Genomic DNA, 288,358 nt, shown 5'->3' on the forward strand with positions numbered 1-288,358 from the left:
AGGTCTTTTCTAGTACATTCCATTCTATGTCTTTAAGGTCTTGGCTACTGAGATTGAAAATTCTTACTGTATTGTTTTGTAGTGTATCCTTTTCCTGTGTTCCCAAATTCTCATTTGGGATATTATTTTTCCTTTTATGTTTGTGATGTCTTTTTCTTTTCTTCTTACCCCTATGGTTCATGTTCATCCGCTCCTGCCCCAGAATTTTTAGATGATTTCTTGTTGTTTAGCTCCTTCTTGAACACTGTCCTTATGTTTATTTGCTCACACCCAGGCAGCATTTGCCACAGAGTAGAATGATAGACTGACCATAACCAGCTCCTCCAGTATTACAGCCCTCTGTTGCCTATAAAAATCTCTAGATTTTGTATTCCAGAGGCAATCTTGAGACCTCTAGGCCTCAATGAACTCCTTAGTAAATGTCACATTCTGACATTTTTTTAAAAAACCTTTGGAAAAAAATATTGTTTAAAAGTAAGCAAATTTAATGTCATAGGTTACCTAACTGCACAACTAAAGTTCTGTAGTCATTAACATTCATTCATTGGGTGCTAATAAATGTGGACTGGAACTGTGGACTACATATACCTATCGCCAAGTTTAGGAGAGTAATAAAAACTGCAGCCTATATCTATTGTCATATATGTATTCAATACTTGCTAGCTTGTGTAATAACTAGCATTATTGTACTGGAGCAACATAGAAAAAATGGAATGTGACGGCAGAAAAGAATCACTTGGCCCATCTAGTCTGCCCCTTTTTTACTATATTTTTACCTCAAAGCTTATTTGATCCTTATTTCTTTGTAAGGATATGCTTAAGTCTATCCCATGCATGCTTAAATTGCTCTACTGTCTCAGCCTCTACTACCTCTGATGGGAGGCTATTCCACTTGTCCACTAATCTTTATGTGAAGTAATTTTTCCTCAAATTTCCTCCCCCCAGTTTCAGTGCATGTCCTCGTGTTCTAATACATCTCTTCATTTGAAGAATGTTTCCCTACTACACTTTGATAAAACCCTTGATATATTTGAAAGTTTCTATCATGTTCCCCCTTACCGTTCTCTGCTCCAAACTATACATATTGAGATTTTTTAGTCTTTCTGGGTATGTTTTGTGATGTAGGCAATGCATCATTTTAGTTGCCCTTCTTTGTACAGTCTCTGGTGTATTAATATTCTTCTGAAGATATGGCCTCCAGAATTGAACACAGTATGCTAGATGAGGCCGTACCAATGACCTATACAGTGGCATTATTACTTTCTGCTGCTGATTCCTCTCCCTATGCAACCAAGTATCTGACTAGCCTTCCTCATTGCTTTGTTACATTGCTTACCTGCCTTTAAGTCCCCTGAAATAGTGACTCCTAGATCCCTTTCCTCCTCAGTAGTTTCCAGTATAGTGCCATTAATACTATATTTAGCTTCTGGATTTTTGAGACCCAAGTGCCTGATTTTGTATTTTTTTGGCATTAAACTGTAGTTGCCACGCTCTTGACCATTCCTTTAGTCTACCTAGATCTTCAATCATTTGTTTTACCCCTCTTGGTGTGTCTACCCTATTGCATACCATTGTGTCATCTGCAAAAAGGCATACTTTCCCTTTAATACCATTTGCAATGTCACCTATAAAGATATTAAAATGAACAGGTCCAAGTACAGATCCCTGGGGTACTCCACTGGTAACATTTCTCTCTTTCAAATGCACTCCATTTAATACAACTCTCGGTTTTCTATCCTGCAACCAAGATCTTATCCATTCAACCATCTTAGTATCCAATCCCAAGCTTTCGAGTTTATTTAGCAGTCTGCAATGTGGGACAGTGTCAAAAGCCTTATTAAAGTCTAGAGTAGCTATATCTATGGCACCACCTTTATCTGTTACTTTAGTCACACGGTCAAAAAAGTCAATAAGGTTTGTTTGACATGATTCCCCCTTCCCCCCCCCCCACCCCCAATGAATTCATGCTGTTTGGGGTACTGTAAATTGCTGGATTTGAGATAATCTACAGCTCTTTCTTTTAAAGAGTGTTTCCATCAATTTCCCTACTACTCACTGGTCGGTAGTTGCTTGCCTCTTCCTTGCTTCCACTTTTGTGCAGTGGGACTAAGTTCACTCTTTTCCAGTCCTCTGGAATTACTCCTGTAGCTAGTGACTGGTTAATTCTGGTAATTCTGTTAATGGTGTTACCAGAACCCCTTTAAGATCTTTTTTAAAATCTCCGGATGTATCCCATCTGGCCTTACTGAGTTATCCATTTTCAGCTTTGACAGTTCTGTTAGGACCTTCTTCTCTGTAAATGTAATTGTTTATTATTTTTTTTAATATCCCTGTAACTTAGCTGTGGCCCCTTCCCGTCTCTTACAGTAGTGAATACTGAACTAAAAATAATTATTAAGATGATTCACTATTACATTGTCTCTCTCAACAAGACTCTCAGTCTCTCTCTTTAGTCTTATTATTCCGTCTTTTGTTTTTCTCCTTTTGCTTATATACCTATAAAAAAGTTTTGCCTTCTTTACCCACTGACTGAGCCATTTTCTCCTCAGCTTGTGCCTTTGCAACTGATTACCTTCTTAGTCTCCTTCTGTCCAACAAGATATAGCTGTTTGTCTTCATTATTTTGTGTCTGCTTATATTTCCTAAAAGCCATCTTATTTGCTTTCACAATACTTGCTATTTCTCTCGTAAACCAAACTAGCTTCCTTTTCCTTGTGTTTTTCTTCTTGCCAGATGGTGTACTATGGCCTATAAATCCAATCTCTCCTCATTGCAGCATGTCCTTAGCCAAACAATGAAGATTCTGATGCGATAAGTTATGTCATCCCCTCTGTGCACTGGCAATACTTCTGAAAAAGTTACAGTGGTTGCCACCTGCTTCAGAGCAGTCCCTAACTTCCTAAATTCATCTTTTATGGCCATGAGTTCAGCATTAGCCAGGTCCTTTGTCTCTAGGTGGACAATGACATCCGCTTCCCCATCTTTTCTTGCTGCATTCACAATTCTTAGCATGCGCTCTTTGTCCACTGGAGCTGTGGCTCCAGGTAAGCACCTTACTTGTTTCTCTACTTCATTTGCATTTCCCAGATGTATTTCTCTAATAATGGAATCTCCCAAGAGAAGTGCAGTCCTTTTTGGAGATGTAATTTTCCTGTCCTTTTCCTGTTCCTATAGTTAGTAGAAGTACCCATATCCTATTGCTCTGTAGTGCCTCTGTTAGTTGTATTTTCCTGCCCTGCAATAGCAGCATATGAGTTTTGCAGTGTCACAGCTTGTGGGAGGTATCTGTGTCCCTCTTGAAATCTCTGTCTTTGAAAGCACACAGTAGTCCAGACAGAATGTCTTCTGGTGGCTCTCTGAGGTAGTGATGGCCTCAAGGACACAGACATCCTACATATCTCAGCATGCAGTTCATTTAAATTCAAACTGCTATTTATTATAGCACATACAGAAGTAGCCACGCTCTCAGAATCCTCAACTTTACTGTATATACACCACTATGCTATACCGAGCTCACTTAATTTGAAAATTAGCCTCCTGTGAGGTACTGTGTCGAAAGCTTTTGCAAAATCCAGATAAACCACATCTATTGCGTTACCCTGGTCGAGATTGTTGCTTCCTATCTCATAGAAGCTAATCAAATTAGTTTGGCATGACCTTTTTCTCACAAACCTTGCTGGTTCTTATTAATAGCATGGGAGTTCTCCAAGTAGTCCTGTATGCTGTCCCTTAATATACTTTCCAATAGTTTCCCCACTATTGATGTCAGGCTTCAGGATGAAGTTTAATACCTGTTTAAATATTGGGACTACATCCGCTATACGCCAGTCCTTTGGTACCATGCCTGATCTAAGTGACTCAGTGAAAATCAGATACAGTGGCCTTGCTATTTCAGCATTTAGCTCCATCAGAACCCTAGGATGTAGGCCATCTGGACCAGGAGATTTATTAGTCTTAATTTTTTTTAATCGTTCACGGACTACTTCCTCAGACAGATAAGTATTAAGCAATGGGCCTTTATCAATACTATTGTTATTGTTACTGACAAATCCCACAATCTGGTAACCTCTAGTAAACACTGATGAGAAAAATGTGTTCAATATTTCAGCTTTATCATTGTCATCATTTATCAGGAATCCCACCCAGTTCACTTTTTAATGGTCCTATATTCTCTTTTTTTTAGCCTCTTACCATTTATGAACTTAAAGTATTTTTTAGGGTTTTACTCTCCTCAGCGATTTGCTTTTCATTTTCTATTTTAGCAGCTCTGATTTCCTTTTCGCATTTTTTGTTACATTCCTTGTAGTACTGGAATAACTTCTCCTTTCCGTCTGATTTGAAAGCTTTGATTGCTTGCCTGTTTTTATCCATTTCTTCCTTAATTTTTTTGTTTAACCACATTGGTTTGAATCTAATACTCTTATTTTTTTTTTTTGTGTAATAATTTTTATTAATGCATCACTTCATAATACAATAACAACAGTATCAGCAATGAAGAGGCACAAGTACATGCAATCAATATAGCCATTGAGCAGAAAAATCAGCGGTGCCAAATAAAGAGAGGTCCACGAGTTATACCAAAATTTGGTAATGAGCAATGTCAGTTACATTCAGTAGTTCCGCTGACACCATATTACTGTAAGTAAACCAAAAATAATAGTACAAAGAAAGAAAGAAAGAAAAAAACCTGCTATCTGTTATGCTACGGGGTTATGAGGAGGTCGGGACCACACGACACCACCAACACTCAATTTGCCAACACTATGGGAGGGTCACCAATTGCCATTCTAGTCTCATACCACTCAGTTCCTTTCAGTGAGTTCTTGATTCTGATTTGAAAGTCAATGGGGAAGGTAGCTATATAACTTTCCAAGGACTCGAAAAACTGCCCCACCAATTTGTCTTTCTGTATCGTAGTTTCTATCCAATGCATTTGAAATAGGTGATGTAATTTTCCTTTGAATAGGAGTATGGTGGGGGGATCCTTAAGGATCCAGGATTGCAGAATCGCCTTTCGTGCAGCCGCACTTATTGCCAAAAGCAACCTTTTGCATCCCTTTGTAACTCTCTGCCCCGCCGGGAGTATCCCAAAAACTGCCCACTCTGCTGTAAAAGGAATGAAATTAATCAAGTGTTCCATGGCATAACTCAGCACTTGGAGCCAAAAATGTCGGATCAACGGGCAAAGCCAAAAACAATGTATGAGATCGGACCTGGCTGTATGGCATTTGAGGCATCTATCCGAGTCCGTCGTGCCTGCCACGCATTGTTTATACGGGGAAAAGTAGGCTCTATGGACTATATTATAGAATATTTCCTGGTATTGTGCCGAAGGCAGTAATTTACAAGAGTGAAGTAAACTGGTTAAGAGTACTTCACATGTAAGCCCAGGAAAATCTGATGTCCACTTGAGCATCCCAGAATTTGAGTGGGAATGATCCAGCAGAGTGGTAAGTCTTCTATAATGTACAGACAGAGCCCGTTTCGTGGCAGGCGGGGTCATTAGGATAGCATCTAGATCGTTAGTGAAGTCAGCCCCTGACAAAGCTTTAAGCACCGAGCTGGTATAGTGCTGCATCTGAAAAAACGCTAGCGGGAAACCCTGAACAAACGGGTAAATCTCTCGTGCCTGTGCAAATGTCATTGGCCTCCCTCCAGCCCCATCAATCATATGTCTAATGTTTTTCAGGCCCTCTTTACTGAACAACGTAAAAGGAAAGACCGCCTCCCCATGTTGGAACTCGGGATTGCCCAGAAATGTCAGAAACAGGGATTTATGTCCTCCTAAATTCCTAGTTCGCCTGAGAACATGCCATAGACGATAGACCGTCCACAGGAGAGGATTGTCTTTTAATTCCTGATCGAATTCCGTCTCTACACCATGAAGGAAAGAGATCAGATTTCTGGACCCCATAAATTGCGCCTCCAGTCGTGTATTAGCATAAATGTCACTATTATTTAACCAGTCTCTTAGAAACCTCAACAAAGAAGCATGGTTATAAAGCTGGACGTTCGGAAAATTAATTCCCCCATTAGCTTTAGGTTGTTGTAATTTATGCATAGCAATACGTGGCCTTTTGCCCTTCCATATAAATTGTCTGAACAATTTGGTAATGTGTGATAAATCAGATCTACTGAGCAATATAGGGAGGGACTGCAAGATATACAGCAGTTTTGGGAACGTACACATTTTAATCAAATTAGCCCGTCCTAGGTGTCACAACTGAGGGCCTGAGCTGACGGAAGGCAGCCTCAGTTGTAGGGGCTGAGATGTACCGGAACCTGGGAGGTTGTATCAGACCCCTGGACATGTAAGTAACATGAAGAGAAACCGCCCGAAGGCGTGACCACGACAACTTGAGTAAAAGTCAATGATATTTATTTATGACAAACTCCATGCATCACAGTAGCAGTAAAAAGTAACATAAAAATCAGCAGAGAAATAATAATACAGTTCCTGGGTACTACAGGGTGGCAGGGGCCACAGAGCTCTGGTGGTATGAGACAGTTCTTATTATCTGCAAGTTGGAAAGTCCTTACCAGGCTCAACTGTAGCAATGAGGAAAGCCCAGGGTCGTACCAGCTGGTGTTCCAGGGAAAGCTGGACTGCTGTAGATAAAATGCAGCTGTGGGTACTGGTTAGAACCAGACAGGTGTTGGCACGGAGTGGATACTGGCTGGAACCAGTTAAATAATAAATAAAGCTTGAGAGCGATGCAATGTAGATGAAATGTAGAATTTGAGAGCGGAGAAATAATAATACCGGTGGAGAGTGGTAAACTGCAGAAAGGACACCGGCCCTTTAAGAGAAGCTGTACACTGCTGGAAGCTGAGCTGGAAGCAGGTGATGTTGTAGCTGGAAACAGGTGAGTCCAGTATGGATCGGAGAGTCAGGCTACACCGCAGATGGAATGCTGGTGCGGGTCTCTATAGCAGAAGTCTGGAGACAGGAGCTGGAACCTGGAAGACATTCACAGAAGAGAGACAAACTGGAACTAGGTTTGACAACCAAAGCACTGACGCCTTCCTTGCTCAGGCACAACCTATTTATACCTGCAGCAAGGAAGGCATTGGCTAGGCAATTATGCAAATTAATAATACAGACAGCAGATTGGTGAATATGATCAGATGACAGAATCCAAGATGGCTGCGCCCATGCAGACACTTGGAGGGAAGTTTGGTTTGTAATCCATGTGGTCTGGAAAACAGTAATGGCGGCGCCGGCCACCGGAGACAGGAGACGTCAGGCTGACAGGTGCACATCCAACCACGCGGACACAGCGGAGGCCGCGGCTGACGTAATCGCCACTCTGAATGCAGAAGCTCAGGAACGGCGGCGGAGGCCGCGGGAGACGCCATGCCAGATGTATAAGGCGTTACTGTGACAGCGTCCAGAGAGACAGGAGAGGATGCGGGAATATGCACATCAGGATAACAGATGGGATCCGGTCCTGGAGCGCTGAGCCAGCCTTAGGAGGCATCTGATGGGTAAGAAATGGCGTCCAGATACCCGGATCGTGACACTAGGTACGAAAGCATCAAGCCCTTCCAGGCCTCCAGTTCCTTCTCTATGGAGTCAATCGCCACCTTAACATTCAGTTTATATAGGTCCGAGGGATATTTGGGTAGTCTGATGCCCAAGTATGTAATGTACGTGTTAGCCCATTTAATGGGTAACTGACCACTCCATCTCGGACTTCTTTTCCCAGCCTTTAGATATAAACCTACAGATTTGGCCAGGTTAACCTGAAAACCCGACATTTTTCCGAAATCATCTAACAATCCCAAAATATCCCGCAGTGACTCCCTAGGATTCCCTATATATAATAGTACATCATCAGCGAATGCTGATAATTTAATCTCCGTGTCACCAATGGGAATGCCCTGATAAGTAGTCGAGTCTTGGAGTATGCGGAAAAGGGGGTCTATGGACAAGTTAAAGAGAAGGGGTGACAAGGGGCAGCCTTGCCTCGTGCCCCTCTGCATAGTTATCTGGGAGCCTCGTTTACCATTAACCAGTAAGGAGGTTGTCGGGGCAGTGTATAGATATTTAATGAGGCTCACAAACCTGTTGTTGAAGCCTCTATATTCCAGCACTTTAAATAAATGGTGCCACGCGACAGTGTCAAAGGCCTTATGCGTGTCAAGGCTTAAGAGCATATGTTCCGAAGGAGGTGAGTTTCTAGACGCAACTGTGGCCGCTATGGCCGTTCGAATGGCCCTGACCGATTGACGATCCCGAACAAAACCATACTGATGATCCGTGAGTAAGTCAGGGAGAATCAGCTGCAGCCTATTAGCCATTATTTTCGTAAAAATCCTAAAATCAGAATTTAAGAGGGTAATGGGTCTATATGAGTCGGCTGACAATAAATCTCTATCCGGTTTGGGGATTAGGGTCATGAATGCTTGAGAGAATGAAGAATAAGAAGGGTGTTCCCTGTAAATTTTATTAAAAAGTTCTAACAGTGTCGGTATCAGCTCTCGCTGTAGCAGTTTGTAATAGGTCCCTGTGAACCCATCGGGTCCTGGCGATTTGTGGGGTTGTAAAGTCGCTATAACCGCCTTTATTTCGTCTTCCCTAACGTCCCCATCAAGCATCTCTTGCTGGTCAGTATTTAGTTTAGGCAAATTTGCCATATTCAAGAATTCCCTCTGCAGCTCCTCAGTTGGGGGTATAGGGCTATAGAGTGCAGTTAATATCTACTCAAATGCGACAATATGTCATCTGTTGCAGTATGGATTTGCTCTGGGAGTCGTCTCTTAAAGCCGCTATAAAGGAGCGTTGTCTCCTCGGTTTGGACATCGTGACCAAGAGTCTACCAGTTTTGTTACCCCATTTATAGTAATGGAATTTAGTGTAATCTAAGCGCTGTTGAGCTTGAGCCGTTAAAAATGCATCAAGTAACTTCTTGTCCCTGACATATACCGCTAAGTGTTCTTCAGAGGGATTGGTTTTATAAATCGTGAAGCTCCGGGACATTGCATTGTGTAAAACATGGTATTGTCTCGAACTCTCCTTCCTCAATTTAGCTACATAGCCAATTATATGACCCCGTAACACCGCCTTTGGCGTCTCCAAGAACAGCACCGGATCATCCCAATGCCTGATATTATCATCTACAAAGTTATGCCAAGACTGCAGTAGAAATTTCTTAAAGTCCTCCGAGTTAGAGAGGTGATCTGGGAAACGCCAAAGACGATCCACAGCCACTTGGGAATCAACATAGATTTCCAACCATATTGTAGCATGGTCCGAGATGACAATATCATCTAATGCAACACTTTTCGTCTGATCCAAGAGATGATTAGCCAACAGTAGATAATCTATCCGTGACATAGAACCATGTACTCTGGATAGGTGACTATAAGACCTGTCAGTTAGATGTAATAAACGCCACGGGTCGCTCAATTGTAAGAGTTCCTTCATTTCCTGTATATATTGCCAACATGGGGAGGTCGCTCTAGCAATAGGGGATGACTTATCCAATGTGGGGTCGTCAACCGTGTTGAAATCCCCACCTACTATTAAAGAGTAATTGGTTCTACTAGCCAAAATCTGTGTAAGGTGGCGTAAAAATTCCCCAGTTGCCACGTTGGGAGCGTATAAATTCACTAAGGTACATTTTTTACCCTCAATTAGTACATCAAGAATTAAATATCGGCCTTCAGGGTCCATTATTGAATGGAGGATCTCGTATCTCAAGTGTTTGTGAAATAAGATTGCCACCCCTCTGGACTTGGAGGAGTAAGATGCCTGAACGCAGTCTGCTATCCAGGAGGCACGCAAAGTAGACTCATCACAAAGTCTCCAATGAGTTTCCTGGAGGAAAATAATAGATGGTTGTTTCCTGCGGAGGTGAGTGAGAATTTTTTCCCTCTTGATCGGGGTGTTTAAGCCACCAACGTTCCAAGATAATATGGAGCAGTGGGAGGTATCCCTGATCGTATGAGCATTGTCAATGTTATCCGCCATCAGCACGGATAAAGGGGCAAAAGAAAAACCACCGCGTTACCCAAACACCCCTGGTGAGAAGAAGCTGTCTCCTCTCCAGGAGAATACATATGGGGGCTCTAAAGTCTAAGGGTCCCGAGTCCCGGCCTCCTCCCCCCGCCACACAACCCCAATAGATCGTAGCAGAAGCAAAGCAGGTTATTGCATAAAATAGGTCTAGATGAAGCAATACATTTACATTTTTTGAATATATGAATAAGCATGGGTCGTCCAACTTACCCATGTTAACTAACTGAGGATCCCCAACTATGAGGAAGGGGGCGCTCCGTCCATTTAACAACAAACATACAAGCAACAAGCATTGTATCAGTGTTATATAAAACCAACAAAACATCATTAGCGAAAAACAAAGAAAATTCAATCAATCAGGGTCTAGAAACAAGACGTAGGGTAAGACCCAAGGGAGGGGGCATGGCCTCATGGTGAAGCAACCCCCCTACCTGGCATCGTATACAGTATTCCCAGAAGTTATCCACACTTGCTGCTATCAATCTCTAGAGCTAGCGTTGGAGCGGGCTGGTGAAGTTGGGTTACTCCTAAGGAAGTGTGACTTAGCTTATTGAGGGTCAGTAAATAAATTGAGTGCGGCCATTTTCGATTACTCTCAACTTGGCCGGGTAAAGTAAAGCAAATGTAATTTTTTTGTCCACTAGGAACCTGCATACCTCCGAGAACGCTTTGCGTTTTTGTGAGACCATGGCCGAAAAATCTTGGAACACCAAGATCTTCTGACCGTCAACTCTAAGTTCTGGAGCCGCACGGTATGCCTGCAGCAACCTCTCCTTATCTCGAAAGTCCAGGAACTTCGCAATAGTAGGCCTGGGTTGGTTGCCACGTTCCCTACGTGGTGCGCCTAATCTGTGAGCTCTCTCCACTGGCAAGGGAGTGTCAGTATCTGGGAGCCCTAACGCTGTGGGGATAAGAACGCTAATGTAGTTTTGCAATTGTGTGTCTGGAATTACCTCTGGAATGCCTATAAAACGCAAATTACATCTTCTATTGCGATTTTCTAAGTCATCAAGTTTTTCAATCATGGTGTGTATAGTGCGAGTTTTAGCTGCAAGTTCCTGTTGTAGGGCTTGTACAGAGTCCTCGTTGTCACTGGTCCTCTGTTCTAAAGTGTCTAGCCTAGCCGTGTTCGCTTCAATTTTGGCTAAGGAGGCATCCAACCTAGCATGTAAGTCCTCAAATTTTTTGTCAATGAGAGGCATCAACATGTTAATGACCTCTTTGGCATTTTCTGCAGGTGTTGGGATCACCCCCTCTCTAGAGAGGGAGTGAGAGGCAGATTCCTCCCCTCCTGAGTTAGGAGATGGGGGATGTGACACATTAGCCTTTTGATTTTTTTGGCGATTATAGCCAGTTTTAGCGTTAGAGGAAGGCATGTTTGCAGATGAACTCTGACTTTTCTCCAAATATTTGTCCATACCACGATGGACCAGTACAAAGAGAACTCTGAGCTCAGTGAAAAATTTGCTAGTAATAAAATGACCCACTGAAAGGCTGAAGAGTCTTACCGATTTGGTTACATTAGACCCTGAAATAAATCATAGACCTACATTACTAATGTATTCCCTGTCACCACTATGGTAAGTCGCTGCAGCGTAGGGATTCAAACTGAAGGAGAGCGGGTCTGCAAGCGATAACTGCTAGTAGAAGTGTTGAATCCTGTAAACTATCACTGAGTAAAAATTGCTGCAATACAGGATTCCATGAAGATATCAATAGCAATTGTTATACACTAACTACAGGCGGGTAATGGGAGAGAGGAAGAAGAAAAGAGAAAAACAAAAAAAAACAAAAAAAAACCATACACAACAAAACCCGGAGTGATGTGAGAAAATTGATTGAGTAGAAACCAACCACTCACCCCCAGAGTGTAATGAGAGAAGTAGGCTGTTTGTACTTTGTCACTCTCGCCCGAGCCTATACAAATTTCTTGTTCAATGATAAATGGAAAACAGATTACCAGAGCAGCCACTAGGTGGCAATAGAAACACAATTAAGTAATTCCCTGCCGTCTAATGCAGGGCATAGGTATAAGGTAAAGTGGAAGCTGCAATGATCATGTGCCACCCATTACCTCATTGCCAAACAATATGAGCAGTGTCCAATGTTAGCTGGCAATGATCAGATCCGTCCAGTACAAAGGAAAGTTTATCAAGAGTAGGAGACACAGTAGAACAAGCAGCTTATGGTGACATAAACCAATCCAGGGACAGTTCACATGCCGCTGCTGCTCTGTCCTCTTGTCAGTTTCAGACAGACACTAATGTATCGGGCAGCGTTTCTCCGTCCACAGCAGAGTCACACTTGGCCAGGTGTGTAGAGGGGGAGCAGTGGAAACGGGACAGGGAGGAGGGAAATTGAGAGGGTCAGGATAAGATGCAGCGGAGGGAGAGGAAGACACACTAGGGGGAAACGAACCAAAGTGTAGGGGTAATGCGGAGAATGAAGATTATAGTATTAATGGAAGTAGGAGGGTAAACAGACAGGGTTAGTACCTTGGGGAAGGGGTGCACACTGTCATTGAGCACCACATAAAAGTCTTGACAGCGTGTTGTATGCAGGCCTCCTGTAGAGCGTCTTGGTCTCCCTGCAGTCACTAATCCCCGAGCAGTCCTCCTCTTGGCAGGCAGAGAACTATGAAGTCAGGAGTCCGCCACCCTCCGTCACCGTGACCCCGAGGCCGCTGAGAGATCCCCCCAGGTCGGAACGGCTTCCTCCAGTCGCCGATCAGGTTCGTCCAGGGTCTGATGAGGCAACTGTCTCACCTCGACAGCCTGCGCCCCAGGGTGCGAACTCCAACGCTGCTAGTCCCCGCCGCTTCTGCAGCCAGGCAGGCTTGGCCCCAGGCGCCGGCAACCACGCTCTGTACAGGCGCCGGTCCCAGCCGCCCAGCGTCTTCCGACTCGATACAGCCGCTGCGAAGCACCCGCGACCCCACAGAGGTTGGTGAGAAGACGGGATCTCAGGCTCTCAGCTTTCCGGCGAGCAGTGGAGGTTTAGGGTGCTGCCCTAAGATGTAATAGGCAGTACGGGTTTCGCGCCAACGCCATGCTGGCGGTCATGCTGGCCGTCTTCTCCGATGGCCGAATTCCGAGGCAATCAGTGGCTCTCCTCCATAAAACAGGGATCTTTGTTGTCTCCTCACTCTGTGCTGCAAGGGATCACTCTTCTATGCAATAGAAGGACGTCTAAGAGGCAGGATTGCAGTAGATTCCCATCACAGTCTGGAGGAGCTATATTAAAAAGCGGCCATACTAGCTGGCCCGCCCCCGGAAGTCCTAATACTCTTATTTTTACTGCCCAAGGGGTGTCACGCTCGGCATGAGTTGAGGATCTGGTGACTGACAATTGACTGAGGGAGCAGCTTTCGGCAAAGGAAGCGTACCTTTACATTCCGATCTGGCCTGCCTCATCAGGCTTATCTACGGTTTGCACTGCAGGACTGTCACTACCAGTTCCAGGCCCTGCCATTTGGCCTCTCCACGGCACCGAGGGTGTTCACCAAGGTGATGGCAGAGATTATGTTTCTTCTCCGCAATCAGGGAGTAAACATAATTCCGTACCTGGACGATCTCCTGATAAAAGCACCGTCCAGGGAAAGGTTGCTGGACAGCATTGCTCTCTCAACCAAACTTCTCCAGGATCACGGGTGGATTCTGGACCTTCCGAAATCTCACCTAGAGCCAACACGGAGGCTCCCATTCCTGGGAATGATACTGGATATGGAGTCGCAGAAGGTGTTCCTTCCATTGGAAAAGGAAATAATAATCCAGTCGATGGTTCAGGATGTCCTGAAGCCAACTTGGATATCAGTGCATCTCTGCAGTTGCCTTCTGGGAAAAATGGTGGCCTCTTATGAGGCTCTTCAATATGGAAGGTTTCACGCAAGACCCTTCCAGCTCGATCTGTTGGACAAATGGTCCGGATCGCATCTTCACATGCACCAGAGTATCCGTCTGTCCCCAAAAGCCGGGATCTCCCTTCTGTGGTGGCTACAGACCTCTCACCTCATCGAGGGTCGGAGGTTCGGAATTCAGAACTGGATTCTGCTAACCACAGATGCAAGCCTCTGAGGTTGGGGAGCAGTCACATAGGGGGTGCAGTTTCAGGGAAGATGGTCAAGTCAGGAAGTCGTCCTTCCAATCAACATTCTGGAACTCAGGGCCATATACAACACACTTCTGCAGACCTTACATCTTCTTCAATATCGGGCCATTCAGGTCCAGTTGGACAATGTGACAGCAGTGACATACATAAACCGACAGGGCGGAATGAAAAGCAGAGCGCAGCAATGTCAGAGGTGTCAAGAATTCCCCTCTGGGCAGAGAGAAACGCTGTGGCATTGTCAGCAGTCTTCATTCCGGGAGTAGACAACTGGGAAGCAGACTTCCTCAGCAGACACGACCTGCACCGGGGGAGTGGGGTCTTTGCCCGGAAGTGTTCAGGTGCTTGACAAGTCAATGGGGATATCCACAGATCGACATGATGGCTTCTTGTCTCAACAAGAAGCTCAAGCGGTATTGTTCCAGGCCGAAAGACCCACAGGCAGTGGTGGTAGATGCCCTGATGACTCCATGGGTCTATCAGATGGTGTACGTGTTTCCTCCACTTCCCCTGATCCCAATAATTCGAAAGAGAATAAAAAGGGAAAAGGTTCAAGCAATTCTAATTGCTCTGAACTGGCCAAAAAGGGCCTGGTATGCGGACCTTCTGGAGATGCTCCTCGAAGATCCGTGGCCTTTAGCGCTTCGCAAGGATCTTCTGCAACAGGGCCCATTTGTCTATCAGGGCTTACCGCGGCTATGTTTGACGGCATGGAAGTTGAACGGCTGATTCTAGCCAGGAGAGGGATCCCTACAAGGTTATCCCGACTATGATCGAAGCCAGGAAGGGGGTAACATCTAAACATTACCATCGTATTTGGAAGAAATACGTCAATTGGTGTGAGAGCAGAAAATTTTCTGCAGAGGAATTCCATCTAGGAAGTTTCCTTCTTTTTCTACAAGCATTCCTCCAATCGGACTGGTTTGAGCCATTGCAGGAGGTGGACGTAAAATTTCTTACGTGGAAGACTGTCACACTGTTGGCCTTGGCTTCAGCAAGACGTGTCGGAGCTGGGGGCTTTGTATCACAAAAGTCCCTATTTAATTTTCCATGAGGACAGAGCTGAACTCAGAACTCGTCAGCAATTTCTTCCTAAGGTGGTGTCTGCGTTTCACATCAACCAACCTATTGTGGTCCAGGTTTTCACAGACACCTCAGCTATTTCAAAGTCTTTGGATGTTGTGAGGGCTTTGAAGGTACGTAGAAAAGAACAGCTCATCACAGAAAGACGGACTCACTGTTTGTTCTTTATGATCCCAATAAGATTGGGTGTCCTGCTTCAAAGCAGACTATTGCACGCTGGATTAGACTTAATATCCAGCATGCTTATTCCACGGCATGTTTGCCATGTCCAAAATCTGTACAGGCCCACTCTATTAGGTCGGTGGGTTCTTCCTGGGTTGCTGCCCGGGGTGTCTCAGCTTTACAGCTCTGCCGAGCAGCTACTTAGTCAGGTTTGCACACGTTTGCAAAGTTCTACAAGTTCGATACTTTGGCCTCTGAGAACCTTCAGTTTGGTCAATCAGTTCTGCAGGAACCTCAGCACTCTCCCACCCGGTTTGGGAGCTTTGGTACATCCCCATGGTACTAAATGGACCCCAGTATCCTCTAGGACGTAAGAGAAAATAGGATTTTAATTACCTTCCGGTAAATCCTTTTCTCGTAGTCTGTAGAGGATACTGGGCGCTCGCCTAGTGCTTCGTTCTTCCTGCACTGTTCCTTGGTTGGTTCAGCTATTGCTGTTCCTGTTCCAAGTTTGGTTAGCTTGGCTTTCCTCTTGTGTGTGCTGGTTCGGAATCTCACCACTATCCTTATCTATCCTTCTCTCAAAGTATGTCCGTCTCCACGGGCACAGTTTCCTAGACTGAGTCTGGTAGGAGGGGCATAGAGGGAGGAGCCAGCCGACACTATCAAATTCTTAAAGAGCTCATGGCTCCTAGTGGACCCGTCTATACCTCCATGGTACTAAATTGACCCCAGTATCCTCTACGGACTACGAGAAAAGGATTTACCGGTAGGAAATTAAAATCCTATTTTTACACTAAACCTAATTTCATGAGTTGACACTCTGACTTTTGATATTCTTTGAGCGGGATTCAAATCTTCCGTCACCTCCTCCCGCCCCAATCACGCCCGCCAGCAGTATTCAAATGTTGCTGCCGATGGGTGAGATATCAGTATTTCAGCTCACCACCCCCAGTGACCCGTTTGGACGCCCAAATGGGACTTTTCATGATCACGCCCATGTCTTTAGTCAGGTTTAGCTGCTTTAAGCGGCTAAACCCGTCTCTTATGAGCGCGATAACGGGGGTCATTAGAATATCGCCCCGCGATCTGCCGTCACTTTAGATGGGAGATCGGGACCAATAAAACATCTGAATCCCGCCCTTTATGTCAACGTGCTGAATGTCCTTCTACAATATGCCAAATCACCTGCCAATTTTGTTTTGTTTATTCATTAAATGCGAGGATGGATGGATAGATGATCGATAGATAGATAGATAGATAGATAGATAGATAGATAGATAGATAGATAGATAGATAGGAGCCTGACTTTAACTCAGCAGCTGAAATAGCATGTTACATAAGGACTTTCATCTACCGTTGGTACATGACAGACAATGCATGGGAACTAGTAGAATACCTACAGACATTTTCCAGTGAGGTGTAAGAGATCCCCGGAGAAAGCTTACTACTGTATAACTCTGAGAATGAAACTAGACAAGAAACAACCTTTCTGTTAATACTTAGAACATTAAATGCCAAAATGGAAACCTCCTTTGTATGTGTTGCCAAGCTATACTTCCATAATAAAATGTGATCATTACTCACCCAATGAAAAGAACTGAAATAACCCTCAGGGCCAGCATTTCCAGAAATGTAACAATAATTGGGCTATTTATTTCTTGAAATGCCTTTCTGGAAGTAGATATACAGGCCAGCAAAGTTGACATAGACAACAACTTTCCACACAGACACTAAAAAATTTCCAGTGGATATATATATTATTTTTTACTGTAACAGACACCATATAGTGACTCAGAAAACTTAAAAAATGACACACTAAATGAAGATACATTTGAAAGCTTTTGTAAGGATAAATAAATACATATGGGATAGATCTATGGTTAATATACACCTATCATACATAACATTAAAACCACCTGGCTAATATTGTGTAGGTTCCCCTTGTGCCATCAAAACAGCTTGACCTGTTGAAGCATGGACTCCATAAGAACTCTGAAGGTGTCCTTTGGTATTTGGCACCAAGACGTTAGCAGAAGATCCTTTAAGTCCTGTTAGTTGTGAGGTGGGGCCTCCATGGCTCGGACTTGTTTTTCCAGCACATCCTACATATGCTCGATCGGATTGAGATCTGGGGAATTTGGAGGCCAAGTCATCATCTTGAACTCTTTGTCATGTTCTTCAAACCACACACCCGGCCGTCCACATAATGTAAAAAACAAAAAACAAAAACATGATTCATCAGACCAGGACAAATTCTTTCATTGTTCCATGGTTAAGTTCTGACCCTTACGTGCCCATTGCAGGCACTTTTGGTGGTGGGCAGGGGTCAACTTTGGTACTCTAACCGGTTTGCGGCAATGCAGCCTCGTAAGTAGCAGGCTGCGATATACTGTGTGTTCTGACACCTTTTTATCATAGCCAGGACTAACTTTTTCAGTAATTTGTGCTACAGTAGCTCTTCTGTGTGATGGGACCAGATGGGATAGCCCTCATTCCCCATGCACATCAATGAGCCTTGGGCCCCCATGACCCTATCGACGGCTCACCTGTTGTCCTTCCTTGGACCACTTTTGATAGGAAATAACCACTGCCTACCAGGAACAGTCCCCTGACCCAGTGCTCTAATGCTCTGACCCAGTCATCTACCTATCACAATTTGGCCCTTGTCAAAGTCGCTCAGATCCTTATGGTGCCCACACACGGTGCGATTATCGCATGTGATTTGATCTTTTTAGTTAAAATCCCATCACGTCTAATTCACATCGCACCGTGTTTGTTTTCCCTAGCGATGAGATGCGCGGACCTGCGTAGTCAATATCGCAAGGCAAAATAGTATGTGTATTCAGGTATTTTTGTACTACATCACAAACAACTTACTTTTTTAATTTATATTGTAGTGTAGTCAAAATCAGGTGTAGTTCAAATCGCACCATGTATACAGTCCAAATCGCATACCACTTAGTCCAAATCGCATAGCACACATTGTATAGCAGGGGTGGGGAACCTCAGGCCCGCGGGCCGTATAAGGCCCGCAAAGCCACTTGATCCGGCCCAGCCAGGCTTACATAACTGAGGGAGATGCCGGGCGCCTGCTGAGATTTTGTTACCAGGCTCCCGGCTCCTTCCCCTCAGCAGCAGCCGGAGGCAGGAGCTCACTCCTGAGCTCAGGCTTCCAACTCAGGCAGTGTTGTACGTGTGCGGCTGTGCAGTGCTATGGGAGAGACGTCATGACTGCTCTCCCATAGTTCCGAGGAGCGGGCGGAGGGCAGCGGTCCGGAAGGAGCGGGGCTGGTATTTGTTTTTCTTTTAATGTGTGTATGTAAGCGCCGCTACTAGGGTGCATATCTAATGGGGCATAACAACTGACTGGGGGCATATCTAATGGGACGTAACTGACTGGGGGCATATGTACTAGGGGCATATCTACTGGGGCATAACAACTGACTGGGGGTATATCTACTGGGGGCATAACTACTGACTTGGGGCATAACTACTGGGGTCAGGCTAATTTTTACGTTGATAATTTTTGTATGGCCCCCGATGGAGTTTATAAATATCCAATTGGCCCTTGTTAGAAAAAAGGTTCCCCACCCCTGTTGTATAGGCTCAAATCGTACCTAGCACAAATCTCACCATGTGTGGGCACCATTAGGCTTGCCCATTTTAGCCGTTTCCAACACACAAAACTTCAAAAACTGAGTGTTGAAGCAGCAGTAGAATATAGAGAGAAGAAAAGGTCTCAATTTGTCACTCACTTGGTAAAATTGTAACAATTTATTAAACAATGGTGCTGGTGAACATCACATTACAAACATACCTTATATTATACCATAACATAATGTACAGACAAAATTAAAAAGGAATTGTCAGGCAGATTGATGGACATAAATAATAAAGTCCTCTCCCCCAGGAGAAAGTAGTATGGGCTGCAGCTGATTGCATGCAAATCAGTATATTTATACACAATAGAATATTAAAACATACTTGGTGTATCAGCAGGAGACCCAGATTTTGGGCCAGATTTACTAAGCCTTGAAGAGTGATAAATTTCACAGTGATAAAGTACCAACCAACCAGCTCCTGTCATTTTTCAAACCCAGCCTTTGACATGGCAGTTAGGAGCTGATTGGCTGGCACTATTGTCACTGTGAAATTTAGCACTTTTCAAGGCTTAGTACATCTGTCCCTTTACCTTATAAACAGAAAGGTCTATTCCTGAATAGATGGAAAGTCCACATGCTCCACTGTGCCTCCTGATGGTGTTTAGACACAGGAGCCTATACTCAGCAATACGGAGTGAAAGGCAGTCACACACTATGATGTCCTCCCTGTGGGTGGTGGGCTTCTCTATTCACAAGAGGAAGATGGACAATGTTGTTACGCTGTGGCTGTTTGAAAACATGCAAATGCTGCAGTCAATGGGATTTGGATTGGGAAGCCCACTGGCTGCATCTCTTAACCACAACTTGCGTACAAAGACACAATCATCGGACGCTCATCAGACAAACATCGACCTTCTGAGTAAGCTTATGATCACGTAGCATGGCTGCTAGAATTAAGATGCTGGAGACATTGTAGTCGCACACTGGGTCGCAGGCACAAGCTATGACATGCCCCAGAAATTGTTGTGACACGCTCACAGGTGGAAGAGCTGGGCGCTGCATCATTTCATCCCTTCCATCCATTCAAAGGAAAGCCTAGAAGTCGGAAAAAAGGAACTACTTTGGCATTTGGACACTTGCAAATAGACCTGTGCTTTCAATGGAACTAGTTGGAATCCATAAACAAGCCGTGAAAAGGTCTGCATTCAAAATCAAGTTGGTAATTACTTCCATCTCGCACAATTTTTTGTTCCTGGACTGTGCTATTCTAAATAGATGAACTTGAAGCAATATTCCCAGTTTATATGCAATCAATCTACAACTGTATCTCTTGCATGACATAGTTTAATTCAAATGCAGTGCTGTGCCGAGCCGTTTTCATTCAATATTTGAGATATGTTTTTATAATGTTGCAACATTGGAATTTCCTTGTTTAATGTGTGAATAAATTTGTATTTAAACTTTTTATATATATATTCAGCTCTGTAGCGCTAATTTTATTTTCACCATATTATATAAACTCATTATATGCGAAGATAGATATTTCAAGCCTTTATTTGTTATAATTTTGATGATTGTGGCTTACAGCTTAAGAAAAGCCCAAATCCAAAATCTCAGAAAATTGGAATATTGCATAAAATCAATAAAATAAGTATTTTAAATACAGAAATGTTGGCCCTCTGAAAAGTATAATCATGCATATGAACTCAGTACTTGGTTTGGGCCCCTTTTGCATGAATTACTGCCTCAATGCGGCGTGGCATGGATTCTATCAGCCTGTGGCACTGCTGAGGTGTTATGGAAGACCAGGATGCTTCAATAGCGGCCTTCAGTTCTTCTGTATTGTTCAGTCTCACGTCTCTCATCTTTTTCTTGGCAATGCCCCATAGATTCTCTATGGGGTTCAGGTCAGGCAAGTTTGCTGACCAATCCAGCACAGTAATCCTACTGTCATTGAACCAGGTTTTGGTAATTTTGGCAGTGTGGGCAGGTGCCAAGTCCTGCTGGAAAATGAAGTCAGCATCTTGTCTGCTGAAGGAAGCAAGAAGTGCTCTAAAATGTCCTGGTAGATGGCTGCATTGACTCTGGACTTAATAAAGTACAGTTGACCAACACCAGCAGATGACATGGCTCCCCAGATCAACACAGACTGTGGAAACTTCACACTGGACTTCAAGCATCTTGGATTGTGTGCCTCTCCATTCTTCCTCCATACTCTGGGACCTTGAATTCCAAATGAGATGCAAAATCTGCTCTCATCAGAAAAGAGGACTTTGGACCACTGAGCAACAGACCAGTTATTTTTTTCTTTAGACCAGGTAAGACGCTTCTGATGTTGTTTGTAGTTCAGGAGCAGCTTGACCAGAGGAATACGACATTTGAAGCCCATGTCCAGGATCCGTCTGTGTGTGGTGGCTCTTGATGCACTAACTCCAGCCTCAGTCCACTCCTTGTGAAGCTCCCCCACACTTTTGAATGGCCTTTTCCTGACAATCCTCTCCAGACTGCGGTCATCCCTGCTGCTTGTGCACCTTTTTCTTCCACACTTTTCCCTTCCACATAACTTTCTATTAATGTACTTTGATGCAGCACTTTGAGGACATCCAACTTCTTTGGCAATTTCCTTTTGAGGCTTTCCCTCCTTGTGGAGGTTGTAAATTATGGTTTTCTGCACAACTGTCAGGTCAGCAGTCTTCCCCATGATTGTGAATTGTACTGAACCAGACTGAGAGATAATTTAAAGGCTCAGACCCTTTGTAGGTGGTTTGGATTAATTAGCTGATTATGGTGTGAAACTTTGATCCTACAATATTGAACCTTTTCACAATATTCTAATTTTCCGAGATTTTGGATTTGGGGTTTTCTTAAGCTGTAAACCACAATCTCTGCACTTGCTATATACTTTAAAATGTTGACCACATTTATGTAGACATACACAGCGCTATTATGAATATAGCATATAAAACAATAAAAAAAGTGACAAGAAAAAGTAAAAAAACGGCTTAGCTTTTTATCCCGATGCCAAAGGGATGATGATAAAATTGGCAAGTGATCCTGATTAGGTCCACAACAGATGCCCAAGTCAGGAGGAGATGTATTGGAAAGCCCTCTACGCATTTCGCCCCTCTAAGGCTTCATCAGAAATCCTTATGTTGTTTTATATGCTATATTCATAATAGCGCTGTGTATGTCTAAATAAACGTGGTCAACATTTTAAAGTACATAGCAAGCAGTGGAGTTTTTTCACTTTTTTACCCAGATGAAATATCCCATTCACATTTGATTTTGGACAGATGTACATGAGAGGACAGGGTCCATAATTGTGATATGCTTGAATAATTTGTTTATCTGGTACGCAGAAAATCTATATAAGTGTTGTCTGTGTGTCTGAATTATTGGGAAATTACTGCACCATGAGGTGCCTGTTCTATTTCTATTGATTATAGACCTCCTGGAGAATACCAAGGCAGCGAATTGTGATATGCCCAATTAACTCTATTATTTGGTACACAGAATACCTACACGAGTGTTGTTCATGTTTCCAAAATGAGAAATTATTACACTATGAGGTGCTTGTTTTATCTCTATTGATTTCATATATACATATATATACTTAGAGAATAGTCCGGCACTCCTGTCTGCACAGAGATTTTACTTGCTCCGGCGCCTTCCTTATACCCGCCAGGATAGCCAATAAATCAATATAACAGGTGACACTCTACAGGCCTTAAAATAAATTAAATGTTCTTTGTTCGTGGGCCTATTGGGAGGAGGTGGTAAAGACAAACACAGGGTGGTTTCTGTTTGTCCAGAAGCCCCCCCCCCCCCCCCCGTCCCTCTTGGCAAGTGGTTTAAATTATGACAACAATAGCAATGGTATATAGGGGGTAATTCTGAGTTGATCGCAGCAGCAAGTTTGTTAGCAATTGGGCAAAACCATGTGCACTGCAGGGGAGGCAGATATAACATATGCAGAGAGAGTTAGATTTGGGTGGGGTGTGTTCAATCTGCAATCTAAATTGCAGTGTAAAAATAAAGCAGCCAGTATTTACCCTGCACAGAAACAATATAACCCACCCAAATCTAACTCTCTCTGCAGATGTTATATCTGCCCCCCCTGCAGTGCGCATGGTTTTGCCCAACTGCTAACAAAGTTCCTGCTGCGATCAACTCAGAATTACCCCCATAATACAATTACTAGAGGTTCCGCAACAACATGCATCTTAAGGGACAGAGCAGAGCTGCTGCACATGCGCAGTGGTAGCAGCTTCCTCTACCAAGTTTGCTGTGTGTGTGGTTCTCAGTCCTCAATCAGTGCACTGGACCAGAGAGTAGCTGCCAGGAAGAAGAGAAGATGAGGTGGGAGAATGTGTGCTTAGAAAGTGCAGTACTGGTTCTGTTATGTTTGTGCATTTATTTATTATAGGTCTAATCTTTTTCTGGCAACTTATTTACATTATTTAAATGTTTGATTCAGCTTATACTATAGACCATCTATAGTGTTACATATTAATACTAGTGATGTGCACAGGACATTTTTCGGGTTTTGTGTTTTGGTTTTAGATTCGGTTCCGCGGCCGTATTTTGGATTCGGACGCGTTTTGGCAAAACCTAACCGAAAAAAAATTGTCGGATTCGGGTGTGTTTTGGTTTCGGTGTTTTTTTCAAAAAACCCTAAAAAACAGCTTAAATCATAGAATTTGGGGGTCATTTTGATCCCATAGTATTATTAACCTCAATAACCATAATTTCCACTCATTTCCAGTCTATTCTGAACACCTCACACCTCACAATATTATTTTTAGTCCTAAAATTTGCACCGAGGTCGCTGGATGGCTAAGCTAAGCGACACAAGTGGCCGACACAAACACCTGGCCCATCTAGGAGTGGCACTGCAGTGTCAGGCAGGATGGCACTTCAAAAAAATTGTCCCCAAACAGTACATGATGCAAAGAAAAAAAGAGGCGCACCAAGGTCGCTGTCTGACTAAGCTAAGCGACACAAGTGGCCGACACAAACACCTGGCCCATCTAGGAGTGGCACTGCAGTGTCAGGCAGGATGGCACTTCAAAAAAATTGTCCCCAAACAGCACATGATGCAAATAAAAAAAGAGGCGCACCAAAGTCGCTGTGTGACTAAGCTAAGCGACACAAGTGGCCGACACAAACACCTGGCCCATCTAGGAGTGGCACTGCAGTGTCAGACAGGATGGCACTTCAAAAAAATTGTCCCCAAACAGCACATGATGCAAACAAAAATGAAAGAAAAAAGAGGTGCAAGATGGAATTGTCCTTGGGCCCTCCCACCCACCCTTATGTTGTATAAACAGGACATGCACACTTTAACGAACCCATCATTTCAGTGACAGGGTCTGCCACACGACTGTGACTGAAATGACTGGTTGGTTTGGGCCCCCACCAAAAAAGAAGCAATCAATCTCTCCTTGCACAAACTGGCTCTACAGAGGCAAGATGTCCTCCTCCTCATCATCCTCCGATTCCTCACCCCTTTCACTGTGTACATCCCCCTCCTCACAGATTATTAATTCGTCCTCACTGGAATCCACCATCTCAGATCCCTGTGTACTTTCTGGAGGCAATTGCTGGTGAATGTCTCCACGGAGGAATTGAATATAATTCATTTTGATGAACATCATCTTCTCCACATTTTCTGGAAGTAACCTCGTACGCCGATTGCTGACAAGGTGAGCGGCTGCACTAAACACTCTTTCGGAGTACACACTGGAGGGAGGGCAACTTAGGTAGAATAAAGCCAGTTTGTGCAAGGGCCTCCAAATCGCCTCTCTTTCCTGCCAGTATACGTACGGACTGTCTGACGTGCCTACTTGGATGCGGTCACTCGTATAATCCTCCACCATTCTTTCAATGGTGAGAGAATCATATGCAGTGACAGTAGACGACATGTCAGTAATCGCTGGCAGGTCCTTCAGTCCGGACCAGATGTCAGCACTCGCTCCAGACTGCCCTGCATCACCGCCAGCGGGTGGGCTCGGAATTCTTAGCCTTTTCCTCGCACCCCCAGTTGCGGGAGAATGTGAAGGAGGAGATGTTGACGGGTCACGTTCCGCTTGACTTGACAATTTTCTCACCAGCAGGTCTTTGAACCTCTGCAGACTTGTGTCTGCCGGAAAGAGAGATACAACGTAGGTTTTAAATCTAGGATCGAGCACGGTGGCCAAAATGTAGTGCTCTGATTTCAACAGATTGACCACCCGTGAATCCTGGTTAAGCGAATTAAGGGCTCCATCTACAAGTCCCACATGCCTAGCGGAATCGCTCTGTTTTAGCTCCTCCTTCAATGTCTCCAGCTTCTTCTGCAAAAGCCTGATGAGGGGAATGACCTGACTCAGGCTGGCAGTGTCTGAACTGACTTCACGTGTGGCAAGTTCAAAGGGTTGCAGAACCTTGCACAACGTTGAAATCATTCTCCACTGCGCTTGAGTCAGGTGCATTCCCCCTCCTTTGCCTATATCGTGGGCAGATGTGTAGGCTTGAATGGCCTTTTGCTGCTCCTCCATCCTCTGAAGCATATAGAGGGTTGACTTCCACCTCGTTACCACCTCTTGCTTCAGATGATGGCAGGGCAGGTTCAGGAATGTTTGGTGGTGCTCCAGTCTTCTGTACGCGGTGCCTGAATGCCGAAAGTGGCCCGCAATTCTTCGGGCCACCGACAGCATCTCTTGCACGCCCCTGTCGTTTTTTAAATAATTCTGCACCATCAAATTCAATGTATGTGCAAAACATGGGACGTGCTGGAAATTGCCCAGATGTAATGCACGCACAATATTGCTGGCGTTGTCCGATGTCACAAATCCCCAGGAGAGTCCAATTGGGCTTAGCCATTCTGCGATGATCTTCCTCAGTTTCCGTAAGAGGTTGTCAGCTGTGTGCCTCTTCTGGAAAGCGGTGATACAAAGCGTAGCCTGCCTAGGAACGAGTTGGCGTTTGCGAGATGCTGCTACTGGTGCCGCCGCTGCTGTTCTTGCTGCGGGAGGCAATACATCTACCCAGTGGGCTGTCGCAGTCATATAGTCCTGAGTCTGCCCTGCTCCACTTGTCCACATGTCCGTGGTTAAGTGGACATTGGGTACAACTGCATTTTTTAGGACACTGGTGACTCTTTTTCTGAGGTCTGTGTACATTTTCGGTATCGCCTGCCTAGAGAAATGGAACCTAGATGGTATTTGGTACCGGGGACACAGTACCTCAATCAAGTCTCTAGTTGCCTCTGAATTAACGGTGGATACCGGAACCACGTTTCTCACCGCCCAGGCTGCCAAGGCCTGAGTTATCTGCTTTGCAGCAGGATGACTGCTGTGATATTTCATCTTCCTCGCAAAGGACTGTTGGACAGTCAATTGCTTACTGGAAGTAGTACAAGTGGTCTTCCGACTTCCCCTCTGGGATGACGATCGACTCCCAGCAGCTACAACAGCAGCGCCAGCAGCAGTAGGCGTTACACTCAAGGATGCATCGGAGGAATCCCAGGCAGGAGAGGACTCGTCAGACTTGCCAGTGACATGGCCTGCAGGACTATTGGCTTTCCCGGGGAAGGAGGAAATTGACACAGAGGGAATTGGTGGTGTGGTTTGCAGGAGCTTGGTTACAAGAGGAAGGGATTTAGTGGTCAGTGGACTGCTTCCGCTGTCACCCAAAGTTTTTGAACTTGTCACTGCAGGTGACGTATAAGGGAGGATGTTCCGAGGTGGTTAACGTCCTTACCCCTACTTATTACAGCTTGACAAAGGCAACACACGGTTTGACACCTGTTGTCCGCATTTGTGTTGAAATAATTCCACACCGAAGAGCTGATTTTTTTTGTATTTTCACCAGGCATGTCAATGGCCATATTCGTCCCATGGACAACAGGTGTCTCCCCGGGTGCCTGACTTAAACAAACCACCTCACCATCAGAATCCTCCTTGTCAATTTCCTCCCCAGCGCCAGCAACACCCATATCCTCATCCTGGTGTACTTCAACAGTGACATCTTCAATTTGACTATCAGGAACTGGACTGCGGGTGCTCCTTCCAGCACTTGCAGGGGGCGTGCAAATGGTGGAAGGCGCAAGCTCTTCCCGTCCAGTGTTGGGAAGGTCAGGCATCGCAACCGACACAATTGGACTCTCCTTGGGGATTTGTGATTTAGAAGAACGCACAGTTCTTTGCTGTGCTTTTGCCAGTTTAAGTCTTTTCATTTTTCTAGCGAGAGGATGAGTGCTTCCATCCTCATGTGAATCTGAACCACTAGCCATGAACATAGGCCAGGGCCTCAGCCGTTCCTTGCCACTCCGTGTCGTAAATGGCATATTGGTAAGTTTACGCTTCTCATCAGATGCTTTCAATTTTGATTTTTGGGTCATTTTACTGAACTTTTGTTTTTTGGATTTTACATGCTCTCTACTATGACATTGGGCATTGGCCTTGGTAGACGACGTTGATGGCATTTCATCATCTCGGCCATGACTAGTGGCAGCAGCTTCAGCACGAGGTGGAAGTGGATCTTGATCTTTCCCTATTTTAACCTCCACATTTTTGTTCTCCATTTTTTAATGTGTGGAATTATATGCCAGTATCAATAGCAATGGCCTACTACTATATATACTGCGCACAACTGAAAAGCACCACAGGTATGGATGGATAGTATACTTGACGACACAGAGGTAGGTAGAGCAGTGGCCTTCCGTACCGTACTGCTATATATACTGGTGGTCCCTGTCAGCAAACTGCAAAACTAAAATGCACCACAGGTATAGAATCTAGATGGATAGTATACTTGATGACACAGAGGTAGGTAGAGCAGTGGCCTTCCGTACCGTACTGCTATATATACTGGTGGTCACTGTCAGCAAACTGCAAAACTAAAATGCACCACAGGTATAGAATCTAGATGGATAGTATACTTGACGACACAGAGGTAGGTAGAGCAGTGGCCTTCTGTACTGTACTGCTATATATACTGGTGGTCACTGTCAGCAAACTGCAAAACTAAAATGCACCACAGGTATAGAATCTAGATGGATAGTATACTTGACGACACAGAGGTAGGTAGAGCAGTGGCCTTCCGTACCGTACTGCTATATATACTGGTGGTCACTGTCAGCAAACTGCAAAACTAAAATGCACCACAGGTATAGAATGCAGATGGATAGTATACTTAATGACGACACAGAGGTAGGTACAGCAGTGGCCTTCCATACCGTACTGCAATAAATAGTATACTGGTGGTCCCTGTGTCAGCAAACTGCAAAACTAAAATGCACCACAGGTATAGAATGTAGATGGATAGTATACTTAATGACGACACAGAGGTAGGTACAGCAGTGGCCTTCCGTACCGTACTGCTATATATAGTATACTGGTGGTCACTGTGTCAGCAAACTGCAAAACTAAAATGCACCACAGGTATAGAATCTAGATGGATAGTATACTTAATGACGACACAGAGGTAGGTACAGCAGTGGCCTTCCGTACCGTACTGCTATATATAGTATACTGGTGGTCACTGTGTCAGCAAACTGCAAAACTAAAATGCACCACAGGTATAGAATGTAGATGGATAGTATACTTAATGACGACACAGAGGTAGGTACAGCAGTGGCCTTCCGTACCGTACTGCTATATATAGTATACTGGTGGCCACTGTGTCAGCAAACTGCAAAACTAAAATGCACCACAGGTATAGAATCTAGATGGATAGTATACTTTTTTTTTTTTAAATGTGTTTATTAAGTTTTTCACAAAGTTTTTCATATAACAAAGTTTCGCAGTGTTGTACATGATAGACTTATAAAAGTGTTAGGGTCTCCTGCCCTGTGCTGCCACGTCGTCATGGCAACCGGGAGACAAGTGCTAGTGGAGTAACCTGAGCGCAGCTGATACTCCGGTTCGGGTCTTTTGCTGTGCAGTGGTTATAGGCTCGGTGCACGGCAGGGGATCCGGTGCTGGTTTTTGTGCTCACAGTCTGTGAGGTCTGAGTGGGGCGTGGACAGCACCTGCTTTATAAGGCCTCTTTTCAGGGTAAGCAGATGCTGCTGAATCTTTGTTGGTTAGTCAGTTCATGAAAGTTAGCCAGTACTGTGTAGCTTTGTATTTGTTTGTTGCTTACTGCAAATAGGCCTGGGGATTTGGTATTACACTCTGCCAATCCAGACCTAGCAGTAAGACTGGAGTCAGTCGTTTAGCTTGCTGGGGTTCTGTTACTACTCTGTGAACTTAGCAAGTTTGCGGCTGTATTCTAAGACTTGCCTGTCTAATCCTGTCTCACTGTGCTAGGTGTCAGGGGTCAGTTTAGTGGCAGTAAGCTAAAACCTGTGCACTGCAAGTGAGAATTAGGATTGTGGAGATTCTCCTTGTGTCTATCATTCCATCTCTGACCAAGGAGTTTACTGCCACACCCGTTGGTAACCCTTTAGGGTTTTGCGGTTGCCCTTAGCAACAGCATTTCGGGTTCTCTACGTATTAAAACACAACATCTTGCTTTTCCATCTGAGCAGTTCTAATGCAAGGGAGATACCCAGTTCCTTGGCCTCTGGGCTTCTCTGTTCACTTTGTGTGTATTTTGTTGCCCTATCACCTTCTGTGTACATTGTGTCATGTCCCCCAGTTTGTCTGTGAGTCCATCTGTTTTGCATAACAGTTCAAACACCAGTACATTCCTGCAGACACTGGAGTGCATAACAGTTCTGACACCAGTACTTTCCTGCAGGCACTGGTGTGCATAACATATTCAGCAGCCTAATACTCCTGTTGAAATTTTGTGGGAATATGGAGCATACCCCTCAAAATACGTTGCAACAGGTGGTCGATCAGGTGCAGGTCCTGACTCGACAATTTAATGATTTGTCCATTAAAATGCACACCTCCCAGGCTGCTGGCGGAGCTCCCGCAGCAGCAGCACCTGCAGGGGTTAAGGAGCCGAAAGTAAATCTCCCGGATCGTTTTTCTGGAGATCGCTCGCAGTTCTTTTGTTTCAAGGAGAGCTGCAAGCTATACTTCCGGCTTAGGCCTCAGTCTTCTGGGTCGGAGATTCAGCGGGTGGGCATAGTGATTTCCTTGCTACAAGGAGACCCACAGGTCTGGGCATATGGGTTGCAGCCTGACTGTCCGTCGCTTAAAAGTGTTGATGCTTTTTTTATGGCACTGGGCATGTTGTATGATGACCCTGACAAGACGGCCTCAGCCGAGGCTCAGATTTCGATCCTTAAGCAAGGGCGAAGGCCAGTTGAGGTTTACTGTACGGAGTTTCGGAGGTTGGCCCATGATACCCAGTGGAATGACCCAGCCCTGAGACACCAGTACCGAAGAGGTCTTTCTAACCAGATAAAGGACCAACTGGTACAATATCCCTTGCCTGATAGCTTGGATCAGCTCATGCAGTTATCCATCCGGGTGGATAGACGGCTGAGAGAGCGTAGGCTTGAAAGGGAGACTGAGATTTCCTTCCTTCCCAAGGGAACCTCAGACTCTGAGGAATTTTCTGAGGAGCCTATGCAGATTGGGGCTACCCGCCTCTCCTCGCGTGAGAAGACGCGGAGGAGACAGCAGGGGTTGTGTTTGTACTGTGGGAATAAAGGTCATGTGGTAGTATCATGCCCAGAAAAGCCGGAAAACTTCAGGGCCTGAGGGTGATGGGAAATATCCTGTCAGGCCAGAAGTCAGAATTTCCCAAGAAGACTTTTATCATTCCGGTGACCTTGAAGATCCTCGGTCAAACTGTCAAGACTGAGGCCTTTGTGGACAGTGGGGCCGACGGGGTTTTTATGGACCGCCAATTCACCCTGAAACACTCTGTTCCCTTAGTACCCTTGGCATCGGAAATTGAGATTTGTGGGTTAAACGGGGAACCATTATCCCAAGGTAAAATTACCTCTTGCACTAGCCAGATTTCTTTGTTTATTGGAGCCACACACTCTGAAAAATTGTCCTTTTATGTGACTGTCTGTACTTTTGCCCCATTGGTGTTGGGGTTACCCTGGTTAAGGGCCCACAATCCTCAATTTGACTGGGTCTCTGGGGAGATTCTTAGTTGGGGTACTGATTGTTTCAGGAGTTGCTTGAGCCTTCCAGTCAGGCTCTCGCAGCTAAGTTTGCCAGGATTGCCAGGGTGTTATGCAGATTTTGCGGACGTGTTCTCCAAAAAAGTTGCAGAGGTACTACCTCCCCATCGCCCCTATGACTGTGCCATTGATTTGTTGCCAAATGCTAAGCTTCCCAAGAGCAGGTTGTACTCCCTGTCACGTCCTGAGACTCAGGCTATGGCAGAGTACATTCAGGAGAACTTGGCTAAGGGATTTATCAGACCTTCACAGTCTCCAGTTGGGTCGGGGTTCTTCTTCGTGGGTAAAAAGGACGGTTCGTTGCGACCCTGCATCGACTTCAGGGAATTGAACCGTATCACGATTAAAAACTCATACCCACTGCCTCTCATTTCGGTCTTGTTTGACCAGCTTCGTACTGCCACCATTTTTTCTAAGATTGACCTACGCGGTGCGTACAATCTAATCCGAATAAGAGAGGGGGATGAATGGAAGACTGCCTTTAATACCCACTCAGGGCATTATGAATATTTGGATAGATTCTTAGTTGTATACTTAGATGACATCCTAATCTTCTCCCATTCCCTTGAGGAACATCGGAAGCATGTACGCTTAGTCCTCCAGAAACTCAGAGACCACCGGCTTGGGGCGAAGCTGGAGAAGTGCGAATTTGAAGTTCAGCAAATCGCATTTCTAGGATATATTATCTCCCCAGAAGGTTTCCAAATGGAGGGTTCCAAGGTACAGGCAGTCCTGGATTGGGTGCAGCCCACTAGTTTGAAGGCGCTTCAGCGTTTCCTGGGCTTTGCGAATTTTTATAGACGATTTATCGCTGGATTTTCGTCTATAGTGGCGCCCTTGGTGGCCCTCACTAAGAAAGGGGCGGATGTTGCTCACTGGTCTTTTGAGGCTAAAGCGGCTTTTGCCCGTCTCAAAAGGGCATTTGTTTCGGCCAAGGTGCTGCGACACCCAGATCCAGAGCGTCCTTTTGTGGTGGAGGTGGATGCCTCTGAGATGGGTATTGGGGCAGTGCTTTCTCAGATGGGAGTGTCTGATAATCGCCTTCATCCCTGTGCTTACTTTTCCCGTAAATTTTCGCCTGCCGAGATGAATTATGACGTGGGTAACCGGGAATTGTTGGCTATTAAGGATGCACTCGAGGAGTGGAGACACTGGCTTGAGGGGGCTAAGTTTGTGGTCTCAATTCTCACTGACCATAAGAATCTGGCATATTTAGAGTCAGAGAAGCGTCTCAATGCCAGGCAGGCACGATGGGCTTTGTTTTTTGCTCGCTTTAATTTTTTGATAACATATCGCCCTGGGTCAAAAAACATCAAGGCTGATGCGCTCTCGCGGAGTTTTGCTCCAATCCAGGAGACCACCGAGGAGCCGTTGCCCATTGTTTCCCCATCATGTATTAAAGTGGGCATTACCCAGGACCTCTTATCATTAGTCCTTAGAGCACAGGAGCAGGCTCCTCCAGACCTTCCGGTAGGTCTTTTGTTTGTGCCTCCTAGGTTAAGACAGCGAGTGTTCCTGGAATTCCATGCCAAGAAGTCGGCAGGTCACCCGGGTATTGCCAGAACTCGGGAGTTGCTATCTAGGGCGGTGTGGTGGCCCTCGGTGGCTAAGGATGTGGATCAGTGGGTTCGGGCATGTGACATCTGTGCCCGAAATAAGACTCCTAGAGGGGTTCCTGTTGGCCCATTACATCCACTCTCTATCCCATCTAAGCCATGGACCCACATTTCAATGGATTTTGTGGTGGACTTGCCCAAATCCTCGGGGATGACAGCCATCTGGGTTGTCGTTGACAGGTTTTCGAAGATGGCGCACTTCGTTCCACTGGTTGGGCTGCCATCAGCCAGACGCCTGTCTGAATTATTTATGCTGCATGTTGTGCGTCTCCACGGGTTGCCACTTGATGTGGTCTCTGACCGCGGATCCCAGTTTGTGGCCAAATTCTGGAGGGCATTTTGTTCCGATCTCCAGATTTCTGTCAGCTTGTCGTCAGGCTACCATCCGCAGTCTAATGGGCAGACTGAAAGGGTGAACCAGTCCTTGGAGCAGTTCCTCAGGTGTTATGTCTCCAAGTGTCAGACTGACTGGGTTGCTCATCTGTCCATGGCGGAGTTTGCCTATAACAACGCGGCTCACTCTGCTACAGGGATCTCTCCCTTCCTTTGTGTGTATGGGCATCATCCTAAGGCCAATTCTTTTGACCCCCTGGACTCCACGCCTGGTGGTTCCTCTGTGGTTTCGGTCCTTAGAGGTATTTGGCGGAAAGTGAAGAAAGCCCTTGTGTCTGTGTCATTAGTGACCAAAAGGGTTTTTGATAAGCGGAAAAGACCCTGCAGCTTCAAATTAGGAGACTTCGTCTGGTTGTCTACCAAGAATTTGAAGTTGAGACAGCCATCTCATAAGTTAGGGCCCCGGTTCATCGGCCCTTATAAGATCACCAGGGTTATCAATCCGGTGGCATTTCAGTTAGATCTGCCCCGTTCTTTGGGTATCAATAAAACATTTCATTGTTCCCTTTTAAAACGGGCGATTAGTAATCCTTCTTCCAGTGGAAGACCTTCCCCTCTTCTGATACGTGGCCAGAGGGAGTTTGTTGTTGAAAGGATTCTTGACTCCAAGGTGGTTCGGGGTCGGCTGTCATTTTTGGTGCACTGGAAGGGGTATGGCCCGGAGGAGCGGTCGTGGGTGCGCAGTTGTGATCTTCATGCCCCCAGACTGATACGCTCTTTCTTCTCGCAGTTCCCCGATAAACCCGGTGGTAGGGGTTCTTTGACCCCTCGTCAGAGGGGGGGTACTGTTAGGGTCTCCTGCCCTGTGCTGCCACGTCGTCATGGCAACCGGGAGACAAGTGTTAGTGGAGTAACCTGAGCGCAGCTGATACTCCGGTTCGGGTCTTTTGCTGTGCAGTGGTTATAGGCTCGGTGCACGGCAGGGGATCCGGTGCTGGTTTTTGTGCTCACAGTCTGTGAGGTCTGAGTGGGGCGTGGACAGCACCTGCTTTATAAGGCCTCTTTTCAGGGTAAGCAGATGCTGCTGAATCTTTGTTGGTTAGTCAGTTCATGAAAGTTAGCCAGTACTGTGTAGCTTTGTATTTGTTTGTTGCTTACTGCAAATAGGCCTGGGGATTTGGTATTACACTCTGCCAATCCAGACCTAGCAGTAAGACTGGAGTCAGTCGTTTAGCTTGCTGGGGTTCTGTTACTACTCTGTGAACTTAGCAAGTTTGCGGCTGTATTCTAAGACTTGCCTGTCTAATCCTGTCTCACTGTGCTAGGTGTCAGGGGTCAGTTTAGTGGCAGTAAGCTAAAACCTGTGCACTGCAAGTGAGAATTAGGATTGTGGAGATTCTCCTTGTGTCTATCATTCCATCTCTGACCAAGGAGTTTACTGCCACACCCGTTGGTAACCCTTTAGGGTTTTGCGGTTGCCCTTAGCAACAGCATTCCGGGTTCTCTACGTATTAAAACACAACATCTTGCTTTTCCATCTGAGCAGTTCTAATGCAAGGGAGATACCCAGTTCCTTGGCCTCTGGGCTTCTCTGTTCACTTTGTGTGTATTTTGTTGCCCTATCACCTTCTGTGTACATTGTGTCATGTCCCCCAGTTTGTCTGTGAGTCCATCTGTTTTGCATAACAGTTCAAACACCAGTACATTCCTGCAGACACTGGAGTGCATAACAGTTCTGACACCAGTACTTTCCTGCAGGCACTGGTGTGCATAACAAAAAGATAGAGTCATGGACATAAATTCGTCATCTCTTAAAAGCAAAACACAGTCAAACCGGATAATATTTAGTCAGGGATCTGATGGAGGAATCATCTAGAGGTAGATTTAGTCCCTTAAGAAATAAGACATTTTAGATGAATCGCTATAATTGGTGAGTTTGAAGCTTGACATCTAAGCCTGGGTGATGTTCTACAACACAGTTAGGTAGTCTCATAATATATTCATAAACCTCAGAAACATACAGAGTGTAAATATAAACAATTTTAACAAAGGGGGTGTAAGGGGGAAGGGGAGAGAGAAAAAAGGGGGGGGGATGGGATTAACTAGGGGTGCTGCCTATATTCCTGAAAAGTATAGCGTATAAGAACCATTCCTATAGGTGATTATAGCCTATCCCATAAGAGTCAGCATACCTCTCTTCTTGGTTGATTATTAAACTGAGCATGGCTAGGGGTGTCAGTAAATCCCAGCTCACCATGGAGAAAAGCGGAAAACAGTAACTGGATTGAGGTGTTTCCCTATCATTACCTCACCATATCTTGGGGTTTTCCCTTTGGGTAGATTCTATATATAAGCCCCATTTCTTGTGAAATCCTACTGACCCATTACAATAATCAGACAGTACGTCATACCTGTCGAATGCCATATATTTCTCAAGTAAGTTAATCACTTCCCTCAATGAAGGAGACCTATGTTTAATCCAAGAGTTTAGGATGATTTTTTTAGCTACAGTGACTATCATAGTCAAAATAGGAATAAGTTGTCGTCTCCGAGTACCGAGATCCCAAACGTCAAAGTTGGCAAATAAAAGTGGGAGGGGATGTAATGTCAATTGCATGGTGAAAATGGCATTGAGATGGTATAGTACCTTATACCAGAATTTCTTCACATGACCACATGTCCAGAAGTTGTGTATGAACGTCGCTGATGAAATCCTGCACTTTGGGCAGCTACCACTTTCTTCCGGCACATAATGGCTGCTTTGCCCCTGAGAAATGTATGCCCTGTGTGTGGTTTTCACATGAACCTCCTGGAGCACCGAGGATCGTACTGTCTTTAGCACTGAGTGATAATGTTTAAGTATAGTGTCATCTTGTATGTCTGTGAGAAAATCTGTTGTCCAGGGCCTCTCAATTTGTTTCCATGTGGGATCCTTATTAAGTTTTAATAAAGTGATCCTTGGTTTATATTTATTTAACGTACATTTAAGGAAAATGTGCTCCAATGGGTCTAAAGGTGGATGTTGTTTAGGTAGGGTAGGGAGGGTGAGAGCATAGTGTGTTAGTTGGGCATAAGCATAGTAATCCGCAGATGTGATACCGTAAGTAGCCTGTAGTCGCACGAATGGGATAATGTGACCCCCTGGGTCGAACACCTGGGATATAGCTTTCAGGCCTTTTTGTCGAAAACGCTGAAAGGCAGCGTTTTTGATGCCCGGGCTAAATATAGGGTTGCCCCCCATTGGTAGCCACTGGGAATAACTGGGGTCCCTACCAAGCGAGGTGTGTATAGTATGCCAGGCTGAGTGAGTATCTCTGAGAAAAACATGGTTGTAAACCCGTTTGTCTATGGCCGATTTGGGAACATGTAATAAGGCCCCTGGGGATAATGGAGTGAACAAGGCGCATTCCACTTCATAATTTGTGTATTGACTGCGTTCTAGTAGCCAATCCATGGCATATCGGAAGTGTATGGCTTGAGTGTACAATGATAGGTCAGGGAAACCCAACCCGCCATCCTTTTTGGAGAGACACATTTTTTTGAGAGCTATCTTCGGTTTTTTAGATTGCCAGATAAACTTCGTACAGGCACTATTGAGGGACTTAATGTCTGCCTTAGTTATTTTGATAGGTAGAAGCTGCATAATATAGGTTAGTTTTGGGAGAAGGATGGATTTTATAACTTCCACTCTACCTAATAGGGATAGGGGTAAATCATGCCACTGTTTAAGATACTTTTCTAGTGACGACAGGATCGGGTGGAAATTCAGCTTGTAAAGGTTCGCAAGGGTATGTGGGATCTGGATGCCTAAATATTTAATATGGGAGACGGCTAGTTTGATCGATGATATATCGTCCGTTTGAGGTAAACTAGGTGGCGGGCCCCTTAGAACTAATAATTCAGATTTGTTAATATTTATTTTGTAACCCGAAAAGGAGCTAAATTTGGATATGATCGAGATGGCTGTAGGGATTGAATGCTCTGGGTGTGATAGAAAGAGCAGCATATCGTCCGCAAAAAGCGATAGTCTAAGATCAGCCGAGCCTATCGATATGCCTTGGTAGAGGGGGGATTGTCTCAGGGCGACTGCTAGGGGTTCTAATGCAATCGCAAATAGTAAGGGGGATAGGGGACATCCCTGTCTAGTGCCCCTCAAAATGGGGAAAGGGCCGGATAGAGTGCCATTACATAGTATGTTTAATGCTGAGTCTGTATATAAGGTTTGGAGGAAGTGTGTAAATTGTATTGGGAAGCCAAATTTGGAGAGGGAACGGAATAGGTGATCCCAGTGTACCATGTCAAAAGCTTTCTCTGCATCAAGAGACAGTATTGCCCTCCCTGAGTTTGACATGGCACCCTGGGAATCACTCACCGCAGCCAAAACCTTCCTGATATTGGTAACTGGATTCCTACCTTGGATAAAGCCCGTCTGGTCGGTGTGTATTAGGGTCGGTAAAAGGGGTTTCAATCTATCTGCTAAGATCTTGGTCATGATTTTATAATCTAAATTGAGGAGTGAGATAGGACGGTAGGAACCTGGATCGGAGAGGTCCCTTCCTGGTTTCGGCAGTAGTCTTAAGAGTGCTCTGTTAAAATAGATGGGAAGTGCGTTAGTGAAGAGAATTGTGTTATAAACTTTAGTCAAAATTGGTACAATGTGATCTGCCAGTAATTTGTAGTAATCCGCCGTGAGGCCATCTGGGCCTGGCGCTTTTCCCTTTTTAAGGTGTGCTATACCGTCCCTTACTTCTTGCTGTGATATCTCAGAAATCAGGGTTAGGCTTTTATCTGTAGTTAACTGTGGCAGTGCTAGGTTTTCCCAAAACTCAGTTTCCTGGACTATGTCAGAGTACGGGGCCGAGTATAGTTTTTGATAATAGTCAAGTAATACTTGCGCTATCTGTGCATTATCCGTGGTAAGCCCACCATTAGTTGTTTTTAGCGGATGGATTATGGAGGGGGGGCGGGTACCTTGGAGCATGTTTGATAGGAGCTTGCCCGACTTATTTCCAAATTTGTGGAATTTAGCATCTCTGGAAAAGGAGTAAGACATCTCCATCTTAATGAATACCTGTTCATGAATTAATTTGGCCTTTTGATAAGCGGATCTATTTTGTGGGGTGGGTTTGGCTGCAAATGAGAGGAACGTCCTAGAGACCAGATCGTGTGCTTCTAAATATTGTTTAGTTAGTTGCTTTTTAATTGTAGAAGAGTGTGAGATAATCTCACCCCTTATAGTAGCTTTGGAAGCCTGCCAGAAGATGATGGGGTGTGTTTGTTTAGTGTCTGCGTTATGTGTGTCATAAGTAGCCCATGCATCTAGAACCGCCTGCTTCAGCTTGGAGGAGGTTGCCAATGTGGATGGGCATCTCCAGTTAATATAGCTGCCCTTATCCCGTGAGAGTTGGATTTGAATCCAGATCAATGCGTGATCTGATAAATGTATTGGCTCCATATCAGCTATGAGCGTGGTTGATAAGAGTTTGGTGGAAACCAATATATAGTCAATACGTGACATTGTATGCTTGGCAGCAGATAGGCATGTAAAATTTCTGTCCGTGGGGTGTAATATACGCCACAGATCTAGTAGTAGCAGTTGTCGTGCTAATTCTGGGACCCCCAGAGTGGGCAGTTTTCTTCTGCCAGTGCGCGGTTGTTGTCTATCTAGGTGTATGTTTGAGATCAGGTTAAAGTCACCTCCTAGCAAAACAAACATATGTAGACGTGGAGTAAGGATGGTTATGATGTGTTCGAAAAACTTTCTTTCATAAATATTAGGAGCGTATACATTCATGCAATAAAATAGCTGATGTTCAATCTTTAAAGTGCAAGAGACATATCTGCCAAGTGGGTCCGAAATTACATCAGACACCTCCACAGGAAAGTGTCGTCTCGCCAGTATAGCCACCCCTCTTGCTTTGGAATTATAGGAGGCCGAGGCGAGCACCACCCATCCTAGCATATTTAGTTTCAGGGTTTCAGGTGGGGTAAGGTGGGTTTCCTGTACATATACTAGGTCAAAGCGTAATTTACGGAGATAGATTAAAATGCGCTTCCGTTTTTGGGGCGAGTTTATGCCACCTACATTCCAGCAGCCTAGTTTAAGTGTCTGTGTCATCTAGAAAAAGGAGTGACGTGACATAACCCCACAGGCAGTATTCTAAGGACATTTTCAGGCAGCGTAAGAGGTGTGGGAGGGGGAGGTGGTGGGGGGGGGGGGGCTAACTAGGGACAAAAAAACCAACTAACAAACCTACATATAAGCATTCCTAATGAGGAATTCTCCTCAACAAACTGTTAGAAGATAAGATCCGTGCTCCTATACCGGAAGCACTATATCATGTGCACTCCTAGGCCGGGGCGCCTCACGTGAACATCATGTGGAGCCTGCCAGCCTAATGCACTGGGCTCCTAATTAGAGCCTTAGGTCATAAAGGGGGGGTGGTGGGGTAGGGGGGGGGGGATAAGCGAAGTGCACATCTGGCAATATAACTTAGCACGATAAGCATTAGTAATTGCACAGTAAGCATTAATAATTGCACAGATAACATAAATCTAATGGTAGATCAGTGATCTGCGGAAAGAAGACAACTCATAATCATACATTTCATTCACATTCAGACATGTGTGATCTTGAGCGAGCATTCTCAGTATATTCCTGGAGATAAGCCTTTGCGTCAGCTGGGCTTAGGAAGTCCAAGAAGGATGACCCATCATAGATACGCAGGCGTGCCGGGTAAAGAAGTGCAAATTTACATCCGTCTTGCACTAGTTGCGAGCAGATAGGAGCGAAATCCTTTCTCGCCTTGGATAACTCCGCAGAGTAGTCCTGGAAAATTAGAATCTTGTTTCCATTCCATGTCAGATCTCTGCATCTGCGTGATGCTGTCCAGAGCAATTCTTTGTGTAGATAATTAAGGCTTTTAAAAATAACAGCGCGTGGACGCGCTCCCTCTTGTTGGCGCTGCGGCCCCAGTCTGTGTGCTCTTTCTATTATTAAATCCTGGCATCTGTCAGCTACTTTGACCAAGGATGGCAAGGTGATTCGGATAAAATCAAAGAGCGCTTGACCTTTGACCTCCTCAGGTAGACCTACAATTCTTAGATTTTGCCTGCGTGAACGATTCTCCAAATCCTGTACCTTATTGTGCAGCTGATGTATTTCATTTGCCTGTGCAGAGACTCGTTGTTTTAAAGAGCTGACGTCTGCAAAATTCTCCCCCAATCTATGTTCGGTATCTAGAACTCTCTGTGAGAGTGATGCCAGTTGCTGATTAATTTGAGCAGTCTGTGCTTTCAGAAGGGGATCAATAGCCAGTCTAACTGCCTGCACCATTTCCCCATAAGTAACAGGACGGTCCATATGTGGGATCACCCTGTCTGTTGTATCTGATAATGTAGGGGAGCGGGGGGGAGACTCACCCTCTGAGAAGTGCTGTGCTTCGATCCCGGGAGAGCGGACACGCTGCGGCAGGATGGCAGGAGAGGAGCACGCTGTGACTGTGCTGGCGTCCGGCGCCATCTTGGAATCCGCCCGGCGCTTCTCCTTGTCCTTAGCTCCGCGGTTCTTGGAGGACGGCATGGGGTTAGATACTTGTCCATGTACCGGACTCTTCCCCTGATAATCGGTGGTGGCTGGCAGTGTTATGGAGGCGGCTAGCGCCGTGAAATCGGTAGTGAGGGGGCCCGGACAGCGGAGCTGAAGTGATCAGCAGCCGTTCATGCCGCTGCCGGAACCGGAAGTCTGGATAGTATACTTAATGACGACACAGAGGTAGGTACAGCAGTGGCCTTCCGTACCGTACTGCTATATATAGTATACTGGTGGTCACTGTGTCAGCAAACTGCAAAACTAAAATGCACCACAGGTATAGAATGTAGATGGATAGTTTACTTAATGACGACACAGAGGTAGGTACAGCAGTGGCCTTCCGTACCGTCAGGGCCGGTGCTAGGTTTCTAGACACCCTAGGCAAAGCTACAAAATACCGCCCCTGCTCCCCCCAAAAATACCCCCCCCTCTCCTCCGCCCAGTCAGTCACATACATGATTGACTACTTCAAATATTATTATATTAATTTTTAGATTTATGAACATAAAAATAGAATAACACTATAATATGTATTACAATGCAGGACCACCATGTACTGTAATGCTAAGAGCATTTTAGTAACCACCAGACAACACAAAGAGCATATAAATTAATGCCAGACAACAAGGAGTCAATTTAAGTGAACACGAGACATTACGGAGAACATTCCTTTGACCACCATAAAACACTGACTGCCTTTTAGTGGCTGCCCCACAATACTAAGAGCATTTTTGTGACCACTGCACAATAAGGAGATCATTTTTGGGACCACCAAGCAATATGAAGAGAATTTTAGTGACCATCAGATAATAAGAATCAGAATCAGCTTTATTGGCCATGTGTACTCACGTACACTAGGAATTCTTTGTGGTACAATGCATCGCCAAGCAGCTACATAGCATAAGAAGGGGGAAAAACATAGCATACATTACAAACATTACACGTATGAGTTCATACTGCACATTGCAACTGTATGATAGACTCGACATATTAGACATATTATACATGTAAGACTAAAAACAAAGGCTGCTTGGCTGAGTAGCACCGAGTAAGACCATTACTGTGACAGCCATACAATATTAACAGCATTTAAGTGTCTGTACCACAATACTAAGAGCATTATTTTTACAGCCAGACAATACGGAGAGCATTTTTATGACCGCCAGACAGTACGGAGAGCATTTTCATGACCGCCAGACAGTACGGAGAGCATTTTCATGACCGCCAGACAGTGCGGAGAGCATTTTCATGACCGCCAGACAGTGTGGAGAGCATTTTTATGACCGCCAGACAGTGCGGAGAGCATTTTTATGACCGCCAGACAGTACAGAGAGCACTTTTATGACCGCCAGACAGTACAGAGAGCATTTTTATAACCGCCACAGTACGGAGAGCATTTTTATAACTGCCAGACAGTACGGAGAGCATGTTTATGACCGCCAGACAGTACGGAGAGCAATTTTGTGATCATTGAAAATCTTACCTCATCATTAAATAACCTTCCTAAAAATTCATTAACTGCTTCAGCAACAACCTCATTCACCATAATTAGCCAATAATAATCATTAACTCCCTCATACCCACCATACCCCTACATTATTAATTACATTTATTTTCCATAATGCTCAATCTGCTCTATGTAATCTAAAGTACCAATTCCTAACCTTAATAAAAATATTAAGCCAACCATACAGCATTAACCCATTACACTATAATAAAACCCACATAGCTTACCCCTTATACTTATTAATAGCCACACCATCTCCCCCCTGCGTCTCTCTACCACATCATCTTCCCACTGCGTCTCTTACCCACACCATCTCTCCCCTGTGTCTCTCTACCACACCATCTCCCCACTGCGTCTCTCTACCACACCATCTCTCCCCTGCATCTCTCTACCACATCATCTCACCCCTGTGTCTCTCTACCACATCATCTCTCCCCTGCGTCTCTCTACCACATCATCTCTCCCCTGCATCTCTCTACCACACCATCTCCCCACTGCATCTCTCTACCACATCATCTCCCCACTGCGTCTCTCTAATACACCATCTCTCCCCTGCATCTCTCTACCACATCATCTCTCCCCTGTGTCTCTTTACCACATCATCTCTCCCCTGTGTCTCTCTACCACACCATCTCCCCACTGCGTCTCTCTACCACACTATCTCCCCACTACGTCTCTGTACCACACTATCTCTCCTCTGCGTCTCTCTACCACACCATCTCCCCACTGCGTCTCTCTACCACACTATCTCTCCTCTGCGTCTCAGCCACACCATTCCCCCTGCATCTCTAAGCCACACCATCCCCCCCACATCTCTAAGCCACCATCATCTCCCCCTACATTTCTCAGTCACACCATCATCTCCCCCCTGCATCCTCAGCTGCACCCCCTCCCCCCTGCATCTCTCTGCCTGCCGCAACTTGTGTCTCTCAGTATGTATGCATGCATGTAAGCCAAGAGACACAGTAACATAGTTCCCAAACAGAACATACATAGAACACACCAGCTGCACACATAGAACATGCATGTAACCAAGAGGAAACAGTTACATGGGTCCCCATAGACTATACATAGCATATACCCACTGCACACTGTGAAAATACATGTGCTACATTAAACCCATACCCATACAGAACATGTGTTACATTGTACATGGAATATACGTGCATTGCTAAGCAAATAAAATATGTATGGAAGCTGCACATCCGGGGCTCACATGGCAAGCTTTGCCAGGATCTAAGGTCACCATGGCAACCAAACAGCTCCCCAGTCCGCCGCTGAGCCGCTTACCATCAGATGGCCCGCAGTGTGTACAGCAGGGGAGTCTCTGCTGAGCTCTCCCGCGCCGCGTCCCAGACATCACGTGGACCGGGGGTAGCAGAGTACAGGCGGCACTGGCACTGCAGGCGGGTACACTGCGTGGAGCGCATAGCAGGAGTCCTGGATCCTCTTGCGCAGGGACAGGAAGCGTGACTGCACGGCGTCAGCGTCACGCTCCCAGCCGCCCTGCCTGACTACTAGTAACGCCGCCGAGCACTGTGGAATTAGCTCGGCGGTGCAGTTACGTTTGTAATCGGGGTGGGGGGAGGAGGAGGAGAGGGAGGGAGAGGAGGAGAGGGGAGAGCCGAGGGGAGAGAGCGGGTAACATCATGACGCGGGGAGGAGCGAGTGATATGCTGGAGCTCAATCACGGAGCGGAGTGCGGGGCTGGTATAGCTTTGCCGCGTGCTGTTGCGGAGGAGAGGGGGCGGCAGTATTGCAGAGACAGAGGCAGGATGATAATAAAAGCATTCTCTCTCATTCACTGTGCAGTGCCGCCCTCCAGTGGTCGCCGCCCATAGGCAGCTGCCTAAAGCTGCCTAGTGGTGGCGCCGGCCCTGCGTACCGTACTGCTATATATAGTATACTGGTGGTCACTGTGTCAGCAAACTGCAAAACTAATATGTACCACAGGTATAGAATGTAGATGGATAGTATACTTAATGACGACACAGAGGTAGGTACAGCAGTGGCCTACTGTACCGTAATGCTATATATTATATACTGGTGGTCACTGGTCAGCAAAACTCTGCACTGTACTCCTCCTATATAATATTATACTGGTGGTCCCCAGTCCCCACAACAAAGCAGCACACTGAGCACAGATATGGAGTGTTTTTCAGGCAGACAACGTATACTGGTGGTCACTGTCAGCAAAACTCTGCACTGTACTCCTGCTATATAATACAGCTGCTCCCCAGTCCCCACAATTAAGCAGTGTGAGCACAGATATATGCAGCACACAGCACAGATATGGAGCGTTTTTTTCAGGCAGAGAACGGATAACTGGTGGTCACTGATCAGCAAAACTCTGCACTGTACTCCTCCTATATTATACAGCTGCTCCCCAGCCCTCCCCACAATTAAGCAATAATGCACAATCAAGTTCAACAATAACGGAGAGGACGCCAGCCACGTCCTCTCCCTAACATTTCCAATGCACGAGTGAAAATGGCGGCGATGCGCGGCTGCTTATATAGAATCCGAATCTCGCGAGAATCCGACAGCGGGATGATGACATTCGGGCGCGCTCGGGTTAACCGAGCCATACGGGAGAATCCGAGTATGGCTCGGACCCGTGTAAAAAGGGTGAAGTTCGGGGGGGTTCGGTTTCAGAGAAACCGAACCCGCTCATCACTAATTAATACTGTATTCCCTACAGTATCCAGTGTATAAAAAGACCAATGTTTACATACTAGGTTCTTCTACCACTATCTCAGACTCCTGCGCTTGCTGCAATATTCTGCAGAGTGGGAAATTGTGAACTGCATTTGGAAACCCCCTTCTAGAAATCCTGTGTTTGCCACTGGGCGGGGACCAAATTTTGTGATTCTGATAGAATCACATCATATTAGCCTTGCCCCCTCCTCATTGACCCACAAATCGCAGGGCATAGCAGGCCATGGGCTACGGCCTTAGTGAAAAAATAAGAAATTACTCACCGGTAATTCTATTTCTCGTAGTCCGTAGTGGATGCTGGGTACTCCGTAAGGACCATGGGGAATAGACGGGCTCCGCAGGAGACTGGGCACTCTTTAAAGAAAGATTAGGTACTACATCTGGTGTGCACTGGCTCCTCCCTCTATGCCCCTCCTCCAGACCTCAGTTAGAGAAACTGCCCGGAAGAGCTGACATTACTAGGAAAGGATTTGGAATCCAGGGTAAGACTCATACCAGCCACACCAATCACACCGTACAACTTGTGATAAGTATACCCAGTTAACAGTATGAACAATAGCTGAGCCTCATTTAACAGATGGCTCAGAACAATAACCCTATAGTTAAGCAATAACTATATACAAGTATTGCAGAAGTCCGCACTTGGGACGGGCGCCCAGCATCCACTACGGACTACGAGAAATAGAATTACCGGTGAGTAAATTCTTATTTTCTCTGACGTCCTAGTGGATGCTGGGTACTCCGTAAGGACCATGGAGATTATACCAAAGCTCCCAAACGGGCGGGAGAGTGCGGATGACTTTGCCACACCGAATGAGCAAACTCAAGGTCCTCCTCAGCCAGGGTATCAAACTTGTAGAATTTTGCAAACGTGTTTGACCCCGACCAGGTAGCAGCTCGGCAAAGTTGTAAAGCCGAGACCCCTCGGGCAGCCGCCCAAGAAGAGCCCCCTTCCTCGTGGAATGGGCTTTTACTGATTTAGGATGCGGCAGTCCAGCCGCAGAATGTGCAAGTTGAATCGTGCTACAGATCCAGCGAGCAATAGTCTGCTTAGAAGCAGGAGCACCCAGCTTGTTGGGTGCATGCAGGATAAACAGCGAGTCAGTATTTCTGACTCTAGCCGTCCTGGAAACATAGATTCTCAGGGCCCCGACTACGTCCAGCAACTTGGAATCCTCCAAGTCCCGAGTAGCCGCAGGCACCACAATAGGTTGGTTCAAATGAAACGCTGACACCACCTTAGGGAGAAATTGGGGACAAATCCTCAATTCTGCCCTATCCATATGGAAGATCAGATAAGGGCTTTTACATGACAAAGCCGCCAATTCTGACACACGCCTAGCCGAAGCCAAGGCCAAAAACATGACCACTTTCCACGTGAGATACTTCAACTCCACGGTCTGAAGTGGCTCAAACAATGTGATTTTAGGAAATCCAACACTACGTTGAGATCCCAAGGTGCCACTGGAGGCACAAAAGGGGGCTTAATATACAGCACTCCCTTAACAACGTCTGAACTTCAGGCAGCGTCTTTCCTAGCCTTTAACAGCGTAGGAATCACTTCATCTGGAACGCCCTTTTCCGTTAGGATCCGGCGTTCAACCGCCAAGCCTTCAAACGCAGCCGCGGTAAGTCTTGGAACAGACAGGGCCCCTGCAGTAACAGGTCCTGTATGAGAGACAGAGGCCATGGGTCCTCCGAGATCATTTCTTGCAGTTCTGGGTACCAAGTTCTTCTTGGTTAATCCGGAACTACGTGTATAGTTCTTACTCCTCTTTACTTACTATCCTCAGTACCTTGGGTATGAGAGGAAGAGGAGGGAACACATAAACCGACTGGTACACCCACGGTGTCACTAGTGCGTCCACAGCTATCGTCTGAGGGTCTCTTGACCTGGCGCAATACTTTTTTAGCTTTTTGTTGAGGCGGGACGCCATCATGTCCACCTGTGGCCGTTCCCAACGGTTCACAATCTGCGTGAAGACTTCTGGATGAAGTCCCCACTCTCCCGGGTGGAGGTCGTGCCTGCTGAGGAAGTCTGCTTCCTAGTTTTCCACACCCGGAATGAACACTGCTGACAGTGTTAGCACGTGATACTACGCCCATCGGAGAATCCTTGTGGCTACTGCCAACGCCATCCTGCTTCTTGTGCCGCCTTGTCGGTTTACATGGGCGACAGCCGTGATGTTGTCTGACTGAATCAGCACCGGCTGGTTTTGAAGCAGGGGTTCTGCTTGACTTAGGGCATTGTAAATGGCCCTTAGGTCCAGAATACTTATGTGTAGGGAAGTCTCCTGACTCGACCATTGTCCTTGGAAGTTTCTTCCCTGAGTGACTGCTCCCCAACCTCGGAGGCTTGCATCCGTGGTCACCAGGACCCAGTCCTGAATGCCGAATCTGCGGCCCTCGAGAAGATGAGCATTCTGCAGCCACCACAGCAGAGACACCCTGGCCCTCGGGGACAGGGTGATCAGCCGATGCATCTGAAGATGCGATCCTCACTTGTCTAACAGGTCCCACTGAAAGTTCCTTGCATGGAACCTGCCGAATGGAATTGCTTCGTAAGAAGCTACCATCTTTTCCAGGACTCGCGTACAATGATGCACCGACACCTGTTTTGGTTTCAGGAGGTCTCTGACCAGAGATGACAACTCCTTGGCCTTCTCCTTCGGGAGAAACACCTTCTTCTGTTCTGTGTCCAGAAACATGCCCAATATCAGCAGACGCGTTGTAGGAACCCGCTGCGACTTTGGGATATTCAGAATCCAGCCGTGCTGTTGTAGCACTTCCTGAGATAGTGCTACTCCGATCAACGGCTGCTCCTTGGACCTCGTCTTTATAAGGAGATCGTCCAAGTAAGTGCCATGGACAGACCAAACGGCAACGTCTGGAATTGGTAATGGCAGTTCTGTACCACAACCTTGAGGTACTCCTGGTGAGGTGGGTAAATGGGGACATGTAGGTAAGCCTCCATGATGTCCAGTGACACCATAATATCCCCCTCTTCCAGGCTTGCAATAACCGCCCTGAGCGATTCTATTTTGAACTTGAACTTCCTTATATAAGTGTTCAAGGATTTCAAATTTAGAATGGGTCTCACCGAACCGTCTGGTTTCGGTATCACAAACATTGTGGAATAGTAACCTCGTCCCTGTTGAAGGAGAGGAACTTTGATTATCACCTGCTGGAGGTACAGCTTGTGAATTGCCGCCAGTACTACCTCCTTTCCTTGGGAGTAGCAGGCAAGGCTGATTTGAGGTAACGGCGAGGGGGAGACGTCTCGAACTCCAGCTTGTATCCCTGAGATACCTGTAGAGCCCAGAGATCCACCTGTGAGCGAACCCACTGGTCGCTGAAGTTCCGGAGACGGGCCCCCACCGCACCTGGCTCCACCTGTGGAGCCCCAGCGTCATGCGGTGGACTTAGTGGAAGCAGGGGAGGATATTTGTACCTGGGAACTGGCTGTCTGGTGCAGCTTTTTCCCTCTACCCCTGCCTCTGGGCAGAAAGGACGCGCCTCTGACCCGCTTGCCTTTCTGAGGCCAAAAGGACTGTACTTGATAATACGGTGCTTTCTTAGGCTGTTAGGGGACCTGAGGTAAAAAAGTCGACTTCCCAGCTGTTGCTGTGGACACGAGGTCCGAGAGACCGTCCCCAAACAATTCCTCACCCTTATAAGGCAAAACTTCCATGTGCCTTTTAGAATCAGCATCACCTGTCCACTGCCGAGTCCATAATACTCTCCTGGCAGAAATGGACATTGCATTAATTCTAGATGCCAGCCGGCAAATGTCCCTCTGTGCATCTCTCATATATAAGACTGTGGGGTATATTTACTAAGATTCGTAATTTCCGAAAATAGGTCAAAGTTCAATCACGAATGACATCGACAGTGTAAAACTGCAACTTTTTGAATTGATTACGATGGATTTACTAAGCTGTCGTATTCGTATTTTTCTTTGCTTCCGATGTCGATGTCATTCGTTTTTTTTTACCTATTTTTACGGCAGTGATTAGCAAAACACTGCCGTTTTTTTTACAATCAATCTCGGCCGGATCTGTGTGATCCGTGCTGGGGTTCTTATTTTTTTTTTTTTTAATTAAACAATGTAAAATCCCAAAAAAAAATGCGTGGGGTCCCCCCTCCTAAGCATAACCAGCCTCGGGCTCTTTGAGCCGATCCTGGTTGCAGAAATATGGGGAAAAAATTGACAGGGGTTCCCCCATATTTAAGCAACCAGCATCGGGCTCTGCGCCTGGTCCTGGTTCCAAAAATACGGGGGACAAAGAGAGTAGGGGTCCCCCGTATTTTTAAAACCAGCACCGGGCTCCACTAGCTGGACAGATAATGCCACAGCCGGGGGTCACTTTTATACAGCGCCCTGCGGCCGTGGCATCAAAAATCCAACTAGTCACCCCTGGCCGGGGTACCCTGGGGGAGTGGGGACCCCTTCAATCAAGGGGTCCCCCCCCCCCAGCCACCCAAGGGCCAGGGGTGAAGCCCGAGGCTGTCCCCCCCATCCAATGGGCTGCGGATGGGGAGGCTGATAGCCATTTGTGATAATGAAAAGATATTGTTTTTAGTAGCAGTACTACAAGTCCCAGCAAGCCTCCCCCGCATGCTGGTACTTGGAGAACCACAAGTACCAGCATGCGGCGGAAAAACGGGCCCGCTGGTACCTGTAGTACTACCACTAAAAAAATACCCAAAAAAACACAAGACACACACACCGTGAAAGTATAATTTTATTACATACATACACACATACATACATACTTACCTTATGTTCTCACGCAGGTCGGTCCTCTTCTCCAGTAGAATCCAAGGGCTACCTGTTGAAGAAATTCTACTCACCAGATCCATGGGTCCAGGCTCCTCGGCAAATCCAGGGTTAATCCACGTACTTGAATAAATAAAAAAAAACGGTGTCCCGACCACGAACTGAAAGGGGACCCATGTTTGCACATGGGTCACCTTCCCACGAATGCCAGAAACCCACTTTGACTTCTGTCTAAGTGGGTTTCTTCAGCCAATCAGGGAGTGCCACGTTGTAGCACTCTCCTGATCAGCTGTGTGCTGCTGTCCTCACTGACAGGCAGCACGCGGCAGTGTTACAATGTAGCGCCTATGCGCTACATTGTAACCAATGATGGGAACTTTCTGCCCTGCGGTTGACCTAAAGTGACGTCACCGCTGAGCAGAAAGTTCCCAGCATTGGTTACAATGGAGCGCATAGGCGCTACATTGTAACACTGCCGTGTGCCGCCTGTCAGTGAGGACAGCAGCACACAGCTGATCAGGAGAGTGCTACAACGTGGCACTCCCTGATTGGCTGAAGAAACCCACTTAGACAGAAGTCAAAGTGGGTTTCTGGCATTCGTGGGAAGGTGACCCATGTGCAAACATGGGTCCCCTTTCAGTTCGTGGTCGGGACACCGTTTTTTTTTTTTTATTCAAGTACGTGGATTAACCCTGGATTTGCCGAGGAGCCTGGACCCATGGATCTGGTGAGTAGAATTTCTTCAACAGGTAGCCCTTGGATTCTACTGGAGAAGAGGACCGACCTGCGTGAGAACATAAGGTAAGTATGTATGTATGTATGTGTGTATGTATGTAATAAAATTATACTTTCACGGTGTGTGTGTCTTGTGTTTTTTTGGGTATTTTTTTAGTGGTAGTACTACAGGTACCAGCGGGCCCGTTTTTCCGCCGCATGCTGGTACTTGTGGTTCTCCAAGTACCAGCATGCGGGGGAGGCTTGCTGGGACTTGTAGTACTGCTACTAAAAACAATGGCCCTCATTCCGAGTTGTTCGCTCGGTATTTTTCATCGCATCGCAGTGAAAATCCGCTTAGTACGCATGCGCAATGTTCGCACTGCGACTGCGCCAAGTAACTTTACTATGAAGAAAGTAATTTTACTCACGGCTTTTTCTTCGCTCCGGCGATCGTAATGTGATTGACAGGAAATGGGTGTTACTGGGCGGAAACACGGCGTTTCAGGGGCGTGTGGCTGAAAACGCTACCGTTTCCGGAAAAAACGCAGGAGTGGCCGGGGAAACGGTGGGAGTGCCTGGGCGAACGCTGGGTGTGTTTGTGACGTCAACCAGGAACGACAAGCACTGAAATGATCGCACAGGCAGAGTAAGTCTGAAGCTACTCTGAAACTGCTAAGTAGTTAGTAATCGCAATATTGCGAATACATCGGTCGCAATTTTAAGAAGCTAAGATTCACTCCCAGTAGGCGGCGGCTTAGCGTGTGTAACTCTGCTAAATTCGCCTTGCGACCGATCAACTCGGAATGAGGGCCAATATCTTTTATTTTACAACAAAGGCTATCAGCCCTCCCATCCGCAGCCCATTGGATGGGGGGGGACAGCCTCGGGCTTCACCCCTGGCCCTTGGGTGGCTGGGGGGGGGGACCCCTTGATTGAAGGGGTTCCCACTCCCCCAGGGTACCCCGGCCAGGGGTGACTAGTTGGATTTTTGATGCCACGGCCGCAGGGCGCTGTATAAAAGTGACCCCCGGCTGTGGCATTATCTGTCCAGCTAGTGGAGCCCGGTGCTGGTTTTAAAAATACGGGGGACCCCTACTCTTTTTGTCCCCCGTATTTTTGGGACCAGGACCAGGCGCAGAGCCTGATGCTGGTTGCTTAAATATGGGGGAACCCCTGTCATTTTTTCCCCCATATTTCTGCAACCAGGATCGGCTCAAAGAGCCCGAGGCTGGTTATGCTTAGGAGGGGGGACCCCACGCAATTTTTTTGGCAAAAATAAGCACTTTCCCACCCCTTCCCACTGATATACATGCACGGATCTCATGGATCCCTGCATGCATCTCAAATCACGGAAAAAAAAAGCAGGTCTGTTTTTTTTTAGGACTTTTTTACGAGTTGTAATTTTTCACGGCAGTGTTTTGTGTTTTTTTGCTTTGCACTTCTTAGTAAATGACCGAGATTCATATCTAAACAGGCGTAATTTGACCGATGGTGTATTCATTCGTAATTTTTTACCTGAACTAGCAAAAAATTACGAATGCCCTCATCACTGCCGTGATTAGTGTTTAGTAAATGACCGAGATTAACCGAGATGACACTTTGAAGAAAAAACGGCATCTCGGTCAAAATCGGGAGCTTAGTAAATATACCCCTATGTCTTTAATATGCTCTATAGTTAGCAAAATAGTATCTCTGTCAAGGGAATCAATGTTATCTGACAGGGAATCAGACCATGCTGCTGCAGCACTACACATCCATGCTGAAGCAATAGCAGGTCTCAGTATAGTACCTGAGTGTGTATACACAGACTTCAGGATAGCCTCCTGCTTTCTATCTGCAGGCTCCTTTAAGGCGGCTGTATCCTGAGACGGCAGTGCCACCTTTTTTGATAAGCGTGTGAGCGCCTTGTCCACCCTAGGGGATGTCTCCCAGCGTAACCTATCCGTTGGCGGGATAGGGTACGCCATTAGTAACCGCTTAGAAATCACTAGTTTCTTATCTGGGCAACACCACGCTTCTTCACACAATTAATTTAACTCATCAGATGGGGGAAAAGTGACTGGCTGCTTTTTCTCCCCAAACATAATACCCTTTTTTGTGGTAACCGGGTTAATATCAGAAATGTGCAACACATTTTTCATTGCCGTAATCATACATCGGATGGCCCTTGTGGATTGTACATTTGTCTCATCCTCGTCGACACTGGAGTCAGACTCCGTGTCGACATCTGTGTCTGCCATCTGAGGTAGCGGGCGTTTTTGAGCCCCTGATGGCCTCTGAGATGCCTGGGCAGGCACGGGCTGAGATGCCGGCTGTCCCAAAGCTGCGTCATCGAACCTTTTATGCAAGGAGTTGACACTGTTGGTTAATACCTTCCACATATCCATCCACTCAGGTGTCGGCCCCGCAGGGGGCGACATCACACTTATCGGCACCTGCTCCGCCTCCACGTAAGCGTCCTCATCAAACATGTCGACACAGCCGTACCGACACACCGCACACACACACAGGAAATGCTCTGACTGAGGACAGAACCCCACAAAGTCCTTTGGGGAGACAGAGAGAGAGTATGCCAGCACACACCAGAGTGCTATATCACAGAGGGATATACACTATACACAAAGTGAATTTTCCCCCTATAGCTGCTTATATCACAATTTGCGCCTAAATTTATGTGCCCCCCCTCTCTTTTTTACCCTTTCTGTAGTGTATACTGCAGGGGAGAGCCTGGGGAACGTCCTTCCAGCGGAGCTGTGAAGAGAAAATGGCGCTGGCTGTGCTGAGGAAGATAGCCCCGCCCCTTCAGCGGCGGGCTTCTCCTGCTTTTTATAATGTTAATGGCGGGGGGTTTTGCACATATACAGTGTTATACACTGTATATGTGCTTTTTGTGCCAAAAGGTATACAAATTGCAGCCCAGGGCGCCCCCCCCCCCCCAGCGCCCTGCACCCACCAGTGACCGGAGCGTGTGGTGTGCTGTGGGAGCAATGGCGCACAGCTGCAGTGCTGTGCGCTACCTTATTGAAGACCGGAGTCTTCAGCCGCCGATTTTCTCCCGGAATCTTCCGTCTTCTGGCTCTGCAAGGGAGACGGCGGCGCGGCTCCGGGAACGGACGATCGAGGTCGGGCCCTGTGTTCGATCCCTCTGGAGCTAAGGGTGTCCAGTAGCCTTAGAAGCACAAGCTAGCTGCAAGCAGGTAGGTTTGCTTCTCTCCCCTAAGTCTCTCGTAGCAGTGAGTCTGTTGCCAGCAGATCTCACTGAAAATAAAAAACCTAACAAATACTTTCTTTATAGTGAACTCAGGAGAGCCCACTAAGTGCATCCAGCTCAGGCCGGGCACAGATTCTAACTGAGGTCTGGAGGAGGGGCATAGAGGGAGGAGCCAGTGCACACCAGATGTAGTACCTAATCTTTCTTTAAAGAGTGCCCAGTCTCCTGCGGAGCCCGTCTATTCCCCATGGTCCTTACGGAGTACCCAGCATCCACTAGGACGTCAGAGAAAAAGAATTGTCATGGAGGGTTTCATGGTACTAAGAAGTCATGTGCGCCCCTCATGCTCACCACTGGTGTTGGCAGGCCCGGCGACAGGGGGAGACAAAGGGAAGACTTGTAACGGGCCCTGTGATTCCCTGGAATAACTGGATGCAGGCGGCTGAGGTGTGGCCCGGTTGGCCCGGGGTGGGGGTGGTGGGTGGTGGCTTGTGCTGGTTCTCGCCCACAGTGCCTATGTGCTGCATATGTGCCATGGGCCGAGTACACTAGACACACCCCTAGTAACGGCCCTGGCTGAAAGACGCAGCGGAATGGGGAGGCCAAGAGACACAGGGGAATGAAGAGGGCTGAGAAACACAGGATGAAACTGAAAGACAAGGGGAATGGGAAGAATGGTGCTGGAGAGCCACAGGTGAAGATTAGGCTGAAGCAATACAGGTGAGGAGTGAAGATGGAAAGACGGTGAGGCTAGAGAGAGTCGGGGGATGACCCAATTGCCGACCAAACTGTACCTACCTTGGTGGGATAGGGAGCCCCAAAAATATGAGTGTACCGAGCCCCAAGATTTCTGTTGTCAGCTCTGGGTGTTGGTAGGGCAGGTGCTGCTAGGGTTAGGGTATTGGTAGGGGGTAGGAGTGTATCTCTGTGTGCAGCAAGGTTTGGGGTGTTGGAAGGGGGTTAACTGTATCTCATACTTGCCTACCCTCCCGGAATGGCCGGGAGGCTCCCGAAAATCGTGTGACCCTCCCGGCCCCCCGGAAAGGTGGGCAAGCCTCCCGCTTCCCCCTCGGCCGCCCGCAGCAGAGAACAAGTGGGCGGCCCGAGGGGGTCCGATGACGCGATTCGCGCTGAATCGCGTCATCGTAGCTCCGCCCCCCGCTATGCAGCGGCTCGTTTCTCGGCACAGCACAGCGGGGGGCGGAGTCACGATGACGCGACCCTGATGTTACGCCCCCGGACCGCCCATCCTGCTGCCGGCCACGCCCCCGGACCAACTATCCTGTGCCGGCCACGCCCCCCTTACACCTACAACGCTGCCTCCTCCCGGAGGAGGAGGCAGCAAAGTAGGTAACTATGCTGTATCTCTATGTGCAGATGAGGCTGAGCTGATGGCTAGGAGTGTAGGAGTGCATTTGCGTTTGCTGTAGAGGTGTTGGTTGGGAGTGGTGGTTTTAAGTGTGTCTGTTTGTGCAGCTGAACATATGGTGTTGATACAAAAGGTAGTGTGTCTCTGGATATTTTTGGCACCACCTTGTTGTGCAATGTAAAGGAAGAATTCAATAGGGTACAAGGTTTAGTGAGGTAAAAAAAAAACTTGCAGACCTCATGCCCAATTTTGGATTACTGTATGTATGTATGTATGTATGTATGTATGTATGTATGTATGTATGTGTGCTCCCGATACCTGTGGCATCCAATTAAAAAAGAAAATGGTTGCAGGGTTTTCATTTCTGAAAATCCTTTGGTGCAAGTATCCAAAATGATACTTACCGTTCTGGTGGTCTCTCCTCCATCTTTACACTGGAGAGGAGGCTGCTGGGATGCTATGGGGCTGCTGGGAGATGTAGTTCTTCCAGCTGCTGCCTCCGGGGTCACACACACATAGAGAGGTCACACACACACCGGGGGTCTCGTAGACACAAACACACACTCACATAGTCACTGCTGCTGCAGGAATCCAGATCCTGACGCTGAAAGAGAAGGCACTGCTTCAGTAGGTGAGTAATTACTGACTAATTAAGCTAATTCTAAACTTCCAATTACCTAATTAGTCCCTGGCATGGGGGGTGAGGGGTAGAGATGAGCGGGTTCGGTTCCTCGGAATCCGAACCCGGCCGAACTTCATGTTTTTTTACACGGGTCCGAGCGACTCGGATCTTCCCGCCTTGCTCGGTTAACCCGAGCGCGCCCGAACGTCATCATCACGCTGTCGGATTCTCGCGAGGCTCGGATTCTATCGCGAGACTCGGATTCTATATAAGGAGCCGCGCGTCGCCGCCATTTTTCACACGTGCATTGAGATTCATAGGGAGAGGACGTGTCTGGCGTCCTCTCCGTTTATAGAGATTCGAGAAGAGAGTGAGACAGAGAGAGACACAGTAGTAATTTGGGGAGCATTAGGAGGAGTACTACTACTACTACTAGTACTTGCTGAAGTGATAGAGAGAGATAGTGTGACTGTATTATCTGACTTGTGGGGGAGACACTGACAGTGGGGAGCAGTTAGAGTCTGAGAGCAGGACTCAGGACTCAGGAGTACATATAACGTACAGTGCACACTTTTGCTGCCAGAGTGCCAGCCACACTGCCATTGTTTGTGACCACACTGACCACCAGTATAATATATATTGTGATTGTCTGCTTAGGACTCAGGAGTACTACTTGCAAGTTGCTGATAGTGTGACCAGTGACCTGACCACCAGTTTAATAAATCACCACCAGTTTATGAGTTTAATATATATATATATATATATATATATATATAATTGTATATAATATATATATATAATATTGTATACCACCTAGCACCTACCCGTGTTTTTTTTTTTTTCTTTCTTCTTTATACATACTACTATAGTAGCTTACTGTAGCAGTCTGCGGTGCTGCTGAGCTGACAGTGTCCAGCAGGTCCGTCATCAGTCATTACATAATAAATATATAATATATACCTGTCCGGCTGCAGTACTAGTGATATTATATATACATATATATTGATTTCATCTCATTATCATCCAGTCTATATTAGCAGCAGACACAGTACGTTAGTCCACGGCTGTAGCTACCTCTGTGTCGGCACTCGGCAGTCCATCCATAATTGTATACCACCTACCCGTGGTTGTTGTTTTTTTCTTTCTTCTTTATACATACTACTATAGTAGCTTACTGTAGCAGTCTGCGGTGCTGCTGAGCTGACAGTGTCCAGCAGGTCCGTCATCAGTCATTACATAATAAATATATAATATATACCTGTCCGGCTGCAGTACTAGTGATATTATATATACATATATATTGATTTCATCTCATTATCATCCAGTCTATATTAGCAGCAGACACAGTACGTTAGTCCACGGCTGTAGCTACCTCTGTGTCGGCACTCGGCAGTCCATCCATAATTGTATACCACCTACCCGTGGTTGTTGTTTTTTTCTTTCTTCTTTATACATACTACTATAGTAGCTTACTGTAGCAGTCTGCGGTGCTGCTGAGCTGACAGTGTCCAGCAGGTCCATCATCAGTCATTACATAATAAATATATAATATATACCTGTCCGGCTGCAGTACTAGTGATATTATATATACATATATATTGATTTCATCTCATTATCATCCAGTCTATATTATCAGCAGACACAGTACGTTAGTCCACGGCTGTAGCTACCTCTGTGTCGGCACTCGGCAGTCCATCCATAATTGTATACCACCTACCCGTGGTTGTTGTTTTTTTCTTTCTTCTTTATACATACTACTATAGTAGCTTACTGTAGCAGTCTGCGGTGCTGCTGAGCTGACAGTGTCCAGCAGGTCCGTCATCAGTAATTACATAATAAATATATAATATATACCTGTCCGGCTGCAGTACTAGTGATATTATATATACATATATATTGATTTCATCTCATTATCATCCAGTCTATATTAGCAGCAGACACAGTACGTTAGTCCACGGCTGTAGCTACCTCTGTGTCGGCACTCGGCAGTCCATCCATAATTGTATACCACCTACCCGTGGTTGTTGTTTTTTTCTTTCTTCTTTATACATACTACTATAGTAGCTTACTGTAGCAGTCTGCGGTGCTGCTGAGCTGACAGTGTCCAGCAGGTCCGTCATCAGTCATTACATAATAAATATATAATATATACCTGTCCGGCTGCAGTACTAGTGATATTATATATACATATATATTGATTTCATCTCATTATCATCCAGTCTATATTAGCAGCAGACACAGTACGTTAGTCCACGGCTGTAGCTACCTCTGTGTCGGCACTCGGCAGTCCATCCATAATTGTATACCACCTACCCGTGGTTGTTGTTTTTTTCTTTCTTCTTTATACATACTACTATAGTAGCTTACTGTAGCAGTCTGCGGTGCTGCTGAGCTGACAGTGTCCAGCAGGTCCGTCATCAGTAATTACATAATAAATATATAATATATACCTGTCCGGCTGCAGTACTAGTGATATTATATATACATATATATTGATTTCATCTCATTATCATCCAGTCTATATTAGCAGCAGACACAGTACGTTAGTCCACGGCTGTAGCTACCTCTGTGTCGGCACTCGGCAGTCCATCCATAATTGTATACCACCTACCCGTGGTTGTTGTTTTTTTCTTTCTTCTTTATACATACTACTATAGTAGCTTACTGTAGCAGTCTGCGGTGCTGCTGAGCTGACAGTGTCCAGCAGGTCCGTCATCAGTCATTACATAATAAATATATAATATATACCTGTCCGGCTGCAGTACTAGTGATATTATATATACATATATATTGATTTCATCTCATTATCATCCAGTCTATATTAGCAGCAGACACAGTACGGTAGTCCACGGCTGTAGCTACCTCTGTGTCGGCACTCGGCAGTCCATCCATAAGTATACTAGTATCCATCCATCTCCATTGTTTACCTGAGGTGCCTTTTAGTTGTCCCTATTAAAATATGGAGAACAAAAATGTTGAGGTTCCAAAATTAGGGAAAGATCAAGATCCACTTCCACCTCGTGCTGAAGCTGCTGCCACTAGTCATGGCCGAGACGATGAAATGCCAGCAACGTCGTCTGCCAAGGCCGATGCCCAATGTCATAGTACAGAGCATGTAAAATCCAAAACACCAAATATCAGTAAAAAAAGGACTCCAAAACCTAAAATAAAATTGTCGGAGGAGAAGCGTAAACTTGCCAATATGCCATTTACTACACGGAGTGGCAAGGAACGGCTGAGGCCCTGGCCTATGTTCATGGCTAGTGGTTCAGCTTCACATGAGGATGGAAGCACTCAGCCTCTCGCTAGAAAAATGAAAAGACTCAAGCTGGCAAAAGCACCGCAAAGAACTGTGCGTTCTTCGAAATCCCAAATCCACAAGGAGAGTCCAATTGTGTCGGTTGCGATGCCTGACCTTCCCAACACTGGACGTGAAGAGCATGCGCCTTCCACCATTTGCACGCCCCCTGCAAGTGCTGGAAGGAGCACCCGCAGTCCAGTTCCTGATAGTCAGATTGAAGATGTCAGTGTTGAAGTACACCAGGATGAGGAGGATATGGGTGTTGCTGGCGCTGGGGAGGAAATTGACCAGGAGGATTCTGATGGTGAGGTGGTTTGTTTAAGTCAGGCACCCGGGGAGACACCTGTTGTCCGTGGGAGGAATATGGCCATTGACATGCCTGGTGAAAATACCAAAAAAATCAGCTCTTCGGTGTGGAAGTATTTCAACAGAAATGCGGACAACAGGTGTCAAGCCGTGTGTTGCCTTTGTCAAGCTGTAATAAGTAGGGGTAAGGACGTTAACCACCTCGGAACATCCTCCCTTATACGTCACCTGCAGCGCATTCATAATAAGTCAGTGACAAGTTCAAAAACTTTGGGTGACAGCGGAAGCAGTCCACTGACCAGTAAATCCCTTCCTCTTGTAACCAAGCTCACGCAAACCACCCCACCAACTCCCTCAGTGTCAATTTCCTCCTTACCCAGGAATGCCAATAGTCCTGCAGGCCATGTCACTGGCAATTCTGACGAGTCCTCTCCTGCCTGGGATTCCTCCGATGCATCCTTGAGTGTAATGCCTACTGCTGCTGGCGCTGCTGTTGTTGCTGCTGGGAAGACCACTTGTACTACTTCCAGTAAGCAATTGACTGTCCAACAGTCCTTTGCGAGGAAGATGAAATATCACAGCAGTCATCCTGCTGTAAAGCGGATAACTGAGGCCTTGACAACTATGTTGGTGTTAGACGTGCGTCCGGTATCCGCCGTTAGTTCACAGGGAACTAGACAATTTATTGAGGCAGTGTGCCCCCGTTACCAAATACCATCTAGGTTCCACTTCTCTAGGCAGGCGATACCGAGAATGTACACGGACGTCAGAAAAAGACTCACCAGTGTCCTAAAAAAATGCAGTTGTACCCAATGTCCACTTAACCACGGACATGTGGACAAGTGGAGCAGGGCAGGGTCAGGACTATATGACTGTGACAGCCCACTGGGTAGATGTATGGACTCCCGCCGCAAGAACAGCAGCGGCGGCACCAGTAGCAGCATCTCGCAAACGCCAACTCTTTCCTAGGCAGGCTACGCTTTGTATCACCGCTTTCCAGAATACGCACACAGCTGAAAACCTCTTACGGCAACTGAGGAAGATCATCGCGGAATGGCTTACCCCAATTGGACTCTCCTGTGGATTTGTGGCATCGGACAACGCCAGCAATATTGTGTGTGCATTAAATATGGGCAAATTCCAGCACGTCCCATGTTTTGCACATACCTTGAATTTGGTGGTGCAGAATTTTTTAAAAAACGACAGGGGTGTGCAAGAGATGCTGTCGGTGGCCAGAAGAATTGCCGGACACTTTCGGCGTACAGGCACCACGTACAGAAGACTGGAGCACCACCAAAAACAACTGAACCTGCCCTGCCATCATCTGAAGCAAGAAGTGGTAACGAGGTGGAATTCAACCCTCTATATGCTTCAGAGGTTGGAGGAGCAGCAAAAGGCCATTCAAGCCTATACAATTCAGCACGATATAGGAGGTGGAATGCACCTGTCTCAAGCGCAGTGGAGAATGATTTCAACGTTGTGCAAGGTTCTGATGCCCTTTGAACTTGCCACACGTGAAGTCAGTTCAGACACTGCCAGCCTGAGTCAGGTCATTCCCCTCATCAGGCTTTTGCAGAAGAAGCTGGAGACATTGAAGGAGGAGCTAACACAGAGCGATTCCGCTAGGCATGTGGGACTTGTGGATGGAGCCCTTAATTCGCTTAACAAGGATTCACGGGTGGTCAATCTGTTGAAATCAGAGCACTACATTTTGGCCACCATGCTCGATTCTAGATTTAAAGCCTACCTTGGATCTCTCTTTCCGGCAGACACAAGTCTGCTGGGGTTCAAAGACCTGCTGGTGAGAAAATTGTCAAGTCAAGCGGAACGCGACCTGTCAACATCTCCTCCTTCACATTCTCCCGCAACTGGGGGTGCGAGGAAAAGGCTCAGAATTCCGAGCCCACCCGCTGGCGGTGATGCAGGGCAGTCTGGAGTGACTGCTGATGCTGACATCTGGTCCGGACTGAAGGACCTGACAACGATTACGGACATGTCGTCTACTGTCACTGCATATGATTCTCTCACCATTGAAAGAATGGTGGAGGATTATATGAGTGACCGCATCCAAGTAGGCACGTCACACAGTCCGTACTTATACTGGCAGGAAAAAGAGGCAATTTGGAGGCCCTTACACAAACTGGCTTTATTCTACCTAAGTTGCCCTCCCACAAGTGTGTACTCCGAAAGAGTGTTTAGTGCCGCCGCTCACCTTGTCAGCAATCGGCGTACGAGGTTACATCCAGAAAATGTGGAGAAGATGATGTTCATTAAAATGAATTATAATCAATTCCTCCGTGGAGACATTGACCAGCAGCAATTGCCTCCACAAAGTACACAGGGAGCTGAGATGGTGGATTCCAGTGGGGACGAATTGATAATCTGTGAGGAGGGGGATGTACACGGTGATATATCGGAGGATGATGATGAGGTGGACATCTTGCCTCTGTAGAGCCAGTTTGTGCAAGGAGAGATTAATTGCTTCTTTTTAGGTGGGGGTCCAAACCAACCCGTCATTTCAGTCACAGTCGTGTGGCAGACCCTGTCACTGAAATGATGGGTTGGTTAAAGTGTGCATGTCCTGTTTATACAACATAAGGGTGGGTGGGAGGGCCCAAGGACAATTCCATCTTGCACCTCTTTTTTCTTTCATTTTTATTTGCGTCATGTGCTGTTTGGGGAGTGTTTTTTGGAAGGGCCATCCTGCGTGACACTGCAGTGCCACTCCTAGATGGGCCCGGTGTTTGTGTCGGCCACTAGGGTCGCTAAGCTTAGTCACACAGCTACCTCATTGCGCCTCTTTTTTTCTTTGCGTCATGTGCTGTTTGGGGAGGGTTTTTTGGAAGGGACATCCTGCGTGACACTGCAGTGCCACTCCTAGATGGGCCCGGTGTTTGTGTCGGCCACTAGGGTCGCTTATCTTACTCACACAGCTACCTCATTGCGCCTCTTTTTTTCTTTGCGTCATGTGCTGTTTGGGGAGGGTTTTTTGGAAGGGACATCCTGCGTGACACTGCAGTGCCACTCCTAGATGGGCCCGGTGTTTGTGTCGGCCACTAGGGTCGCTTATCTTACTCACACAGCTACCTCATTGCGCCTCTTTTTTTCTTTGCGTCATGTGCTGTTTGGGGAGGGTTTTTTGGAAGGGACATCCTGCGTGACACTGCAGTGCCACTCCTAGATGGGCCAGGTGTTTGTGTCGGCCACTAGGGTCGCTTAGCTTACTCACACAGCTACCTCATTGCGCCTCTTTTTTTCTTCTTTGCGTCATGTGCTGTTTGGGGAGTGTTTTTTGGAAGGGCCATCCTGCGTGACACTGCAGTGCCACTCCTAGATGGGCCCGGTGTTTGTGTCGGCCACTAGGGTCGCTAAGCTTAGTCACACAGCTACCTCATTGCGCCTCTTTTTTTCTTTGCGTCATGTGCTGTTTGGGGAGGGTTTTTTGGAAGGGACATCCTGCGTGACACTGCAGTGCCACTCCTAGATGGGCCCGGTGTTTGTGTCGGCCACTAGGGTCGCTTAGCTTACTCACACAGCTACCTCATTGCGCCTCTTTTTTTCTTTGCGTCATGTGCTGTTTGGGGAGGGTTTTTTGGAAGGGACATCCTGCGTGACACTGCAGTGCCACTCCTAGATGGGCCAGGTGTTTGTGTCGGCCACTAGGGTCGCTTATCTTACTCACACAGCTACCTCATTGCGCCTCTTTTTTTCTTTGCGTCATGTGCTGTTTGGGGAGGGTTTTTTGGAAGGGACATCCTGCGTGAGACACTGCAGTGCCACTCCTAGATGGGCCCGGTGTTTGTGTCGGCCACTAGGGTCGCTTATCTTACTCACACAGCTACCTCATTGCGCCTCTTTTTTTCTTTGCGTCATGTGCTGTTTGGGGAGGGTTTTTTGGAAGGGACATCCTGCGTGACACTGCAGTGCCACTCCTAGATGGGCCAGGTGTTTGTGTCGGCCACTAGGGTCGCTTAGCTTACTCACACAGCTACCTCATTGCGCCTCTTTTTTTCTTCTTTGCGTCATGTGCTGTTTGGGGAGTGTTTTTTGGAAGGGACATCCTGCGTGACACTGCAGTGCCACTCCTAGATGGGCCAGATGTTTGTGTCGGCCACTAGGGTCGCTTAGCTTACTCACACAGCTACCTCATTGCGCCTCTTTTTTTCTTCTTTGCGTCATGTGCTGTTTGGGGAGGGTTTTTTGGAAGGGACATCCTGCGTGACACTGCAGTGCCACTCCTAGATGGGCCAGGTGATTGTGTCGGCCACTAGGGTCGCTTAGCTTAGTCATCCAGCGACCTCGGTGCAAATTTTAGGACTAAAAATAATATTGTGAGGTGTGAGGTATTCAGAATAGACTGAAAATGAGTGGAAATTATGGTTTTTGAGGTTAATAATACTTTGGGATCAAAATGACCCCCAAATTCTATGATTTAAGCTGTTTTTTAGTGTTTTTTGAAAAAAACACCCGAATCCAAAACACACCCGAATCCGACAAAAAAAATTCGGTGAGGTTTTGCCAAAACGCGGTCGAACCCAAAACACGGCCGCGGAACCGAACCCAAAACCAAAACACAAAACCCGAAAAATTTCAAGTGCACATCTCTAGTGAGGGGTTGGCTGCCACTAGGGTGTCAGAGCAAGTCCCAGTGATTTTTCCTAAAAATACAGATTTTACGAAAAATCAGTCTTGCTCTGGAGGTGCGAATAAAAGATGTGGTGATTTCTATAGAAATTACAGAATCTCATTTTCAGTCCTCTAATTGAATAGCAGCAATAGGTTTTTTAAATATCCCACTATCAATTGAATCACCCCTAAAGTTTATAAGGTGCAGCTACCTGTGATTTAAGTGTGGTTTGTTTTACCTGTGTTTGCACAGCATGGCTACTCTGGACCAGCATGCATCATTATTATATGCCTTTGAAACATGGTGTAAGAAGCGGGATGACACTCCCTGACACTCTATAAATGCTGCCGCATCATCCTGCATTGCAGAAGCAAACCCTTCGAATCAACCAGCTTCTACATGATTCTAGCCATGTACTCTTTGGTTCCCAACTTCGGTCCTCAAGTACCCACAACAGTTCATGTTTTCAGTAACCTTCATCAAGACATAAATAACTGATAATAAATAAAAAAGACATACAAAGATAGAAATTGTAGGTTTTACGGGCCATTTCAGCAGAAAATCTGAAGCAATAAAGAGAAAACACGAACATGAGTATAAGTTTGGGCGCAGTGTGCCTGAGAGGCCACCCTGGAAAAACCTACATATTTCCGCAAATTATCCACAACCTTTGTAATTTTCATTAAAAAAATGAGCAACATAAACAATTAATAGATGAATATAAAAGGAAAAACGAACCTTCAAAAGTTGGAGGGGTTTGGGCGCAGCATACCTCCCAACTTTGTGAAGTGTCAAGGAGGAACACCTTGCGTGGTGCAGAAAAGGGGGCGTGGTCCACTGAAAAGGGGGCATGGCCTCGCATGGATGATGCAATCACGGGCCACGCCTCCAATTTTCGTCACAGTGGGGGCATGGCCAGCGCAGAGCGGGAGCTGCTGACCATGCCCCCCAGTCCCTTTGCCTCACTGGAATAGAGACGCTGTGCACATGCGCACAGCATCTATTCACCTCTGCTCTGAACTGAGCAGAGCAGCGAGTGCTAGGGAGCCTCCCAACTGTCCCCACCCACCACGGGACACTGTGGCCCACGGGAGGGACAGCGGGACAGACCCAAAAAAAGTGACTAACCTGCGAAAATCAGGACAGTTGTGAGGTATGGCGCAGTGTGCCTGAGATACCAGAAGGGTCACTACTGCACTCCACGCAGGTGGCGGGAAAACTGACTAGGGGGGTTTCGAACAGCACTTAGCGATAGGAAGGTACTAGGAGGGACAGGCCCCTGCGCCCCCTTGGGGCGGAGAAGGGAGCGAGAACATTTTTGCGGAGAAGAGAGCGAGAACATCTTTGCGGCGCCAGTTAGGCCAGCTGTGCCTGAGGGTTAATGAAAAGGTAAGCTATTGCATTCTGCCTGCAGATTTTCCTAGTTTAGAACGACCCCATAATAGCATTATTATCTATTAGAATTTACTTCTATAGCAGGGCTGGCCAAACCGGTCCTCAAGATCTACCAACAGTTCATGTTTTCCAGGCCTCCTGGAGATCTGTAGAATTGTCAGTTAGGAATGAATGCAGCACATCTTAATTAGTAATGACTACACCTGTGCACCAGCTAGGTGGTCTGGAAAATGTGAACCGTTGGTAGATCTCGAGGACCGGTTTGGCCAGCCCTGTTCTATAGCATTAGATGAATTATTTAAAATATCATCTAAGCCACTGCACAAAATGCCTACATGATTATATTCAAATGAGTAGGAACTGTAATCAAAAAGTAAGAGCGTAAACTGAAACTGAAATATTTAAAAATCACATTTACATACAATGACAGAGGAGAAACATTTTTACTAAATTCAACCTGTGCACAGGTTCTCATATTCCACAGGTTCTCAAACTCGGTCCTCAGGACCCCACACAGTGCATGTTTTGCAGGTCTCCTCACAGAATCACACGTGAAATAATAAGAATTTACTTACCGATAATTCTATTTCTCATAGTCCGTAGTGGATGCTGGGGACTTCGTCAGGACCATGGGGAATAGCGGCTCCGCAGGAGACAGGGCACAAAAAGTAAGCTTTTAGGATCACATGGTGTGTACTGGCTCCTCCCCCTATGACCCTCCTCCAAGCCTCAGTTAGGTACTGTGCCCGGACGAGCGTACACAATAAGGAAGGATCTTGAATCCCGGGTAAGACTCATACCAGCCACACCAATCACACCGTACAACTTGTGATTTGAACCCAGTTAACAGTATGATAACAACGAAGGAGCCTCTGAAAAGATGGCTCACAACAATAATAACCCGATTTTTGTAACAATAACTATGTACAAGTATTGCAGACAATCCGCACTTGGGATGGGCGCCCAGCATCCACTACGGACTATGAGAAATAGAATTATCGGTAAGTAAATTCTTATTTTCTCTAACGTCCTAGTGGATGCTGGGGACTCCGTCAGGACCATGGGGATTATACCAAAGCTCCCAAACGGGCGGGAGAGTGCGGATGACTCTGCAGCACCGAATGAGAGAACTCCAGGTCCTCCTTAGCCAGAGTATCAAATTTGTAAAATTTTACAAACGTGTTCTCCCCTGACCACGTAGCTGCTCGGCAAAGTTGTAATGCCGAGACCCCTCGGGCAGCCGCCCAAGATGAGCCCACCTTCCTTGTGGAGTGGGCATTTACAGATTTAGGCTGTGGCAGGCCTGCCACAGAATGTGCAAGTTGGATTGTGCTACAGATCCAACGAGCAATCGTCTGCTTAGACGCAGGAGCACCCATCTTGTTGGGTGCATACAGGATAAACAGCGAGTCAGATTTTCTGACTCCAGCCGTCCTTGAAATATATATTTTCAATGCTCTGACAACGTCCAGCAACTTGGAGTCCTCCAAGTCGCTAGTAGCCGCAGGCACCACAATAGGCTGGTTCAAGTGAAAAGCCGAAACCACCTTAGGCAGAAACTGAGGACGCGTCCGCAGTTCTGCCCTGTCCGAATGGAAAATCAGATATGGGCTTTTGTACGATAAAGCCGCCAACTCTGATACTCTCCTGGCTGAAGCCAGGGCCAGTAGCATGGTTACTTTCCATGTAAGATACTTCAAATCTACCGATTTGAGCGGCTCAAACCAATGGGATTTGAGAAAATCCAAAACTACGTTGAGATCCCACGGTGCCACTGGAGGCACAATCGGGGGCTGTATTTGTAGTACACCTTTGACAAAGGTTTGTACTTCAGGCACTGAAGCCAATTCTTTCTGGAAGAAAATCGATAAGGCCGAAATTTGAACCTTAATAGACCCCAATTTGAGGCCCATAGACAATCCTGCCTGCAGGAAATGTAGGAATCGACCCAATTGAAATTCCTCCGTTGGGGCCTTCTTGGCCTCACACCACGCAACATATTTTCTCCAAATGCGGTGATAATGTTGTGCGGTCACTTCCTTCCTGGCTTTAATCAAGGTAGGAATAACTTCCTCTGGAATGCCCTTTTCTTTTAGAATCCGGCGTTCAACCGCCATGCCGTCAAACGCAGTCGCGGTAAGTCTTGGAACATACAAGGTCCCTGCTGAAGCAGATCCCTTCTTAACGGTAGAGGCCACGGCTCTTCCGTGAGCATCTCTTGAAGTTCCGGGTACCAAGTCCTTCTCGGCCAATCCGGAGCCACGAGTATTGTTCTTACTCCCCGTAGCCGTATAATTCTCAGTACCTTTGGTATGAGAGGCAGAGGAGGAAACACATACACGGACTGGTACACCCACGGTGTTACCAGAGCGTCCACAGCTATTGCCTGAGGGTCTCTTGACCTGGCGCAATATCTGTCCAGTTTCTTGTTAAGGCGGGACGCCATCATGTCCACCTTTGGTTTTTCCCAACGGTTCACAATCATGTGGAAGACTTCTGGATGAAGTCCCCACTCTCCCGGGTGGAGGTCGTGTCTGCTGAGGAAGTCTGCTTCCCAGTTGTCCACTCCCGGAATGAACACTGCTGACAGTGCTATGACATGATTTTCCGCCCAGCGAAGAATCCTTGCAGCTTCTGTCATTGCTCTTCTGCTTCTCGTGCCGCCCTGTCTGTTTACGTGGGCGACTGCCGTGATGTTGTCCGACTGGATCAACACCGGCTGACCCTGAAGCAGCGGTTTTGCCAGGCTTAGAGCATTGTAAATCGCTCTTAGCTCCAGTATATTTATGTGAAGAGACGTCTCCAGGTTTGACCACACGCCCTGGAAGTTTCTTCCCTGTGTGACTGCTCCCCAGCCTCGTAGGCTGGCATCCGTAGTCACCAGGACCCAGTCCTGTATGCCGAATCTGCGGCCCTCTAACAGATGGGCACTCTGCAACCACCACAGAAGAGACACCCTTGTTCTTGGTGACAGTGTTATCCGCTGATGCATGTGCAGATGCGATCCGGACCATTTGTCCAGCAGATCCCACTGAAATATTTGTGCGTGGAATCTGCCGAATGGAATTGCTTCGTAAGAAGCCACCATCTTTCCCAGGACTCTTGTGCATTGATGTACTGACACATTTCCTGGTTTTAGGAGGTTCCTGACAAGTTCGGATAACTCCCTTGCTTTCTCCTCCGGGAGAAACACCTTTTTCTGAACAGTGTCCAGAATCATTCCCAGGAACAGCAGACGTGTCGTCGGGGTCAATTGAGATTTTGGAAGATTCAGAATCCACCCGTGTTGTTGAAGCACTACTTGGGTTAGTGCTACTCCGACTTCCAGCTGTTCTCTGGACCTTGCCCTTATCAGGAGATCGTCCAAGTAAGGGATAATTAATGCGCCTTTTCTTCATAGAAGAACCATCATTTCGGCCATTACCTTGGTAAAGACCCGAGGTGCCGTGGACAAACCAAACGGCAGCGTTTGAAACTGATAATGACAGTTTTGTATCACGAACCTGAGATACCCTTGGTGTGAAGGGTAAATTGGGACATGCAGATAAGCATCTTTTATGTCCAGGGACACCATGAAGTCCCCTTCTTCCAGATTCGCTATCACTGCTCTGAGTGACTCCATCTTGAACTTGAATTTCTGTATGTACAGGTTCAAGGATTTCAGATTTAGAATAGGTCTTACCGAACCGTCCGGCTTCGGTACCACAAATAGTGTGGAATAATACCCCTTTCCCTGTTGTAGGAGGGGTACCTTGACTATCACCTGCTGAGAATACAGCTTGTGAATGGCTTCCAATACCGTCGCCCTTTCTGAGGGAGACGTTGGTAAAGCAGACTTTAGGAACCGGCGAGGGGGAGACTTTTCGAATTCCAACTTGTAACCCTGAGATACTACCTGCAGGATCCAAGGGTCCACCTGTGAGCGCGCCCACTGTGTGCTGAAAATCTTTAGTCGACCCCCCACCGCCCCTGAGTCCGCTTGCACAGCCCCAGCGTCATGCTGAGGGCTTTGTAGAAGCCGGGGAGGGCTTCTGTTCGTGGGAAGTAGTTGCTTGCTGCACCCTCTTACCCCTTCCTTTGCCTCTGGGCAAATATGACTGTCCTTTTGCCCGCTTGTTCTTATAGGAACGAAAGGACTGCGGCTGAAAAGACGGTGTCTTTTTCTGTTGGGAGGTGACCTGAGGTAAAAAAGTGGATTTTCCGGCTGTTGCCGTGGCCACCAGATCCGATAGACCGACCCCAAATAATTCCTCTCCTTTATACGGCAATACTTCCATATGCCGTTTGGAATCCGCATCACCTGACCACTGTCGCGTCCATAAACTTCTTCTGGCAGATATGGACATCGCACTTACTCTCGATGCCAGAGTGCAAATATCCCTCTGAGCATCTCGCATATAAAGAAAAGCATCCTTTAATTGCTCTATAGTCAATAAAATACTGTCCCTATCCAGGGTATCAATATTTTCAGTCAGGGAATCCGACCACACCACCCCAGCACTGCACATCCAGGCTGAGGCTATTGCTGGTCGCAGTATAACACCAGTATGTGTGTATATACTCTTCAGGGTAGTTTCCAGCCTCCTATCAGCTGGATCCTTGAGGGCGGCCGTATCAGGAGACGGTAACGCCACTTGTTTTGATAAGCGTGTGAGCGCCTTATCCACCCTAGGGGGTGTTTCCCAGCGCGCCCTAACCTCTGGTGGGAAAGGGTATAATGCCAATAACTTCTTTGAAATTAGCAGTTTTCTATCGGGGTTAACCCACGCTTCATCACACACGTCATTCAATTCCTTTGATTCTGGAAAAGCTACAGGTAGTTTTTTCACACCCCACATAATACCCCCCTTTGAGGTACCTGCAGTATCAGAGATATGCAAAGCCTCCTTCATTGCCGTGATCATATAACGTGTGGCCCTATTGGAAAATACGTTTCTTTCTTCACCGTCGACACTAGATTCATCTGTGTCGGTACCTGTGTCGACTGACTGAGGTAAGGGACGTTTTACAGCCCCTGACGGTGCCTGAGACGCCTGGACAGGTACTAACTGGTTTTCCGGCCGTCTCATGTCGTCAACTGACTTTTGCAGCGTGCTAACATTATCACGTAATTCCATAATTAAAGCCATCCATTCCGGTGTCGACTCCCTAGGGGGTGACATCACCATTACCGGCAATTGCTCCGCCTCCACACCAACATCGTCCTCATACATGTCGACACACACGTACCGACACACAGCAGACACACAGGGAATGCTCTTATCGAAGACAGGACCCCACTAGCCCTTTGGGGAGACAGAGGGAGAGTTTGCCAGCACACACCAAAGCGCTATAAAAATGTATATAAACAACCCTAAAAGGTGTTGTTTCTGTTATATGCGCTTAATATATAAAAATATCGCCAAAATATGCCCCCCTTCTCTGTTTTACCCTGTTTCTGTAGTGCAGTGCAGGGGAGAGTCCTGGGAGCCTTCCTCACAGCGGAGCTGAGCAGGAAAATGGCGCTGTGTGCTGAGGAGAATAGGCCCCGCCCCCTAAAACGGCGGGCTCTTCTCCCGGAGTTTGCGATATATGGCAGGGGTTAAATACATCCATATAGCCTCAAGGGCTATATGTGATGTATTTTAGCCATAGAAAAAGGTATTATACATTGCTGCCGAGGGCGCCCCCCCCAGCGCCCTGCACCCTCAGTGACCGCTGGTGTGAAGTGTGCCGACAACAATGGCGCACAGCTGCAGTGCTGTGCGCTACCTTATGAAGACTGAAAGTCTTCTGCCGCCTGTTTCCGGACCTCTGGACCTCTTCAACTTCGGCATCTGCAAGGGGGGTCGGCGGCACGGCTCCGGGACCGGACTCCATGGCTGGGCCTGTGTTCGATCCCTCTGGAGCTAATGGTGTCCAGTAGCCTAAGAAGCAAATCCATCCTGCACGCAGGTGAGTTCACTTCTCTCCCCTAAGTCCCTCGTAGCAGTGAGCCTGTTGCCAGCAGGACTCACTGAAAATAAGAAACCTAAAAAACTTTTTCTAAGCAGCTCTTTATGAGAGCCACCTAGATTGCACCCTGCTCGGACGGGCACAAAAACCTAACTGAGGCTTGGAGGAGGGTCATAGGGGGAGGAGCCAGTACACACCATGTGATCCTAAAAGCTTACTTTTTGTGCCCTGTCTCCTGCGGAGCCGCTATTCCCCATGGTCCTGACGGAGTCCCCAGCATCCACTAGGACGATAGAGAAAATTAGCTCCACCTGTGGACCTTTTAAAATGTGTCAGTGAGTAATTAATACACATGTGCACTTGCAGGGCTACCTGCAAAACATGCACTGTGTGGGGTCCTGAGGACTGAGTTTGAGAACCACTGTCATATTCGATCCTCAGGAGACCACACAGTTCATGTTTTCCAGGTCACCTGTGGACTATTAAAATGTGACAGTTGGTGATACACAGTATAGCTGCCAGGTGACCTGGAAAACGTGAAATGTTTGGAATCCTGAGGCCCAAGTTTAAGAACCACTAAAACTAACATATTGCCGAGCAACGGATAGCGAATAATTTTGACTTCTTTTTCTTTCCGTACAACATTTCTTGCCGTTTCTATGCGACGTCACGTTGCTGGGCAGAGTGACGCGCATATCTTACACCCTAGCAATATAAATTCAACCAAACATGTACATTATCTCACGCCCAGAAGGGCGGGCTTTCTAAATAAGTCGCATACTGATTGGATTACTTGTTTAATCGTTATGAAGTAGTGGGATATCATTGGTTGGTGTCCGGGATCGGTTGAGCCGCATTAGGTATTACTAGTGGCAGGAGGCGGTGCTGTAGTCGCTTCCATAAATCCTCTTATCCTGACCCTATGTCTACATGAGAGGGGATAACGGCCTCCAAACGGGAATTGTTGCATCAAAAAGAATTTCCACGGTCTGTGTGAAGCCGCCCTAGCAGTTACCACAGACTTGACAGTCTCAGTGTCCTCTCTCTCCAGGAAGACGCTGGATGCTCAGGCGAAACTTTGATACACAGGACAGGACCCAGCCAAGCAAAGCATCTCTGGCCGGCATCACTCTGAGCTGTAACTGGCCCAGAAAGGTACCCTGCATACTGTATCAGCTCTCTGAGCTGTGACTATCCCTGACAGGTGCCTGAGCTGTAGCTTCCCCAGAGATGTGCCCTAGCCATCACCTGCCTGAGTACTAACTGCCCCTGAGATGTGCCCTACCTATATCACTTGAAAGAACTGTAACTACCCCTGAGGGGTGCCCTATCTGTCAGCTGTCTGCGCTGTGAGTGGTACCTTACCTATGTCTCAGAGCTGGGACTACCCAGTCCATCTAAATGAGCAGCACTTGTGTATATGCGCTGTCTGCACTCTACACCTGTCAGATCTGTCAGGCCATTGACCATTTTGCCCTGGATTCTGTAAGTCACGGCCTATCTTAGCTGGAGCACTCAATAAGCCGCTTGATTGACGTGATACCTACAAAATCTACCTCCACAGTGCTGACAGCTGTCCATTATTACCTGTATACTACATTAGGACTGACCCTACTACATTGTACAAACTATAAAACAAATTCTTCAGCTATATTAACTATAAACTGACTATTCTGCATCTGTATCACACTACTTTTATGATCTGGAAGTAAGAAGCTGAACAGGATCTTTCCACTGTATAGAAAGAAGGTCTCGTCAAAACCATCGATTCATAAATTAATCTTCTGAGCTGCAGTCAATTCATTTGATACGAAATACAAACAAGGGAACCCTTCACCATGTCTAATGAGCGAGCGAAGAAAATCATGGAGGGATTCAAACTGTATCCAAAATTCCGTATTTTGGTAACAAATGTAGAATGACTGTGTATAAGGTAGGGTGGTTAGAAAATAACTATTAAGAAATTCTAGTGAGATATCGGACAAATGCATTGATCCAAAGCTGAGTCTTTAGTCTTTCGTTCATGAAAGCTAATGACATCCCTGTTAAAGTAATAATTTTCCATAACATGTTATGATAAAAAATATTGTATATATACATAAGTGTACACACCTGATTTACATAGGACCTTCAGTAAACTTTTTACAATTACGTTGTGGAATCTTTCCATAAAGTGTCAAACTTTATGGAAAGTTCCATAAAGTGTAAAAATTTCTCTGACGTCCTAGTGGATGCTGGGAACTCCGTAAGGACCATGGGGAATAGCGGGCTCCGAAGGAGGCTGGGCACTCTAGAAAGATCTTAGACTACCTGGTGTGCACTGGCTCCTCCCACTAAGACCCTCCTCCAAGCCTCAGTTAGATTTCGTGCCCGGCCGAGGTTGGATGCACACTAGGGGCTCTCCTGAGCTCTTAGAAAGTTATAGTCTTAGAATTTGTTATTTTCAGTGAGACCTGCTGGCAACAGGCTCACTGCAGCGAGGGACTAAGGGGAGAAGAAGCGAACTCGCCTGCTTGCAGCCGGATTGGGCTTCTTAGGCTACTGGACACCATTAGCTCCAGAGGGATCGACCGCAGGCCCAGCCTTGATGTTCGGTCCCGGAGCCGCGCCGCCGTCCCCCTTACAGAGCCAGAAGCAAGAAGATGGTCCGGAAAATCGGCGGCATGAAGACATCCTGTCTTCACCAAGGTAGCGCACAGCACTGCAGCTGTGCGCCATTGCTCCTCATACACACTTCACACTCCGGTCACTGAGGGTGCAGGGCGCTGGGGGGGGGGCGCCCTGAGGCAGCAATAAAAACACCTTGGCTGGCTAAAATACCTCAATATATAGCCCCTGGGGCTATATATGAGGTAAATACCCCTGCCAGAATCCCATAAAAAGCGGGAGAATACGCAGCGAAAAAGGGGCGGAGCCTATCTCCTCAGCACACTGGCGCCATTTTTCCCTCACAGCTCGGCTGGAAGGAAGCTCCCTGGCTCTTCCCTGCAATTCTACAGTACAGTAAGAGGGAAAAGAGAGGGGGGGCATTAAAATTGGCACTGTATACAGTATATTATATTGAAAAGCAGCTATTAGGGACATAACTCAGTTAATCCCTGTGTATATATATAGCGCTCTGGTGTGTGCTGGCATACTCTTACTCTGTCCCCCCAAAGGGCTTTTGTGGGTCCTGTCCTCTGTTGGAGCATTCCCTGTGTGTGTGGAGTGTGTCGGTACGGCTGTGTCGACATGTTTGAGGAGGATAATGATGTGGAGGGGGAGCAGATGCCTTTAGCAGGGATGTCACCCCCTGGGGGTCAGACACCTGAGTGGATGGTATTATGGCAGGAAATGAGTGCACGTATAGACTCCTTACATAAAAAATTTGACGACATGCCGACTGTGGGACAGCCGAGTCTTCAGCTCGTGCCTGTCCAGGTGTTTCAAAAGTCATCAGGGGCTCTGAAACGCCCGCTATCTCAGGTGGCACAAGTAGATGTCGACACGGATACTGACACCAGTGTCGACGACGATGAGTCAAATTTAATGCCCGTTAAGGCCATTCACTGCATGATTGAGGCAATGAAAGAGGTGTTAAATATTTCTGATTTACATCCAGGTACCACAAAAAAGGGTATTATGTTTGGGGAGAAAAAACTACCTGTAGTTTTTCCCCCGTCAGATGAATTAAATGAAGTGTGTGAAGAAGCGTGGGCTTCCCCTGATAAGAAATTGGTAATTCCTAAGAAGCTACTAATGGCGTTCCCTTTCCCGCCAGAGGATAGGTTACGTTGGGAAACACCCCCGAAGGTGGATAAAGCGCTCACACGTTTGTCTAAAAAGGTGGCACTACCGTCCCAGGATACGGCCGCCCTTAAGGAACCTGTTGATAGAAAGCAAGAGGCGATCCTGAAGTCTGTATATACACACTCAGGCATTATACTCAGACCAGCTATTGCGTCAGCATGGATGTGCAGTGCTGCCGCTGCGTGGTCAGATAAACTGTCAGAAGATATTGACACGTTAGACAGAGACACGATCCTGCTAACAATTGACCATATCAAAGACTCAGTCTTATACATGAGAGATGCACAGAGGGAAATCTGCCGGCTGGCATCTAAAGTAAGTGCATTATCCATCTCTGCTAGGAGATGCTTATGGACTCGCCAGTGGACTGGAGATGCAGATTCCAAAAGGCACATGGAAGTTTTGCCTTATAAGGGGGAGGAATTATTTGGGGATGGTCTCTCCGACCTAGTTTCCACAGCAACGTCTGGGAAGTCAGCATTTTTACCCCATGTCCCCTCACAGCCTAAGAAGGCGCCATTTTATCAGGTTCAGTCCTTTCGGTCCCAGAAAAACAAGCGGGGAAAAGGAGGGTCTTTTCTGTCAAGAGGCAGAGGCAGGGGAAAAAGGCTGCAGCAAACAGCAGGTTCCCAGGAACAAAAGTCCTCCCCCGCTTCCTCTTCCAAGTCCGCCGCATGACGGTGGGGCTTCACAGGCAGGGGGCCCGCCTCAGGAATTTCAGCGATCAGTGGGCTCGCTCACAGGTGGATCCCTGGATCCTTCAAATAGTATCTCAGGGATACAGGCTGGAATTCGAGGCGACTCCACCCCGCCGTTTCCTAAAATCCGCCTTGCCGATTGCTCCCTCAGACAGGGAGGCGGTGCTAGCAGCGATTCACAAGCTGTATTCCCAGCAGGTGATAATCAAGGTACCCCTACTTCAACAAGGCCGGGGTTACTATTCCACACTATTTGTGGTGTCGAAACCGGACGGCTCGTTGAGACCCATTTTAAATTTGAAATCCTTGAACACATACATAAAAAAATTCAAGTTCAAGATGGAATCGCTCAGCCTGGACGAGGGGGATTACATGGTATCCCTGGACATCAAGGATGCTTACCTGCATGTCCCCATTTACAATTCTCACCAGGAGTACCTCAGATTTGTGGTACAGGATTGCCATTACCAATTCCAGACGCTGCCGTTTGGACTCTCCACGGCACCGAGGGTATTTACCAAGGTTATGGCGGAAATGATGATACTCCTTCGATAAAAGGGAGTTTTAATTATCCCATACTTGGACGATCTCCTAATAAAGGCACGATCCAAGGAACAGTTGTTAGTGGGTGTAGCACTATCTCAGGAAGTGCTGAGCCAGCACGGTTGGATTCTGAATATCCCAAAGTCACAGCTGGTCCCCACGACACGTCTAATGTTCCTGGGAATGATTCTGGACACGGCCCAGAAAAAAGTGTTTCTCCCGGAGGAGAAAGCCAGGGAGTTGTCTTCTCTAGTCAGAGACCTCCTAAAACCAAAACAGGTATCGGTGCATCACTGCACGCGAGTCCTGGGAAAGATGGTAGCTTCTTACGAAGCAATTCCATTCGGCAGGTTCCATGCCAGAATTTTTCAGTGGGACCTGTTGGACAAGTGGTCCGGATCGCATCTTCAGATGCATCGTTTAATAACCCTGTCTCCACGAACCAGGGTGTCTCTTCTGTGGTGGCTGCACAGTGCTCATCTTCTGGAGGGCCGCAGATTCGGCATACAGGACTGGGTCCTGGTGACCACGGATGCCAGCCTACGAGGCTGGGGGGCAGTCACAAAGGGAAGAAATTTCCAAGGACTATGGTCAAGTCAGGAGACTGCCCTTCACATAAATATTCTGGAACTAAGGGCCATTTACAATGCCCTAAGTCAAGCAAAATCCCAGCTCCTACACCAGCCGGTGCTGATCCAGTCAGACAACATCACGGCAGTCGCCCATGTGAATCGACAGGGCGGCACAAGAAGCAGGACGGCGATGGCAGAAGCCACAAAAATTCTCCGATGGGCGGAGAATCATGTACTAGCACTGTCAGCAGTGTTCATCCCGGGAGTGGACAACTGGGAAGCAGACTTTCTCAGCAGGCACGACCTCCACCCGGGAGAGTGGGGACTTCATCCAGAAGTCTTCCAAATGATTGTAAATCAATGGGGTCGTCCACAGGTGGACATGATGGCGTCCCGCCTAAACAAAAAACTAGAGAAGTATTGCGCCAGGTCAAGAGACCCTCAGGCGATAGCTGTGGACGCTCTAGTGACACCGTGGGTGTACCGGTCAGTTTATGTGTTCCTTCCTCTACCTCTCATACCAAAGGTATTGAGAAAAATAAGAAAGCGAGGAGTAAACACAATTCTCGTGGTTCCGGATTGGCCGAGAAGAGCGTGGTACCCGGAACTTCAAGAGATGATCTCAGAGGACCCGTGGTCTCTGCCGCTCAGACAGGACCTGCTGCAGCAGGGCCCCTGTCTGTTCCAAGACTTACCGCGGCTGCGTTTGACGGCATGGCGGTTGAACGCCGGATCCTGAAGGAAAAAGGCATTCCGGAGGAAGTCATTCCTACGCTTATTAAAGCCAGGAAAGAGGTCACAGCAACTCATTATCACCGCATATGGCGGAGGTATGTTGCATGGTGTGAGGTCGAAAAGGCCCCAACGGAGGAATTTCAACTAGGTCGATTTCTGCATTTCCTGCAAGCAGGAGTGTATATGGGCCTAAAACTGGGCTCCATTAAGGTACAGATCTCGGCTCTGTCAATTTTCTTTCAAAAAGAACTAGCTTCAGTACCTGAAGTTCAGACATTTGTGAAAGGAGTGCTGCATATTCAGCCCCCATTTGGGATCTCAACGTGATGTTGAGTTTCTTAAAATCACATTGGTTTGAGCCACTAAAAACCGTGGATCTGAAATATCTCACGTGGAAAGTGGTCATGTTATTGGCCTTGGCTTCAGCCAGGCGAGTGTCAGAGTTGGCGGCTTTATCATGTAAAAGCCCTTATCTGATTTTCCATATGGATAGGGCAGAATTGAGGACTCGTCCCCAGTTTCTCCCTAAGGTGGTGTCAGCGTTTCACCTGAACCAGCCTATTGTGGTGCCTGCGGCTACTAAGGATTTGGAGGACTCCAAGTTGCTAGACGTTGTCAGGGCCCTGAAAATATGTTTCCAGGACGGCTGGAGTCAGAAAATCTGACTCGCTGTTTATCCTGTATGCACCCAACAAGCTGGGTGCTCCTGCTTCTAAGCAGACTATTGCTCGTTGGATTTGTGGTACAATTCAGCTTGCACATACTGTGGCAGGCCTGCCACAGCCAAAATCTGTCAATGCCCATTCCACAAGGAAGGTGGGCTCATCTTGGGCGGCTGCCCGAGGGGTCTCGGCTTTACAACTTTGCCGAGCTGCTACTTGGTCAGGGGCAAACACGTTTGCAAAATTCTATAAATTTGATACCCTGGCTGAGGAGGACCTGGAGTTCTCTCATTCGGTGCTGCAGAGTCATCCGCACTCTCCCGCCCGTTTGGGAGCTTTGGTATAATCCCCATGGTCCTTACGGAGTTCCCAGCATCCACTAGGACGTCAGAGAAAATAAGAATTTACTCACCGGTAATTCTATTTCTCGTAGTCCGTAGTGGATGCTGGGCGCCCATCCCAAGTGCGGTTTATCTGCAATACTTGTACATAGTTATTGTTAACTAAATCGGGTTATTGTTGAGCCATCTGTTGAGAGGCTCTATTGTTTCATACTGTTAACTGTGTTTCACATCACGAGTTGTACGGTGTGATTGGTGTGGCTGGTATGAGTCTTACCCGGGATTCAAAATCCTTCCTTATTGTGTACGCTCGTCCGGGCACAGTACCTAACTGAGGCTTGGAGGAGGGTCATAGTGGGAGGAGCCAGTGCACACCAGGTAGTCTAAGATCTTTCTAGAGTGCCCAGCCTCCTTCGGAGCCCGCTATTCCCCATGGTCCTTACGGAGTTCCCAGCATCCACTACGGACTACGAGAAATAGAATTACCGGTGAGTAAATTCTTATTTTTTTCATTGTTTTGGTGAAATTTTGGGAACAATTCACCAATGAAAGGTAATTTCATTTGCTTAGGGCAGGTCTGGCCAAACTGTGGCTCTCTGGCTGTTGTGAAACTACAAGTCCCAGCATGCTTTACCAGCTGATCAATTGGAGGGCTTACAGTCATTAGGTCGACCTCTATTGGTCGTCATGGTCACTAGGTTGACTTGGTCACTAGGTCGACATGGAAAAAGGTCTTTGTGAGTTTTTCACTTTTTTTTTTTTTTTTCTTTTTTTGAACTTTTTTCATACTTTACGATCCACGTGGACTACGATTGGGAATAGTAACCTGTGCCGGGCGCAGCGGTAGCGGAGTGAGGCACCTTGGCCGAAGCATGGCAAGCCGTACGAGGGGACACAGTGCACTAATTGGGGTTCCCCGTCAATTTTACGAAGAAAACACCAAAAAAAGTAAAAAACGAATGTCGACCTTTTTCCATGTCGACCTAATGCATGTTGACTAATAGTGGTCGACATAAGTCTTGTCAACCTAATGAACCATACCAGGTTGGAGGGTATGCTGGGACTTGTAGTTTTACAACAGCTGAAGAGGCACAGGTTGGCCAGGCCTAACTTAGGGAATAATGGATGGCTGATGGTTCTTGCCAAACACCCAAATGGAGAGGATTCGCCAATGTGATTTTACCGAAGATACTAGGCCACATGGTGCGGCCATTGCCCCTCCAGCTAGGTACACACTATTTTTTTATTTTTGTTGCAAGCCCGCGTTTTGTAGAACGGTCACCATTGCCGCCCCCCATACGGTGCAGCGTGTCAATCATGCTGCTAACGGGGACTATGAGCGATCATGCAGGACTCTTTCTGCACATGCTTAGGATGGTCTTGCTTATGCGCAGACCTACAAATATCGGCGATGTACGTAAACCATTGGGATTATATACATCTCTGAATCGTGCCCTTAATTCTGTGTTTTTCATAGATTTAGGGTGTTGTTTATATATGCATGTTTCAAGGGGTGGTATTCACTATGCCGACTGACGGGATCCCGGCGCACAGTATACCGGCGCCGGGATCCCGACAGCCGGCATACCGACACTTATTCTCCCTCGTGGGGGTCCACGACCCCCCTGGAGGGAGAATAAAATAGTGTGGTGCGCGTAGCGAGCCCGCAAGGGGCTCATTTGCGCTCGCCACACTGTCGGTAAGCCGGCGGTCGGCCTCCCGGCGCCGGTATGCTGGTCGCCGGGAGCCCGACCGCCGGCAGATCGTAGTGAACCCGTTTCAAGAGGATGTTTTTAGCAAGAAGTTAGAATATGTGCAAATAGTTGCTACACTTAAGGTACATACACACTAGGTGATAAAAGTAAACGACGTTCAGTTTACCCTTTTTGAGCGTCATCATTTGCTATATAGTGTGTATGCTGCCGCTGCCGAGTGATGCGCGGCCCCGCGGGTTGTTAACGACCCTCGCTGTTGGCCGTGCATGCAGCTCAATTTGGATATAAAAGTGCAGGAACACGATACAATAGTGGGCCTACAATATACGATATACCTACTCTTCTTTCAGATTTCCTTCTTTGTGAGTGTATGACCTGATTCTAATTTGGAAGTAAAAAAAGCCAAGAAAAAAAAAAAAAAAGCAAGTAACTGCACTGGCCAAACCCATGTTGCACTTTGGGGCAGATGTTACGTGTAAAAGATTCAGATTTGGGGAGGTGTCCAAACCAGTGTCGGCTCCAGCGCCGAATAACTTGTGCGGGGGGAGGTGTGAGGGGGTACGTTAAGCACATACAAACATACATGTGTAGATGTATGTAACATGTATGCTGGTCTGTGTCTGGATCGGCAGCGCGGCTGTATACAGCAGCCGCCGTGCAGAACCCAGGACTTGGCATTAGGATTAGCTCTTCGAAGTCCATCCCCAGACACTCATTGGCTAGTTTCACAGGAGTCTGGGGGTGTGCTTAGGAGAGGGAATCCTAATGTTGAGTCCTGGGTTCTGCACTGCGGCTCTGGTATTCAGCATGCTGCTGATCCGGACACACACCAGCACATATTTCTCTGACGTCCTAGTGGATGCTGGGAACTCCGTAAGGACCATGGGTAATAGACGGGCTCCGCAGGAGACTGGGCACTCTAAAAGAAAGATTAGGTACTATCTGGTGTGCACTGGCTCCTCCCTCTATGCCCCTCCTCCAGACCTCAGTTAGAATCTGTGCCCGGCCAAAGCTGGGTTCTCCTAGTGGGCTCTCCTGAGCTTGCTAGAAAGAAAGTATTTGTTAGGTTTTTTATTTTCAGTGAGATCTGCTGGCAACAGACTCACTGCTACGAGGGACTGAGGGGAGAGAAGCAAACCTACCTGCGTGCAGCTAGCTTGTGCTTCTTAGGCTACTGGACACCATTAGCTCCAGAGGGTTCGAACACAGGGCCTGACCTCGATCGTCCGTTCCCGGAGCCGCGCCGCCGTCCCCCTTGCAGAGCCAGAAGACAGAAGAGAAGGAGATGAAATCGGCGGCAGAAGACTCCGGTCTTCATTAAGGTAGCGCACAGCACTGCAGCTGTGCGCCATTGCTCCCACTGCACACCACACACTCCGGTCACTGTAGGGTGCAGGGCGCTGGGGGGGGGGCGCCCTGGGCAGCAATAAAATACCTTTTGGCATAAAAATACACATAATACAGTCTGTGACTGTATATGTGTAAAACCCCCGCCATTTTTCAGTCAGAATCTGCAGGGAGAAGCCCGCCGCTGAGGGGGCAGGGCCTTCTTCCTCAGCACACCAGCGCCATTTTTCCTTCACAGTTCCGCTGGAAGCAGCTCCCCAGGCTCTCCCCTGCAGTATTCCTGATACAAGAAGGGTAAAAAAGAGAGGGGGGGCACATAAATTTAGGCGCAAATAATATATATTAAGCAGCTATTGGGAAAAATCACTCAGTATAGAGAAAATCGCTGTGTTATATAGATCTGTGGTGTGTGCTGACATACTCTCTCTCTGTTTCCCCAAAGGACTTTGTGGGGTCCTGTCCTCAGTCAGAGCATTCCCTGTGTGTGTGCGGTGTGTCGGTACGGCTGTGTCGACATGTTTGATGAGGACGGTTACGTGGAGGCGGAGCAAGGGCAGATAAGTGTGGTGTCGCCCCCGACGGTGCCGACACCGGATTGGATGGATATGTGGAAGGTCTTAACAGACAGTGTCAACTCCTTACATAAAAGGTTCGATGACGCAGCAGCCTTGGGACAGCCGGGATCTCAGCCCGCGCCTGCCCAGACGTCTCAGAGGCCATCAGGGGCTCATAAACGCCCGCTAGCTCAGATGGTAGACACAGATGTCGACACGGAGTCTGACTCCAGTGTAGATGAGGATGAGACAAATGCACAGTCTACAAAAGCCATCCGATGCATGATTACTGCAATGAAAAATGTATTGCACATTTCTCTGACGTCCTAGTGGATGCTGGGGACTCCGTCAGGACCATGGGGATTAGCGGCTCCGCAGGAGACATGGCACAAAAATAAAGCTTTAGGATCAGGTGGTGTGCACTGGCTCCTCCCCCTATGACCCTCCTCCAAGCCTCAGTTAGGTTTTTGTGCCCGTCCGAGCAGGGTGCAATCTAGGTGGCTCTCCTAAAGAGCTGCTTAGAAAAAGTTTTTAGGTTTTTTATTTTACAGTGAGTCCTGCTGGCAACAGGCTCACTGCAACGAGGGACTTAGGGGAGAAGAAGTGAACTCACCTGCGTGCAGGATGGATTGGCTTCTTAGGCTACTGGACACCATTAGCTCCAGAGGGATCGAACACAGGCCCAGCCATGGAGTCCGGTCCCGGAGCCGCGCCGCCGACCCCCTTGCAGATGCCGAAAAGTGAAGAGGTCCAGAAACCGGCGGCAGAAGACTTTTCAGTCTTCATGAGGTAGCGCACAGCACTGCAGCTGTGCGCCATTGTTGTCACACACTTCACACCAGCGGTCACTGAGGGTGCAGGGCGCTGTGGGGGGCGCCCTGGGCAGCAATGAAATAACTATACTGGCTAAAAGATACATCACATATAGCCCCTTGGGCTATATGGATGTATTTAACCCCTGCCAGGTCTCAGAAAAACGGGAGAAGAAGCCCGCCGAAAAGGGGGCGGGGCCTATTCTCCTCAGCACACAGCGCCATTTTCCCTCACAGAAATGCTGGTGGGAAGGCTCCCAGGCTCTCCCCTGCACTGCACTACAGAAACAGGGTTAAAACAGAGAGGGGGGGCACTTATTTGGCGATATGATTATATATATTAAGATGCTATAAGGGAAAAACACTTATATAAAGGTTGTCCCTGTATAATTATAGCGTTTTGGTGTGTGCTGGCAAACTCTCCCTCTGTCTCTCCAAAGGGCTAGTGGGGTCCTGTCCTCTATCAGAGCATTCCCTGGGTGTGTGCTGTGTGTCGGTACGTGTGTGTCGACATGTATGAGGACGATGTTGGTGAGAGGCGGAGCAATTGCCTGTAATGGTGATGTCACTCTCTAGGGAGTCGACACCGGAATGGATGGCTTATTTAAGGAATTACGTGATAATGTCAACACGCTGCAAGGTCGGTTGACGACATGAGACGGCCGGCAAACCAATTAGTACCTGTCCAGGCGTCTCAAACACCGTCAGGGGCGTTAAAACGTCTTTTTACCTCAGTCGGTCGACACAGACACAGACACGGACACTGACTCCAGTGTCGACGGTGAAGAAACAAACGTATTTTTCTTTTAGGGCCACACGTTACTTGTTAAGGGCAAAGAAGGAGGTGTTACATATTTCTGATACTACAAGTACCACAAAAAAGGGTATTTTGTGGAGTGTGAAAAAACTACCTGTAGTTTTTCCTGAATCAGATAAATTAAATGAAGTGTGTGATGATGCGTGGGTTTCCCCCGATAGAAAATTATTGGCGGTATACCCTTTCCCGCCAGAAGTTAGGGCGCGTTGGAAAACACCCCTTAGGGTGGATAAGGCGCTCACACGCTTATCAAAACAAGTGGCGGTACCGTCTCCAGATAGGGCCGCCCTCAAGGAGCCAGCTGATAGGAGGCTGGAAAATATCCTAAAAAGTATATACACACATACTGGTGTTATACTGCGACCAGCGATCGCCTCAGCCTGGATGTGCAGCGCTGGGGTGGCTTGGTCGGATTCCCTGACTGAAAATATTGATACCCTTGACAGGGACAGTATTTTATTGACTATAGAGCATTTAAAGGATGCATTTCTATATATGCGAGATGCACAGAGGGATATTTGCACTCTGGCATCAAGAGTAAGTGCGATGTCCATATCTGCAAGAAGTTGTTTATGGACACGACAGTGGTCAGGTGATGCAGATTCCAAACGGCACATGGAAGTATTGCCGTATAAAGGAGAAAAAGACAACGTCTTTTCAGCCTCAGTCCTTTCGTCCCCATAAGGGCAAGCGGTCAAAAGGCCAGTCATATCTGCCATGGGATAGAGGAAAGGGAAGAAGACTGCAGCAGGCAGCCCATTCCCAGGAACAGAAGCCCTCCACCGCTTCTGCCAAGTCCTCAGCATGACGCTGGGGCCGTACAAGCGGACTCAGGTGCGGTGGGGGGTCGTCTCAAGATTTTCAGCACGCAGTGGGCTCACTCGCAAGTGGACCCCTGGATCCTACAAGTAGTATCCCAGGGGTACAGATTGGAAGTTCGAGACGTCTCCCCCTCGCAGGTTCCTGAAGTCTGCTTTACCAACGTCTCCCTCCGACAGGGAGGCAGTAGTGGAAACAATTCACAAGCTGTATTCCCAGCAGGTGATAATAAAAGTACTCCTCCTACAACAAGGAAAGGGGTATTATTCCACACTATATTGTGGTACTGAAGCCAGACGGCTCGGTGAGACCTATTCTAAATCTGAAATATTTGAACACTTACATAAAAAGGTTCAAATCAAGATGGAGTCACTCAGAGCAGTGATAGCGAACCAGGAAAATGGGGACTATATGGTGTCCCGGGACAGATGCTTACCTCCATGTCCCAATTTGCCCTTCTCACCAAGGATACCTCAGGTTCGTGGTACAGAACTGTCACTATCAGTTTCAGACGATGCCGGTTGGATTGTCCACGGCACCCCGGGTCCTTACCAAGGTAATGGCCGAAATGATGATTCTTCTTCAAAGAAAATGGACGATCTCCTGATAAGGGCAAGGTCCAGAGAACAGTTGGAGGTCGGAGTAGCACTATCTCAAGTAGTTCTACGACAGCACGGGTGGATTCTAAATATTCCAAAACCGCAGCTGTTTCCGACGACACGTCTGCTGTTCCTAGGGATGATTCTGGACACAGTCCAGAAAAAGGTGTTTCTCCCGGAGAAGAAAGCCAGGGAGTTATCCGAGCTAGTCAGGAACCTCCTAAAACCAGGAAAAGTGTCAGTGCATCATTGCACAAGGGTCCTGGGAAAAATGGTGGCTTCTTACGAAGCGATTCCATTCGGCAGATTTCACGCAAGAACTTTTCAGTGGGATCTGCTGGACAAATGGTCCGGATCGCATCTGCAGATGCATCAGCGGATAACCTTATCGCCACGGACAAGGGTGTCTCTTCTGTGGTGGTTGCAGAGTGCTCATCTGTTAGAGGGCCGCAGATTCGGCATACAGGACTGGGTCCTGGTGACCACGGATGCCAGTCTGAGAGGCTGGGGAGCGGTCACACAGGGAAGAAACTTCCAGGGAGTATGGTCAAGCCTGGAGATGTCTCTTCACATAAATATACTGGAGCTAAGAGCGATTTACAATGCTCTAAGCCTGGCAAAACCCCTGCTTCAGGGTCAGCCGGTGTTGATCCAGTCGGACAACATCACGGCAGTCGCCCACGTAAACAGACTGGGCGGCACAAGAAGCAGGAGAGCAATGGCAGAAGCTGCAAGGATTCTTCGCTGGGCGGAAGATCATGTGATAGCACTGTCAGCAGTGTTCATTCCGGGAGTGGACAACTGGGAAGCAGACTTCCTCAGCAGACACGATCTACACCCGGGAGAGTGGGGACTTCATCCAGAAGTCTTCCACATGATTGTGTACCGTTGGGAAAAACCAAAGGTGGATATGATGGCGTCTCGCCTCAACAAAAACTGGACAGGTATTGCGCCAGGTCAAGAGTCCCTCAGGCAATAGCTGTGGACGCTCTGGTAACACCGTGGGTGTTCCAGTCAGTGTATGTGTTTCCTCCTCTGCCTCTCATACCAAAAGTACTGAGAATTATACGGCAAAGGGGAGTAAGAACGATACTCGTGGCTCCGGATTGGCCAAGAAGAACTTGGTACCCGGAACTTCAGGAGATGCTCACGGAAGATCCGTGGCCTCTACCTCTAAGACGGGACCTGCTTCAGCAGGGACCGTGTCTGTTCCAAGACTTACCGCGGCTGCGTTTGACGGCATGGCGGTTGAACGCCGAATTCTAAGGGAAAAAGGCATTCCGGAAGAGGTCATTCCTACACTGGTCAAAGCCAGGAAGGAGGTGACTGCACAACATTATCACCGCATTTGGAGAAAATATGTTGCGTGGTGTGAGGCCAGGAAGGCCCCCACGGAGGAATTTCAATTGGGTCGATTCCTACATTTCCTGCAAACAGGATTGTCTATGGGCCTCAAATTGGGGTCCATTAAGGTTCAAATTTCGGCCCTGTCGATTTTCTTCCAGAAAGAATTGGCTTCAGTTCCTGAAGTCCAGACTTTTGTAAAAGGAGTACTACATATACTGCCCCCGGTTGTGCCCCCAGTGGCTCCGTGGGACCTTAATGTAGTTTTGGATTTTCTCAAATCCCATTGGTTTGAGCCACTCAAATCGGTGGATTTGAAATATCTTACATGGAAAGTAACCATGCTACTGGCCCTGGCTTCAGCCAGGAGAGTGTCAGAATTGGCGGCTTTATCGTATAAAAGCCCATATCTGATTTTCCATTCGGACAGGGCAGAACTGCGGACGCATCCTCAGTTTCTGCCTAAGGTGGTTTCAGCGTTTCACCTGAACCAGCCTATTGTGGTGCCTGCGGCTACTAGCGATTTGGAGGATTCCAAGTTGCTGGACGTTGTCAGGGCATTGAAAATATATATTTCAAGGACGGCTGGAGTCAGAAAATCTGACTCGCTGTTTATACTGTATGCACCCAACAAGCTGGGTGCTCCTGCTTCTAAGCAGACGATTGCTCGTTGGATTTGTAGCACAATTCAACTTGCACATTCTGTGGCAGGCCTGCCACAGCCTAAATCTGTCAAGGCCCATTCCACAAGGAAGGTGGGCTCATCCTGGGCGGCTGCCCGAGGGGTCTCGGCATTACAACTCTGCCGAGCAGCTACGTGGTCGGGGGAGAACACGTTTGTAAAATTCTACAAATTTGATACCCTGGCTAAAGAGGACCTGGAGTTCTCTCATTCGGTGCTGCAGAGTCATCCGCACTCTCCCGCCCGTTTGGGAGCTTTGGTATAATCCCCATGGTCCTTACGGAGTCCCCAGCATCCACTAGGACGTCAGAGAAAATAAGATTTTACTTACCGATAAATCTATTTCTCGTAGTCCGTAATGGATGCTGGGCGCCCATCCCAAGTGCGGATTGTCTGCAATACTTGTACATAGTTATTGTTACAAAAAAATCGGGTTGTTATTGTTGTGAGCCGTCTGTTCAGAGGCTCCTACGTTTGTCATACTGTTAACTGGGTTCAGATCACAAGTTGTACGGTGTGATTGGTGTGGCTGGTATGAGTCTTACCCGGGATTCAAAATCCTTCCTTATTGTGTACGCTCGTCCGGGCACAGTATCCTAACTGAGGCTTGGAGGAGGGTCATAGGGGGAGGAGCCAGTGCACACCACCTGATCCTAAAGCTGTATTTTTGTGCCCTGTCTCCTGCGGAGCCGCTAATCCCCATGGTCCTGACGGAGTCCCCAGCATCCACTACAGACTACGAGAAATAGATTTATCGGTAAGTAAAATCTTATTTTCTCTGACGTCCTAGTGGATGCTGGGAACTCCGTAAGGACCATGGGGAATAGCGGCTCCGCAGGAGACTGGGCACATAAGTAAAGCTTTAGGACTACCTGGTGTGCACTGGCTCCTCCCCCTATGACCCTCCTCCAAGCCTCAGTTAGATTTTTGTGCCCGGCCGAGAAGGGTGCATTCTAGGAGGCTCTCCTGAGTTTCTTAGTAAAAGTTTAGTTTTAGGTTTTTTATTTTCAGTGAGACCTGCTGGCAACAGGCTCACTGCATCGAGGGACTAAGGAGAGAAGAAGCGAACCTGCCTGCTTGCAGCCAGCTTGGGCTTCTTGGCTACTGGACACCATTAGCTCCAGAGGGACCGAACACAGGCCCAGCCTCGGAGTCCGGTCCCAGAGCCGCGCCGCCGGCCCCCTTACAGAGCCAGAAGCAAGAAGAGGTCCGGAAAATCGGCGGCAGAAGACATCAGTCTTCACCAAGGTAGCGCACAGCACTGCAGCTGTGCGCCATTGCTCCTCAGGCACACTTCACACTCCGGTCACTGAGGGTGCAGGGCGCTGGGGGGGGGCGCCCTGAGCAGCAATAGAAACACCTTGGCTGGCGAAAATACATCACCTATAACCCCCAGGGCTATATGGATGTATTTTAACCCCTACCAGAATACAGCAAAAAGCGGGAGAAAAGTCCGCCGAGAAGGGGGCGGAGCCTATCTCCTCAGCACACGGGCGCCATTTTCCCTCACAGCTTCGCTGGAAGGACGTCTCCCTGACTCTCCCCTGCAGTCCTGCACTACAGAAAAGGGTAAAACAAGAGAGGGGGGCACTAATTAGGCGCAGTATAAATAAAACAGCAGCTATAAGGGGAAAAACACTTCTATAAGGTTATCCCTGTGTGTGCTGGCATACTCTCCCTCTGTCTCCCCAAAGGGCTAGTGGGGTCCTGTCCTCTATCAGAGCATTCCCTGTGTGTGTGCTGTGTGTCGGTACGATTGTGTCGACATGTATGAGGAGGAAAATGGTGTGGAGGCGGAGCAATTGCCTGTAATGGAGATGTCACCCCCTAGGGAGTCGACACCTGAGTGGCTGAGCTTATGGAAGGAATTACGTGACAGTGTCAGCTCTTTACAAAAGACGGTTGATGACATGAGACAGCCGGCTACTCAGCTCGTGCCTGTCTAGGCGTCTCAAAAGCCATCAGGGGCTCTAAAGCGCCCGTTACCTCAGATGGCAGATACAGACGCCGACACGGATACTGACTCCAGTGTCGACGATGAAGAGACGAATGTGACTTCCAGTAGGGCCACACGTTACATGATTGATGCTATGAAAAATGTTTTACATATTTCTGATAATACAAGTACCACTAAAAAGGGTATTATGTTTGGTGAGAAAAAACTGCATGTAGTTTTTCCTGCATCTGAGGAATTAAATGAAGTGTGTGATGAAGCGTGGGTTTCCCCCGATAAAAAACTGATAATTCCTAAAAGGTTATTAGCATCATACCCCTTCCCGCCAGAGGATAGGGCACGTTGGGAAACACCCCCTAAGGTGGATAAAGCGCTCACACGTTTGTCAAAACTGGTGGCACTACCGTCTCCCGATAGGGCCGCCCTTAAGGAACCTGCTGACAGAAAGCAGGAGAATATCCTAAAATGTATATACACTCACACGGGTGTTATACTGCGACCAGCAATCGCCTCAGCCTGGATGTGCAGTGCTGGGGTGGCTTGGTCGGATTCCCTGACTGACAATATTGATACCCTAGATAGGGACAGTATATTACTGACTATAGAGCATTTGAAAGATGCATTTCTATATATGCGTGATGCACAGAGGGATATTTGCCGACTGGCATCAAGAGTAAGTGCGCTGTCCATTTCTGCCAGAAGAGGGTTATGGACGAGGCAGTGGTCAGGTGATGCTGATTCCAAAAGGCATATGGAAGTATTGCCTTACAAAGGGGAGGCGTTATTTGGGGTAGGTCTATCAGACCTGGTGGCCACGGCAACTGCTGGGAAATCCACATTTTTACCCCAGGTAGCCTCTCAACATAAGAAGACGCCGTATTATCAGGCGCAGTCCTTTCGGCCCCATAAGGGCAAGCGGGCAAAAGGCTCCTCATTTCTGCCCCGTGGCAGAGGGAGAGGAAAAAGGCTGCAGCAAACAGCCAGTTCCCAGGAACAGAAGCCCTCTCCCGTTTTCTGCCAAGTCCTCAGCATGACGCTGGGGCTTTACAAGCGGACTCAGGCACTCCCCTAAAGTCTGCTTTACCGACGTCTCCCTCCGACAGGGAGGCGGTATTGGAAGCCATTCACAAGCTGTATTCCCAGCAGGTGATAATCAAGGTACCCCTCCTGCAACAGGGACAGGGGTATTATTCCACGCTGTTTGTGGTACCGAAGCCGGACGGCTCGGTGAGACCTATTTTAAATCTGAAATCCTTGAACACTTACATACACAGGTTCAAATTCAAGATGGAGTCACTCAGAGCGGTGATTGCGAACTTGGAAGAAGGGGATTATATGGTGTCTTTTGACATGAAGGAGGCTTACCTCCATGTCCCAATTTACCCTTCTCACCAAGGATACCTCAGGTTTGTGGTACAGAACTGTCACTATCAGTTTCAGACGCTGCCGTTTGGTTTGTCCACGGCACCCCGGGTCTTTACCAAGGTAATGGCTGAAATGATGATACTCCTTCGAAGGAAGGGAGTTTTAGTTATCCCGTACTTGGACGATCTCCTGATAAGGGCAAGATCCAGGGAACAATTGGTAGTCGGGGTAGCACTATCTCAAGTAGTGTTGCGGCAGCACGGTTGGATTCTCAATATTCCAAAATCGCAGCTGATCCCGACGACACGTCTTCTATTCCTAGGGATGATCCTGGACACAGTCCAGAAAAAGGTGTTTCTCCCGGAGGAGAAAGCCAGGGAGTTATCCGAACTAGTCAGAAACCTCCTAAAACCAGGCCAAGTGTCAGTGCATCAATGCACAAGGGTCCTGGGAAAAATGGTGGCTTCCTACGAAGCAATCCCTTTTGGCAGATTCCACGCAAGAACTTTTCAGTGGGACCTGCTGGACAAATGGTCCGGATCGCATCTTCAGATGCATCAGCGGATAACCCTGTCACCAAAGACAAGGGTGTTTCTCCTGTGGTGGTTGCAGAGTGCTCATCTTCTAGAGGGCCGCAGATTCGGCATTCAGGACTGGGTCCTGGTGACCACGGATGCCAGCCTGCGAGGCTGGGGAGCAGTCACACAGGGAAGAAATTTCCAGAGCTTGTGGTCAAGCCTGGAGACATCACTTCACATAAATATCCTGGAGCTGAGGGCCATTTACAATGCCCTAAGCCAAGCAAGACCTCTGCTTCAAGGTCAGCCGGTGCTGATCCAGTCGGACAACATCACGGCAGTCGCCCACGTGAACAGACAGGGCGGCACAAGAAGCAGGAGGGCAATGGCAGAAGCTGCAAGGATTCTTCGCTGGGCGGAAAATCATGTGATAGCACTGTCAGCAGTGTTCATTCCGGGAGTGGACAACTGGGAAGCAGACTTCCTCAGCAGGCAAGACCTCCACCTGGGAGAGTGGGGACTTCACCCAGAAGTCTTCCACAAGATTGTAAACCGTTGGAAAAAACCAAAGGTGGACATGATGGCGTCCCGCCTCAACAAAAAATTGGACAGGTATTGCGCCAGGTCAAGGGACCCTCAGGCAATAGCTGTGGACGCTCTGGTAACACCATGGGTGTACCAGTCAGTGTATGTGTTTCCCTCCTCTGCCTCTCATACCCAAGGTACTGAGAATTATAAGACGGAGAGGAGTAAGAACTATACTCGTGGCTCCGGATTGGCCAAGAAGGACTTGGTACCCGGAACTTCAAGAGATGCTCACAGAGGACCCGTGGCCTCTACCTCTAAGAAGGGACCTGCTCCAGCAAGGACCCTGTCTGTTCCAAGACTTACCGCGGCTGCGTTTGACGGCATGGTGGTTGAACGCCGGATCCTGAAGGAAAAAGGCATTCCGGAAGAAGTCATTCCTACCCTGATCAAAGCCAGGAAGGATGTGACCGCAAAGCATTATCACCGCATTTGGCGGAAATATGTTGCGTGGTGCGAGGCCAGGAAGGCCCCAACGGAGGTGTCACGATCCGGGTATCTGGACGCCATTTCTTACCCATCAGATGCCTCCTAAGGCTGGCTCAGCGCTCCAGGACCGGATCCCATCTGTTATCCTGATGTGTACATTCCTGTATCCTCTCCTGTCACTCTGGGACGCTGTCACAGTAAACGCCACATTACACCTGGCATGGCGTCTCCCGCGGCCTCCGCCGCCGTTCCTGAACTTCTGCATGCAGAGTGTCTGAGTGGCGATTACGTCAGCCGCGGCCTCCGCTGTGTCCGCGTGGTTGGATGTGCATCTGTCAGCCTGGCGCCTCCTGTCTCCGGTGGCCGGCGCCGCCATTACTGTTTTCATTACCACATGGATTACAAACCAAACTTCCCTCCAAGTGTCTGCATGGGCGCAGCCATCTTGGATTCTGTCAGCTGATCATTTCCACCAATCTGTTCTCAGTATTGATAATCTGCATAATTGCCTAGCCAATCCCTTCCTTGCTGCGGGTATAAATACACTGTGCCTGAGCAAGGAAGGCGTCAGTGCTTTGGTTGTCAAACCTAGTTCCTGTTTGTCTCTCTCCTGTGATTGTCTTCCAGGTTCCAGCTCCTGTCTCAAGACTTCCACCATAGAGACCCGCACCAGCATTCCACCTGCGGTGTAGCCTGACTCTCCAATCCATTGTGGATTCATCTGTTTCCAGCTACAACATTACCTGCTTCCAGCTCAGCTTCCAGCAGAGTACAGCTTCCCTTAAAGGGCCGGTGTCCTTTCTACACTTTACCACTCTCCACCGGTATTATTATTTCTCCGCTCTCAAGTTCTACATTTCAGTTCATATTTCATCGCTCCCAAGTTCATTTATTATTTAACTGGTTCCAGCCAGTATCCACTCCGTGCTAACAACAGTCTGGTTCCAGCCAGTATCCACAGCAGCTGTTTTATCTTCAGCAACCCAGCTTTTCCTGGAACACCAGCTGGCACAATCCTGGGTTATCTCCATTGCTACAGTCAGGCCTGGTAAGGACTTTCCATCTAGAAGATCATAAGAACTATCTCACACTACCAGTGCCCTGTGGCTCCTGCCATCCTGTAGTACCCAGGAACTGTATTTATTCTTTGCTGACTTTTACGTTTTCTTTTACTGCTGCTGTGTTGCGGAGTTGTCATAATAAACATCATTGACTTTTATCTAAGTTGTCGTGGTCACGCCTTCGGGCAGTTATTATTCATGTTACTTACATGTCCAGGGGTCTGATACAACCTCCCAGGTTCCGGTACATCTCAGCCCCTACAACTGAGGCTGCCTCCCGTCAGCTCAGGCCCTCAGTTGTGACAGTAAGCACTGACCTAATGAATCCAGCCGGAGACCAGGATCAAGCGGCCTGGCCGATGCAAGAACTGGCAGCTCGACTAGAACATCAGGAAGCTGCACAGGGCCACATCATCCGCTGTCTCCAGGATCTCTCTACTCGGCTGGATGGGATTCAGACAACTCTCCGTGGATCAGGCGCGTCTGGTGCGTCAACCACAGTGACTCCAGCTATAACCCCACCCACCTTACCCATTTCTGCTCCACGTCTTCATCTTCCAACGCCAGCAAAATTTGACGGATCTCCAAGATTCTGCAGGGGATTTCTCAACCAGTGTGAGATTCAGTTTGAGCTACAACCTGGCAATTTTCCCAGTGACCGTACAAAAATTGCCTACATTATTTCTCTTCTCAGTGGCTCAGCCCTTGATTGGGCATCACCGTTATGGGAGAGGTCCGACACCCTGCTATCTTCCTACACTGCCTTCGTGTCAACATTCAGGCGCATCTTCGACGAGCCAGGCCGGGTAACCTCAGCTTCATCCGAGATTCTCCGTTTACGCCAGGGGTCACGTACTGTAGGACAATATCTGATACAGTTCCAGATCCTGGCATCCGAACTGGCATGGAACGACGAGGCCCTGTATGCTGCATTCTGGCATGGCTTATCTGAGCGTATTAAAGAGGAGTTAGCTACCAGAGACTTACCTTCTAAGTTAGATGAGCTAATCTCACTCTGCACGAAAGTTGATTTACGTTTCAGAGAGAGAGCAACTGAGCGTGGAAGATCATCTGCTCCAAAATCTTCTGCTCCTCCTCCTCGTCAACTGTCACCATCTAAAGATGAGCCCATGCAACTTGGCCGTTCCCGTTTAACTCCTGCTGAGCGCCGAAGACGTCTCTCCGAGTTTCTCTGTCTCTATTGTGCAGCTCCGTCTCACACCATTAATGCCTGTCCCAAACGTCCGGGAAACTCCAAATCCTAGCTCGCCAAGGAGAGGGCCGGCTAGGAGTAATGATCTCCTCTCCATCTCCTCAAGATTGTAATCTCCCAGTCTCGCTTCAAGTTGCTCAACGTTATCGGAACGTCATTGCCCTCCTTGATTCCGGAGCAGCTGGGAACTTTATTACCGAAGCCTATGTTAAACGGTGGTCCCTACCCACCGAGAGACTTCCTTCGTCCATTTCTTTAACTGCCGTGGATGGCAGCAAAATTTTTGATGCAGTTATTTCTTTAAGGACTCTACCAGTTCGTCTGAGAGTGGGAGTTCTTCATTCCGAACTTATTTCTTTTTTAGTGATTCCAAGAGCCACACATCCTGTGGTCCTGGGCCTTCCATGGCTCCGTCTTCACAATCCTACAATTGATTGGACGACTACGCAAATCCTGGCATGGGGTTCCTCCTGTGCTGAGACATGTTTGTTTAAAGTATTGCCTGTCTGTTCTTCCTCCCCCAGGTCGTCTGATGTTCCACCTCCTCCATATCAAGATTTCACGGATGTGTTCAGTAAAGCTTCTGCTGATATCCTTCCTCCTCATAGAGAATGGGACTGTCCGATTGATCTCGTTCCAGGGAAGGTTCCACCTCGAGGCCGAACTTATCCGTTGTCTCTGCCTGAGACGCATTCTATGGAGGAATATATTAAAGAGAACCTAGCAAAGGGGTTCATTCGACCTTCTTCTTCTCCAGCCGGCGCAGGCTTCTTTTTTGTAAAAAAGAAAGATGGTGGTCTGCGGCCGTGCATCGACTACAGAGGTTTGAACGACATTACCATCAAGAACCGTTATCCTTTACCCCTGATTACTGAGCTCTTTGACAGAGTTAGCGGAGCTACCATCTTTACAAAGCTGGACTTGCGAGGTGCATACAATCTCATCCGGATCCGTGAGGGTGACGAGTGGAAGACCGCCTTTAACACCCGTGACGGACATTATGAGTACCTCGTCATGCCCTTCGGATTGAGCAATGCTCCAGCTGTCTTCCAGCATTTTGTCAATGAGATCTTCAGAGACATTCTATACCGTCATGTCGTGGTCTATCTAGACGATATCCTCATTTTTGCCAACGATTTAGAGGAACATCGTTTTTGGGTTAAAGAGGTTCTGTCCCGTCTCCGTGTCAATCATCTCTATTGCAAATTAGAAAAATGCGTCTTTGAAGTCAAGTCCATTCCGTTTCTAGGGTACATTGTGTCCGGTTCCGGACTAGAGATGGATCCTGAGAAACTACAAGCAATCCAAAATTGTCCGGTACCCTTAACCCTCAAAGGGGTCCAGAGGTTCTTAGGGTTCGCCAACTATTACCGAAAGTTTATACGAGACTTTTCCACCATTGTGGCGCCTATTACTGCTTTCACTAAGAAGGGTGCTAACCCGTCCAAGTGGTCTGAAGAAGCCATGCAAGCATTTCATCTTTTAAAACAAAGGTTCATCTCTGCGCCTGTTCTGAAACAGCCTGACATCGACTCTCCTTTCATCTTAGAGGTGGATGCCTCCTCCGTTGGAGTAGGAGCGGTGTTATCTCAGAGGGCTAAAGATGGCCATTTACACCCTTGCAGTTTCTTCTCCCGGAAGTTCTCCCCAGCTGAGCGCAACTATGCCATTGGCGACCAGGAGTTGCTAGCCATCAAGCTCGCTCTAGAAGAGTGGAGGTATCTGTTGGAGGGAGCTTCTCATTCAATCACCATACTTACAGACCACAAGAACCTTTTATACCTGAAGGGCGCACAATGTCTCAACCCTCGTCAGGCCAGATGGGCACTTTTCTTTTCCAGGTTCGACTTTAAACTCCAGTTCTGTCCGGGCTCTCAGAATCGTAAGGCCGATGCCCTTTCCCGCTCATGGGAGCAAGAAAATGAGTCAGAGTCTTCAGACAAGCATCCTATTATAAATCCGTTGGCATTCTCCACGGTAGGGATGGACTCTACGCCCCCATCAGGGAAAAGTTTTGTGAAGCCGATGCTAAGGAAGAAGCTCATGCATTGGGCCCATGCTTCCCGTTTTGCCGGACATACAGGTATCCAAAAAACCCTGGAGTTTATCTCTAGGTCCTATTGGTGGCCAACTCTGAAAAAGGACGTCTTGGAGTTTATTGCATCTTGCCCAAAGTGTGCCCAACATAAAGTATCCCGCCAGTCGCCTGCGGGGCAACTGGTTCCACTATCCATTCCCCGTCGACCATGGACCCACTTGTCGATGGATTTCATTACAGACTTACCCATGTGCAACAAGTTCAATACCATCTGGGTGGTAGTTGACCGGTTCACCAAGATGGCACACTTCATTCCTCTCACCGGTCTTCCGTCAGCTTCCAAGTTGGCTCAAGTATTCATACAAGAGATCTTCCGACTCCACGGTCTTCCTGAAGAAATTATCTCAGATCGAGGAGTTCAATTCACAGCCAAATTCTGGCGAAGTTTATGTCAAGTCCTCCAAGTCAAGCTAAAGTTTTCCACGGCTTACCATCCTCAGACCAATGGTCAAACCGAGAGGGTGAATCAGGACTTGGAGGCCTTCCTCCGCATCTATGTGTCCTCCTCTCAAGATGACTGGGTTCAATTACTTCCCTGGGCCGAGTTCTGTCATAACAACCAGTATCATTCTTCATCTGCTTCAACACCATTCTTCACTAACTTTGGATTCCACCCTAAAGTCCCTGAGTTCCAACCGCTTCCAGCAACTTCTGTTCCCGCAGTGGATATCACCTTGCATCAGTTTGCCAATATCTGGAAGAGCGTACGATCAGCTCTGCTCAAGGCATCGTTCAGGTACAAGAAGTTTGCGGATAAGAAGCGTCGAGCAGTTCCTGCTCTCAAGGTGGGTGATCGGGTATGGTTATCCACGAAGAATTTGAGGTTAAGAGTTCCCAGTATGAAGTTTGCACCTCGCTATATCGGTCCTTTCAAGATTGAACAAGTCATCAATCCTGTTGCTTACAGACTCCAGTTGCCTCCCTTCTTAAAAATACCCAGGACATTCCATGTTTCCCTGTTGAAACCGCTGATCTTGAATCGGTTTCATTCCTCACTTCCTCCAACTCCGAAAGTCCAAACTCAACGAGGCGTTGAGTATGAAGTGGCCAAGATCCTGGACTCACGTCACCGTTACGGTCAACTACAATATCTTATTGACTGGAAGGGTTATGGTCCTGAGGAACGTTCATGGACCAATGCTTCTGATGTCCATGCTCCTGCCTTGGTCCGGAGATTCCAATCCAAGTTTCCTCAAAAGCCAAAGAAGTGTCCTGGGGCCACTCCTAAAGGGGGGGGGTGCTGTCACGATCCGGGTATCTGGACGCCATTTCTTACCCATCAGATGCCTCCTAAGGCTGGCTCAGCGCTCCAGGACCGGATCCCATCTGTTATCCTGATGTGTACATTCCTGTATCCTCTCCTGTCACTCTGGGACGCTGTCACAGTAAACGCCACATTACACCTGGCATGGCGTCTCCCGCGGCCTCCGCCGCCGTTCCTGAACTTCTGCATGCAGAGTGTCTGAGTGGCGATTACGTCAGCCGCGGCCTCCGCTGTGTCCGCGTGGTTGGATGTGCATCTGTCAGCCTGGCGCCTCCTGTCTCCGGTGGCCGGCGCCGCCATTACTGTTTTCATTACCACATGGATTACAAACCAAACTTCCCTCCAAGTGTCTGCATGGGCGCAGCCATCTTGGATTCTGTCAGCTGATCATTTCCACCAATCTGTTCTCAGTATTGATAATCTGCATAATTGCCTAGCCAATCCCTTCCTTGCTGCGGGTATAAATACACTGTGCCTGAGCAAGGAAGGCGTCAGTGCTTTGGTTGTCAAACCTAGTTCCTGTTTGTCTCTCTCCTGTGATTGTATTCCAGGTTCCAGCTCCTGTCTCAAGACTTCCACCATAGAGACCCGCACCAGCATTCCACCTGCGGTGTAGCCTGACTCTCCAATCCATTGTGGATTCATCTGTTTCCAGCTACAACATTACCTGCTTCCAGCTCAGCTTCCAGCAGAGTACAGCTTCCCTTAAAGGGCCGGTGTCCTTTCTACACTTTACCACTCTCCACCGGTATTATTATTTCTCCGCTCTCAAGTTCTACATTTCAGTTCATATTTCATCGCTCCCAAGTTCATTTATTATTTAACTGGTTCCAGCCAGTATCCACTCCGTGCTAACAACAGTCTGGTTCCAGCCAGTATCCACAGCAGCTGTTTTATCTTCAGCAACCCAGCTTTTCCTGGAACACCAGCTGGCACAATCCTGGGTTATCTCCATTGCTACAGTCAGGCCTGGTAAGGACTTTCCATCTAGAAGATCATAAGAACTATCTCACACTACCAGTGCCCTGTGGCTCCTGCCATTCTGTAGTACCCAGGAACTGTATTTATTCTTTGCTGACTTTTACGTTTTCTTTTACTGCTGCTGTGTTGCGGAGTTGTCATAATAAACATCATTGACTTTTATCTAAGTTGTCGTGGTCACGCCTTCGGGCAGTTATTATTCATGTTACTTACATGTCCAGGGGTCTGATACAACCTCCCAGGTTCCGGTACATCTCAGCCCCTACAACTGAGGCTGCCTCCCGTCAGCTCAGGCCCTCAGTTGTGACAGGAGGAATTTCAACTGGGTCGATTCCTGCATTTCCTGCAAACGAGTGTCTATGGGCCTAAACTTAGGATCCATTAAGGTTCAGATTTCGGCCCTGTCGATTTTCTTCCAGAAAGAACTGGCTTCAGTTCCTGAAGTTCAGACGTTTGTCAAGGGGGTGCTGCATATACAGCCTCCTTTTGTGCCTCCAGTGGCACCTTGGGATCTCAATGTAGTTTTGGGGTTCCTAAAATCACATTGGTTTGAACCGCTTAAATCTGTGGATTTGAAATATCTCACATGGAAAGTGGTCATGCTGTTGGCCCTGGCTTCGGCCAGGCGCGTGTCAGAATTGGCGGCTTTATCTTATAAAAGCCCTTACCTGATTTTTCATACGGACAGGGCAGAATTGAGGACTCGTCCACAATTTCTCCCTAAGGTGGTTTCAGCGTTTCACCTGAACCAGCCTATTGTGATGCCTGCGGCTACTAGGGACTTGGAGGACTCCAAGTTGCTGGACGTTGTCAGGGCCCTGAAAATATATGTTTCCAGGACGGCTGGAGTCAGAAAATCTGACTCCCTGTTTATCCTGTATGCACCCAACAAGCTGGGTGCTACTGCTTCTAAGCAGACTATTGCTCGTGGGATTTGTAGTACAATTCAGCTTGCACATTCTGTGGCAGGCCTGCCACAGCCAAAATCTGTAAAAGCCCATTCCACAAGGAAGGTGGGCTCATCTTGGGCGGCTGCCCGAGGGGTCTCAGCTTTACAACTTTGCCGAGCAGCTACTTGGTCAGGGGCAAATACGTTTGCTAAATTCTACAAATTTGATACCCTGGCTGAGGAGGACCTGGAGTTCTCTCATTCGGTGCTGCAGAGTCATCCGCACTCTCCCGCCCGTTTGGGAGCTTTGGTATAATCCCCATGGTCCTTACGGAGTTCCCAGCATCCACTAGGACGTCAGAGAAAATAAGAATTTACTTACCGATAATTCTATTTCTCGTAGTCCGTAGTGGATGCTGGGCGCCCGTCCCAAGTGCGGACTCTCTGCAATACATGTATATAGTTATTGCTTAACTAAAGGGTTATTGTTATGAGCCATCTGTTACTGAGGCTCAGTTGTTGTTCATACTGTTAACTGGGTATGGTTATCACGAGTTATACGGTGTGATTGGTGTGGCTGGTATGAGTCTTACCATGGATTCCAAATCCTTTCCTTGTTGTGTCAGCTCTTCCGGGCACAGTTTCCTTAACTGAGGTCTGGAGGAGGGGCATAGAGGGAGGAGCCAGTGCACACCAGATAGTACCTAATCTTTCTTTTAGAGTGCCCAGTCTCCTGCGGAGCCAGTCTATTTCCCATGGTCCTTACGGAGTTCCCAGCATCCACTACGGACTACGAGAAATAGAATTTCCGGTGAGTAAATTCTTATAAACATACATCTGTAGATGTATGTAATAATATGTGCTTAGTACATATATAATAACGGAGAGCTAAAGTAGAGGAACTTCTCTTCCATGTTAATAACTAAATACATTTCTCTTACGTCCTAGGGGATGCTGGGGACTCCGTAAGGACCATGGGGGATAGACGGGCTCCGCAGGAGACATGGGCACTTTAAGAAAGACTTTAGGTATGGGTGTGCACTGGCTCCTCCCTCTATGCCCCTGCTCCAGACCTCAGTTTACTACTGTGCCCAGAGGAGACTGGGTGCATTACAGGGAGCTCTCCTGAGTTTCCTGAAAGAAAGTATTTTGTTAGGTTTTTTATTTTCAGGGAGCCTGCTGGCAGCAGACTCCCTGCATCGTGGGACTGAGGAGAGAGAAGCAGACCTACTTCTGTGAGTTTCAAGGCTCTGCTTCTTAGGCTACTGGACACCATTAGCTCCAGTGGTTAGCGGCTCCGCAGGAGACTGGACACAACTATACTATAACTATAAAGAAAGCTTTTAGACTACTGGTGTGCACTGGCTCCTCCCACTAAGACCCTCCTCCAGACTTCAGTTAGATTCTTGTGCCCGGCTGAGCTGGATGCACACTAGGGGCTCTCCTGAGCACCTAGAAAAAAAGTATATTTAGGTTTTTTATTTTACAGTGAGATCTGCTGGCAACAGACTCACTGCAGCGAGGGACTAAGGGGAGAAGAAGCGAACCTACCTAACAGGTGGTAGTTTGGGCTTCTTAGGCTACTGGACACCATTAGCTCCAGAGGGATCGACCGCAGGACCCGACCTTGGTGTTCGTTCCCGGAGCCGCGCCGCCGCCCCCCTTACAGAGCCAGAAGCAACGAAGAGGTCCGGCAAATCGGCGGCAGAAGACTTCGGTCTTCACCAAGGTAGCGCACAGCACTGCAGCTGTGCGCCATTGCTCCTCATGTACACCTCACACTCCGGTCACTGATGGGTGCAGGGCGCTGGGGGGGGGGTGCGCCCTGAGGGCAATATATGACACCTTGGCTGGCAAATATACATCATATATAGTCCTAGAGGCTATATAGATGTAAAATTACCCCTGCCAGTATTCCAGAAAAAGCGGGAGAAAGTCCGCCGAAAAGGGGGCAGGGCTTCTCCCTCAGCACACTGGCGCCATTTTTCCCTCACAGTTCCGCTGGAAGGAAGCTCCCTGGCTCTCCCCTGCAGTCTGAACGCTACAGAAGGGTAAAAAAGAGAGGGGGCACTAAATTTAGGCGCAGTATAGATAATATATATATAAGATATATATAAAAAAGCAGCTATAAGGGAAAACACTCATTGATAGTGGGATCCCAGTGTTATATAGCGCTCTGGTGTGTGCTGGCATACTCTCTCTGTCTCCCCAAAGGGCTTTGTGGGGTCCTGTCCTCTGTCAGAGCATTCCCTGTGTGTTTGCGGTGTGTCGGTACGGCTGTGTCGACATGTTTGATGAGGAGGCTTATGTGGAGGCGGAGCAGATGCCTGTAAATGTGATGTCACCCCCTGCGGGGTCGACACCTGAGTGGATGGTGCTGTGGAAGGAATTACGTGATAGTGTCGACTCCTTACAATCACGGCGGTCGCCCATGTAAATCGACAGGGCGGCACGAGAAGCAGGACGGCGATGGCAGAAGCCACAAGGATTCTCCGATGGGCGGAAAATCACGTTTTAGCACTGTCAGCAGTGTTCATTCCGGGAGTGGACAACTGGGAAGCAGACTTCCTCAGCAGGCACGACCTCCACTCGGGAGAGTGGGGACTTCATCCAGAAGTCTTTCAAATGATTGTAAACCGGTGGGAAAAGCCACAGGTGGACATGATGGCGTCCCGCCTCAACAAAAAGCTAGAAAAATATTGCGCGAGGGGCGTGGTCTGGGTGCTGGAGGAGACAGACGTGCCTGGTGTGAGCTCCTGGAAACCATAGCCCAAATTCCTTTTTTCTACTGCTCTCTGCTCCTCCCAGGCCACCCTATTCTCACTGCTGCCCTCCTTGCACCCCCGGCTGGGACCCCTGAAGTGCCGCGGAGTCGGGGAGCAGTTTTAACTGCTCCCGCGGATTGCGGCCTACGGGACTGAGAGAAGCCGGGACCTCGAGTTGGGCCTCGGGCCGGAAGTGGCTCCGAGACCCGCTACACGGGCCGCGGACGTCGCCTGGAGCTCCGTACTTCCCGCGGACGCTGACCGCCGGCCGCGACTAGCGGTTCCTCCCTGTCCCCGGCCCCAACAGATGAATATTCACCCGGCGGAGACTCAGCAACCCGGCGAGCGAAACGGCGCGAGAAGACGCCCGGCGGCCATATTGGAAGCCTCACAAGGTACTGTGCTCTCACTGCTGCCAGGCCGCTGAACGGAGCTTCGGTACCTGGTCTGAAACGCTGAGGTGCCTAAGTGTAAGGGGGGGAAGGGGGACCCATGAGGCTGGGCCAGACAGGCCTTGGTGCACCATATAAGTAACCATAGTGCTCCCTTCACCCATCCATCAATCAATCCATCCATCCATCCATCCATCCATCCACCCATCCATCCAGCCATCCATATACCAAATTAGACATCTACGGTGGCTGATACCTTGCTTGGTGGCCTGGGGGCACGCAGATTCACCCCCTTCGGGCCATATCAGATATATTACCACTGCAAGTGGACGAATGGGGCCCTAACCTCATACATGTCTGCCTGATGCCACCCTAAAGACCACGTGGGGGCTTATGCACGGCGACGACCCTCATGCTTCACAGTGCCGAGGATATATGAAAAGGTAATCCTACACCGCTTTATTTAAAGACCGATCTCATGGTGAGAGGGATAAAGAATAAGAAAAAGGCCAAGACCAAGCCGGACGCGACTCCACTCCCTGTGAACCGGCGCTCATCAGACTTACGTCAATTCCTAACTTCCCCAACCTCATCCCCCGCTGCTTCTTCTACTGTCCCGACCTCCCCGAGTTTACACGATCCGGTGGACGGCATAGCCTCTCCTGAGACTCTGGTGCCCCCACAGGCCCTCTCTCTGTCTGCGGAGATAAGCGACATATTGTCTCATGTACGGACACTTCCTACGAAACAAGATTTCTCCGCCTTGGAGTCTCGCCTACTTTCCACCATTACTCAGGAAGTGACAGCGCTCCGACAAGACATGTCTCAAATCGCGACACGAGTAGATGTCCTGGAACGCCATGAATCGTCAGCAGTGGACTCTCTGATCAAATTTCGGGAAGTGCTATTTCACCAACGGGATGATATCTCCTTCCTGAAATCACGCATTGAGGACATGGATAATCGCGGCAGGTGAAATAATATAGAGTCAGGGGCCTGCCTGAGAGCGTCCAGCAAACAGACCTGGTAGACGCCTTATCTAAGATATTTGGGGAACTTACTGACCTGGATCCGAACAAGGACATTATATTCGATAGAGCTCACAGAGCCCTCCGTCCTCGAGGCTTGCCCTCCGATAGACCACGGGACGTGATTTGTAGGCTCCACTATTACGCCCAAAAAGAGGAAATAATGAGGTCGGCCCGCCAACTGGACAGCATTAACTTTCAAGGCGACAAGATTCAGATATTTCCTGACCTTGCCTGGTCGACCTTACAACAACGCCGCGCCTTGAAACCTCTTACAGAGTCTCAGGAAACTCGAGCTGAAATACAGATGGGGCTTTCCATTCTCCCTCCAGGTCTCTCATGGCGGCAAAATTGCGAGTCTCTCTCGACTGTCGGACTTACAGGCTTTCTTCACGATCCTGGGAATCCCTCCGGTTCCGGTTCCAGACTGGGACGCCTTTCACCACCTTCCGGACTTGCCTGTTGTACTCCCTCCAGATGATGCGTGGCAGCAAGTTCGTTCCCCGCGGATGCGGGGATCCACTCCTGGCCCACGTCCTTCGAAGCCTCCTTGAATGAGAAGCCTCGTCCCGAGTGGATGTAAATTTGCCTGCTGTATATGTTATACATTGAGTCTTTCTCTTTCTTAATAGTGCAATGTGTTGCTCACGAATGAGATTGTGGTTTTTTTTTTGTTCCTGTTTATGTAGATGGATAATAGTGTACAGATGCTATAGTCTCCTGAAACCCGGTTTGATAATTTGAGGATTATCTGTACACTCTTATACCAATATATATACTTATATATTTGTATGCTCTATTTTTCATGTTTCGTATGTGCTTAATACACACCTCGGTAATACCGTATATTTAACTAGTTTCTATTTTGGGAGTGGTCGCTGTCCTGAGCCCCCCCAAGACCCCACTATGCTGCATCCCCTGTTTCTTTGGATCGGGAGTCGGCAGGATTCCGCTCCTGTCCGTTTTGCAGCAGTTTTTGTAGTAACACCACTTCTGTTTAATGTCAAAGTACTTTTTGGCGGGGATTCCCACGCCGCAGCTTTTTCTTTCTATTTCCTTGCTTTTCCTTTTTTCCTATCTCCCCCCCCCCCCCCTCCTGTTATTCTTCCCTCACCTTTCCCAGGGTCTGCCGAAGAGAAGACTAATGTGAAGCGATTAGATCCGACTGATAATGGGGGTGAGTGATTTACACGTAACTACCCTTAACGTCAAAGGGCTGAATGTCCCTGAAAAAAGGTCTAAACTTCTTAAATGGCTTAGAGATGAGAAAATAGACGTTGCTTTTATTCAGGAAACACACTTCAAGATAGGACACGTGCCGTCTCTAAAATGTCACTATTACCCGCATGTTTTCCTGTCCAATAATTCGGCTGGTAAGACACTAGGCGTAGCCATATTACTTGCCCGCCACCTGCCTGTCCTCAATGTTGCCTCCCACAGAATAGCTGAAGGTAGGGGGTTGCTGGTGAAATGCGACATATATGGCCAACGTTTCTCTTTTTTGAATATATATGCCCCTAACGCTAAACAACCTTCCTTTATATCCTCAGTCCTAGAAGACGCGGAACCTCTTTTAGAAGGGGTGGTAGTGATGGGAGGTGACCTAAATTGGACCCTGGATCCTCGCCAGGACAATTCTAAAAAGATTTCCTGCAAGCCAGAGAGGGAGCATAGGGGAATGAGACGTGCTCTGCTCGACCACCAGCTGATCGACACATGGAGATTGACACACCCCACTGATACAGATTACACATATTTTTCACACCCGCACCAGACATATTCCAGGATTGATTATTTATTTTTGAGTCACCGACACTTACACCTTCTGTCTGATGCCTCTATAGGACAGATTGTATGGTCCGATCATGCCCCAGTCAACCTCACCATACGCTTACCCCCCAACGCACATCGCCAATGGTCCTGGCGTTTTAACGACACTTTCCTGCAAGATGCAGACTGTAAGTCCCGAATTGGCAACGCTTTGGACTCTTACATTTGTACCAACGATTTAGATGACATTTCCAAAGTCTCAGTATGGGAAGCTCATAAATGTGTCATCAGGGGGGTTTGTGTTCAAATAGGATCCTTCCGCAAAAAGCAGAGAGAGAAACTCCGAGAGGATTTACTGTCTAAGATACAATCTCTCGAGCTTCTTCATAAAAAATCCCAAACCCCACAACACTACGCCGATCTCGAAACTGCCAGGGCGGCTCTGAATAAGTTACTCTCCGATAGGGTCAAGTTTTCTTATCGGAAGTGCCGTAGCAGATACTATCAATGGGGCAATAAGCCTGGAAAATTACTGGCCAAAGCACTTAGAGAACAACGTGCTCTTACTTTTATTCATACAATTAAAAACAATCATGGCCAACCCCAACACCAGACACCCCACATAGCCAGGGCCTTCAGGACATATTACTCCACTCTGTATAACCTCTCCGGCCCAACCGGTAGAATTGACAGGTCGTCCCATCAAAAAGCCATAGCTGACTACTTACGGACCTTACATTTCCCCACACTAACCGCAACGGAAGTAGAAGATCTAGATGCCCCGTTTTCTACTGAGGAGGTTCAGAGAGTTATTGAATCCTCTCCTAATGGCAAGAGTCCCGGCCCCGATGGATATACTATTGCCTATTACAAAGCTTTTAAGGAGAAATTAATCCCTATACTCACAAGAGCCTTTAACACCATATCAGATCAATCGCCCTTCTCCCCACAATCTCTCGAAGCCCATATTGCAGTTCTACCCAAAGAGGGTAAAGACCCCAGTCTTTGCTCCAGCTACCGCCCAATCTCACTTTCTCTATCGTCCTAGTGGATGCTGGGGTTCCTGAAAGGACCATGGGGAATAGCGGCTCCGCAGGAGACAGGGCACAAAAGTAAAGCTTTCCGATCAGGTGGTGTGCACTGGCTCCTCCCCCTATGACCCTCCTCCAAGCCAGTTAGATTTTTGTGCCCGGCCGAGAAGGGTGCAATCTAGGTGGCTCTCCTAAAGAGCTGCTTAGAAAAGTTTAGCTTAGGTTTTTTATTTTACAGTGAGTCCTGCTGGCAACAGGATCACTGCAACGAGGGACTTAGGGGAGAAGAAGTGAACTCACCTGCGTGCAGGATGGATTGGCTTCTTGGCTACTGGACATCAGCTCCAGAGGGACGATCACAGGTACAGCCTGGATGGTCACCGGAGCCTTGCCGCCGGCCCCCTTGCAGATGCTGAAGTAAGAAGAGGTCCAGAATCGGCGGCAGAAGACTCCTCAGTCTTCTAAAGGTAGCGCACAGCACTGCAGCTGTGCGCCATTTTCCTCTCAGCACACTTCACACGGCAGTCACTGAGGGTGCAGGGCGCTGGGAGGGGGGCGCCCTGGGAGGCAAATTAATACCTATTTTGGCTAAAAATACCTCACATATAGCCTCCGGAGGCTATATGGAGATATTTAACCCCTGCCAGAATCCGTTAAGAGCGGGAGACGAGGCCGCCGAAAAAGGGGCGGGGCCTATCTCCTCAGCACACAGCGCCATTTTCCCTCACAGAAAGGCTGGAGGGAAGGCTCCCAGGCTCTCCCCTGCACTGCACTACAGAAACAGGGTTAAAACAGAGAGGGGGGGCACTAATTTGGCGTTAGAAATATATAAAAAAGATGCTATAAGGGAAAACACTTATATAAGGTTGTCCCTATATAATTATAGCGTTTTTGGTGTGTGCTGGTAAACTCTCCCTCTGTCTCTCCAAAGGGCTAGTGGGTCCTGTCCTCTATCAGAGCATTCCCTGTGTGTGTGCTGTGTGTCGGTACGTGTGTGTCGACATGTATGAGGACGATGTTGGTGAGGAGGCGGAGCAATTGCCTGTAATGGTGATGTCACTCTCTAGGGAGTCGACACCGGAATGGATGGCTTATTTAGGGAATTACGTGATAATGTCAACACGCTGCAAGGTCGGTTGACGACATGAGACGGCCGACAAACAATTAGTACCGGTCCAGACGTCTCAAAAACACCGTCAGGGGTTTTAAAACGCCCGTTTACTTTAGTCGGTCGACACAGACAGGGACACTGAATCCAGTGTCGACGGTGAATAAACAAACGTATTCCTTATTAGGGCCACACGTTAAAGGCAATGAAGGAGGTGTTACATATTTCTGATACTACAAGTACCACAAAAGAGGGTATTATGTGGGATGTGAAAAAACTACCGTAGTTTTTCCTGAATCAGATAAATTAAATAAAGTGTGTGATGATGCGTGGGTTCCCCCCGATAGAAAATTATGGGCGGTATACCCTTTCCCGCCAGAAGTTAGGGCGCGTTGGGAAACACCCCTTAGGGTGGATAAGGCGCTCACACGCTTATCAAAACAAGTGGCGGTACCGTCTATAGATAGGGCCGTCCTGAAGGACCAGCTGACAGGAGGCTGGAAAATATCATAAAAAGTATATACACACATACTGGTGTTATACTGCGACCAGCGATCGCCTCAGCCTGGATGTGCAGAGCTGGGGTGGCTTGGTCGGATTCCCTGACTAAAAATATTGATACCCTTGACAGGGACAGTATTTTATTGACTATAGAGCATTTAAAGGATGCATTTCTATATATGCGAGATGCACAGAGGGATATTTGCACTCTGGCATCAAGAGTAAATGCGATGTCCATATCTGCCAGAAGATGTTATGGACACGACAGTGGTCAGGTGATGCAGATTCCAAACGGCACAAAGGTGTATTGCCGTATAAAGGAAGAGGAGTTATTTGGGGTCGGTCCATCGGACCTGGTGGCCACGGCAACTGCTGGAAAATCCGCCGTTTTTACCCTAAGTCACATCTCTGCAGAAAAAGACACCGTCTTTTCAGCCTCAGTCCTTTCGTCCCTATAAGATCATATCTGCCCAGGGATAGAGGAAAGGGAAGAAGACTGCAGCAGGCAGCCCATTCCCAGGAACAGAAGCGTTCCACCGCTTCTGACAAGTTCTCAGCATGGCGCTGAGACCGTACAGGACCCCTGGATCCTACAAGTAGTATCCCAGGGGTACAGATTGGAATGTCGAGACGTTTCCCCTTCGCAGGCTCCTGAAGTCTGTTTTACCAAGGTCTCCCTCCGACAAGGAGGCAGTATGGGAAAAAATTCACAAGCTGTATTCCCAGCAGGTGATAATTAAATTACCCCTCCTACTACAAGAAAAGGGGTATTATTCCACACTATATTGTGGTACTGAAGCCAGAAGGCTAGGTGAGACTTATTCTAAAAAAAAAAAAAAAAAATTTTTGAACACTTACAAAGGTTCAAATCAAGATGGAGTCACTCAGAGCAGTGATAACGAACCAGGAAGAAGGGGACTATATAGTGTCCCGGGACATCAGGGATGCTTACCTCTATGTCCCAAATTTGCCCTTCTCACTAAGGGTACCTCAGGTTCGTGGTGCAGAACTGTCACTATCAGTTTCAGACGCTGCCGTTTGGATTGTCCACGGCACCCCGGGTCTTTACCAAGGTAATGGCCGAAATGATGATTCTTCTTCGAAGAAAAGGCGTCTTAATTATCCCTTACTTGGACGATCTCCTGATAAGGGCATAGTCCAGGGAACAGTTGGAGGTCGGAGTAGCACTATCTCGGATACTGCTACAACAGCACGGGTGGATTCTAAATATTCCAAAATCGCAGCTGATCCCGACGACACGTCTGCTGTGCCTAGGGATGATTCTGGACACAGTCCAGAAAAAGGTGTTTCTCCCGGAAGAGAAAGCCAGGGAGTTATCCGAGCTAGTCAGGAACCTCCTAAAAACAGTGCATCATTGCACAAGGGTCCTGGTAAAAATGGTGGCTTCCTACGAAGCAATTCCATTCGGCAGATTTCACGCAAGAACTTTTCAGTGGGATCTGCTGGACAAATGGTCCGGATCGCATCTTCAGATGCATCAGCGGATAACCCTATATCCAAGGACAAGGGTGTCTCTCCTGTGGTGGTTATAGAGTGCTCATCTTCTAGAGGGCCGCAGATTCGGCATTCAGGATTGGATGCTGGTGACCACGGAGCCCAGCCCGAGAGGCTGGGGAGCAGTCACACAAGGAAAATATTTCCAGGGAGTGTGATCAAGTCTGGAGACTTTTCTCCACATAAATATACTGGAGCTAAGGGTAAATTTATAATGCTCTAAGCTTAGCAAGACCTCTGCTTCAAGGTCAGCCGGTATTGATCCAGTGGGAAAAACATCACGGCAGTCGCCCACGTAAACAGACAGGGCGACACAAGAAGCAGGAGGGCAATGGCAAAAACTGCAAGGACTTTTCGCTGGGCGGAAAATCATGTGATAGCACTGTCAGCAGTGTTTCATCCCGGGAATGGAAACTGGGAAGCAGACTTCCTCAGCAGGCACGACCTCCACCCGGGAGAGTGGAAACTTCATCGGGAAGTTTTTTCCACATGATTGTAAACCGTTGGGAAATACCAAAGGTGGACATGATGGCGTCCCGTCTGAACAAAAAACGGGACAGGTATTGCGCCAGGTCAAGAGACCCTCAGGCAATAGCTGTGGACGTTCTGGTAACACCGTGGGTGTACCAGTCGGTGTATGTGTTCCCTCCTCTGCTTCTCATACCTAAGGTGCTGAGAATTATAAGACGTAGAGGAGTAAGAACTATACTCATGGCTCCGGATTGGCCAAGAAGGACTTGGTACCCGGAACTTCAAGAGATGCTTACAGAGGTCTTATGGCCTCTGCCGCTAAGAAGGGACTTGCTTCAGCAAGTACCATGTCTGTTCCAAGACTTACCGCAGCTGCGTTTGTCGGCATGGCGGTGGAAAGCCGGATCCTAAGGGAAAAAGGCATTCCGGAAGAGGTCATTCCTACCCTGGTCAAAGCCAGAAAGGAGGTGACCGCACAACATTATCACCACATGTGGCGAAAATATGTTGCGTGGTGTGAGGCCAGGAAGGCCCCACAAAGAAATTTCAACTCGGTCGTTTCCTGCATTTCCTGCAAACAGGAGTGTCTATGGGCCTCAAATTGGGGTCCATTAAGGTTCAAATTTCGGCCCTGTCGATTTTCTTCCAGAAAGAATTGGCTTCAGTTCCTGAAGTCCAGAAGTTTGTCAAGGGAGTATTGCATATACAACCCCCTTTTGTGCCTCCAGTGGCACTGTGGGATCTCAACGTAGTTCTGGGATTCCTCAAATCACATTGGTTTAAAACCAGTCAAATCTGTGGATTTGAAGCATCTCACATGAAAAGTGACCATGCTCTTGGCCCTGGCCTGGACCAGGCGAGTGTCAAATTGGTGGTTTTTTCTCAAAAAAGCCCATATCTGTTTGTCCATTCGGACAGGGCAGAGCTGCGGACTCGTCCCCAGTTCTCTCCCTAAGGTGGTGTCAGTGTTTCACCTGAACCAGCTTATTGTGGTGCCTTGCACCTACTAGGGACTTGGAGGACTCCAAGTTGCTAGATGTTGTCAGGGCCCTGAAAATATGTTCCAGGACGGCTGGAGTCAGGAAAACTGACTTGCTGTTATCCTGTATGCACCCAACAAACTGGGTGCTCTTGCTTCTAAGCAGACTATTGCTAGTTGGATGTGTAATACAATTCAGCTTGCACATTCTGTGGCAGGCCTGCCACAGCCAAAATATGTAAATGCCCATTCCACAAGGAAGGTGGGCTCATCTTGGGCGGCTGCCCGAGGGGTCTCGGCTTTACAACCTTGCCGAGCAGCTACTTGGTCAGGGGCAAACACGTTTGCTAAATTCTACAAATTTGATACCCTGGCTAAGGAGGACCTGGAGTTCTCTCATTCGGTGCTGCAGAGTCATCCGCACTCTCCCGCCCGTTTGGGAGCTTTGGTATAATCCCCATGGTCCTTTCAGGAACCCCAGCATCCACTAGGACGATAGAGAAAATAAGAATTTACTTACCGATAATTCTATTTCTCGGAGTCCGTAGTGGATGCTGGGCGCCCATCCCAAGTGCGGATTATCTGCAATACTTGTACATAGTTACAAAAATCGGGTTATTATTGTTGTGAGCCATCTTTTCAGAAGCTCCGCTGTTATCATACTGTTAACTGGGTTTAGATCACAAGTTGTACGGTGTGATTGGTGTGGCTGGTATGAGTCTTACCCGGGATTCAAAATTCCTCCCTTATTGTGTACGCTCGTCCGGGCACAGTACCTAACTGGCTTGGAGGAGGGTCATAGGGGGAGGAGCCAGTGCACACCACCTGATCGGAAAGCTTTACTTTTGTGCCCTGTCTCCTGCGGAGCCGCTATTCCCCATGGTCCTTTCAGGAACCCCAGCATCCACTACGGACTCCGAGAAATAGAATTATCGGTAAGTAAATTCTTATTATTAAATATAGATATAAAGCTTTTCTCTAAATTGATTGCAAACCGCCTTAAACTATTGTTGCCTGGCTTGATACATGGAGATCAAGCTGGATTTGTTTTAGGCCGAGAAGCTAGGGACAATACCTCTAAAGTGCTCAGTATGATTCACTATGCCGGCCAGCTCTCATCCCCATCTATCCTACTGTCGACTGATGCAGAAAAAGCTTTTGACAGAGTGGACTGGGATTTTTTGACCGGAATATTGAGGCATCTGGGACTCGGTAGCGTCTGTCTTCACAGAATCCTATCCCTCTATACCTCCCCGTCCGCCAAAATTAGGATTAATGGCTCCCTTTCTGACTCCTATCCAATTTTCAACGGTACGCGACAGGGATGCCCACTATCCCCATTGCTCTTTGTCCTTTGCATGGAAACACTAGCCAGAAGTATTAGGGCTAACCCAAATATTTCGGGCCTGTTGGTAAGGGGGACCGAATACAAACTGGCATTATATGCCGATGATCTACTCGCAATAATCACGAACCCGGTCACCTCTTTGCCAAACTTAATGGCAGAGTTTGAGAAGTTTGGAGTCCTCTCTAACTTCAAAATAAATTATTCCAAATCTATTGCCATGAATTTAACTACACCTCCTGCTATAGTAGAAAGCTTGAAACAAGCCTTCCCCTTCATCTGGCATGATCATAAATTAAAATATTTGGGGGTGTTACTGACCAACGATTTATCCAAAGTGTTCTCCCTAAATTTTAAACCCTTATTGACTAGGCTTCGCTTAGACTTCCTGAAATGGAAGAAACTAAGACTGTCCTGGTTCGGAAGGATCAACGTAGTTAAAATGAATGCCCTCCCTAGGATTTTATTCTTTCTCCAGACCCTTCCGATACACATCCCCCTGCTCTGGCTTCGGGATGTCCAGAGGCTTATCCGTACATTTGTATGGGGTAGTAATACACCTAGGTTTAAACACGACATTTTGTTCAGGAGAAAACATCAAGGGGGGCAACAACTCCCACATATCCCTAACTATTACCACGCGGTACACCTGAATAGGATTCTGGAATGGACGCGTGCCAAAGACCGTAAACAATGGGTCCTCCTAGAGGAGGGCTGTCTCCCACATTATATTGAAATTGCACCTTGGCTTCCTACCCTCCCGAAGGTATCACACCCCACGGTCTCTCCCACGCTCAAATTATGGGCCACGCTGAGATCCCAGAGTCATATATCCTCCAAATGGTCCCCCTTAACCTCCTTTCTCTATAACTCCGAATTTGCCCCTGGCTTTCAAGGGACTGCTTTCGCCCCATGGGCAGAAGCCGGGATCTTTAGAGTTGGTCAGCTGGTGAGCTCGGGTAGGGTGCGCTCCTTTTCAGATGTTCAATCCTCTTGGAACCTACACAGTGCCGAGTTTTGGAGGTTCCTGCAGGTCCACCATTTCATATCATCTTCTAAGAACTTCTCTGATATAACTAGGGACCTCACCGGGTTTGAAAAACTATGCACCTCCCCCAGTACACCTACGCATACTATTTCACAAATCTATACGTTGATTATGGAAAACTTTTTCCCACAACCTTCTACCTTCCTGGCTTCCTGGGAGAGGGAATTGTCGGGGCTACCTACTCAGATTAACTGGGAATCCGTGTTTAAGAACGCTCAGGCGAGTTCTTTATGCATCTCGACATTAGAGACCCTTTATAAACTTATATATAGGTGGTATAGGACCCCTCGTGTTCTCAATAAAATGTTCCCCTCTCTTTCGAATCTGTGTTGGAGATGCAAAAACGCCCCAGGGAGTTTTATACATATTTGGTGGGATTGCCCTCTTATAACTCCATTCTGGGCAGAGGTATTTAAATGCACCGAACAGATAGTGGGAGATGAGATCCCGAAAGACCCAGGTTTCTGGCTCCTTAATCACCCCCCCGCAGGGTCACACTCCTACAAACATTCCCTGTTAAGACACTTTTGCAACGCAGCTAAAGCGGTGGTTCCAATTCTTTGGAGATCCACCTCTCCACCCTCGATTAAAATGTGGTTCACAAAGATTGATCACTTTTTGGACATGGAAGACCTGGTCTCCTTCTCATCTGGGAAAACAGTTGACTTCATAGTTATTTGGTTTCCCTGGTACGACTTTAAGGACACATCGCTGTATCTGTCCTATATTGCGACATAACCCCCCTCATGTTTGTAAACAGGCCCATATTCATACCTGTATCATTATTCATACCCATACTCATATTCCGACAATGATGTCTCTGTAATGTGGCCCAGACTCAGGATTGATGGGGGACGCCCCTCCGCTCCCCAAATGGTCTGCCCTTACTGCGCAGACTCTCACACCTGACTCTGCCCACCCTAACTTTCCCTTACTTATCCGCCTCTTCCTCTTCTCTTCTCTCTCTTTTTTCTCTTTCCCATTCATCCATGCTGTTTTGTTAATATGTTCTTCTTTTATAAGCTTTAATGTTGTCAGAAATGCAGACAGATATTTTTCTACTAAGGGCGCTTTATGTGTAGTGTACTGATGAATATATGCTACGCGATATTTTTGTATGCCCTCCTTTTGTTTTTGAAAATGTTTCTGTAATGTTTTTGATTGCTGCTTTAACTAATAAAAACAGTTTACACAAAAAAAAAAAAAAAAAGAAAGAAAAATATTGCGCCAGGTCGAGAGACCCGCAGGCGATAGCTGTGGACACTCTGGTAACACCGTGGGTGTACCGATCGGTTTATGTGTTCCCTCCTCTTCCTCTCATACCAAAGGTACTGAGGATAATAAGGAGAAGAGGAGTAAGAACTATACTCATTGTTCCGGATTGGCCAAGAAGTGCGTGGTACCCGGAACTTCAAGAAATGATGTCAGAGGACCCATGGCCTCTACCGCTCAGACAAGACCTGCTGCAGCAGGGGCCCTGTCTGTTCCAAGACTTACCGCGGCTGTGTTTGACGGCATGGCGGTTGAACACCGGATCCTGAAGGAAAAGGGCATTCTGGAGGAAGTCATTCCTACGCTGATTAAAGCTAGGAAAGAAGTAACCGCAAACCAGTATCACCGCATATGGCGAAAATATGTTGCGTGGTGTGAGGCCAGGAAGGCCCCAACGGAAGAATTTCAGCTGGGCCGTTTCCTGCACTTCCTACAGTCAGGGGTGACTATGGGCCTTAAATTGGGTTCCATTAAGGTCCAGATTTCGGCTCTATCGATTTTCTTCCAGAGAGAACTGGCTTCGCTACCTGAAGTTCAGACTTTTGTTAAGGGAGTGCTGCATATTCAGCCCCCTTTTGTGCCTCCAGTGGCACCTTGGGATCTCAACGTGGTGTTGGATTTCCTAAAGTCACATTGGTTTGAGCCACTGAAAACCGTGGATTTGAAATATCCCACGTGGAAAGTGGTCCTGTTGTTGGCCGTGGCTTCGGCCACGCGTGTATCAGAATTGGCAGCTTTGTCGTGTAAAAGCCCTTATCTGATTTTCCATATGGATAGGGCAGAATTGAGGACTCGTCCCCAATTTCTCCCTAAAGTGGTATCGGCGTTTCATCTGAACCAACCTATTGTGGTGCCTGCGGCTACAAAAGACTTGGAGGCTTCCAAGTTGTTGGACGTAGTCAGGGCCCTGAAAATATATGTTTCCAGGACGGCTGGAGTCAGGAAAACTGACTCGCTATTTATCCTGTATGCGCCCAACAAGTTGGGCGCACCTGCTTCAAAGCAGACTATTGCTCGCTGGATCTGTAGTACGATTCAGCTTGCACATTCTGCGGCTGGACTGCCGCATCCAAAATCAGTGAAAGCCCATTCCACGAGGAAGGTGGGCTCTTCTTGGGCGGCTGCCCGAGGGGTCTCGGCTCTACAACTTTGCCGAGCAGCTACTTGGTCGGGGTCAAACACATTTGCAAAATTCTACAAGTTTGACACCCTGGCTGAGGAGGACCTAGAGTTTTCCCATTCGGTGCTGCTGAGTCATCCGCACTCTCCCGCCCGTTTGGGAGCTTTGGTATAATCCCCATGGTCCTTACGGAGTCCCAGCATCCACTTAGGACGTCAGAGAAAATAAGAATTTACTCACCGGTAATTCTATTTCTTGTAGTCCGTAGTGGATGCTGGGCGCCCATCCCAAGTGCGGATTGTCTGCAATACTTGTATATAGTTGTTGCTTAACTACAGGGTTATTGTTGAGCCATCTGTTGAGAGGCTCAGTTGTTATCATACTATTAACTGGGTATTGTATCACGAGTTATACGGTGTGATTGGTGTGGCTGGTATGAGTCTTACCCGGGATTCAAAATCCTTCCTTCTTGTGTCAGCTCTTCCGGGCACAGTATCCTAACTGAAGTCTGGAGGAGGGTCATAGTGGGAGGAGCCAGTGCACACCAGTTAGACCTAAAGCTTTCTTTATAGTTGTGCCCAGTCTCCTGCGGAGCCGCTATTCCCCATGGTCCTTACGGAGTCCCAGCATCCACTACGGACTACGAGAAATAGAATTACCGGTGAGTAAATTCTTATTATTATAGGCTCCATAGTACCCGGTGGTGAAGTCCAGCAGAGGGGATAAGGCGCTGACCTGTAGCCCCTCCCCCAGCTCCAGGTGCCATCATGGCAGGTGTTCCCACCCTGGAGCTGCATCTCTCTCTCTCTCCCTTACTCCCTGTCAGCGTTTGGGCGCCATTTCACAGAGCTGCGCTGATCCTGGGACTGCTGGGCACTGTCTCCTCTGTAAAGCCGCCTGTCTCCTCAGCGCTGTGCATTTACAGGACACTTAAGTATTCTACATGTCGTTTAGACAGCGTTGGTTAAGAACAAGTGCACTTCTATATGAATATTTACTACAAGTATTCTGTGATATACATTCAGTGGTTACTGTGCTTTGTTATATCTGTATACATACATATCTTTAAGTAGTATTTCTAGTCCAGTGCAGTTTTTTTTTTATATGTAATAATTTCTGCATTGTACCTGTGACTGTGTGTGCCTATAGCTGCTGTGTGGATTCTATTCTGTGTATCACACACATTGCTATCACTATATTCTGTGCCCTGGGTGTCTAAGTGCGTCAGGGTCTCATATACCATATAGTGTTCCATGGGATATACTGTTTTGTATTTTTCACTGTGTGTTTCAGTCACCTCATAACACTTATATCCTCTGTTTGTGCTCTGCAATTTGCGGTCACCTATCTTAGGCTTTTCTTTGTCAGGTATTGTGTTTGTATGGCTATATTGTACTGATACGCCCTAAGGCTACATTCCCAATAATGTCTGCTACACAGGGCAGGAAATCCACAGACGCTCCTGCATCATGCAGTGCTGGCGCCACGGATTTACCTGAGGAAAAGATTTATGCTGAGGGTTCAGGTACTGGGTGTTCTGCACCCCCTAGTCAGCCTGCAGCACCTGTGGCAAATCAGGATCCCCCTTGGGCTGCATTTTCAAATATGCTGACTATGCTTGTAACACGACTTATGGCCGCTGTGGGACTTCCTGTGCCCTTTCAGCCACATATTGTCCCTGTAGTTAATCCACCATGGGTGGTTACTCTGTCAGCCCAGTTACAGCAATTAAATCAGTCCTCGGTTAAACAAAAACCTAACCCTCGCCCTACTGGGACCAAAGGGTCATCTAAGCAGGCCATTTCTTCCTCACAATCCACTAATATTTCGGATGATTCTTCCGATTCGGATGGCGAATATGCTGATCCATCAGATGCTAATACTGCTGCTTCTGATGAAGATTCTACAACACAGGTTGATGTTCCTGACCTAGTGGAGGCTATCAAGCTGATTCTTCAGAATGATGATGAGATTGACCCTCCTGATACGTCTAAGAAACCTGATAAGTTCAAACATCAGAAGGTTACTAAATTAGTCTTACCACACTGACCATTTAATTGACATACATCAGTAATCCTGGTCTTCTCCAGGAAATAAATTTTCCTTGTTTAAAAAGATGCTAGCTCGTTATCCTATCTCTGCGGAGTTGAGTAACAAGTGGGAAACCCCGCCACCAGTGGACTCGCATGTAGCCCGTCTTTTGGTGTCATCTACTCTGCCTGTCACCACCGTCACCTCTTTGAAGGAACTGACAGATAAGTGTGTGGAGGGTTGCTTGAAGTCTATTTATACTCTTACAGGTGCTGTATATAGACCCACTATGGCGGCCTCTTGGGCTGCAAAAGGCATTGAATCATGGGTTCAAGCAATTGAGGAAGAGCAACCTCTGAATTTTTCTGACACTGCCAGACAATATCTGTCATATATTACCATAGCCTCCCACTATATTGAGGAGGCGGCCTCTGATGCAGGCGTTATGGCGGCCAAGGCATCTACTACATATATCCTGGCTTGACGGATTCTGTGGTTACGTTCCTGGTAGGTGGACCTGGACTCTAAGAAGGCCTTGGAGGTGCTCCCTTTTAAGGGAGATACACTGTTTGGAGATGATCTGAAGAAGATTGTGACCGACTTGGCGTCTGCGTTTCTCCCAAGTACTAATCCTTTGGTTCCGAAGGCTAAGAGTACTACTTTTCTTCCTTTCGACCTCCAGGTAAAGCAAAGGTTCAGTCGTACCCGAGACAGGCTTGTTCTTCCAAATCCTCTAAGCCCAAACCTAAACGTTCTTGGTCTGCCAGTCAGCCTGCTTCCAAACCGAACTTGCCTGCTGCATGATGAGGCGGTCCTCCCCCTGGGGGACCCCAGGGTGGGAGGCCGACTTCTGCAGTTCGCCCAGGTATGGTTAAAGACCACTTTGGACGCCTGGGTGCAGGAAGTGGTCTCTCACGCGTACTCAATCTTTTTCAAGAGACGTCCCCCTCACCAGTTTTGATCAACGGTTATCCCTCCAGATCCGTTAAAAGCACAAATTCTACCTTTGGTTGTCCAATCCGTCCTGAATACAGGAGTGATAGTGCCTCTGTCTCAGAGAGGCAGGGGATACTATTGGACGCTGGTTCTAGTTCCGGAGCCGAATGAATCCTCCCGGCCTATACTCAACCTCAAATCTTTGAACAAATTTGTGAGGGTGTCCAAATTCCTTAGAGAAACTCTACTCTCTATTGTACTGGCTTCGGAACCCGAGGACTATATGGTATCCCTGGACATACAGGATGCTTACCTACACATCCCTATTGCCATGTTGCATCAGCAATATCTTCGGTTTTCTATTGCCAATCTTCATGATCCGTTCCAAGCCTTGACTTTCGTACTGACCATGGCTCCTCGGATCTTTACCAAGGTCATGACGGCCCTTCTCTGCCGTCAGGTTATCAGGATCCTGCCGTATCTGGACGACTTGTTGATCCTGGCGAACTCCCCAGATGTTCTCCTCCGTCATCTGGAACCGACGGTACAGTTCCTACAAGCCCACGGGTGGCTCATCAACTGCAAGAGATCCTCACTGGTCCCTGCTCAGAGCATAGTGCACCTGGGGGCATTACCGGACATACACAACCAATGTTTATTCTTGTCTCCAGAGAAAGTCCTGAAACTTCAGGACAGAATTAGATGCTTCCTCTCTTTCCAAAAAGTGTCAATACACTCGGCGATGCAAGTACTAGGCCTCATGGTGTCGGCTTTCGACATGGTAGAGTACGCTCAATTTCATTCCCGCCCTCTGCAGAGGTTAATCCTTTCAGAGTTGGATGGCCTGCCTCACCGTCAGTACAATCAGACAACGCCACCACGGTGGCGTACATAAATCATCAAGGCGGCACTCGAAGCCGCATGGCAATGTCGGAAGTGTCAAAAATTCTTCGATGGGCGGGACGTCATCTGCCAGCAATAACGGCAGTGTTAATTCCGGGGGTCCTCATCTGGGAAGCGGACTTCCTCAGTCGTCAGGACGTACACGCCGGGGAGTGGAGTCTTCATCCGGAGATCTTCCAACTCATTGTGGACAAGTGGAGTCTACCAGATGTAGACTTGATGGCGTCTCGACACAATCGCAAGGTTCCGGTCTTCGGAGCAAGGACAAGGAATCCTCAAGCAGCGTTTGTGGACGCACTGGCAATTCCATGGAACTTTCGGCTGTCATACGTGTTCCCTCCAGTGTCACTCCTGCCCAGGGTAATACGGAAGTTCAAGCAAGAAGGAGGAATACTACTAATCGCTCCAGCGTGGCCCAGACGGCATTTTTTCTCAGACCTTCAGGGTCTCTCGATCGAGCGTCCTCTTCTACTTCCTCAACGCCCAGACCTTCTCGTTCAGGGCCCTTGTGTTTACCAGTATCTGGCAGGACTGGCTTTGATGGCGTGGCTCTTGAAGCTTCACTCCTGAGGGCCAAAGGATTTTCTGATGCGGTTATTCAAACTATGTAGAAGGCCCGCAAACCGGTTTCTGCACGAATTTATTATAGGGTCAGGAATTCTTACTTCACCTGGTGTGCTGCTAAGAATTATGATGCATACAAGTTTAGTACTACCAGACTTCTGGCTTTTTTTTGGCAACAAGGCCTGGATTAAGGACTTTGCCTGGCCTCCCTCAAGGTACACATTTCTGCCTTGTCGGTGTGGTTCCAGCATAAAATTGTTCTATTCCTGACGTTCATACATTCACTCAGGGCGTACTACGGATTCAGCCTCCCTATGTCCCTCCTGTGGCTGCATGGGATCTGTCTGTTGTTCTTAATGCCCTTCAAGAGTCTGTTTGAACCTCTTGAGTCTGTGGACCTTTAAATGTCTTACGCTTAAGGTCATTTTTCTGTTGGCCATTGCCTCTGCTAAGAGAGTGTCAGACTTAGGCGCTTTGTCCTGTCGTCCACCCTTTCTGATTTCTCACCGTGACCGGGCAGTTCTTAGAAGTCGCCTTGGTTATCTATCTAAGGTGGTGTTATCTTTCCACCTTAACCAAGAGATTGTGGTTCTGGCCTTTACCTCTCCTGGTTTGTCCTTGAAAGAGCAGTCTTTGGATGTGGTACGGGCTCTCCGTATATATGGAGAAAGTACTGCCTCTATCAGGAGATCAGATTCTCTTTTTGTACTTTCTGGTTTTCACAAACGTGTCTGGCCTGCGAATAAGCAGACCTTGGCCAGATGGATTAGAATGGTGATTGCACAAGCTTACGTACAGGCTGGCCTTCCAGCTCTAGCTGCTATCAAGACCCATTCTACTCGGTCTGTTGGACCTTCTTGGGCGGCCCGCCGTGGTGCGTCCCTAGAACAATTGTGCAAGGCGGCTACGTGGTCCTCAGTGAACACGTTCATTGGGTTCTATGCCTTTGATACTTTCACCTCCCAGGATGCTTCCTTTGGATGCCAGGTTCTTGTGCCCGCTACAGTGCATCCCCTCCCATGAGGAACTGCTTTAGGACGTCCCCAATGTTATTCCCTGTGGAATACTAGTGTACCCCGCTGCAGAGAAGGAGATTTATGGTAAGAACTTACCTTTGTTAAATCTCTTTCTGCGAGGTACACTGGATTCCACAGGGCGCCCACCCTGACGCACTTAGCCTCTTTGGGTTTATATGGCATTAGCTGCTGGTTCCTTCTCCTGTCGTGAGAATGTGGTTTGCTGTGGCTACTAACTGTTATCATCTCTTTTACCTGCTACTGCATTGCACTGGTTAACATAACTGAGCTCCAGTGCATGTACGCAATGCTGTAATAATTACAGCTGACTTCAGTTCACCTCTGCAGCGCCCCATGTGCTCTAGACGGGTGTGATATGCGTGCCCAGTGTTCGACAGCCACATTCCGATGAAGCAAATCACGACAGAGCATCAGCAGTTATACCCTACCCTCCAAACCCTAACCCCCTCCACGGTGGTGCCTTAACCTAACCCCCCCCCCCTTCCCTTCCAGTAGCCTAACCCTCGCCAGTGGTGCCTAAACCAATCCTAACCCCCCCCTTCCTGCAGCCTAACCCCAACCCTCCCCTGTGGTTCCTAAAATTTAACCAACCCCCTCCTCCCTGCGGCATAGCCATAAAAGTCACCAGGATACTTACTATCGGGATGCCAGCTGATGTTGGTAATCCGGCATCGGACGTGATTCTGATGCCGGGATTTTGACTGCCGGCATCCCGAACGTATCCCCTCTAGACTATTACATAAACCATAGCACCCTCTAGACTATTACATAAACCATAGCAAATGATAACCCAAGTGGAAAGTATCATTGTGTGTCGAAAGCTTGCAGTGTTAACCATTTTTAGCTGTTTTGCATTTTTCTCCCCAAAAATGTGAGTAGTGATAAGAGGTAAATTATAAGATTGTGGACAGAAAAACTGTAGAGAAAAATTGGCTGAGCTGTGTTAGATATGGAGGAGTAAATGTATGTGACGTGAATTCAATTAAGAAATAGTCAACATTTGGTTCATGATGCTGACGCTTCTGTTTCTCTTGTTTCTAAACTAATCTTTGCATTATATACTGTCACATCAAAGTGCAGCCAAGATACGCTTCAAGATCTATTTTGGTCTTCTAGGGGGAGATTCAATTCTTACACAGGACTGTAGCTCCTGGGTTAAGTTCTGGTATCTATTCAGTGACTTCCTGCAACAACCATGATTACCAATCACAATGCCAGGGGTTAGCCACATGAAGCTGCAGCTCCCGAGCGAAGTGCCGGGCACAAAGCAGCTGTCACATAGCAACTAGTCCCAAACCCTGTGTAACACGCATTTCTGCTCGCAGCTCAGGAGGGTGAGAGAAGAAATCCGTGCATCCTCAGGGCTAATCGCAGAAAGTAATTTCTCTAACGTCCTAAGTGGATGCTGGGGACTCCGTAAGGACCATGGGGAATAGCGGCTCCGCAGGAGACTGGGCACAAAAGTAAAAGCTTTAGGACTACCTGGTGTGCACTGGCTCCTCCCCCTATGACCCTCCTCCAAGCCTCAGTTAGATTTTTGTGCCCGAACGAGAAGGGTGCACACTAGGTGGCTCTCCTGAGCTGCATAGTGAAAAGTATAGTTTTAGGTTTTTTATTTTCAGTGAGACCTGCTGGCAACAGGCTCACTGCACCGAGGGACTAAGGGGAGAAGAAGCGAACTCACCTGCGTGCAGAGTGGATTGGGCTTCTTAGGCTACTGGACATTAGCTCCAGAGGGACGATCACAGGCCCAGCCATGGATGGGTCCCAGAGCCGCGCCGCCGGCCCCCTTACAGAGCCAGAAGACTGAAGAGGTCCGGGAAATCGGCGGCAGAAGGCGTCCTGTCTTCAATAAGGTAGCGCACAGCACCGCAGCTGTGCGCCATTGCTCTCAGCACACTTCACACTCCGGTCACTGAGGGTGCAGGGCGCTGGGGGGGGGGGCGCCCTGAGACGCAATAAAAATACCTTAGATGGCTAAAAATACATCACATATAGCTCCTGGGCTATATGGATGTATTTAACCCCTGCCAGTTTTTCCTTAAAAAAGCGGGAGAAAGGCCGCCGAAAAGGGGGCGGAGCCTATCTCCTCAGCACACAAGCGCCATTTTCCCTCACAGCTCCGTTGGAGGGAAGCTCCCTGGCTCTCCCCTGCAGTCCTGCACTACAGAAACAGGGTAAAACAAGAGAGGGGGGGCACTAAATTTGGCAGATTAATAATACAGCAGCTATATAAGGGAAAAACACTTATATAAGGTTATCCCTGTGTATATATATATATAGCGCTCTGGTGTGTGCTGGCAGAATTACGTGATAGCGTCAGCACTTTACAAAAGACTGTTGACGACATGAGACAGCCGGAAAAACAGTTAATACCTGTCCAGGCGTCTCAAACACCGTCAGGGGCTCTAAAGCGCCCGTTACCTCAGATGGTCGACACAGACCCAGACAACACGTTATATGATCACGGCAATGAAGGAGGTTTTGAACATTTCTGATACTACAAGTACCACAAAAAAGGGTATTATGTGGGGTGTGAAAAAACTACCCGTAGTTTTTCCTGAATCAGATGAATTAAATGAGGTGTGTGATGAAGCGTGGGTTTCCCCCGATCAAGGAGCCAGCTGATAGGAAGCTGGAAAATATCCTAAAAAGTATATACACACATACTGGTGTTATACTGAGACCAGCAATCGCCTCAGCCTGGATGTGCAGTGCTGGGGTGGCTTGGTCGGATTCCCTGACTGAAAATATTGATACCCTGGACAGGGACAATATATTATTGACTATAGAGCATTTAAAGGATGCATTTCTATATATGCGAGATGCACAGAGGGATATTTGCACTCTGGCATCAAGAGTAAGTGCGCTGTCCATTTCTGCCAGAAGAGGGTTATGGACGCGACAGTGGTCAGGTGATGCGGATTCCAAACGGCATATGGAAGTATTGCCGTATAAAGGGGAGGAGTTATTTGGGGTCGGTCTATCGGACCTGGTGGGCACGGCAACGGCTGGGAAATCCACCTTTTTACCCCAGGTCACCTCTCAGCAGAAAAAGACACCGTCTTTTCAGGCTCAATCCTTTCGTCCCCATAAGGGCAAGCGAGCAAAAGGCCACTCATATCTGCCCCGGGGCAGAGGAAGGGGAAAAAGACTGCAGCAGGCAGCCTCTTCCCAGGAACAGAAGCCCTCCCCCGCTTCTGCCAAGTCCTCAGCATGACGCTGGGGTCTTACAAGCGGACTCAGGTACGGTGGGGGGTCGTCTCAAAAATTTCAGCGCGCAGTGGGCTCACTCGCAAGTGGACCCCTGGATCCTGCAGGTAGTATCTCAGGGGTACAAATTGGAATTCGAGAAGTCTCCCCCTCGCCGGTTCCTGAAGTCTGCTTTACCAACGTCTCCCTCCGACAGGGAGGCGGTATTGGAAGCCATTCACAAGCTGTATTCCCAGCAGGTGATAATCAAGGTACCCCTCCTACAACAGGGAAAGGGGTATTATTCCACGCTGTTTGTGGTACCGAAGCCGGACGGCTCGGTGAGACCTATTTTAAATCTGAAATCCTTGAACACTTACATACAAAGGTTCAAATTCAAGATGGAGTCACTCAGAGCAGTGATAGCGAACCTGGAAGAAGGGGACTATATGGTGTTTCTGGACATCAAGGATGCTTACCTCCATGTCCCAATTTGCCCTTCTCACCAAGGGTACCTCAGGTTTGTGGTACAGAACTGTCACTATCAGTTTCAGACGCTGCCGTTTGGATTGTCCACGGCACCCTGGGTCTTTACCAAGGTAATGGCCGAAATGATGATTCTTCTTCGAAGAAAAGGCGTCTTAATTATCCCTTACTTGGACGATCTCCTGATAAGGGCAAGGTCCAGGGAACAGTTAGAGGTCGGAGTAGCACTATCTCAAGTAGTGCTACGACAGCACGGGTGGATTCTAAATATTCCAAAATCGCAGCTGATTCCGACGACACGTCTGCTGTTCCTAGGGATGATTCTGGACACAGTCCAGAAAAAAGTGTTTCTCCCGGAGGAGAAAGCCAGGGAGTTATCCGAGCTAGTCAGGAACCTCCTAAAACCAGGCCAAGTGTCAGTGCATCAATGCACAAGGGTCCTGGGAAAAATGGTGGCTTCTTACGAAGCGATTCCATTCGGCAGATTCCACGCAAGAACTTTTCAGTGGGATCTGCTGGACAAATGGTCCGGATCGCATCTTCAGATGCATCAGCGGATAACCCTGTCTCCAAGGACAAGGGTGTCTCTCCTGTGGTGGTTGCAGAGTGCTCATCTTCTACAGGGCCGCAGATTCGGCATTCAGGACTGGGTCCTGGTGACCACGGATGCCAGCCTGAGAGGCTGGGGAGCAGTCACACAGGGAAGAAATTTCCAGGGCTTGTGGTCAAGCCTGGAGACATCACTTCACATAAATATTCTGGAGCTAAGAGCCATCTACAATGCTCTGAGCCTAGCAAGACCTCTGCTTCAAGGTCAGCCGGTGCTGATCCAGTCGGACAACATCACGGCAGTCGCCCACGTAAACAGACAGGGCGGCACAAGAAGCAGGAGGGCAATGACAGAAGTTGCAAGGATTCTTCGCTGGGCAGAAAATCATGTGATAGCACTGTCAGCAGTGTTCATTCCGGGTGTGGACAACTGGGAAGCAGACTTCCTCAGCAGACACGACCTCCACCCGGGGGAGTGGGGACTTCACCCAGAAGTCTTCCACATGATTGTGAACCGTTGGGAAAAACCAAAGGTGGACATGATGGCGTCCCGCCTCAACAAAAAACTAGACAGATATTGCGCCAGGTCAAGGGACCCTCAGGCAATAGCTGTGGACGCTCTGGTAACACCATGGGTGTACCAGTCAGTGTATGTGTTCCCTCCTCTGCCTCTCATACCCAAGGTACTGAGGATCATAAGAAGGAGAGGAGTACGGACTATACTCGTGGCTCCGGATTGGCCAAGAAGGACTTGGTACCCGGAACTTCAAGAGATGCTCACAGAGGACCCGTGGCCTCTACCTCTAAGAAAGGACCTGCTCCAGCAGGGACCCTGTCTCTTCCAAGACTTACCGCGGCTGCGTTTGACGGCATGGCGGTTGAACGCCGGATCCTGAAGGAAAAAGGCATTCCGGATGAAGTCATCCCTACCCTGATCAAAGCCAGGAAGGATGTTACCGTACAACATTATCACCGTATTTGGCGTAAATATGTTGCGTGGTGCGAGGCCAGGAAGGCCCCTACAGAGGAATTTCAACTGGGTCGATTCCTACATTTCCTGCAAACAGGACTGTCTATGGGCCTCAAATTGGGATCCATTAAGGTTCAGATTTCGGCCCTGTCGATTTTCTTCCAGAAAGAACTGGCTTCAGTGCCTGAAGTTCAGACGTTTGTCAAGGGGGTACTGCATATACAACCTCCTTTTGTGCCTCCAGTGGCACCTTGGGATCTAAATGTAGTTTTGGGATTCCTAAAATCACATTGGTTTGAACCACTTTCCACTGTGGACTTAAAATATCTCACATGGAAGGTGGTAATGCTGTTAGCCCTGGCTTCAGCCAGGCGTGTCTCAGAATTGGCGGCTTTATCCTATAAAAGCCCTTACCTAATTTTTCATACGGACAGGGCAGAATTGAGGACTCGTCCTCAATTTCTCCCTAAGGTGGTTTCAGCATTTCACTTGAACCAGCCTATAGTGGTGCCTGCGGCTACTAGGGACTTGGAGGACTCCAAGTTGCTGGACGTAGTCAAGGTTCTGAAAATATATGTTTCCAGGACGGCTGGAGTCAGAAAATCTGACTCGCTATTTATCCTGTATGCACCCAACAAGCTGGGTGCTCCTGCTTCTAAGCAGACTATTGCTCGTTGGATTTGTAGTACAATTCAGCTTGCACATTCTGTGGCAGGCCTGCCACAGCCAAAATCTGTAAAAGCCCATTCCACAAGGAAAGTGGGCTCATCTTGGGCGGCTGCCCGAGGGGTCTCGGCTTTACAACTTTGCCGAGCAGCTACTTGGTCAGGGGCAAACACGTTTGCTAAATTCTACAAATTTGATACCCTGGCTGAGGAGGACCTTGAGTTCTCTCATTCGGTGCTGCAGAGTCATCCGCACTCTCCCGCCCGTTTGGGAGCTTTGGTATAATCCCCATGGTCCTTACGGAGTCCCCAGCATCCACTTAGGACGTTAGAGAAAATAAGAATTTACTTACCGATAATTCTATTTCTCGTAGTCCGTAGTGGATGCTGGGCGCCCATCCCAAGTGCGGATTGTCTGCAATACTTGTACATAGTTATTGTTACAAAAATCGGGTTATTATTGTTGTGAGCCATCTTTTCAGAGGCTCCTCTGTTATCATGCTGTTAACTGGGTTCAGATCACAGGTTGTACGGTGTGATTGGTGTGGCTGGTATGAGTCTTACCCGGGATTCAAAATCCTTCCTTATTGTGTACGCTCGTCCGGGCACAGTATCCTAACTGAGGCTTGGAGGAGGGTCATAGGGGGAGGAGCCAGTGCACACCAGGTAGTCCTAAAGCTTTTACTTTTGTGCCCAGTCTCCTGCGGAGCCGCTATTCCCCATGGTCCTTACGGAGTCCCCAGCATCCACTACGGACTACGAGAAATAGAATTATCGGTAAGTAAATTCTTATTTTAATATGTCCTGGGTATTTAGAAAACCGCTCAGGAATTGAATGTCCCTCATAGGTTTTAATTTTATCGTGGTTTCAGAGAACTGAATGATTGCTTCAGGCACAACATACTATTTGCTATTATACTATCAAGCTATTTGCAGTGCTTGCAGGTGTTAGGACAGTTGTAGGATTTTTTGTTTTCTCATTTTACGTGACTTGGTGATCCTTTTGTATGTTATTTTGCCACCTAATCTAATTGTATTATTAATCACTGTTTCCATCTGCATTTGTATTGGAGCCATTTTCATCCACACATTTTTTAACTTCGGGCAGCTATACTGTACAGTATATTTAATTTGAACTTCATATTGATTTGCAGTTATTGCTACTTGTGTGTTTTTTTTTTTTGTTGTTTTTTTTTTTAAAGATGAACAGCTGTATTCTAGAGATTATAGTATGATGGGTAAAGTGCTGGGGTTCGAAAAAAAACAGGTTATAACAACTCCCCACAAAATGAAAACTTTCTTATTTTATTTAATTTTTTTTAATTTAAAATCTTTTTTGTATGCTTTTGCTTATAGACACATCATGTTGCTTGCATATCTTTACAGTTTGGTTCCTGTTTGCAAATTATATCTACATACTGTATATTCCAATCAGCTGTATTCTTAAAGCCACCTGCCTAATATTGTTTAGCCTTTGGCTCTGACCTGTTGAAACATGGACTCCACAAGACATCTGAAGGTGTTCTGTGGTATCTGGCACCAATACATTAGCAGCAGATGTCTTGTAATTTGCGAGGTAGGACCTCCATGGTTCATACTTTTATTTTTATTTTTTCTAGCACTTCCCACAGATGCTTGATTGTATTGAGATCTGGGGAATTTGGAAGCCAAGTAACACTATGAACTATTTGTCATGTTCCTCAAACCACTTCTGTACAATTTTTGCAGTGTGCATTATCCTGCTGAAAGAAGTCACTGCCATCAGGGAATACTGTTGCCATGAAGGGATGTACTTTATCTTCAACAGTGTTTCGGCAGGTGGTACATAAATGGCAGGATCCGAGATATCCCAGCAGAATATTGCACTACCTCCTCTGGCTTCCCTTCTTCCCAAAGAATGTATCCTAGTGCCATCTCTTCCCCAGGTGAACAACTCACATGTGCCAAGCCATCCACATGATGTAGGATAGGACAAGGTGATCTAGCTTTTGCTTCCTACATGTATAAATGAGCCTTGGTCATCCGTGACTCTGTCGGCAGTTCACTGTTTTTCCTTTCTTGGACCACTTTTGGTAGGTACTAACCACTGCATTCCAGTAATACTTCACAAGATCTGCCGTTTTGGAGATGCTCTGCCTCAGTTGTTTAGCCATCACAATTTGATATTATATACAGTATATATAATATCTACACATACAGGCTTAGTACATTGCTCAAAAAAATAAAGGGAACACTTAAACAACACAATGTAACTCCAAGTCAATCACACTTCTGTGAAATCAAACTGTCCACTTAGGAAGCAACACTGATTGACAATCAATTTCACATGCTGTTGTGCAAATGGAATAGACAACAGGTGGAAATTATAGGCAATTAGCAAGACACCCCCAATAAAGGAGTTGTTCTGCAGGTGGTGACCACAGACCACTTCTCAGCTCCTATGCTTTCTGGCTGATGTTTTGGTCACTTTTGAAAGCTAGCGGTGCTTTCACTCTACTGGTAGCATGAGATGGAGTCTACAACCCACACAAGTGGCTCAGGTAGTGCAGCTCATCCAGGATGGCACATCAATGCGAGCTGTGGTAAGAAGGTTTGGTGTGTCTGTCAGCGTAGTGTCCAGAGCATGGAGGCGCTACCAGGAGACAGGCCAGTACATCAGGAGACGTGGAGGGGGCCGTTGGAGGGCAACAGCCCAGCAGTAAGACCGCTACTTCCGCCTTTGTGCAAGGAGGAACAGGAGGAGCACTGCCAGAGCCCTGCAAAATGACCTCCAGCAAGCCACAAATGTGCATGTGTCTACTCAAACGATCAGAAACAGACTCCATGAGGGTGGTATGAGGGCCCGACGTCCACAGGTGGGGGTTGTGCTTACAGCCCAACACCATGCAGGACGTTTGGCATTTGCCAGAGAACACCAAGATTGGCAAATTCGCCACTGGCGCCCTGTGCTCTTCACAGATGAAAGCAGGTTCTCACTGAGCACATGTGACAGACGTGACAGAGTCTGGAGACGCCAAGGAGAACGTTCTGCTGCCTGCAACATCCTACAGCATGACCGGTTTGGCAGTGAGTCAGTAATGGTGTAGGGTGGAATTTCTTTGGGGGGCCGCACAGCCCTCCATGTGCTCGCCAGAGGTAGCCTGACTGCCATTAGGTACCGAGATGAGATCCTCAGACCCCTTGTGAGACCATATGCTGGTGCGGTTGGCCCTGGGTTCCTACTAATGCAAGACCATGCTAGACCTCATGTGGCTGGAGTGTGTCAGCAGTTCCTGCAAGACGAAGGTATTGATGCTATGGACTGGCCCGCCCGTTCCCCAGACCTGAATCCAATTGAGCACATCTGGGACATCATGTCTCGCTCCATCCACCAATGCCACGTTGCACCACAGACTGTCCAGGAGTTGGCGGATGCTTTAGTCCAGGTCTGGGAGGAGATCCCTCAGGAGACCATCCGCCACCTCATCAGGAGCATGCCCAGGCGTTGTAGGGAGGTCATATAGGCAATTGGAGGCCACATACACTACTGAGCCTCATTTTGACTTGTTTTAAGGACATTACATCAAAGTTGGATCAGCCTGTAGTGTGTTTTTCCACTTTAATTTTGAGTGTGACTCCAAATCCAGACCTCCATGCGTTAAGAAATTTGATTTCCATTGATAATTTTTGTGATTTTGTTGTCAACACATTCAACCATGTAAAGAACAAAGTATTTAATAAGAATATTTCATTCATTCAGATCTAAGATGTGTTATTTTAGTGTTCCGTTTATTTTTTTGAGCAGTGTATTTTGGCCCAGTCCCTGAGTATTGTGCCTTCTTGATGTTAGCCGGCATTGTCAAGTCTTGTATTGGTGTTAATTTTGTCCTTGATGAAAGTGTTTTGATATAAACACTGAAATGTTGGAACGTTAGTTTCTCTCACGTCCTAGAGGATGCTGGGGTCCACATTAGTACAATGGGCATTGACGGGTCCACTAGGAGCCATTGGTAATTTAAGAGTTTGAGAGTGTGGGCCTGCTTCTCCCATATGCCCCTTCTACCAGACTCAGTTTAGAAAATGTGCCCGGAGGAGCCGGTCACAGCTATGGGAGCTCTACAGAGCTTCTTTAGAAAAAAGTATTTTTATTTTTATTTTATTTTTAGAGTTCATTAGTTTACAGGGAGGCTGCTGGCAACAACCTCCCTGCTTCGTGGGACTAAGGGGGGAGAGTAGTGTCCGCCCTGTGGGGTCTGAGCCGCTGACGGGACACTGAGCTCCTGAGGGGTTAGATCATTCTCCGCCACAGGGGATCGCTCACCCCAGCAGCATGCCGCCACCCCCTTACAGAGCCAGAAGATAGGTGGCGGGTGAGTCACCGACCCCCCCCCCCCTTGCAAGCAGGGGACCGGTGTGAAGATGGCGGCAACAGGGTAGGGAACGCGGTATTAACCGTGCTCCGGAGCTCAGAGGCACACTGCGCGGCACTGTGAGGAGGCGCCCTGAGCCGGCGCCTAAACCCTACACTGATCAGAGAGTCTGTCGGGGTCCATGGATCTCAACCAGCATTATCCTCAGGCCAGTATAATCATTGTGAAGAGCGGGAAGACTGCGCCAATTTTGGGGCGGAGCTTCTCTGAGCGGACCCAGAAGCGTTCAGCGCCATTTTCCTGCCTGCACAGCACTGTCCAGGAAGAGCAAGTCCCTGCACAGCAACTCCAGCTATCTCTCACGGTACCGGGGGGGTGTAGAAGGGGGGGGGGGGGGCAAAATACAGACATTGTAACCTATTAAGGTGCACCATCAACGCTGGTAGGGTATCACCTTTTACCTAAAGGGCGCTGTGTGTGGGTTGGCTCCAATCTCTGTGTCTCTCTTGCCATCCTTGGGGGTGAAACTCTGTCTGCCCTCGTGTGTGTGTGTGTGTGTGTGTGTGTGTGTGTGTGTGTGAGAGAGTGTAGAGTGTCTGTGGTCTCCATGCTGTGGTCCAGTTATGTCATATGCTGCAGAGAATATGTCCTCTCAGGATGAACCCATTCCATGTAATCAGGATTGCACTGGTTTAGCACAGATACCAGCAATGGAGCCTGAGTGGAAATCCTCTATCAAATCTATGATTTCTCCGATTTCAAATAGGGTTGCACTAAAAGAATCTGCAACTCAGTTTTACAGAACTCTATGGCAGTCTGGCCCAGTTCTGGTACCTCAGGGCTCTCCGCTGTATATTCCCAAAAACGTGCTCTTGCACAGATCATGCAGGATGACACGGAATCAGATTCTGACACTACAGACTGTGGTGGGGATGTGTTGCGGGGGGCCACATCTCTTGCTAAAGGGGTGCAGTTGATGATAGAGGCTATTTGAGATGTGTTGAATATTGCTGATACAACACCTGAGCAGTTCGAGGAGGCTTACTTCACTGAGAATAAGAAAGCCTCGCTAACCTTCCCTGCGTCAAAGGAATGAAATGCTATATTTGAAAAAGTTTGGGAAAACCCGGATAAAAAAATTCCAGATCCCTAAAAGGGTTCTGTTGGCATTTCCTTTCCCGGTAGAGGATAGAAAAAAAATGGGAAAACACGCCCAATGTTGACGCGTCAGTTTACAGACTCTCGAAAAAGGTGGTTTTACCTGTTCCAGGATCTACCGCCTTGAAAGAGCCGGCTGATCGTAAAATTGATAATACGCTCAGATCCATGTACACGGCTTCTGGGGCAATACTACGTCCCACTATTGCCAGTGCTTGGATTGCCAAAGCTATAGTAAAGTGGTCAGGCACGTTACTTGAAGATTTGGGTACTATGGAGAAATGTGATGTTGAATTGTTTTTATGTAACATTCAGGATTCGGCAGGATTTCTGGTAGAATCCATGAAAGACCTGGGTTCCATGGCTGTGGGAATTTCTTCTGTCTCCTCTCGTCGAGGACTGGTTGCGCCAGTGGTCCGCTGACGCGGAATCCAGGAGAAGTGTGGAGACCCTACCCTACACAGGTCAGGCTCTCTTTGGGGAAGAGAACAAGAAAAACGGCTGCGCTGTATGTCAGGAGATAATAAAAGGGAGAGAGCCGACGTATGGAATGTATTACATTTATTAAGTTATATCATAAAATGAGCAGTATGAAGAAACATATATAGGCCAGTAAAAAATAATGATCACACCTTATTAGTCGCGGACTATAAAATATCTCCTATTGTGTATAACCATTAAAAGACTAAAGTAGACGAGATGGTTGTAAAAAGTCAGTTTTCCACAGACTGCCAGCCGTGGCTGGGCTGGAAATGAATAAATACAGCAAGTGCAGTTCCAAATCGCAGAGTGCTTGTGGTCATCAGGTGTAACGTGCAGATGGTGTTACCTCTCCGGTGGGCTGGTCGTAAGCCGGGCGTCCCCGGCCATCAGTCCTGCAGTGCCCACGTCCACTGTGCAGCGGAGAGGAGATGGAGGATCACCTGGTGAAATAGCTGACTGTAGCGGCGTATTGTCCAGCGGTCGCTCTCAGCGATTAGACAGTCAGATGGAGATCCAACTGAATCAATTCAAGTAACACCTGATGTAGAACCTGAGCAAAGTGTGTGAAGACAGGACCCCGCCTCTTCACACACTTAATAGGACCCCGCCTCTTCACACACGTAGGACCCCACCTCTTGTGTCCCAGGGGTACAGGCTGGAGTTTCAAGATCTACGTACTCACTGATTCTTCAAATCAGGCTTGCCAGCTTTGCTGGCTGACAGGACGGTCCTGCAGGCAGCCGTTCAGAAGTTGGTGGAGGCACAGGTTATTGTACCGGTCCCTCCTCATATGCAAAACAAAGGTTACTATTCAAACCTTTTCGTGGTACCAAAACCGGATGGTTCGGTCAGGCCCATTCTGAACCTAAAATCGCTGAATCCCTTTTTGTAGGAGTTCAAGTTCAAAATGGAGTCTCTAAGGGCGGTGATATCAGGTCTGGAAGAGGGGGAATTTCTGGTATCCCTGGATATCAAGGATGCGTACCTCCACATTCCGATTTGGCCGCCGCATCAAGCTTATCTCCGATTCGCGCTGTTGGACTGTCACTACCAGTTTCAGGCCCTGCCATTTGGCCTCTCCATGGCACCGAGGGTATTCACCAAAGTGATGGTGGAAATGATGGTTCTTCGCAGACAGGGGGTGAATATAATTCCATATCTGGACGATCTGCTGATGAAGGCGTCGTGCAAGGAGAAGCTGTTGCAGTCCATTCTTCTCACGACCAACCTGCTCAGAGAACACGATTGGATCCTGAATCTTCCAAAATCACATTTGGAACCAACCAGGAGGTTGTCCTTTCTGGGAATGATCCTCAACACGGAGGTGCAGAGGGTTTTTCTTCCAGAGTAAAAAGCGTTGGTGATACGAACAATGGTCCGGGATGTCCTGAAGCCAGCCCGAGTGACTGAATCCTTCTAACCACGGATGCAAGTCTCCGGGGCTGGGGCGCAGTCACTCAAGGGGAGACCTTCCAAGGAAGGTGGTCAAGTCTAGAAGCCGGCCTGCCGATAAACATTCTAGAACTAAGAGCCGTCTGCAATGGTCCAAGCTGCCCATCTTCTGAGAAATCGGGCCGTTCAAGTGCAGTCGGACAATGTAACGACAGTGGCTTACATCAACCGACAGGGTGAAATGAAGAGCAGAGCTGCAATGGCAGTAACAAGAATCATCCTCTGGGCAGAAAAACACGTGTTGGCGCTCTCTGCAATCTTTATTCCGGGAGTGGACAACTGGAAAGCAGACTTCCTCATCAGACACTATCTCCATCCAGGGGAGTGGGGTCTCCATCCGGAGGTATTCAAGGAAATAACAGACCTTTGGGGGTTACCCCAAATAGACATGATGGCCTCTCGTCTCAACAAGAAGCTTCGGCGATATTGTTCCAGGTCGAGGGACCCGCAAGCAGTGGTGGTGGACGCCCTGGTGACTCCGTGGGTTTTTCAGTCGGTGTACGTGTTTCCACCACTCCCACTCATTCCAAGAGTGCTAATGCTCATAAGGAGAACAAGGATTCAAGCGATCCTCATTGCTCCAGACTGGCCAAGAAGGTCTTGGCACGCGGATCTACTGCTAGAAGAGCCGAGGCCTCTTTTTCTTTGGGAGGACCTGCTGCAGCAGGGGCCATTCACCTATCAAGACTTACTGCTGCTGTATTTGACGTCATGGAAGTTGAACACCAGATACTAGCTCGGAAGGGCATTCCGAACAAGGTTATTCCTACCCTGATACAGGCTAGAAAAGGAGTTACGTCTAAACATTACCATCGTATTTGGAAAAAAATATGTATCTTGGTCCAAGAAGTTTCCTACGGTGGAGTTTCAACTGGGACGTTTTCTCCTCTTCCTGCAAGCAGGTGTGGATATGGGCCTGAGGTTGGGGTCCATAAAGGTCCAAATTTCGGCCCTATCCATTTTCTTCCAGAAACAGTTGGCTGCCCTCCCTGAGGTTCAGACCTTTTTGAAGGGAGTTCTGCACATCCAACCTCCCTTTGTGCCGCCTACGGCGCCCTGAGATCTTAACGTGGTGTTGCAGCTCCTCCAGTCGGACTGGTTCGAGCCTCTACAGGACGTTGAGGTCAAGTTTCTCACGTGGAAGGCTGTCGCTTTGTTGGCCTTAGCTTCTGCTCGACGTGTGTCGGAGTTGGGGGCTTTGTCCTGTAGAAGCCCGTACTTGATCTTCCATGAAGATAGGGCGGAGCATTGGACATGTTAGCAGTTTCTTCCGAAGGTTGTATCGGCATTTCATATCAACCAACCTATTGTGGTGCCAGTTGCGACTGACTCCTTAATTTCATCATAGTACTTGGATGTTGTAAGGGCTCTGAAAATCTATGTGAAGTGGACAGCTCGTCACAGAAAATTGGACTCTTTGTTTATCCTGTATGATCCCAAGAAACTTGGGTGTCCTGCTTCTAAGCAGACAATCTCTCACTGGATCAGGTTCACTATCCAGCATGCGTATTCTACGGCAGGATTGCCGTGTCCTACGTCTGTTAAGGCCCACTCTACTCGTAAGGTGGGTTCTTCCTGGGCGGCTGCCCGGGGTGTCTCTTATTTGCAGCTTTGCCGAGCGGCTTCTTGGTCATGGTCGAACACATTTGCAAAGTTCTACAAGTTCGATACTTTGGCCGCTGAGGACCTGAAGTTTGGCCAATCAGTTCTGCAGGAGCCTCCGCGCTCTCCCTCCAGTTCTGGGAGTTTTGGTACATCCCCATGGTACTAATGTGGAACCCAGTATCCTCTAGGACGTTAGAGAAAATAGGATTTTGGTTACCTATCTGTAAATCCTTTTCTCGTAGCCCGTAGAGGATGCTGGGGTCCACATTAGTACCATGGGTATAGCGGGTCCACTAGGAACCATTGGCACTTTAAGAGTTTGAGAGTGTGGGCTGGTTCCTCCCTCTATGCCCCTCCTACCAGACTCAGTCCAGAAACTGTGCCTGAGGAGACGGACATCTTCGAGAGAAGGATTTAACACAGATAGTGGCGAGAGTCATACCAGCTCACACATGCTAAGTTAGCTTGATGTGCCTTGTATGTGTGAGCTGGTATGACTCTCGCCACTAAATGTGTTTAAATCCTTCTCTCGAAGATGTCCGTCTCCTCGGGCACAGTTTCTGGACTAAGTCTGGTAGGAGGGGCATTGAGGGAGGAACCAGCCCACACTCTCAAACTCTTAAAGTGCCAATGGTTCCTAGTGGACCCGCTATACCCATGGTACTAATGTGGACCCCAGCATCCTCTACGGCAGGCATTCCCAACCGCGGTCCTCAAGGCACACCAACAGTACAGGTTTTAGTGATATCCAGGCTTCAGGACAGATGGTTAAATCAAAATAACTGAGGTACTAATTAAGTCACCTGTGTTCAAGCCTGGATATCACTAAAACCAGGACTGTTAGTGTGCCTTGAGGACCGTGGTTGGGAAACACTGCTCTACGGGCTACGAGAAAAGTATTTACCGGTAGATAACCAAAATCCTATTTTCTATGCTTTTAATTATGTGGTCTGATTGCTGCTAAAACACATCTTGTGTGTGTGTGTGTGTGTGTGTGTGTGTATATGTGTGTGTGTGTGTGTATATATATATATATATATATCGGTTCATATTGTGCAACACACCAATGCCCCTCAGTTCACATTATATGCTGTTACATGGACTGTGGATAAGACTTGCCCGGTGCAATATTGTAGGTGTTTCCTTTCTGACTCGAGCAATCCTTCAGCTCATCACTGAGCCCATCACTGCATGCAAGCTGACCTGTTCTCTCATAGTCTGTGCTTGCCTTCTTTCCTGTAAACTCCTGATCATGTTATTGTCAGATCCAATGACCATTTTGGTAACCTACTTAAAAATACTTTGATTGCTGCTCGGTGACAAATCTTCATTCTAGTTTCTACCTGCTTGATGCCTTGGCTCCTTGGGATTCCTGATGTCTTCTAGAATACTTTGGCGTCTTGTTACTTCTTCTGACCCCTAGTGCCTCCCTGTGCGGCCTCATGTTAAAACTACACCTCCTGGTGACTTGTGCCTAATTGCATTCCACAGTATTAGTCATTACCCTAACCTTCTGGACTGTCTGTGCCTCGCTGAATTATACTTTGTTAACCACTACTCTTCTACATTGTGTTCACTACTACTCATCATACTCTCCTGGTACCTGTTGACACTTTGTTCTTCATTGTACCACCTACTATATTCCTAACCTTCTAGACCTTCTGTGTTACTCAGTAATACTTTTGTATCCACCTCCTTGCTCCCAATCCAAGTAATGCCTCAAGCATCTGCCTTCATTTTAATTTCTGCCGATTTACATCTGGTGCCTACTGACCATGGTTTGCCCTGTGTGGTGAAAACCACGATACCCAAACTACGTTGCAGAGGTTCACGTTAAACATAGAGTTCTGGGTAAGCAGTGCTAAAACTGTTCTGGGTGAATCAGATTCAAAACATGTGTCTCGAAATAGCCACACTGTAATGTACACCGGCTCACATTATGCCAAACAGTGCACCCCAGGTCACATTATACTATGTTGTAGTGTCCCCACTTCATATTAAGCCGCACAGTGCCTACAGAGCATACCCATTGCTCTTGCTTTCTTGTATGAACCTTGGCCGCTGGCAGACACCTGCAGCTAAGTTTGCTCTTCTCTTCCAACGCAGCTGCGCTGTATGAAGCCAGAGCAGCTCTCAGATCTTTTGTCATAACTGACATGACTTTAACACTTAAGTGTAGCGGAAGGCACTCTGCGTGTCTTGTTAGGGTCCAGGTGCAACTGAAAACCTATTTCTGGGAAATGGACAATACACACAAAGCAGTGGAACCCACAAGGAATAGGTCTGATCCAGTGTTTGTGTCCCTCACGTGTGTGTCCCCACTCTGGCCATTCCACAGGTAATCCAGACCTGACTCCTTTGAGTTTCAGTATCATCTGTATTCTGATGACACGGACCTCTATTTCTCAGCTCCTTATCTGTGATCTGTACTGGCTTGGGTTCCTGTGTTGCAGCTGTCTTTTCTTTCATGTCCTCTTACTGTTTAAAACTGAATAGGATAGAGAGAACTTGTCATTGTTTCCTCCTATTACATCTGTTCCCTTGCTTCATATAACAATAACTGTTGAAAAAATTCCAATCTCTTAAACGCCACAAGCTTGCTGCTTAAGGGTAATTCTTGAACCTGTTTTTCATTTAGTCCTTATGTTCACTTCTTAGAATTTGCAGCCTTTTCTTGTAGTTGTAATTTCTTACCCATGAAGCAACTATACTACTGGTATATGCAGTAAATAATATTCCAGCTAGACCATTGCAATACCCTCCTCTGTGGTCTAAAAGGCCCTACACACTGGCCGACATGACTGCACGATATGAACGATCTCGTTCATTAATGAACAAGATGCCGTTCATATCGTGCAGTGTGGAGGCACCAGCGATGAACGATGCGCGGCCCCGCGCTCGTTCATCGCTGGTCCCCCGTCGGCTGTACATGCAGGCCAATATGGACGATCTCGTCCATATTTGCCTGCACTTCAATGCAGACGGGTGACGGGGGGAGTGAAGAAACTTCACTCCCCCCATCACTCTCCCCCCGCACAAGGAGACTGCGTTGATTAATTTGATATGACACTTGTATATCTGTGCGACTGAGTCTCTTAATCTGTATATTAAGTGCTACAATGTAGCAGCTGCAGCTTTTTTCCAAAACAAGTTTCATTGTGCTTCATATACAGACTCTGGCACACACAATATACAAGAGTTGTATATCAGAGTAATCAGCACAGTCTCCTTGCACGTACTAGCCACATTTTGTTGCAACTAAGACGCATGTTCATTTAAAAAAGAAAGAAAAAAAAAAAGCATTTCGTGATACATGGCATATTAAGGCTAGATGTATGAGGACACATCTGTACCATTTACAATGCATTACATGTTCCCTTATCTCATATGTATGTACCTTTTTCCCTTTTACAGAGTTCTCTGAGCACGGTTGTCATTCCTATTTCTTCTCCTATTTGTGGAATTTAATAATCATAGTAATCATCATCATCATCATCATCATCCTATTTATTAAATTTGACCGCTGATAAAAATTATGTTGTCACTTCAGACCAACTTCATGACAGTTGGTCTGAACTCTGACACCTTACACGGGTGTCTATTATAAAATTGGTCCCTGATCTAAGTTAGGTCATCATGCACATCACTACACGAGAGGCATGAATGTCTATTGCTGCTATGCATGTTAGGTGTGACGTGTGTTGCAGCGATGGTAGAGAAGTAGAACGATAGGGGGCGGGATGGCTTAGGTGGTGGCCATTTATTTACAGATGGATATACACGCACATTGGAACGGCTGCCAAGCTATACAAACAAAAACAAACACTTTGTCTACACCCCTGCATACCCCAATGAAACACCGTTTAGACACACACACACACACACACACACACACACACTTAACACTCACCAACTTTTGCCTGCCACCTTCGCTCAATCCACACAGACACCCATGTACAGAATAATCCAAACATGCACATATACCCGCGACTTCACTCGCGTTGATGTCTGTTATTGCTCAGCTGAACTAATTTTATAAAGACAGTAGTACCAAAAAATTTTTGTAAACAATATTTGCAGTTTTTCCTTCAGGGATTAACACAAAATGATGCTTGGTGCTACTAATTTGTAAGTAAACCACTTAAAGCTGCCGTTGGGAGAAGCAGCTGGTTCTGAAATCAACGCCTGCAGTCCTGAGTGTTTGCCCCTGCGATATGTTAATCGTCATAGCGAAGCAGATGCTTACAGGAAACTGCAGGTGCTTAAATTGAAATGGAAAATTGGTGGGGATAAGGGGTATACGTGTTATAAATAGTCTCATTTGTACCACATCCTGTTAGAATCTCTGCCTCAGGTGGTCATTCCGAGTTGATCGCTCGCTAGCAGTTTTTAGCTGTGCAAACGCTATGCCGCCGCCCACTGGGAGTGTATATTAGCTTAGCAGAAGTGCGAACGGTTGTATCGCAGAGCGCCTGCAAATATTTTTTGTGTAGTTTCAGAGTAGCTCAAAACCTACTCAGCGCTTGCGATGGGTGTACTATGGTATGCTGGCGACCAGCATACCGGCACCGGAAGCCTGACCGCCGGCATGCCGACAGTGTGGCGAGCGCAAATGAGCCCCTTGCGGGCTCGCTGCGCTCGCCATACTGCGGGCACGGTGGCGCGCGCCACGCTATCTATTCTCTCTCCCAGGGGGTCTTGGACCCCCACGAGGGAGAAAGTGTCGGTATGCCGGCTGTCAGGATTCCGGCGCCGGTTTACTGTTTGCCGGGATCCCGACAGCCGGCAACCTGAAGACCACCCATTGCGATCACTTCAGACTATTCAGTTCCGGATTTGACGTCACACACCCGCCCAGCGTTCGCCCAGCCATGCCTGCGTTTTTCCGAACACTCCCTAAAAACGGTCATTTGCCACCCAGAAACACCCACTTCATGTCAATCACTCTGCGGCAACCAGTGCGACTGAAATGCATCGCTAGTCGCTGTGCAAAACTGCATTGTTGGTTGTGCCTGTACGTCGCGCGTGCGCATTGCGCCGCATGCGCAGAACTTACGTTTTTTAGCCTGATCGCTGCGAACAAATACAGCTAGCGATCAACTCGGAATGAACCCCTCAGTTAGGTTCTTCTGCACAGCAATCACTTTAAGTCTGGTTCCGTTGCATAACTTGTGCAGAGTCAAGTTCCGCAGATTTATTTTGCCTGTGGTAGCACCCCCTAAATGGTTATGAATAACGCAGATGTGCTCTGGATAATATAAATTGGGGTCATTTTCATAATAAGAAGTAACCTGTGCGACCAGTATTACAGTTTCAAGTTCCGCAGAAACATGATTGGAACACACAACTTTTAGTGTGGTGAGTGTCAAGCTTCTGGTTTTTCCTTTATTACTCCTCTCCCTGATGTGAAGTATGATCGAGATCATTCATACATACATACATACATACATACATACATACATACATACATACATACATACATAGAGTTTCTTTTTAGGTCACTAAGCTATACTATAGTAAGTACGCGATCCAGTAGTTTTTGTGTGATGCCGGAACAAACAGACAAAAATTCTGATTTCTTTTTCTTCTCCATAGTTCATAAATAAACTCTAGAAATATATTTCTCAAAAAAACATTTCTAGGTACCAACACAACCCTTTACAGTTTTATTATATGTAAAGAAAATAATAAAAAGGCTCTGAGGGCTTGTAGTCTGTGAATGGGTTACAGGGACTCAATTACACAGTTTTGCCAGGGCTAGCACTTCTAGAGTACTGCAGAATGCATGTATGACAGTTCTGCTTAGAATTGTAGTGTAGTAAGAGTGGAGCTTGATCATTACAGTCATGATAAATAGGGACGTGTTTACTCTGTTCTGCAGTGTCTTGACAGTAATAGTAATTAAGTAAAAGTATTATTGGCCGGACATGTGTATAGTTATCCATGTGTATAAGGTGTATAATATAGTGCATCCGGAAAGTATTCACAGTGCTTCACTTCTTCCACATTTTGTTATGTTACAGTCTTATTCCAAAATGTAATAAATTAATTTTTCCCTCAAAATTCTACACCCAATACCCCATAATGACAATGTGAGAAAATTAATTTTTTTCGATTTTTGAAAATTTCTTAAAAATAAACTAAGAAATCACATGTACATGAGTATTCACATCCTTTGCTCAATACTTTGTTGCTGCCCCTTTGGCAGCAATTACTCGAAAGAGTTCAAAGGCGAGCTACTAAATTTAGTCTCTGGTGTGAATGCCAAATTGTTTCCTTAAAAATATTTAAAATGTCCGCTCTAATATATATTGTAAACGCCTGCACCTCTTATTACCATGTGCCATGAATGTGCGCTATACATAGCAAAACACTGCATCTCATAAGAGAATACAATACACCTACACATTATCTGAGTTCCAAAGCTCATTGATGTATATACAGGTTGAGTATCCCTTATCCAAAATGCTTGGGACCAGAGGAATTTTGGATAATGGATTTTTCCGTATTTTGGAATAACTGCATACCATAATGAGATATTATGGTGATGGGACCTAAATCTAAGCACAGGATGCATTTATGTTACAAATACACCTTATACACCCAGCCTGAAGGTAATTTTAGCCAATATTTTTTATAACTTTGTGCATTAAACAAAGTGTGTGTACATTCACACAATTAATTTATGTTTCATATACACCTTTTGCACACTGCCAGAAGGTCATTTAATACAATATTTTTAATAACTTTGAGTATTAAACAAAGTTTGTGTACATTGAGCCATCAAAAAACAAAGGTTTCACTATCTCAGTCTCACTCAAAAAAGTCCGTATTTCGGAATATTCCATATTTTGGAATATTTGGATATGGGATACTCAACCTGTATTTGTTATTAAAAGGATATGGATTCAATATATTACAATGTACAGTATACACATAATTACATGGTTACAACTCACACAGTAAGCAGTTAATACATACAGTTACAGGCCAGCGATACAATACCATTCCCTCAATGCATCTTATATCTCTCCCTTTCAGCAAATAAATACAGGAACTGGTCTGGCAGCAACTCCATCATCCTTTGGGACAAAACAGCAACTGCCTCCTGTGTGATCAGCAATGTGTTATCTAGTTTTTGGGGGAGGGGACTTTCTCATACATGAAGAGTCACTAGTCTGTTGGTAAACAGGTTCAGCCTTGGAGACATCAAAAGGGGTTGGCCTGAGCTTCCTGTCCACTACCTGTTTGGAATATCTATTGTTCTAATAAAAGTGATTTTACCTTTCAAACATTTAATCATAACCATTTGTTGCAATGTCCTACAACTTAATAACAAGTATCAAATGAATCTACACATTAATCTGCTTGCTTTAATACCAAATATATCAGGTGTATCTGGCTTCGTTCAAATAATACACATACATGACATTACTTCATTATATAATTTTAAATCATCATGATGTCTGGCGCTTGATATTATTATAATTATGTACTGCATGAAATAAGTGTCTAATCCATCTCTGTGGCATGTCCATGTAAATGCGTGTGTTACCATATTTTGCTGTGCTCGCTGCACGTATTTGCAAGTATAGCGACTTATAATGTGTGTAGTGTGTATGTTCTTTTTATGAATATTTTTGACTTCGACACTGGAGTACGAGGAAAGGCTTACTAGGTTAAATTTGTATACACTAAAACAGAGGCGTCTTAGAGGAGACATTATTAATATCTTCAAATATGTAAAGGGTCATTACAAGGAGTTAGCAGGGGATTTGTTTATTAAAATAAACTCAGTATAGGACACGTGGGCAATTGCTGAGGCTAGGGGAGAGAAAATTCCGTATACAAGGTAGGAAAGGGTGCTTCATGGTAAGGGCAATAAAGATTTGGAACTCCCTGCTGGAGAAGGTAATAATGGCGTACTCTGTAAATGCATTTAAAAACGGTTTGGACAAATTTCTAACTGAAAAAAGTATCCAAGGCTATAGCGTTTAATATATTGACATTAAATATCTGGGAGTGATATGAATTATAGTTGTCAATTGGTTCTAAACCATTATTACAGCAGGTACATTATAATGTGCGCAGCTTAGTACAGCATACAGGTTGAACTTGATGGGCATTTTGCCTCTTTGCAACCTCATTAACTATGTTACTAATTACAGCCTCAAGTCTTTTAAAATATGATGCCACAAGCTTGGCACACCAATCTTTGGGAAGTTTCGCCTATTCCTCTTTGCAGCACCTCTCAAGCTCCATCACGTTGGGTGGGAAGCATCGGTGCACAGCCATGTTCAGATCTCTCCAGAGATGTTCAATCGGATTCAAGTCTGGGCTCTAGCAGGGCCACTCAAAGACATTCACCGAGTTGAAGCCACTCCTTTGATATTTTGGCTGTGTGCTTAGGGTTGTTGTCCTGCTGAAAGATGAACCATAGCCCCAGTCTGAGGTCAAGAGCGCTCTGGAGCAGGTTTTCATCCAGGATGTCTCTGTACATTGCTGCACTCATCTTTCCCTCTATCCTGACTAATCTCCCAGTTCCGGCTGCGGAAAAACATCCCCACCACTGCCTGGTTTCCTCCAAACATGACGCCTGGCATTCACGCCAAATCTTTGTCTCATCAGACCAGAGAATTTTGTTTCTCATGGTCTGAGAGTCCTTCAGTTGCATTTAGGCAAACTCCAGGCGGTCTGCCATGTTCTTATTTTACTAAGGAGTGGCTTCCGTCTGGCCACTCTACCATACAGGCCTGATTGGTGGATTGCTGCAGAGATGGTTGTCCTTGGAAGGTTCAACTCTCTCCTCAGAGGAATGCTATAGCTCTGACAGAGTGACCATCGGGTTCTTGGTCACTTCCCTGACTGGGGCCCTTCTCCCCCAAGTGTTAAGTTTAGACGGCCGGCCAGCTCTAGGAAGAGTCCTGGTGGTTCCGAACGTCTATTTACGGATGATGGAGGCCACTGTGCTCAGTGGGACCTTCCAAACAGATATTTTTCTGTACTCTTCCCCAGATTTGTGCCTCGAGACATCTGAGTTCTAGAGACAATTCCTTTGACTTCATGCTTGGTTTGTGCTCAGACATACACTGTCAAGTGTGGGACCTTATATAGAGAGGTGTGTGCCTTTCCAAATCATGTCCAATCAACTGATTTTACCACAGGTGGACTCCAATTTAGCTGTAGGAACATCTCAAGGATGATCAGTGGAAACAGGATGCACATTAGCTAAATTTTGAGCTTCATGGCAAAGGCTGTGAATACGTATGTACATGTGATTTCTTAGTTTTTTTTTTTTTTTTTTTAAGACATTTGCAAAAATCTCAAACTTTTTTTCATGTTGTCATTATGGGGTATTGTGTGTAGAATTTTGAGAAAAAATAATTTTATTCCATTTTGGAATAAGGCTGTAACATAATAAAATGTGGAAAAAGTGAAGCATTGTGAATACTTTCCGGATGCACTGTAGGTATGACTTATGCATAGTGACCAGGGATATCAGGTGTGTGAGGTGTGACCTGTGTAAGGTAATCAGTGTGCAACAGGCATATGATATCTGTCTGACCTGTGTTAAGTGATCAGTGGGTGATATCGGTAGTTGTGTATAGTTATCATTGTGTTTCAGGTGTGTGATATACACTGAAGTGCCAAATGTTATAAGATAGCAGAATGTAAAGGTAATGGTAGGTGGCGCCACCATACTGTGACGTCTTGAAAATGGCCAGACCTTCATCTGTTGTAATCTGGAATATCGTGAGTCCGATAAAACGCACGACTATGCTTCTCATGGCAAGGGGACATGAATTATCAAAGTTCGAACAGCACATGATAGTGGTTGATCAAAGATGGGGCTTTCCATTTTCGAAGTGGTATGGACATTCAACATTCCTTGATCTACGGTGTCACATGTGTGCCAGGAATACCTCATAGAAGCAGTTACCAACCACCGTGGAGAGTGCAGTAGCCAATCACCTGGGTTAGCTGGTTTAAAACAATTTTTTAATTTTTTTTTTTTTTTTTTTAATGCTGTGAATACAGTCACTGCTCCGTGACTTCTTTAAAACAAAAACAAAAAAACTATTATAAGGGAAACACCCTGGTATTATTTCACATTGTTGTTGCTTGTGATCTTTATTTGAGTGAGCTGAACCAATGCAGTAAATACACCCCCCCCCCCCCCCCCCCCCCCCCCCCCAAACAACTCCAACACATTAAAGAGGCAATATACATAGAAACACCTCATGGTTTAATCTACTTCATGTTTATTTCTGTTCAAAACCTTCAGTCCTGTTGCGATGTTGCTGAGTGTACTTTGTATGTCAGTGATCGCGCTGAGTCCCAAAAAAAAGTGGGTCCCAGGGACCCCTCACTTTTAAAAATTGGGGTCCTACCTATCCTTTTCTGGGTCCCATCAGAATGAAGGTTTTTATTAATCTTATTAATTATAAAAACCTAAAAATACAGACTTGATTTGGACACTACAAAGTGTTGAAAGGGGAAAGAGGGGGGTGACAATGCTGCTGGGCTGTGTAGCATACAGGAAACTGTACCAGAGCTGTAACTAGACATTTTGGTGCCCTATGGCAGAAAGCGAATTGGTGCTCCCCTTCCTACACGCTAAAGCAACATTTAGGGGGGTTGCTTCATGTGGAAGGGGGACGTGGCCACATAATAGTGACAGTAGTGCAGCTTTTACACCTTGCCCCAGGTAGAACCTCCTATACACTTTGCGCCAGGCAGAGCACGTTATACACGTTGTGCCAGTTAGAGCACTGAGACACATTGCGCCAGGTAGAGCACTGAGACACATTGCTGAAAACACCTCAGACCTCCAGTCCCATCCCCCCCTCCCCGTCGCAGGAACCCCCTACAGCAAGCCCATCCACCGGGGTACACACAGCCTGCTGTAGCCCATGCACACATGCCACCGAGGTGGAGGTGGGGGGGCTGGGAGGACACACCGAGCTGGGGGCACAGGGCAGATGCGGAGCAGCACTCACCGTTGCGGAGGAGGGCGCTGGTGGTGCTGTGACGATTGAGCTGGTCCAGTCTCTTGTAGCATGCGGAGCCCAGTGTCAGTGTGCAGCGGGGAGGAGGTGGAGCTATGCCAGGTGAATGGGGCCAGTCTGCCAGCGCTGCAGCATAGATTCATGGTGCTGGTGGCGTAGCCCAGGTCAGCGCGCAGCGGTGAGGGGGGTTCAAATTGTACCGGACTGACGAAAGACCGCAGGCTATTATTGGCTGGAGACTACAAGAGGTGATTGGCTGAGGACACAGCCAGTCACCTCCTGTGTCCTCTGACTGGCTAGCACGATGCCACACAGATCCAGATGAGCGCGTCTTGTGGGACCCACTCATCTTCTAAACGTGGGTCCCAAGTGGCTGTTTTTGGGCATGGGTTGGGTCCACCAGAAGAAGTCATTGACCGGTAACCGATACGTTGCAGTGCTTGATATAACCATTTGCAGCCCTTCATGGATTTCATGCCCCACCGCAACAGTGGAATATTCCATCCGGATAAGGCAGTGTTATTGGTCCCAAGTTGTCCAGAATTGGTTCAGGGAGCATTCTGGAAAATTCAGAAGAATGGTGTGGACACCACGTACATCCAACGTGAACCCAGTCAAGCATTTATGGGATGTTGTGGAGAGGTCCATTCGCACCCAAGTTCCTGCACATATAAATATCAGGGAGCTGTGGAAGCTATCCAGACAGGTAGTATCAACATTTATGCAGAGGTTGTCACGATCCGGGTAACTAGATGCCATTTCCTACCAGTTAGGTGTCTCCTGAGATTGGCTCAGCGTGCCAGGGCCGGGTCATAACTATGCTTTGTTTTACATTTAATTTTTATGTTACCCGCAGCTCTGGTTCAGCGGCCTTCTTAGTGTTTTCACTTAGCTTAGTATGGCGCTCTCAGCCCCGTCACCGCGGCACCCGCGATCTTGCCGCATGGAAGCTGAGTGTAGCGGCCTCTGTGTGCCGCGGCCGCCGCCGTCATCCCTGTGGCCGCTGTGCGTATGAGGGAGAGCATGGAGTCTTCTGCTGCTGCGGCCTCCGCCACCATTGTTGTTTGGCACATGGTTCTTTCCCCTTCAAACGCTTTCATGGGCGCAGCCATGTTGGATAAAGTCACATGTCATTCTTCTCACCAATCTGCAGCGCTGCTGGTTCCTGTGTCTAATTGTCAGCCAATGCCTGCTCACCAGCAGGTATAAATATCCTGTCCCAACACCTAGGAAATTGTCAGTGCTTAAATTCTTTTCAGTGATTCCAGTCTACAGCTTCACTAGAGACTCTCCTGTAATTATACTTTGCGGTGCAACCTGCTTCTCCTGTGATTACCCCTGTGGTGCAGTCTGACTTTCTTGCCATTGCACCCAGCGTTGGCAGAGTATATGCCTTGGCTTCCAGTAGCCTTCCTCCAGCGGTATCCTGTTCTCACTGTTCTCAAGCATCATAATCACCTGGACAGCGAAGTGCTGTCCCTCCGATCCCTAGCATCACTTTTAACCCTTCACCCACGATCTAAAGCATTATTTACACCTTGAACCAATTCCTAAGTTACTGGTCTCCAACCAGTAGGAATTCAGAGACTCTCTTTTGATGGTTATTGTTTTGTTGCACCTTCTATGACTTTTATTATTTAATAAAAACCCGTAAACTCAATCCCAGTTGTCGTGGTCACACCTTCGGGCATTGGTGCTGCAGTTCCTGTGCATGTCTAGGAGTCTCATCTCTCCTCCTAAGTTTAAGTTCCCATCAGCCCCTACAACTGAGGCTTACCGCTACTAACACCAGCCCTCAGTTGTGACAGAGGTCTTCCGTTCACTTGTGGAATCGATGCTCCATCAAGTTGCTGCACTTCTCTGGGCTAGACTATACTAGATACTTATCCCTTGACTTTTGGCACTTCAGTGTAGGTATTCTTTGTGTATAGTGAACAGTATGGGATCAGGTGTGTATATGGTAAGAAAATAGTTTGGTATTAATGGATCGGAGGAGGGGGCACCAAAACATTATCTTGCCTTGTGCCATTTAGAGTCTTAATCCAGCTCTGGAAGCCACTGGTTCTGGGCTGGGTTCTTGAAGTCTGCTGTCGCTTTCAGTGTCAAGTCATTCTCCGAATCTTTCCCATGTGTCATTCCAAGATCAGGTAGCGGGAGATAGATTAACCTCTGTCACTGCAGTTTAGTTATTTGCAGGTAACAAAGATGGGCCTCACCCAGCAACAAAGTAGGCACAGATCTCCAGAGTGGAGAGAGAAATGGACACAGAAAGAGAGACGGGCAGAGTGAAGAGTGAGTTTGTGGGAGTGTTGAAATAGATGGAATAGAGCAGCAATTAGTACCATAGAGAAACAGCTCTTGTGGCAGGTGATATGAGAGAGGAAAAAAAAAATCCTAGAAACCGCTGGGCACATCTTCTAGTGATTAAATAATAATGTAATAATGCTCTGTATGTACCGCTTAGTCTGTACTTTTGCTTCAGTAACTGTCCACATATTAGACCTTCCTTGCTTAATGTTATCTATCCTTGTCCTACCCATTACTTTAGACAGGTTTAGCTGCTTTACGCAACTAAACACTGTGTATTTGGGCGCGATAAGTACCTGTAATGGGCGCACAAAAACAACTGAATAGCAATTACAACTGAATCGTCCCCTATGATTGAAATATTTTTTTCAAATATATTGTGTAATTGTAACATGTAAAGCAGGCATTCCCTACCTCCGTCCTCAAGGCACTCTAACAGTGCAGGTTTTAGCGATATCCAGGCTTCAGCACCGATGGTTACAACAAAGTAACTGATGTATTAATTAAGTCACCTGTGCTAAAGCATGATTATCCCTAACACATGGACACCCAACTGACTTTTCAAACAATTGAATATCCCCCTTAGTGTGCCTTGAGGACTGAGGTTGTGAATGTCTGATGTCAAAGAATGTCTACAAAAGGGTATTAAATCTCCCTTACCTAGGAAAAGATTTGACTAAACTGCACCCAACATGCCACTAACAGCTCTGATGGATGAGTTAGTTCCAATAGCAAGCCACAAACAAGAAATTGCAACTTGTAATTGGTCCTCCTGCACCCACTGCTTTTGCCTCTATTTAAAATAGTTGGAAAAAAATCAATTTGACAGTCCTGTAATAACGACAGAGCCCCAGGAAAGGTGGCTACATGCTTTAAGGAAGTGGAGCTTTGGTAAAAATCTTCTATTAAATGGTAGTCCATATTTAATACAAATGAACAAAATATTGAGAAAATTAGTTTTTTTATATATATATATATATATATATATATATATATATATATATATAATAAAGTAATTTTCATTTGTGATGGCTTTGCAGTTTACATTTTACACTTAACTGAAATTAGTTTTAAATGCCTGCATTATGGCTTGGGTTTCCCAACCCACTATTAAGGGATAACATGTATAATCTTCTGCAACACACACCCATGATTAATCTGTTCCTGCTTACAGATAAGACACAAAATGTACTAACTTGTTTACTGCCAAGTGGTCCTCTGAGTCTTTGTCCCTTGTCATATAATCCTGATTTAGTGTTCTTGTCAGTTTACTTGCAATGATGATGCAACAGCCTCCTGCCCTGTACATTATATGGTCTCTTGACTATTCAGAGCACATTTCATTTGCACTGTATTGCCACTGGCTGGCATGACTGTCCAGTGACACTCTTCCTTTAACTCGGGGGCACTGAAAAACAATACCTAAAGCATGCACTGTAAATAAAAACGTGTTCATATCCATTGTCTTTAACAGTATTTGAAGCACATTCATGAAAGCATTTTAAATCATCGTTTGTCAGAAAATCTGTTTGCAGCTCCATCCGCTTACATAAGTTTGGACTATCGGTGTCAAAGTGTTTTTAATAGGCTTTGTGAACACGTGCTCAGTGCCAAGAGCTAAGGGAACAAGGCCAAAGTTTGTCTTATAGTTTGGTGATTCCTTAGAGATCACATCATTGACTGACTCTTTCCTGTTTGATTGGCTAATCAGATTTTCTCTCAGATGACACCCACACATACTGTACATCTGTTAGCTGCTGGGGTGAGCTTCACATTGCAGATTATAACTCAGTAACGTTGTGTTTGCACAAGATCACAGATGTCTGTACAGCTAAGGAAGGGAGTGGACCTGTCTCCTTTCAATGGTGTCAAGAAAATTTAAATTTTCATATTGCTAAGATTAGTTAGTGTTTATTAAATAGAAGCAAACCAACATCCAAAGTGAACATATGCATTTTACTCATTCCTTGTATACTTATCTTTAATGAGAAGTCTGGTGCAAATTGTAGCTGACCATATTCACTGAGGGGAATTCAATTATACCCCTTTTCCACTGACATGAAAATCCAGGGTTTTTGCCCATGAACTCGCACCAACCTGGGGTTTTTGTCAGTGGAAACAGCTACAGGTAATAAATCCCGGGTAAAGTGACCTGGGATTTTTACCCTGGTAGCAAGCAGGGTTTTTAGTGGGTAAGCTACAGAGGAAAAGGGTTACCTGGGTCAGCATGGAACAGAGTTCCAAATACTGGGTCAGACTCTGGATTTTGGTGGAGAAGCAGTATTAGGTGCAATTATAACGGTAACTCCAGACTCATAGATTTTTGTTTGCAATCCATAGGACTGTGAGCAAAAATGTGCAAGTCTGTTCAGGCAATAGTATTGACCAAGGTATACATTACTTTTAATGCTGTCTGAGCCAAAAGGGTGCTGGAGTATTATCCTACAGTGACTGAAAACGATGTTCCCTTTCCTGTAGAATGGTCATGAATAGATCATGTGTGGTCTTGGTCTGGTTTTGCTTTCATGTCTTTGTATCTGCTGATTTTATTTTCAAGTTGTTAGTAAAGTGTTAGACATGAACCTGCGTCATGCAGAGACCAGGGGAAAAGGGATTACTGTACTAAGCAACTGCTGATGTTTTAGCCTTCCGTTTTACTGCTCCCACTGCACCAAACCTGGAAGAACAAGACAAGTCATGAACAGGACACTGCCAATATGGCATAATAGTCCAGGTATGCCCCCACAACAAGGGACTTGTTCTTAGTTCTTTAAACACATGTTGTGTTGCAGTATTTGTATTTCATTTATTCAGCTTCTTGGAGCAGTCACTGTCTTATTTTGTCACTGTCTTGAGTGTTTACACCAGATATGCGGCCCGAACGCACATTTTATGCGATCTAAGAGTGTGGGCCCAAAACACACATTATGCAACCCAGTCCTGCAAATCCAGCTGTAGACTCCAGTACTGCATACCGTTTAGAATCTGGCCTCCGGTAGGTGGTATCCCTGCTCATTTTATATCCACCATTAGTGGCCACCTCCCATTTCTAGGACTGCTGGGAGTGTGGTGACATCATCACGCTCCCTCGGCTGGCGTGAAGAGGATGCTGGGTAGTGTGGGTGTTTTGTTCCTCAGCTCCTGCCTGCTCCAAGAAACAGTGATGGTGACAGAAGCTGCTCATTACAAAGTGGCTAACCCAGGTTTCAATCAAACCTGTGTTACGCTATTTTTTTAATATATATCAAAATTTCTCATACGTCCTAGAGGATGCTGGGGATGCTTGAAGAACCATGGGGTATAGACGGGATCCGCAGGAGACATGGGCACACTTTAAGACTTTGAATGGGTGTGAACTGGCTCCTCCCTCTATGCCCCTCCTCCAGACTCCAGTTTAGATTCTGTGCCCAGTGAGACTGGTCACACACAGGGGAGCTCTACTGAGTTTCTCTGAAAAGACTTCATGTTAGGTTTATTATTTTCAGGGAGACCTGCTGGCAACAGGCTCCCTGCATCGTGGGGCTGAGGGGAGAGAAGCAGACCTACTTCTGTGAGTTCAAAGGCTCTGCTTCTTCGTCTACTGGACACCATTAGCTCCAGAGGGTCCGATCACTTGGTACGCCTAGCTGCTTGTTCCCGGAGGCGCGCCGTCACCCCCCTTGCAGAGCCAGAAGAAAGAAGCCGGGTGAGTAAATGAAGAACAGAAGACTTCAGTGACGGCAGAAGACTTTGTCTGAGGTACCGCACAGCGGCCGCGCTGCGCGCCATTGCTCCCACACACAAGCGGCACTACAAGGGTGCAGGGCGCAGGGGGGAGCGCCCTGGGCAGCATATATACCTCAGATGGAGACTGGCAAGAGATATATTAAGTGCCTGGGCACTAAATACAAACCCCTGCCAGTATAAATATATAGGAAATAGCGGGGCTGAAGCGTGCCATTCAGGGGGCGTGGCTTAGCCCTCACAGCTCTAACAAGCACCATTTTCTCCTCAAAGACGCTGGCCCTGCCAAAAGCACTGCTGAACAGTTCACAGTGGAAAACGAGGGGGGAACACAGTTGTTTAGTGCAAAATATGTGAAAAATTGAAGCACAATATATAATGAGTATGGTGTAAAAGAGCTGGTAAACGTCTGCTGTGTTTCCCTGACAGAAAGTACTGGGTCTATCCCTTATAGTCTGCATGTCTGAGGCTGAGGGCTCTGCCACGAACGGCTATGGGAATGTCTCTGTCGGCACCGCCAACTCCTGATGGTACTTGGTTCATGTAAATAAGTGTCAACATGTCAGTCGATTTATGCTTTTTCAATGAGAAAACTATATGGGAGACACAGACGTATGTGGGTGACCCTGTCGGCACCAACTAATCTGACTGGGTAAAAATTGACATGATAATGTGATGCATTTCAGAAAGCTATACCTGTATGTATGTATGTATGTATGTATGTATGTGTATGTATATGTGTATATATATATATATATATATATATATATATATATATATATATGTGTGTGTGTGTATGGTACGGTTGCATAGATCTCAGAAGTACACGAACACAGAAGTACTCATTTTTGTGGAGGGCGTAGTATTAATAATATATTTCCCTCAGACCCCTCGGGGTCGCAGAAATGTTATTTTGCCCAGTTACTACTCCCTGATATCGACACGAATATTATTTCTCTAACGTCCTAAGTGGATGCTGGGGACTCCGTAAGGACCATGGGGAATAGCGGCTCCGCAGGAGACTGGGCACAAAAGTAAAGCTTTAGAACTACCTGGTGTGCACTGGCTCCTCCCCCTATGACCCTCCTCCAAGCCTCAGTTAGATTTTTGTGCCCGAACGAGAAGGGTGCACACTAGGTGGCTCTCCTGAGCTGCTTAGTGAAAAGTTTAGTTTTAGGTTTTTTATTTTCAGTGAGACCTGCTGGCAACAGGCTCACTGCATCGAGGGACTAAGGGGAGAAGAAGCGAACTCACCTGCGTGCAGAGTGGATTGGGCTTCTTTGGCTACTGGACATTAGCTCCAGAGGGACGATCACAGGCCCAGCCATGGATGGGTCCCAGAGCCGTGCCGCCGGCCCCCTTACAGAGCCAGAAGACAGAAGAGGTCCGGAAAATCGGCGGCAGAAGACGTCCTGTCTTCAACAAGGTAGCGCACAGCACTGCAGCTGTGCGCCATTGCTCTCAGCACACTTCACACTCCGGTCACTGAGGGTGCAGGGCGCTGGGGGGGGGCGCCCTGAGACGCAATAAAAACACCTTGGATGGCAAAAAATGCATCACATATAGCTCCTGGGCTATATGGATGCATTTAACCCCTGCCAGAATACATAGAAAAACGGGAGATAAGGCCGCCGATAAGGGGGCGGAGCCTATCTCCTCAGCACACTGGCGCCATTTTCCCTCACAGCTCCGTTCGAGGGAAGCTCCCTGGCTCTCCCCTGCAGTCACTACACTACAGAAAGGGTTAAAAAAGAGAGGGGGGGCACTAATTACGCACAGTATTAAAGATACAGCAGCTATAAGGGGAAAAACACTTATATAAGGTTATCCCTGTATATATATAGCGCTCTGGTGTGTGCTGGCAAACTCTCCCTCTGTCTCCCCAAAGGGCTAGTGGGGTCCTGTCCTCTATCAGAGCATTCCCTGTGTGTGTGCTGTATGTCGGTACGTTTGTGTCGACATGTATGAGGAGAAAAATGATGTGGAGACGGAGCAGATTGCCTGTAATAGTGATGTCACCCCCTAGGGGGTCGACACCTGAGTGGATGAACTGTTGGAAGAATTACGTGACAGTGTCAGCTCTGTATAAAAGACAGTGGTTGACATGAGACAGCCGGCTACTCAGCTTGTGCCTGTCCAGACGTCTCTTAGGCCGTCAGGGGCTCTAAAGCGCCCGTTACCTCAGATGGCAGATATAGACGCCGACACGGATACTGACTCCAGTGTCGACGGTGAAGAGACAAATGTGACTTCCAGTAGGGCCACACGTTACATGATGGAGGCAATGAAAAATGTTTTACACATTTCTGATAATACGAGTACCACCAAAAAGGGGTATTATGTTCGGTGAGGAAAAACTACCTGTAGTTTTCCTGAATCTGAGAAATTAAATGAGGTGTGTGATGATGCGTGGGTTTCCCCCGATAACAACTGATAATTTCTAAAATGTTATTGGCATTATATCCTTTCCCGCCAGAGGTTAGGGTGCGTTGGGAAACACCCCCTAGGGTGGATAAAGCGCTCACACGCTTGTAAGGGCTCTACCCTCTCCTGAGATGGCCGCCCTTAAGGATCCTGCTGATAGAAAGCAGGAGGGTATCCTAAAATGTATTTACACACATACTGGTGTTATACTGCGACCAGCAATCGCCTCAGCCTGGATGTGCAGTGCTGGGTTGGCGTGGTCGGATTCCCTGACTGAAAATATTGATACCCTAGATAGGGACAGTATATTTTTGCCTATAGAGCATTTAAAAGATGCATTTCTATATATGCGTGATGCACAGCGGAATATGCGATTTCAAACGGCATTTGGAAGTATTGCCTTATTAAGGGGAGGAGTTATTTGGGGTCGGTCTTTCAGACCTGGTGGCCACGGCAACAGCTGGGAAATCCACGTTTGTACCCCAGGTCGCCTCTCAACATGAGAAGACGCCGTATTATCAGGCGCAGTCTTTTCGTGGACAAGCGGGCAAAAGGTTCCTCATTTCTGCCCCGTGACAGAGGGAGAGGAAAAAGGCTGCAGAAATCAGCCAGTTCCCAGGAACAGAAACCCTCTCCCGCCTCTGCCAAGCCCTCAGTATGACGCTGGGGCTTTACAAGCAGAATCAGGCACGGTGGGGGGCCCGTCTCAATGAATTTCAGCGCGCAGTGGGCTCACTCGCAAGTAGACCCCTGGATCCTTCAGGTGATATCTCAGGGGTACAAATTGGAATTCGAGACGTCTCCCCCTCGCCGTTTCCTAAAGTCGGCTGTACCGATGTCTCCTTCTGACAGGGAGACAGTTTTGGAAGCCATTCACAAGCTGTATTCCCAGCAGGTGATAATCAAGGTACCCCTCCTGCAACAGGGAACGGGGTATTATTCCACACTGTTGTGGTACCGAAGCCGGACGGCTCGGTGAGACCGATTCTAAATCTAAAATCTTTGAACACTTACATACAGAGGTTCAAATTCAAGATTGAGTCACTCAGAGCAGTGATTGCGAACCTGGAAGAAGGGGACTACATGATGTCTCGGGACATCAAGGATGCTTACCTTCATGTCCAAATTTACCCTTCTCACCAAGGGTACCTCAGGTTTATGGTACAGAACTGTCACTATCAGTTCAGACGCTGCAGTATGGATGGTCCACGGCACCCCGGGTCTTTACCAAGGTAATGGCCAAAATGATGATATTCCTTCGAAGGAAGGGAATTTTAGTTATCCCTTACTTGGACGATTCCCTGATAAGGGTAAGATCCAGGGAACAGTTGGAGGTCGGTGTAGCACTATCTCAGGTAGCGTTGCGGCAGCACGATTGGATTCTCAATATTCCAAAATCGCAGCTGGTTCCGACGACTCGTCTTCTGTTCCTAGGGATGATCCTGGACACAGTCCAGAAAAAGGTGTTTCTCCCGGAGGAGAAAGCCAGGGAGTTATCCGAGCTAGTCAGGAACCTCCTAAAACCGAGCCAAGTCTCAGTGCATCAATGCACAAGGGTTCTGGGTAAAATGGTGGCTTCCTACGAAGCAATCCCATTCGGCAGATTCCACGCAAGAACTTTCCAGTGGGACCTGCTGGACAAATGGTCCGGGTCGCATCTTCAGATGCATCAGCGGATAACCCTGTCACCAAGAACAAGGGTGTCCCTCCTGTGTTGGTTGCAGAGTGCTCATCTTCTAGAGGGCCGCAGATTCGGCATTCAGGACTGGGTCCTGGTGACCACGGATGCCAGCCTGCGAGGCTGGGGAGCAGTCACACAGGGAAGGAATTTCCAGGGCTTATGGTCAAGCCTGGAGACATCACTTCACATAAATATCCTGAAGCTAAGGGCCATTTACAATGCTCTAAGCTTAGCAAGACCTCTGCTTCAAGGTCAGCCGGTGTTGATCCAGTCGGACAACATCACGGCAGTCACCCACGTAAACAGACAGGGTGGCACAAGAAGCAGGAGGGCAATGGCAGAAGCTGCAAGGATTCTTCGCTGGGCGGAAAATCATGTGATAGCACTGTCAGCAATTCCGGGAGTGGACAACTGGGAAGCAGACTTCCTCAGCAGACACGACCTCCACCCGGGAGAGTGGGGACTTCACCCAGAAGTCTTCCACATGATTATAAACCGTTGGGAAAAACTCGACAGGTATTGCGCCAGGTCAAGGGACCCTCAGGCAATAGCTGTAGACGCTCTGGTAACACCGTGGGTGTACCAGTCAGTGTATGTGTTCCCTCATCTGCCTCTCATACCCAAGGTACTGAGATTGATAAGATGGAGAGGAGTAAGCACTATATTCGTGGCTCCGGATTGGCCAAGAAGGACTTGGTAACCGGAACTTCAAGAGATGCTCACGGAGGATCCGTGGCCTCTACCTCTAAGAAGGGACCTGCTCCAGCAAGGACCCTGTCTGTTCCAAGACTTACCGCGGCTGCGTTTGACGGCAAGGCTGTTGAACGCCGGATCCTGAAGGAAAAAAGGCATTCCGGATGAAGTCATCCCTATCCACCGCAAAACATTATCACCGCATTTGGCGAAAATATGTCGCGTGGTGCGAGGCCAGTAAGGCCCGACGGAGGAAATTCAACTGAGGCGATTCCTACATTTCCTGCAAACAGGAGTGTCTATGGGCCTGAAATTGGGGTCCATTAAGGTTCAAATTTCGGCCCTGTCAATTTTCTTCCAAAAAGAACTAGCTTCAGTCCCTGAAGTTCAGACGTTGTAAAAGGGGTACTGCATATACAGCCTCCTTTTGTGCCTCCAATGGCACCTTGGGATCTCAATGTAGTTTTTGGGTTCCAAAAGTCACATTGGTTTGAACCACTTAAATCTGTGGAGTTAAAATATCTCACATGGAAAGTGGTCATGCTGTTGGCCCTGGCCTGGGCCAGGCGCGTGTCAGAATTGGCGGCTTTATCCTGTAAAAGCCCTTATCTGATTTTCCATTCGGACAGGGCGGAATTGAGCACTCGTCCTCAGTTTCTCCCTAAGGTGGTTTCAGCGTTTCACCTGAACCAACCTATTGTGGTGCCTGCGGCTACTAGGGACTTGGAGGACTCCAAGTTGCTAGACGTTGTCAGGGCCCTGAAAATATATGTTTCCAGGACGGCTGGAGTCAGAAAATCTGACTCGCTGTTTATCCTGTATGCACCCAACAAGCTGGGTGCTCCTGCTTCTAAGCAGACTATTGCTCGTGGGATTTGTAGTACAATTCAGCTTGCACATTCTGTGGCAGGCCTGCCACAGCCAAAAATCTGTAAATGCCCACTCCACAAGGAAGATGGGCTCATCTTGGGCGGCTGCCCGAGGGGTCTCGGCTTTACAACTTTGCCGAGCAGCTACTTGGTCAGGAGCAAATACGTTTGTAAAATTCTACAAAATTGATACCCTGGCTGAGGAGGACCTGGAGTTCTCTCATTTGGTGCTGCAGAGTCATCCGCACTCTCCCGCCCGTTTGGGAGCTTTGGTATAATCCCCATGGTCCTTACGGAGTCCCCAGCATCCACTTAGGACGTTAGAGAAAATAAGAATTTACTTACCGATAATTCTATTTCTCGTAGTCCGTAGTGGATGCTGGGCGCCCATCCCAAGTGCGGATTGTCTGCAATACTGGTACATAGTTATTGTTACCAAAAAATCGGGTTATTGCTGTAGTGAGCCATCTTTTCTAGAGGCTCCTCTGTTATCATGCTGTTAACTGGGTTTAGATCACGAGTTGTACGGTGTGATTGGTGTGGCTGGTATGAGTCTTACCCGGGATTCAAAATCCTTCCTTATTGTGTACGCTCGTCCGGGCACAGTATCCTAACTGAGGCTTGGAGGAGGGTCATAGGGGGAGGAGCCAGTGCACACCAGGTAGTTCTAAAGCTTTACTTTTGTGCCCAGTCTCCTGCGGAGCCGCTATTCCCCATGGTCCTTACGGAGTCCCCAGCATCCACTACGGACTACGAGAAATAGAATTATCGGTAAGTAAATTCTTATTTTTTTTATGTCGACCATGATGTTCCTGATTAGATCCACAACATCGGCATTCAGTACATGTTTCATACACATTAAGAACGTATTAACGTCACTAGGGACCCTGCTGTTCCTGACAAATATAAATATATAATATGTGAATGTGTATTTAAACGTGTATATTCATATTAAAAATTATAAAGAATGCTGATTTAAAGTTATTCCTTTTCATGTGCTGGTCGCTCTGTTGAAAGCTCTAGGTCAGCCGTGACAAGATGGTTTCAAATCCTCATGAGGAGTCCGAGTGTTATTCTTTTCCCGCCGTGGATAGAATAAAGTGAGAGTCAACCCCTGTACTGCATGGGGCCCTGTCACAGAGGATCGTATACAGGAAGCTAAGTGATATTTTAATTATATGCTGTGATTATATTTGCATTATATGCGCATGGGGGAGTGCTTGTATTCAGAATTGGTCGGTTACCTTGTTGTCCGATATAATTACCCTGGGGAGAGATGGGATACTCTTTTTAGTTGGGTAATTTCTGGAACATTGTAGCATACTGCCGTGCGACTACAAGAGGTATAGGACTCTTGGGTTCGCGGGCCAATTCCATGGAGGTCTCAGCTAGGATGTTGTGGATTCACCAATGGAATGCTGAGGCTGACTCCGAGAAGTACTGGAGTATCTTACCTATGAAGGTGAAACCTGGTTTGGGGATGGCTTTGTTAAGTTGATCTCGGCAGATACCACTGGTAAGTCTACCTTCTTGTGCTATGTTCCCTCACAACGGTGGGTGACGCATTTTCGTAGGATGCAGTCATTTCGACCGGATGGATACGGTTTTTCCCCTCCTTGACAGGTAGAGGAAAGTGAAAAGGTAAGAGGTCAGCAGTTTTTTCAAGTTCGCAGGAGCAGAGATCATCCTCTGTTTCTACCACATCCACCAAATGTCGCTGGGTCTTTCTTGCGGGAGCCCACACCGGTGGGACCACGTCTAATACTCTTCAGTCAGTCCTGGAATGGACATGGACCAGTGACTTAAGGAGAGAGTCCCAAGGGAGACATACTGGAGTTTCCAGATGATTCCCCTCACTGATTTTTCAAATAGATCTTACCGAGTCTCCTCTGGATGGGGAGGTAGTATGCGACGCCATACAAGAGTTGGGTCAGGATCAGGACATTGTCCTGCTGTCCCTGTTAAAAAAAAGAAAAAGAAAAGAGCTGTGTTTTTCAAGCTTTTTCGTTCTTCTGACCCCGGAAGAACAATCCAAAAAAAAAAATCTACTTAAGAAGTTGAACTACAAGATGGAATCTCTCAGGACAGGGATCTCCAATCTGTAAAAGGAGAAAGAGGGTCTAAGTACGGTCTCTTCCGCATTAGGCTTACCTGGGTTTGCTATTCAGGACTGTCATTGCCAATGCACCGGAGTGATGGCAGTATGATGGTTTTCCTTCAATAGTAAAAGCCATTATTACTCTGTACTGGGACGCTCTCCTGACTATGGAGAGGTTAAGAAACAAGTGGTACAAATCGTTGTTTTATCTCTGACAGTTCTTCAACACAGTGGTTGGCTCCTGAACTTGACAGAATCACTGTTGATCCCAACGACGCGGATGTCGGACTTGGGAATAAGGTTATATGCAGAACTGTTGAGAGTTTGTTTTTTTCCAGTGGAAAGATCTGAGGATCCAGAGTCGGATCAGATTTGGAATAGTGTAAATCCATCAATACGTTCCGTTGAGGAAGAAGATGGTTACGGCCTTCGAGGCCATTCGGTGAGCAGGTTAAATGCCAGAGTGGTGTTAGCGGGACCAGTTGGACATGTGGTCCGGGTCTCCCCTGCACATGCACTGGAAAATAATCCTATTTTCCAGGACCAGAATATCTTTTCTGTGGTGGATACACAGTTCTCGCCTCCTAGAGGGACGAAGGTTCGGGATCCAGGATTAGATCCTGGTGTCCATCGATACAGGTCTCCAAGGCTGGGAAGAGGTCTTTCCAGGGGAAGAATTTCCAGGGAAAACTGTCAAGCCGGGAAGCTTGGCTGCAATAAGCATTCTGGAATTAAGGGCTATTTACATCAGCCTTCTGCAAGCGGAGCATCCTCTTCGCGATCTGCCCGTCTTAATTCAGTCGGACAACTTAACAGCAGTGGCGTAAGTAAACCGCTAGGGCGGAACGAAGAACAAAGCGGCAATGGCAGAAGCCACAAGAGTTTTCCGCTGGGCGGAAAGGCATGTAAACGTTCTGTTAGTGGTCTTCATTCCGGGTGTAGACAGCTGGGAAACGGACTTCCTCAGCAGACACGATCTCCATCCTGGAGTGTGGGGTCTGCATTAAGTGGTTTTCACAAAAGTTACTTCAGAGATATGGTTCCAGGTCAAGGGAACCTCAAGCAATAGCGGTGGACGCCCTGGTGACACCGTGGGTTTTTCAGTCGGTCTATGTGTTCCCTCCATTTCCACTCTTTTCGAAGGGATAAAGGTCATAAGAAGAACAAAGGTTCGGGTGATCCTCATTGTCCAGATCTTCAAGAATTACTCATAGAAGATCCCTGACCTCTTCCTCTATGAGAGGGCCTGTTACAGCTAGGACCTTGCGTGTATCAAGGCTTACCGCGGCTGCGTTTGATGGCATGGCGGTTGAACGCCATATCCTAACCCGAAAGGGTATTCCCAGTGGAGTCATTCCCACACTGCTTCAGGCTGTAAAAGAAGTAACGGCGATGCTTTAACACCGTATTTGGAGAAAATAGGTGTCTTGGTGTGGATCCAAGAAGACTCCTACGAAAAAAAAGTTCAGCTGGGGGTTTGCTCCATTTTTTGCAAGCAGGTGTGGATGCTGGCCTAAACTTAGGCTCCATTTTTAATGTACAAATTTCGGCCTTATCTATTTCCTTTCAGAAGAATTGGCCTCGCTTCCAGAAGTTCAGACCTTCGTGAAGGGCGTGCTGCACATCCAACCTCCCTTTGTGCCCCCTGTGGCACTGTGGGATCTTAACGTGGTGTTGCAATTACTTACCTTTGCGTAAGGTTGAGTTGAAATTCCTTACTTGGAAAGTGGTCATGTGGTTGGCCTTGGCATCCGCAAGGTGGGTGTCTGAATTGACGGCTTTGTCTCACAAAAGCCCCTATTTAATCTTCCATGAAAATAGAGCGGAGTTGACAACTCGTCAGCAATTTCTGCCAGAAGTGGTTTCACGTAAACCAGCCTATTGTGGTGCCAGTGGCTACAAGCGCCTTGGCGGAATTGAAGTCTCAATGTGGTCAGAAGTTTTCAAACTCTATGTCGCCAGAACGGCTCAGATTGGGAAAACAGAGGCTCTGTTGTCCTGTGGGCTTCCAACAAGATTGGGGCTTCTGCTTCCAAGCTGTCTAATGCACGCTGGTTCTGTAATACGATTCAGCATGCTCATTCTACGGCAGGGTTGCCATTACCGAAATCGGTGAAGGCCCATTCTACCAGAGAGGTGGGCTCATCCTGGGCGGCTGCCGAGGGGTCTCGGCATTACAGCTTTGCCGAGCTGCTATTTGGTCGGGATCAAACACCTTTGCGAAGTTTACAAATATGATACCCTGGCGGAGGAGGACCTCTTGTTTGGTCAATCGGTGTTGCAGAGTCATCTGCACTCTCCCGCCCGTTCTAGAGCTTTGGTATAAACCCCATGGTTCTTGAAGCATCCTTAGCATCCTCTAGGACGTATGAGAAAATAGCATTTTAATAGCTACCGGTATATCCTTTTCTCTTAGTCCGTAGAGGATGCTGGGCGCCCGTCCCAGTGCATACTGTATCTGCAGTCATTGGGTATGTTTACACACATGGTGTGTTGGGTTTAAGTCAGCCTGCTGCTGACGATATTCAGGCCATAGCATGCGTTATGCTGTTACTGGTTGTGTTTACATACATAGGTTGTATTACGGTTTATGTCAGCGTATTGCTGCATATTCTTCATACCGTCGGCTGGTATTCTATTGGATGCCACGTTCTACGGCATATTGGAGGTGTGAGCTGGTAAAATGCTCACTGTGGTTTAGCAATAAATTCTTTCCTCTAAATATCCGTCTCCCTGGGCACAGTTACTTAAACTGGAGTCTGAAGGAGGGGCATAGAGGGAGGAGCCAGTTCACACCCATTCAAAGTCTTAGAGTGTGCCCATGTCTCCTGCGGATCCCGTCTATACCCCATGGTTCTTGAAGCATCCCCAGCATCCTCTACGGACTAAGAGAAAAGGATTTACCAGTAGGTATTAAAATCCTATTTATTATTTCTGCCGTACGGTACACTGGTATTCCACAGGGAATAACATCAGGGTGTAGAGTTGGATCTTGATCCGAGGCACTAACAGGCTAAAGCTTTGACTGTTCCCAGGATGGACTGCACCGCCTCCTCTATAGCCCCACCTCCAGGCACTGGAGATCAGTTTATAAGTTGGTGCCTGCAGTGCAGGCAGCTAACAGGGAGGGCTGCGCTAGGCAGCCCTAATAATAGCTTTTCTTGAGAAAAAAGAAGACTTATTTTGCTGCGGCTCCATCACCTCCCCCAGCGGCGCTGTATACTCCCGTGCCCTGGTTGCCGGGTACTTACAGCGGAGGCGCTCTGGTCTTCTCAGGCACACACAAACCGCTGCTGCTCTCCTGGATCGCGTGGCCGCAAGCTAGGTAGGAGGTAAGAGGGTCCCCCAGGCGGCACCCGCCGAAATCGCGATCCGTCGTGGTCCCCGGAGACGGTACGCGCCGCTGGCGTGGACACCGTGGCCGTGCAGGGACCCCACTATATCCACCAGGGCAAGGAGCACAGGTCGGATTTACTAACATCCGTTTCATACATGCTCTGTAGTACCCGGTGGTGAAACCCAGCATAGGGATAAGGCGCTGACCTGTAGCCCCTCCCCCAGCCCCGGTCGCCACCTACAAAAGATGTTCCCTCCCTGGAGCTGCATCTCTCTCCCTCACTCCCTGTCAGCGTTTGGGCGCCATTTCACAGAGCTGCGCTGATTCTGGGACTGCTGGGCACTGTCTCCTCTGTAAAGCCGTCTGTATCATCAGCGCTGTGTATTTATAGGACACTTAAGTATTCTACATGCCGTTTAGACAGCGTTAGTTAAGAACAAGTGCATAACTATATGAATATTTACTACAAGTATTCTGTGATGTATATCCAGTGGTTACTGTGCATTGTTATATCTGTATACATACATAGCTCTATGTAGTATTACTAGTCCAGTGCAGTTTTATTGTTATATGTAATAATTTCTGCATTGTACCTGTGACTGTGTGTGCATATAGCTGCTGTGTGGTTTCCATTCTGTGTATCCCCACATATTGCTATCACTATATTCTGTACCCTAAGAGGGGCTAAGTGCATCATGGTCTCATATATTATATAGTGTTCCATAGGATATACTATTTTGTATTTTTCACTGTGTGTTTCAGTCACCCCATACCGCTTAAATCCTCTGTTTGTGCTCTGCATTTGCAGTCACTTTACACAGGGGTTTTTGTCAGGTACTGTGTTTGTCTGACTATAGTGTACTGTTACGCCCTGAGGCTATGTTCCCAATAATGTCTGCTGTACAGGGCGGGAAATCCGTGGATGCTCCTGCATCATGCAGTGCTGGTGCCACGGATTTACCTGAGGAAAATATTTCAGCTGAGGGTCCAGGTACTGGGTGTTCTGCACCCCCCAGTCAGCCTGCAGCAGCGTTGACACACCAAGACCCACCTTGGGCTGCTTTTTCTAATATGCTGACTACGCTTGTAACAAGACTTACGCCCCCTGTGGGACCTCCTGTGCCATTACAGCCACATATCGTCCCTGTAGTTAATCTGCCATGGGTGGGTACTCTGTCATCTCAGTTACAGCAATTAAATAAGTCCTTGGTTAAACAAAAGCCTAACCCTCGCCCTCCTGGGACCAAAGGGTTATCTAAACAGGCCATTTCTTCCTCACAATCCACTCATGTTTCGGATACTTCTTCCGATGAAGATGGTGAATATACTGATCCCTCAGACACTGATTCAGCTGCTTCTGATGAGGAATCTGCAACACAGGTTGATGTTCCTGACTTAGTGGAGGCTATCAAACTGATTCTTCAGATCGAGGATGAGACTGATCCTCCTGATACGTTTAAGAAACCTGATAAGTTCAAACATCAGAAGGTTACTAAATTAGTCTTACCACATTCTGACCATTTAATTGACATACGTCAGGAATCCTGGGAGTCTCCAGGAGAGAAATTTTCCCTGTCTAAAAAGATGTTAGCTTGTTATCCTATCTCAGCAGAGGTAAGTAACAAGTGGGAAACCCCGCCACCAGTGGACTCTCACATGTATCCCGTCTTGTGGTGTCATCTACTCTGCCCATCACTACCGTCACCTCTCTGAAGGAACTGACAGATAAGCGTGTGGAAGGATGCCTGAAGTCTATGTACACTCTTGAGGGTGCTGTACATAGACCCACTATAGCAGCCTCTTAAGCTGCAAAAGGTATTGAAGCATGGGTTCAAGCAGTAGAAGCAGAGCTACCTCTGAATTTTCCTCATAGTGCCAGACAATGTCTATCATATATTACCACAGCCTCCCATTGCATTCAGGAGGCGGCCTCTGATGCCGGTGTTATGGCGGCCAAAGTGTCTACTACATCTATTCTGGCTCGCCGGATTCTGTGGTTGTGCTCCTGGTCGGTGGACCTGGACTCTAAAAAGATCTTGGAGGTGCTCCCTTTTAAGGGAGATATACTATTTGGGAAAGATCTGAACAAGATTGTGACTGACTTAGCATCTGCCAAGACTACATGTCTCCCAAGTACTTATCCTTCGGCTCTGAAGGCTAAGAGTACCACATTTCATTCCTTTCGACCTCCAGGTAAAGCAAAGGGTCATGCATACCCGAAACAAGCTTGCGCTTCCAAAACCTCTAAGCCCAAACCTAAACGTTCTTGGGCCGCCCGTCAGCCTGCTTCCAAATCAGACAAGCCTGCTGCATGACAGGACGGGCCTACCCCTGGGAGACCCCAGGGTGGGAGGTCGACTTCTACAGTTCGCCCAGGTATGGTTACAGACCACTTCAGACACCTGGGTACAGGAAGTCGTCACTCACGGATACGCCATCTCTTTCAAGAAACGTCCCCCTCGACAGTTTTGCCCGACGGTTATCCCTTCGGATCCGTTAAAAGCAAAAGCTCTGCATTTAGTTGTACAATCCCTCCTGGATACAGAGTGATAGTGCCGGCGCCTCTATCTCAGAGAGGTAGGGGGTACTATTTGACACTGTTTTTAGTTCCAAAGCCGAATGGATCCTCATGGCCCATTCTCAACCTCAAATCTCTGAACAAATTTGTGAAGGTATCCAAATTCCATATGGAAACTCTTCGCTCTTTTGTTCTGGTTTTGGAGCCAGGATTATATGGTATCCCTGGACATCCAGGATGCTTACCTTCATATACTTATTGCCATGTCACATCAGCAGTATCTGCGGTTTGCTATTGTCAACCTACATTCTCAATTCCAAGCCTTGCCTTTTGGTCTGACTACAGCTCCTCGGATCTTCACCAAGGTCATGGCAGTCATGATGGCCGTTCTCCGTCGTCAAGGCATCAGGAGCCTACCGTATCTGGACGACTTGCTGATCCTGGCGAACTCCCCAGAGGTTATCATCCGTCATCTAGAACTGACTATCCAATTCCGACATGCCCATGGATGGCTCATCAATTGGAAGATATCCTCGCTGGTCCCTGCTCAGAACATGGTGCAACTGGGGGCTTTCCTAGATGCACACAATCCACGTTTGTTCTTGTCTCCAGAGAAGGTCCTGAAACTCCAGGACAGGATAAGATGCTTCCTCTTTCGCCCAAGAGTGTCAATACACTCGGCGATGCAAGTACTAGGCCTCATGGTGTGTCGGCTTTCGACATGGTAGAGTACGCTTAATTTCGTTCCCACACTCTGCAGAGGTTGGTCCTTTCCAAGTGGGACGGCTTGCCTCGCCGGATCAGATCTCACATGATCTCGTTGACTCAGGAGGTTCGTCTGTCACTGGGCTGGTGGCTACAGGACCAACGATTGAGCAGGGGTCGTCCCTTCTGGATCTCCAACTGGGTCCTCCTAACGACGGATGCCAGACTGCGGGGTTGGGGCGCAGTGTTAGAGCAACACTCTCTCCAGGGTCTCTCCTCCCGATAAATATTCTGGGTTTGTGGGCAGTGTTCAATGCTCTGAAGCTTGCCCTGCCTGTGGTACAGAACAGGCCTGTTCAAGTACAGCCGGACAACGCCGGCACTCGAAGCCGCATGGCAATGTTGGAAGTGTTAAAATTCTTTGATGGGCAGAATGCCATCTGCTGGCCATGTCGGCAGTGTTCATTCCAGGGGTCCTGAACTGGGAAGCGGACTTCCTCAGTCATCAGCATGTACACGCCGGTGAGTGGAGCCTTCATCCGGAAGTCTTTCAACTCCTAGTGGACAAGTAGGGCCTACCAGATGTAGACTTGATGGCGTCTCGACACAATCACAAGGTTACGGTCTTCGGAGCAAGGACAAGGGATCATCAAGCAGTGTTCGTGGACGCACTAGCCATTCCATGGAACTTTTGGCTGCCATACGTGTTCCCTCCAGTGTCATTCCTGCTGAGGGTAATTTGGAAGTTCAAGGAAGAAGGAGTAATACCACTCCTAATCGCTCCAGCGTGGCCCAGACGGCATTGGTTCTCAGACCTGCAGGGTCTCTCGATAGAGCGTCCTATTCTACTTCCTCACAGCCCAGACCTCCTTTTTCAGGACCTGGTAAAACTGGCTTTCACGACGTGTCTCTTGAAGCTTCACTCCTGAGGGCCAAAGGATATTCTGAGGTGGTTATTCAAACTATGTTGAAGGCCCGTAAACCGGCGTCAGCTCGGATTTATTATAGGGTCTGGAACTCTTACTTCACCTGGTGTGCTGCTAGGAATTATGATGTTTGCAAGTTCAGCACTGCCAAACTTTTGGCTTTTCTGCTACAAGGCCTGAACTTAGGCCTTCGTCTTATTTCTGCCTTGTTGGTTTGGTTTCAGAGAAAAATTGCGTCTCTTCCTGACGTTTATACTTTCACCCAGGGTTTTTTCGGACTCAACCTCTCTATGTCCCTACTGTGGCTCCGTGGAATCTGTCTGTTGCTTTGGATTCCCTACAAGGGGCTCCATTTGAACCTCTTGAGTCTGTGGACCTTAAGTGGCTTACGCTTAAGGTCTTGTTTCTACTGGCGATTGCCTCTGCTAGGAGGATGTCGTACTTAGGTGCTTTGTCCTGTCGTCCACCCTCTCTAATCTCTCACCGTGACCGGGCAGTTCATAGAACTCGCCCTGGTTATCTACCTAAGGTGGTGTCGTCTTTCCACCTTAACCAAGAGATTGTGGTTCCGGCCTTTACATCTCCTGGTTTGTCCTCCTAAGAGCGGTCTTTGGATGTGGTACGGGCTCTCCGTATATATGTGGAGAGATCTGCCTCTATCAGGTGGTCTGTTTTTCTTTTCATACTTTTTGGTTTTCACAAACGTGGCTGGCCTGCGAATAAGCAGACTTTGGCCAGATGGATTAGACTGGTGATTGCCCAGGCTTATGTGCAGGCTGGTCTCCCAGCTCCTGCTGCTATCAAGGCCCATTCTACTCGGTCTGTTGGACCTACTTGGGTGACCCGTTGTGGCGCGTCCCCAGAACAATTGTGCAAGGCGGCTACGTGGTCCTCAGTGAACACGTTCATCAGGTTCTATGCCTTTGATACTTCCGCCTCCCAGGATGCTTCTTTCGACGCCGGGTTCTTGTGCTCAGTACAGTGCGTCCCCTCCCATGAGGAACTGCTTTAGGACATCCCTGATGTTATTCCCTGTGGAATACAAGTGTACCCCACTGCAGAAAAGGAGATTTATGTTAAGACTTACCATGATTAAATCTCTTTCTGCGAGGTACACTGGATTCCACAGGGCGCCCACCCTGACGCACTTAGCTTCTTTGGGTTTGTAGGGCATTAGCCACTGGTACATTCTCCTGTCGTGAGAATGTATTTCTATGTGGCTAACGACTATCGTCTCTCTTACCTGCTACTGCGTTGGACTGGTTAACAAAACTGATCTCCAGTGCCTGGAGGTGGAGCTAAAGAGTAGGCGGTGCAGTTCATCCTGGGAACAGTGAAAGCTTTAGCCTATTGGTGCCTCGGATCAAGATCCAACTCTACACCCTGATGTTATGCCCTGTGGAATCCAGTGTACCTCGCAGAAAGAGATTTAGGGGTATATTCAATTGACGTTGAAAGCTGCCGTCTGTCGAAAAGATTTTTTTTAGGTCGGAAGGGGTTCCAACCTATTCAATATTTACCACCAGGTTTTGGCCCCCTTTTCGACCATCTCAGTCCGACATAAAAAAATGTCGGACTGAGATGTGGGACCCAGAGGAGGAGAGGGGGGAGAGCCGCTGGGAGACGGGGGACAGCCGCGGGCATACAGGGGAGATCAGCGCTACAGCACAGCTCTGCAGCAGTATGTCACACAGCCGCGCCGCTCACGACCGCTTCCACCCGGCTCCAGCAAGTGAGGTCACGCTTGCTGGAGCCGGGTGGACACTGCCATGAGGTCGGGCGGGTGTGGGACATCCTCCTGCAGTGATATTGTAGCGCTGATCTCCTCCGTCTGCCGGCGGCTGTCCCCGCTGGTCTCCCCGTGGCTTTCCCCCCGCTCCTCCTCTGGGTCCCTCATCTCAATTCGACATAAAAAAGTCGAATTGAGATGAGATTGAACAGGGGTTGTCGGATCCATTCCGACAAATACATGACGGAATGGATCCGACGCTAAGTGAATATACCCCTTAACCATGGTAAGTCTTACCATAAATCTCCTCCCTTTTTTTTAAATTTTTTTAATTTTTTTTTAATTCTTGCGGCCCTCACACTAGACCTTGAATATTCGCCCCGGTTGGGATTTTGAGTCTGAAATCCTGGTTTACTGTCTGTCTATCATGTGCGTGCGTGTGTACATATACTGTATATAAAATAGTACTCTCCAGGAAAGGTACAGTAGCTCTCACTTTTTTGTATTCATGTGAAGGCAGTTATAAGAACTCCTAATCCTTCTGCTCTATCCTTAACACAATCTTTGAACTGCAGAACTAGGGTAAAAATGTAGTGTTACAGTAAATCAGTTAGATTTACCATTGCATGGAATCTCCTTACCTTAACAAAAGTGGCTAGGAGGTAAGTTTATTAGATAATGCTTTAAGCTTAGGGATAAAATGTGTTCACAAAGCTGGCTCTATAAATGAACAGTTCTTTGTAACCACAGTGAAAGCTTGCCTTAGTACTTGCACATGGCAGGTAACAAGACAATTTTGGCTCAAGCAGTGAGGGTTTATTCAATGGCTTGCATATATGGCAAAACTAAAGTGGAATTTATGGAGCATCAAGGAAATTAGCGCTACTGCGGTGTGTTCATGACAGGCACACATTCTTGTTAAAGTTTTTAATGCAAGTGTACACATCTTGTTGTCATTTTATAGCAGAGAGGAGTGGATATAGCCAAGTCTATTTTCTGCAAAGCTTGGCTCTGCCATATGCATGATGGACTTTTAATGCTCTCAGGAAGAATGCTAATACATGGTGTCATTATGGGATAGATGGAGGAAGATGGATAATATTCCAATAACTCGGGCAGAACCCTGACTTGAGCCTGCCGTCAACTACTCAGTATTAAATATTTAAAATGTGTAATCCTTTAAGCATGTTGGGGGGGAAAAAATCAGCTACATCTGTTTTTATTTTTATTTTTTCCTTATGTGAGGTTTCTAGGACTGCATCCAGTGCGGATTATGTTTAAAAGGGAAAATTCTTTCCAGCAATAACTACTGTAGGTACTGGAGTTTTACTGGACAGCAGACTGAATAGCACACAAGCTGTCATTTCGGTTATCCTCAGTGCAGGCTGTATCTTTGATGGGACTTGTAGTGGATAATAATAGTGAATAGATGTTGCTGAATTTACTTACACGTACATCTTAGAGCCGTGAGTTATGTACCTTGTTCTTGTACATCTTAGAGCCGTGAGTTATGTACCTTGTTCTTATACGGTGAGCCATTTACTAAGGCCATACAGTATGTAGAGGAAGCCTTTTTGTTGAATTGGAGAGGCCCATACACACTGCCCGATTTTGAGCTCAAAGTAGCTAACTCTTGGCGTTTTGAGCTACTTTCAGCTTAAACTCGGCCAGTGTGTATGGCCTGGCGGTGAGCGCTGATGTGAGGTCCCACATCATCGCTGGCCGCCACTGTCCGTCGGGCTGTTTGAACAGCCGAGTGAAGCACTTTCCACAGTCGTCTTCTGTGGAAAGTGCTTCACCCCCTGTGAACATCGCTGGGCACAGGGAAAATCGCTCAGTGTGTATGCACAGAGCTATTTTCCTGCCAGCGATGTTCATATCATAGCTGTGCATACACCTTAAGCGCACAGGCCCAACTTCCTCTGGTGTTTCACCTGTCGAAGGTTAGCTGAAATGCGAGTTTGGTATACCTGTAAACATTAATAATAATAGCAAATAACCGATAAGTTCCAGCTTGTTCTAGTTTTCTGTAAGGGAAACTACTAGTTTTATGTAATCTTACACCTGTTTGTTAATGTTGCTGACTTTATGCCCTTTATTATAATACTCCTTTCTCATTAAAAACGTTATTGCTGGGTCATCCCTTTCATTCTGCACCATTGTGCAGTCTGCCTGATCTGTTGGCATTATTGCCAAGTGCTGCTGATCCGCCTCTCTGGTCCCTTTAGCGTGACCTGGGTCAGTTAGCCCGGGTTGCGTCGTTCAAACTGCAGCCTACACGGGTGGGTCCCAAGTTCGACCCCTCGTGACCATGGTCAAAGTCCCAGGACACACAACCCGGGTAGACACTTTCACGCCATGCCAGGATCTTGGTTGCCCCAGCAATATCCCTGGTCAGAAGCTTGGTGTGAAAGGGGAGTAAGTAGAGTGTTACCAACCACAATATGCTTTATATAGACTTCACAACAATGATGAGGGAACAGGGGAAGGGAAAGGTATTTTATCTAAAGTCAATAACATACAGTAGGTTTTCAAACTCTGTCCTCATTAATGAGTACACCTGTGCACCTGCTGGGTGACCTGGAAAACATGAACTGTTTGGAGTCCTGAAGACCGAGTTTAAGAGCCAGAGATGTGTGTTATCCCAAGTCTAACTGACCATTTACTTAAGGGGTTCACTTCCAAAAAAGGCCACTTCTAGGTGTCTGCTCTTATCCTGTCAGTGGTACACCCCAGAGTCATATGTAAATGTACAATGTGATGAGAAAGAAAAGAAAAAGGGGACTCTGGTGGCACACACTTACATACCTCCCAACATGACCCTCTCCAGGAGGGACACAATGCTCTGCTTCTGGACTTTTCTTTCAATTTATGTTTGCTGGCACCTGTGTTGAACAGGTTAATGGATAAGAAAGGTATTTCAGCACAGGTGGTGGCAATCATAAATTAAGAAGGAAGTCCAGGAGCAGACCATTCTGTCCCTCCTGGAGAGGGTCATGTTGGGAGGTGTGCACTTATAGAAAAGGGGCTATTCTGCAATAAATATTTAAAGTATAACTTTATTACATGTTCATTGGTACTAAGTACCGTAAAAAGTATTATGAAATCAAAATCTGATTTAAGATTCCTAAAGTAATCATAAAGTGCTATGTGTTGCAAGTAGCAAATCGTTTAGAATAAATAACATATATACGCAGCTTCAATAAATAACTGGAAGTTCCACAATAAGCGGTGTGAGGTATATCTTATTATGACGTGGGAGTGTTTCTCTATGTCTGCATATAAGCCCTCATTCCGAGTTGATCTCTAGCTGCCTTTCTTCGCTGCGTAGCGATCATTTAAAAAAACGGCAAAACTACGCATGCGTATGGGCCGCAATGCGCACGCACGACGTACGGGTACAAAGTACATCGTTTTTTTTCATGGCTTCTAGCGACTATTCCATTCGCACAGCCGATCGCAAGGAGATTGACAGGAAGAAGGTGTTTATGGGTGTCAACTCACCGTTTTCTGGGAGTGTTTGGAAAAACGCAGGCGTGTCCAGGCGTTTGCAGGGCGGGTGTCTGATGTCAATTCCGGGACCGGACAGGCTGAAGTGATCGCAAGGGCTGAGTAAGTTCAGACCTACTCTGAAACTGCAAAAAACTTTTTCGTACTGCTCGGCTGCACATGCGATCGCACACTTAACAAAGCGAAAGTACACTCCCCCGTGGGCGGCGACTATGCGTTTGCACGGCTGCAAAAAGTAGCTAGCGAGTGATCAACTCGAAATGAGGGCCATAGTACGTTGTAATGCAGTGTGTAAGATTATGTATTTAGCAGTATACAATAGAGAGACAAGCTGATATTATTGAGTAAAAAAAAGTGTGGGGCATCTGAAAAAATGGCCAAAGAGATAATAATAGATCTGGTACATAAGCCTATATAATATCTGCATTGGGTACTATACAGTTTTATTCCAGCTGGGTATGTCCCTGAAACAATGTTTTTAGGTATAGGCTTTATATAGACTTGCAATGTCAGCATCATGTTGCCATCCTTAAGCTAGATATTTCTAAATTGAAACTACCCCATCGATGTACTTGGTGTACGTTGTTAGTATTGCTTTTAGCATAGAATGATGCAACGCCTGTATGCATGAATGATTCAAATGATGTTTTTAACCATTTGACCAAATTGCTACCAATGCATGAAATCCTTTCCCCCATCACAATACTGTTTTACCTCTTAGCTGTCTGTCGGATTAAGGTATTTATTCCTAGAGTGTAGAAAGCTCACTCGTTTTATGTACAACTTGCTTTAATCCTTGTGTTAACTACTTTTCCTGTCGGCTGCTTAAATCATCCCCAGTGGCACCTGCTTTTCCTATGTGCATTGTTGTAAGTATCTTATCTCTCAGTAGATTTGAAGGTATAACAACCTGTTGTAGCACAATGGTTTTGTCTGCTTGAATCTTTTTAACACATGTATTCATACAAACCCCACGCACATAATCTTCACACTGGAAACTTTTCTCTCTGATCTGGTTTTCCATCTGTGAATGCTATTTGTACTTTAAAAAAATAGTTAAACTCATGACGTTCTATTCTGGAAATCAGTATGCTATCAGTGGTCTATATGTGGAGCCTGCACTTTGTATAAGAGCATTACATGCTGCGTTATGCAGTGCTGTAACTACATAAAGCTTGGCGTAGGCTGCTGTCACGTTTTGTGTCATTTCTCAGCCTGCATAATGGCTGATGGTTGCATCTAGCTCTAGCACATTGTGTGCAGGTATCAGGTGGGAACAGTTTTATGTATAATGACAAGTGATAAATACGTTTTCACACTTTATCTTCCTTTCTCTTAAAAATAACAAAACAAGATCTTATAAAATGGCTATTGCTTGCATTTATTTTATTGCATTACGTGATGAGCCATTTTCATTAAATACTTGTCCAGTTTGTCTGTTGTAAAACTTCTGCTGTTTTACCGACTTTATACAGTACGTCCATGACTTCCTAGTCTTTATTGCCCACTCCTGGTCTATAGCCTCTAATTACAGTGACCCTCTGTCTGTCCCTAGTGGGGATGAAGAAACTCTAAACTGTTTAATCCCATTAAGAGATAACACTTAGTCATGCTGTTAGTGCCTGCACTCTGCACCAAAGTGTACATATACTTGACACTGTAAGCCTGGGGCAAACATTGTACATTCTGTAGAGGTGTCTATAGGAATAATAGCAGGTGTAAAGTTATTGTTGAAAACTGTACACTTTATGGGTGGAATTCAGTTGTTCTAGCTGCACCCTGCCCTAACAGAGCAGTTCAATTGTTGCTCCATTCGGGCATGCATACTACTGCAGGTGCCTATTATTTCTGCTAGTCCCGTCCGGAGAGGGCAAGCAGCAATGTGCGAAGAGACGAAGGGCGCCCAATGCTTGAGCAAACAATTGCATATCGCCCTGTCTAAAGTGACAAGTGATATGCATTTCAGGGTGGCCATAAAACAATTGAATTACCAAGTATGACTTTGTTTGAAAAATAACATTTGCCCACGGGTTCACTCGCATGGATGTCTGTTATTGCTCAGCAAAACAAATGTTACAAAGACAGTAGTGCTATCTAATATTGCTATGTATATTTTATATTGTACACATTGATCACAGATTTTCTTTGTAAACAATATTTGCAGTTTTTCCTTCAGGGAGTAACACAAAAAGAGGCTGGTTGTGAGTACAGGGCACGCCTGGCACTTAGCATATTGTGGCTAATACTGTTTATTTGTCTGTAAGAATGTGGGCGTTGTGACCAGATGGTAGCGCAAAAATTCTGTAATTTGAGTTTAGATGGTATTGAATCGCCTCCTATAAAAGTTTAAAGCTCCAGGCTCTCTTTGGTTTTGTAAAGGGTGGTACTCACGGAGCGATATTCTAAGCAATCTGACTAGATTGCTTAGAATTTAAGCATTATCGCTCCATGTGTACCCCCTACAGTGATAGCGATGCGCAACCCCGCGCATCGATATCGCTGGTGCTAGATTGGCCAGCATGCAGGCCAATCTAGTGGGTCGCTCACTTCACCCGCTGGGTGAAATGAGCGCCACCCCCGTCTCCCCCCGCACGCTCAGCACACATCGCGCTGTGCTGAGCGGGGGGAGAGATGTGTGCTGAGCGATTCGCTCAGCACACATCTCTCCCACATTGGCCCGTCTATATGGGCCTTAACTGTCATTTATGAGCCATAATTGTAATTTTCCTAGAATTAAGTTAAGTGATTGTAGGTTCATGTCCCCAGCCTTTATCAGAGAAGTGGTCTGAAATAATGCAATGAGTGCAAGCAAGCTGTGTAGATCTGTATCTTTTGTATTATAATAATGATATTATTATTATTATTATTATTATTATTCTATTTGATGCCAATAATACCCCTTTTCCACTGCTGCAATATCCCGGGTTAATGCCAGGTATAGTGTCCCCCCTAGGAATTTTTGAGGGCAGGACGCCAGTCTGTGGGGGCACTTGTGTGTGCGTCTGAAAACTGGGCGTGGCTATGCAAATTGGGGGCGTGGCTCTAAGACATCTTTAGAGCTGGCAGTGCGGCCCCAACAGACGTCACTAAAGGGGTCGTGGGTGGCCTGCGGCGTCACTAAAGGGGGCATGGTCGGATGGCAGCGTTACTAAAGGGGGCGTGGGCGGCCGGCAGCATCACTAAAGGGGGCGTGCATAGCACCTACGGAGGTGCTGGGCTTCCCCCAAGCGCTCTCCCGTAACGTGAATGGATGCTGTGCGCATGCGCACGGCATCTATACACGCTGGGAGGGCAGGAAGCGGGCAGGCTACTTTAGCAGGGCGCCGCAGAGAGGGCAGGGCAGATTTTGCCTTTTAAAAATCGGGCAGAGCGCGGCACCCTGCTAAAACAGCATACCGTGAACACTACGGGTATACTTGGTTCACAGGCTCAGTGGAAAAGAGTCCTTGGTAAATAACCTGAGTCTAGTGACCTGGGAATACAACCCAGGCAGCTACCAGGGTTGGACCCGGGAAGGCCCTGGGTAAGGCTGCCATGTATACGGGTGACCGGGTCATCCAATCCGGGTCCTATTAAAAGCCAATGGAGCACCGGCAGAGGGATGACCTGCCACTAACCTGAGTCCAGCCTGTGGTGTGAACAGGGTTTCAAGTACAGTATCTGGGACACAGCTTGAAATAGTGTTCAATTATTTGTGTCGAACCCGGCTTTTAGTGGAAAAGGAGTAAAAGTGTCCATAGCGCTGTACAGTGAGAACTACAATGGTATAAACAATCTGTACAATACAAAAAGTTAGAAACTTAAAGTAATGGGGGGGGGGGGGATTAAACCATGAGGGCGTCATTGCCTGATTTTTATAGTGGAATGGAATGGTACCTTTTTAAATGAATTGTTAAATGAATGTGTACTTTAATATTTTTCACGTTGGGAGGCTGCAATGGTTGGAAGTTTAAAGGTACTGTACCTCACGGTGTATATGTATATATACACCACATGATGATTATCCCAATTTACAAACCAGGTACTTTATCAATCGAAGTTCAGCAAAATCATGCGAACAGTAATTTGAGTTGCTAGAATATTAAAATATCGAGTTAGAACGAATATTAATGTTTTGGTGTACTAGGCCATTAGGATGGACGTTGGGTTGATAAAGACCAAACCATATATTTCTCTAACGTCCTAGAGGATGCTGGGACTCCGTAAGGACCATGGGGATAGACGGGCTCCGCAGGAGACATGGGCACTTTAAGAAAGACTTTGGATCTGGGTGTGCGCTGGCTCCTCCCTCTATGCCCCTCCTCCAGACCTCAGTTTTGATACTGTGCCCAGTGGAGACTGGGTGCTTTCAGGGAGCTCTCCTGAGTTTCCTGTAAAAGAAAGTATTTTAGTTAGGTTTTTTATTTTCAGGGAGCCTGCTGGCAACAGGCTCCCTGCATCGAGGGACTGAGGAGAGAGAAACAAACCCACTTCTCTGAGTTTCAGGGCTCTGTTTCTTAGGCTACTGGACACCATTAGCTCCAGAGGGATCGGTACGCCGGTCTCACCCTCGCCGTCCGTCCCAGAGCCGCGCCGCCGTCGTCCTCGCAGAGACGGAAGATAGAAGCCGGGTGAGTATGTGAGGAAAAGACTTCAGAGGCGGCAGAAGACACCTTGATCTTCATAGAGGTAACACACAGCAGTGAAGCTGTGCGCCATTGCTCCCATTCACCTCACACACATCGGTCACTCTAAGGGTGCAGGGCGCAGGGGGGGGCGCCCTGGGCAGCAATAAAAACCTCCTGTGGCAAATACACATATATACATGTACAGCTGGGCACTGTACATGTATAAAAAGAGCCATGTTATTAAGAAATTTGAGCGGGACAGAAGCCCGCTGCCGAGGGGGCGGGGCTTCTCCCTCAGCACTCACAGCGCCATTTTTCTCCACAGCACCGCTGAGAGGAAGCTCCCCGGACTCTCCCCTGCTTGACACACGGTGAAAGAGGGTTTTAAAGTAGAGGGAGGGGGCACATAATTGGCGCATATACATGCTACAAAAGCGCTACTGGGTAAACATTCTGTGTTTTTTCCTGGGTCATATAGCGCTGGGGTGTATGCTGGCATTCTCTCTCTCTGTCTCTCCAAAGGGTCTGGTGGGGAACCTGTCTTCAGAAAAGAGCTTCCCTGTGTGTGTGTGTGTGTGTGTGTGTGTGTGTGTGTGTGTGTGTGTGTCGGTACGCGCGTGTCGACATGTCTGAGGTTGAAGGCTCACCTAAGGAGGAGGGGGAGTGTATGAATGTTAGGTCTCCGTCGGCAGCGCCGACACCTGACTGGATGGATATGTGGAATGTTTTAAGTGCTAATGTTAATTTATTGCACAAAAGATTAGACAAAGCTGAAGCTAGGGTACAGTCAGGGAGTTAACCCATGTCTGTCCCAATGTCGCCGGGACCTTCGGGGTCTCAGAAGCGCCCACTATCCCAAATAGTTGACACAGATACCGACACGGATTCAGACTCCAGTGTCGACTACGATGATGCAAAATTGCAGCCAAGGGTGGCTAAATGTATTCGATATATGATTATCGCAATTAAAGATGTGTTGCATATCACTGAGGAACCCCCTGTCCCTGACACGAGGGTACACATGTATAAGGGAAAGAAACCTGAGGTCACCTTTCCCTCTTCACATGAGCTGAACGAATTATGCGAAAAAGCGTGGGAAACTCCAGACAAAAAACTGCAGATTCCGAAAAGGATTCTAATAGCGTATCCTTTCCCGTCACATGACAGAATACGGTGGGAATCCTCCCCTAGGGTAGACAAAGCTTTGACACGCTTATCAAAAAAGATAGCGCTCCCATCCCAAGATATGTCTAACCTCAAGGATCCTGCTGACCGCAAGCAGGAGGTTACCTTGAAGTCCATTTACACACATTCAGGTACGTTACTCAGACCGGCAATTGCGTCGGCCTGGGTTTGTAGTGCTGTAGCAGCATGGACAGATTCCTTATCAGCGGATATTGAGACCCTTGATAAGGATACCATTTTAATGACCCTAGGGCATATAAAAGATACTGTCTTATATATGAGGGATGCTCAAAGAGACATTAGTCTACTGGGTTCCAGAATAAACGCTATGTCTATTTCTGCTAGGCGAGTCTTATGGACCCGACAGTGGACGGGTGATGCCGACTCAAAGAGGCATATGGAGTTTTTGCCTTACAAGGGTGAGGATTTGTTTGGAGAGGGCCTCTCGGACCTCGTCTCCACAGCTACGGCAGGTAAATCAAATTTTTTGCCTTATATTCCCTCACAATCTAAGAAAGCGCCTCATTATCAAATGCAGTCCTTTCGTTCAAATAAAAGCAAAAGAGTACGTGGATCGTCCTTTCTTGCCAGGGGTGAGGGCAGAGGAAAAAAGCTGCACAACACAGCTAGTTCCCAGGAACAGAAGTCCTCCCCGGCATCTGCAAAATCCACCGCATGACGCTGGGGCTCCCCTGAGGGAGTCCGCTCCAGTGGGGGCATGTCTTCGACTTTTCAGCCACATCTGGGTTCACTCACAGGTGGATCCCTGGGCAATAGAAATTGTTTCCCAGGGATACAAGCTGGAATTCGAAGAGGTGCCTCCTCGCCGGTTTTTCAAATCGGCGCTACCAACTTCTCCCCTGGAAAGGGAGATAGTGTTACATGCGATTCACAAATTGTGTCTTCAACAAGTGGTGGCCGAGGTTCCCCTGCTTCAGAGAGGGAAGGGGTACTACTCAACTCTGTTTGTGGTCCCGAAACCGGACGGTTCGGTCAGACCCATTTTGAATTTAAAATCCCTGAACCTTTACTTAAAACAGTTCAAGTTCAAGATGGAATCGCTCAGAGCTGTCATCGCCAGCCTGGAAGGGGGGGATTTTATTGTATCTCTGGACATAAAGGATGCATACCTGCATGTTCCCATATATCCTCCTCATCAGGCGTACCTGAGATTTGCGGTACAGGATTGTCATTACCAATTTCAGACGTTGCCGTTTGGGCTTTCCACGGCCCCGAGAATTTTCACCAAGGTAATGGCGGAAATGATGGTTCTCCTGCGCAAGCAGGGTGTCACAATTATCCCGTACTTGGACGATCTCCTCCTAAAAGCGAGATCACGGGAGAAGTTGCAGAACAACGTATCCCTTTCACTGAAGGTGTTACAGCGACACGGCTGGATTCTCAATATTCCAAAGTCTCAGCTGAATACTGCGACTCGCCTGCCCTTCTTGGGCATGATTCTGGACGCAGACCAGAAAAAGGTTTTTCTTCCAATAGAAAAAGCGCATGAACTCATGACTCTAGTCAAGAACCTGTTGAAGCCGAAACAAGTGTCAGTACATCATTGCACTCAAGTCCTGGGAAAAATGGTGGCGACATACGAAGCCATTCCCTTCGGCAGGTTCCATGCAAGGACTTTCCAATGGGACCTATTGGACAAATGGTCCGGGTCACATCTGCACATGCATCAGCGGATCACCCTGTCCCCCAGGGCCAGGGTATCTCTCCTGTGGTGGCTGCAGAGTGCTCACCTTCTAGAGGGCCGCAGGTACGGCATTCAGAATTGGATCCTGGTGACCACGGACGCGAGCCTCCGAGGTTGGGGAGCAGTCACACAGGGAAGAAATTTCCAAGGCCTTTGGTCAAGTCAAGAGACTTGTCTTCACATCAACATCCTGGAACTAAGGGCCATATACAATGCCCTACGTCAAGCGGAGACCTTACTTCGCGACCGACCAGTTCTAATCCAGTCAGACAACGTCTCCGCAGTAGCTCATGTAAACCGCCAAGGCGGCACAAGGAGCAGAGTGGCGATGGCGGAAGCCACCAGAATTCTTCGCTTGGCGGAGAATCATGTAAGCGCACTGTCAGCAGTGTTCATTCCGGGAGTGGACAACTGGGAAGCAGACTTCCTCAGCAGACACGACCTGCATCCGGGAGAGTGGGGACTTCATCAGGAAGTCTTCGCACAGATTGCAAGTCGGGGGGGGACTGCCCCAAATAGACATGATGGCGTCCCGTCTCAACAAAAAGCTACAAAGGTATTGCGCCAGGTCAAGAGACCCTCAGGCGGTAGCTGTGGACGCCCTAGTGACACCGTGGGTGTTCCAGTCGGTCTATGTATTTCCTCCTCTTCCTCTCATGCCCAAGGTGTTGAGAATAATAAGAAAAAGAGGAGTGAGAACATTACTCATTGTTCCAGATTGGCCACGAAGGACCTGGTATCCGGATCTGCAGGAAATGCTCACAGAAGATCCGTGGCCTCTTCCTCTAAGACAGGACCTGTTGCAACAGGGTCCCTGTCTGTTCCAAGACTTACCGCGGCTGCGATTGACGGCATGGCGGTTGAACGCCGGATCCTAGCGGAAAAAGGTATTCCGGATGAGGTCATTCCTACGCTAATAAAGGCTAGGAAGGACGTGACAGCTAAACATTATCACCGAATATGGAGAAAATATGTTTCTTGGTGTGAGGCCAGGAATGCTCCTACGGAAGAATTCCATCTAGGCCGTTTTCTTCACTTCCTACAAACTGGAGTGAATTTGGGCCTAAAATTAGGCTCCATTAAAGTTCAGATTTCGGCCTTATCCATTTTCTTTCAAAAGGAATTGGCCTCTCTTCCTGAAGTACAGACTTTTGTGAAGGGAGTACTGCATATGCAGCCTCCTTTTGTACCTCCGGTGGCGCCTTGGGACCTTAACGTGGTGTTAAGTTTTCTTAAGTCACATTGGTTTGAACCACTTAAAACAGTGGAGTTGAAATATTTCACTTGAAAGGTGGTCATGTTGTTAGCCTTGGCTTCGGCTAGGCGAGTTTCGGAATTAGCGGCTTTATCACATAAAAGCCCCTATCTGGTTTTCCATATGGATAGAGCGGAATTGCGGACCCGTCCTCAATTCCTACCTAAGGTCGTCTCATCCTTTCATATGAACCAACCTATTGTCGTGCCTGTGGCTACACGTGATGTGGAGGATTCCGAGTCCCTTGATGTGGTCAGGGCTTTGAAGATTTACGTGGCCAGAACGGCTAGGATCAGAAAAACAGAAGCACTGTTTGTCCTGTATGCAGCCAACAAGGTTGGCGGCCCTGCTTCAAAGCAGACTATTGCTCGCTGGATCTGTAACACGATTCAGCAGGCGCATTCTACGGCAGGATTGCAGTTAGCAAAATCGGTTAAGGCCCATTCCACAAGGAAGGTGGGCTCGTCTTGGGCGGCTGCCCGAGGGGTCTCGGCACTACAGCTGTGCCGAGCTGCTACTTGGTCGGGGTCAAACACCTTTGCAAAGTTCTATAAATTTGATACCCTGGCTGAGGAGGACCTCCTGTTTGCTCAATCGGTGCTGCAGAGTCATCCGCACTCTCCCGCCCGTTTTGGAGCTTTGGTATAATCCCCATAATCCTTACGGAGTCCCAGCATCCTCTAGGACGTTAGAGAAAATAAGATTTTAAACCTACCGGTAAATCTTTTTCTCGTAGTCCGTAGAGGATGCTGGGCGCCCGTCCCAAGTGCGGACTACTTCTGCAAGACTTGTATATAGTTATTGCTTTCATAAGGGTTATGTTATAGTTTCGTCGGTTTTGGACCGATGATATGTTGTTGTTACATACTGTTAACTAGATAGTATATCACAAGTTATACGGTGTGATTGGTGTGTCTGGTATGAATCTTGCCCTTAGATTAACAAAAATCCTTTCCTCGTACTGTCTGTCTCCTCTGGGCACAGTTTCTCTAACTGAGGTCTGGAGGAGGGGCATAGAGGGAGGAGCCAGTGCACACCCATACCTAAAGTCTTTCTTAAAGTGCCCATGTCTCCTGCGGAGCCCGTCTATCCCCATGGTCCTTACGGAGTCCCAGCATCCTCTACGGACTACGAGAAAAAGATTTACCGGTAGGTTTGAAATCTTATTTTTTGGGGGGTATCTTAGGGCCTCATTCGTCTTTTTTTTTTTTTACCAGTGTCATCACTGGGATAGACATGCAATGGGTCATAAATGGTTAATGGATGCAATGCATTTCTTGAAACCTAACCGCTTCCTCAGGCACTGGAAATGGCTATTTGTGGAACACAGCATGCTGACATGACAGTAATGTGATTTAAAGCATTGTAACAGTGTAGGCAGAATAACATTAAATATAATGATAAAGCATAATTTCTAAAGTTCTAATTCTACATTACAGTGCTTTATATCACATTACTACCGTGTCAGTACCGTTTTCGCCATGCCACTGTCTTCGTTGACCGTGTTGACATTAGATGACTGCGTGCCCAATTTTATTCCCAATCTGGCGTATCTGACCAACATCTGGTACATTGTCTAGTGTGTACCCACTGTGTCGCTTACGATGCGCTCTCCCTTGAGTCGTCAGCGATTATCCTCCATCGGCCCTTCATGCAAGGCTGATGGAAGACCTCACTAGTGAGGGCAGTGCTGCCGAATGCAGCATGGCCTCCACCGACGCATTGGCAAGTGTGTATACCCACCCGCCGGGTCCCGTTGCATGCGATGTCACTGGGTCCACACATTGTGTAGTGTGTAACCAGCTTAGGTCATCCTGACGCACTTTCACGGTAGCAGGCAAGTGGAGCAGCCAAAGGCAAGGAAATGTGTACAGAAAGCACCAGGGTGCCACTTTCCTTACATATTATTAGTAATAGGTTGTTTTTTTGGGGGGGTGGTTTGAGTAAGAGCATACTTTTTTCAAAAGAAACAAAATACTGTACTTAAAGAAAACGACAGTGTATTTCAATACATTAAAGAGTACCTAGTAATTACAGTAAATAGTCTTAATTTTCTAGTTGAGTTTGTTTGTGTTCTAGAACACAGTCAGCTGTATTCCTTAACCTTACTAGAAATTCAATGATTCTCCGAGATGGTGAAACCGGGAAAACAATGTGGCAAGGAGCCGAAGATCTGTCCTTTCCAGGTGTTGAACATGAAGGTAACTTAACTACTCTTTAAATTGTTTCTTTCAAACAGGTTTGTTCAAATGTAAAATCTACATATTTTCTCTGGGTGGTCTTCTGTATGCCGGCGGTCGGGCTCCCGGCGCTCAGTATACCGGCGCCGGGAGCCCGACAGCCGGCATACCGACACTTATTTTCCCTCGTGGGGGTCCACGACCCCCATAGAGGGAGAATAAAATAGTGTGGCGCGCATAGCACGCCACCGTGCCCGTAGCGTGGCGAGCGCAGCGGGCTCATTTGCGCTCGCCACGCTGTCGGTAAGCCGGCGGTCGGGCTCCCGGCGCCGGGATGCTGGTCGCCGGGAGCCCGACCGCCGGCCAGCTGTAGTGAACCCATTTTCTCTAACGTCCTAGTGGATGCTGGGGACTCCGTAAGGACCATGGGGAATAGACGGGCTCCGCAGGAGACAGGGCACTTTAAGAAAGAATTAGGAATACTGGTGTGCACTGGCCCCTCCCTCTATGTCCCTCCTCCAGACCTCAGTTTGAATCTGTGCCCGGACGAGCTGGGTGCACCTTAGTGAGCTCTCCTGAGCTTTCTAAATAGATAGTAATTTGTTAGGATTTTTTATTTTCAGAGAGATCTGCTGGCAACAGACTCTCTGCTACGTGGGACTGAGGGGAGAGAAGCAGCCCTACTAACTGCGGATAGGTCATGCTTCTTAGGCTACTGGACACCATTAGCTCCAGAGGGATCGAACACAGGAACGCACCCTTGGTCGTCCGATCCCAGAGCCGCGCCGCCGTCCCCCTCGCAGAGCCAGAAGCCGGCGTGAGAAGCAAGAAGACGTCAAAAGCGGCGGCAGAAGACTCCAGTCTTCATATGAGGTAGCGCACAGCACTGCAGCTGTGCGCCATTGCTCCCACATTAAACCCACACACTCCGGTCACTGTAGGGTGCAGGGCGCAGGGGGGGGCGCCCTGGGCAGCAATTAGAGACCTCTTGGCAAAGTGGCATATATGCAGTTGGGCACTGTATATGTGCATGAGCCCCCGCCATTATTTTACACAAAATCGCGGGACAGAAGCCCGCCGCTGAGGGGGCGGGGCTTCTTCCTCAGCACTCACCAGCGCCATTTTCTCTCCACAGCTCCGCTGAGAGGAAGCTCCCCAGGCTCTCCCCTGCAGATTCACGGTAGAAAGAGGGTAAAAAGAGAGGGGGGGCACATAAATTTATACAGCAGCTACTGGGTAAATACTAAGTTACTGTGTAATTCCTGGGTCATATAGCGCTGGGGTGTGTGCTGGCATACTCTCTCTCTGTCTCTCCAAAAGGCCTTGTGGGGGTTCTGTCCTCAAATAGAGCATCCCCTGTGTGTGTGGTGTGTCGGTACGCTTGTGTCGACATGTTTGACGAGGAAGGCTATGTGGAAGCAGAGCAGGTACAAATGAATGTGGGATCGCCGCCGATGCCCGATTGGATGGATATGTGGAAGGTTTTAAATGATAATGTTACTTCCTTGCATAAAAGGTTGGATAAAGCTGAAGCCTTGGGACAGTCAGGGTCTCAACCCATGCCTGATCCTACAGCGCAGAGGCCGTCAGGGTCTCAGAAGCGCCCACTATCCCAAATTGTTGACACAGATATCGACACGGATTCTGACTTCAGTGTCGATGGCGATGATGCAAAGTTGCAGCCTAAAATGGCTAAAGCTATCCGCTACATGATTATAGCAATGAAGGATGTATTGCACATCTCAGAGGAAAACCCAGTCCTTGACGAGGGTTTATATGTTTGGGGAAAAAAGGCATGAGGTGACCTTTCCCCCTTCACATGAGTTAAATGAGTTATGTGAAAAAGCTTGGGAATCTCCAGATAGAAAAATGCAGATTTCCAAACGTTTGCTTATGGCGTATCCTTTCCTGCCAGCGGACAGGTTACGCTGGGAATCCTCCCCTAGGGTAGACAAAGCTTTGACACGCTTATCTAAGAAGGTAGCCCTGCCGTCACAGGATACGGCCACCCTAAAAGATCCTGCGGATAGAAAGCAGGAAGGTATCCTGAAGTCCGTTTATACACATTCAGGTACCATACTAAGGCCGGCAATTGCGTCGGCCTGGATGTGTAGTGCTGTAGCAGCATGGACAGATACTTTATCTGAGGAACTTGATACCTTGGACAGGGATACTATATTACTGACCCTGGGGCATATAAAAGACGCTGTCCTATATATGAGAGATGCCCAGAGAGACATTAGCCTACTGGGCTCTAGAATAAATGCAATGTCGATTTCTGCCAGAAGGGTCCTGTGGACTCGGCAATGGACAGGTGATGCCGACTCAAAAAGGCACATGGAGGTTTTACCTGATAAGGGTGAGGAATTGTTTGGGGACGGTCTCTCGGACCTAGTTTCCACAGCTACGGCTGGGAAGTAAATTTTTTTGCCATATATCCCCTCACAGCCTAAGAAAGCACCATATTACCAAATGCAGTCCTTTGTTCACAAAGAGGCAAGAAAGTCCGAGGTGCGTCATTTCTTGCCAGAGGCAGGGGTAGAGAAAAGAAGCTGCACAATACAGCTAGTTCCCAGGAACAGAAGTCCTCCCCGGCTTCCACTAAATCCACCGCATGATGCTGGGGCTCCACAGGTGGAGCCAGGATCGGTGGGGGCGCGTCTCCGAAATTTCAGCCACCAGTGGGTTCGCTCACGGGTGGATCCCTGGGCTATACAGATTGTGTCTCAGGGATACAAGCTGGAATTCGAAGTAATGCCCCCGCACCGTTACCTCAAATCGCCCTGCCAGCTTCCCCCATAGAGAGGGAAATAGTGTTAGCGGCAATTCACAAATTATATCTCCAGCAGGTGGTGGTAAAGGTTCCCCTCCTTCAACAGGGAAGGGGTTCTTATTCCACAATGTTTGTGGTACCGAAACCGGACGGTTCGGTCAGACCCATATTGAATTTAAAATCCCTGAACATTTACCTGAAAAGGTTCAAGTTCAAGATGGAATCGCTCAGAGCGGTCATTGCAAGCCTGGAAGAGGGGGATTTTATGGTGTCTCTGGACATAAAGGATGCTTACCTGCATGTCCCCATTTATCCACCTCATCAGGAGTACCTCAGATTTGTGGTACAGGACTGTCATTACCAATTCCAGACGTTGCCGTTTGGTCTGTCCACGGCACCGAGAATATTTACCAAGGTAATGGCAGAAATGATGGTGCTTCTGCGAAAGCAAGGAGTCACAATTATCCCATACTTGGACGATCTCCTCATAAAGGCGAGGTCCAGAGAGCAGTTGCTGATCAGTGTAGCACACTCTCGGGAAGTGTTGCAACAGCACGGCTGGATTCTGAATATTTCAAAGTCGCAGCTGATTCCTATGACGCGTCTGCCCTTCCTGGGCATGATTCTGGACACAGACCAGAAGAGGGTTTTTCTCCCGACGGAGAAGGCTCAGAAGCTCGTGACTCTGGTCAGAGACCTCTTAAAACCAAAACAGGTGTCGGTGCATCAATGCACGCGAGTCCTGGGAAAGATAGTGGCGTCATACGAAGCCATTCCCTTCGGCAGGTTCCATGCGAGGACCTTTCAGTGGGATCTGTTGGACAAGTGGTCCGGATCGCATCTTCAGATGCAGCGGCTGATCACCCTATCCCCCAGGGCCAGGGTGTCTCTTCTGTGGTGGCTGCAGAGTGCTCACCTTCTCGAGGGTCGCAGGTTCGACATTCAGGACTGGGTCCTGGTGACCACGGATGCAAGCCTCCGAGGGTGGGGGGCAGTCACACAGGGAAGAAATTTTCAGGGTCTGTGGTCAAGTCAGGAGACTTGTCTGCACATCAATATCCTGGAACTAAGGGCCATATACAACGCCTTAAGTCAAGCGGAGCCTCTGCTTCGCAGCCAACCGGTGCTGATTCAGTCAGACAACATCACCGCAGTGGCTCATGTAAACCGCCAAGGCGGCACAAGGAGCAGGGTGGCGATGCCGGAAGCCACCAGAATTCTTCGCTGGGCGGAGAATCACGTAAAAGCACTGTCAGCAGTGTTCATTACGGGAGTGGACAACTGGGAAGCAGACTTCCTCAGCAGGCACGACCTCCACCCGGGTGAGTGGGGACTTCATCAAGAAGTCTTCACACAGATTACAAGTCGTTGGGAACTGCCACAGGTGGACACGATGGCATCCCGCCTCAACAAAAAGCTACAAATGTATTGCGCCAGGTCAAGAGACCCTCAGGCGATAGCTGTGGACGCACTAGTGACACCGTGGGTGTTCCAGTCGGTTTATGTGTTTCCTCCTCTTCCTCTCTACCCAAGGTGCTGAGAATCGTAAGAAAAAGAGGAGTGAGAACAATACTCATTGTTGCGGATTGGCCAATAAGAACTTGGTATCCGGAACTGCAAGAAATGCTCACAGAGGACCCATGGCCTCTGCCTCTCAGACAGGACCTGTTGCAACAGGGGCCCGGTCTGTTCCAAGACTTACCGCGGGTGCATTTGACGGCATGGCGGTTGAATGCCGGATCCTAGCAGAAAAAGGTATTCCGGATGAGGTTATTGCTACGCTAATAAAGGCTAGGAAGGACGTGACGGCTAAACATTATCACCGTATATGGCGAAAATATGTTGCTTGGTGTGAGGCCAGGAATGCCCCTACAGAGGAATTCCAGCTGGGCCGTTTCCTTCACTTCCTACAGTCGGGAATGACTTTGGGCTTAAAATTGGGGTCCATTAAGGTCCAGATTTCAGCCCTATCCATTTTCTTTCAAAAGGAACTGGCTTCTCTTCCTGAAGTTCAGACGTTTGTAAAGGGAGTGCTGCATATTCAGCCCCCTTTTGTGCCACCAGTGGCACCTTGTGATCTTAACGTGGTGTTGAGTTTCCTGAAATCACACTGGTTTGAGCCACTTAAAACCGTGGAGTTCAAATATCTCACGTGGAAGGTGGTCATGCTATTGGCCTTAGCTTCGGCTAGGCGTGTGTCAGAATTGGCGGCTTTGTCACATAAAAGCCCCTATCTGGTTTTCCATATGGACAGGGCAGAATTACGGACTCGTCCGGAATTTCTGCCAAAAGTGGTGTCATCTTTTCATTTGAACCAACCTATTGTGGTGCCTGCGGCTACTCGTGATTTGGAGGATGCCAAGTTACTAGATGTGGTCAGGGCTTTGAAGGTTTATGTAGCCAGAACGGCTGGAGTCAGGAAAACTGAGTCGCTGTTTATCCTGTATGCATCCAACAAGCAGGGTGCTCCTGCTTCAAAGCAAACTATTGCTCGCTGGATCTGTAACACGATTCAGCAGGCTCATTCTGCGGCTGGCTTGCCGCCTCCAAAATCAGTAAAAGCCCATTCCACAAGGAAGGTGGGCTCTTCTTGGGCGGCTGCCCGAGGGGTCTCGGCATTACAGCTTTGCCGAGCAGCTTCTTGTTCGGGTTCAAACACTTTTGCAAAGTTCTACAAGTTTGATACCCTGGCTGAGGAGGACCTTGTGTTTGCCCATTCGGTGCTGCAGAGTCATCCGCACTCTCCCGCCCGTTTGGGAGCTTTGGTATAATCCCCATGATCCTTACGGAGTCCCCAGCATCCACTAGGACGTTAGAGAAAATAAGATTTTACTTACCGGTAAATCTATTTCTCGTAGTCTGTAGTGGATGCTGGGCGCCCGTCCCAAGTGCGGACTTCTTCTGCAATACTTGTATATAGTTATTGCTTAAATAAGGGTTATGTTATGGTTGCATCAGGGTTATCTGATGCTCTGTTGTTGTTCATACTGTTAACTGGGTAAGTTTATCACGAGTTCTACGGTGTGATTGGCGTGGCTGGTATGAGTCTTACCCTGGATTCCAAAATCCTTTCCTTGTACTGTCAGCTCTTCCGGGCACAGTTTCCTTAATTGAGGTCTGGAGGAGGGACATAGAGGGAGGAGCCAGTGCACACCAGTATTCCTTATTCTTTCTTAAAGTGCCCTGTCTCCTGCGGACCCAGTCTATTCCCCATGGTCCTTATGGAGTCCCCAGCATCCACTACGGACTACGAGAAATAGATTTACCGGTAAGTAAAATCTTATTTTTACCTATGTAGCACGTGTTTATGGTGAGCAAAGAAGATGCTTGGTGTACTGCGTGTCCTTCTAGAACTCAATTATTGGAGAAATAATAATATTGTCCATATTAACTTGGTGTGAAATAGTATATTGGTCCTTGAGAAATAACTGTACACCCCTTAGGAAATAACTACCATGCCTCCTAGGTTTGACCAGTCCGTTCCTCTTCTGAGTTTAAATATGATTTGTTATGGTTTTATGTTATGCCAAGAGAACAAGGGGGTTATATAATAGATTCTGAATTTATGGAACCAGTGGTATTTCAGCGAGATTGCCACTAAATTTAAAGCTGCAATCAGTTTTAGTTGATTTAGCCTTATAAATATTTGCCTTTTTAAATCTATTGGCACGCTTGATGAAATCCTGCCGGTTCCATAAAAACAGAACCTATTACATGACCCCGCACATGTCTTTACTGATTATGGTTGTGGCCAGCTCTAGTCCTCCAATTGCCCATCCAAACTCAAGGTACATCACAAACTAGGATTTGCAATGCACCATATATATGCTGTACCTGTTGTAAATGTGTTTTCTCAATAAACAGGAAGTGCTGAAAACAGAGTTTGCCAGATAATTGTAGTTTAGGGTGTGGTATGAGTTGGCGGCCAGGTCCACACCGGCGCTGGGATCCCAACCGCCGGCTTGCCGACAGCGGGGCGAGCGCAAATGAGGCTTTTGCGTGCTCGCTGCGCGCACTATCTATTCTCCCTCCAGGGGGGTCGTGGACCCCCAAGAGGGTGAAAAGGTGTCGGTATGCCGGTTGTCGGGATTCCGGCGCCGGTATACTGTGCGCCTGGATCCCCACAACCTGTATACTGAATACCACCCGTAGTTTAGGTATAATCTTTTAGCAGCTGCTATGGTCTCAGTCAGAACTTGAGGGCACATACTGCAACCAGTACAGTAAGTAGGACTATTTCAGAATAAATTAATTGTATCGTAGCTTCTTGCACTAACACATTCTAGCATACTGCTTGATTGAAAGAAAATCAGTAGTATTTATATTAATATCCTCCCCATCTATTGGATTAACATACATTACCCGGCTTATCAAGTATGTAAAGTTATTCTAAACTGTATTTTATTTCTGGGGCTGTAATTTGGGACATTTCTCTGCAAGAAGTTGTTTTTTGGGTACAGGTTAAGACAGAATACATCTGTATACAGATGTGTTCTCATACATCTTTGCTGCAGTTGCGCCAAACAGCCCCTCTTGGTGCAACAAGTACCATGAGACTCAGCTAGTGTCAGGCGTTTTATTTTTCCCAAAAATGCTTCTAAGGCTGGGGACACACTAGAACAATGTGTAGCCAGCCAATCCGACAGGACCCTACATCGGCAAGCGCGTATACACTTGCACGATGCAGGGGACAATGGCGTAATGTAGGATGCAACATCGGACCTGATATCCCCTGGTTGGCCGAGCAGCACATCCGACCAGAAGATATCGCACGAGACTGCAGGAGCATACAAATCAGGCATACACACTTAACAATATGCCCGATTTGACGTTCCGATTTGGCCGGAAATGCCAAACTGGGCTTGATATCATTTAAGTGTGTACCCATCCTTAGTTGCAACACAGTGTGACTAGGACGCACTAGGAGATTGTGCTAATAAATTTGATATGTGGCACTTGTATATCTGTGCGCGACTGAGACTGTGAATATGTATACAAAGTGCTACAATATAGCAGCGGCAGCTTTTTTTACCAATACAATTTCCATTGTGCTCTGTATACAGACTCCGTCACACACAGATATACAAATGTTGCAAAATCTCTCCTGGTGCATCCTAGTCTCATTGTATTGCGATTAAGATGTATTTTCTGCAAAAAGATGCCTGGCACTAGCAAAGTTGTACGGGACCAGGCAGCTCACTCAGGCCAGGCCTCTCACACTGTGTGGCATATTGAGGCTAGATGTAAGAGACCCACCTTGTATACGGGAGATGTACAGTGTCCTTTTTTGGAGAATGTATTATTTATACGGTTAAATTTTTCACTTTTTTTTTATAGCCCGTGTACCCAAGAAAATCTTGAAATGTAAATCTGTGTCCAGAGAAATAAACTTTGCATCTGAAGAAGAAATGGAGAATTTCAGACTAGAACAGAAAGTCTACTTTAAAGGGCAGTGTCTAGAAGGTAAAATGTCTGAAAATATATTTGGCGTTCTTCTAAGGCATAACTGTGTTTTTCCAGATGTTCTAAGAACAGCTAGAGGGAAGTTCTATTGGCTGTCATATTATCTGGTCCATGAAGATCATTTTGAGGCTCTGTTTCCCTCCCTAACAAGTCGGAAGGTCTGTAATCGCATGATTTTACCAAATGATGTAATGATTAGCATTACTGCCTCCCACCAATGATGTCATGATCCCACCATGGCCTCCTAACTGCATGGAGTTTGTATAATCTCTTGCGTGGGTTTCCTCCAGGTATTCCGGTTTCCTCCTACAATCCAAAAGTATATACCAGTAGGTTAATTGGCGCCCAACAAAAATTAACCCTAATGTGTAAATATGTAAGTGTGTGCGTGTTTGGATGTTTAGGGCAGACAAAATGGACCAAGTGGTCTTTATCTGCCATTAGATTATATGTTTCTATGACATACTTCGGTCAGTGCTAACACAAAGCAGCCGTTACTTTTTGTTACCAGTATAAGTAAATTGATCCATAATTGCTACCATCCTTATACAGTGAGTGGCCTCGTTCTGTACACTCCTGTTTCTCATACGTCCTAGAGGATGCTGGGGTCCATTTCATGACCATGGGGTTTAGACTGTTCCGCAGGAGCCATGGGCACGGACTTTTCAAAGGGTGTGAACTGGCTCCTCCCTCTGTGCCCCTCCTCCAGACCTCAGTTTTAGAAATGTGCCCAGGCAGACTGGATGCACTCCAGGGGAGCTCTACTGAGTTTCTCTGAAAAGACTTATGTTAGGTTTTTTATTTTCTGGGAGAACTGCTGGCAACAGTCTCCCTGCTTCGTGGGACTGAGGGGGCAGAAGTAGGAACCAACTTCCTAAAGAGTTTCATGGCTCTACTTCTGGTGGCTGACAGGACACCATTAGCTCCTGAAGGGTACTGAACGCTAGCCGTGTCTAGATGTTCACTCCCACAGCGCGCCGTCACCCCCCTCACAGAGCCAGAAGTCAGAAGACAGGTGAGTGTGAGAAGATGAATCTTCAATCAAGATAGTGACGGCTGACGGGAGTGCAGCGCGCCATTGCTGCCAACACACACACAGAGCGAGGGGGGCGCCCTGGGCAGCAAATAACCTTGTAAACTGGCAAAAAGGGGGCATAAGATGCGAAGGTACAGCCCTACCCCCGCCAGTATAAATATTAGGTGAAAAATCTCTGAGGGGAAACGCGTTATTGCGGGCGCGGAGCTTCCTCCTCAGTCAGCCAGCACACTGCTCAGCGCTATTTTCTCTCTCTCCTCAGCTGCAGAGACAACACTACTGAATACAAGTATCAGGGTGCAAAACAAGTGGGGGGGGGCACAGTGAATTTGGTGCTTTACAGGGTGTATTTACACTATAAAAAAGCGCTTGTGTCAGTGGGCATTCTGTGTTCACAGACATTGTGTACTGGCGCTGGGGTTGTGAACTGGCTGCTCCTAACTGTGTCCTTCTGACAGATTTTACTGTGGGTCTGTCCCCTATAAGTCCCAGAGTGTCTGGGGTGTGTGTGTGTGCACGAGTGTGACATGTCTGAGGCAGGGAGTTCTTCTCCCGAGGAAGCCATTTTAGGGACACAGAGTTGTAATGTGGTGGCGCTGCCGGCACACCAAGAGCCTGCATGGGTGAAAGAAATACGTGATAGCGTGCATCATATCAATAGGAGATTAGATAAATCTGATTCTCATGCAGAATGCTGGAGAAAATCTGTGGAAGATGTGATTTTTCAAGGTTCTGTTCTCCCATCCGCAGGCGACCCCTCTGGGTCACATAAAATACCGTTTGCAAATATTGTAAATACTGATACCAACACGGACTCTGATTCCTATGTCGACGATAGTGACTCCAGGGAAGTAGATCATAAATTAAATAAAATATACAGTATATGATTGTGGCTATAATGGAAGTTTTGGAAGTTACAGAAGCCCCTCCTGTACCTCAGGAGAAGGCCTATTTCTCATACGTCCTAGAGGATGCTGGGGACTCCAAAAGGACCATGGGGTATAGACGGGATCGGCAGGAGACATGGGCACTTTAAGACTTTAAATGGGCGTGAACTGGCTCCTCCCTCTATGCCCCTCCTCCAGACCTCAGTTAGATTCTGTGCCCAAAGGAGACTGGTTGCACACTAGGGGAGCTCTACAGAGTTTCTCTAGAAAATACTTTTGTTAGGTTTATTATTTTCAGGGAGCACTGCTGGCAACAGGCTCCCTGCTTCGTGGGACTGAGGGGAGAGAAGCAGACCTACTTCTGTGAGTTCAAAGGCTCTGCTTCTTAGGCTACTGGACACCATTAGCTCCAGAGGGTCTGATCACTTTGTGCGCCTAGCTGTTCGTTCCCGGAGCCGCGCCGCCGTCCCCCTCACTGAGCCTGAAGAGAGAAGCCAGGTGAGTAAAGAAGCAAAGAAGACTTCAAAGGTGGCAGAAGACTTCAGATCTTCCGGAGGTACCGCGCAGCGCGCGCCATTGCTCCCTTACTCAAGCGGCACTACATGGGTGCAGGGCGCAGGGGGGGGGGGGGGGCACCCTGGGCAGCAATAAAACCTCATATTTAACCTGGCTATATGTATATACATTGCCTAGGCAATGTATAGGGACCCCCACCAGTATAAAAAAAGCGGTACCGAAGCGCACCATATAGGGGGCAGGGCTTCCTCCTCAGCTCAAACCAGCGCCATTTTCTCTACAGCACAGCTGCAGAGACGATGCTCCTGGCCCTTCACTGCTACCACAAGAAACAGGGTGCACAAAACGAGGGGGGGGGGGGGGGGGGGGCATGGCACTTTGGTGTTGATTACTATTATATAAAAAGCGCTTACAGGTCTGGGACATTGGTTAATTCCTTCAGACCGGTGGAGCGCTGGGTGTGAGCTGGCAAACTCCCTTTCTGTCTCTCTGAAGGACCTTACTGTGGGTCTGTCCCCTATAGCCCAATGTGTTTGGGGTTGTCAGTACGTGTGTGTCGACATGTCTGAAATTGAATGCTTTTCCCAGGAGGAGGCTGGTGAGGGAGCTGAACAGAATGTGGGAGTAACTCCGTCGGCAGCGCCGACTGCTGATTGGGTAGATATGTGGAAAGTTTTAAATGCAAGTGTGGCTTTATTACATAAGAGGTTAGACAATTCTGAGTCTCAGAACCAAGCATGGAGACAATCCATGGGTGATGTTTTATCACAGTCTCAGGCCCCCTCAGGGTCTCAGAAACGTCCATTTACCCAGGTAGCAGACACAGATACCGACACGGATTCCGACTCCAGTGTCGACTATAATGATGCCAAGTTACATCCTAAAGTGGCTAAGAGTATTCAGTACATGATTGTGGCTATTAAAGATGTGTTGCATATCACGGAAGACCCCACTGTCCCTGACACAAGGGTCTGTATGTTTAAGGGAAAGAAACCTGAGGTAATGTTCCCTCCCTCTCATGAATTGAACGCTCTTTTTGAAAAAGCTTGGGAGTCTCCTGACAAGAGACTGCAGATTCCCAGGAGAATTGCTATAGCGTATCCTTTCCCCTTGCCGGATAGATTACGGTGGGAATCATCACCCACAGTGGACAAAGCCCTGGCGCGTTTGTCCAAGAAGGTGGCGCTACCGTCCCCTGACACGGCAGCCCTTAAGGATCCTGCGGATAGTAAACAGGAAACTACCTTAAAATCTATTTATGTTACTACCGGTACGCTACTCAGGCCGGCCGTGGCATCGGCATGGGTGAGTAGCGCTATTGAAAAGTGGGCAGATAACTTGTATCTGACATAGACACCCTGGATAGGGACAGCGTAGTTTTGACCCTGGGTCACATCAGGGACGCAGCGGTTTATCTAAGGGAGGCTGCGAGGGATATTGGCCTCTTGGGATCAAGGGCCAATGCCATGGAAATCTCAGCTAGGAGGGCGTTGTGGACTCATCAATGGAATGGTGATGCTGACTCTAAGAAGGCTATGGAGGCTCTGCCCTACAAAGGTGAAGTTTTGTTTGGTGAGGGCCTCGCGGACCTGGTTTCCACAGCTACCGCGGGTAAGTCTTCCTTTTTGCCTTTTGTCCCTCCACAGCAAAAGAAAACACCTCAATACCAGATGCAGTCCTTTCGGTCACACAAGTTCAGGAAAGGACGTGGTTCTTCCTTCCTCGCGGCCAGAGGTAAGGGAAGAGGTAAAAGATCCCCGGCTGGGGCAAGCCCCCAGGAACAGAAGTCCTCCCCGGCTTCAACCAAGTCCACTGCATGACGCTGGGGCTCCGCTGCGGGAGTCCGCACCAGTGGGGGCACGTCTTCAGCTCTTCAGTCAGGTCTGGGTTCGCTCGGACCTAGATCCTTGGGTGCTGGATATTGTGACCCAAGGATACAAGCGGGAATTCCAAGACGTGCCTCCGCACCGATTTTTCAAATCGGCCTTACCAGTTTCTCTTCCAGATAGAGAGGTAGTATGTGCTGCAATACAAAAGCTGTGTCAACAGCAAGTCATTGTCACGGTACCCCCCGTCACAACAGGGAGACTGGTTTTATTCAACCCTGTTTGTGGTCCCGAAGCTAGATGGCTCGGTCAGGCCGATTCTGAACTTAAAATCCCTCAACCTTTTATTTAAAAAAATTCAAATTCAAGATGGAATCTCTCCGAGCAGTGATCTCCAGTCTGGAAGGGGGGGATTTTATGGTGTCGGTCGACATAAAGGATGCATACCTACATGTCCCCATATATCCTCATCAGGCGTACCTGAGGTTCGCTGTTCAGGATTGTCACTACCAATTTCAGACGTTGCCGTTTGGTCTTTCCACGGCCCCGAGGATTTTCACCAAGGTAACGGCGGAAATTATGGTGCTCCTGCGCAAGCAAGGGGTCACAATTATCCCGTACTTGGACGATCTTCTGATAAAGGCGAGATCACAGGAGCATTTACTGAAAAGCGTTGCGCTCTCCCTGCAGGTGCAGTTACAGTTGATTCCGACAACTCGGCTATCGTTTTTGGGCATGATTCTGGACACCGACCTGCAGAGGATCTTTCTCCCGTTGGAAAAAGCTCCGAAAATCCAGAACATGGTCAAGGAACTTCTGAAACCGCCAAGAGTGTCGATTTATCACTGCACTCGAGTGCTGGGAAAAATGGTGGCGGCCTACGAGGCCATTCCGTTTGGCAGGTTCCATGCAAGAACGTTTCAGTGGGACCTGCTGGACAAGTGGTCCAGGTCCAATCTGCAGATGCACCGGAAGATAAGCCTGTACCCCAGGGCCAGGGTTTCTCTCCTGTGGTGGCTCCAAAGTTCTCACCTTCTAGAGGGTCGCAGGTTCGGAATCCAAGATTGGATTCTGGTGACCACGGACACGAGTCTCCGAGGTTGGGGAGCAGTCACACAGGGACAAAATTTCCAGGGAAAATGGTCAAGCCAGGAAGCTTGTCTGCACATAAATGTGCTGGAGTTAAGGGCCATCTACAACGGCCTGCGGCAGGCAGAACATCTTCGCGACCTGCCCGTCCTGATTCAGTCGGACAACATCACAGCCATGGCGCACGTAAACCGCCAGGGCTGAACGAAGAGCAGAGGTGCGATGGCGGAGGCCACCAAGATTCTTCGCTGGGCGGAAAAACATGCAAGCGCTCTGTCAGCGGTCTTCATTCCAGGAGTGGACAACTGTGAAGCTGACTTCCTCAGCAGACACAAGCTCCATCCAGGAGAGTGGGGTCTTGATCAAGAGGTCTTTGCAGAAGTGACAAGTCGTTGGGGACTTCCTCAAATAGACATGATGGCGTCTCGCCTCAACAAGAAGCTTCGGACATATTGTTCCAGGTCGAGGGACCCTCAAGCAATAGCAGTGGACACACTAGTGACACCGTGGGTGTTTCAGTCGGTCTATGTGTTCCCTCCGCTTCCACTCATCCCAAAGGTATTAAGGATCATAAGAAGAACAAGGGTTCGGACGATACTCGTTGTTCCAGATTGGCCACGGAGGGCCTGGTATCCGGATCTTCAGGAATTACTCACAGGAGATCCCTGGCCTCTTCCTCTCAGAGAGGATCTGTTACAGCAAGGGCCGTGTGTGTTCCAGGACTTACCGCGGTTGCGTTTGACGGCATGGCGGTTAAACGCCAAATCCTAGCTAGGAAGGGTATTCCCGGGGAGGTCATCCCCACTCTACTCAAAGCTAGAAAGGAGGTAACGGCGAAGCATTATCACTGTATTTGGAGAAAATATGTGTCTTGGTGTGAATCCAAGAAGGCTCCTACAGAAGAATTTCAGCTGGGGCGTTTTCTCCACTTTTTGCAAGCAGGTGTGGATGCGGGCCTGAAGTTAGGCTCCATTAAAGTGCAGGTGTCGGCCTTATCAATTTTCTTTCAAAGGGAATTGGCCTCACTTCCAGAAGTGCAGACTCTCGTGAAAGGCGTGCTACACATCCAACCTCCGTTTGTGCCCCCCTGTGGCACTGTGGGACCTTAATGTGGTGTTACAGTTCCTTACGTCACATTGGTTTGAACCTTTACAAAAAGGTAGAGTTGAAATTTCTCACTTGGAAGGTGGTCATGTTATTGGCCTTGGCGTCCGCAAGGCGGGTGTCCGAATTGGCGGCTTTGTCTCACAAAAGCCCCTATCTGATTTTCCATGAGGATAGAGCAGAGTTGAGAACTCTTCAACAATTTCTACTAAAGGTGGTTTCTTTGTTTCACATGAACCAACCTATTTTGGTGCCTGTGGCTACTGAAGCCTTGGCTGATTCCAAGTCTCTTGATGTGGTCAGAGATTTGAAAATTTATGTAGCCAGAACGGCTCGGGTTAGGAAGACAGAGGCGCTGTTTGTCCTGTATGCGGCCAACAAGGTTGGCGCTCCTGCTTCTAAGCAGACTATTGCACGCTGGATCTGTAATACGATTCAGCAGGCTCATTCTACGACTAGGTTGCCGTTACCGAAATCGGTGAAAGCCCGTTCCACTAGGAAGGTGGGCTCGTCTTGGGCGTCTGCCCGAGGTGTCTCGGCTTTACAGCTTTGCCAAGCAGCTACTTGGTCGGGGTCAAACACTTTTGCGAAGTTCTACAAGTTTTATACCCTGGCTGATGAGGACCTCCTTTTTGCTCAATCGGTGCTGCATAGTCATCCGCACTCTCCCGCCCGGTTTGGAGCTTTGGTATAAACCCCATGGTCCTTTTGGAGTCCCCAGCATCCTCTAGGACGTGTGAGAAAATAGCATTTTGATACCTACCGGTAAATCCTTTTCTCTTAGTCCGTAGAGGATGCTGGGCGCCCGTCCCAGTGCGGACTCTTATCTGCAGTAATTGTATATAGTTATTGCTTATGTTACACAAAGGTTGTGTTTTGGTAAGGGTCAGCCTGTTGCTGATCTCGTTGGTTCACGCTGTTAACTGGTTTTAGTGAAATGCCATGTTGTACGGTGTGTTGTGGTGTGAGCTGGTATGTATCTCACCCTTAGTTTAACAAAATCCTTTTCCTCGAAATGTCCGTCTCCTCTGGGCACAGTTCCTATAACTGAGGTCTAGAGGAGGGGCATAGAGGGAGGAGCCAGTTCACGCCCATTTCTCTAACGTCCTAGTGGATGCTGGGGACTCTGTAAGGACCATGGGGGATAGACGGGCTCCGCAGGAGACTGGGCACTTTAAGAAAGATTTAGTACTACTGGTGTGCACTGGCTCCTCCCTCTATGCCCCTCCTCCAGACCTCAGTTAGAATCTGTGCCCGGAAGGAGCTGGGTGCATTTTAGTGAGCTCTCCTGAGCTTGCTATTAAGAAAGTATTTTAGTTAGGTTTTTTATTTTCAGAGAGGTTCTGCTGGCAACAGACTCTCTGCTACGTGGGACTGAGGGGAGAGAAGCAAACCTACTAACTGCGGCTAGGTTGCGCTTCTTAGGCTACTGGACACCATTAGCTCCAGAGGGATCGAACACAGGAACTTAACCTTGGTCGTCCGATCCCGGAGCCGCGCCGCCGTCCCCCTCGCAGAGCCAGAAGACAGAAGCCGGCGGGTTGAAGCAAGAAGACGTCAAAATCGGCGGCAGAAGACTCCTGTCTTCATATGAGGTAGCGCACAGCACTGCAGCTGTGCGCCATTGCTCCCACACTAACACACACTCCGGTCACTGTAGGGTGCAGGGGGGGGCGCCCTGGGCAGCAATTGAGTACCTCCTGGCAAAAAGCGGCATATATACAGCTGGGCACTGTAATATGCATGAGTCCCCGCCATTATTTTTACACAGAAACGCGGGACAGAAGCCCGCCGCTGAAGGGGCGGGGCTTCTTCCTCAGCACTCACCAGCGCCATTTTCTCTCCACAGCTCCGCTGAGAGGAAGCTCCCCAGGCTCTCCCCTGCAGACTCACGGTAGAAAGAGGGTGAAAAAGAGAGGGGGGGGCACATAAATTTGGCGTAAAAACAATATATACAGCAGCTACAGGGTTAACACTAAGTTACTGTGTGATTCCTGGGTCATATAGCGCTGGGGTGTGTGCTGGCATACTCTCTCTCTGTCTCTCCAAAGGGCCTTGTGGGGGAACTGTCTTCAAATAGAGCATCCCCTGTGTGTGTGGTGTGTCGGTACGTGTGTGTCGACATGTCTGAGGTAAAAGGCTCCCCTAAGGAGGAGATAGAGCAAATATGTGTGTGTGAGGGTGTCTCCGTCGACAACGCCGACACCTGTTTGGATATGTGTAAGTGCTAAGGTGAATTTATTGCACAAAAGATTAGAGAACAGACAGGAAATCTACCCATGTCTGTCCCTATGGCGCAGAGACCTTCAGAGTCTCACAATGCTCACTATCCAAAATAATAAACACTGATATCGACACGGAGTTTGACTCCAGTGTCGACTACGATAATGCAAAGTGACAGCCAAAATGGCAGAGAAGTATTCAATATATGATTATTGTGATAAAAGATGATTTGCATATCACTGATGACTCATTGTCCCTGACACAAGGGTACACATGTTTAGGGGGAAGAAAGCTGAGGTAAATTTCCCTCCTCTCATGAGGAAAAAGAGCGGGAATCTCCAGACAAGAGACTGCAGTTTCCCACAAAGAATTCTCAGGCAATATCCTTTCCCCACTAGGGCCAGGATGTGATGGGAATCTTCCCCTAGGGTGTCACGTTTGCACAGAAGGTAGCCCTAGCTATTCTCAGGGATCCTGCAGATAGCGTGCACATTCTGGTACACTACTCAGACCGGCGATTGTGTCGGCATGGGTTTATAGCGCTGGGGCGGCGTGGAGGTACCTTATCAGCAGAAATTGAGACCCTAGTATGTATATGTGTGTGTGTGTATGTATATATATATATATATATATATATATAGAGAGAGAGAGAGAGAGAGATATATATATATATATATAGAGATATGTATATAGAGAGATATGTATATATATTAAAGATGCTGTCGTAAGAGATATATATAATCAAACATGCCCAAAGAGACATGAGTATACTGGGTCCTAGAGTCAAAGCTATGTCGATTTCTGCTTGACGTGTCCTGTAGAATATGCAATGGACAGATGATGCCAACTTAAGTGGCATATGGAAGGCTGAGGATTGTGTGAAGAAGGGTTCTCGGACCTGGTCTCCACGGCTATAGCTGGTAATTCGGATATTTTGCCTTATATTCCGGCACAGCCTAGGAAAGCACGTCATTATCAAATGCAGCTTTTCGAACAAAGAAACAAGAAAGTCCGAGGTGCGTCCTTTCTTGCCAGAGGCGGGGCCAGAGGAAAGAAGCTGCACAGCACAGCTAGTTCCCAGGAACAGAAGTCCTCCCCGGCCTCTATGAAAATCCACCGCATGTCGCTGGGGCTCCACAGACGGAGCTAGGCCCGGTGGGGGCACGCTTTCGTAAGTTCTGCAACAAGTGGGTTCACTCCCTGTTAGATCCCTGGGCAATAGATATTGTGTCTCAGGGATACAAGCTGGACTTTAAGAAGATGCCTCCTCACTGACGTCCCTGCCGGCTTCCCCCCACGAGAGGGAAACAGGGTTAACTGCAATTCACAAATTGTATCTTCAACAGGTGGTGGTCAAGGTTCCCCTCCTTCGACAAGGAGGGGGTTATTATTCGACCATGTGGTAGTCCCGAAACCAGACGGTTCGGCCAGACCCATATTGAATTTAAAATCCCTGAACATATACCTGAAAATGTTCAAGTTCATGATGGAACCGCTAAGAGCGGTCGTTACAAGCCTGAAAGGGGGAGATTTTATCGTGACTCGGGACATAAAGGAGGCATACCTTCATGTCCCCATTTATCCACCTCTTCAGGCGTACCTCAGAATTGTGGTACGGGATTGTCATTACCAATTTCAGACGTTGCCGTTTGGTCTCTCCACGGCCCCGAGAATATTCACCAAGGTAATGGCGGAAATGATGGTGCTCCTGCGGAAGCAAGGTGTCACTATTATCACGTACTTGGACGATTTCCTCATAAAAGCGAGATCAAGAGAGCAGTGGCTGAACAGCGTATCACTTTCTCTGGAAGTGTAACGGCAACACGGCTGGATTCTATATATTCCAAAGTCGCAGTTGGTTCCTACAGCTCATCTGCCTCTCCTAGGCATGATCCTGGATACAGACCAGAAAAGGGGTTTATCTCCCGATAGAGAGAGCTCAGGAGCTCGTGACACTGGTCAGGAATCTATTAAAACCAAAACAGGTGTCAGTGCATCACTGCACTCGAGTCCTGGGAAGGATGGTGGCATCATACGAGGCCATTCCTTTGTGCAGGTTCCATGAGAGGACATTCTAATGGGACTTACTGGACAAAGTGAGCCGGATCACATCTTTAGATGCATCGGTTAATCACCCTATTCCCCGGGGCCAGGGTGTCTCTCCTGTGGTGGCTGCAGAGTACTCACCTTCTCGAGGGCCGCAGGTTCGGCATTCAGGACTGGGTCCTGGTGACCACGGATGCAAGCCTCCGAGAGTGGGGGGCAGTCACTCAGGGAAGAAGTTTCCAAGGGCTGTGGTCAAGTCAGGAGACTTGCCTTCACATCAATATCCTGGAACTAAGGGCCATACACAACGCCCTAAGTCAAGCGGAGACCCTGCTTCGCAACCAATCGGTGCTGATCCAATCAGACAACATCACCGCAGTGGCTCATGTAAACCGCCAAGGCGGCACAAGGAGCAGGGTGGCGAGAAGCCACCAGAATTCTTCGCTGGGCGGAGAATCACGTACGAGCACTGTCAGCAGTGTTCTTTCCGGGAGTGGACAACTGGGAAGCAGACTTCCTCAGCAGGCACGACCTACACCCGGGAGAGGGGGGACTTCATCAAGAAGTCTTCGCGCAGATTGTAGGTCGGTGGGAACTGCCACAGGTGGACATGATGGCATCCCGCCTCAACAAAAAGCTACAGAGGTATTGCGCCAGGTCAAGAGACTCTCAGGCGATAGCTGTAGACGCACTGGTGACACCGTGGATGTTCCAGTCGGTTTATGTGTTTCCTCCTCTTCCTCTCTTACCCAAGGTGCTGAGAATCATAAGGAAAAGAGGAGTGAGAACAATACTCATTGTTCCGGGTTGGCCAAGAAGGCCTTGGTATCCAGAGCTGCAAGAAATGCTCACAGAGGACCCATGGCCTCTGCCTCTAGGGCAGGATCTGTTGCAGCAGGAACCTTGTCTGTTCCAAGACTTACCGCAGCTGCGTTTGATGGCATGGCGGTTGAACGCCGGATCCTAGTAGAAAAAAGGGATTCCGGATGAGGTTATTCCTACGCGGATAAAGGCTAGGAAGGACGTGACGGCTAAACATTATCACCGTATACGGCGAAAATATGTTGCTGAGTGTGAGGCCAGGAATGCCTCTACAGAGGAATTCCAGCTGGGCCGTTTCCTTCACTTCCTGCAGTCGGGAGTGACTTTGGGCCTAAAATTGGGGTCCATTAAGGTCCAGATTTCGGCCCTATCCATTTTCTTTCATAAAAAACTAGCTTCTCTACCTGAAGTGCAGACGTTTGTAAAGGGAGTGCTGCATATTCAGCCCCCTTTTGTGCCACCAGTGGCACCTTGGGATCTTAACGTGGTGTTGAGTTTCCTGAAATCTCACTGGTTTGAGCCACTTAAGACCGTGGAGTTAAAATATCTCACGTGGAAAGTGGTCATGCTATTGGCCTTAGCTTCGGCTAGGCGTGTGTCAGAATTAGCGGCTTTGTCATGTAAAAGCCCCTATCTGGTTTTCCATATGGACAGGGCAGAATTACGGACTCGTCCGCAATTTCTGCCAAAGGTGGTGTCATCTTTTCATTTGAACCAACCTATTGTGGTGCCTGCGGCTACTCGTGACTTGGAGGATTCCAAGTTACTAGATGTAGTCGGGGCTTTGAAGATTTATGTAGCCAGAACGGCTGGAGTCAGGAAAACTGACTCGCTGTTTATCCTGTATGCATCCAACAAGCTGGGTGCTCCTGCTTCAAAGCAAACTATTGCTCGCTGGATCTGTAACACGATTCTGCAGGCTCATTCTGCGGCTGGCTTGCCGCCTCCAAAATCAGTAAAAGCCCATTCCACAAGGAAGGTGGGCTCTTCTTGGGCGGCTGCCCGAGGGGTCTCGGCATTACAGCTTTGCTGAGCAGCTACTTGGTAGGGTTCAAACACCTTTGCAAAGTTCTACAAGTTTGATACCCTGGCTGAGGAGGACCTTGTGTTTGCTCATTCGGTGCTGCAGAGTCATCCGCACTCTCCCGCCCGTTTGGGAGCTTTGGTATAATCCCCATGGTCCTTACGGAGTCCCCCGCATCCACTAGGACGTTAGAGAAAATAAGATTTTACTCACCGGTAAATCTATTTCTCGTAGTCCGTAGTGGATGCTGGGCGCCCGTCCCAAGTGCGGACTTTCTGCAATACGTGTATATAGTTATTGCTTAATAAAGGGTTATGTTATGTTGGCATCCGTGGTTGATGCTTTGTTGTTGTTCATACTGTTAACTGGGTATGTTATCACAAGTTATACGGTGTGATTGGTGTGGCTGGTATGAGTCTTACCCTGGATTCCAAAATCCTTTCCTTGTAATGTCAGCTCTTCCGGGCACAGTTTCCTTAACTGAGGTCTGGAGGAGGGGCATAGAGGGAGGAGCCAGTGCACACCAGTAGTACTAAATCTTTCTTAGAGTGCCCAGTCTCCTGCGGATCCCGTCTATTCCCCATGGTCCTTTTGGAGTCCCCAGCATCATCTACGGACTAAGAGAAAAGGATTTACCGGTAGTTATTAAAATCTTATTTTCTATAAAGAAAAGAAATCTAAGGTTGTTTTCCCTCCTTCCCACGAGCTAAATACTCTCTTTGAAGGAGTGTGGGTGAATCCTGAAATGAAATTTCGCATTCCCAAAAGGATTCAGATGGCTTATCCTTTTCTTTTAGAGGACAGGAAAAAATGGGAGTCGCCCCCAGTGTTAGACAGTGCCCTGTCTAGATTGACAAAGAAGGTGATTCTCCCTGCACCTGGGACGGCTTCGCTAAAGGAGCCGGCAGACCGCAAAATGGAGACTACATTAAAATCCATTTATGTTGCCAATGGTACGCTGCTCAGGCCCACAATTGCTTGCGCATGGGTGAGTCGTGCGATTGAACAATGGTCAGACAACTTGTCATCGGAAATTGACACGATTGATAAAGATGAGATGCTCCTAAAGTTAGGTAATATCAAAGACGCTGCCGCATACATGCTAGAAGCGATGAAGGATATTGGACTCTTGGGTTCAACAGCCGCTACCATGGCAGTATCAGCTCGGCGGGCGTTATGGATTCGCCAGTGGAACGCGGATGCAGATTCCGAAAAGAATATAGAGGCTCTCCCATATACAGGTGAGGCCTTATTTGGTGATGGGCTGGATGCGTTAGTTTCGGCAGCTACCGCAGGTAAGTTGACGTTTTTGCCTTATGCTCCTGCACCGGCAAAAATGACACATCCCTCTCACATGCAATCCTTTCGGCCCAACAAATACAAAAAGGCCAAAGGTTCCCCCTTCTTTGCAGGTAGGGAAAGAGGAAAAGGAAAGAAGTCCGCAGCGTCTCCAGGATCCCAGGAGCAAAAGTCAACCCCTACTTCTGCCAAATCTACAGCATGACGCTGGGGCTCCCTTGCGGAAGGCCGCTCGGGTGGGGGCACGTCTGAAACTTTTCAGTCAAGGTTGGATTCATTCTGGCCTGGACCCATGGGTTTTACCAATAGTATCCCAGGGGTACAAGCTGGAGTTTCAAGACGTCCTCCCCATGCCGATTTTTCAAATCGACCTTGCCAGCTTCTCTTCCAGAAAGAGAGGCAGTAAGAACGGCAATTCAAAAGTTATGTCAGGATCAGGTCATAGTCCTGGTACCCTTGTCACAACAAGGAGAAGGTTTTTATTCAAGCCTCTTCGTAGTTCTGAAGCCGGACGGCTCGGTCAGACCAATTTTAAACCTAAAAAATCTGAATCTCTACTTGAAAAGGTTCAAGTTCAAAATGGAATCACTGAGGGCAGTGATTTCCAGTCTGGAGGAGGGGGACTTCATGGTGTCGGTAGACATAAAGGATGCTTACCTGCATGTTCCCATTTATCCTCCTCACCAGGCTAATCTGAGATTCGCGGTTCAGGACTGCCATTACCAGTTCCAGACGTTGCCTTTCGGTCTCTCCACGGCGCCGAGGGTATTCACCAAGGTGATGGCGGCGATGGTGGTCCTCCTTCGTCAAAAAGGAGTCAATATAATTCCTTATCTGGACGATCTCCTGATAAAGGCAAGATCCATGGAGCAGTTGCTGCAGAACATCAAACTCTCCCTGTCCATACTCCAACAACACGGTTGCATCATACATTTTCCAAAGTCTCAGTCGGAACCGACGACGAGATTGTCCTTTCTCGGGATGATACTGGACACAGAAGTTCAGAGAGTATTTCTTCCTGTGGAAAAGGCTCTGGAAATCCAGAGTATGGTCAGATGCCGAAACCAACAAGTGTGTCGATACATCAGTGTATTCGGTTGTTGGGGAAGATGGTGGCGGCCTACGAGGCCATACAGTTTGGCAGATTTCATGCCAGAGTATTCCAATGGGACCTGTTGGACAAGTGGTCCGGATCCCACCTACACATGCACAGAAAGATAATCCTGTCGTCAAAAGCCAGGATTTCGCTCCTGTGGTGGCTGCACAGTTCTCACCTACTAGAGGGACGCAGGTTTGGGATTCAGGACTGGGTCCTGGTAACCACGGATGCAAGTCTCCGAGGCTGGGGAGCTGTCACTCAGGGGGAAAGCTTCCAAGGAAAATGGTCAAGTCAGGAAGCCTGCCTTCACATAAACGTTCTGGAGTTGAGAGCCATTTACAACGGCCTTCTATAGGCGGTACATCTTCTTCAAGATCATCCCGTGCAGATCCAGTCGGACAATGTAACAGCAGTCGCGTACATAAACAGGCAAGGCGGAACGAAAAGCAGAGCAGCAATGGCCGAGGTGTCAAGGATTCTCCTCTGGGCAGAAAGACATGTCAGAGCTCTCTGCGATTTTCATTCTGGGAGTGGACAACTGGGAAGTAGACTTCCTCAGCAGACACGATCTCCATCCAGGAGAGTGGGGCCTCCACCAAGATGTCTTCGCAGATGTGACAGATCTCTGGGGCGTTCCTCAAGTAGACATGATGGCATCTCGTATCAACAAGAAGCTTCAAAGATATTGTTCCAGGTCGAGAGACCCTCCAGCAATAGCAGTGGATGCACTGGTGGCCCAGTGGATATTCCGGTCGGTGTATGTCTTCTCTCCACTTCCGCTGATCCCAAAAGTTCTCAAGATAATAAGAAGAACAAGAGTTCGAGCAATCTTCATTGCCCCAGACTGGCCAAGGAGGGCTTGGTACCCAGATCTTCAGGAGTTGCTCATAGAAGATCCTCGGCCTCTTCCTCCTTGCGAGGACATGCTACAGCAGGGGCCGTGCGTGTATCAAGACTTACAGCGGCTACGTTTGACGGCATGGCTGTTGAGCGCCGGATCCTAGCCCGAAAGGGTATTCCCAAGGAAGTCATCTCCACTCTTATTCAGGCCAGGAAAGGAGTAACGTCTAAACATTACCACCGTATTTGGAGAAAATATGTGTCTTGGTGTGAATCCAAGAAGGCTCCTACGGAAGAGTTTGAGTTGGGACGTTTTCTCCATTTTCTGCAGGCTGGTGTGGACGCGGACCTTAGATTGGGGTCAATCAAGGTCCAGATTTCGGCTTTATCAGTTTTCTTTCTAAAACAATTGGCCTCCTTTCCAGAAGTTCAGACGTTCGTGAAAGGGGTTCTGCACATCCAGCCTCCATTTGTGCCACCAGTGGCACCATGGGACCTTAATGTGGTGTTGCAGTTCCTCCAATCAGATTGGTTTGAACCTCTACAGGAGATAGAGTTGAAGTTTCTCACTTGGAAAGTGGTGATGCTTTTGGCCTTGGCATCCGCAAAGTAGGTGTTTGAGTTGGGGGCCTTGTCTCACAAGAGCCCTTACCTGATCTTCCATGAAGATAGGGCGGAGTTGAGAACTCGCCAACATTTTCTTCCAAAGGTGGTTTCATCTTTCCACATAAACCAACCTTTCGTGGTGCCAGTGGCTACTGACACTTTCACTGAGTCAAAGTCTCTAGATGTGGTTAGAGCTTTGAAGATTTATGTCGCAAGAACAGCTCGGTTACGGAAAACAGAGGCTGTTTGTCCTGTATGCTCCCAGCAAGATTGGGTGTCCTGCTTCTAAGCAGACTGGATCAGAGGGACAATTCAGCACGCTCATTCTACGGCAGGCTTGCCGGTGCCGAAGTCGTGAAGGCCCATTCTACTAGGAAAGTGGGCTCATCTTGGGCGGCTGCCCGGGGCATCTCGGCATTACAACTTTGCCGAGCAGCTACTTGGTCAGGGTCAAACACTTTTGCTAAATGTTATAAGTTTGACACTTTGGCCGATGAAGACCTCAAGTTTGGTCAGTCGATGCTGCAGGGTCATCCGCACTCTCCCGCCCGTACTGCAGCTTTGGTATAATCCCATGGTCATGAAATGGACCCCAGCATCCTCTAGGACTTATGAGAAAACAGGATTTTAATACCTACCAGTAAATCCTTTTCTCCTAGTCCGTAGAGGATGCTGGGCACCCGACCCAGTGCGTACTTTACCTGCAGTTTGTTTATTATAGTTACACAAGTTGTGTTACATTTGTTTTCAGCATGTTGCTGCAAATGGTTCATGCCTGTTGGCGTGTGTTATGTTGAATGCCATGTTGTGCGGCATGGTTGAGGTGTGAGCTGGTATGTATCTCACCATTAGTATAAAAGTAAATCCTTTCCTCGAAATGTCCATCTTCCTGGGCACAGTTCCTATAACTGAGGTCTGGAGGAGGGGCATAGAGGGAGGAACCGGTTCACACCCTTTGAAAAGTCTTAGAGTGCCCATGGCTCCTGCGGAACCGTATATACTCCATGGTACTGAAGTGGACCCCAGCATCCACTACGGACTAAAAAAGGATTTACCGGTAGGTATTAAAATCCTGTTATTGCACGCCACAAGGGTATGCAAGGGCAGTGCCGTTTCTAGCGGCGGGCGAGGCGTGCAACCGCACGGGGCGCCCGCCGCGGCACTTTGTGTGTCTGTAATCTCCTCTCCTCCCTCTTTCCGAGCGCTCCTGCTCGGGGGGCGGAGTTTCACGGAATGACGCGTTTGCGTCGTGACGTCACGACGCAAACGCGTCATTCCGTGAAGCCCCGCCCCCCGAGCAGGAGCGCTCAGGGAGAGGGAGGAGAGGAGATTAGCCTGGAAGGAGGAGGCGGGCGGCGCGAGGGACGTGAGGTGGCGGGACCCGAAGAGCGGGAATATGTAAATATTATCTCTATCTTTCTCTCTCTCCCCCTTTCTTCCCCCCCCCTCCCCCACTTGACACCTGCCTGCCGCGCTGTGTAGAATGGAGATATCTGCCTGCCGCACTGTGTAAAATGGGGGCGGGGTGCCTGCCGCGCTGTGTAAAATGGGGACACCTGCCTGCCGCACTGTGTAAAATGGGGACACCTGCCTGCCGCACTGTGTAAAATGGGGGCACCTGCCTGCCGTACTGTGTAAAATGGGGATATCTGCCTGCCGCACTGTGTAAAATGGGGATACCTGCCTGCCGCACTGTGTAAAATGGGGATACCTGCCTGCCGCACTGTGTAAAATGGGGGCACCTGCCTGCGTACTGTGTAAAATGGGGATACCTGCCTGCCGCACTGTGTAAAATGGGGACACCTGCCTGCCGCACTGTGTAAAATGGGGGCACCTGCCTGCCGTACTGTGTAAAATGGGGGCATGTGCCAGCCGCGCTGTGTAAAATGGGGATACCTGCCTGCCGCACTGTGTAAAATGGGGATACCTGCCTGCCGCACTTTGTAAAATGGGGGCACCTGCCTGCGTACTGTGTAAAATGGGGATATCTGCCTGCCGTACTGTGTAAAATGGGGATACCTGCCTGCCGCGCTGTGTAAAATGGGGACACTTGCCTGCTGTAATGTGTAAAATGGGGACTTTTTTTTTTTTTTCCTGTGGTGGGCGTGATGATATCAGACGAGGCCATGCCCACTTTAATGAGACCACACCCATTTTAATCAGGCCACACACCCTTGTCGGGAGCGCGCGCGCCTTCTGCGCGCGCATGCTTTTTCTTTCTATAGCTATATAGGGGGGGCACACAATTTTTTTTTATAGCAATGGGGGGGAGGGCGCATTTTGAAATCTCGCACTGGGAGCCAAATTGTCTAGAAACGGCCCTGTGCAAGGGTTAAGGGGGCATAGCCCCTTACGACTGTGTGAAGATCGCCCGTAGGGTGCGATGAATCACCTAATGTTGGATAAGACTTCTAGTGACTGTGCTATATTCTAAAGCCACAGGGGGGGCATGTGAGAAGTAGTAGGACAATGAGCGAGTTCTGTAGTGTGAATTTGGCTTCCTATGAGAGGTAGGGGATTGTTGTGCTGACAGGGATCTGTGTAGGTGGGTATTAGAGGTGTTTGTTCTGGCTATATAATTTGTACAAGTAGGTCAGTCTGCACTGTGTTTTTGAGTTACATAGTTAGTGAGGTTGAATAGAGGCAAAATGCCCATTGGGTTCAACCTGTATTCTGTGTTACGCTGTTCCTAATATAATGCACCTGCTAAAGTAATGGTTTAGTACCAATTGACAACTATGATTCTTACCACTCCCAGATATTAATGTCACTATGTTAAATGCTATAACCCTGGATACTTTTTACAGTTAGAAATCTGTCCAATCTGTTTTTAAATGGATTTACAGAGTCTGCCATTATTACCTTCTCCGGCAGGGAGTTCCATATCTTTATTGTCCTTACCATGAAGAACCCTTTCCTACTTTGTGTGCGGAATTTTCTTTCCTCTAGCCTCAGCGAGTGCCCACGTGTCCTATACAGAGTTCTTTTAATAAACAAATTCCCTTCTAATTCCTTGTAATGACCCTTTTACTTGAATTTATTGAATGCACCAAAAATACTATAATAATTGGTTAACAAGCAGAAGTAGTGTGAAATCTGGTAACAATAATTAGTAAAATGTAACATCAAATGAAAGAGAAAAATAGGAAATGGCATGTCATGCCTGTTTTATTAAAGGGTTAGAGGGAGATGAGGGTGACCGTAAGGCTTGTGTCCAACTGAATAGAAGACGTGCCTGATCTGCAGGTACTGGTGGAACTGTCCAGTGGACAGTCCGTGAACTGATATAAGAGGATACTTAGCCAACAGCTCTCTATACTTAATGAGGCCATCTCATTAGAAGAGACAGTTGCCGCTATCAAATCTATGCGGTCATCAGCGGCCCCTGGACCATACGGCTTCACGGCCCAATACTACAAAGCATTCATCACAGAATTGGCCCCTTGTCTTACTTCTCTTTTTAATAATGTTATGGATGGGGCATCATTTGCACCAGCAACTATACAAGCCGATATTATAGTGATTCCGAAACCGGAGAGAGACCCCACACAATGTTCCAATTATAGGCCAATCTCACTGTTGAACGTAGATCTCAAGATCTATGCTAAAATATTAGCCAACCGCTTAGCACCCCATCTCACACATTTGATTCACCCGGATCAGGTGGGCTTCATTCCTGGCCGCCAGGCCTCCGATAACACCAGGAGAGCCATAGATTTAATTTATTCGATTCATAAACAAAAGCTACCATCATTGATGCTTGCATTGGATGCCGAGAAGGCTTTTGACCGCATATCCTCACCCTTCGCTTTCTCGGTATTCCGGAGGATGGGCTTCTCTGGCAAGTTTTTAGATGGTATCTCAGCACTATATAGATCCCCTACTGCCACTGTCTCTGTCAACCGCCTCACCTCTTCCGCTTTCGGAATCGCTAATGGCACCAGACAGGGATGCCCTCTCTCCCCCGTTATTTGCCCTAGTTATGGAACCGCTGGCAGCAAGAATTCGAGCTAATACCGATATCTCTGGAGTGAAGTTACGCCCCTCTGAGCACAAAATTGCTTTATATGCTGACGATATTCTATTATCCCTAGGGTCCCCGTCGCAATCGCTACAGCCACTCATCTCTGAAATAGACCTCTACTCTAAACACTCGGGATATAAAATTAACACAACCAAAACTGAAGTATTGGATTTTTACATTCCTGGCCCTATTAAACTCTCCTTAGAGAACTCTTTCCCATTTAAATGGCACAAGCAAAAAATTTAATATTTAGGCATCTTTCTAACACATCGCCACCACCAACTATACCAAGCTAATTTCCCCAGACTTCTAGATCAAATTAAGTTAGATTTATCTTCTTGGTCTAGCCTTTTTTATCTCCTGGATAGGTAGGATAAATTCAGTGAAAATGAACGTGCTCCCTCGGATCCTATACCTATTCCAGACCCTTCCGATATTTATCCCTTCTTCTGTTCTTAAATTTCTACAGTTTCACACATCCCGATTTATTTGGGCGAATAAGCGTCCCCGAGTTCGACTGAAACTATTACAACGCCCCACATATAGTGGTGGTCTGGGTATACCAGACTTTAAAAGGTATTATTTAGCCACTCAGCTCGCACAATGTATACAATGGTGCAACCCAGGCTCTCGGAGGGTCTGGGTATCTATGGAAGCTGCTGAACTAGGCCTATCTACTCTCTCTTCCCTCCTCTGGCTCTCGAAGCCCCGCCGCCCTGGAAATGTGACCTCACACCCCATAGTATCCCATTCATTGACTGTTTGGGACCTTGCCAATAGAAAATACAGCTTGGCTCTGACTCCCTCCCCCAGTATCCCAATATTACATAATCCAGCATACCCCCTGTGTCAATACAAACCATTATTTGCCCCTTGGCAGGATAGAGGTATTTTGTATCTGAAAGACATCACCAGGGACTCTAGTTTTCCTCAATTTTCTCAGATTCAAGAAGACACTGACATCCCCTCCAGATATTTCTATCAATTTCTACAACTTAGGCACTTTCATTCCTCATTGAGCCACATCCTCTCTAGCAGACCCTTGACTACATTTGAGACATTATGTATCAGACGTCACTCAGCCAAGGGTTTGATTTCTCTCTTATATACCACTCTTAATGGGGAGTCACCTTCTCAGCGTGATCCTCATGAGAGAGCATGGGAAACGGACCTGGGTTCAGCCTTAGACGATGAAGAATGGTCTGAAGCCTGGGAAAATGCGGCATCTAGCTCCATTTGCGCTAGGATCAAGGAGAACGTTTATAAATTATTATATTATATAGATGGTACTATGTACCCTCCCGTTTGAGCAGAATGTACCCTGACATGTCAGACAGATTTTGGAGGGGATGCGGCGCGGAGGGTTCTTTTCTAAATATATGGTGGTCATGCCCTAAAATAGTGAATATTTGGAGGGATGTTATTAATCTTATATCTAGCTTGCTACAGATCCCTATCCCTACCGACCCTAAATATATCCTCCTTCCCCTGAACATGCCAACGCTGACCAAATTTCAAAATAAATTACTTCGCCATGTGGTCTCTGCAATGACGTGTCAACTGGCAGTAGACTGGAAAAACCCTGCTCCTCCCTCCATACAGTCTATAATATCTCGTATCTGGTATGTTTACCGCATGGAATATATGACTAGTATTCTTAACTGTTCCTCTAAGTCGTTTGATAAAATATGGGGTCCATGGCTGACTACCCAAAATGCCCCATCGCCCTTCAACTTGTAACGCCCTGTGCTATATACGATAACTCCGGATTTCATTTATAGATCCCTCCCGGGGATCCTATTCTGTTCCTCTATCCCCTTCTTTCTCTGACGTCCTAGTGGATGCTGGGAACTCCGTAAGGACCATGGGGAATAGCGGCTCCGCAGGAGACTGGGCACAAAAGTAAAGCTTTAGGACTACCTGGTGTGCACTGGCTCCTCCCCCTATGACCCTCCTCCTAGCCTCAGTTAGATTTTTGTGCCCGGCCGAGAAGGGTGCACACTAGGGGCTCTCCTGAGCTTCTTAGTGAAAGTTTAGTTTTAGGTTTTTTATTTTCAGTGAGACCTGCTGGCAACAGGCTCACTGCATCGAGGGACTAAGGGGAGAAGAAGCGAACTCACCTGCGTGCAGAGTGGATTGGGCTTCTTAGGCTACTGGACACCATTAGCTCCAGAGGGACCGAACACAGGCCCAGCCTCGGAGCTCGGTCCCAGAGCCGCGCCGCCGGCCCCCTTACAGAGCCAGAAGCAAGAAGAGGTCCGGAAAATCGGCGGCAGAAGACATCCTGTCTTCACCAAGGTAGCGCACAGCACTGCAGCTGTGCGCCATTGCTCCTCAGCACACTTCACACTTCGGTCACTGAGGGTGCAGGGCGCCTGGGGGGGGGCGCCCTGAGCTGCAATAAAAACACCTTGGCTGGCGAAAATACATCACATATAGCCCCCAGGGCTATATGGATGAATTTTAACCCCTGCCAGATTCCACAGAAAAACGGGAGAAAAGGCCGCCGAGAAGGGGGCGGAGCCTATCTCCTCAGCACACTGGCGCCATTTTCTCTCACAGCTCCGTTGGAGGGAAGCTCCCTGGCTCTCCCCTGCAGTTACTACACTACAGAAAGGGGTTAAAAAAGAGAGGGGGGCACTAATTAGGCGCAGTATAACAATACAGCAGCTATAAGGGGAAAAACACTTATATAAGGTTATCCCTGTATATATATATATAGCGCTCTGGTGTGTGCTGGCATACTCTCCCTCTGTCTCCCCAAAGGGCTAGTGGGGTCCTGTCCTCTATCAGAGCATTCCCTGTGTGTGTGCTGTGTGTCGGTACGTTGTGTCGACATGTATGAGGAGGAAAATGAGGTGGAGGCGGAGCAATTGCCTGTAACAGAGATGTCACCCCCTAGGGAGTCGACATCTGAGTGGATGAGCTTATGGAAGGAATTATGTGAGTCAGCTCTTTACAAAAGATTGATGACATGAGACAGCCGGCGACTCAGCCTGTGCCTGTCCAGGTGTCTCAAAAGCCATCAGGGGCTCTAAACCGCCCGTTACCGCAGATGGCAGATACAGACGCCGACACGGATACTGACTCCAGTGTCGACGATTAAGAGACGAATGTGACTTCCAGTAGGGCCACACGTTACATGATTGAGGCTATGGAAAATGTTTTTACACATTTCTGATAATACCGGTACCACTAAAAAGGGTATTATGTTGGGTGAGAAAAAACTGCCTGTAGTTTTTCCTGCATCTGAGGAATTAAATGAAGTGTTTGATGATGCGTGGGTTTCCCCCGATAAAAACTGTTAATTCCTAAAAAGTTATTAGCATCATACCCCTTCCCGCCAGAGGATAGGGCACGTTGGGAAACACCCCCTAGGGTGAATAAAGCGCTCACACGCTTGTCTAAGCAGGTGGCACTACCGTCCCCGGATACGGCCGCCCTTAAGGAACCTGCTGACAGAAAGCAGTAAAATATCCTAAAATGTATATACGCTCACACGGGTGTGATACTGCGACCAGCAATCGCCTCAGCCTGGATGTGCAGTGCTGGGGTGGCTTGGTCGGATTCCCTGACTGACAATATTGATACCCTAGATAGGGACAGTATATTACTGACTATAGAGCATTTAAAAGATGCATTTCTATATATGCGTGATGCACAGAGGGATATTTGCCGACTGGCATCAAGAGTAAGTGCGCTGTCCATTTCTGCCAGAAGAGGGTTATGGACAAGACAGTGGTCAGGTGATGCTGATTCCAAAAGGCATATGGAAGTATCGCCTTATAAAAGGCCACATTTTTACCCCAGGTAGCCTCTCAACATAAGAAGACGCCGTATTATCAGGCGCAGTCCTTTGGGCCCCATAAGGGCAAGCGGGCAAAAGGCTCCTCATTTCTGCCCCGTGGCAGAGGGAGAGGAAAAATGCTGCAGCAATCTGCCAGTTCCCAGGAACAGAAGCCCTCTCCCGTTTTCTGCCAAGTCCTCAGCATGACGCTGGGGCTTTACAAGGGGACTCAGGCACGGTGGGGGCCCATCTCAAAAATTTCAGCGTGCAGTGGGCTCACTCACAGGGGACCCCTGGATCCTTCAGGTGGTATCTCAGGGGTACAAATTGGAATTCGAGACGTCTCCCCTTCGCCGTTTTCCTAAAGTCTGCTTTACCGACGTCTCCCTCCGACAGGGAGGCGGTATGGGAAGCCATTCACAAGCTGTATTCCCAGCAGGTGATAATCAAGGTACCCCTCCTACAACAGGGAAAGGGGTATTATTCCACGCTGTTTGTGGTACCGAAGCCGGACGGCTCGGTGAGACCTAATTTAAATCTGAAATCCTTGAACACTTACATACAAAGGTTCAAATTCAAGATGGAGTCACTCAGAGCGGTAATGGCAAACCTGGAAGAAGGGGATTATATGGTGTCTCTGGACATCAAGGATGCTTATCTCCATGTCCAAATTTACCCTTCTCACCAAGGGTACCTCAGGTTTGTGGTACAGAACTGTCACTATCAGTTTCAGACGCTGCCGTTTGGTTTGTCCACGGCACCCCGGGTCTTTACCAAAGTAATGGCCGAAATGATGATACTCCTTCGAAGGAAGGGAGTTTTAATTATCCCTTACTTGGACGATCTCCGGATAAGGGCAAGATCCAGGGAACGGTTGGTAGTCGGGGTAGCACTATCTCAAGTAGTGTTGCGGCAGCACGGTTGGATTCTTAATATTCCAAAATCGCAGCTGATCCCGACGACACGTCTTCTATTCCTAAGGATGATCCTGGACACAGTCCAGAAAAAGGTGTTTCTCCAGGAGGAGAAAGCCAGGGAGTTATCCGAACTAGTCAGAAACCTCCTAAAACCAGGCCAAGTGTCAGTGCAGCAGTGCACAAGGGTCCGGGGAAAAATGGTGGCTTCCTACGAAGCAATTCCATTCGGCAGATTCCACGCAAGAACTTTCCAGTGGGACCTGCTGGAAAAGTGGTCCGGATCGCATCTTCAGATGCATCAGCGGATAACCCTGTCACCAAAGACAAGGGTGTCTCTCCTGTGGTGGTTACAGAGTGCTCATCTTCTAGAGGGCGCAGTTTCGGCATTCAGGACTGGGTCCTGGTGACCACGGATGCCAGCCTGCGAGGCTGGGGAGCAGTCACACAGGGAAAAATTTTTCCAGGGCTTGTGGGCAAGCCTGGAGACATCACTTCACATAAATATCTTGGAGCTAAGGGCCATTTACAATGCCCTAAGCCAAGCAAGACCTCTGCTTCAAGGTCAGCCGGTGCTGATCCAGTCGGACAACATCACGGCAGTCGCCCACGTAGAGAAGCTGCAAAGATTTTTCGCTGGGCGGAAAATCATGTGATAGCATTGTCAGCAGTGTTCATTCCGGGAGTGGACAACTGGGAAACAGACTTCCTCAGCAGAAGTCTTCCACATGATTGTAAACCGTTGGGAAAAACCAAAGGTGGACATGATGGCGTCCCGCCTAAACAAAAAATTGGACAGGTATTGCGCCAGGTCAAGGGACCCTCAGGCAATAGCTGTGGACGCTCTGGTAACACCGTGGGTGTACCAGTCAGTGTATGGGTTCCCTCCTCTTCCTCTCTTACCAAAAGTATTGAGAATTATAAGACGGAGGGGAGTAAGAACTATACTCGTGGCTCCGGATTGGCCAAGAAGGACTTGGTACCCGGAACTTCAAGAGATGCTCACGGAGGACCCGTGGCCTCTACCTCTAAGAAGGGACCTGCTCCATCAAGGACCCTATCTATTCCAAGACTTACCGCGGCTGCGTTTGACGGCAGGGCGGTTGAACGCCGGATCCTGAAGGAAAAAGGCATTCCGGATGAAGTCATCCCTACCCTGATCAAAGCCAGGAAAGATGTAACCGCAAAGCATTATCACCGCATTAGGCGAAAATATGTTGCGTGGTGCGAGGCCAGTAAGGCCCCGATGGAGGAATTTCAACTAGGTCGATTCCTGCATTTCCTGCAAACAGGAGTATCTATGGGCCTAAAATTGGGGTCCATTAAGGTTCAAATTTCGGCCCTGTCAATTTTCTTCCAGAAAGAACTAGCTTCAGTTCCTGAAGTTCAGGCGTTTGTAAAAGGGGTACTGCATATACAGCCTCCTTTTGTGCCTCCAGTGGCACCTTGGGATCTCAATGTAGTTTTGGGGTTCCTAAAGTCACAATGGTTTGAATCTGTGGAGTTAAAATATCTCACATGGAAAGTGGTCATGCTGTTGGCCCTGGCCTAGGCCAGGCGCGTGTCAGAATTGGCGGCTTTATCCTGTAAAAGCCCTTATCTGATCTTCCATTCAGACAGGGCGGAATTGAGGACTCGTCCTCATTTTCTCCCTAAGGTGGTTTCAGCGTTTCATCTGGACCAACCTATTGTGGTACCTGCGGCTACTAGTGACTTGGAGGACTCCAAGTTGTTGGACATAGTCAGGGCCCTGAAAATATATGTTTCCAGGACGGCTGGAGTCAGAAAATCTGACTCGCTGTTTATCCTGTATGCACCCAACAAGCTGGGTGCTCCTGCTTCTAAGCAGACTATTGCTCGTTGGATTTGTAATACAATTCAGCTTGCACATTCTGTGGCAGGCCTGCCACAGCCAAAATCTGTAAAAGCCCATTCCACAAGGAAGGTGGGCTCATCTTGGGCGGCTGCCCGAGGGGTCTCGGCTTTACAACTTTGCCGAGCAGCTATTTGGTCAGGGGCAAACACGTTTGCTAAATTCTACAAATTTGATACTCTGGCTGAGGAGGACCTGGAGTTCTCTCATTCGGTGCTGCAGAGTCATCCGCACTCTCCCGCCCGTTTGGGAGCTTTGGTATAATCCCCATGGTCCTTACGGAGTTCCCAGCATCCACTAGGACGTCAGAGAAAATAAGAATTTACTTACCGATAATTCTATTTCTCGTAGTCCGTAGTGGATGCTGGGCGCCCATCCCAAGTGCGGATTGTCTGCAATACTTGTACATAGTTATTGTTAACTAAATCGGGTTATTGTTGTTGTGAGCCATCTATCCAGAGGCTCCTCTGTTATCATGCTGTTAACTGGGTTCAGATCACAGGTTGTACGGTGTGATTGGTGTGGCTGGTATGAGTCTTACCCGGGATTCATAAATCCTTCCTTATTGTGTACGCTCGTCCGGGCACAGTATCCTAACTGAGGCTTGGAGGAGGGTCATAGGGGGAGGAGCCAGTGCACACCAGGTAGTCCTAAAGCTTTACTTTTGTGCCCAGTCTCCTGCGGAGCCGCTATTCCCCATGGTCCTTACGGAGTTCCCAGCATCCACTACGGACTACGAGAAATAGAATTATCGGTAAGTAAATTCTTATTTTCTTTCTTCTTTTCTCTTTTCTCCTCTCTCATACCTTTCTTACTCTTCAGCTCCAGTTGGTTGGTGTCTCTACTGGCTGACATTCTTTCTATAATTTACTCCCCAACTTGTGGGTTGAAAATGGATCATATTTTTGGGGGGGTTTCTCGGAGTATGCTAACTGTTATTCTATGTTCATAATGTACTCTGTTATGACTGAAACATGTTGGTTTCTATTTGATTCTATGATCTCACTAATAAAAATTTGGTAAAAAAATAAAAAAAAAGAGGATACTTAGCATGGTATAAACCATCAACCGATTTGGGGAGCATTATTCCATGCTATTCAATTTGAGAACTATGTTACTCGAAAGGGAAATTCACAGCAAATGTTTAACTTTGGCAAATATGAAAAAGTCCATTTGCTCAGTCTTGGCCCCATTTGTTTTGTTGAAGTTAAAACGTGGAGAGATATGCTGATGCTCATCAAAAAGATTTAAAAAGTAGGCCAGGGGGTGCATTACAGTCTGCGAGATATTATCCTCATTGAATGCTATTTTATAGCGGTCTGTAGAGAGATGGATACTGTTTATATCTGAGTTCATCCTGATTTTCGAAGTGAGCTGTTCAATATTAAGGGCAGGCAAAGATTAGAATGGGCAGGGGACAAACTTGCCTTGTCCTTTTAGCCACAGGGATAGTGGGAGAGGTACGCCCATTCAGTATGACTAAGGCTGAGGGATTGTGGTACAAGACCGCCCCTCCGACGATGAATTTATCCTGGAGGCTGTATTCAGCAAGTGCTCTCACCATTAAAGGTCATACTGCATGGTCAGACGCCTTCTCCTTTATAGTAAGGATATAGTAAGACTGAAGTTTTCTGTGAGAATGTAATTGAAGTCCTGACAACTTATGTTGTTGTGAAGTAGGGAATCATCCATGCTCCAGCTGGGCTGATGTCTGGGTATGTCGGCAATATTAAGCTGAATAAAAACGCTGCAGTGATCGTTCCATGTGAATGGGGTAACTGAGGGTCTGGAAACTCTAGGAGCCACATAGGATTCAAGGAAAATAAAACCTAGCATATACCTCATGAGGATAGGATTAAAAGGTGTAACAATGATCAGAGCAATTTACTACTCACCAGACAGCCCTAAAAAGTGTTATTTAAATTGAGTAACAGTGGAATTGGTAGTTGCAGAGGCTTTTTTTAGGCTTCCAGCAAACGTGTAGATGAAAGGGTTACGTGAAGGTGGGTCAAAGTTCCAGAGGATGCAATAGTCTCCAAAATGAAATCTTTCTAGGAACAGGGTACAGTACAAGGATTTAGAGAATATTACACTTCACAATAGATACAAAAAAGGAACACAGTCAATAAATGTACTGACTAACACCTGCTTACACTACAGATTTGAGGTCATGGGAGGTGGTAAAATTGAACACCTAACTTGGACAGGGGTAAAAAGTCCAGACTGCACCCCGCAGATGGTGTGTTGCTACAAGTCCTCAAAAGTGAAAGTACCAGCGGATGTCCACAGCTCTCACCACCGTGTTTCAACAATCTGTCTTCCCCAGGGCATATAGAGAGGGTTTTGGAGAGCCTTCTTATTGCTAAAGTTTGTGTGCGCAGTATTTGATCTTCGATCTGTGTGCCGTTTTGTTATGTTTTCACCCACTGTTGCACCAATCGTGTTTGCCCACAGAAACGTGAGTAAATAGAAATTTGAGGAAATATTTTTGGATAAATCAGATTCAGTGGTTCTTGTAGATGATTATCTTGAAAATATTTTGGGTAAACTTGAAAATGCCCTACTTAAAGAGAGGAGGATTTGTGGTTACTAATTGCTTTAGAGAGATATCTTCGTGAAGAGATTATACCAAGAGGTTTAAGAATAGATACATTACCCACATTTTCTAATCAGTCCACTTCCTTCCAAACAGAATGGCTTAGGATTTAGACTACTTCTCCATGTCTTTGAGTCTCCTTGTAAGGGAAAGAGGAAAAGAGTTAAAAGACAGAGATAGAGAGACAGAAATTCAGGCACTGAAGACCGTGTTAGAACCCTATTCTAACCTACTGGACTATAACAAAATGGAGGATGATATTGTTGAGAACATTATTGGGAATTAAAAAGATCTCATGCATAGGAAAATGGGGAAAAAAAATCTCACAGACTATAAGGAAGGAAAACAGCATATGATCACAAGGAAAGAAGTACATTTCTTTAAAACCCACGATGCAAGACAATTGGAGTAAGAGGATGTTATCCTATTGTGAACCCAATAACTGTAAGTCTCCATCCCCTAAGGGTATGCGTATATAGACGACAAATTAACAAAAAACAATAAGAAGAACATACAATCACGAAAGATGGAGACCGCAAGAAGGAAAGCGATTTAAGCAATTTGGAACACCAATGGAAGAAAACCAATTGAAGTCTTCAGAGATGATCCACCAGGCAGGTCTCTGTAGGAAGATCCCCCTACCGTCAGGAATAGAAATTACAGAGAAAGGGCCTGTCTGTATTTCACAAAGACTAGACATTATTATACATTTGGATCCCCCTGAGACTTTCCAACCGATACGATAGTCTTGGGGATTATGGAGACAGTGGACAATGTTTTTGAGTAGAAACAGACTGGATCCAGAAGAGGAACATGAGGACGTAACAGGAATAAACGTAAAGCAAATAATAATTTAAAAAAAAATAAAAAATAAAAAAAAAAGAATACTACAGGTTGAGTATCCCTTATCCAAAATGCTTGGGACCAGAGGTATTTTGGATATCGGATTTTTCCGTATTTTGGAATAAATGCATACCATAATGAGATATCATGGTGATAGGACCTAAATCTAAGCACAGAATGCATTTATGTTACATATACACCCTGTACACACAGCCTGAAGGTAGTTTTAGACAATATTTTTTATAACTTTGTGCATTAAACAAAGTGTGTGTGTACTTCCGGTGGGCGGGCCATCCAGCATGGCTGCTTTTAGATGAGCTCTGTCTTGCAGGCAAATAATCTACAGACATCCTCCTGCTATCTCCTTTACCTCTTCCCGGGAAGCACTCAGGATTGTTCCCCACATCTTGCTGCACTTGGGGATACCCGGCAAGTACCAGAGCGGAATTGTATGCCCCCGGTAGCCTGCCCTCAACGAGACGGCATCTATGACCGCCGTGCATTCGGCGCGAAAACGGGCTGCTTGAACCCGAGACTACCCTTTCAGTCTCAACGTGGCCTACCATCGTGGGGAGCCCCCCTTGCCTGGCTGCCCCATGGCGTTGTTCCCTGCATTGGACGGATGAGTGGAGTGACACAGCCCCCGGCAGCTCCGGCTTTCCTGTGGCCATCCGGCTGAACGCCGCGGAGACGGATCGTGCTTCCTACTGCTGGCTGCGAGGGAAGAGAAGTTGCCTCTGGTGCGGTGGTCCCTGCTTGTGACCCGGCTTCCTCTATCCGTCTGGTGGTGTGGAGATCTCCGGCGGGGTGAACGAGGTGGCGGAATGGACTGACCCTGGGTGACGCCGGGGGACCCCTGACACGTGGAGCGGCAGTGCACCCTTGCAGCTCCGGCTCCCCCTGTGACCGTCGGGCTGAGCGTGCTGCCTGCTGCTGCCGGAGGAGAGACGACCTCTGCCGCTGGGGTCACTACTTGTAGCCCGGCTCCTTCTGCCCGGGCCCGTCAGACTGTGCTAGATCCTCCGGCGGGGTGAGAGGTGCGCCAGTGCACTCGGGACTGGGGGCTGAGAGTCCCTGAAGTAGGTGAAAAACCTGTTTGTCGGTGGCGCCTATCTCTCTGCTGGTTCTGTGTGGCGGCGGGGGACGGCTGGAGTGGGCGACTCACCAATCCGGATTCCTGAGGTGGCGTGGCGAGGTCAGTGTCTGAAGGGGCTGCTACCCGGATAAAGAGACCACCTTTACCCACTCTACTACAGGGGACACCGGGCAGACCAGATCACTGACTACTATGCCCTGTGGTTGGGACTACGTCACTCCTGTAACACCATTGTGACTCTCTTTTTCTTATAACCAGCCTGGACTCTGCTTCTCTCTCTCCTGTTTCTTATCTACACATTTCTCTTACCTCCTGTCTCCCTCCTTCTCTTATCTCTGGCTTTCCTCTCCCGGAGATGCTGTAGCCGGCACCATTATTTTACCTTGCCTCACAGTGATCAGATCTGTGTTACAGTAGAAAATTGAGATCTAGCAAGGTTTAATTCTCTGCTAGGATATAGTAACATTTAGGGATTAGGGATTATCTACTAATAGAACGTTCAGGAATATTCTGTTACTTTCCTTCTCGCACTGATACAATTGTTTGTCTTGTGCAATCGATGTTTATTTTCACAGGAATATATCTTGGCCTCTGCTGCCACCTGGTGCCTGCTCACAGTGGTACAATATAACTACTGGTGTAATCCCTCTGCTGTAGAATACATGATGCAGAGCTCCTTACCCTGATTAACCTGTTATTGCTACCGTAGTCATTGTCGCTAATGATTGTACCATAAGATTTAGCGCAGAGGCCTGAAAATCATTACTACTTTAGCACATTGTGGACTTCTGCTGTGCCTTAGTATGTTTAGTATGTAAATTGATGTGTTAATTTTTTTTTTTCGCTGAGTAGCTCTGACATATCTTCCAACTTGAGCTCTTACGTGAGGTGTTTTATTATCATATGCCATTGTGTGTTCACACCAGGGCCTGATAACCTTTCTGTTTAACGGTCTGACGACCGGGTGATGGACAAATTTGTCCATAAAACTCCAGCGGTTAGATCTTCGCAATCCTCAGTGAATACAAGAATGAGTAAAAATAAAAACAATACGGGGAAAATTAACCCCCCCTCTCCCCCGGGTGTGGGCAATCCCCAGGCTCGGCCTCAAGAAACAGAGGCTCTGCCTGACCAGCCCTCTCTACTACATATGGCACAGGAGATCTCGCGACTTCTCATGCCTCAAATTGACAAGAAACTTGAAAATATACCGTTAATTGACAAAAGATTGGAGCAGATACAGACACTACTAGATTCCACACTTACAAAGATTGATCAGAACACCTCACGGATAAACTCCTTAGAGCAAAGGGTTAGTGACGGGGAGGATCAGATGCATACACTTCAGCGGTCAACTGCCACCCAGGATGCATCTATTGCTGCTATGCAGGCAAAAATAGATGATCTTGAGAACAGAGATAGGAGATCGAATTTGCGCTTCGTGGGCATCCCCGAATCAATCAGGGATGGGCAGTTAGCTGATTTTATACTGCATGACATGTTCTCAGCTCTAGATATCTCAGACCCCCCATTTCTAAAGCACATTGAAAGAGCGCATAGAATTGGTCCCATTCGCCCAGATGTTGAGGTGAGGCCACGGCCTGTCATTGTAAGATTTCTAGATTTCCGCATGAAGGAACACGTTTTGCGCTCTTACAGGAAAATCCCACAACTGCTAGTGAATGGTAAATGTATTTTACTCTTTCAGGACTTCTCTGCCTCTGTGGCGCAAAAGAGGAGAGAGTTCTCTGATGTTTGCAGGATGCTTCACGAGAGCAATACTAAATTTGCGTTGATGTATCCAGCTAAGTTGAGGATACATGACAATGGCCGCACGCTACTATTTGCTGATCCTGCTACCGCCAAATCCCATGTCACAAATATGTTAAATCCTGAGAACCCGTAACATAAATATTAGTTACTACTCCACAGCATGTTTACTGCCTTGGGTGGGCTTATCCTTGACAGCCGGTAGACCGTGAGTCCCGTACCACACCATTCAGCTTGCCCTTCAATGCAGTATCTATTATTGCTGTGGTCCTCGACTGCGCGGTGGAATTCTAGTTGTTTTGGTATTCCCTGCCCTATTATTGAGTTGGTTTAATGTACACATGAATGAGGCCTTAGGTCTCATTATTTGCTGCTCAGCTTAATGTAATTTTACTTTACGTCAATTAATACAATTATTACTGATGTATTCCTTGCCAGTGCTACCGGAAGGTTTAGCACTTGCGCTGTTACTAGTTTGGTTTGGAAAATGTGAAAATTGTTATGTGAAGCAATGTGTGTGTTTTTTGTTTTTCTTTTTGTTTTACCCGTGCTGTGCCTCCCTCACCAGATCCGTTAACGAGCTCTATGGTTCACTGTGGTTCAGATTGTCCCTCACCGCTCGCTGGGACGGGGGAGGGCGACTGTGTGATGTAGTGTTCCTTCGGGATTGCCACCCTCGGGTGGGTGTAGGTTAACAGACTCATGACTGCCTTAGATACAAGAGCCTCCTCCTCAGATGATTTTTTTAAGATTCTGTCCTGGAACGTGGGCGGCCTCAACTCCCCGATTAAACGTAAACGGGTCCTTACGCATTTAAAACGGTTTAAACCCCAAATTATATTTCTCCAAGTGACCCACTGGATGTCGGGCGCCTCCTCTGCTCTTCGGGCACCTTGGTTAGATGACTGTATTTCCGCTGATAATACACGGAAGACCAGGGGGGTTGCGATCCTATTTAGTAAGACGTTACAATACACTATTCTGGACTCTATTATTGACCCACAGGGGCGCTATTTAATTTTGGATGTGGAAATTTGGGGCACTAAATATACATTAGTGAATGTCTACGCACCCAATGTCGACACGGCTGCCTTCCTCCAGGAATTGAGTTCTCAGTTGCTGCAGCGCGACAATTTTCAGCTTGTCCTGGGGGGTGACTGGAACACTGTAGATGATCCTACTGTTGATAAATCTCCTGTCCCGCGCACCTCTCAATCTTCTTTTTGGTCACACCTTCAGACTTTAATGGTCTCCCTTCAGCTTACTGACGTTTGGCGTCTCTTAAACCCCTCGGACAAATCGTTCACTTTTTTCTCTGGGGTTCATCGATCCTGGTCCAGGATTGACTCGATTTTAGTTGCGGATCCTCTTGTCACGCGAGTCACACATGCTGATATCCATAACATTTTGATTTCGGATCATGCTCCGGTGACATTGATGCTAAAGAGAACTCTACAGTCAGGGGGCTCCAGACACTGGAGGTTTCCGAGTTACCTTTATAATTGCGATGACTTTCGGAAGTTCTTGATAACTAATTGGGCCAACTTCTTAGACGATAACCTTGAGCACTGGGATCGCCCGAATATCCTCTGGGGTGCAGCGAAGGCTGTACTTCGAGGCCAGATTATTGAGTATGTCCATAGATTGAAAAAGAAAAATCTGGCGATTTATACTGCACTACATTCAGAGTTAGACGCTGCGCTGCAGAAACACCATGCCCTACAAACTGAGGAATCTTTGCGGCTCTATTTGCAGGCAAAAAAACTATTGAATGACCACTAGCTGGTGCAAGCAAAGCGGGACGTGGTGTATTCTTCTCACAAGTATTACCAGTGGGGTAACAAATCTGGTAGACTTTTGGCTAATATGGCTAGGAAGAAAACTTCTCGAAAATTCATAACGGCTGTTAGACATCGGGATACGGGGCAGATCCTTACCTCTTCCCCTGCTGTAGTGAAGCATTTTGAATCTTATTTTGCCGACTTATATTCGGATCTCCCTTTTAATGAAGGTGCTCATACCGCACTTGTACCTGATTCAGCTTTGCCTCCTATAACAAGTGCGCAGTCGGATTCTCTGGTGAGTGCGATTACTGAGGAGGAGCTTGCCTCAGCTATGTCAAAACTCCACCTGCACAAATCCCCGGGCCCGGATGGCCTCTCCAATGAATTTTATAAAATCCTTCAACCTCATATAACTCCGACTCTGCTAGAACTGTTTAACGGCCTGCTGCATCACCGTGCCCCTTTTCATCATTTCACAACAGCCCATACCATTATGATCCCCAAGCCTGCTCAGGACCCTCAATTGGTGACTTCATACAGGCCCATTACATTGTTAAATACCGACATAAAATTATTCACCAAGATTTTGGCAGATCGACTGCAGACGATTCTCCCCCATGCTCTAACTACTCATCAACTAGGCTTTGTTTGTGATACACATTCGGTAAAGGGAATTCGGGCTGCTGTTGCTGCAGTCATAGCCTCTGCTCATTCGCCCCAATCCAGGAATATACTCCTCAGCCTGGACACTACCAAGGCCTTCGATACGGTACTTTGGCCCCATCTATTCAGGGTCTTGGAATGTAGACTCTTCCACCAAGACTTTGTTAATATTATTCGCTACTTATATGACTCTCCTTCCACTACCCTCTTAATAAACGGCTATACCAGTGATCCGGTGGTTATGCATCGTGGCACACGACAGGGCTGTCCCTTGTCACCCTTATTGTTCAATCTGGCCATTGATCCCCTCCATCGTTTGCTATTAACTGACTCTCAGTTTCATGGCATACAGATAGGTCGCAGGGAATTAAAGCTTACAGCATTTGCTGATGATCTACTGCTGTATGTTTCGGATCCGGAGACTTCCTTGACCCATATATTCAATCTACTGCAGGCGTATGGTCATATTTCTGGCTTCAATGTAAACTGGTCGAAGTCAGTGGCACTGCGATTGGGGAGTGGTGCGTTTTTGAGAAACGGGGTGGGGGGTTTACCACTGACATGGAGCTCGGATCAACTCGCCTATCTGGGGATTCAAATTTCGAGACAACCAGAGCGACTTTACACCCTAAATTTTACCTCGGCCATCAGAAAAATTGAGGCAGAACTTGATTCCTGGAAATCTCTGCCTTTATCGTACATGGGAAGAGCGAATTTGATAAAGATGATATCATTCCCTCGTCTGATGTACTTTATACAGGCCATGCCACATGTCCTCCTACCCAAAGATGTTCAACGCATCAATTTTCTTTTTAGACGCTTTATTTGGCAGGGAAGAAAACCACGTATAGCATTGATTAAATTACAGCAAACCACGGAGAATGGGGGAATTAATTTTCCTAATATTCTTTGGTATTCCCATGCCGCTCAACTACGGTATTTGCATGACTGGGTGCACAATGACAACAACTACACAAACACTGACTTAGATAGAGAGTTTTTACAGGGGGGGGACCTGGTTGCATTTTTACACTTGCATGCTCGAGAGGTGTCTGGGGAGTGGAGGAGGAATCCACTATTGTGGACCATTAAAAAACTATGGACTGATACGCGTTATAAACTAGATCTGAACCCCCACAAATCACTATACCTTCCGTTCATGGCGAATCCGGACTTCCAGAAGGGTAGGGCGCATTATCCATTTAACATCTGGCGGATGGGGGGTGTTTCCAAGGTAGCTCACTTGGTGGATTCGCAAGGCTTGAGGCCGCTCACGTTCCAGGAGGCCACTGCTAGACATCCAGTTATACTGGCCTATCCTGTGGCCTTTCTGCTAGCCCAACATTATGTTTCTACTGTTATTGGCTGTTTATCTCCTATGGATTGGAATAATCCGATAGATAAACTACTGCAACAAGCCCCTAGAGTTAGGAAAGCAATATCAATGGCATATGGGTACTTTCGGATTGTTCTAGACTACTCTACGGGACAGGGGGGTATCCGGTCCTGGACAGAATGTCTCCCGGGCATCGAGACGACTGACCTGCTTACGGCCCATGTAAAAGCTTGTAAACTGTTTCCCTCTTCTAGGTATAAAGAACTGTCTTTTAATATTTTGCACAAGACTTATTTATCACCTCATAGACGATGTCTCATAGGGCTAGCTGACACACATGCTTGTTGGAAGTGTGGTTCTCCCCAAGCAGACCTTTATCACTGCTTGTGGACATGCCCTCTGATTAGACAGTTCTGGATAAGGATAAGGAATTACTTAACGACTAACCTAGTGAATTATTGGAGTTTATGCCCACAATGGGCGTTATTCTGTATATTCTCCCCAGACCTACGTCTCTCCCAGGGAAGTAGAAAGCTACTGCTAGCAGTTAGCATAGCAGCCAGAAAGGCTATTCTGCAAGTATGGATTGCTAAGGATCCACCTACACTTTCGTTGTTTAAAGCTAAATTATATTATCTCTTTCGGATGGAATGGATAGGATGTTTGCTAGACAAAGATACTAAAATACAGAAATTCTTTGAAGTGTGGGAAAGTTATATAACGACCTTGTCGATAGCAGTCAGGACGCAGCTCCATAACTCTTTCTCTACTACAGAATGGTTTTTGACTAGAACGATTGCGGGGGATCCGCCGATTGTATTATAGGACTGACTGCCATTCTCAGCTCGACAGACGACTGGGAGGAAGTTGGCACATGGGTACGGGTATTTTTTTTTTATTATTTTTTTATATTTATAATTATTTTTATTTATTTATTTATTTTTATTATATATATATATATATATATATATATATATATATATATTTTATTTATTTTTTTCCTCACCTGCACACGTCTGGGTCAGCTGACTAGACCAGCTTTTAATCTGATGGTTACTGAAGCCCCGAGAGGCATGTTCTATATAAGTGTAATATTGTTGTTTGTACGGTGTTTAAAATGTCTCTGGACTGGGGACTCGGTTGTAATATTATTAACTACCCTTCCGTTTTTCCCTATCTGAGATAGGTTTCACCTACTGTGAAATTTTATGTATGTATTACATATATTGCTTCAATAAAAATAGGTTTAAAAAAAACAACAACAAAAAAAAACAAAGTGTGTGTACAGTCACACAATTCATTTATGTTTCACATACACCTTCTACACACAGCCTGAAGGTCATTTAGTACAATATTTTTAATAACTTTGTGTATTAAACAAAGTGTGTGTACATTGAGCCATCAAAAAACAAAGGTTTCACTATCTCACTCTCACTCAAAAAAGTCCGTATTTCAGAATATTCCGTATTTCGGAATATTTGGATATGGGATACTCAACCTGTACCCCTCTCATGGGGAATAACCTGAGGAGGAAGATCTGAGGTATACTAAGATATTCAATTTGAGCAACAGAAACAAAACACAAAGAGGGCGTCTTGAAGAAAGGCCTGAAGTTCGCTCCCACTAGTAGTTTGGATTGGTTCAAAACTTATATAGACCTAAAACGGTTTGTGAGAAAGTAGACTTTAAAGAAGTGTTTTGCAGAGAGGACCACAGAAACAACTGAGAGGAGACACCATCAGCTTTTAAACCTAAATCTATCTTCTATCCTATATATAAAAAGAGCTGTTTTCACATTCAAAAAGTTTAAGGAAGAGATAGAAAATAATTTAAGAAGGTTTGACATTAAAACTTTAGTAAGAAGGAGAAAGAAGCATTGAAAGCACTCAAAGAAAATAATCAGATTTTAGTAAAGCCAGCAGAAAAAAAAGAGGGTAGAGGTACAAAATATCAAAGATTATAATAAAGACTTATACAGACAACTTGCAGACACCTCCCCATGTAATGAAGCAGTAACCCCTCAGTGTCCATCAAGAAGAAATTCCTTACCTTCCTTAAATGATATGAGAAGAATGAAGAAGAAAGACAAGAAAGAAATCCTCACAGAATCAAATAAGAAATATATCTATTTCCAAAAACCTTCTGTACACAATTTTTTTCATACCCTCCCAAAAAAATTATAAAAATAAAGAGACACCTCCGGGAAAACCTATTGTCGCAGACATAGAATCAGTTCCCTTCTTACACTATGGATTCATTACATGTCATTAACCATCTGGAGCGTGTTGTACGTACATCTATGCGTATTAATGGCTGTGAGCTACCATCAGTCGGTGATATCTATGTTGATAATTGTCTCCGCAAAGGAAATAGCATTGCACATGATTGTTATCATCCTAACCATGGCATCTTCTCTCTTCTTCCATCCAGTAGACGTTTCAGGTGTATTAGAACAAGAACATCTCGTTTTAATAACAGTTTCTCCCCATCTATTATCGTTCATCTTAATTTGATTGGCGATCTGTACGTTTTTATGTGAATGTCCCAGATCTTAATTTCGTTGTTCTTTTTAACAATGACAATATCTATCTATCTATCTATCTATCTATCTATCTATCTATCTATCTATCTATCTATCTATCTGTTTCATCATATGGGAGCCGGACTGTCTAATGGTAACAGCCGATGCAACTTCTCTGTATACCATTATCAGTCACCAGCAAGGCAATGAATCAAATGATTACTTTCTGGGCTTAGAAGATCATAGTCCAGATTTTAAAAGTTTAATCTTGAAGGTATTAACCTTATTTTAACTAACTGGGTTTTTTGAGTAATTTTTCCTTCAATCTAAGGGGATAGCTATGGGCACCAGGTTGCCCCAAGCTATGCCAATCTTTTTGTCTCACTGGGAAAAAGTCTCAGTGTATGAGGGGCATAGTTTTTGGGGCGAACCTGGTGTTTTGGACACAATATATTGATGATATCCTCTTCATCTGGAAAGGTGACAGAACAATGCTGGAGGAAATTTGTACCCATCTAAATAACAATGATAAAAGCTTTGAACTCGCCTTCCAGATAAGTGACCAGTTAGTACACTTTTTAGATCTCACAATCTTTATTGCGTAAAATAAAATATATACTAAAATATATAATAAACCTACAGACTAAAATTCATATATTAAATCTGTCCGTAATCGCCATTGGAACTGGCTAGCATCAATCCCAAGCAGCCAGTTCCATAGGTTGAGAAGGAATTGCACAGAACTTGAAAGATTAACGTAACCAAGGTACAGCCTTCAATGTACAATTTGTGAAAAACGGGTATGACGCAAAACAGTTTTGAGAAGTTCGAGACTATGTCAGGAAGGAGATTGTGAAATGTGACCCTGAAAAAGTGAGAAGAAAGAAAGATCTGGGAATACCTTTCATTTCCAAGTACAATAGCCAATATATGGATCTAGAAAGGATCATGACCAAACATTGGAATATCTTACTCAAAGAGCCTATTATTAAAGATTACTTACAGAACAAGCCCACTTTTAAATTCCGTAAAGCAGATAACCTGTAAAATCATATCGTGAAGAGCGCAATTAGGAAGCACAATACAAAAACCTGTAAGATCAAAAGGGTTCTATCAATGTGGTTCATGCACCATGTGTAAAAAAATGTTTTCAAAAGTAAAGATACGGTCCATACCAAACACACTTCTACACAAAAATACAAGGATTTTATGATTCGAGATTAATCATAGATTTTATTACCTGTCATAGCAAAAACATAATAAATCTACTTGAATGTTCATGCTGGAAATGGTATGTAGGGAGAACACGTAGGAAAGGAGGCAGAACCTTTGTAATATACGAAAGGGATTGCTGATCCATAATGTCAGCTCATTTTAAGAATACTCCTCATGATTGTATGACTTCTGATTTAGTTTCTTTTTGTTGTATCCAATCTGTGAGTGGCAATTGGAGAAAGGATAATGTGGAGGAAGCCCTTGCAAAAACCAAAATGCTAGCCATGGTACATTACATCCAGGATGGGTCTCAATTTAGATTTTGAGACCAAAGGGTTCATGTGATACACTCTTGGGCCGGATATTGGTATAATAAATGGTCAGGGAAGTGCTTGCTAGCACAGAAACATTGGTGACACAAATAAGCATAGGAGCTGAGGGCATTGTTTGGGAATAGCAGGATACTGCAAGTGCTCTACAATACATTTTGAGCTGAAATAGTGATGTATGGCACGCAGATACAGCATGATGAGTCAAAGAAGGACAACTCTTCTGTCAGGTGCAGGGAAGGATGGGTAGTCAAGCATATTCCACTCAGCAACAACATATCTAGACAGGCATTACTAGTGTGAGTAACCAAATGGCTCCAGGAAGACTGATAACTGCAGCTGCGAGGAGACCAGTGGTACAGTGAAAACACACCGAGCAGGCATTGCAGGGCATGCAACAAATCTTATCAAATGGCTCCACCGCAGATGCTTCACAGGAGAGGATTGGCAGTTCAGGTACTGGAACTCTGAGAAGCAGTCAGAGAGGTTGGAAAGGTATTGTCATTCAGAAGAACAATGTTCACAGGAGTCGAAGGTCAGTTCGTGCAGCAGTGGGAGCTTTTACAGTCAGGAAGTGGCAATGGGAAATAGGCTATACCAGATGAGGAGGTAGGGAGTGGATGCACTGAGGTAAGCTACTTAGTACATCCATGAGGTGGCAGTAGTGAAGAGGCAGCATGTATGGAGCCAGTTAGGTGCTAAGAAAGCCCACAAAAGGGCTGTATGCTAACATTTTGGCAGGAGCTCCAGCAGTGGTGGCCATTTAGAATTGTGGTCACACCAGAATCCCCTGTGTACAATGTTTAATTGCTGTACTGTGTGTGTGTTAGGGGACGTAGGTTCAGATAAAATTTCAACCATAATTTGTAGTCTTGTGCTAAAATCTCAGTGATACTTTTGAGTAGCACATCTGTGCTTCCATTTTTGTATTTTCATTTGCATGTTTAGAGCAGTGCTTATCACAGGATCACAAGTCTACCTGGGGCTGTGGATCTTTAAAAATGTGTCAGTCCGTAATAACTATGCTTGTGTTACTTCAAGGAGATATGAAAACATGCTCTGTTTTGCAGTGTTGATTCGAAAACACTGCACAATAAACTAAGATGCATCATTATGTCTTGTAAAGGTACTTGCATGACATTCATGTACTAGTCGTCGTCATCATCATATTATGATAAAACATACCTGTATTTTTATGACCTCTTAAGAGTTCCCAAAAGTATTTCTAAAATTATTTGTTTTGTTGACCTAAAAGAAACCACTTGTATTGTATCTTGTTGATCCTACTCCAACGGGATGCAGTCATAATGCTGACATTTACAATGTTGACAGTATTGATGTCGACAATGAACATATCTGCATCTGCGGATTGTCGACATGTTAGGCGAGGGGAGGCTAGGGTTAGACACTAGGGAGAAGAAATATGGTTCAGGATTAGGGATACTCGCCACTGGAACTGCTGCAGGATGCCATAAGTCATCATAGTGTCACCGCCGGACCCAGAAACCATAGCTGGAGCCCATGGACCCACCGTACTAGGTAAGTTACAACCAGACCAGATGACTGACATTGTAATCATGTCAACATGTGAATGTCAACGTGGCCGATACAGACAAAATATACCACACCACACTCCATGATGTGGTCTCAAATAGCAATTGTAAAGTGCAATGATATATGCTGCTGTTACATGTTAGGGTTGAAGAATATGTTAGCAGGAAATAAATACAAAGAATAAAACATGATTTGTAAAATTATACATCTAATCACATATTAATTTTCTTTATCTTGCAGAGTGGTCCTTTGAATTTGGCTTTGTGATGCCCAATTCTGTGAACACCTGGCAGTCCATGATAGAGGCTGCCCCTGAGTCCCAGATGATGCCGGCTAATGTTTTAACGTAAGCACTTGCACGAAGGAAGTTATTGTTATGGCAGAATTAATAGTGTAATATGCTTTAGATATCCGATAAAGTATATAATATACTGCTAAAAAGTGTTTCTTGTTATCCCTCAATGGAACAACGACAGCACAGTAATAAAATACACTTTTTACATTCCTGTCTGTGGCACAAGTTGACCGTATCCCACTGCTGTATGCTAGATGTCTTTTACTGCCAAAGCTTTTCCCAGGGAAATGGTAATGAGAGCCACTGTATTTCAGTGCTTATTCTTCCTCATTAGATAGAATACATGGCTTGAATCACCTGTATGTCTACGCTGCATTCATCTGCAAACCTGTGTTGATGAATGCACTTTGGAGCTCTGTCACTGCTAATGAAAACACTCCTGTAGCATAGCTGTATTACAAGTGGCAAAGACCATTGTAACAGCATTTATGAAGCCGTAAGGATCATTTTGTTATCCTGGGCTAATTAAGAGAGAGATTTGTCCGTTTTATAATATTTATCTGTAATAACAATTGCTTTAGCACTACTGCGTTAACCAGGTTTTTTTATCACCTTATTTACAGGGGCAACGTTATTATAGAAACTAAATTCTACGATGCTGAACTTCTCGTCAGTACATCAAGGGTCAGGCTCTTCTATGTGTGAAGTATAAGGAGTCTACATGGTTTTGTTTTTGTTTTTTTTACCCCAACATCATTTTCTTTATTTTACTTTCTAATCTCTTCTGGAAAAACAAACCAAACAGACTTTTTCTTGGGTGCTATGGATTTGATTGCATACTGGAACTACACCCATGTTTCCAAATAAGTGGTCTCAGAACACCCTGTCTTCATATTCAGCTATTTAGATCGCCGTCTGCATCCTCTGCTCTTCTTGCAGTTCTTCTCAACTGAATACTGAACTGTATTTGTTTGTGTGTATACAGCTGCACAGTGATTTGTTACTCTCTCTGGCAGGCAAATGCTTAGAGTTGCCTTCATGGGAAATATAATATCGGGTATATACTGGTACATCTGAAAAGAATTAAGTAAGCTCAATGTTAATATCTGTATATGCTGATCCTTTTACCCTGTTCTGGCATGATTTTGGCAACAGCAGTGCCATTTTACATAGGTGTTACAGATTGATAGAGGTGTGTACTCTCAGACCTGCACTGTGCACCACCCTTCAGTATTCATATGTTATCTCTTTGTCATTGTAATTTTTAGGACATCTCCATTTTTAAAAACTTGATTTATTTGAGTACATCCTAACCATTATTTTACTCAAGTAAGAATAGCATACTATTGTAGAGATAAAGGACTTCTGGTAATCCTTTCTAGTACTGTGGCTTCCTGGGAGACCCCTGACCTTGAGCTTTGCAGGTTTTGGGATTGATTTTTGTATTATTGGCAATTTATTCTGAGTAATAAAATTGAGAGTTTAATGTTTAGGTGAAGTGCTTGTTGTAGCGCTGTCCTTTTATCTCTCTCTATCTCGGCCATGCCGCCTCTGTCCAGGACGGTGCAACCACCTCCCACTGACCTCCTCTCCCAGTGCCACATCAGACAGCCAATTTCAGCATGGTTTGAAGGTTCCACTTTTTGGGTCATTAAAGCACTGTATGTGAAAATTTATTTATTAGGGATTCTATTTAGAGTTGATTTACAAAATGGAGATGTCCTTTTAAGTAGCTCCACTTTATTTTGTTTGGACACATTAAACTCTCACCAGAAAAAAATGTCCTTTTCCTGGGTGTACAGTTGATGGGCTACAAAATCAATATATTGCCCCCGAAAGATTGAATGAAGATGCAACTTTAAGAACTAGTCGGTGATTAATAATAAAACACCCTATCCCTATTTTTTAATTAATGAACACCTTTGGTAAGTAAATGCTACAGTATATATAGAAACTGAGCTAGCGGCTATCGTTGACTAATGTTACGAGAGGTGGAAATTGTCTGCTTTATTCTGAGTTTTACAGCAAACGTGCACTACACAGACAAAATGGGCAGGAATGTCTGCCCACCCAGACATGGAAAAGTCAGTTTGTGATGGAGAACTATTTTTTCCATTTTTCTGGAGGCGTTACAAATGATGCTTACTGGAGAGCATTAGTCAGTCACAATACTTTAGAGCACTAATTTATGGTCTGGAAAAAAAATAATCACAAGTCTATGTAAAGATGTATTTTTTCTTATTGTAAGTCATGTGAAACTTAATAATATCCATAAACCAGTACATATATACTGTATGTATGGGAAATGCTGGGTCATCTTTCTGTTAATACTTAGTTTATACAGTATATCATATATCTCCATTGGTTTCCAGGCCACCATAGACTCACACTTAAAGATCTGTGCTGCCTAAACATTATCAGATGTATGTAAGTTGTATACAGCGGGGACAGTTTTGCATTTTAAGTGATTTTACAATTAGTTTGTAATCCATTTTATAATGACCTAATAAAACTGAATTTAAAGAGTTTCTCATTTGAAGATACATTGTTTAGCCAGACACCACCAGTAATTAATTTGGTCTTCAGAGACTGTGGCAGTGATTCAGTGGTGTGCCGACATTGCATGCCAAACCACCTGCTTGCTCCAAGTATGCACGAAGGCCACATTTAGTGGTTGAGCCCTGCCTTAATTCAGTGAGGTAATACTATTTGAGAATTCACCTATGTAGAGTAGAGCTGCGTACCTACTGTATGCACTCCGGGCAGACACACCTACATTTCTACAGATGTCCATGAGTTACATAGTGCAAGGTTTTATATAAAGCATATTGAATGGTGTACAGTGTATATACATACTTTAATAGTACTGTACAAACTTACAATAGAAGGACAGCTACATGGTGGAGTTCTTGCAGTAGCAGGGGATTACTACCCGGATTATAACCCGGGCTGCTGTGCGGCCTGAAAGGGCCCAGGGGATATTTCGCGGGTCGAGCAAACCGGTGTTTCAACCCTGGTCGCTGTGCGGTGTGAACGGGTTGCTGGGTCATTGCGACCTGTTTCCCAATCACACTCTATGGATGGGCGGCACTTGGAGATCATCTGATCTCCAAGCACCACCTCAGCGCACGTCACCGCTGATCTCACTAACCCGAAAATATGCCTGTCTGGGACGCTAGTGTGAAAGGAGCCTGAGGCGGGTCGCACCCGGGAAGCACAGTGTGCGGCTCCCGGGTGCGACCAGCCTACTGCGGTCTGAATGGGAAGTGCTTTGTGCATGATCAGTGGATGAATTCTGTTTTCTTTATCACTGGACATGTCAGAGGGAGACAGTCCATAGATCTCCAATTGCTGTGGAACTAAACCTCTCAGCATGACGTGCCAGAGAACATGCTGGAACTTGCTCTTCCACAACAGCTTTGCCCAAACCTGAAGCTCTGTGTAAAAGAAGTGATTCACTTTGACACTTTACTGGGTAAAGTGTCGGCAAAATAAATTGGATACATACTTGAAGCTGAAAATTTTATTTAATGTATTTTGTTTTATAGGAGGGGAAAAAGTTACGATAGTGTCTTTAAATCTATTTTGTTTGGGGGTTTTTGTGAATTCAGTTACAACATTGAGTTACCGACTTTCTATAAAAATGACTTGCTTTTAGAGTAATTACATAATATTTTAGTTTGTGTTTTGGCTTAAACTGCTGTTTGCACGGGAATAATTGTAATGTTTTATAATGGGTGCTGATCAGCATTTCCCATGTTCTGCTGTTAGAGATACCTTTTTGGATGAGTAGTGATGCTTTTATCTTAAATTGTCCTTTTCATGGGACCATACAGTAGTAGACAGATCAATATTGGCTTAGGAAGTACGCATCTCATTTTGAAGGCACATGTGCTCTTAAAAACCAACACACTGAAGAGAAACACGCAAAATTTTAAAATGCTGATTTGAAGGTGTGGAAATGCTTCTAACATTGGTTTCTGATTCCTAGCTGAAGGAATATGGAAAGGTGTGCTTGTAATTGTCTTCTCGCTGCAGCTGTGCATAGCTCCATATTGTGTATCATTGAAGCCCTGCACTGGGATATTAATGGCCATTTTATTTCTGTGTCATGTTTTACATGGAGGAAATCGTCATTCTATGATAATTTGCTTTCTGTTTTCTCCCCTATAATCAGCAGCTGATTAGCACTGGCAGTTTAATTGAACTATTTGGTGGTCAATTGGCAGATAATTTGTTAATTATTATTAACCTTATGGTATGTATTCGTTTGATGGGTGTGGTATAGAATATCTACAGTTATTAGGTCGACCCCATATGGTTTCACATTCAAAAGGTAAACATATGAAAGGTCGACAGGGACAACAGGTCAATACAGAAACTCAAAGTCGACACAGTTTTGTTTTTTGCATTTTTGGGGTTAGTGTTGATGCTTTTTCATTTGGGGCCACCATTTATAGAAATGCGTTAGGTCACCACGCTTCAGGCGTGGTGTCTTGCTCCGCTTCTCTCGACACAAGGTACTAAAGGTTATGATTTGTGACATGGATAGTAAAGGATGGGAAAAAGTAAAAACGAAAAACAAAACAATGTCCGCCATATGTGTGTCAACCAGTGCCACGTCGACCATTTGAACCTGTAGACCTTTCATATGTTGACCATTTGTCAATGTCGACCATATGGTCTCGACCTAGACATTGTAGATCTTTAGTCCGGATCCCTAGTTTGAGGGCCCTAAGTTTTTCTGGCACTAATATAAAATTAGTATACAGTATACTGTATCTGATACAGCTCCTTCTAGGAAACTGGGTACTAGTTGTTGCTGTGTTGTAGCCATTATCACCCAAACACAATGCCGGATAATGATCGGATCAGAATTGATAAAATCATTATCGGGCATGGTAGAAACTGTGGTTGGAAGATTACCACTTGCAACCTGCGTGTACTTAATGTCATTTGGCCACACAGTTATCCTGTCTCTGAACTCTGTAATTGAGCAGCAGTATCTCCTTGTGCGTGGCCACCTTCAAATACTTTTTTGGGTCTAACCTGAACGGATTATGGTTTTACCTGGCACCTACCCTCTGCTGGGGGATGTCCTGCGATACCAGTGTATAAACACCTAGCACTTCAACATGTGACACATACAGCTTAGTTTAACTTTGCCTGCCTTGGTAGTGGTGCAAACGTTCATGGCATTCTCTCTCGGTCTCTGGGCTGTCGTGGACTGCTCTGTCAAGCAATGTAAAGGGCAGATGCAGTTTGTTCCCACCACATACATACACACTGTCGCCTACACCATCAAATAAACTTTTGTCTAGCTATCATTTGATGAAATAACAAATATTGTTGATATTATTATTCATTTGTTTATTAACTTAAGATAATCACTCAAATTCAAAGTCGACATAATTGTTTAAATCAGACCTTAATGAAAAAAAAAACATTCTATGCGGTATTTCGTTATTTCACAATATTGTGTCATATACTATATGAACCGCAAAAATGCAGATATGCAGCAGAAAATTAGCTTTCTTCTGATTGGTGATGGCAAGCTAGTTTTATGTTGTTGGTGCTTATGGGCATGCCCCTATTAGTGTAGCAAGCTGCCATTTATTGTGGGTGGAGAAAAGTTATGTATAGTATGAGGTTTGGAGCCTGCCCGATGTAGGGGAGCCTCCACGTATAATGCATGATATTGGAAGTTCTGTGCTGGAATTTGAGCATGAAGGCATAATGAGCTTTTGTGGGAAGAGGCTCTGCATCTTTGCAGGATTCCTGGCTTCAATGGAAATCCACAGAAACCTTTATAGACGCACAGAATGGTTAAATTTTCCTCCACCTCATCTATTGCAGGGTAAGGAAGTACGGCCAATGGAACACCATTTGCTCAAGCTAGGCTCATTAATATTGACATTAGGGAAGGCCCAGTGTTTCCTAATTTGCAAGAGTTATTTAATATAAAGCATATAATACAGGCAGTATTTTACGAATTGTCTCCTTGCGTAGACAGAAGGCATTAATGGCTGCATCCCTCTACACATACAGTACCCTTTCTTTAGACAGACTCATTTATACATAAGAAAATGGGGTGTTCATTTGTGGTGGGTTTTGTTTTGAGTTTTTAAAGGACTCCCATTCTATGATCAGGAGCTTGATGTTCCCATTTGAATTATCTGGAAAGCGCTACTGTGTGACAGCAAATATCCAAATTGTAAAGTAACTGAATTCTAAAATTATGTAAGTAAAGTGTTATAGACAAATTGCAAATTCAGGTATCCTAACAAAGGATTTGACTAAAAATGTACATTTTGTTGTCCGAGAAACCTGTTTGAGTAGATTACAATTTCTGTTAGTATTACTATTTGCTAATTATTTTAGTGTTTGTTGACTGTTTTACAGTAACCTTCATGGAATTAATAACCATATTTCTGCTTCTTCATATACATGCAAGTGGAACGATCATAGTGCTTCCTCTCCGTCACAGTGAAATGTAAAACTAACTTTATTCTATTTTTAGTAATAAATACCAATCTAATCTGTTAATTTATACTGTACTAAGGAATACCTGGCTTCAGCTCATGTACAGAATTATCTTAATGTAATATAAAGTTTAAATGCACTTATACATCTTAATGGAACATTGCCATCTGGGGATACGGTCGTTAGGTCGACCACTGAAGGTCGACATGCATTGGGTTGACATGGTCATCAGGTCGACATGTACTAGGTTGACAGGTCAAAAGGTCGACATGGGTTTTTCAAAAAAATGTTTCCGTTTTTTGGACTACAATTGGGAACAGTAACCTAAGCAAGCCATGCGAGGGGACATGGTGCACTAATTGGGGTTCCCCGTCACTTTACGAAGAAAACACCAAAAGTCCAAAAATACATGTCGACTTCTTGACCTATCGACCTAGTACATGTCGACCTTCCATGGTCGACCCAATGACTGTCGACCTAAATTGAGTCGACTCAACAACGGCTAAACTATCAGTAAGAAGGAATATATGACCTTTTATTCAGCACAAGCGCTTGTGTGCCTGATCTGCATGCAAGTTTCACCTGTGATGGTTAGATATTGTGCTAGTGGGAGCTGGTGGCAATAGAGGGCTTTCATCTGAATCACATGATAACAGCTACTTAACACCTCGGGAGAGCCCCACATCCAACACCAATTGTCTACTTCGTAATTGCCAATCCGCTTTCATCCAGTAAACATAAACATTTTATAGTATCCTACTGATTCAGCCTGATTGCTTTATTAAACATTTGGCAGTATAGGAGGTTATTGCTTACCACCTTTTATTTTATTTTTTGTTAAGCATTTTTTTATTGCACAACTGCAGCCATGAAGTTTCCCCATACAGCAGCCCCATTATTACATAATTGCTGTCTTTTTGTAATTGCTGAAAAAGGGAAAGTATTTTTTTTTTTTTTTTTTTAAAGAGACTGGTATATTTATGTCTAGGCAAATACATTCTGTTCTATCTCTGTCTAGCAATCTCAGTAATTCAAAATCATTTTCAGAAAAAGCACTGGATGGAGCATTGCAGTGTCGCTGCATTCACTCTTTAAAAATGCGAGCTCAATTGAGAATGTGGTACATTGCAAGTGCATTTGTTCATCTGGAATTTTGTTATTTATTTATTTTCAGTGGTAACAGACAATATTTTTTAGGTTGAAATTGTCTTATAAATGAAGAACCTCACCTGTCAGAATCTGTAGACAAATGAAAAGGACAGCTTTTGTTTTATTCCAGCTCCCTAAATGATATTTAAAGGGTGTTTCCCAATTACAGAGTTTGATATATGATAATAGAATTTTAGAGTGAGACTTTTTACATTGAAATGTTATGCCAGTGTTACTGTTCTGAAAATGATCATTCATGAAATGCGTTAGAGTCTACACATGGGTTCCTCATGGCAGTTACAGCACTGCTGGTCTACTATCACAGGAAGATCGGTCCAGACCATAAAATGGCTATATACAGTAGTGTGGTAATAGATACATCTTTGTAATGTTAATAGAGATGCCTGGATTTGTGTAAAGTGATTATTATACTGGTTTGCCAACTTGGATGTAGAGTTTGAAAATTTCTACAAAATTTTAGATAAACTTAATAAATGACACTTAAATGGCTATATTTTATTATATTGTAAATGGTGTTTTTTTTTGTGCAAAAGGTGGACGGGTATGGGTACTTAGGTTGACCACTATTGGTCGACATGCATTATGTTGACATGGTCATTAGGTCGACATGGAAAAAGGTCGACATGAGTTTGTTTGTTTTTACTTTGGTGTAGTTTTCTTCGTAAAGTGACGGGGAACCCCAGTTAGTGCACTGTGTCCCCTCGCATGGCTCGCTTCGCTCACCATGCTTTGGGCAAGGTGCCTCACTCCGCTGCGCTCGGCACAGATTACTATTCCCAATTGTAGTCCACGTGGACCGTAAAGTATGAAAAAGTAAAAAAAATGGGGGAAAAAGTGAAAAACGCATGTCGACCTAGTGACCATGTCGACCAATAGTGGTCGACCTAATGACCGTATCCCAGGCGGACTCAAGTTCCAAATCTGAGTACATTGTGTGAATTCCAAAAAAATAATAATAGTTTAGCTATGATGTTCTAGCTGTGAATTTTACATCAAAACCAAACTGCAAATTTGAACTTAAATCACTTAAACTGGCCATATTTGTGCGTGTTTTGTTCTGGTTTGAATAATTCAAGCATCTCTATTACCAGATATCCTCATCACTTAGATCAGGAGTGGCCAAACCCATCATCAAGGAGCCCTAAGAGTCCATGTTTTCCAAACAACCAATGGATCTCTAAAATGTGTCAGGAAAGAATACACCTGTGCATAAGCTAGATGATCTAGAAAACATGAACTGTTAAGGGTCCTTGGGGACCAGGTTGGCCACCTCTGACTTAGAGCACTGTCTTTTTTTACACATATCCTACATTTATTTGTATTCTACTGTTACTCAAACAATCCAAAGTAATATACTTGTAATTTAGTAATTATGTTAAATAACCAACTGCAATAATAAAGATTTCTAAACTGATGGTTATCTGGCATGGGTATCTTTCTCTTAACAGCTGAAATTGTTATATAATTACACTATCAGGGCTAGGATGTCTCTGGGTGTAATGTCACAATATCTGTTTCTTGTGATAATAAAATTAAGTTGTTTCATCCTTGTAGAACAAGGTGACATGGGTTATTCATTTTTAGAATTGAAGTACAGTATTATCAGGGTTGTGTTTTGCTGCCCTCATGTGGTGTATTTTAGTAACACTGCTGCTATCAACTTTCTCAAAAATATAAACAGGCACAGTTTGCACTTTTTTCTGTGGGTAACACATTGCACTGAATTAATCAATTGTCATAAAAATAATGTAATTTCTCTTACGTCCTAGAGGATGCTGTGGTCCACATTAGTACCATGGGGTATAGCCGGGTCCACTAAGAGCCACTGACACTTTAAGAGTTTAATAGTGTGGGCTGGCTACTCCCTCTATGCCCCTCCTACCAGACTCGGTTTAGAAAATGTGCCGGGAGGAGCCGGTCACAGCTAGGGGAGCACTCCAGAGTTTCTCTAGTAAAAGTTTTTTTTTTTAGAGTTTATTATTTTACAGTAGGGGTGGCCAACCAGTCAGAGGCAAAGAGCCCCCAAAAATCTGTAGTCAAGCCAAAGAGCCGGTATCATGCGCACGCCCCCAATACTGGGGCATGGCCTAACTGGCACAAGGCCACGGCCCATTTTTGGGCACCCGCCTTCAGTATGACGTTCGTAGGAGCATGACCGTGTGTCACACCCCATTTTTAGTTACACTGGGGGTGAGAAACACAAACATTTCTCTATCGTCCTAGTGGATGCTGGGGTTCCTGAAAGGACCATGGGGAATAGCGGCTCCGCAGGAGACAGGGCACAAAAAGTAAAGCTTTCCGATCAGGTGGTGTGCACTGGCTCCTCCCCCTATGACCCTCCTCCAAGCCTCAGTTAGATTTTTGTGCCCGGCCGAGAAGGGTGCAATCTAGGTGGCTCTCCTAAAGAGCTGCTTAGAAAAGTTTAGCTTAGGTTTTTTATTTTACAGTGAGTCCTGCTGGCAACAGGATCACTGCAACAAGGGACTTAGGGGAGAAGAAGTGAACTCACCTGCGTGCAGGATGGATTGGCTTTTTGGCTACTGGACATCAGCTCCAGAGGGACGATCACAGGTACAGCCTGGATGGTCACCGGAGCCTCGCCGCCGGCCCCCTTGCAGATGCTGAAACAAGAAGAGGTCCAGAATCGGCGGCAGAAGACTCCTCAGTCTTCTAAAGGTAGCGCACAGCACTGCAGCTGTGCGCCATTTTCCTCTCAGCACACTTCACACGGCAGTCACTGAGGGTGCAGGGCGCTGGGAGGGGAGCGCCCTGGGAGGCAAATGAAAACCTATTTGGCTAAAAAATACCTCACATATAGCCTCCGGGGGCTATATGGAGATATTTAACCCCTGCCAGAATCCACTAAAGAGCGGGAGACGAGCCCGCCGTAAAAGGGGCGGGGCCTATCTCCTCAGCACACAGCGCCATTTTCCTTACACAGCTCCGCTGGTCAGGACGGCTCCCAGGTCTCTCCCCTGCACTGCACTACAGAAACAGGGTAAAACAAGAGAGGGGGGGCAAAATAGTGGCAAAAATTATATTATAAAAGCAGCTATACAGGGAGCACTTATTATAAGGCTATCCCTGTCATATATATATAGCGCTTTGGTGTGTGCTGGCAGACTCTCCCTCTGTCTCCCCAAAGGGCTAGTCGGGTCCTGTCTTCGTTAAGAGCATTCCCTGTGTGTCTGCTGTGTGTCGGTACGTGTGTGTCGACATGTATGAGGACGATATTGGTGTGGAGGCGGAGCAATTGCCAAATATGGGGATGTCACCTCCTAGGGGGTCGACACCAGAATGGATGCCTTTATTTATGGAATTACGGGATAGTGTCAACACGCTAAAGCAGTCGTTTGACGACATGAGACGGCCGGACAATCAATTAGTGCCTGTCCAGGCGCCTCAAACACCGTCAGGGGCTGTAAAACGCCCTTTGCCTCAGTCGGTCGACACAGACCCAGACACAGGCACTGATTCCAGTGGCGACGGTGACGAATCAACCGTATTTTCCAGTAGGGCCACACGTTATATGATTTTGGCAATGAAGGAGGCGTTACATTTAGCTGATACTACAGGTACCACTAAACAGGGTATTATGTGGGGTGTGAAAAAACTACCTATAGTTTTTCCTGAATCAGAAGAACTAAATGAGGTGTGTGATGAAGCGTGGGTTGCCCCCGATAAAAAGATGCTAATTTCAAAGAAGTTATTGGCTTTATACCCTTTCCCGCCAGAGGTTAGGGCGCGCTGGGAAACACCTCCTAGGGTGGACAAGGCGCTCACACGCTTATCTAAACAAGTGGCGTTACCCTCTCCTGAGACGGCCGCACTTAAAGATCCAGTAGATAGGAGGATGGAAAATATCCAAAAAAGTATATACACACATACAGGTGTTATACTACGACCAGCTATAGCGACAGCCTGGATGTGCAGTGCTGGAGTAGCTTGGTCAAAGTCCCTGATTGAAAATATTGATACCCTGGATAGGGACAATGTTTTACTGTCTTTAGAGCAAATCAAGGATGCATTTCTTTATATGCGTGATGCACAGAGGGATATCTGCACACTGGCATCACGGGTAAGTGCTATGTCCATTTCGGCCAGAAGAAGTTTATGGACGCGACAGTGGTCAGGCGATGCGGACTCAAAACGGCATATGGAAGTTTTGCCGTATAAAGGGGAGGAGTTATTTGGAGTCGGTCTATCAGATTTGGTGGCCACGGCTACAGCCGGGAAATCCACCTTTTTACCTCAAGTTACTCCCCAACAGAAAAAGACACCGACTTTTCAACCGCAGCCCTTTCGTTCCTTTAAAAACAAGAGAGCAAAGGGATATTCATATCTGCCACGAGGCAGAGGAAGGGGGAAGAGACAGCAACAGGCAGCTCCTTCCCAGGAACAGAAGCCCTCCCCCGCTTCTACAAAAGCCTCAGCATGACGCTGGGGCTTCTCAAGCGGACTCGGGGGCGGTGGGCGGTCGTCTCAAGAATTTCAGCGCGCAGTGGGCTCACTCGCAGGTAGATCCCTGGATCCTGCAGATAATATCTCAGGGATACAGGTTGGAACTAGAGACAGATCCACCTCGCCGTTTCCTGAAGTCTGCTTTACCAACGTCCCCCTCCGAAAGGGAGACGGTCTTGGAAGCCATTCACAAGCTGTACTCTCAGCAGGTGATAGTCAAGGTACCTCTTCTACAACAAGGAAAGGGGTATTATTCCACTCTATTTGTGGTACCGAAGCCGGATGGCTCGGTAAGACCTATTCTAAATCTGAAGTCATTGAACCTGTACATAAAGAAGTTCAAGTTCAAGATGGAGTCACTCAGAGCAGTGTTAGCGAACCTGGAAGAAGGGGACTTTATGGTATCCTTGGACATCAAGGATGCGTACCTCCACGTTCCAATTTACCCCTCACACCAGGGGTACCTCAGGTTCGTCGTACAAAACTGTCACTATCAGTTTCAGACGCTGCCGTTCGGATTGTCCACGGCACCTCGGGTCTTTACAAAGGTAATGGCCGAGATGATGATTCTTCTTCGAAGAAAAGGCGTATTAATTATCCCATACTTGGACGATCTCCTGATAAGGGCAAGGTCCAGAGAACAGCTAGAGATGGGATTAGCACTGTCTCAAGAAGTGCTAAAACAGCACGGGTGGATTCTGAATATTCCAAAATCCCAGTTAATGCCAACAACTCGTCTGCTGTTCCTAGGGATGATTCTGGACACGGTTCAGAAAAAGGTTTTTCTCCCGGAGGAAAAAGCCAAGGAGTTATCCGAGCTTGTCAGGAACCTCCTAAAACCAGGAAAGGTGTCTGTACATCAATGCACAAGAGTCCTGGGAAAAATGGTGGCTTCTTACGAAGCAATTCCATTCGGCAGATTCCACGCAAGAATTTTCCAGAGGGATCTGTTGGACAAATGGTCAGGGTCGCATCTTCAGATGCACCAGCGGATAACCCTGTCTCCAAGGACAAGGGTATCTCTTCTGTGGTGGTTGCAGAGTGCTCATCTATTGGAGGGCCGCAGATTCGGCATACAGGATTGGATCCTGGTGACCACGGACGCCAGCCTGAGAGGCTGGGGAGCAGTCACACAAGGAAGAAACTTCCAGGGAGTGTGGACAAGCCTGGAAACGTCTCTTCACATAAACATTCTGGAACTAAGAGCAATCTACAATGCTCTAAGCCAGGCAGAACCTCTGCTTCAGGGAAAACCGGTGTTGATCCAGTCGGACAACATCACGGCAGTCGCCCATGTGAACAGACAGGGCGGCACAAGAAGCAGGAGTGCAATGGCAGAAGCTGCAAGGATTCTTCGCTGGGCAGAGAATCATGTGATAGCACTGTCAGCAGTGTTCATCCCGGGAGTGGACAACTGGGAAGCAGACTTCCTCAGCAGACACGACCTTCACCCGGGAGAGTGGGGACTTCATCCAGAAGTCTTCCACATGCTGGTAACCCGTTGGGAAAGACCAATGGTGGACATGATGGCGTCTCGCCTCAACAAAAAACTGGACAGGTATTGCGCCAGGTCAAGAGATCCGCAGGCAATAGCTGTGGACGCGCTGGTAACGCCTTGGGTGTACCAGTCGGTGTATGTGTTTCCTCCTCTGCCTCTCATACCAAAAGTATTGAGAATTATACGGCAAAGAGGCGTAAGAACGATACTAGTGGTTCCGGATTGGCCAAGAAGGACTTGGTACCCGGAACTTCAAGAGATGATCACGGAAGATCCGTGGCCTCTACCTCTAAGGAGGGACTTGCTTCAGCAGGGTCCCTGTCTGTTTCAAGACTTACCGCGGCTGCGTTTGACGGCATGGCGGTTGAACGCCGGATCCTAAAGGAAAAAGGCATGCCGGAAGAAGTCATTCCTACTTTGATTAAAGCAAGGAAGGAAGTAACCGTGCAACATTATCACCGCATTTGGCGAAAATATGTTGCGTGGTGCGAGGATCGGAGTGCTCCGACGGAGGAATTTCATCTGGGTCGATTCCTACATTTCCTGCAATCAGGATTGTCTATGGGTCTCAAATTGGGATCTATTAAGGTTCAAATTTCGGCCCTGTCGATTTTCTTCCAGAAAGAATTGGCTTCAGTCCCTGAAGTCCAGACTTTTGTTAAGGGAGTGCTGCATATACAGCCTCCTGTGGTGCCTCCAGTGGCACCGTGGGATCTCAATGTGGTTTTGGACTTTCTAAAATCTCATTGGTTTGAACCACTAAAAAATGTGGATTTGAAATATCTCACATGGAAAGTGACCATGCTACTAGCCCTGGCTTCGGCCAGGAGAGTGTCAGAACTGGCAGCTTTATCTTACAAAAGCCCATATCTGATTTTCCATTCGGACAGGGCGGAACTGCGGACTCGTCCGCATTTTCTCCCTAAGGTGGTGTCAGCATTTCATCTGAACCAGCCTATTGTAGTGCCTGCGGCTACAAGTGACTTGGAGGACTCCAAGTTACTGGACGTTGTCAGAGCATTGAAAATATATATTGCAAGGACAGCTGGAGTCAGAAAATCTGACTCGTTGTTTATATTGTATGCACCCAACAAGATGGGTGCTCCTGCGTCTAAGCAGACGATTGCTCGTTGGATCTGTAGCACAATCCAACTTGCACATTCTGTGGCAGGCCTGCCACAGCCTAAATCTGTAAAGGCCCACTCCACAAGGAAGGTGGGCTCATCTTGGGCGGCTGCCCGAGGGGTCTCGGCATTACAACTTTGCCGAGCAGCTACGTGGTCAGGGGAGAACACGTTTGTAAAATTTTACAAATTTGATACTCTGGCTAAGGAGGACCTGGAGTTCTCTCATTCGGTGCTGCAGAGTCATCCGCACTCTCCCGCCCGTTTGGGAGCTTTGGTATAATCCCCATGGTCCTTTCAGGAACCCCAGCATCCACTAGGACGATAGAGAAAATAAGAATTTACTTACCGATAATTCTATTTCTCGGAGTCCGTAGTGGATGCTGGGCGCCCATCCCAAGTGCGGATTATCTGCAATAATTGTACATAGTTATTGTTAACTAATTCGGGTTATTGTTGTAGGGAGCCATCTTTCAGAGGCTCCTCTGTTATCATACTGTTAACTGGGTTTAGATCACAAGTTGTACGGTGTGATTGGTGTGGCTGGTATGAGTCTTACCCGGGATTCAAAATTCCTCCCTTATTGTGTACGCTCGTCCGGGCACAGTACCTAACTGAGGCTTGGAGGAGGGTCATAGGGGGAGGAGCCAGTGCACACCACCTGATCGGAAAGCTTTACTTTTTGTGCCCTGTCTCCTGCGGAGCCGCTATTCCCCATGGTCCTTTCAGGAACCCCAGCATCCACTACGGACTCCGAGAAATAGAATTATCGGTAAGTAAATTCTTATTTTTACACATTACGGCAGGCAAGAGTCTCCATTTTACACATTACGGCAGGCAAGAGTCCCCATTTTACACATTACGGCAGGCAAGTGTCCCCATTTTACACATTGCGGCAGGCAAGAGTCCCCATGTTACACATTACGGCAGGCAAGAGGCTCCAGGTTGCAGGCTCCAGTTTCCCCAGGCTTGCCCCCCCCCCCACGCCCCCCCAGGCAGTCTCCAGGCTCCCCCCCCCCCCCCCCCCCCCCAGGCAGGTGGCAGGCTCCCCCCCTCCACCAGCATAATGTCTGTGGGCTATTAGGCCAAGGGATGCAGAGGGATACATACTGCGGCATCGACGAGTCCCCGCGACCGTGTCTCTTCTCTTCTTGTGGCAGGGTGCCGCCTCTCATTACACGATATGACGTCACATCGCGCACGAAGCGGAGTGGTGCCGGCGCATCCCAAGCCTCCTGTGAACTTGTGAAGGAGGCAGGATGATATTGGCTGCTAGTGGGAGGCTGGGACCAGTGGCAGGTGCAGAAGCGGAAGCTGCATCAAATGAAGGGGAGAGCCGTGGGTTGGCCACCCCTTTTTTGCAGGAAGGCTGCTGGCAACAGCCTCCCTGCTTCGTGGGACTTAGGGGGGAGTAGTGTCCTACCCTACGGTGTGAGAGCCACTATCTCCGCTGACAGGACACTTAGCTCCTGATAGGATAGATCGTTAGCCGCCCCAGGTGACCGCTCACCCCAGCAGCATGCCGCCACCCCCTAACAGAGCCAGAAGATGTTTGTGGTGAGTGAGTCAGGGGCCCCCCTAGCAATCGGGGAGCTGGTGTGAAGATGGCGGCAACAGGGTAGGGAGCGCGGTACTAACCGCGCTCCGGGGCTCAGTGGTACATAGCGCGGCGCCCTGAGTCAGCGCTTATACCCTAAACTGGTCAGCAAGCCTGTCAGGGTCCCGGATCACTGCCAGCAGAAATCCTCAGCACAGTATTATACAATGAAGAGCGGGAAGCAGCGCCATGTTCAGGGGGCGGGGCTTCTCCGAGCGGTCCCAGCAGCGTTCAGCTGACAGGGAGAGCTGTCCCTCCAAGCAACTCCGGCTATCCTGTGCGGTACCCAGGGGGTTGTAGAAGGGGGGGGGGGGGGGGGGGGCTGTGTAAAGTCTGTGTAGTCTATTAAGGTACACAGACAGCGCTGGTAGTTTCATTGGTGCTACCTTAAAAAGCGCTGTGTGTGGGTTGGCCTCAATCTCTGTGTCTCTCTGTGGCATACTTGGGGGGGGGGGGGGGGGGGGGTGGACTGTGTCTGACATTTTCCTGTGGGTGTTACTATCTCACATAGCCATGTCTAAGGACTCTGTCATATGCTGCAGAAGATGTCTCCTCTCAGGAGGGATCCATTCCATGTACACAGGATTGTAATGCTTTGTCTCAGATCCCTATTGTTGAACCTGAGTGGTTAACCTCTATCAAAGGAATGATCTCTATTAGGGTAGCTAATACTGAGACTGAAACTCGGGTGTTAAAGAAGTCTATGGCAGTGTGTTCAGGCTCTGGCCCTCATTCCGAGTTGTTCGCTAGCTAGCTGCTTTTAGCAGCTGTGCAAACGCTAAGCCACCGCCCTCTGGGAGTGTATCAGTTTAGCAGAAGTGCGAACGAAAGGTTCGCAGCGCTGCTACAAAAAAAGATTGTGCAGTTTCTGAGTAGCTCGAGACCTACTCCTAGCTTGCGATCACTTCAGACTGTTTAGTTCCTGTTTTGACGTCACGAACACGCCCTGCGTTCGCCCAGCCACACCTACATTTCCCCAGCCACTCCTGCGTTTTTATCTGATACGCCTGCGTTTTTACACACACTCCCCGAAAACGGACAGTTACCTCCCAGAACCACCCACTTTCTGTCAATCACTCTGTGGCCAGCAGTGCGACTGAAAAGCGTCGCTAGCGCTTGTGTAAAACTGCATCAGCTTTTGTGAAAGTACATCGCGCGTGCGCATTGAGCCGCATGCGCAGAAGTGCCAATTTTTAGCCCGATCGCTGCGCTGCGAACGAAAGCAGCTAGTGATCAACTCCGAATGAGGTCCATTGTCCCTATTCCTGCAAAATCCCCTTGCATGTTCCCACAGAAACGTGCACTTGCCCAAATTATGCAAGATGACAAGCATACCGATTCTGATACTACAGACGGTGATGGGGATGTGCTGAGGGGGGCGGCATCCCTTGCAAAGGGGGTGCAGCTCATGATTGAGGCCATTAGAGATGTGTTAAACATTAATGACACTACACAGCAGGTTGAGGAGGCTTACTTTACTGATAATAAGAAAGCCTTGCTAACCTTTCCCGAGTCTAAAGAATGAAACACTATATTTGAAAAATCCTGGGAAAACCCGGAGAAAAAATTCCAGATCCCAAAAAGAGTTCTGGTTACTTTTCCCTTCCCTGAGAAAGATAGGAAAAAATGTGAAAACCCGCCAATTGTTGACGCATCTGTCTCCAGACTGTCTAAAAAGGTGGCGTGTTGAAGGAACCAGCTGATCGTAAGATTGACACTACGCTCAAATCCATTTACACTGCTTCAGGAGTGTCCTTAAGGCCCACTATTGCCTGTGCATGGATTTCTAAAGCCATAGTAAAGTGGTCAGGCACATTACTAGAGGATTTGGATACAATGGATAGAAGTGACTTTAAATTGTTTTACGTAACATACGGGATTCTGTGGGGTTCATGGTGGAATCCATGAAGGACCTGGGTACGCTGACTGCACGGATATCCTCCATGTCGGTATCGGCTCGCAGGGGACTCTGGCTACGCCAATGGTCTGCAGACGCGGAATCCAGGAGTGTGGAGAATGTACCCTACACAGGTCAGGCTCTATTTGGCGAAGCGTCGGATGCGTGGATTTCCACGACAACCGTGGGTAAGTCACCTTTCTTTCCCTCTGCTACTCCTTCCACGAAGAAACCGTTTTCTTCAGCTGTGCAGCAGTCCTTTCAGACCGCTAAGTCAAAAAAGCCCAAGCCTTCTACCACTTTCTTTAGAGGTGGTCGGGCAAAATCCAAAAAGCCTGCACCCGCAGGCTACCAGGACCAGAGACCTGCTTCTGGTTCCACAAAATCCTCAGCATGGCGGTGGAACTCTAAGCCTGGAGGACGGGCTGGTGGGTGCGAGACTCAGACGTTTCAGCCACGTCTGGGTGTCCTCCGGCCTGGATCCCTGGGTACAGGATATTGTGTCCCAGGGGTACAGACTAGAGTTTCAAGAACTCCCGCCTCACCGATTCTTCAAATCAGGCTTGCCAGCTGTGCTGACAGACAGGGCTATCCTACAGGAAGCCATCCTAAAATTGGAAAAATAACAAGTCCTTGTCCCAGTTCCACCTCATATGAAAATCAAGGGTTATTATTCAAACTTTCTCGTACCGAAACCGGATGGTTCTGTCAGACCAATTTCTCTTACGTCCTAGAGGATGCTGGGGTCCACATAAGTACCATGGGGTATAGACTGGTCCACTAGGAGCCATTGGCACTTTAAGAGTTTGAGAGTATGGGCTGGCTCCTCCCTCTATGCCCCTCCTACCAGACTCTATTTAGAAAATGCTAGGGAAGCTCTCCAGAGAGTTTCTAGTAAAGCTTGTTTTAGAGTTTATTATTTTACAGGGAGGCTGCTGGCAAAAGCCTACCTGCTTTGTGGGACTAAGGGGGGGGGGGGGGGGGGGGAGTAGTGTCCGCCCTGCGGGGTCTGAGCCACTATCTCCGCTGAGAGGACACTGAGCTCCTGAGGGGATAGATCGTTCCCTGCCACAGGGGATCGCTTACCCCAGCAGCATGCCGCCACCCCCTTACGGAGCTGAAGATCAGTGGCGAGTGAGTCACCGCCCCCCCCCCCCCCCCCAGAAAGCGGTGGGACGGTGTGAAGATGGCGGCATCAGGGTAGGAGCGCAGTATTAACTGCGCTCCGGAGGCTCAGCGGTACATAGTGTGGCGCTGTGAAGGGCGCCCTGAGCCAGCGCCTACACCCTACACTGGTCACACAGCCTGTCGGGGTCTCGGGATCTCAGCCACCATAAATCCTCAGGTCAGTATAATCCTATGAAGAGCGGGAAGACAGTGCCATTTTGGGGGCGGAGCTTCTCCTCAGAGCGAACCCAGCAGCGTTCAGCGCCATTTTCCTGCCTGCACAACGCTGTCGGTGAAGAGCAAGTCCCTCCACAGCAACTCCAGCTATCTCTCACAGTACCAGGGGGTTGTAAAAGGGAAGGGAGGCTGCAAACAACTGTGTAACCTATTAAGGTGCACAGTCAGCGCTGATAGGGGGGTCTCTCTTTATATTAAAAGCGCTGTGTGTGGGTTGGCTCCAATCTCTGTGTCTCTCTTGACATTCTTGAGGGTGAAACTCTGTCTGCCCTCCCCTGTGCGTGTGTGTGGAGTGTCTGTGGTCTCTATTAAGCAATGTCCAGGTACTCTGTGTCATATGCTGCAGAGGATAAGTCCTCTCAGGATGATCCCATTCCATGTAATCAGGATTGCACTGTTTTAGCGCAGATACCAGCAAGGGAGCCTGAGTGGTTATGCTCTATCAAATCTATGATTTCTCAGATTTCAAATAGGGTAGCACAAAATTAATCTGCAACTCAGGCTTTACAGAACTCTATGGCAGTCTGGCCCAGTTCTGGTACATCAGGGCTCCTCACTGTATATTCACATAAACGTGCTCTTGCACAGATCATGCAGGATGATACCGATTCTGATACTGCAGACTGTGACGAGGATGTGTTGCGGGGGGCAGCATCTCTTGCTAAAGGGGTGCAGTTGATGATAGAGGCTATTAGGGATGTGTTGAATATTGCTGATACAACACCCGTGCAGGTTGAGGAGGCTTACTTCACTGAAAATAAGAAAGCCTCGCTAACCTTCCCTGCGTCAAAGGAATTAAATGCTATATTTGAAAAGGCTTGGGAAAACCCGGATAAAAAATTCCAGATACCTGAAGGGTTCTGGTAGCGTTTCCTTTCCCGGTAGATAATAGGAAAAAATGGGAAAACCCGCCTAATGTTGACGCGTCAGTATCCAGACTCTCAAAAAAGGTGGTTTTACCTGTTCCAGGATCTACCACCTTGAAAGAGCCGGCTGATCGTAAATTGATAATACGCTCAAATCCATGTACACGGCTTCTGGGGCAATACTACGTCCCACTATTGCCAGTGTTTGGATTGCCAAAGCTATAGTAAAGTGGTCAGGCACTTTACTTGAAGATTTGGATACTATGGAAAAATGTGATGTTGAATTGTTTTTACGTAACATTCAGGATTCGGCAGGATTTCTGGTAGAATCCATTAAAGACCTGGGTTCTATGGCTGCGGAAATTTCCTCCATGTCCGTATCAACTCGTCGAGGACTGTGGTTGCGCCAGTGGTCTGCCGATGCGGAATCCAGGAGAAGTGTGGAGACCCTACCCTACACAGGCCAGGCTCTCTTTGGGGAAGCGTTAGATGCATGGGTCTCCACGGCAACGGCTGGCAAGTCACCCTTTCTTCCCTCAGCTACACCTGCTCCGAAGAAACCCTTTTCTTCAGTTACATCACAGCCCTTTCTGTCTACCAAGCCCAGAAAGGCCTAGCCGTCCAACAGCTTCTTTCGGGGAGGTCGGCCCAAGTCCAAGAAACCTGCAGCTGCAGGTTCCCAGGAACAGAGACCTGCTTCAGGTACACCAAAGTCCTCCGCATGACGGTGGATTGCACGCCCCGGAGGTGGGGCCGGTGGGAGCGAGACTCGGACATTTCAGTCATGTCTGGGTGTCCTCGGCCTGGACCCCTGCGTGCAAGATATTGTGTCCCAGGGGTACAGGCTGGAATTTCAAAATCTCCCTCACCGACTTTTCAGATCAGGCTTGCCAGCTCTGCTGGCAGACAGGACTGTCCTGCAAGAAGCCGTCCAGAAGTTGGTGGAGGCACAGGTCATTGTGCCAGTACAACATATGCAAAACAGAGGTTACTATTCGAACCTTTTCATGGTACCGAAACCGGATGGTTCGGTCAGGCCCATTCTGAACTTATAATCACTAAACTCCTTTCTGAGGGAGTTCAAGTTCAAAATGGAGTTTCTAAGGTCAGTGATATCAGGTCTGGAGGAGGGGGAGTTCCTAGTATCCCTGAATATCAAGGATGCGTATCGCCACATTCCAATTTGGCTGCCGCATCAAGCTTCTCTTCGATTTGCACTGTTGGACTGTCACTTTCAGTTCCAGGCCCTCCCATTCAGCCTCTCTACAGCACCGAGGATATTCACCAAGGTGATGGCGGAAATAATGATTCTCCTCCGCAGACGGGGTGAACATAATTCCGTATGTGGACGATCTGCTGATAAAGGCATCGTCCAAGGAGAAGCTGTTACAGTCCATAGCACTCACGACCCAGCTTCTCAGGGAACATAGTTGGATCCTGAATCTTCCAAAATCACAATTGGAACCAACCAGGAGGTTGACCTTTCTGGGAATGACCCTCGACACGGAAGTGCAGAGGGTGTTTCTTCCAGAGGTAAAAGCGGTGGCGATACAAAGAATGGTCCGGGATGTCCTGAAGCCAGCCCGGGTGTCAGTTCATCAGTGCATTCGCCTTCTGGGGAAGATAGTGGCCTCTTAGGAGGCTCTGCAGTATGGGAGGTTTCACGCTCGGTCCTTCCAACTGGATCTCCTAGACAAGTGGTCGGGATCCCATCTACACAAGCACCAGAGAATACGTCTGTCGCCAAAGAGCAGGATTTCACTCCTCTGGTGGCTGCAATTACCTCACCTTCTGGTGGGCCGCAGGTTTGGGATTCAGGACTGGATCCTTCTAACCACGGATGCAAGTCTCCGGGGCTGGGGCAAAGTCACTCAAGGGGTAACCTTCCAAGGAAGGTGGTCAAGTCTGGAAGCTGGCCTGCCGATAAACATTCTGGAACTAAGAGCCGTCTACAACGGTATTCTCCAAGCGGCCCATCTTCTAAGAAATCAGGCCATTCAAGTGCAGTCTGACAATGTGACAACAGTGGCTTACATAAACCAACAGGGCGGAACGAAGAGCAGAGCTGCAATGGAAGAGGTAACAAGAATCATCCTCTGGGCAGAAAAACACGCATTGGCGCTATCAGCAATCTTCATTCCTGGAGTAGACAACTGGGAAGCGGACTTCCTCAGCAGACACGATCTCCATCCAGGGGAGTGGGGTCTTCATCCGGAGGTGTTGAAGGGGGTAACAGATCTTTGGGGCGTACCCCAGATCAACATGATGGCCTCTCGTCTCAACAAGAAGCTTCAGCTGTATTGTTCCAGGTCGAGGGACCCGCAAGCAGTGGCGGTGGACTCCCTAGTGACTCCGTGGGTGTTCCAGTCGGTGTATGTGTTTCCACCACTTCCACTCATCCCAAGAGTTCTAAAGCTCATAAGGATTTAAGGGTTTAAGCGATCCTCATTGCTCCAGACTGGCCTAGAAGGACTTGGTACGCGGATCTTCTGGATCTACTGCAAGAAGAGCCGAGGCCTCTTCCTCTTCGGGAGGACCTGCTGCAGCAGGGGCCGTTCGCCTTTCAAGACTTACCGTGGCCACGATTGACGGCATGGAGGTTGAACGCATGATACTAGGTCATAAGGGTATTCCGAACAAGGTTATTCCTACCCTGATACAGGCTAGGAAAGGAGTAACATCTAAACATTACCATCGAATTTGGCAAAAAATATGTATCTTGGTGTGAGTCCAAGAAATTTCCTGTGGTTGAGTTTCAACTGGGACGGTTTCTCCTCTTCCTACAAGCTGGTGTGGATATGGGCCTGAAGTTGGGATCTGTGAAGGTCCAGATTGCGGCCCTATCCATTTTCTTCCAGAAAAAATTGGCTGCCCTTCCTGTGGTTCAGACCTTTTTGAAGGGAGTTCTGCACATCCAACCTCCCTTTGTAGCGCCTACGACACCTTGGGACCTTAATGTGGTGTTGCAGTTCCTCCAATTGGACTTGTTCGAGCCTCTACAGGAGGTTGAGGTCAAATTTCTTACGTGGAAGGCTGTCACGTTGTTGGCTTTAGCTTCTGCTAGACGTGTGTCGGAGTTGCGGGCTTTGGGGGTAATTCCAAGTTGATCGCAGCAGGAATTTTTTTAGCAGTTGGGCAAAACCATGTGCACTGCAGGGGAGGCAGATTTAACACGTGCAGAGAGAGTTAGATTTGGGTGTGGTGTGTACAATCTGCAATCTAATTTGCAGTGTAAAAATAAAGCAGCCGGTATTTACCCTGCACAGAAATAAAATAACCCACCCACATCTAACTCTCTCTGCACATGTTAAATCTGCCTCCCCTGCAGTGCACATGGTTTTGCCCAATTGCTAACTAAATTCCTGCTGCGATCAACTTGGAATTACCCCCTTTGTCCTGTAAAATCCCATACTTGATCTTCCACGAAGATAGAGCTGAGCTCCGGACACGTCAGCAGTTTCTTCTGAAGGTTGTGTCGGCATTTCATATCAACCAACCTATTGTGGTGCCAGTGGCTACTGACTCCTCAATTTCATCAAAGTCCTTGGATGTTGTAAGGGCTCTGAAAATCAATGTGAAGAGGAGAGCTCGTCACAGAAAATCGGACTCTTTGTTTGTCCTGTATGATCCCAAGAAACTTGGGTGTCCTGCTTCTAAGCAGACAATCTCTCGCTGGATCAGATTCACTATCCAGCATGTGTATTCAACGGCAGGATTGCCGTGTCCTGCGTCTGTTAAGGCCCACTCTACTCATAAGGTGGGTTCTTCCTGGGCGGCTGCCCGGGGTGTTTTGGCTTTACAGCTTTGCCTAGCGGCTACTTGGTCTGGGTCGAACACGTTTGCAAAGTTCTACAAGTTCGAGTCTTTGGCCGCTGAGGACATGAAGTTTGGTCAATCCGTTCTGCAGGAGCCTCCGCGCGCTCCCGCCCATTCTGGGAGCTTTGGTACATCCCCATGGTACTAATGTGGACCCCAGAATCCTCTAGGACGTAAGAGAAAATAGGATTTTGGTTACCTACCGGTAAATCCTTTTCTCGTAGTCCATAGATGATGCCGGGTGCCAGCCAAGCGCTTCGTTTTCCTGCTATCGTTATTTGGTTCAGTACAACTTCGTTTTAGTTGAGTACTGCATTGTTACTTGGTAAGTAATGTTTTAGCGGTTGCTGCATTTGAAGCTAGTTAGCTTGATGTGCCTTGTATGTGTGAGCTGGTGTGAATCTCGCCACTATCTGTGTAAAATCCTTCTCTCGAAGATGTCTGTCTCGGGCACAGTTTCTAGACTGAGTCTGGTAGGAGGGGCATAGAGGGAGGAGCCAGCCCACACTGTCAAACTCTTAAAGTGCCAATGGCTCCTCGTGGACACATCTATACCCCATGGTACTAATGTGGACCCCAGCATCCTCTGCGGACTACGAGAAAAGGATTTACTGGTAGGTAACCAAAATCCTATTTATTAGCTAGCCTCCAGTAGCACTTTAAAGAAACATAAGGAATGAGACTGCTGAGGGTTGACGTTGTTTGAGTGGAGCAATTGGATAACCCATCATAACATGTAATCACCATTGCCGCAAAGTACTGATGTTCCGTACTTTTCGCATTCACCGGATCCGTACTGCGCATGTGCAGTACCAATCAGAGGCGTAGGTCGCATTATGGCATCAGAATGTCAGTGATTGACAGTCTGATGCTGTTTGGGGGTGGGAATGGGGTGGCAACTGCCTCAGTTTCCCAAAACGGAGTCGTGTTGTTGCCATTGTTGGGGATTGACACGACCATAATCTCCATCTGAGGACAGAGACTTCCTGGCACCTTTGTATTAGATGCAGTATCTTTTTATATGGGCGATGGTGTCGCAGATGATCCTAGGACACAGCTCGGATCACTGTACGCTACAGTAGATCCACTTATACAAGTTACGCCAGACAGTATATCGACTTATATATGTTACGCCACAGTAGAGTCGCTTACACACGTTACGCTACAGTAGAATTGCTTATATACGTTATGCCACAGTACACCTGCTTATACACATTATGCAACAGTAGAGCTCCTTATACACGTTACACCATGGTAGAGCCGCTATGGAAGTAGCTGTATTTAACTATTTACTTGTTTAATTCAAATAAATTAAAACCACTATTGTGACCTCCCACAGACCTGATAATCCCCCCAAACTCTCAATGAAAATAACTGCCATAGCAAGTATGTAATAGGGTTGACCAGTGACAGATTAAGGTCCTCATGGGCCTGGAGCTGAAATTTCTGAAGGGCCTACTGTGTGCCACTGCGTGGGGTGTGGCCAGCATGACAGGTGTGTGGCTACTGATATGGGGGTGTGATCAGTGCTGTATATATATTTTATGTGTGTGTTTGTATGCATGTGTGAATGCATGTGTTTGAAAAATAGAACTCAGCACTTAAATGCCTAATTATCTCCAACAAATCGATTATTGAAACAAAAACATATGCACAAAATATATCTCCATGGTACAACAAACAGGACAGCACACATAGAAGTGGATCACAGCTGCATCTTTTGGCAGTGGCACACCTGCGCCTTTATGCTAATGCTGCTACAAAGCCCTTCCCTTGTGTCCAAGTATGCGTCCAGATGTGCAAGGACTGAGATGCTAACTTTCAGCATTTATACACACAGTCCTTATGAGTATACACGTAGAGACATAGGCCCTCATTCCGAGTTGTTCGCTCGTTATTTTTCTTCGCATCGGTGCGATTAGTCGCAAACCGCATGCGCAACGTTCGCAGTGCGCCTGCGCCAAGTAAATTTGCTAAAAAGTTTGGTATTTTACTCACGGCTTAATGAAGAAATCTCTTCGTTCTGGTGATCGGAGTGTGATTGACAGGAAGTGGGTGTTTCTGGGTGGAAACTGGCCGTTTTATGGGTGTGTGCGAAAAAACGCTGGCGTTTCTGGGAAAAACGCAGCAGTGTCTGAAGAACCGGGGGAGTGTCTGGGCGAACGCAGGACGTGTTTGTGACGTCAAACCAGGAACGAAACTGACTGAACTGATCGCAGTGGCAGATTAAGCCTCGAGCTACTCAGAAACTGCAAAGAAATTTCTATTCGCAATTCTGCTAATCTTTCGTTCGCAATTCTGATATGCTAATATACACTCCCAGTAGGCGGCGGCTTAGCGTGCGCAAAGCTGCTAAAAACAGCTAGCGAGCGAACAACTCGGAATGAAGGCCATAATGTCTATCACAGGGCCAGAATAAGGGTTGTGGGGCCCCCACCTAAAAAATTTACAAAACATACAGAGAGAGAGACACACTCACACTCTCTCTCTCTCTCTCTCTCTCTCTCTCAACCAGGTTTCTCACCCACAGCAGTGTCACTCTCTGGCACTACCAGATCGTCAGTATGGAGCTCTCTTTGCAGCGTCAGCCTTCACTTTGGGGGTCCTTCCACTGGGCAACTGCCTGCGCTGCTCCAGCCACTGCTGGGTACACGCTTCCGGGTTTCATCACTGTGGGGGGCTTCCTCACTGCCTGCACCACTGCTCCCGAGTCCAGCCTCTGCCAGGTCCTCACAGCCGGATCCTTGTTGCGGGAGACGGGGGTCCTTCTTTACTAACAGTGCCGCGCTGCTGTTCCTGAGTCCCAGCCTCTGCCGGGTCCTCACTGCCAAATCCTTGGGCGGGAGATGGGGGTCCTTCTTTACTAACAGTGCCGCGCCGCTGCTCTCGAGTCCCAGTCTCTGCCGAGTCCTCGCTGCGGTAGGTGGGGGTCCTTCACTAACAGTGCCGCGCCACCGCTCCCAATACCCAGCCACCGCCGGCTCCACGCTGCCGGTTCCTCCTTCACTGCCGATGCTGTCACGCTGCTCCTAGATACTCCACTGCTTCTGAATACATACTGCCGCTCTGTATGCAGTATGTATTCAGAAGCACCTCACGGTGGACCGACGTTATGTGGGGGCCCCATGTGTGTGGGGCCCCCGGGATGATCGACCCTGTCGCCCATGCCTTAATCCGGCCATGGTCTATCAGACTGATTGGCGTTTTACCAGGCAGCGTCAGACAGTACCGATATCACAGTGTATGGGCTGTGATATCGGCGCTCTGCCCCCCGGGAGGAGACATTGCCCTGTTCTTTCCCATGTGAAGGAACAGGGAAGATTCTGTCGGTCAGCCGCGGTAGGGCTTACACTGTCCGATGTGGCCAACTTGATACTTGGAAAATATTGCATCAGGCGGACATGCTGACTGACCAATCTCTATTTTTGGGTCAGTCAGTCGCATACGTGCTACATTTATCTAGGCGATCCACCAATATATTTCCCATCTGTGTATGGCATGTGAATGTTGATACATCTGTGAAGGAAAGCACTTTAGTGTCACGCCCATAGCACTCCCATAACAAGCACGTAAGACAGGCCATATTTGTGCACATTAATAGCAACCTCCCAAATCACTAACCAGAAATGATCAACACTTTTCCAAGACATTTCTGTTACCGTAAATCTCAACTACAACAGCGCGTATGAGTGTACACAGTGTAACACATGTGCTGTACCAATTTTAGTGACTTACAACTTATTCCATTAGATGGAGGAGAGGGCACTCACCGGACTTTATCGAATGTCAAATGTTTATTGACCAAACCTCATACCAAAAAGTCACAACCTGCATTTTGATTCCTCAGAACTAGGGAGGCCAATCCCGGGCCGTTTTTTCAATCCCGGGATTCGGGATTGAAAAACGGTCAATCCCGGGATTGCAGTAGGGACCAGTGAAGGTTGTAGGGAGCAGCGCTGGAGGGAGGGTGTAGGTAGTGGTGCGGGAGGTAGGGAGGGTGTAGGTAGTGGTGCGGGAGGTAGGTAGGGAGGGTGTAGGTAGCGGTGCGGGAGGTAGGGAGGGTGTAGGTAGCGGTGCGGGAGGTAGGGAGGGGGTAGGTAGCAGTGCGGGAGGGTGGGTGTAGGTAGTGGTGCGGGAGGGAGGATGTAGGTAGCGGCGCGGAAGGGTTGGTAGCTGCGCGAGAGGGAGGGTGGGTGTAAGTAATGACACTTACTATTAGGCGGGCGGCCGCGGCAGCCATGGACTCACTGAACGCGGGAGCATTTCAAATGAAGCGCCGGCCGCCAGCCAAGCAGAGCTGGCGAACCGGTGGCCAATCAGGGAAGCGGTCGCAGCAGTGGCTCCTGATTGGCTGCTGCTGCTGCGGCAGCTTCCCTGATTGGCTGCCGAGCCGCCAGCTCTGATTGTCTGGCGGTCGGCGCCACATTTGAAGTGCTCCCGTGTTCAGTGAGTCCATGGCTGCCGCGGCCACCCTCCCTCCCGCACATGCGCACTGTAGTCCCTTGAACCCCGGGATTGGAAGCTCCAATCCCGGGATTCAAATCCCGGCATTTTTGGGCCCAAATCCCGGGATCCCGCCGATCCCGATCCCGGGATTGGCCTCCCTACTCAGAACATTTGCAAATAGGACAGCTTCCAAGTACAGCAGATCAGGCAGAGATTACAGCACTCTCTCACTGGCCTTTCTATTTATACCACAAGAACAATGGGGGTCATGATGAGTGCGCTCACATGACCAGAGACCGGCAGGAGAGGAGATCAGACAGGCAGCACAGACGCTGGAGCCCGGCGATCAGCGGCGCACCACAAGCAGACAAACACTTAAGTATTTCTTTTCTCTCCACTAGCCTATCGATCTCCCGTTAGCAGGAGAGGAGATTAAACAAACCGCACAGACGCTGGAGCTCAGCGGCCAGCGGTGCACTAAGAGCGGGCAAATATAAGTATTTATTTTGTCCCATCTGCTATACTGTCTCCCGTTAAACCTACTTGCACATACAAATTCAAGAATCAATGTGCATTGGTCTCTTTGGCAAATGTTATGCCAATCATCATAACATAGCGCATCAGCACCTAGTCATATGCAGGTTTTTTACTGGATTATAAAGCTATTGTGCATACCATAGCTAAACACATTGTAAAAATCACCTAGCATATGCTCTTTTGGGGGATCACTTTATATGTCCCCTCTTCGGGTTCATTTTGGTATTTTCTGTCTGTTTATTACATGTTAGACAGATACATTATAGACACACTGTGGATACATGCAAAATAAGTTATTGTGGCCGATTTATTTATCTTTTTGTTTCAAAGACAACATTTATACCTTGTTTATGCACGATGGTACTAATTAGCCTCTAAATGGATAATTGAGATGGTTACACATCCTGCCTACTTTTCAAGTCTGTTTTCTTTCTCCTAAAAATTTCAATATCATCTTTTGTCCAGCAATTTCGATCATGGCATAATAGGAGTTTTTATTTATAATCTTTGGAGTTTACAATTTCACAATAACCTCTCTTTTTCCCTTTAATAGGGTGATCCAATTAACAATAGAGACGATTTCTCTTTGGATCATATACAAACATTGCGGCATGTTATCAGTATAACAGTGGTCTATATCTGCCTTACCGGCAGCAGAAACCCATTTTCAAAGGTGCTGCACAGCACATAATGAAACATACAGGCATTCCCTGCGGGCCAAGAAACTTTTGACCACATGATTTAAACCTACGTATACCTACATATTTTGGATACATTTCGGTGCAATGATGGTCAAACATACATTGTCTCTTTAGAGATTATTCGGTCAACTTGGTAACAAGGTGCTTACCAATAACCCTCTACCATTTACATATTAGTGGTAGAATTTGCCATATCAATGCTGATCTACTACCATACCACACCGCGCATGCCCAATCTCGTCTGATCTTGGAAGCAATACGGTGTTGGGCCTGGTCAGTACTTAGGTGGTGGACCACTAAGGAATACCAGGTGTTGTAGGTTTTTTTTGACGGCAGCAATTTGGTCATAGCACCTATTCCATACATCCTAGTATTCTGGGCCTGCCAAATAATGCCTTGTATTTTCATCAATATTTTCACAATTTAGCTTTACCAGGTGGCTTACATCTATTAGCCACTTATAAGTGAAATAACATATTTGGTGTACCAATATTTTAGTATAATACAATTAAAGGTTACATTTTAATCACTTTATTTTTCATATCATTGTCTATTACTCAAATCATAATTGTTTCCAAGTGGGAGTGCTCCCAACAAAGGTCTCTTTTTTTCTGTTTCTTTTCCCTTTACTACATTTGCAAATAGGACAGCTTCCAAGTACAGCAGATCAGGCAGAGATTACAGCACTCTCTCACTGGCCTTTCTATTTATACCACAAGAACAATGGGGGTCATTCTGAGTTGATCGTTCGCTAGCAATTTTTATCAGCCGTGCAAATGCTATGCCGCCGCCCACTGGGAGTGTTTTTTAGCTTAGCAGAAATGCGAACGGTTGTATCGCATGGCGGCTACAACATTTTTTTGTGTAGTTTCAGAGTAGCTCAAAACCTACTCAGCGCTTGCGATCACTTCAGACTATTCAGTTCCGGATTTGACGTCCCATACACGCCCTGCATTTGCCCAGCCACGCCTGCATTTTTCCTGGCATGCCTGCGTTTTTCCTGGCACGCCTGCTTTTTTCTGCACACTCCCTGAAAACGGTCAGTTGCCACAGAGAAACGCCCACTTCATGTCAATCACTCTGCGGCAAGCAGTGCAACTGAAATGCATTGCTAGACCCTGTGCAAAACTGCATAGTTCGTTGTGCCCGTACGTTGCGCGCGCGCATTGCGCCACATACGCATGCGCAGAACTGCCGTTTGTTAGCCCGATCACTGCGCTGCGAACAAATGCAGCTAGCAATCAACTCGGAATGACCCCCCATGTGTAAAAAGACGGCAAACTACATGTGGTCCAACTTGGAACGTTTGGCCTCTCTGGAAGTGATATCGCTTCCTATACTGTAGCAACAATATTAACATAAGATCTCAAAGGTCCAAGTGCAACAAAAAACATTTCGCTACCACTACACCATCGAACACATAAATCATGTAATTGGTCAGGCAGAGTTGTCCCGCTTTGCCTGTAAACTCAGGGTGACCACAGTCATATAATTGGTCAGGCAAAGTTGTACCAATCTGCCTGTAATGTCAGGGTACCACATGAACATCATATGGTGCTGATGCTCCTGAACTGTGCGTCTCATGCTGGAACACAAAACTGGATGTCCATAGCTAGCTCCTCTCCGATGGCCTTTGGAAAGCTGCTGTAGCAGGAAAAAATGTTTTCTTGTCTACAGTGTTAGGCTCCGGAGCCTTACCTCCGGCGGGTGGTCCCGGGGGTTGCTGTCCTGCTGGTTGGTGCGGCTGCGATGGCAGGGAGCTGCTGGCGCGGGTCCTCCTGGATGGATGTGCAGCTGCAGGGGTCCGGGGGTTTGGAGAGCCGTGCGCTGCGGCGGGGATCACTGCGGTAAGGTCCTCTAGTGTGACACCGTATAGTGTGTCAAAGTCGGAAGCTGGCTAAAGCTGTGTGCTAACAGCTGAGTATGTCTCCTTTGCTGGGGGCAGCCATGTTGGAGACCAGAGAATTACCAATTAAGTTCCCATGCTGTGTCCAGCCAATCCTGCGTGTTCTTCCCTTACAAAAGGGGGCTGGCCCAGAGGGAGATTGCCAGTGCTTCAAGTTACCTCCTTGTGAAAGGTTCTCCAGCTCTGTGCTCCCAGGTTACTTCTGGTGCCCTGGTCCTGGTTGCTCTCATTTATCCGTTACCTAAACGCTGCTGCATTCCTGCTGTCTAAGTCCGTCGTCACTCGTGGAAGCGCTCCTGGGGTTCCAGGTTGTAGAGGAGCTCCCGGTGCTAACGGCAGTTCTCGCAGACGTCTTAATTTCTTCAAAATCCAAGTTCTTCAGCCTCGTCTTTCAATCACAAATCACAAGTCTTAATTTCTTCAAAGTCCAAGTTCTTCAGCCTCGTCTTTTAATAACAGTCTTCAGTTCTTCTTTACCGGAGTTCTTCAGCTTCATTCTTCAAGTCATTTAAACATAGAATCTAATTCTTCCAGTTTTGTCAATTTATCCGATATTCGTGTACAGCCTGTTATTCATTAAAACTACAGTTACCTTCCTACGGAGTCCTCCTTTTCCTTTACGCCCTCCAGCCAACGTTAACAATTAGTTTGGACTCCACCCCATGAGGAGGAATTACATTCAGCCACCTCGTTTACTGTCCTCACAGGTAGCTGTCCCTTCAGCCAAAACTCGGATGTCGGAACCCCAAATTACGCCGAGCATGACAGTAAGCACTTGCTCAATGGATCCGGCAAGTGAGCAGGCTACCGGGGCAGATGCCTCTGTGGATATTCTGACTCATCTAAATAAACAGGAGGCCATGCAGGCACAGATTCTACAGTTCATGCAGAATATGTCCACTCGTTTGGATTCTCTTCACGCAGCCATATCCACATCTCGTATTCTGGCTCCAGCTTCCAATCCGCCAGCACCTAATCCTCCTGTGTCGATTCCAGTTCCTCGGTTACAACTACCGCCACCCAGTAAATTTGACGGTAGTGCAAAGAAATGCTGAGGGTTCCTCAATTAATGCGAGATCCAGTTTGAGCTTCAGTCAGCTAACTTGCCATCTGATCGGACCAAAATCGCATACATCATTTCACTTTTGACCGGACAGGCTCTGGATTGGGCTTCACCCTTGTGGGAGAGAGCTGATCCCATACTCTCAAATTACCCAGAATTCGTGGACACCTTTCGTAAAATCTTTGACAAGCCAGGCCGGACCACCTCTGCCTCTTTGGAGATTCTGCGTCTGCATCAGGGAACCCGTTCCGTTGCCCAGTACGTGATCTAATTCCGTATTCTGTCTTCCGAAGTGGGCTGGAATGAAGAGGCTCTCATTGCCGCCTTTTGGAACGGTCTCTCCGAAAAAATTAAAGATGACCTGGCCACTCAGGATGTGCCAGCTAAGCTCGATCAGCTAATTTCTTTATGTAACAATATTGATCTAAGATACAAGGAGCGCTGTCTTCAGAGAACAAGGGTCGAGCGACCGAAACCTCGAGGCCTGTCCCACTCCTAGACCATCCTCACCGTCTATTGAAGATCCCATGCAGGTTAACCGCTTTCGTCTCACCAATGAGGAACGTCAAAGACACAGACAGGGCAACCTCTGCATGTATTGTGGGGCTCTCATTGCCGCCTTTTGGAACGGTCTCTCCGAAAAAATTAAAGATGACCTGGCCACTCAGGATGTGCCAGCTAAGCTCGATCAGCTAATTTCTTTATGTAACAATATTGATCTAAGATACAAGGAGCGCTGTCTTCAGAGAACAAGGGTCGAGCGACCGAAACCTCGAGGCCTGTCCCACTCCTAGACCATCCTCACCGTCTATTGAAGATCCCATGCAGGTCAACCGCTTTCGTCTCACCAATGAGGAACGTCAAAGACACAGACAGGGCAACCTCTGCATGTATTGTGGGGCAGGCGACCACTTCGTTAAGTCTTGTATTCAGCCAGGGCCGATGCTAGGGTGTTTGGCGGCCCCCTGCAAACTATAAATTTGCGCCCTCCCATATTCCTTTGGCGCGCACTGGGAAAAGGGGTGTGGTCTCACAAGTAAGGGGCATGGCCACACAATAGAACCCCCATTTAAAATTATGCCACAGTGAATAAGATTGTGCTACATCTTATACGTAATGCCCCCCGTAAGTAGTAATGTTCTTATATGTAATGCACCCCAGTAGTAGTAGCATCCTTATACATAATGCCCCCCCAGTAGTAGTAGCATCCTTATACATAATGCACCCACAGTAGCAGTAGCGTCCTTATACGTAGTGCACCCCCAGTAGTAGACGCATCCTTATACGCAATGCCCTCCCAGTAGTAGTAGTAGCAGCGTCCTTATACGTAGTGCATCCCCAGTAGTAGAAGCTTCCTTATACGTAATTCCCCCCTAGTAGTAGTAACATCCTTATACGTAATGTGCCCCCAGTAGTAGTACCATCCTTATACATAATGCCCCCACAGTAGTAGTAGCTTCCTTATACGTAATGCCACCCCAGTAGTAGTAGCGTTCTTATACGTAATGCTCCCCCAGTAGTAGCATCCTTATACGTAATGCCCCCCCCAGTAGTAGTAGCATTGTTATACGTAATGCTTCCCCCAGTAGTAGTAGCATTGTTATACGTAATGCCCCCCCAGTAATAGTAGCGTCCTTATACATAATGCCCCCAAGTAGTAGTAGCTTCCTTATACATAATGTGCCCCCAGTAGTAGTAGTGTCCAGGGCCGGTGCTAGGGTGTTCGGCGCCCCCCTGCAAACTATAAATTTGCGCCCTCCCATATTCCTTTGGCGCGTGCCAGGAAGAGGGGTGTGGTCTCACAAGTAAGGGGCATGGCCACACAATAGTACCCCCATTTAAAATTACACCACAATGTATTACTCTTATACGTAATGCCCCATCCGTAGTAGTAGCGTCCTTATAGGTAATGCACCCCAGTATTAGTAGCATCCTTATACATAATCCCCCCCCAGTAGTAGTAGCATCCTTATACATAATGTACCCACAGTAGCGTCCTTATACGTAGTGCACCCTCAGTAGTAGATGCTTCCTTATACGTATTGCCCCCCCCCCCCCAGTAGTAGTAGCGTCCTCATTCGTAATTCCCCCCTAGTAGTAGTAACATCCTTATACGTAATGCACCCCCAGTAGTAGTACTGTCCTTATAAATAATGCCCCCAGTAGTAGTAGCGTCCTTATACATAATGCCCCCCCCCAGTAATAGTAGCGTCCTTACACGTAATGGCCCCCCCAGTAGTAGCGTCATTATACGTAATGTCCCCCCCCAGTGGTAGCATCCATAGAACGTGCGCACATACAATTCACACACATATACACACACACACACACACACACACACCATATACACACACACATACATTTCTCTCTCACCCTCCACTTAGCTAAGCCACTATAATTACTCTCCAGTCTCCCTCTGTACAGCAGCCTTGTCCGTGTAGCTCCGCCCCTTCTGTCCAGTCTAGCTCCACCCCTTCTGGTCAGTGTAGCTCCGCCCCCTCCTCTGATATGTACACCGCCGCTGTCACGCAGTTGAGGGGAGGAGGCATATTATGCTGCTGGCGCCTCTGCCTGTCATACAGTGACAGGCAGAGGAGCTGGCAGCAGGGGGGACAGGATGGCGCAGCCGCAGGGAAGGGATGCAGAGCAGGGGGAGCGCCTCTCCATCCCAGTGCCTCCCTGCACTGCATCCCTTCGCTGAGCGGGTAGCGCCGGGCCTGTATTCAGCGACCGGGAAACTCCCGCTCCTAGCTTACGCAGGAGAGGTTAAGCTAGGAGCATTCCCCAACCAATTTACCAGGAAAGAATCACTGTTGGCTGTATGTCTGGAACTTCCCTCTATCTCCCTTCATGTTGCAGCACTTTTGGATTCTGGAGCTGCAGAAAGTTTCTTTACTACCGCCTTTGTCCGACAGTCTGAAATATCAACCATTCGTTTGGAGCGAGCTACTTCTATCACCGCTGTCACGGGGCTTGGATTTTGAATATCCGGAGTTGTGGCTTGGGTTTCGGTGTCGGTAGCTTTCCACAGGATAAACCGGGCAGGCTGGATGAAAGTCTCTTTCATAGGATTTCTGAGCGGATTATGCTGGAGCTGAAAACTGAGGATTCAGTCGGTGAAGTGAAGAAGCCTGGAATTCTAGGAACTTGCAGAGAAACTGGAACAGAATGCTGTAGATTCAAGGCTGTGGAGCACAGATTGACTGACACACACACACACACACACACACACACACACACACACAAACACACACCGTACTGTGTGAGAGACGTTGCACTGGCGATTTCTTACCCAGAAATCCCCAGATTTATACCTGCAGACTGTTTCCCATTGGTTTTGCAAACCTTGCAGGTGACTGAGTGTTTTAGATTAGCTGATCCTACCAAGGCGGCGACGCCCATCCCATACCTCTGCAGCTGGAAGCTGCAGAAACGTTTGCTGCTGTCTCATGAGACCTCTCCTCCCAGATATGCCTGCAAGTCGTGCCCCTCGCCAGCAGCCCGCACCCCCACCGTAGGGACTGCGCCAGAGCCTCCAGACAGGTAAGTACCACTGGTCTCGGAACCCGATCCGCCGGACCGTGACATTACCCCCCATTTAGGGATGGCCACTGGACAGCCACCAGGCTTGCTGGGCTTCTCTTCATGAAACTTGTGAAGCAACGCTGGGGTGTGTATATCTGATGGATCCTCCCAAGAACGCTCTTCAGGACCATACCCCTTCCAGTCCAGGAGATATTGTAGACGACCGTGTCGCATCCGGGAATCAAGGACCTTCTTAACCTCGAATTCGACCCCACAGTCTGTGACCACTCTTGGAAAACGGGGAAGAATTTTGCAGAACTTGTTTAAAATTAGGGGTTTTAGAAGCCAGATATGGAAGGTTGGGAAGACTCTTAAATAGGAAGGTAACTTAAGTTTGTAAGTTACTCGGCTGATCACCTGTTCCACTGGGAAGGGACCGATGTAGCGAGGAGCAAATTTCATAGACGGAACACGTAACCTCAAGTTACGAGTTGAGAGCCAAACTTGATCACCTACAGATAGTTTAGGTGCAATTCTTCTTTTCTTATCCGCCCAGAATTTATAACAGATGGATGTCTTTCGTAGATTTTGATGAACTATTTTCCAAATTCTGGAGAGTTCCTTGAAAGTTTTTTGTACTGCAGGAAGATCCAGATTGGGTAGAGCCAAGAACTGAGGAACCCGGGGAAGTAACCCATATACTGTGAAGAAAGGAGTATGACCTGTAGAAGAGTGGTAGGAATTGTTATGAGCAAATTCTGCCCATGGTAGCTGTTCGAACCAGTCGTCCTGGGAGGAAGAGACATGAATTCTTAGGAAGGTCTCCAAATCTTGGTTGACTCTTTCCATGCTCCCGTTGGTCTGAGGATGATATGCTGTCGAAAATTTTAGTTGAATTTGTAAAGCTGTGCAGAGAGCCCTCCAAAACCTGGCCACGAACTGGACTCCGCGATCGGAAACTATCTCTGTTGGAATACCATGGAATCTGAAGATTTCTGAGATGAAGAGCTGTGCTAATTCAGGTGCCGAAGGAAGACCCTTGAGGGGTACAAATTGAGCCATCTTGGAGAAGCGATCGACAACTACCCAAATGGTTGATTACCCTTTAGAGGCGGGTAAATCTGTGACAAAGTCCATAGAAAGCTGTGCCCAAGGCAATTTGGGAACAGCTAACGGAGACAATTGCCCAACGGGACGTTGTTGAAGGATCTTGTGTTGTGCACACTTGGTACAGGAGGCAATGAAGGTAGAGACATCAGACTTTAAAGAAGGCCACCAATAAGAGTGCTGAATAAATTTGGTCGAACACCCTCCCCACTGGGGGTTGAATCTTAGTCGAAGCAAAATTTCGAGTCTCTAGTACCGGCTGAGGGGGAGGTGAGTCCTTAGAGTCGTCTGAGGAGTAGGACCGGGAGAGAGCATCCGCTTTTTGGTTTTGAGCCCCGGGTCTAAAAGTAAGAACAAAGTTGAATCTGGTGAAGAACATAGCCCACCGAGCTAAGCGAGGGTTCAGACACTGGATATTCCTGAGGAAGATTAGGTTCTTATGATCAGTGAAAATAGAGATGGGGAAGTTGGCTCCCTCCAAGAGATACCGCCACTCTTCTAGAGCTAACTTTACGGCCAAAAGTTCTTGCTCCCCTATAGAATAATTCCTCTCCGCTGGAAGAAATTTTTTGGAAAAGAATCCGCATGGATGCAACTTGTTATCCTCCGACCTCTGGGAGAGGACTGCTCCCACAGCATCGGCAGAAGCGTCAACCTCCAATACAAAGGCTTTGTTGGTATCAGGTTGCCTTAGAACCAGAGCCGTAGTGAATGCCTGTTTCAAGTGTAGGAACGCTGCTTCAGCCGCTCGTGACCATTCCCTAGGATTAGCCTCCTTCCGGGTGAGAGCGGTGATAGGAACCACTATAGCAGAGAATCCCTTGATAAATCTTCGATAGAAGTTTGCAAAGCCCAAGAATCGCTGTATAGATTTAAGAGTGTTGGGTTTGGGCCAATCGAGGATCGCTTGTACCTTGGCTGGGTCCATCTCCAACCCAGAGCCTGAAATTATGTACCCCAGGAAAGGCATAGAAGGCTGTTCGAAAACACATTTTTCAAGCTTGCAGTATAAGTGGTGTTGCCGCAGTCTCTTAAGCACCTCTTGAACTTGCAAACGATGGTCTTTCATAGAGGACGAGAAGATCAAGATGTCATCTAGATAGACTACGACCGATTTATACAGTAGAGCTCTGAAGATTTTGTTCACAAAGTTCTGGAAAACAGCTGGCGCATTACTAAGTCCGAAGGGCATAACTTGATACTCGAAATGCCCATCTCGAGTGTTAAAGGCCGTTTCCACTCATCACCCGCTCTAATCCGGTTCAGATTATATGCTCCTCTGAGATCTAATTTGGATAAGATTGAAGCACCCTTAACTCGTTCAAAAAGCTCCGAGATCAGGGGTAATGGGTAACGATTTTTTATTTTTTCATTTAAACCCCGGTAATCGATGCGAGAGCGAAGACCTACATCTCTTTTCTGTACAAAGAAAAACCCTGCACCGGCCGGGGACAGGGAAGGCCAGATGAACCCTCTGGCCAGATTTTCCTTAATGTACTCCGACATGGATTCTGTCTCAGGAGCCGATAGAGGATATACTCGCCCCCTAGGAGGTGTTTTCCCAGGTAGAATATCAATAGGACAGTCCCAGGATCTGTGAGCAGGAAGAACCTCTGCTGCTTGCTTGCTAAAAACATCGGAATAAGAAGAATACTGAGGCGGAATTAGAGGATGAGATTCCAGGTTGCATTTATTCAGAGGTTTGATACAAGGAAGACAGGAACGGTAACAGGTCTCTCCCCAAGCCAAAACTTGCATATTTTCCCAATTAATTCTTGGGTTGTGCCTCTGGAGCCAAGGAACCCTTAAAACAATATCATGAGTAGCCTTTGGAATAACTAAGAAATTAAGTAACACTGATTCAAGAACCCACGACACATCTTTGGGTTCCCGTCGAACTTGGTGGGTGTGGGTAAGCGTAAGGAAGAGGGTGACGCAACCATCGGCACTGGAGGAGGCGCAACCTGTTGAGGTTCAGTTCGTCGACTGGCGGCCACGTTGGTGATGTCAACCTGCATGGAATCTTGCCGAGTAGATATACCTTGAAAAAATTGCGCCAACTGACCCTGGGACTCCTCCAGACTCCCGAGGCAAGAAGCGATACTCTGTAGAAGGTCCGTACCGGAACCTTGCGCTCCCTCCGGATCCATTGGGCCAGTGCAAACTGTCACGGGGCTTGGATTTTGAATATCCGGAGTTGTGGCTTGGGTTTCGGTGTCGGTGGCTTTCCACAGGATAAACCGGGCAGGCTGGATGAAAGTCTTTTTCATAGGACTTCTGAGAGGATTATGCTGGAGCTGAAAACTGAGGATTCAGTCGGTGAAGTAAAGAAGCCTGGAATTCTAGGAACTTGCAGAGAAACTGGAGCAGAATGCTGTAGATTCAAGGCTGTGGAGCACAGATTCACACACACACACACACACACACACACACACACACACACACACACACAGTACTGTGTGAGAGACGTTGCACTGGCGATTTCTTACCCAGAAATCCCCAGATTTATACCTGCAGACTGTTTCCCATTGGTTTTGCAAACCTTGCAGGTGACTGAGTGTTTTAGATTAGCTGATCCTTACAAGGCGGCGACGCCCATCCCATACCTCTGCAGCTGGAAGCTGCAGAAACGTTTGCTGCTGCCTCTGAGACCTCTCCTCCCAGATATGCCTGCAAGTCGTGCCCCTCGCCAGCTGCCCGCACCCCCACTGGAGGGACCGCGCCACAGCGTCCGGACAGGTAAGTACCGCTGGTCCCGGAACCCGATCCGCCAGACCGTGACAACCGCGGTTGATGGAAGTTATATCCCTGAAGAGATCATCACTCAAAGCCTCTCAAAAAATAATCCTAGGATTCCCATGGTTACAGGAGCACAACCCACGCTTGGATTGGCAAACTATGGATGTACTCGCTTGGGGGGGGGGAGTCGTGTTCTTGAAGCTGTTTATCCACTGTTAAGCCACTCCTTACCCTACACTCCACTGATCTCCCGGATGCCTATCACCCCTTTCTGGACGTCTTCAGTAAGCAGGGTGTGGATACCTTGCCTCCCCACCGGAGTTGGGACTGCTCTATCGATTTACTGCCTGGTAAAACACCTCCCAATGCCGAATGTACCCTTTATCTCTCCCGGAAACCCAAGCAATGTCTGAGTATATACAGGAGAATTTGGCCAAAGGGTTCCTTCGCCCTTCCTCTTCTCCAGCCGAGGCAGGGTTTTTTTTTGTTAAGAAGAAGGACGGGGGCCTACGGCCTTGCATCGACTACCAGGGCCTCAACGAAGTTACAGTTAAGAACAGATGCCCCTTGCCCTTGATTCCCGAACTATTTGACCGAGTAAAGGGGGCTACTATTTTCACCAAACTGGACCTGCGTGGAGCTTATAACCTTATACGGATTTGCACGGGAGACGAGTGGAAGACTGTGTTCAATACTCGCAACGGGCATTATGAATATCTGGTGATGCCCTTTGGCTTATGCAATGCTCCAACAGCCTTCCAGAATTATGTCAACAAATTATTTTGAGATCTCCTCTATAAGTGCATGGTTGTGTATCTAGACGATATTCTAATATTTCCCAAAGATCTGAAGGTCCATCGGGAACAGGTCAGAGAAGTTTTGAGAAGTGTAAGGGAAAATCAACTCTTTTGTAAACTGGAGAAGTGCACGTTTGAGGTGTCCTCCATCCCCTTAAGTTACATCATTTCCAGAAGGGAATTACAGATGTATCCTGCCAAAGTCCAAGCAGTCAGAGATTGGACCCTTACTACCACTCTGAAGGAAATCCAGCGTTTTTTGGCCAATTTCTATCGGAAGTTCATTAAAGATTACTCCTCCATCATTGCTCCGATTACAGCACTAACAAGAAAAGGGTCTAATTCTGCAGCTTGGCCACCTGAGGCACTAAAAGTCTTTTCGTTTTTTTGAAAGAGGCTTTCATGTCAGCTCTTATTCTTCGGCAACCTGATCTCAGTCGTCCTTTTCAGGTAGAGGTGGATGCTTCTTCAGTAGGAGTTCTTCAAGGATCAGAAAGCTCACCCTTGTGCATATTTTTTCCGAAGATTCTCTTCAGCAGAACAAAACTACGCCATTGCAGAACAAGAATTGCTTGCCATAAAACTTGCTTTTGAAGAGTGGCGGTACTTGCTGGAAGGAGTTCAGCACCCAATCTCTGTAACCACAGATCACAAAAATCTTTTATATCTTCAGACCGCCCGATGTTTAAACCCACGGCAAGCCAGGTGGGCACACTTCTTCTCCCGTTTTTCTTTCGAGCTCAGTTATCGTCCAGGGTCCCTTAATCGGAAAGCAGATTCACTTTCTCGTTCATTGAATTCAGATGAGTCCACAGATCTTCCGGACAGACAATTCATCCTAGATTCTGCCTTCTTTGCTGCAACTTGTACTACTTCACTTCCTCCACCGGGAAGAACCTTAGTTGCACCAGAACTCCAAAAAGACTGCTCACGAGGGCTCATACCTCACCTTGTATGGGTCATGCAGGTAGCCTCAGGACTCTTAAGTTCATCCAATGCTCTTATTGGTGGCCTCATCTGAAGACGGATGTTTTTGAATTCATAGCTGCCTGCCCAAAGTGCGTCCAACATAAAAGTCTAAGAGGATCACCATCTGGTCTTCTTCATCTGCTATCAGTTCCACAAAAACTCTGGACACACATCTCCATGGATTTTATAACTGACCTGCCTGTCTCCAGTGGACGAAACACCATTTGGGTCATTGTGGACCGATTTTCCAAGATGGCGCACTTTGTCCCACTCACAGGTCTTCCAACAGCACCACAGCTATCGAAATTTTTCATATCAGACATCTTCCGGTTACATGGACTTCTACAAGAGAGAGTTTCTGATCGAGGGCCTCAATTTGTGGCTAAATTCTGGAGAGCACTAAGTTCAGCCCTTGGAATGAAATTAAGTTTCTCCTCTGCATACTATCCCCAATCGGATGGCCAGACTGAGAGAGTGAGACTTTCCTACGACTCTTCATGTCTTCTTCTCAGGATCATCCGGACCCCAGTGCTAAGGGGGAATAGGGAGTACGCTCCCCTATCTGAGTTATATTACATTCTATTCAGAGGCAGCAGATGTACCCTAGTGCTAAAGGGAATGACATATCATAAGCTTGATGCAATTGTACTGACATTACTGCTTTGCTGACCGACGATCTTTGGGACGCTATTACACCTGGGTTGATGACATCTCACTCAGAGGCAGCTGTGACAATCTAGTGCCAAAAGGAAGGATATATTATAAGCCTGTCAATATTGCTTTAACAAAACTGCTTTGCTAACCCTTGATCCTTGGGACAGTGCCGAATAAGTGACTGAAGTATTAACCCACTAATCTCTTTCTGTCATAAAAACAAACGGACAGTACATTAATCACCCTACATTGCAGGGACGCCTGCAATGTTATAGGAGTCACCTGAAAACAGTTATTCCAATTAGTGGAGTTTCCTTATGTGTACTAATGTTTTAATGTATGTTTTTTAGGAGAGAATTTCTCTATGTAGAATAGTTATGTGCTATAGTAGCACTAAATGCTGTATGCATTTTTTTTTAAATCTTTCTTGTTTAGATTTGTGGGATATAAGAAATCCGGCCGGTAACTGTATAGGTATATACATTTTATATATTTTTTATATATGGGAATGAATAAAATCTTTAATTGAATGCTAAGCGCAGTTCCAATTTTTTGTTTCTTCTCAGGATGATTGGCTGGACTATCTTGCATTTGCTGAATTCGCTCATAATAATCTTTACCATTCCGCTACCTTTTCCACACCCTTTTATGTAAATTATGGACTTCATCCACGTGTTCCTGTTTTTCAATCTCTTCCAGCTCTCGAAGTACCTGCCGCAGAGTTAGCCCTTCAGCAATTTACTAAGATGTGGAGACAAGTTCATGAGGCTTTGCTTAAAACATCCAATAAATAAAAAAAATTGTAGATCGGAAACGGAAGGCTGTCCCTAGTCTCAAAGTGGGGGATCAAGTCTGGCTTTCTACTTGAAACTTAAGACTCAATGTCCCTTCCAAGAAATTTGCCCCCAGATTCATTGGACTTTATCCTATTGAAAAAGTATTGAATTCAGTAGCATACAAGGTTACGTTGTCTCTGTACTTGAAAATCCCAAATGCATTTCACATATCCTTACTGAAGCCTCTCATACTTAACCATTTTCGGGCTGCGCTCCCTAGACCTCCCATGGTGCAAGCTGCTCAAGGAGAAAAATTTGAAGTTCATAGGATCCTTGACTGTCATAAAAGATATGGTCATCTCCAATATCTTATTGATTGGAAGGGATATGAACCAGCGGAAAGGTCCTCGGTTTCTGAAGAGGACGTCCACGCTCCAAGATTAGTCCGGGCCTTTCATACCAAGAACCCGATGAAAGCACAAGGGTGTTCGGAGCCCTCCCTAAAAGGGGGGGGGGGGGTACTGTCAGGCTCCGGGGGTTGCCGTCCAGCTGGTTGGTGCGGCTGCGGCGGCAGGGAGCTGCTGGCGCGGATCCTCCTGGATGGATATGTGACTGCCAAGGGCTGGGGGTCTGGAGAGCCAGGTGCTGCAGCGGGAATCGCTGCAGTAAGGTCCTCTAGTGTGACACAGTATAGTGTGTCAGAGTCAGAAGCTGGCTAAAGCTGTGTGCTAACAGCTGAGTATGTCTCCTGTGCTGGGGGCAGCCATGTTGGAGACCAGAGCATTACCAATTAAGTTCCCATTCTGTGTCCAGCCAATCCTGCGTGTTCTCCCCTTACAAAAGGGGGCTGGCCCAGAGGGAGATTGCCAGTGCTTCAAGTTACCTCCTTGTGAAAGGTTCTCCAGCTCTGTGCTCCCAGGTTACTTCTGGTTCCCTGGTCCTGGTTGCTCTCATCTATCGGTTACCTAAATGCTGCTGCAGTCCTGCTGTCTAAGTCCGTCGCCACTCATGGAAGCGCTCACGGGGTCCCAGGTCGTAGAGGAGCTCCAGGTGCTAACGGCAGTTCTCGCAGACGTCTTCATTTCTTCAAAGTCCAAGTTCTTCAGCCTCGTCTTTTAATCACAGTCTTCAGTTCTTCTTTACCTGAGTTCTTCAGCTTCACTCTTCAAGTCATTTAACTATAGACTCTAATTCTTCCAGTTTCGTCAATTTCTCCAATATTCGTGTACAGCCTGTTATTCATTAAAACTACAGTTACCGTCCTACGGAGTCCTCCTTTTCCTTTACGCCCTCCAGCCAACGTTAACAATTAGTTTGGACTCCACCCCATGAGGAGGAATTACATTCAGCCACCTCATTTACTCTCCTCACAGGTAGCTGTCCCTTCAGCCAAAACTCGGTTGTCGGAACCCCAACTTACGCCGAGCGTGACATACAGCAGCTAAGTAGGTGGTTTTGGGCCTATTTTGATGTGGGGCCAGGAGCTGCAGCTCCATCCGCCCCATTGTTAATCCGGCTCTAGGCTTGACCAGTAAAAATGGGGCATTATGCCAATACTATTAGCAGGAGAGAAACACAACAGACTAGTATTTCTGTACCAGAACATGTAATAACCCTGATCATGTAATATTTAGTTACCAGTAGCCGGGGTGGATTTGGCCTTCGGGATACTGGGAAGGATTTCCACTGGGCTGGTCTCATTCCCCCTCTGCTAGGCCGGCTTACCTTGCCTGGCCCAAGCTGATTCATACATCTGCGCGGCCGTTTGCCACACTTCCGGGATTTGCGTTCCACACTGTGGAATGTAAACTGGACGTTATCATAGGATGCCGTAATGGGTAGTTCGGGATGCCATTAGCCAGAAGCCCGGAGCAGCGGTGTAGCATTGGTGCTACTACCTTATCACAAAAAGATAGGTTTGTGACCGAGCTCATCACAACTCACTGTTGCTCCTGCTACCTCTGGATTGTGACCACTCTGCAGATTGTTGAACAATCCTGCCCGAATCAATTGCCCCTATCGCTTCTCCTCTTTGATATACCCCCAATTGATTGCCACTTACGCTGCCATTATCATAGCATATAGGCCAGCAATATTTGTGTATTACTGAGGTCATAAACAAAATCAAGTAGTATATAGAACACTTGTAAAGCAAATATTTTCATGGGCAAGAATGTTTATGTGCACCTTGTAGACCTACAGTAATATGAAACTGAAGCTATTGTAGAGTTGCTACAACATTAACCTTAATTTTAAAACATATATATCTCTTTCGGATGTGGTTAAGGGGAGGATAGATATAGGCTGTGTGGTGGGGTTAGGCTACAGGGAGGGGGGGTTAGGCACCACCTGGGGGAGGTTAGGGTTAGGCACCCCCAGGGGGAGGTTATGGTTAGGCTGTGGGAACGGAGCGTTAGTGGGTAGGGGAGAGGGAGGAACATACTAACCTCGCCTTTGTCAGGATTTCATATAACCGAAATACTTCACTTCCACCATTTCGATTGCATACTTCACCGGGTTAGCTGTGAAACTCTGAGACTGTAACACTGCCTCCTCTTCGGAAGATGTGATTCCCAGTCAGAGCTAAAAATGACAATATCATCTAAATATGATGGTGGCATATTCTCTTATTCTCTATGAGGCCGGGCAACTTATTTATAGCTCTGTGGAAAGTTGCAGGGGCTCCATGTAACCAACGGGCAGTACTTTATACTGAACGAGACCCTCTGGGGGGGACGGTTGGGGGTGGGAGGGCTTGGGGTACCTCTCGAACTGCATACATAAGATAGGGTAGGAGTAAGTCCCAATCATGCTTCTCCTGAGATACCACCCTTTTTATCATTTGCTTAAGGGTTTGGTTAAAGCATTCAACCAGGCCAGGTGTCTGGGTGGTAAACTGAAGTAATTATTCGATCCAACCCTAACAGGCGACAAAGATATTTAATTAATTTTGAAACAAAAGGGGTACTCTAGTTCTTCAGGACCTCTTTTGGTCTTCCCCACTAAGACCATAGAATTAGTACTTCCTGGGCAATACTACTTGACTTCATATTACGTAGTGGTATGGCCTCCAGGTATCTGGTGGCATAGTCAACCACTACTAATATATATTGATGCCCACGAGCAGATTTCTCCATTGGCCCTACCAATCCATACCAATTCGCTCATAAGGCACGGAGATGATAGGAAGGGGAACCAAGGGTGCCCTATATTTTGGCTGGGGTACTGTCTTCTGTCACACTGGGTATTCTTGACAATATTTCTTTACTACCACATAAATGCCTAGTCAAAAGAACCGTAACTATATATGCTGGAGAGTTTTCTCCTCCCCTAAGTGTCCACCCCACAGATGAGTGTGAGCCACCCTCATTACCATCTGCTCGTGTTTTTGGGGAAACCAACAACTGGCCTACCCTTGTACCCTGAATATAAGCAACACTGTACAATAAATAATTTTTCAATACAAAGTATGGTACCCCTCCTGGTGGTAAAGCACTAATTACCTTACCATTCACCTCTATAACACTTTCAAAGTCCTGTAAAGATACTCTTTCATCAATTGGAGACCACTGTGCCTAAGTCTTATTTTCTCCTTGCTGTTCACTGGTCAAGGAGGATTTTACAGTCACAAAACTTTGGCAACCTGTAAATCTTGGTTCCTGGGATGCTTAAGCCTTTGTCTGCCTGCCGATGCCATTCCAGATGCCATGTCAGTTAATCGCCTCCTACAGTAGCGGAAAATTAGTGCCTAAAATCAGCGTATCACTGCCTTTCTTTCCTCCAACTCACTGTTTGATCCATTCCAGTCTGGTTTCGATCCTCTCCACTCCAGTGAAACTGCCCTCACGAAAGTCTGCAATATTCTCTTTGCTGATAAATCCAAGAGCCACTACTCTCTGCTTATTCTCCTTGACCTCTCTGATGCGCTTGACACTGTGGACCACCCTCTCCTCCTGCAAATCCTTTACTCCTTTGGTCTGCGTGATGATACCCTCTCCTGGCTGTCCTCCTACCTTTCTGACCGTTCCTTCTCTGTCTCTTCTCATGTTTCCACCTCCCTCCCACTTCCTCTACCAGTAGGTATCCCCAAGGTTCTGTTCTTGGGCCTCTCCTTTTCTCTCTCTACACATTCTCTTTAGGTGAGTTCATTAGCTTTATTCACTTACAATATCAGCTCTACGCTCATACTCAAATCTACTTTTCCTCCCCTGGCCTCTCCCCTGCTCTCCTCCATCGTATCTCCAACTGTCTCTCTGCTATCTCCTCCTGGATGTCCCAGCCCTTTCTTAAACTGATGCTAAAATGTCTAAAGGGGGGTACTCACGGAGCGATAGCTGCTTAAAATCTAAGCAATCTGACTAGATTGCATAGAATTTAAGCATGATCTGTCCGTGTGTACCCCCCACAACGATAGCGATGCGCAGCCCCGCGCATTGCTATCGCTGGTGCTAGATTGGCCTGCATGCAGGCTCAGTCTAGCACATCGCTCATTTCACCCGCTGGGTGAAATGAGTGGCCCTCCGTCTCCCCCCGCATGCTCAGCACACATCGCGCTGTGCTAAGCGGGGGGAGAGATGTGTGCTGAGCGGTTCGCTCAGTACACATCTCTCCCCAAATTGGACTGTGAATACGGCCCTTTAGACTGAGCTGATTATCTTCCCTCCCTCCTGCATAACCTTATCTCTCACAATTTCATTATCTACTGATGGCATTATCTCCTCTAGCCACCAAGGAGGTAATTCAGACCTGATAGCTCACTAGTGTTTTTTTGCAGTCCTGCATTCGCATAGTGGCCGCCCACTGGGGAGTGTATTTTAGCTGTGCAAGTGTGAGATCGCATGTGCAGCCGAGCGGTACAAAAAAAATGTGTGCAGTTTCTGAGCTGACCAGAACTTAGCCAATGCGATCACTTCAGCCTGTCCAGGGCCGGAATTGACGTCAGACACCCGCCCTGCAAATGCTTGGGCACACCTGCATTTTTCCAACCACTCCCAGAAAACGGTCAGTTGCCACCCACAAACGCCTTCATCCTGTCAATCTCCTTGCGATCAGCTGTGCGAATGGATTCTTTGTAAAACCCATTGCACAGCAACGATCCGCTTTATACCTGTGCGACACGCATACGCATTGCGGTGCATATGCATGCGCAGTTCTGACCTGATAGCAGCGCTGCAAAAAAACGCTAGCGAGCGATCAGGTCTGAATTACCCCCCAAGTGCGCTGTCTTGGACTTATCCTTGACTCCTATCTCTCCTTCAAGCCACACATTCAGTACCTCTCACAAATCTTCCATTTCCATTTCAGTAACATTTCCAGGATCAGACCCTTTCTCATACTACTAAAACCCTCATCCACTCACTGGTCATCTCCAGATTGGACTACTGTAACCTCCTCCTATCTGGCCTCCCTGAAAAATACCTCTCCACTCCAATTTATCCTCAATGCTGCTGCCCATCTCATCTTCCTCACCCAACGTACTACATCCACCTCCCCTCTATTACAAGCCCTTCACTGGCTTCCCTTCCCATTCAGAATCCAATTCAAGCATCTCACTCTCACCTCTAAAGCCCTCACCCACTCTTCTGCCTCTTACATCACTGACCTCATCTCTCTCTACATTCCCACCCATCCTCTTTGCTCTGCTACTGCATGCCACCTCTCCTGCCAATTGATTACCTCCTCCCACTACTCCCAAGATTTTGCATGTGCTGCTCCCCACCTTTGGAATTCTCTACCTCCCCCCATCTACATCTCTCTACAAAACTTTAAATGGACTCTCAAGACATACTTCTTCACCAAACTCAGTCAACTCTCCTCCTAACCCTCTTGTTCATGCTGATGGTCTACCCCTCCTGTGTCTCCCCAGTCTGTTAGCCCTTCACCATTTAGGTTGTTAGCTTGCAAGAGCAGGGCCTTCTCCCCACATGTACCTTTCCTTCTCTTACTTATAGTATATTTTACTCAATACTCCCTTTGATGCTTTTTTCTTATTTTGCTCATTTGTTTATGTATTCTGTAATGGGCGCTGTGGATTCCTTGTGGCACCATATAAATAAAAGATAATAATAATATTAATATGGAGGTCTGGTGGTTACTGTGACTAGCACTTTCACTGGTTGCCATTTTATTGTAACACCTGGTCAGCCCTGGGAAGAACCAAGTTAGCAGAGATGATGGTCAATGCACTGCCAGTATCAATTAAGGCCCTGCCTTCAATTTGTACCAACAGATGAAACGGTGGTTTCCGCTGGGATTCCAACCTGACCACAGGTTGATTGGTTCTCCCTTGTGCTGCAATCCATCTCACCCTGCTTTGGACAATCTCTGCGTATATGACTGGACTTACCACACTCAAAACACACAGCTAGAGGTTGCTTGTTGGGTTTGACCATGAGGACCTGGGTTCTGGACTTAGGTACTGGCTGTAACCCTTACTTGACTTTATTCAGTTTCCCAAGGGTCAGGTACCTCTCAATTATCACTGCCGACTCCTCAAATGTTTGGGGATCAGCCAGTAGGGCTCATTGTGGTACAACCCGATCTAATACCCATATAGCATGGTCTAGCGCAACCATTTCCACCACACGCTGTACAGGGTTTTCATCCAGCTGCAACCAGGCTTTGCTCAGTCTAGCTAGCTTTGCCAATTGAATCCTAGGAGGCACAAATGGGTTCAGTTGCCAAGCATGAAACTCCTGTACTTTATTGGGGCCCGTCACCCCAACCCTGCTGAGTATAGCCTCTTTCAATCGAGTATAGGAGCTGGCCTTAGGCACTGTCAAATCAACATATGCACTCTGCAGCTCCCCTGTAGAACAGGGAGCTAATCTGGCAGCCCACTCATCTTCTGCCCATTTTTTTTAAATATAAATTTTATTAGTGAGAAGACATGGACATAAGTGAAATCACAAGTGACCTACGCAGAGGTCATCAAAAGTGTGAATAAACAGCCCATAACAAAGTATATGTAGAGTAATCAATTGGGCCAGCTGAACACAGAGCCGAAAATATATCCAAACTTATAAATAATAAAATAGATGATGGGACTCCATTATGTTGTCTACACTTTTTTTTTTTAAATGTTACAAAAAACAATGAAAGAACAAGGAGTCACTAGAGCAACTAAAGCTCCATGTGACAATAACGTGTCGAGAGAAAAAAGAAGAAAGAGAGAAGAAGGAGGAGAACGAAAGGTAAGGAAGGGAGAGGAGGGGGAGGGGGAATCAAAATGGCTGGTCAACCTAAATTCCAAACGATAAGTCTGGACCACTGTGGGGTTTTAAGCTAGTCTAATATATGCTAGAGAGTGTGCTACCACCTTAAGTAAAAGCAAGAGGAATGTTAAAAAAGGAGGCCCATGGGCTCCAAACTTTAATGAATGATAGAGAAGAGTTCTTCAGGGTACTAGTGACAAGCTTCATTGAATAAATATGCCATATTTTAGCTATGATCACGTCTAATTTGGGAAGTTCTAAGGACCGCCATTGCGCTGCTATACAACATCTGGCTGCCAGGACCATATGAGTGAACAATTTATTTTGGTGATGTGTAGACTCAGGAATATCCATTGATAGAAGGAAATAGCCAGCCCTAAAAGGAATAGGGATAGACAAGACTGCAGAAGCCAAGGCCGCCACCTCCCTCCACAAGGGAATTAAAATTGGACAAGTCCACCAAATATGTAGGAACGTGCCGTCCGTATTTCTATATCTCCAACACAGTGGGGAGATCTCAGAATTAATTTTGTTAAGTCTAGTTGGGACATAATACCACCTGTAGAAAAGTTTATAGGCGTTCTCCTTCAGTCTTCAGAGCTAGAGGCCACTCTAGAATAAGTTGTAGACCAATCATCCTCATCTAGTGTTTCCCCTAAATCGGATTCCCAAGCCTGTTCATGAGAATCTTTAGACCCTATGGATAAGGAGCCTGTTCATGAGAATCTTTAGACCCTATGGATAAGGGAGATAATAAATAGGATAGGGTAGATATAAGCCCTTTAGTGGAGGCTTTACAAAACGCTAAGTTTTCCACTGAAGCGAGAGGTCTAGCACACAGCTGAGAAGAGACCGCAGAGTGAAAGTGTCTAATCTGTAAGTATTGATAAAAAGATTTATGAGGGATAGAGTGTTTAGTTTGTAGGTCCGCAAATGTGGGGAAAGATACATTTTGAGTAAAATCATTAAGTAGTCTGATTCCGCCATTCAACCAGCAATTGAAAGGAGAGGCGAAGCATCCTGGTCGAAAACGAGGATTATCAAACAGCGGAATCAGAGGACTAGGAGCAGGGGCTAAGTGAAATTGCCTATTTGCCATATCCCACACATCTAATGTGTGTGAAACAACAGGGTGACCAATAATTGTTTTAGGACGGGACAATCTAGGTATCCATAAAAGAGAGGATATGGCGTGGAGATTAAGGTCATTTGATTCTATGTCAACCCACACTCTCTCAGAATTAGGCCTATTCCAGAGGATGCATTGTGCTAGTCTAGCTGCTAAATAATAGGATTTTAGATTAGGGACACCCAGTCCACCCTCGGAAGTGCGCCTTTGAATCACTGAGCGTTTCACTCTGGGTTTCTTCTTTGATCAAATAAATGACATTATACTATGTTGGAGACCTTTGAAGACACAGGGGGGAACTCGGACTGGTAAAGTTTGAAATAGGTAAAGTAGTCTTGGCAATAAATTCATTTTAATAGCAGTAATTCTCCCTATCCAAGAAATATGGTACTTTCCCCAATCCTCAAGATCCGTCTGAAGTTGAGCCAGCAATTTTAGATAGTTAACCTGGTAAAGTTGCGAGTAATTCTTGGTTATGGACACCCCTAAATAGGATAGGTGTCGTCTATTCCAATGAAAATTGAAAGAGTATTCTAATGAGTCTTTAACAGCTTGAGGAATATAGAAATC

The 288,358-nt window shown here is 47.1% G+C and overlaps 1 protein-coding gene and 1 pseudogene across 1 annotated transcript; both read left to right on the forward strand.

Annotated features, from left to right (window-relative positions):
* The first annotated feature begins 71,880 nt into the window (after window positions 1-71,880).
* Window positions 71,881-238,437, forward strand: PDE6D (phosphodiesterase 6D). Its single transcript, XM_063916547.1, has 5 exons — window positions 71,881-72,966; window positions 184,589-184,677; window positions 192,767-192,892; window positions 235,855-235,960; window positions 236,533-238,437. Exons 1-5 carry the CDS (start codon window positions 72,923-72,925, stop codon window positions 236,612-236,614), a joined length of 447 nt encoding a protein of 148 aa, XP_063772617.1. The 5' UTR covers window positions 71,881-72,922; the 3' UTR covers window positions 236,615-238,437.
* A 27,675-nt stretch (window positions 238,438-266,112) lies between these two features.
* On the forward strand, window positions 266,113-266,231 carry LOC134912158 (5S ribosomal RNA; annotated as a pseudogene).
* Window positions 266,232-288,358: the final 22,127 nt, after the last annotated feature.

This window comes from Pseudophryne corroboree, chromosome 4 (assembly GCF_028390025.1).
Source record: "Pseudophryne corroboree isolate aPseCor3 chromosome 4, aPseCor3.hap2, whole genome shotgun sequence".
Taxonomy (NCBI): Eukaryota; Metazoa; Chordata; class Amphibia; order Anura; family Myobatrachidae; genus Pseudophryne; species Pseudophryne corroboree.

Excerpts from the sequence above, each read along its gene's own strand:
- PDE6D (XM_063916547.1), top strand. The coding sequence starts at position 72,923 with ATGTCTAATGAGCGAGCGAAGAAAATCATGGAGGGATTCAAACT. Across the intron at positions 72,967-184,588 it reads ATCATGGAGGGATTCAAACT|AAATTCAATGATTCTCCGAG; the intron begins GTATCCAAAATT and ends TAACCTTACTAG. Across the intron at positions 235,961-236,532 it reads ATGCCGGCTAATGTTTTAAC|GGGCAACGTTATTATAGAAA; the intron begins GTAAGCACTTGC and ends CCTTATTTACAG.